The 288,358-nt window shown below is 48.1% G+C and overlaps 3 protein-coding genes across 3 annotated transcripts; 1 reads left to right on the top strand and 2 right to left on the bottom strand.

The window, feature by feature from the left end:
* Nucleotides 1–82,968: 82,968 nt before the first annotated feature.
* CRTAC1 (cartilage acidic protein 1) lies at nucleotides 82,969–218,689 on the top strand. The gene is made up of 15 exons (XM_068549001.1): nucleotides 82,969–83,049; nucleotides 100,589–100,788; nucleotides 166,378–166,574; nucleotides 178,489–178,625; nucleotides 183,757–183,913; nucleotides 192,874–193,008; nucleotides 196,185–196,330; nucleotides 198,930–199,066; nucleotides 202,958–203,040; nucleotides 203,886–203,986; nucleotides 204,439–204,607; nucleotides 213,344–213,489; nucleotides 214,805–214,847; nucleotides 217,413–217,556; nucleotides 218,382–218,689. The coding sequence occupies exons 1-15, from the start codon at nucleotides 83,026–83,028 to the stop codon at nucleotides 218,411–218,413; spliced, it is 1,851 nt and encodes a 616-aa protein (XP_068405102.1). The 5' UTR covers nucleotides 82,969–83,025; the 3' UTR covers nucleotides 218,414–218,689.
* Nucleotides 218,690–231,250: 12,561 nt separating this feature from the next.
* On the bottom strand, nucleotides 231,251–242,845 carry GOLGA7B (golgin A7 family member B). The gene is made up of 5 exons (XM_068549002.1): nucleotides 242,834–242,845; nucleotides 236,465–236,590; nucleotides 232,634–232,786; nucleotides 232,431–232,547; nucleotides 231,251–231,352 (listed from the first exon to the last, which is right to left on the bottom strand). The coding sequence occupies exons 1-5, from the start codon at nucleotides 242,843–242,845 to the stop codon at nucleotides 231,251–231,253; spliced, it is 510 nt and encodes a 169-aa protein (XP_068405103.1).
* A 37,360-nt stretch (nucleotides 242,846–280,205) lies between these two features.
* Nucleotides 280,206–282,199, bottom strand: LOC137767752 (non-selective voltage-gated ion channel VDAC1-like). The gene is given in 3 exon segments (XM_068549000.1): nucleotides 280,206–281,429; nucleotides 281,742–281,873; nucleotides 281,875–282,199. Coding segments are annotated over 3 exon segments (852 nt in total). The 5' UTR covers nucleotides 282,198–282,199; the 3' UTR covers nucleotides 280,206–281,032.
* Between the last annotated feature and the right edge of the window lie 6,159 nt (nucleotides 282,200–288,358).

Raw genomic sequence — 288,358 nt, 5'->3', positions numbered from 1 at the left:
AGTTTGAGTGTTTTCCATATGTGTTTCACCTTATGACATTGACTATTTTTAAGAGTCCACAGAATGTATTCTGCACATCTTTGTATGCAGTGCACCAAGACACAGCATACAAACCCAGAGAGAAAGAATTAGAAAAGCCAGTGTTTGTCCTAAGGGACATTCTAATGGACATGAAGGGTTGGGGGAAGGGAAGAATTTCATTTAACTAGCTTTTTAAAATTATCTTCTATGTGCCATAAATGTGGTACATACTTATTTCACAGATAATTGCGGTTCATCATCACCAACCCTAAAAATAAGGTATTATTCTACTTTACAGATAAAATATGGTTCAGAGAGGGTAAACAATTTGCCCAAGACTACCCAGCTATTAAAGAGGTAGAACAAGTTTTCAAACTCAAGCTTCTGAGTCCAAGGTCAGTGGCCTTGCCACTGTGCAAACCTACCACTCGGACAGGAGATAAGACAATCTCAAGAAAAGGATAAGGAAAGCAGAGGAATTTTTTCATTGGTCCATTCAGTAAATACTCGTTCAGTGTTCGCTATTCACTAATGTCTGTGACAACACTTATTCAACTAGTGTACACCACATAAATGTAAAATATCATCAACATGTGCAAGGCACTAGGCTGGGCACTATAGAAGTTGTGAGTTGTTGTGAGAAGTTGTTGTGAATAAAACAGCATTTTTCCTCAGGGGCATACAATAGAGTAGACCTAGAAATATTGCATGGCAAAGTATGATTAATGGCATAAGATTGGTTCAAAGTGCTGTGAGTGTTCTGAGCAGGAAATGCTCATACCTGATTGAGGGAGCCAGAAAGACTTCATCAAAAAGAAGTACATTAGGTAAGTGCAAATAAATGAATTGCTTAGGATGTGTATACTCAAGTGCTGATGGGATTTTGGAAGGACTGGAAAAGAAAAGAAGGAATGGAGGGAGGGAAGATAGAGGAGCGAGGAGAGAAGGACAGGGAAGAAAGAAAAGAATGAAAAAGGAAAAAAGAAAGGGACAGAGGGAGGGAGGGATAAGAAAGGAGACAAGTGGGCAGACAGGCATCAGCTGCAGCGTAGTCCTGGGTCTGTAGCTTGGGTAGCAGGACACGGAACAGGGGTTCTCTAAGCTTCCTTTCATAGACACGGTTAGGGCAAGATGTCTTCTCGGTTACTCACTCGGCCATTCTACTGATCTCTGCAAAATAACTCAAATTGTTACTTAATCCAGTAACCCTTACATTTTAGAACAGGAGGAACCTTGTAATTCCAAAATTCTAAAGGTATTTAACTTGAATGGAACAAGAATCACCTGGGCAGCTTGCTCTAATGCAGACCCCTAGACCCTATCCGCAAAGATTTGTTTTCCACAGCACTGGTTTGAGTCCAGGGAATTTGTATTTTTAGAAGCCACTCAGGTGAATCTGATGCAAGTGTTCTGAGGACCACATTTTGAGAAACATTGCAGTTTAACCCTATTGTTTCACAGGTAAAGAAGTAATAGAGCCCCAGAGAGGTTAAAAGACTTGTGTGAGGTCACACATCTAATTAGTGAAAGATCCAGGCCCAGACCAGGTCTATGGACTCTTAGTCCATTGCTTTTTTCCCATTAGCCGTAATTGCTCTCCAGCTCAGAATTTGCCCTAAATATTGATACTGTAGGAGGGTAGATCAGACCTCAGTTGCCAGGATCATCCATATGGACCATACTCTGAGAACCACAGCTCTGAGTCATCTCAGGGTACAAGATTTCAAAGCTAGCTTCTCCCAGATCCCAGTGTTAACTTGCACGTAGTAAGCACTAAATATATATTTGTTGACTTGATAAATCCCTAGCTGGAATATAAAAAAGAAAAAGAAAAAAGAAAAAGAAAAAAGAGGTTCTAGTGAATCTTCTCAAGCACCCTCTTGTGGCATATCATTCCCATAAGGTTGCCCTTGATTCAAGCTAATTTAATGAGTATTTATTAAGCACCTACTATTTTCAAGGCCCTGTGCTTCGGGAAAACAAAAATAAAAGTCAGTTTTTCTATTCTTATGTGTGACACAAGAGAGACGGGTTGGAGGTGTGTTCAAAAAAAGAAGTATCTATTCAGGGAAATCAGAGTACACTTTATCTAGATTTCTTTTGAAAGGAATCTTAAAGGCTGAGTAGGGTGTCAATAGATGAAATATGAAGGGAAGGTGGTCCAGATGGGATTCATCTCATTGGCAGCAACATGTGGAAGAAATAGAAAACAGCCCACTTTGGCTGTAGCTTGGGCACCAACGAGAGGGTAAAGAGAATATAAGACAGGGAAGATAATGGAAAGACCCTGTCATGGAAGAATTAGATTTTGCTTGAAAAATCTGGACTAAATCTGAAACATATTGAGAAATCATTGAAAATATTTGACTGCTTTGAAGTTTTAGGGAGATGTTTTTGATAAAGGTGTGTAGGGTGATCAGAAGCTGGGGTATCCAGGAGGCAAGAAGACCAACTGGGAAGAGAGTCAGTTTGAGAGAGAGGTACTAAAGGTCAGGAAGCAGCCAGAGGCAAAAGTGCAAGCTCATGGCAGCCGGCTGGCTGTGGGGTATAAAAGAGAGAATGATATGGATGACTCTAAAGTTTCAAACTTGGTCAAAGGAATAATCAGATATAGGGGGATAGGGAAGTGAGGTTGATCTGGCTTGGGTGGTGGTAGCGAAAATCTTGGTGTTAACATGTTAAGATTAAAGCTTCATAGACCACATACAGCTACCTAGCAAAAAGCTAGTAGTGCTGGAGTTGGAGGTGAGGAGACAGGTGTTAGGTAGGAGTGTAGAGGAATCATCCACATAGATGTGATCATGGAAGCTACTGGAACGGGTGAGAACAATGAGCTATAAATTATAAAGGGAGAATAGTGAAGAGGGCTATAATGGTTATATGTTTCAACTGCAAATAACAGAAAGTTCTATGCATTATGATTTAAATAATACAAGGAACTTCAGGCTGAGCACAGGATCCCTGGAGCACTGCCCTGTTACCTCACCACCAACCAATCAGAAGAAAGTAACCCACTCTGTAGCCCTCACCTTAAATTTTGCCTATTAAAAACTTCTCCCCAAAAACCATCAGGGAGTTCAGGTTTTTTTGAGCATAAGGCACCTGTTCTCCTTGTTTGGCCCTGTGATAAACCTTTCTCTGCTCAAAATAATAATAATAATAATAATAAATTATAAATAAATAAATAATACAAGGAATCTATTGACTTCTGTAACTGTAAAAATCCAGTAAAGTGGGCTTCAGGCATGGTTCAATCAGGAATCTGGATCCATTATGCTTCAGTTTTCTAAACCCTTCTCTATTCCGTGTTTTGGCTTCACCTTTACACTAGATTCTCTCAAGGTTGTAAGCTGGTGGCCAGCAGCAATTAGATTTAATGCTTTATCATTCATACCAAGAGGAGAGAAAGAACTGGCTTTCCTCAACTATAAAACTAAAGTCTTGAGCTTTGTTCTAGTTGAATCACCATAGGTCACATGTAAATGTCACATGTTGATTGCTTTGGTCTTCTTTTCCCTGAACCATCACTGCGGGAAGAGGAATGGGTTTATACTAAAGGGCTTAGATCAGTCATAAGCTCACCATGAGAGCTGGGAATGAAATCAATTCCATCCAGTTCTCCTGGCAGCTGTACAATGGGAGGTAGGGATAATTTAGAGTTCACTAAAAGGTCCCAGACCAGATTCTTCTGGAGGTACAACACTGGTAGGATGGAAGGAGCTCTAAGGAAATTGCTCTGCCATGGAACCCCAGACCAGAGAAAGTCTCAACGAGGACACAATAGCCAACAAGGTGGTGGGGATGATGACTGATAAAAGGTCATTTGTTTGGGTGATTAAGAAAATGACTGGTGGCCTTGAGTTGGCCGCTTTGGTTGCGTGTTGGGCATCAGCTAAAGAGAGCAAAGGGCTGAGAAGGAACTGGAAGATGAGAAGGTGACATGTAGACTATTCTTTCAGCAAGATGGATGGTGATGGAAGAAAAGTCCACAGCTCTGGACTAGGGATGGTCATGCCTATCATACCAAGATGGATGGTAGTTCAGGGGGAGAAAGGAAAGCTTATTGCTTTTAGGAAAAGGATATTTGCAGGCTGTGGGGCAAGAGCAGGAGAAGAGGGAGAGACAGATGATGTGAGAAGAGGAGAATAACTAATGATGCATGGTTTTGAAGAGACAGGAGGAAATGAGGTCAGATATGCAGGAAGGAGGTTTGTTTGGAGAGGAAATTGGACACCTCTCCCTTGCATATCAGCCCAGGAGGGGAGCTAGGGTGAAAATAGAAAGGTTGCCTTGGAAGGAAGCTGAGGAAACTCGGGGACACATGCCTATAACTTTCTCAGTAAAACCACCTCTGGAGGGTGAGGGTAGCTGAACACCCCAGGCAGGCCCAGATGATTTGGAACAACCCCTGGAGGAATACACTAGGAGGCTACAAAACAAGAATAAAAAGACTGGAGAATTGCAAATTAGTACAGTCTTTCTGGAGAGCAGCCTGGCACCTTGCAACAAAAGTCATAAAAGTGTTCCTAGCCTTTGACCCAATAATCCTCCTTCTAGGAATATACACCATGAAAATAACTGAAAAGCAAATAGACACTATTTGCAAGAAGATGTTTATTGTTGCCCTGTTCATTATTGGAAAACCCTGGAAATTGCCCAAATGCTCCACAACTGGGGAATGGTTAAGCAAACTATAGGACATTAATATGATAGAATATTATATAACCATTTCAAATGATAAATATGAGTTCTCAATACATGAGAAAGTGTATACAGAAAAATGTTAGGTGAACAAGATAGAGTATGAAATGGGATGGATAAGTTGATTTCTACCCTGGAAAATGATGCTTATACAATGATGGTTCACAAAAGGTCACTGAATTACATAAACAGTTGGTGTGAGGAGGCAAAGAGATTTTTTTCTCCTTTAGAAAATTGTTTAAATACACATTTTTTAAAGAGGTGCCGAGCAGCTGAAGCTAGTCAGCATGCCTTTGCAGTGAAGCTGATCTGCAGGGCTCTCAGGCAATCTCCTTTCGCAGGGAAAATGAAAGTGGGGGGCATTCAGAGCCAAAGGCTGATAAAGTGGTGCATCAGGAAGGCAGGGGGTCACCAAGGGATGACTAAGTTCTTTGCTGAAATGGTTCATTGTGGGGCAGGCTTTGTAGTGACGTGAGCAAAGACAGGACACGTGGGGCTATTCAGGAAATTGGGAGGAGGGGAGAAACTGAAGATCCCAGGGGCTGAAAAGTTGTGCTGATGGAAGTGGATGAGTGGGAGCTTTGGGGGTCCTCAGAGGGGTGTCACAGAACTTGTGGTCATGGGGTGATGAGAAGGTGAGAACTGAGTGTGGTTGGGGGGGCGGTGGGTGGAGAGAGGTCCCTGGAGTAAGCAAGGTAGAAGGATGGTGATATTAGAGAAACTTGTCTGGAATGAACAGAAAAGTACAAGAAACACAATGGCCATTCATTCGTTTATCCACCCAACAAATACTTATTGAGCTCTAATTATGTACTAGGCACTGTTTTAGGCAGTAGGGAACCAGCAGTGAACAAAACAATGAGATTTGCCCTACTGGCAATTGCACCCTACGGGGTAGCCCTGACCCACATTTCCTCTTGATTGCAGGTCCTAGTTTATGATTGGTGTTCAGTTACCTTTTGTTAAATGAACACAGAAATGAGATGAATCCTGTTGGTCTTTTAGAGCGGGGTCCATTCGGTATGCTAGAGCCCCAGAAGCAAGGGGAGGGCAGGTCCTCAGGGCTGCTGACCTGCCCTGGAGCAGCTGGAGAGTTGCTGCCCCAGGAAGTGGGACAATAACGAGGAAGGGGTCAGCTGGAGAGGAGAGGAGACACCATCCTTTCTAGAACCAGAGGGAGTGACAAGAAGATTGATGCAAGGATAGGCTATTTCACGATGAAGAGTATATTCATGGAGTGTTCTTGGGGTTTTCCGTGGAGTCATTCATTCACTATTTACCGGGCATCACCTGGATGCACAGCTCTGGACTAAGGATGGTGGTGCCTGCAGAGATGAAAGAAACTCAGCTGCTGTTCTCAGAAAGCTTACAAGTTGTAAAATCAGAGTTGGTCTTGAAAACTGGGGCTAAAGAAGAGAGGCATTCCTCCTGAATCCCCCAGTAAAGGAAGAAGCTGTGAGACAGCTGGGCTCTGTCCCCTCCAGAATTACCTGAAACCTGGGGCAGAAACCAGAACACCAGCCTGTGCAGGTTTTCCAGGGCTTAGCCTGAAGCCGGAGGAGCACTGGGGCGTGGGATGCAGGAGAGAGAAGCTGAAATACTGCTCAAGGAGCTGAGGATGGGGGGGGGGGGGCACAGAGAGGGATGGCCAGAGGGGCTGCTGACTGGGGAGAGTGAGAGGGGTGGGGTGATGGGGGCTCATTCTGGGGAGGTGACAGAGAACTTTCTCCAGAGCCTTACCTTGTCCAGGGGAAAATGGATAAAAGACTTCAGAGCAAGTAGTATGATGCCCTGGAAGCAGAGAAAGCCTGAGCTCACAGAGATGCGGAAGGGCATGGATGGATGGGATCTGGCTCGGGAGCTAGACACCACCACAGGTCCCTCTGCCAGTCTACCTAAGGGGCTGCTGGCACCAAAGCCAGGGGGAGGGGGTCATTCAGCCCGTCAGCAAAATTTATTGAGCTCAAGCCCTCCTGGTTTCTACTTCCTGCTCTGCCACAAGCTAGCCGTGTGTCCTTGGACAGGTCACTTCACATCTCCGAACCTCAGTTTCTTCATCTGTGAAACAGGTTTAATAACCTGGAGGATCACAGGAAATAATGTACATGAAGGGCCTTCAGAGTGCTGAATAAGCCCTCAGTACATGCTAGCTAGAGCATGTTTTCATTAAGAACTACGCCTAGTTCCGTGGGAGGTACAAAAAGGAGCAAGATACAGCCCTCCTCCTCTTCCTACTAGAGCTCCCCGTAATGAGGAGAGACAGATATAAACAAAGGATTACAACCAACTAGAATATAGTGGGGTCATTGTTAAAAGAGTAGCGTGCCTGCTACGGGAGCCTGGAGGAGGAAATCATTAGTTCTGCCTGGACAGGTCAGGGAGGACTTCCCAGAGGAGGGGACGTTTGAGCTGGGTTGTTAAGCGGATCACCTAGCAGAGAAGGAGAAAGGCACTACAGGCAGAGCAGCCGCCTTGAGCAAAAGCAAGGAAGCAGCAAAAGCAGCATGGGATTGGGGAGCAGTGACTAGTGCAGCTAGCCTGCAGCCCAGCAGGGGAGATGGGTAGAGGGCTGGAGGGTCATTTGGGGTCAGTCCGGGAAGAGCCTTGAGCCAAGGGCCTGGGCTAAGACGTGTAGCTGGATTCCTGCCGCAGTGGGCTGTTTCTGAACATTTGTCAGCAAGGGAGTGACGTACTCAGGAGAGACGGCTCTGTGGGGTAGAGGACTGGAGGAGGGAGGTGAGAGCAGGGGCAAGGACGCCCATGAGGCAGCTGCGGCTGGGATCCGCCCCGCCCCCGCGGCCATGCAGCGGGGCTCCTCCCAAACAGTTTCTTGTTTAGGGGTCCAGGGCCCCTCTGCAGCAGTGTGTCATCCCTGGCACCCGGAGCATCCAGGTGCTGTCGCCACTGCCACCCACACTGTGTTCCCTGCAGCAGGGGACAGGTCCCCTTTGTGAACACAGCACCAAGACACTGAGCTCCAAAGTCGCTCTCCTGCCATTCTGGGGGTGCTCTGTGAGCCCCGCCGCACCAGTTTTGAAGCTGCCAGGGGGCAGCCTTGGACTCTTTCACAGGAGGAGTGAAAGGTCAGTCCCCGCCTGTTAAGTTGATTTTCCTTTTCAAAAAGAGAGCGCGTTGGTGATGAAGAATGATAAGTGTCTTTCACTGGTGAGGAAAAGATTTTAATAACTAATAACGGCTGCTGATGACTATTGCCCTGCTCCGCTGCGATACAGAGGCTCATTCTTCTTCCCTTTAATAACCCAGGGCGACTGCACCAGCGAGGGAGCCAGAGCTGGCCACTTCTCGCCCTAGTGCCACCTGCCTCCCCCCACTGAGCCCAGGTATTTTCCTCTGTCTCCCCCTCTTCCCTTCTGCCAGATCCCACTCTCCTTTCTTCTCCCTTGCCTATCATTTTTCCCAGAGGCTCATGAGGCTGGGAGGGACCTTATGAAAAGGACACTCGCTCCAATGAGCTGGATGGGCTGCCCGGTGGGGGATCGAGCTCCCCGTCACCTTGGTGGCGATCATACAGGCTGGAGATCTTGCCAAGGAGACTCATGTTAGCACATAAAATGTGGTTCTCAGACTTTCGTTTGGTTTAGAATTTCAGACTTCAGGTATGTTACTAAAAACATAGTTCCTGCCCTGCGCCTGAGCTTCAGCTTTCCAGGACTGCAAAGGGCCAGGGAACTGCTGTTTCCATAAGCCCCTTGGGAGACCTAGGCAGGAGGCCGTCAGCCACTGTTCAAGAAACTCAGGGGTGAGCTCGGACAGGTTGCCACCTCAGACTCCTGCTAACCCCATCCAATAGCTTTTTATCCAACTCCACTTTTTTTCATAATCCATGTGTTTAAGTCCTGAGCCATTCTGGTGGTTTGGGAACTTGAACTGTATGGTACGTCAAAGTTGGTTTTGTCATCACAGTAACACACGTGTATTGAGCAAGTGTGGAAGGAATCCAGGTAAGCACTTTGTAAGCCTCTCATCAGATCCCCTGCCTACGCTCCGAGGTGGGTCTTATTCCCTTCACTGCCGTTATGTGACTGGCCCAGGGCTCCAGGCCAGTAAAGGCAGCGCAGGGGCCAGGCCTGAGCTGACGGTCTCCGCATCCCATGCCCCAAACTCTGCGACACACTCTCCACTTGGGAAACTTCTTTTCCCACAAGAAGTTCAAAGGAAAATGGTCTTCAGGACAAAAGGCCTGTTTTCCCAATTGTTTCCCTTCCCCTAGACCTTCCTGTGTTTGGCCTGATAGCCCTCATCCCAAATAACTCTCTCCTTTCTCCACCCCACGCCCCTGAACTCAATTCCCAAACTACCCAGTCTGCCACCATGCTCCAGGCCTGTACGCGGATATCCCATTGGACACCCTCCGTCGTTTAGCCCTTACACCAAACCCTGGTGACCCCTTCACTGCAGCCTCTCTGGGCTTCACCCCTTGATTATTTTCTGGCCTTCACACCAGCCCCCTCTACCGCCACCACTCCATGCCCAGAAGACTTCCTTCATTTCTTTCCTCTCTAGAATTCAGTCCTCCAAACTTCAATATTCCTGGCTGGCTGGCGTCATTTACGTCTTCCTAAACCCGCTGCTGTCATCTTGCATTACCTTGCTTAACCGTCTACCTTGGCTCAGCACTGCTTTCCACGCTGAGTCTAAAATCCTCTCCCACCCCAGCCCACATCTCCCTGCTTCAGCAGCATAAATTTTCTTTCCTACAGGTCCAACATATTATACCACGTTCTTTCCAGCCAGCAGGCCTTTGCTTCTGAGGTTTCTGCCATCAGTCAAGCCGTCCCTCTCGTTTTCCCTAATCCCAACCCTTCCTTCCTTTAACAGCCCAGTTCCAAACTCCTCGCCTCCACAGAGCCTTCTCTTTTACCTTTAATTCCCTGATGCCCCGTGTGCACCGTTGGCATCTCACACTCTCACACTTATTTATCTGTTGTCTTAGAATTAGTCTAAGGCTGTTTCAGGTCTGCGTGTTTTTCTCTCCCCAGCCAGATGCTATTGCTGTTGAAGAACAATGACCAGATCCCTTGCTCTGCAGCACCGCCTCACCCAGAACGCAGGGAGGGGCTTTGGTAACTTTGCACTGAATGGAAACAATTCCTAAGTGACCACCCCTTTAATTACAATGAATGACTCCAACGTCCAAAGCCAGTGGAGTGTGTGCTTTGTGGATGGAAATGATCAGGTGATAAAATGGGGACAAAGAACACAGGACTAAAAGGTGGGACACCTGCTTTATAATTGCACGTTTTCTTCTGAGCAGCTGTGTGAATCAGGGCAAGCCACTTTACTTCTCTGTCCTGCGGGGTCCGTGCAGATGTCCTGTGGGACCCTTTTCAGCTCTCACATCCTAGGATCTGTGCTCATCCACCCACTTCTCACCCAGCTGATGATCAAGGGCACATGTGTCTCTCTGGGCCTTACTTTACTTACATATGAAATGGAAACTACAGTAATAGTAGCTAATTTATAGAGTGGTTGTAAGGATTAAATGCAACAATTCAGAAAGCTCTTAGCCTAGAGCCTGGCCCACAGAAAGTGATCAATAAATGGTAACTATTATTAAGTCACTTGGCCAGGGTGAGGAGAGTAGGGTGTGCCCACAGGAGACAAGAAGGTCGTCTCCCAGTGTTCTGACCCAGGTGGGAAGTCCCAGAGTCCATGAGGCCATCTGAGCTCTGAAGAGGTCAGCATGGGGCCCTGGTTCTGTCCAGCAGCTTTGCAGTGGCTAGAGCACCAACTGCCCCATTAATGACAGCACTGCTGGCAGTTGGGGTGACCCTGTTGTAGAGTCCCATCGATTTTCCCATTACCCTTTAACGCTGTGTATTAAAGGCTTTGCAGATCCACTCTCTTACCTTCTTTCTTATTATCTCCAGGGCCTGCCCAACTGCTTGGGAGGATTAAATTGCCTGGATGCAGTGAACCTCTCCTCAGGGTAAGACACCTCTTCCTGGGCAGAGCTTGGAAGCCAGGAGCCTTGGAGTCCCTCCTGGCTCTCCCCTCAGGTCACGCACACACTGACAGGGACCCTACAGGGATCACAGGCCGTGCTCCTGGGCCCAGCACACAACCCACTGCCAGCTGGAGGAAGAGATGCCCACAGAGCCAGGCCCTCACGCCTCTGCTGGGTGTCTCCTCTGCTCTTACCTGGCCTCAGCCTGCTCCTGGTGAGTCATTGCCTTTGCTTGACCCTCCCCTCCCATGTTGCTCATCTTGCTTCCTGCTGGCCCCGCCTCTCCCTGCCCAGATCCTAAGATTCATCTTCCGGCCCTGCCTCTCGGTGATTCCGTTTAGTGTTCTGGATACTAACACATACATGGTTTCACCTCATTCTGAACTTAAGTTTGCCTTCATTGTCTTATTTGTGAATGGGACTCTAAGTCCTCTCATCAGGACTGGGGGAGATGGAGTCCATGTGGTTCTCTGACAAGAGGTCAGAGGAACAAGCACTGCTCTTATTTTGAGGTATGACCAAAGGTAATGAGGTTGATATTTCAGATGACAATCCATCTATGCAAAAAAGATTCACCTCAAAAAGCAAAACACTACTTCAAAGATGTACCTGCAACCCATTTTCAGCTGGCATCCTAGTGAGCAAGTCTCCATCTTCTGAGGGTAGATTTGAGTTTTGGATATGGTCAATCAAAATTAAGTCTGGTATGTAAGGCCAGACGCTATAAAACTCTTAGAGGAAAACATAGGCTGAACACTCTATGACATAAATCACAGCAAGGTCCTTTTTGACCCACCTCCTAGAAAAAGGGAAATAAAAACAAAAATAAACAAATGGGACCTAATGGAACTTAAAAGCTTTTGCACAGCAAAGGAAACCATAAATAAGATGAAAAGACAAGCTTCAGAATGGGAGAAAATATTTGCAAATGTAGCAACTGACAAAGGATTAATCTCCAAAATATACAGGCAGCTCATGCAGCTCAATATCAAAAAAACAAACAACCCAATCCAAAAATGGGCTGAAGACCTAAATAGACATTTCTCCAAAGAAGACGTACAGATTGCCAACAAACACATGAAAGGATGCTCAACATCACTACTCATTAGAGAAATGCAAATCAAAACTACAATGAGGTATCACCTCACACCAGTCAGAATGGCCATCATCAAAAAATCTACAAACAATAAATGCTGGAGAGGGTGTGGAGAAAAGGGAACCCTCCTGCACTGTTGGTGGGAATGTAAATTGATACAGCCACTATGGAGAACAGTATGGAGGTTCCTTTTAAAAAACTAAAAATAGAACTACCATATGACCCAGCAATCCCACTACTGGGCATATACCCAGAGAAAACCATAATTCAAAAAGACACATGTACCACAATATTCATTGCAGCACTATTTACAATAGCCAGGTCATGGAAGCAACCTAAATGTCCATCAACAGATGAATGGATGAAGAAGATGTGGCACATACATACAATGAAATATTACTCAGCCATAAAACAAAACAAAATTGAGTTATTTGTAGTGAGGTGGATGGACCTAGAGACTGTCATACAGAGCAAAGTAAGTCAGAAAGAGAAAAACAGATACCATATGCTAACACATATATATGGAATCTACAAAAAAATGGCTCTGATGAACCTAGGGGCAGGACAGGAATAAAGACGCAGATATAGAGAAGGGACTTGAGGACACGGGGAGGGGGAAGGGTAAGCTGGGACTAACTGAGAGAGTGGCATGGACATATATACACTACCAAATGTAAACTAGATAGCTAGTGGGAAGCAGCTGCATAGCATAGTGAGATCAGCTCAGTGCTTTGTGGCCACCTAGAGGGGTGGGATAGGGAGGGTGGGAGGGAGGCTCAAGAGGAAGGGGATATGGGGATATATGTATACGTACAGCTGAGTCACTTTGTTATACAGCAGAAACTAACACAACATTGTAAAGCAATTATACTCCAATAAAGATGTTACCAAAAAAATTGTCTGGTGAACAAACTAAGTGATCAAACAGAAAACTCTTCTCCTCCCTCACAATGATATAAAGTAAGGAGATGCCATTCTCATTGTATTGATACAAGGGTTGTCTCAATGAAAAGTTCTAAAAAGTACTTTGGAGTAAGTGTTGCTTCCCAAAGTGACAGCTTTGAAAGGAAAGGCACTTACATGATTCAGCTTTGATCTACTTGTATATTAAGCAGGACTTTTTGGTGGCAGGTGAAAAAAATCCTTAAGGTGGAAGAAATAATTTATTGTCTCAGTGATTGAAACACACACAGTTAGGACTTGTTTCAGGCATACCTGGAGCCAGGGGCTGAAATAATATATACGGGACCCGGCCTTTCTTGATCTCTCAGGTCTTTTCCTTTGCATTCTCTTCACTCTCAAGCCAGTCTTCCAAACATGGTGGTCTCCAGCCACTCAATCTTCAAATCCAATGGAAAAGAGAGCTTTACTTTCCCATCAGTTTCAACAAAAGCCCCAAGATGGACTGTCATTGGCTGTCTTATGTGATACCCTTCCCTAAACGATCACCATGGTCAAGGGGTTGGAATTCATGAATGACCAGTTCTGGGTCATATGTGTATTCTTAAAACCAGATTATCCCACAAGGACCAAGAGTGGGAAAGGAATGGTTCCACAGAGGAAAAAATGAGATGCTGGTACCAGAAGAAGAGGGGCAAATGCTTGCTTGTCAGACAAAAACAACAGATACCCACTGTTTTTTTTTTTTAATGTGTTTCATAGTTGCCATATTAAAAGGATAGGATCATGAAGGCTTTTCTTTTAAAATTTAACTTGATTCTTTTATTACAGCTCATAAAATAAATAGGTATGTAGATATCCCTTGAAAGCAATTTATACTTGAGCAAAATAAAAATGAAACTGCTTCATTCATTTCTGGTGGCATCTTAAACGGTGTCCTTTCACTGAAGTGTAGGACATTTGTCTGGAGAGGTTTTCGGGAAGGTCTAACCAATTAGCATGGATATGTTCTCATTTGTTCTTCCCTTTATACAACATCTGGCGGGCATGATGGGCAATACTCTGTGGTTATAGAATACAATAGTGGTTTTCAAACCCTTTTTAGAAGCAGAACACTGTTTGCAAATGCCATCCCCCAACTTATCAAACAGTTGAGGGCAGAGCTGCTCTGGTTGACCTGGGGTAGAAAACCCCAACCCCATCTGCTAAGCTCCCTTCTTCCCCTGTTCTCCTCCCCCTTTCCCTCAGCCTCTGATTCATGACTGCAGAGCTCTGAGGTTCCAAGAAATGCAATTTGAAAACCACTGGAATATAACAAAGTACCCGGCTCTCTTGAACAGTTTGGGGCTTTGGCTTCAGAACCACAGTTGGAAGGAGCACAAAACGGACATTTATCGGGCACTTACTGTTCACGTACTACACCTTCTCTATCTCATTTAATGGTTATGACAACCCTGTGAGGTAGCAATTATTATCCCCTTTGACAGATGGAAAAATTGAGGCTCAGAATATCACAAAGCTGGCAAGACATGGAGCTGGTTTCGAAGCCAGGTCTTTCTGATTCAAACCACCCCATCTCCTTGGATATTCATGGAGTGCCTACAGGATGCCAGGTACCATCCTAGGTCCTTTGATATGTACTGTTTCATTTTATTCTTACAAGACCCTTTCCCCAAGGGAAAAAATCCAGACACCAAAGAGCACATGCCGTATGATTTTGTATAAATTTCAAAAATACATCTACCTAATCTATAATGATAGAAATCAGAAATAGTGGTTCCCCTTGGTGGAGCAGGGGTGGGTGGATGGGTGGTACTGACTAGGAAGGAGCCAGAGGGAGCCCTGGAGAGCACTGGCAATGTTCTGTGTCTTGACCTGGGTGATGGTTACATGGGTGTATTCATGTGTAAAAACTCATCAACTGTACACTTAAGAGTTGTGTGATTTATTACACGTGAGTTAGACCTCAGTTTTTCTAAAAAAAAATTAAAACCCTACTATTTAAAAACATTATCGGGCTTCCCTGGTGGCGCAGTGGTTAAGAATCTGCCTGCTAATGTAGGGGACACGGGTTCGAGTCCTGGTCTGGGAAGATCCCACATGCCGTGGAGCAACTAGGCCCGTGAGCCACAACTACTGAGCCTGCGCATCTGGAGCGTGTGCTCCGCAACAAGAGAGGCCGCGATAGTGAGAGGCCCGTGCACCGCGATGAAGAGTGGCCCCCGCTTGCCGCAACTAGAGAAAGCCCTCGCACAGAAACGAAGACCCAACAGAGCCAAAAAATAAATAAATAAAAATAAAATATTTTTTAAAAAAATTATCATTGTAAATATGAGGAAACTATGGTTTGGGAAGGTAACTTGTCTAGAATCATACATCAGAATGGGAACCTTCCAAGGTCTTTGTGGTGCAGTCCTCCTGACCCATGGGCCCATCTAGGGCATTTTCAGTGACCCTCGGGTGGGAGCAGTGATGTCCACGGACTGTCATCCAGAAAGAGCTGTGTGTCGCTCAGGATGGTGGTCAGTCACTTCAGATCCCAGAGCCACCCCTCCCTCCCCTGCCACCGCACGCCAGCCTCTTCCCCCCACGTTTGGCTTTGGTTTGGTGGCTCCTTAGCTCTCCCTGATGTTCCTGTGTTGGTGTGATGGCTGTGCGAGCCCTCCCTGGGGATGAGGACAGGGCACTGGGCAAGGCCTGGGCTCAGAGCCAGGAGAGGCGTAGGAAGAGGGGTCGTGAGCAGGTGAGGAAACGGAAGCCAGTCCCTGCCATCAGGGACACTGTGTCTCCTGCCAGAAGGCCCGGCCTCTGCTCCCTCTCACACTCAGAGCCTCCTGGGCCGGTCTCCATGCTCTCCAGAGAGCCCTCCTGGTGTCACGTCTGTCTATTCAAACCCTGCCTGGGTCCTTCGCCTCTTCCCTTACACTATAGGAGAGGCTTCTATTTTTAGGCTCCATTGTAAGGGAGACCCTGGGATTCAGGCCAAGGATCCAGGGAGCTGGGAAACCACAGTCCCAGGGGCTGGATTAGCAGCGTAACTCTGTGGATAGAAAGGCAGCAGCCTTGGCATTGACTGGGTATAAATGCAAGTCTGGTGGTGAATCACCGTGAGGCCCGAAGCAGGCCCCTGGCTCCCCGGATCTGAGGGGTGGGCTAGGGTCATGATCAGAGTGAAAGGCCTGCCTCCCTTCAGTCCCCTCCCCCTCAGACCCATCCCTCATGACACCTTCGGAACAATCAACCCCAAACCCAAATCTGCGCACATCACTTTTCCACTTAAAGCACTTCAATTCCTCCCCTTCCATCCAGTAGCAAAGGGGAACCATCAGAAGTTTTTAAGCAAAGAAACACTGCCAAACTAGAGTTGGCATCCGAGCCAAGTCATGAAGGATGAGTGTATTTCAGGAAGTGAGCAGAGAGCCCACTGAGAGGACTCGTGAGACAGGAAGTTGGAATGACCGAGTAGGACAGGTTGCTGCCGTCAGGGCCAGGCTGGGATATTTGGATGTCACACACAGGCACTGGCAACGGGTGATAATTCCTGAACAGAAAAGTCTGGCCATGATGTTCACACACAAAAAATTATTCTATATAGGATGATCCAGAAAGGAAATAGGCTGGAGGCAGGAAGATCATTTATTTATTCATTCAACAAGCGTTTACCAAGCACCTACTATGCGCCATGCACTAGACTGCGTCTTGAGGAAACAGTGGCAAACAAAAAAGATATGGATCTTGGCCTCATGAACTTTATCACCAACAGAAAGGAAACGTATTGAACAGCAAGTTTCCAATGTCATGTGTGACATGAAAGAGAAGTGCCAGGTGTGGTAGGTAGGGGTGCTTATCAGGGACTTCTTACCAGGCTGAGGCAGGGAAGATATTTCAGCTGAACCTAAAGGATGGGTGAGGAGGTGCAGGGGTGGGGAGGAAGAGCACTCCAGGTAGAGGGGACCCATGGAAAAGGTCTGAGGCTGCAAAGAGGAACACGACACACTTGGACATTTTTTACAAGTTGAATATGGCTTGAGCTGAGAGAGGAGAGGAGTCCTGGTAGATGAGGCTGGAGAGGCTGGGGGGCGGAGGGGGAGGTATTGAAGCCAGGGGCCTGTGGGAAGCCCACCTGTCAGGTTAAAGACCACTCTCGCTACAGGAGAATGGACGGGGGCAGGGGGCAGGAGGGATGCAGGGCAGCCATTTAGGAGGTCATTGTGATGCCGGCAGAAAGATGACAGAGCCCTGACAGAGGCTGTAGTGGGGAATGGAGGGGAGGGGATGGATGCCAGGGCCCATGGAGACAGAATCTGCAGGACTCAGTGGGGAGGATTACAGTGATCCTGGCTTGGGGATGACCACAGCAGAACTCTTTCCCCTGAATTCAGTCCCTCCTGAACACCAAATCGTGTGTTCCATGCTTTGCCCTTTAACTGGATCATAAGCTCCTTGAAGCCAAATACCAGGTCTTGCTCTGCCCTGGACAACACCTGCCTGGGACCTTCCAGGTAAGAGATACTCAGTAAATAGCTGGTAAATGAATAATAACCATTGAGGAAGCACTTGACTTAATCCTGTCCGTGGCCCGCCATGGCCAGACCTGACCTTCCCTCCCCTCTCAGCCCTTGCTCCCCCTCCCCTTGCCTTATCCATTCCCCACTAGTGACAGGCCGAACCCAGGGGCAAGGGGCAGAAGTGGCTTGTGAGCCTGGTGCCACCTGGAATACTTAAAACGTGAATTGTGAGTCAAGGGGCCCCTCTCACAGTTAATCGATGGCAGCATATCCTGATCATTTTCATTATTATTATTTTCTTATGCATGTGTGATCGGGAGATTTATTGTTGAGGCTACAGAGGCAAAATCAATTATTCATGTTATAAATTAGAAAATGATTTATGCCTACAGGAGACGGGGCCTCAGCGAGCTGAGCCCATTACAGATAAGCTTTGCTGAAAGAACCAAGATTTATCTGTAAACTTCACAAATTGCAGCTCCAGTCCTGTTCCCAACCCCTCCCCCAGGGCACCCATCCCTCTTCCTGAGTCATTCTGTCTTTCTCTGTCGTCCACCATCCCCCTGACTCCTATTTCCTCGCCCTGCTTCCCACTGACTTTTTGTTCTTCTCTCCTGTGTTTTACCTTTGACAAATGCCCCATCGCTTGCTCATATCTCTTTTGGGGGCAGACACTCTTGAAGCTTCTAAATAAACTTTCTGGTCTCTGGGTACAGCCTGACCTGTACAGGAAGAGATAGGTAACAGCTGGGGAAAAATCCTCCTCATTCGGTTTATCTGTAAACCTGTCGAGAGGATGAAGGACCGAATCACATCTCTTGGAGTAGCTGACTCCTGTCTCCAGTTCAAGACAACTGGTACCCAACATCTGCACTCCATCTTCTCAAGGGTTCTTCCCAGAGAACATGGTAATGAGAAGCAAAGTGAGGATGTGGAAAGCCCATGGGCTTTGGAGTCCAATGTAAAGGGAATTGAATCCCAGCTGTGCAAGTCACTTACCCTCTCTGGTCCTCAATTTTCTTCTCTGCAAAATGATTTTCCAGCATTGGCCCTACTTCACGGGGTTGTTGAAGGAGTAACAAAGATGGAAGGCAGGAAGGAGTACAAGCACGGCAGCCCCAGCACTGTGCCTGGCACACAGGGAGTGCCCCCAAGATGTTAGTTTCATTTGGGTGGACAGTCTCTCCTCTGTCAAACAACAACTGCCCTGGATTCAAAGACGAGTTGAACTGGGAGCCTGAGGACAGGGAAATGTATGTCCCGATGACGACCACCTCCAGTGAAGGCATCATGGACATAGGGGAAAGGGGTCTAGCCCCAGGAGTAAGAAAACCAAGGTTCCAGACTTGCTCTCTCTTACAAACCTGTGACCAGGGCAAGTCACATCACTCTCTGAGTCTCATTTTCCCCTCCTGTCAAGTGGGGATGAAATACTTGCCCTTCTGACCTCATAGGTCTTTGTATCAAATAAAAGGAAGGCTCTAGAGTTGCTTGGAAAACTCTGAACTTCTCAACAATCTTGATAATAATCACAGCAGCACCTTGGAGCATTCTTATTGGATGATGTTATAGGAGAAAATTGGCAAAAAAGAGATTTTGGTCGGCTGGAGGGCAACCGTGAAAGAAACGTGCTTAGGAAGAATCAGTCTCTTGAGTGACTGAGTGACTGCACCTAGAATGCTCTGAAATGGCCCCAAAGCCCCCTGAGGGATCTTCACACTTCACTAGGGGCTGTGCTGGTCCTGCTGGCCCACTGATGCCCGAGCCCCTGGCCCCAGCAGGCCCCCAGGTCCAAGGCTAATACGATGGCGCAGCGCAGTCTCATGGGTGACTTGGTGCAATGGCATGAAGCGCTGACCGCAGAGAGTTAACCCTTCTGAGTGCCCACGTGTGCCAGGCACCAGGGATAGTAGTGAGCACACCAGGCACAGCGGCTGCCCTCAGGAAGCGTGCAGTCTAGCGGAGGAGACAGACATGAGACAAAGCCACACACACACGTAAACCTGTAAATCTCACGTTGCAAAAAGCTGCTATGATAAGGACATACAGGGAGCTATGAGATCCAGGCAGGGGGCCTAGCCCCAGTCTGGGGAGTCAGGCAAGTCCCCCATGAAGAAGTGGGTCTAGGCCAAGACCCAAAGGATCAAAGGACAAGTAGGATTAATGAGGGGAAATGGATAGGTTGGGGAGACTGCGTGAATCCCCTGGAGGGAGGGGAACAAGGAATTAGAGGAAGGAAAGCAGCCAGTGTGGCATAGGACCCACCAGGACCCAGCAGGCAGTGACCGGAGGTGGGGTGGGGAGGCCGGCATGGGAAACTTTGAGAAAGAGTCCAAAACTGTCTCCAGCTCCCCAGCCAAGAACCTGCCTGCATTTGGGTGATTGTCTAACTGAAGCCGAATCCCGGGCACATAGTCCTGACCTGGGACACTCAGCCACATCCTCTTCCAAGGGGCTAGAACCCTGGGATCTGTTGAGTCTCCTCCTTCAAGGGATCCCATGTCGAAGGACAGAGCCCTTCCCCCTGTGCCTTGGAAGATCATGGGAGACCAGGCCCCGGGCTGCCAGGGGAAGTTCCACAGAGTCCACTCAGTACTGCCCCCAGAGTCCCGGACCCTTTCCCCAAATCCATGGGCAGCTGCCCCCATGGAACCTGATGCCTGAAAGTAATTTTTCTCACCCCTATGGCTCCTTCTTGAAGTCCTGACACCTGGTCTTTCAGCTGATGGGAACCCAGTGAACCCATCCTCTCCCAGTGCCCCATGAGACAGCCCCTCAGCCCCCTGCCCTGGCCCAGGGAAGGACCACATCCCTGTTGACCAAGAAGCCTCAGACTGACCCCAGCTCCAAAGATAGTCTCACTGGATAAAACCACTAGATTCAACTTTAATTCTTTCATCTGATTCTCCAAGGACTGGCGCCAGCGTTTTCCTTGGAGTGTCAGATAATTCCCTCCGAAATTCCACCTACCTTAAAGCCCAGATTAGATGATCCTATTCCCTGCCTCCAAATTCCAGTGGCTCCCCATTGGCCATATCTGTAATGAGGGTCAAAATCATTAACATGGCAGGAAAGACCCTCGAAGTGGGCCCCCATGTCCCTACCACATCCCTAGCCCCGTCTGTCCTCCAGCTGTGTTTGCCACACACTGTCCCACATTCAGGGCTTTCACACACACAACCTCACCATCAGAATCCTGCTTGTGAACCATGACCCAGTTCAAACATTGTCCCCCCCCCACCACGGCCGCCGCCCCCGGGGCAGGGGGGCGGCCTACAGGCATGGAGAGAGCACAGTGTAGTAGAGAGTGCCCCAGGCTTGAATCTTGGCTTCTCTACTTAATAGCTGTGTACCCTCAAGACACAATCTCTTTGGGCGTCAGTCTCTCCATATCTTAAATACAGGTAGTACTATTTCCCTCCCAGGTAACAGGGTCTATTTTGGGGCAGGAGCTAGGGTTTGGGTTTCAAACCTGGCTAAGGAGACAGATGAAGACTTGAACCCAGGAAAAGAGCTGGGGAGCAGCATTTCAGAATGTAGTCTAGGCCTTTCAGGGCCACAGAGCACTCCAGAAATAGGGCCTTATTACTAAGGTGGAAATGAGATGACGCCTATGAAAATGCACCGTAAGTGTTAGATTGCTGTACATATCCTAGTTATCGTCATCTCTGGATTCTCAAAGAAGGAAACCGAGGGCTTTGGAGGGAGAGGAGGTAGCAGACTCATGACAGGAGCCAGCAGCTGCCCCTGGGACGCCCACCAGCTTATATCAGGATGGAAGCTTCAGCTCTTGCCGGAGAGGAAAGTGCAGGAGGTTGATGAACTAGCTTTGGCAACGCTTGGTTACCTTGTCCTGCCAATAAAGTCACCAGGATTGAAAAATGGAACCAACTCCCTCCCTTGCCCTTGTGCTCGGGTGTTCTATGTGTCTGAGCTCTGTCCTTTTTGCTGCCAAATTACCTTTGCTCCCCTCGCTCCGAAAAGCTGGCGGTGAAATGACCTCCCCATGTAGGTAATAAAGCTAAACTGGATGCATTAGGGTGTGGATGGTGCTGGAACTAAAGGTGCCTCGACTCACAGGGGAGGGGACATGGGTCTGAAGGAAAGGCGCCATCTGCTCTCTCATCACAGGTGAGACACAAAGCCTCTGAGGCTTTGTTTAAAGACTAAAGAGATCAGTCTAAAGTGGGATTTATTAGCACAGGTTCAGAATCAGGTAAACCTGGAATGGAATACGAGCTCTGCCACTTAGTAGCTGTGTGACCTTGGACAAGTTAACTTAACCTCTCTGAGCCTCAGTGTGCTCATCTGAAAAATGGGGGGAATAATATCTACCTTACCAACTTGTTGTAAGGATTAAATACACTTACTTGTTTAACTTAATGCCTGACGTTATTATAACCGTTCAATAAGTGATAGCCATTATTATTATTAATGACCTTCCCAGCTGAACCCTCCAGCTTTCTCTCAGAACTATGTGAGAAGGCCAGGAAGTAAAGCACCTGGGAGAAAGAAGGTAAGACTGACATTAGGAAGATAATTATGGCTGAGAAGAAAATAAGCTTGTGTAGGGAGAAGACTTTGCCCAAGAACTTGAGACCCCCTACCTCAAATCCCCTTTGGCATGCCATCAGTTGGGGGAGTGGGCATAAGAATAGAGCAGCCAACAAGGTTTACCCTGCCCGGATACAGGGTGCAGGCAGGGTCTTGCAAAAACTCTGGACAGGGAGCCAGGCTAGTGTAACTATAACTGAGCCTGGGTGTTTCCTCTTTAAAAGGATCTCTAAGGCTCTATGCAGAAAAAAAAAAAAAAAGCCTAGGGCAAATGTAATAAATGCTTAATAAATTTTTGTTGAAAGGAAGGGAGGTGATAGGGAGGATGAGAAGGAGGAAGAAGGGAGGAGAGGAGGAAAGAGGAGGCAGGCTCTAAGGGAGGAAGCCAGGGGAGCTGTACGGGGGTTGGGCTCGCACCTGTTCCCTGTCTGCGGTATCTGCCAGGTAAGCAGCCTGCCTCTGGTCAGCAGCACTGCCTCAGAAGCGCAGCTGTGTGTGGTACAGTCTGATCACTCCCCACGCTGCTCAGAGGCCTGGAGCTGGCCCACAGCCCCTCTGTGTAGGTCCTGGCAAGCCTGCGTCCCCCTCACCTCCAGCCCCAGGCTCAGGCGGGGCAGCGTAGGTAGGAACTAAGATCTCCCAGGCAGCTTACTGCCGCCCTCCTCCTCTGACCCCAAGGATCTTTTCAGCTGCCATCCCAGCTCCTTTCCTTGCTTCACTGACCAAGCAGCTCATCAGCGCCCTGTCCCTCTGGCTCTGAAACCTCCCACATCCTCCCGCCTGCTGTAACTGCCTCTTCCCTCACCTCCCCGCTCACTGACTCTCCCCACCCCTCACCAAAGTAGCTTCTCCCATCCTCTGCATGGTGGCCCCACTTAGTTCTGAATTAAATCAGTATATCTGGTTATGGCCTGTATGGGTGTTTAGACATCCAAGGTCATCTTAGGAGATCCCCGCCCTCCCAAGCTACCTCCAAATTCAATCACATCCTTGGTCCAGAACATTCTTCACTCCCCTTCTCCTCCTCACCCTCCACCCTTCTCCTCCTGCCAAAGTCTGCAGATGATGCCTCCATAAGTCCCTACATTTAGCTTACGTCTTCCGACGTGGATGGCACATAAGGCCCAGCTCAAATGCCACCTCCTCCATGAGGTCTTCCCAGAGCTGAGCCATCAGAATTCATCACCAGCACTTTGCTAACAACAGTGTTTTAAGCACAAGTCACAGGCTGCCTGCATTAGGCTCAGTCATGTGGCTGCCTCCCCACTCAGCCTCTACTCTAATTTCTTAAACAGGAAGCTTCACTCATTCATTTCTGCCTCCTCCGCACCTAGCTTGTTGCCTGGCACATGGAAGGTACTACAATAACCTTTATTGAGTTGACTAAATGGTAGACACTACGGTTTGGCTGGTTTACCGAGCACTCAGCTCCCTCAGAAGATGAAAAAGTGTTTGTTTAGAAGGATGTCGCTTCAGGCTCACAATCCCCCAAGGATGGTGCAATGACCTGGCAGTTTTCCTCTCCAGGCCTGTGGCCTCCAGTGCCCATAGGGAAAGATTCCTTGATATCCAATTCCCATCTGTCATTGCACCACCACATTGCGATTGTTTTCTATAGCAGTCCTGATTTCTGGTTCGGAGTCAGCTTATTCTCTACTAGGACCTCTGGGTCTTTTTCATCCGTATGAATAGATAGACACTGGGTACTTCCCTCACCTCCCCCACACTCCTTTTCATTCATATAGTTTATTCCTCTCTCCTTGGAGAAAAACATAGTTTTGATCTGTTTGCCTGTATAAATAAAAATACAGAAAATAGTCTAATTTGGGCGAGCAATCATCTTCGTCCGTTTCCTAATTTCCATTTTCCTTGTGGATAACACCTTCAGGTTAAAAACCTCAGACATCTTTGCCTCTTCAGATTTACTCCTTCCCCATAGCTAAGGAGCTAATTCATTCTTAGAAATGTTTCTGGGTTCATCCTTCCCTTCCCATTTTTAGAAGTTTTAGTCCTCAACGCCTCATACCCGAGAGACAGCCCTTATGGAATGTTCAAGCAGGAAAGGACATTAAAAATCATGGTCCAGACTTCTCGTTTTAGAGATGGGGAAACTGAGGCTCTGGCGTGAACCAACTGTCCAGTGTCATGTTGAAAAAGAGTGGTTGCCCCATGAGGGCAGGGCCAGGTCTGCCATATTCACCTCTGTATTCTCAGCGCCCGGCAAAGTGGCACACAGCCTCATACTCAATAAGAACAAGGCTTGACTGATGGAAGCAGATTCAGAACTGGGTCTTCTGACTCTCAGCCCAGGGCTCTGTTCACCCCGCAGTGCAGTGGCCACCTGACTCTCTCCCAGCTGCCAGCTCATCACTTGCCATCTAAACTGTGCCTCAACATCCAATCAAAGCTTCCTTTGACAGGCTATTTTCCTGCCTCAGAACTGAACACAGGTCCTTATTCATTGCCTTGTAATGAAACATACTTTCCCTCCATTCTCAAATTATAGGGGCACTAATATTTTTCTTTCCAAAAAAAAAAAAAAAGATCGAAGTATATATTGTTGAGGGTGATAGAAAGGAGAGAATGCGCTTTGACATTCTAAATTCGTGAAAGTCCAGACCTGATCTCACAGCAATAGGATCCCAGGCCAGGAAATGAAGAACCGCTTGAACTGGCCTGATGGGGAAGAGGAGGGGAGGGACAGAAGTGGGTGCAGGGCCAGGCAGGAGAAGGCAGAGGGGCCAGAACCGAGGGAACCTTAGCCTTGTCTGAGGGAATCAGAGGTCAGCTCTGACCAAGGGCTCATCAAGTAGCATGGTCAGGACATGCGCAGTCTTCAGAAAGGAAACTAGGAGGTGGTCTCACGCAGAATGGTATCTCCACTGAGTGCTTCCCTGTCTTGGGGTCTGGAGCTACGAGATTGAAGGGAGGACTATCTCCAAGCATCCTGATATCTTTAGTCAAACATCCAAGACTGGGTTTCTCCCTCTGTATTAGTTTCCCAGGGCTGCCCAAACAAAGTACTACAGACTGGGTGGCTTAAACAATGGAAATCTATTTTCTCACAGTCCTGAAGCCAGAAGTTTGAGATCAAGGTGTTAGCAGGGTTGGTTTTTTTCTGAGGCCTCTCTCCTTGGCTTATAGATGACTATCTTCTACCTATGTCCTCACATGGCCTTTCTGCTATGCTAGTAAGTGTCTGTGTCCTAATCTCTTCTTACAAGGACCCAAGTCATATTGGATTAAGGCCCCCACTAATGACCTCCTTTTAACTTATCTACTTCTTTAAACGCTCTGTCTCCAAATACAGTCATATTGTGAGGTGCCAGGGGACTTCAACACATGAATTTGAGGGGACCAGAATTCAGCCCATAACATCCTCTCAGGGGACAGAGCCCAGGGTGGAATGGACATAGGATAAAGGCTGCAGAGGACCTACCTGGCTTCTCCTTGACAAGTGTCCATGGGCAGGGAAGGCTTGGAAGTAATAGCAGCTGATGAATGCCCACGGGTTTAGGGGTTTCCAGTTAAAGAGCTTTTAGAGCATACTGCTTCTGAGACTGGCAGCAGCAGACAGGTTTTGGCATGCAGTGTCTTCTTCACTGTCCTAGAAAAGACAAACTCAGCCTAGATGGGGACATCCAAAAGTCTACCTGCACAGAACCAACGTACAAGACTCAGTTTGTCATCCCAAGCTGTCCCAAGCTCACTCAGCAGGACCAAAATGGTGAGAAGTAGAATAAGGCAACAGAACAAAGACCCTGAGAATGGAGGCCTGGTGGTAGACTGATTGTGCTAATAACTCCAGTTAATGGCCTTGCTGAATTACACCCCCTAACCTGTAATTTTGTAGTCCTGCCCACTCTGACTCTGGACTTGGCCATGTAATTTGCTTTAGCCAACAAAATGCTAGCAAATGTTTGCAAGCAGAAACTTGAAAATTGGCTGTGTGTTTCCATTCCTTGTGTGATCAGGCTTGTGGACATGTACCTCTGCCATGCCGTGAGAATATGTCTGGGCTTGACATATTCTGTGTGGACACTTGACAGAGAGCTGAGTCACTTTGTTCATTGCAGTCATCCAAGCCATCCAGTCATAGCCATCCTAGATCAGCCGACAGCAAGCCAACCACCCCACAAATGCGGAAGAATCCAGAGTAAGAAAGCCTTCCAGCTAAGCCCAGTCACTGACCGTAACAAGCTAAACAAGTGCTTATTGTTTTTAACACACTGAATATTGGAGTAGTTCGTTAGCATTATTGTGGCCACATAAAACTGATGCCAGAGACGAAGCAAGACAGCGAGCATCCAAGCACCAGACAACAGTCAGTGATCCAGAGACCCTCCAGAAGACCAGAGACCAGAGCAACAGCCAGACTTGAACCCTGATGTCAAGGCAGCTTCCTCCTTACCTTGTATCCCTGACCCTCCCCAAGTCCTGCTTTTCACCTTCCTTCAATCAAGGTTATATGTGCATTTGCCTAATTCTCATACTAGGTTTTATATGTCTTGGTTTATCCATCACTCTCCCTCCCCTTCTCTCCATCTCCCAAGGGTGCCAGAAAATCCCACTGAACCAAGAGCCAGAGTCTGACTCTTCTAATACCAACTGGGTGACCTTGGGCAGCTCACTCCCCAGTCACTGATCCTCAGTTTTATTGTTTGTAAAATGAGAGGCGGGGCCGGATGACATCTAGGGCCCCTCCAGCTTTGATAGTCTAGGTTCCTTGTCATCCTCATCCCAGATCTTTAGTTCCATGCAGCCTCTTTCCCTTCACCTTTTACTCTCCAATTGTTTTTTCTTGTCTTCTGGTCTGTATGCAGTTTGTTCCAACTACCCGAGGAATAAAGCATTAAAAACCTATGCATTTCTGGTGTCATCTATTATCAACTTTCCCTCATCATCTATTAGGAAGAAACATTCCCCCTTATCTTGCTCTTGTTCCTAGTGTATTTTAAAGAATGTTTTTCTATTTCCTTTTATGTGTTTTTAGGTTGCATTTCATTCCTTTCTTTGATTTTTCTCTTCTCACACCTATAAATTCTGGCTATTTCTTTGTTCTTTTCTTGGGGGATCGGGCCAAGCTTCCTGTTTTTGCCTTTCCAACTGGCAGATCTGTTCCCTCTGCAGCTTTTTGTCTGGCCAATGAGATTTCTCCTCATCACTTACCAATCTTGTTCATGCTGGAGGTTTTGGGGTTTTTTTTGTTTTTTTCCAAAGGACTGTAATTAATCCTGTATGCTGGAGAGCTGGTTGACAGTCACGACTCTGCAACTTAACTAACTTGAGAGACCTTGGACAGATCATTTAGCATCTCAGAGCCTCAGTTTCCTCACCTGTAAAATAGGGAAGTGACACGTGCTCTTACTACCTGCCAGAGTTGTTATGAGGCTTTGAGGAGATGGTAAGACAGACTTCGGTAAACTGCAGAGAATTGGATAAAGATAGGAGTTATTGTTTTTGTGGATAGGCTTTATCTTCTGCCTCATAAAGGTGAGCTCTGCAGAATAAAAACAGAAACCAGAACTACATTTTATCCCAAAGAGCCCACTGAGCAGGGCTGCTCATCTTTCCTGAGCCCTGTTTCTCACAGCCTCCCCACTTCCCTCTCAGAAGATAAGACCCCTAGAGACTCCCTGACCTAACTGCCTGGGGCTGTGTGTTTCTACTTAAGATTTTTATTGTCCAGTCTGATTCCCCATCATCTTTCTTCTGGTTCTTTAGGAAGGTCCTCCCTCACTTCACCATTTGAGCCATCATTCTCATGCCCTGTTTGTCCTTCTACTCCCAACAGGTGAAGCCATGAGACTCAGGCTGATCAATAAGATTATATGCCCATGACCTAAGCAGGGCCAATCAGAATCTTACCTGCGATTGATATATGGATATTGGGAAAGAGAAGGTATTTTTCTGCTGGTGTTGCAAATCAGAGACGGTGTGATTCTGGGACTCCTGACAGCCATCTTGTCATCAAATGAGAGCCTGTCTTCAGAATAAAGCAAAGTGGAGAATGAGGGCTAGAGGAAGGGGCAGAGTCATGATGACATCATGCGATAAACATCCTCTCCTCCTTCCCTCCACCCCCTTTCCCCCACCACTGAGTCAGCATATCTGAACCTGGATCTATACCTATACCTAAACTTCCTAGTCCTGTGAGCTAATTACCTACCTTTCTGATTAGGCTTATTTGAGTTGAGAAACTATTATGCTACTGAAAGATCTAATACACCTCACGCATCTCAAATAATTCTGGGGACTCTATGCTCCCTCTCATCACCAGTTGGTAATGTTCCAGGGCCAAGATGGCAAGGAGACACATAGAGGAGAAAAGGGAGCAGAGGAACTGGTCTTTCCCTCATAAGCTTGAGTAAGCTGTGTGCAGACTGGAATGTTCCTTCCTCTGTAGTGGCCTCATAGGGGGAGTCATGAGAATTTAGAAAGACCCCAGGCTTTAGAGGGAAACAGGTATGGGTCTTGATCCTGCTCCTACTTTTAAGCCATGTGATTTGAGACCCATACCCTCTCTAGGCTCCCATCTTACAGAACTATTTAGAAAGAATGAACATACAGACCCTGGTTTATAGTAGTTGCTCAATAAATGGTATCTGTTACAGAAAGTTTCCTAATCATTCTGAATTCAACTTTCTAAACTGAAATTGTCTTTCTTTTGTGTTTTCTTTCCTGTTTTTCTTGGAAACCTATGTTGTAACAGTTTTTTGTGGTTTCCCCTAAGGTTATCTTCAACTTTAAAATACTCAAAGTCTTCTTCCTCCCTACTGTACCTAGATGCTGCCTGCACATAATAGACCTTTAATGAATGACTATGGGGTAAATGAGTCAGTGAACACTGAATTAGAAAGTGCATTCACTTCATTATAGCTCTACCTTCAGCACCATGGAGCTGTCCGCAGTATTCTGGAAGTGGGGAGTAGAGTCAGAATTTAGAAGTTGAAGGTGAGTTGTCTAGCAGACTTCTTTAACTATTTCAGGTGTATTACCTGGTCTCTCCAACCTGGAAGTAGGTTCCTTGGCAAGAGGGAACTTTTCATATGTTTTATTTTTTACCTCATTCATTCATTCCTTCATTCATCCAATAAAACTTTATGCAAGTTCCTAGAAAGATACCTATTTTTCTCAAAGAGCCTATAGACTCCCAAAAGTAAACCTAAAAAAAAAAAAAAAAAGACCTTTCCTCTACACATTTCTAGGCACATGGCATAGGCTCCATGGGGATGAAAACAGAATCTCATGATATTAAAAGTGGAGAAACCATTAGAAATCATTAAATTCCACTCTCAGCACCACAACCCACCTTCCCCACCACAACTTATTTATTTAAAAATGCAGAGACTGATGCCCCATGACTTTCCCAAGGCCACACTTCTGGTTTGCTGTTTGTTTTTCAACAAATTCCATGGGCCTCTATTCAAGTATTAAAAGATTTCCATCTTTGGGTTTCTGGAGGGCAGCCCAAAGTTCTTCATAATTTTCCCTCTGAAAAACAGCCCCCTGGCACTCCTCATCATAGGTCTACATTGCTCTTTCCCCCTCCATCTTCTCCATGAGATTGCCTGTGCTTTGTGTTCAAAGCCTCATCACTGCTCTATCCCTTGTTCTCAGATTAGTCTGGCTGCAGAGCTGGCCCGGAATTTCAATGATCCACATCACATCATGGTCACCAACACCAGGAACACCTCTGGGGAGGATGTGTTTTGCAGATTGCCTCTGGTAAGCCAGGATGCCTCTGTCAGAGTATTTTGTCCTCCTCCCCATCACCTTTGGGTATAGAATGTATTCACCATTCTCCCCTCCGTTGTATAGAGCAGAAAAACTCTTCCATCCTCCTATAGTTCATGCCATTCAGAGAAGGATGTTACTCAGACATGAGACATTTACCTGACCCTCAAAAATGGAGATAGGAAGCACCTGATAGGGTCAGAAATATGGGAACCCAGGTAAGATTTTTAAGACCTTTTCAGACTGCCTCTTACACTCTACCACCATCAGACTGGAATGCTTAGAGTCCTCTTATGCAGATATATTACCCCCACCCCTCTCTACCCATTTCTGGAAAGAGGCTTCCTGAGGGAGAGCTGTGCATGGAGGAGAGGAGGGCAGAGGAGAAAAGAAGTATGTGTATGGTTGTTAGTTGCTGGCTATCGCCCCCACCAGGCTATAAGCTCCATGAGAACAGAAACCAAGTCCATTTTGTTCACATTGCTTACCTAGGACCTGGCAACAAGTATTCAATAAATACTTGTTAGATGAAGAAATAAAAAAAAAAACCCAAAGAAGAGAAACTGAAGAGGCAAGCAGAGGAGAGGCACCTCCCTGTGCACATGTCTCTGTCTTATAGCTAATGGAATGGGATGGATGAGAGGGCAGCCCACCCTCAGAGGCTTGTCTGAAGGGCCCTTGTACTCCCTCCCCTCACCCAAGGGCCAGGGTTGCTTCCCATGATTTCTGATCCAGGGCTGACATTAGTCCTCAGGGGAAGACACAACTGGCAGCTGACTCTCTCTCTCCTTATCCTTGTCCAATCATCTGTAACTGTGACAGATGGCAGGGAGGGCTGCATGTGAAAAGGGGCAGAGGCAGTGAAAAGACCAGGACAGAGAGAAAGGAGCTGCCTCAGGGTTTCAGATTCAGGTCACTTCTGAGTTCTGAATAAGCAAGATGGACAAGCCTTTCTTTGGCCTTCTAACACAGACTGAGCTCTCTCTCCAGCCCACCATACAGGCTCTGGGGACATGGGTGTTCTGGCCAGTCTGTGGCTGTGGCAGTCTACGTGCAAGGCTTGGCAGATAAGTTTCTTAAGGGGTTGGGGGGGGGGGGGAGTGGCAGGACGCCGCCAGAAGTTAGCTCAGCTTCTTTAGAAATGCCCAGAAGTGCTGTGGGCTCTGCATGTCTTGGCTTGACAATCTAAGCTTCCATTATTTGACCTTCAAGCTACTTTACCAACCTCATGGTCCATTACACTCCCTCTATGTCTCATGGCATTCCATTCATGCCCCCTATGATTTCTCAGGGAATTTGATTAGCAAGTTCTAGAATTCATACAGAGGAGTCATTGTGCAAGAATAGCCATAACTGTTTTGAAAAAGAAAAATGAGACTTTGTCCTACCAGATGTCAAGACATATTACAAAGGTATATGAATTTAAATAATGTGCTACTGGCTCAAGTACAGAGAAAGAGGACAATGAAATGGAACAGAATCCAGAATGAGAACCAAGAATTTAAGGGAATTTGTTATAAAAATAAGAAGTTATTTTTAACTATTGGGGAAAGAATTGGAGATTAATTAAATTGTGTTAGGGCAATTAACCATCCATATGGAGAAAAATAAAGTCAGATCCCTACCTCACACCACATAAATATATTCCGGGTAGGTTATAACTTTTAAACACCCTTAATTCTACTGCTTACATTTCTTTAAACATGGATTTTTTAAAAAATGCACTTCTACATCTCTCTGCCTTTGCTTACACTGTTCCCTTTGCATAGAATATTACAAGTCCAAACTCTGCTCCTTCTTTCCTCCAAACTCCCTCCTGAAGGCCCAGGCTACATGCACCTCCACATAGAAGATTTCCCTGATTGCCCCTTTGGATTGGAAGCTCCTCAAGGACAGGACCTATATCATACCTCTATATATCTATCCCCAGAATCTAGAAAAGTTTCTTGCAAGAAAAAGGAGCTCTGTAAGTATATACCAATGATAATGTTTATGGTGATATTAATGGCAGCGATGATGATGATGAAACTTAGCTGAACGCCCAGGGAAATAGGATTGATACTCATGGTTTGCAAACAAAATAATCTTCATCAAGCTCTCTAATTACATCAAGAGTCAGGACTCCAATTGCAGTTCATTCTCTGACATCTATCTATTAATTCCTGATTTGGAATCCAAAACTTACAATGACACTTGTCAGTCAAGGCCATGCAAAATCTTCAATGGCTTATACTCAAAGAAGTTAAAATGCAACTATTTGGAAATAAGTAGTTAAATCATAGGAATCAAAAAGACTTTTTAAAATCCTCACACCTAATCAATTAATTAAAAAGCACTTATTGAGGCAGAGTCAAGATGGCGATGTAGGAAGACGTGGAGTTAGTGACTTCCCACAACTAGGGCACCTGCCGGCCACTGGTGGGGGACTCTGATGCCCAAGGAGACAGGAGGAACCCCAAAGTGAACCACTTGCAGGATCTTGGTTCTCAAGACTAGGGTAGGGCTGAAGCTCCTGCAGTGGGAGCTCCGAGTCCGAACCACTGGACTAACAAAGAACCTCAGACCCCAGGGAATAGTCACTGGAGTGAGGTCTCATGGAGTTCCTCATCTCAGCAACAAGACCCAGCTCTACCCAATAGCTTACAAACTCCAGTGTTGGAAGCCTCAGGCCAAACAACCAGTAAGACAGGAACACAATCCCACTCATAAAAACAAACAAACAAACCAAAAAAAAAAACAAAAAAACTGAGATGGCAAAAAAATATGTCACAGATGAAGGAGCAAGGTAAAAACCTACAAGATCAAATAAATGAAGAGGAAATGGGCAATCTACCTGAAAAAGAATTCAGAGTAATGATAGTAAAGATGCTCCAGAATCTCAGAAATAGAATGGAAGCACAGACTGAGAAAATACAAGAAATGTTAAACAAAGATCTAGAAGAACTAAAGAACAAACAGAGATGAACAACACAATAACTGAAATGAAAAATACACTAGAAGGAAACAATAACAGAATAACTGAGGCAGAAGAATGAATAAGTGAGCTGGAAGACAAAATGGTGGAAATAACCACCGAGGAGCAGAATAAAGATAAAAGAATGAAAAGAATTGAAGGCAATCCCAGAGACCTCTGGGACAACACTAAATGCACCAACATTCGAATTATAGGGGTCCCAGAAAGGAAGAGAAAAAGAAATGGTCTGAGAAAATATTTGAAGAGATTACAGTTGAAAACATCCCTAACATGGGAAAGGAAATAGTCACCCAAGTCCAGGAAGCACAGAGAATCCCATACAGGATAAACCCTAGGAAAAACACACCAAGACACATACTAATCAAATTAACAAAATTCAAATTCAAAGAAAAAATATTAAAAGCAGCAAGGGAAAAACAAAAAATAACATACAAAGGAATCCCCATAAAGTTATCAGCTGATTTTTCAGCAGAAACTCTGCAGGCCGGAAGAGAGTGGCAGGACATTTAAAGTGATGATAGAGAAAAACCTATAACCAAGATTACTCTACCCAGCAAGGATCACATTCAGATTTGATGGAGAAGTCAAAAGCTTTTCAGACAAGCAAAAGCTAAGAGAATTCAGCATCACCAAACCAGCTTTACAACAAATGCTAAAGGAACTTCTCTAAGCAGGAAACACAAGAGAAGAAAAAGACACACAAAAACAAACCCAAAACAATTAAGGAAATGGTAATAGGAACATACATATCAATAATAACCTTGAATGTAAGTGGATTAAATGCCCCAACCAAAAGACACAGACTGGCTGAACGGATACAAAAACAAGACCCCTATATATGCTGTCTACAAGAGACCCACTTCAGACCTAGGGACACATACAGACTGAAAGTGAAGGGATGGAAAAAGATATTCCATGCAAATGGAAATCAAAAGAAAGCTGGAGTAGCAATACTCGTATCAGATAAAATAGACTTTAAAATAAAGAGTGTTACAGGAGATAAGGAGGGACACTACATAATGTTCAAAGGATCAATCCAAGAAGAAGATATAACAATTATAAATATATATGCACCCAACATAGGAACACCTCAATACATAAGGCAAATGCTAACAACCATGAAAGGAGAAACCAATAGTAACACATTCATAGTAGGGGACTTTAACACCCCACTTTCACCAATGGACAGATCATCGAAACAGAAAATAAATAAGGAAATACAAGCTGTAAATGACATAATAGACCAGATAGATCTAACTGATATTTATAGAACATTCCACCTAAAAGTGGCAGAATACACTTCGCAAATGCACAAGGAACATTCTCCAGGATAGACCACATCTTGGGTCACAAATCAAGCCTCAGAAAATTTAAGAAAATTGAAATCGTATCAAGCATCTTTTCTGACCACAACGCTATGAGGCTGGAAATCAATTACAGGAAAAAAAACTAAAAAACCCAAATACATGGAGGCTAAACAGCATGCTACTAAATAAAAAGAGATCACTGAAGAAATCAAAGAAGAAATTTTAAAAATACATAGAAACAAATTACAACAAAAACACAATGACCCAAAACCTATGGGATGCAGTAAAAGCAGTTCTAAGAGGGAAGTTTATAACAATTCAATCTCACCTCAAGAAACAAGAAAAATCTCAAATAAACAATCTAACCCTACACTTAAAACAACTAGAGAAGGAAGAACAAAGAAAACCCAAAGTCAGTAGAAGGGAAGAAATCATAATGATCAGAGCAGAAATAAATGAAATAGAAACAAAGAAAACAATAGCAAAGATCAATAAAACTAAAAGCTGGTTCTTTGAGAAGGTAAACAAAATTGATAAACCCTTAGCCAGACTCATCAAGAAAAAAAGGGAGCAGACACAAATCAGTAAAATTAGAAATGAAAAAGGAGAAATCACAACTGACACTGCAGAAATACAAAGGGTTATAAGAGACTACTACAAACAACTATATGCCAATAAAATGGACAACCACGAAGAAATGGACAAATTCTTCAAAAGGTACAATTTTCCAAGACTGAACCAGGAAGAATTACAAAATATAAACAGACCTATCACAAGTAATGAAACTGAAACTGTAATTAAAAATCTTCCAACAACAATACTCCAGGACTAGATGGCTTCACAGGCGAATTCTATCAAACATTTAGAGAAGAGCTAACACCAAACCTTCTCAAACTCTTCCAAAAAATTGCAGAGGGAGAAACACTCCCAAATTCATTCTACGAAGCCACCATCACCCTGATACCAAAACCAGAAAAAGATATCACAAAAAAAAGAAAATTATAGACCAATATCACTGATGAACATAGATGCAAAAATCCTGAACAAAATACTAGCAAACAGAATCCAACAGCACATTAAAGGGATCATATAGCATGATCAAGTGGGATTTATCCCAGGAATGCAAGGATTCTTCAATATATGCAAATCAATCAATGTGATACACCACATTAACAAATTAAGGAATAAAAACCATATGATCATCTCAATAGATGCAGAAAAAGCTTTTGACAAAATTCAACACCCATTTATGATAAAAACTCTCGAGAAAATGGGCATAGAGAGAACTTACCTCAACATAATAAAGGCCATATATGACAAACTCACAGCAAACATCATACTCAATGGTGAAAAACTGAAAGCATTTCCACTAAGATCAGGAACAAGACAAGGATGTCCACTCTCAGCACTCTTATTCAACATAGTATTGGAAGTCCTAGCCACAGCAATCAGAGAAGAAAAAGAAATAAAAGGAATACAAATTGGAAAGAAGAAGTAAAACTGTCACTGTTTGCCAATGACATGATACTATATATAGAAAATCCTAAAGATGCCACCAGAAAACTGCTAGAACTAATGAATGAATTTGGCAAGGTTGCAGGATACAAAATTGATGCACAGAAATCTCTGGCATTCCTATACACCAACAACGAAAACTCAGAAAGAGAAATTAAGGAAACACTCCCATTTACCATTGCAACAAAAAGAATAAAATACCTAGGAATAAACCTGCCTAAGGAGGTGAAAGACTTGTACTCAGAAAACTATAAAACACTGATAAAAGAAATCAAAGATGACACAAACAGATGGAGAGATATACCATGTTCTTGGACTGGAAGAATCAATATTGTGAAAATGACTATACTACCTAAAGCAATCTACAGATTCAATGCAATCCCTATCAAACTACCAATGGCATTTTTCAAAGAACTAGAACAAAAAATTTCACAATTTGTATGGAAACACAAAAGACCCCAAATAGCCAAAGCAATCTTGAGAAAGAAAAATGGAGTTGGAAGAGTCAGGCTCCCCAACTTCAAACTATACTACAAAGCTACAGTAATCAAGACAGTATGGTACTGACACAAAACCAGAAATATAGATCAATGGTACAGGATAGAATGCCCAGAGATAAACCCACACACATATGGGCACCTAATTTACGACAAGGGAAGCAAGAACATACAATTGAGAAAAGACAGCCTCTTCAATAAGTGGTGCTGGGGAAACTGGACAGTTACATGTAAAAGAATGAAAATTAGAACACTGCCTAACACCAAACACAAAAATAAACTCCAAATGGATCAAAGACTTAAATATAAGACCAGACACTATAAAACTCTTAGAGGAAAACATAGGAAAAACACACTTTGACATAAACCACAGCAAGATCTTTTTTGACTTACCTCCTAGAGTAACGGAAATAAAAACAAAAATAAACAAATGGCACTTAATTAAACTTAAAAGCTTGTGCACAGCAAAGGAAACCATAAACAAGACAAAAAGACAACCCTCAGAATGGGAGAAAATATTTGCAAATGAAACAACAGACAAAGGATTAATCTCCAAAATATACAAACAGCTCATGGAACTCAATATCAAAAAAACAAACAATCCAGTTAAAAAATGGGGGGAAAACCTAAATAGACATTTCACCAAGGAAGACATGCAGATGGCCAAGAGACACATGAAAAGATGCTCAACATCACTAATTATTAGATAAATGCAAATCAAAACTATAATGAGGTATCACCTCATGCCGGTCAGAATGGCCATTATAAAAAAATCTAGAAAAAATAAATGCTGGAAAGGGTGTGGTGAAAAGGGAACCCTCCCGCACTGTTGGTAGGAATGTAAATTGATAAAACCACTATGGAAAACAGTATGGAGGTTCCTTAAAAAACCAAAAATAGAACTACCATATGACCCAGCAATCCCACTACTGGGCATATACCCTGAGAAAACCCTAATTCAAAAAGAGACGTGTACCACGATGTTCACTGCAGCACTATTTACAATAGCCAGGACATGGAACCAACCTAAGTGTCCATCAACAGATGAATGGATAAAGAAGGTGTGGCACATATAAACAATGGAATATTACTCAGCCATAAAAAGAAATGAAATTGAGTTATTTGTAGTGAGGTGGATGGACCTAGAGTCTGTCATACAGAGTGAAGTAAGTCAGAAAGAGAAAAACAAATACCGTATGCTAACGCATATACATGGAATCTAAAAAAAAAAAAAAAAAAAAATGGCACTGATGAGCCTAGTTGTAGGGCAGGAATAAAGAGGTAAACATAGAGAATGGACTTGAGGACATGGGGTGGGAGGGCGAAGCTGGGGCGAAGTGAGAGTAGCATCGACATATATACACTACCGAATGTAAAATAGTTGGCTGGTGGGAAGCAGCAGTATAGCACAGGGAGATCAGCTCGGTGCTTTGTGATGACCTAGAGGGGTGGGATAGGGAGGATGGGAGGGAGGCTCAAGAGGGAGAGGATATGGGGATATGGGGACATGTGTATGCATATGGCTGATTTGCTCTGTTGTGCAACGGAAACTAACACAGTATTGTGAAGCAATTTTACCACAATAAAGATCTATTAAAAAAATAAATAAAATAAAAAGCATTTATTGAGCTTTTTCTATGTGCCAGGATTTACAGAAAACACAAAGAGCTAAATTCAAAGCAGCCAGTTATAAATGATATACACAGTGTATGCCAAATTCTAGTTCTGTGATCAAGCACATGCATTTGAAATTAGAAATATGTGGGTCTAAGTCCTGACTCTGCCACTTGCTATCTGTGGGCCTGAGTGAATTATTTTACCCCTCTAAGCCTATGTTTCCTCATCTATAAAACTTAGACTATAAGTATCTATTTTATAAGGTTGTCATGAGAATGAAATGAAATGTACATAAAGCACTCAGCACTTAGCATAGTGGCAGACAAGTAGGAGATGCTCAGTATATGATAACAACACTTTTTTGTTGTTGTTCTAGAATAGCCATTTCCAATCTGCAGGCAATAGACCTTAGTAGGGCCCCAGAATTATTACAAGGGAACCCCAAGTCCTGCATGACAACTAAGAAAAAGCCATAGAATGAATAAATACTATGCTTCTCACATATGTCTTACTATTTTTTAAATGCTGCTCTAGTGGGGGAAAAAAAACTAATCTAAGATAAGAAGGGAATATCATTGTTCACTTTATCACTCGATATTTTGCCAATTTCTAAGCTACCCTCCCCCCAACATTAATCCAAAGACAGTAAGAAGGTTTTGCTTCTTTTCCTTGGGAAAAAGGAAACTCAGAAGCATGTGCATGAGTGGTAAGCAAAGGATTCTAAAAGCCCACTCTCTGTATAAGAATTGTGAGAGAAAATCCCAAAGTTTGGATTTGAGCTGGAGGTTCTACATTCCTCTCATTACCTTTCCTCCCATCTGTAACTGCTCACAGATGGGAACTGAATGACCAGGATCCTTCCTGATATCAATGCTTAATGCAGGGTGGTTGTACCATCGCTAATCTTCCAGTTTTCCCATAATTGTCATTACAGAAAAGAAGACAAACCCCAAGCAGAAGTGGATTGGGACCACTTGGGGAGGTTGCTGGTGAAGAGAGACCCAAGGAAAGGTTAAAGGGCCACTTCTTAATAGAGTGTAAGGGACTTGGAATTGTGAAAGGCAACATTAAGATTGATTTCCCAGCAAAGTGCCTTTTTCATAAATGCTATTGGGTGTTTAACTGGATAATCTTTATTTTCAGGAACTTTTCTGAGGGAATTAGACTTGAATCTTTTAAATGCTGAAGTTTCATTTATTGAAACTCCTGTTGGTCTCCAGTGGCCCAATATTTAGGTTTCCTCTAAAGTTATTGCCAACTTTGGATTTCCCAACTAAAAACTCCAAGCATCTACAGGAAGGTGTGGCTGAGAGGGTACGTATACAGGGCAGGGGTCGGGCCAAAGAGATGCAAGCAGCTCACAAGGCAAGACCCAGACACAGAGACCAAGTGTTCAACTTTCTCAGCAGAAAGAGAGACACAGCGAGACAGAGATTCATTTTATCAGTTTCCAGAATTACAGAATCAACAAGCCACTGAAGCTCAGAGAAGGAAGACTCTTTCCCAAGGCCAAGGATTGAAGGTCTGAAAATTCTGTAATTAGAATTCAGGTCTCTTGGTTCACCAATGACTCCCCCTGAATCTGCCACATAGCCCATTCCCATGGTGGCATCATGGAGAGGGGGACCAAGGAGCCAGGAACCCCAAGAGCTGAAGGTAAGAAAAGAAGACTATGTTGACATACCTTGTGCCACACAGCTTCTGATTGGTGCCAGAATACGGACTTGGGAGAATCACAGGACAGAGAAGAAAGGAGACTGAAAAACCTTTCCTGTGGAATGCAGTTAGGAATTCTAAACAGGACAACCATGGAGTGCTGGTCTCTGTTCCGTCACCACCAGCAACACTGAAGGCTCAGGCTTGCTCAGTGTTCAGCTTACCTCAGCCATGGAGACACTTTCCCAGTCTCTGTTCAGGAGCATTGCATCCAGAGATGGAGACCTGAGAACAGATTCAAGGAGTCTGATGATGAAAGAGTAAGTTGGCTCCTGGCTCAGCAGTGTTTTGGTATCAGGTGTCCTGAGCTTGTTTGAAAGGTAACATGATGTCTTCTGGTTGGTGGATGAGAAGGACAACCAGTTGGACTTACTTTGGAAGAGGGGGCACCTGAGCAAGGGCTGCTCTCTGGGGCCTTGTGTAATTATGGAATAATCAAGGATATGCAGAAGTGCTTCTAAAGCCCATAAATTGCCTCTCCCACCCTAACTAATTCACCTCCATAAAAGGCAGAGTTGGAAGAGAGGCACCAACAACTTCTGCCACCAAATTAAAATATTTCAGAAGAAAGGTGGAAATAGGAAATGTTGTCTCTGTTACCTCTTCAGGGTCCAGCCTCCCAGGAAGGCACCCAATGTTCTCATAATAGGGGCGAGGCAGGCATGCGACCATTAGCGCCTGAGGTTAAGAGTCCCGCTCTGCCAACAGTTAGCCTGGCAGTGGCCCTCGGGGCAGAGAGAGTGCTGAGAGGTGGCTCATGGCCTTCTCCCCAGAGCCCTCCATGCCCTGCGGCCTCAGGCCGGTGGGTGAGCTGGTTGGGGGGCCGGGGAACAGGCTGAGGGCTGGGTCCCGCAGAGCTCCAGAGCCCTCACCACGGCTGCCCACTGGCCAGGCCCAGGCCTTGAAGCAGCAGCGAACCTCTCCCCCATCCCCACCTCCGCGACCCGATGGCGGTGGCAGTCTCCACGGGTCGCGATCCCCGAGACCTGGTCCCCGTTTGGGCGGCCTGAGGAGCCTGAGGGCTGGCTGGGTCCTGGGCGCCTGGCTCCCTCAGTGATGACAGCTGGGCAGAGTCTGGGGACCCGGCCCTGAGGGCACCGCCAGCTGATATCTGCCTCCTCAGAGCGCCTGGGCACTGGTGGGGGGACCCAGACGGGGTGCTGGACAAACGCTCCCAGGCAAGGTAACCAGCCCGTGCAGGGACCCCCTCCTTCAGGGCCTGGACTCAGAGGGTGAAAGTTGAATCTCGGGACCTTGCCCTTTCTTGTCAGAACAGAGAATGGCATTTATTTTGGTAGAGATTTACAGGAACATTGTGACCTTACCGTGACCTGACCTCAGGAACGAAGAATCTGACATCAAGAAGTTTGCAAAAACTAACCATGCCCCTCCCTCACCTTTCCTATAAAAGGGCTTTGCTGAAAGCTTTCGGGGGGTTCGGGGTTTTTTTAAGGCATGAGCCACCCGTCTCCTTGCATGGCCCTGCAATAAACCTTTCTCTGCTCCAAACGCCCATGTTTTGGTATTGCTCGGCCTTGCTGTCCGTTGGGCGCACAGATATGAGTTTGGTTACATTCTCACCCCTACCCAGCCCACCTTGCCCCCTTTGAATGGAGCTGACCCCTATATCAAATGCCGGACTGTGGGTACTGACTCCTGTCTCCAAAATCCATCTAGTCACCCCGCCGTCATTTGCCGGTTTTGACTTCTCTATATGAATTCTTGCTTTTTCTGACTTTCCAACCCCCATTTGGTTCCTCACTCATATCTGGATGGTAACATCAGCACCCACCCACTCCTTGCTGATGATCATTGTGGATCTTTCTTGGATCAACCTCCATTCTCTTCTTCATATGTCATTCTTATGTTTTCCAGCAAGCCCCTTGCACGATGACACATGTCTTTGCGGAAAAGAGACACGTGTCTTCAGCCTGCCTCGCAGAATAGACCACCTTCTTGTTCAGGACCAGCTTGCTCAGAGTGCACTCTCTCAGCACCTTCTCCTTTTGGCTGCTACAGTTCAGCACTGAAGTTCTACTCTGCTAGATACTGAGGATGCAAAGATGAATAAGACAACAGTCCCCGCTTTGGGGAAGCTTAGCGTCTGGTGAGAGAGAAAGAGCAGTTAACAAGCAAAATGAATCAGTCAAGGTTCAGTTTTGGGTGACCAGCTTAGGCAAAATAGCGAGGGCGGCGGGGAGTAAGGAGAGATGAATTTAATAGTTTGTTGGATCATATAACTTAAAAGTTGGAGGGTAAACTGGATTCAGGCATGGTGTCATCCAGGACCTCAAATGAAGTCCTGAGGAATGTGTCACTCTCTTCTCTCCATTCTGCTTTCCTCTGCCTTTATTCTCAGACAGCCTCTCTCTATATTATGTCCTCCATCCCCCACCCAGATGCTCCAGCCCTACACCCTTGGGGGTAGTTTAGCAACCCCCAGGAATATAACTCTGTCTCAGTAGCTCCTGCGCAAGTCTAGGATAAGCCTCCTATTGGCTTGATTCAAGTCACATGCTTATTCTTGAAACAATTACAGTGGTCAAGAGAATGCAATGCTCTGATTGGCTAAGCCTAGGTCACATGCCCAGTGAAATTCCATGGATGAAGATTAAAGGCGAGATGGTTCCCCAAATAAAAATCGGGATCCCATGTCTAGAAAAAAGGCATTGGGCAGGCACAACCAAATCATACCTTCTTCTCACCTGTATTCTCACAGCTTTTCCAGGTCATCAACTGGCTGGCTTGACACCTAAAATGACTGAAGTGTTATTGTGCACCAGTGCATTAATAAGTCACCACTTTCTCATCACATATTTATACACTTGGTCTTTAATGGAAGGCCCAATGCCACACCCTCTACAAGTGACCAATTGTGAAAAATCACCAACCCAAAGTAGGAGAGGGTACAGGAACTCTGAGAAAGAATAGCCTTTGAGGTGCCTCTCAAACACCATACCCCATCAGCAGCTCTTCCCCGATTCTCAAAGAGCTGACCCTAGCTTATGCCACACTCTACTTATACGTGACACCATTTTAATTGCATCATTTACAGGCAAACACAGCTGTTTGTACAATAAAGTTTTTCATCACAGGGTATTTGTGTATTTGTGTGCATGCCTGAGTCTTATTTCAAGCACAAACCACCCAGCTTGAATTGTTAAAAGACTTCATCATTTGCAAATATGTAAACATACCCCCCTCTGTCTTCCAACTACCTCCACACACCCTTGAGACTTTGAAAGCATTCTGCCAGATTAAAGAACTGCCACCACTCTTTCTAGACTGTCCTAGACAGTCTAGACACCACTCTGCACCGTGTTGAAAGAAAACCTATAGGTTAGCTAACTAAGCTATTTGGCCCCCATCAGCAGTCCCATCTGCCACAACATTGGCAATGTCCTGCCAAGGAATGACTCAACATTGTCAAGAATTCAGAAGGAGCTAAAAAAACTGAAGAGAGGTCTACTATCTGCCAGCCAAGGATGATTCATTCAACCTGGAAAAAAACGTGCTGGCAATAAAAGTCAGTGGGCTAAAGGAACGATGTTTGTGAGGCCATACTGTCCCCCAACACTGAACTGGAATTCCCTGAGACTTCCTATAACCAGGGGGCTGAATGAGTCTGGAGACCATCATGAGTCTGTGCCTGCATCCTGGGCTCTTCCCCTGGGGATTATATAAAAGAACCATCTTCTTCAGGCAGCACCAGAGAGTTGAAAACTCTCAGGTTTGGAGATCAGACAGATCTGGATTTAAGGCTTGGCTCTACCACTTACTTGCTCCGTGGCTGTAGGCAAGCCTCAGTCTCCATATTTGTAAAATAGGGATGATAATACCAACCTTCCAGTTGGCTATCATTTAACAAATATTTACTGAGGACCTACTCAGTGCCAGACCCTGGGTGGTATAGCAGGGAACAGATATGTGGTCCCTGTCATCAAAGAGCTCTAATTATTTAAGTCATGGAACAGTGTATGCAAAGTAATTGCCCCATAGGAAATGGTAGTTATTAGTATAATGGAGACCCAGGAATTCCAAAACTTTACCTCTATTTGGTGGGGGGGGGAGGTGTGACAGAAGGAAAGAGCATGGGAAACAGCCCCAAAGGACTTGGGGAAGTGGGCTGAGCTGAAGTCCTCCCTCAACTAAAGAAATAGTTTGTTAACAAACTATTAGTGAGTGCTGACTTTTAAGTAGAAAAATCATTTTCAAGCCTGACTTGGATGTAATCAGAACCTTCGCAACCTTGAAACCATCCTAACAGTGGTAGGTCATTGTCCTCATTTCACCCGTGAGGGAGCTACGGCTCAGAGAGGTTAAGTGCCTTGCTCAAGGTCACACAGCTGGTAGATGATGGAGCTGGGACCAGTACCTGAATCTGTCCAATGCTAACCCCCATGCTAGTAACCCCTTAACCATATCACCTATCTTTCCAGCCTGGAAAGGGATGTGAAGACCTCAGGCTCCAAAGAAGGTAACCCTTTTCCCACAGCTATTAGAGAAACTGAGCCCAAAGTTTACTCTGAACAATAGTCATTCTTGTAGTCATTCAACAAATATTTATTAAGTGCCAGGCATTGTTTTGGCTTTAGGGATACAACACTGAAGAAGATAGGCAAAAATCCCTGCCCTCATGAAACCTAACCTCGTAGGGGTAAGAGACAATAAACACAACCAATGAGAAAAATGTATGGTAGGTTCAATAGTGATAACAGCTAGGGAGAAAAATGAAGCAGGGAAGGAGGCAAGGGGGTGCTGGACAGAAAGTTGCAGTTCTAGCTGGAATAGCCAGGGAAGGCCTTGTAGAGAAAACCTGTAGATGAAGTAAGCCATGTGGATATGCAGAGGAAGCCTAGAGAAAGAGTAAGTGTCCGTTGAAGTGTAGAATCAGGCTGTGACTTGGCTTCAGGCATGCCAAACTAGACAGGGTCACGGTGCCCATGAAAATGTGCCTGACAGACCTCTAGCTGCAGGATTGACCAAGTCTCCCAGTATCTGGCTCTGAAGCCCACTGCCCAGTTAACACCGAGGCCCTGCTTCCCACAAGCTGCTCCCAGCCAATGACAGAGCACAGCAGGGGTGCCATGGCAGGCCCATTCTGGAGACATCAGACTCCTCCAACGGCCAACCCAGGCTCGAGGATGCCCCGACAGCCTTGCTGAAACTTCCCTAGGTTGCAGGGCAGTCGAACACATTTCTGCCCAACCTTCTCCCCCTGCACTCGAGGTCAGACTTGCATTGCTTCTTCTAGCCTTTTTTCAGCTCCCTCCCTATTTTCTCTCCCACAGGTGCTTCTCCCAGTAGAATTGATGCCCCTTTAATCCCATCTTGACATCTGCTTCTTGGAAGACCCAGACTAACGCAGGGTGGAGACAAAAAAGAAAGAAGGAAGGAAAGGAGGGAGGGAGGGAGGGAAGAAAAAGAAGAAACAGGAAGGGAAGGGAAAAGAGGAGAGGAAAGGACAAGAGAAGAGAGGAGACAAAAGGAAAGAAAGGAAAGGGAAAAAAGGAAAAGAAAAGGAAAGAAAAAAAAGAGGCCCACATTTTAAGTAGGCTGTTGCTCACTGAGCTGGTCTTGAGTGATCTTGAGTTGAAGAGTCCCTGCTCTGCAAACTCATCCATTTCTAGGCCTTTGTACTTTCTTTTCCTGATTTGTTTTGGTAATTTACTAGTGGAGTTCCTTTTAAGTAAACGACAAGGACAACAATAAAAGCTCCCGTGCTATCTCGGCTAACCTAAGGCGAGAAGGCGCTTGTCCACATCCCGACACACACGCAGCAGAAGCCTTGATGACAGTGGCAAGAGGGGATCAGAGGCCAGATGTGGTGGCAGCAGCCAGCCCAGTAGGAGGCTGAAGAAGACATTAACACTGGAGGCCCTCTGAGGATACGAGTGGGGAGGACCCAGCAGGGGCAGCAGTGGGTACCAAACCCATCTCCCAGGCCCAGGCTTCCATGTTGTTCTGGTGCTTGGGTTGATGTGTGGGTATATCTGGGAGGGAGGGGAGAAGGGCAGGGTTCAGCAAAGTCTGTCCTAGACTCACTGACTTCAGTTTCCCAATTGTTTTTGAGGGCAAGTAAGTCATTTCCGGCTGTTCTGCAAACATCAGCTCCAATCGATAGCATCAGAATTGTTGCTTTGCCCCATTTGTTTTCAACAGCCTGCCACTGGCGGTCCCCCACGCTGACTTTCTCCATCGGCAGCTGTGCTCTCTGTGCTCTCAAGGCTCCCTGTTGGTGAATGGCAGAGGTTCCCCGCCGAGCAGCAATCACAAGTTCAGGCCTTTAATCTCCTGCTCAGAGGGATAAGGCCCCAGTTCGTCTCCCTGAGCAGGTTATAGGCACTTACTGTGCAAGCAACAGACAGCCTGCCTTTCCCTTGTTCTGTCTTTGCTCTTGAGAAGAGCATCTCTAGGTAGGCAGGACCTTCCCTCACTCACAGACACTCCCCAGGACTTTGTAAACCTCAACAGTTTCAGGGAAGGCTAACAACTAGGTTTCTAGGAGGAAGAGACTCAGCGAGAAGAAAAGGGCTCATGCTCCGTCCCCGCATGTGAAGGATTAGATCTGGTCCAGCCCTGCCACTGCCAGACACCCTGCACCAAAGCAGATGCCTAGAGAAGCTGGTCCCACCCTCACGCATTTACCCATCTACCCACATTTCTTCAGCAAATCTTTCTGAGCCCCTGCTGTATGCCCAGCACTGTGTTACCCTGGAGCACACCAAGCCTGCTCCCACTGACTCTGCAGAACAACAGAAGAGAGGGCTGTGTGGACAGCTCATTTAGCTGAACTGAAATGGCCTTCAAGTCCTGGAAGTCCACATGATGGGTCTTGGGACCTGGGGAGGAGTTGTTATTTGCTTTGCCGCTTATTCTGTTTTCCTTTATATGTTGATTTATAACCAAGTCTGACTATACCAGGTAATGGATTTCAGTCATGGAGGGGACTGTTCTATATGGCAGCCCACTGATTCACAAAAACATATCAGCCAAGGAAGAAAAGTGGTAAAAATAGAAACCAAATATATTAAGTGAGCCGGGTGGGTGGAGGTGGGCAATCAACCCCTCCATAAATAAGTTCTATATGAGCAGGAAATTTAAACTACTTTTTTCACTGCTGTACCCTCAACTCCTGGCACAGTGACTGGCACATAATAGATGCTCAATAAATGCTTATTGAATGAATGAGTATTGAATAAATTGACAAAGAGAGAGCTGTGATTTTAAAATCAAGTATAATGTATTATTCATTAAAAACAAAATGATGATGAGTATATTTTTTAATGGCTAATTACGAGTGGTCATAGGAGGAGATGCAGGAAGGAACGTCATCAAGGTGGTAGCCAGAGAGAAGCAGCAAAAGGGGAGGAGGAAAGTGCCACCAGCGAATGGGAAGGTCCACATTTCCCTGTTACTTCTCTGACTCATCTGTGTTCTTTGTTGCATCTGCTACCCAAATACTCACCAAAATTCAACCTCAAAATGACTCAGATTATTAATATTTTAAGCCTCTGGATTCCTCAAATGGCAAGGTTGCCCAGCCTGGAAGATCAGTGTGTGCAGTGGAAAGGACAAGGATGGCGTGCCAGCTGGATTATCTCATTTAGGCCTCAGAACAACCCTGCAAGGTCAACATTACCATCCCCACTTTACTGATGGGAAAATTGAGGCTCAGAGGGTTAAGTAAGGTGCCCAAGGTCACACAATTAATAAGCATCAGAACTGGGAGTTACTTCCAGGTCTGACTTGAAACCCAGTTGTAGTTTTAGCTCTGCCACTGCTCATGCAACCCTGTCAAGCCATTTCATCTATTTGGGCCTCACTTTCCCCAACTGTAAAACAAGGAGCTCATGGGACACCCACCCAATACAGTCCCATTTCCAGATCTGTCTTTGCATCAGGGCAGCCCCTCCCGCCCCCACCAGTCTTCCTTTGTACCGCCTGGACACCCCACGTCTCTCTGCAGCTTGGACCCCATCCAGCAAACAGTGGGCCAGGCAATCCCACCACTCACCTCCCCCGCTCTGAGCCAGCCTGACTCCTAGAGCTACTGCCGGTCATCAGCTTCCTCTCTCTTCCACACCAGCTTCTTTGCTGAAACTACTTCCTCTCTCCATCCTTTAAACCTCAACCAACCAAGAACAGCTTCTCCCTCTAGAAGCCTACCAGCTCAGAGTGAGAGAAAGGGGATAGACTGGGCCTTCTTCCTTCATTTGCCATTAGAATTGTTGGCCAAACAGGCAGATGCTCAACTGAATCGATTGCTGTAAATAGTGGGAAATGGGCAAGAAGGGACAATAGAAACATGATGTGACATAGACCACCCATTCTTCTTTCTTCTCCACACCTTTTCCCTGTACTGCATGTCCTGGGACCTGGAGTTTGGTCTTCTCAGAAGTGGAACACAACACCTATTTATGACCCACAATGTTATGTGGCAGGATGGGGTAGAGGGCAAATGAGAACAAAGAGGGTAAAGCTGCAGCAAGTGGGCTGGTAGAGGTTGGCGATGGTTCATGGCCAGCGCTGGGAGCTGGCCAGGGCACCTGGGCAAAAGCACTGGCAAAACAAGTCAGTGTCTTGGTACATCGTCTCCTCCTGGGATTTGGGTTGAGTTCTGAGCTAGAGGACAAAATACCTCCTCTGATTTCCTCTGAGGGAAAACGGGGTTGTGGGAGGAGGAGGCTGGGCCTTAGAGGAGCAGGTGGAGAAGTCTCTAGTCACCAGCTCCAGCAGAATCATAGGCTGCACATCACCCCAGGCAGCCGGGACACTTAGAGCCACTCAACCAATAATGCTAATGGCAATGCCTTTTATTGGGCAATGCTCAGTGTTTGTAAAGCCTTTGCACCTGGGATTATTTGATGCACACTATAATTCTGTAAGAGAGTACGGCATGAACAGTCCCCACTTTACAAGTGAGGAAACTGAGGCCAGATACAACACTCGAACCAGGGATTCATAAATTCTGCCTTGGCCCAGGCATGCCTCCTCCCAGCAATGACCCAGGCATGGATAGATGCACAAGTGAGACAGGGCCAGGGGAATGGTGCTCTCCTCTTGGAGAATATGGTACGGTGGTTAAGTGCATGGATTATGGAGCCAGACTTACTAGATTTGAATCCTGGCACCAAGACTTACTAGCTGTGTGACCTCAGGCAGATCATTTGCTTCCCCTCCTCATGCCTCAATTTCCTTGTCTCTAAGAAAGGGATTATAATAGGATTTATTTGCTAGGTTGCTGGGAGAATTAATTGCATTTAATAGTTGGCACCGCACTACATAGGTGTTAGCTGTTATTGCCATGATTAGGTGGGGCTTTGAACTCATATCCCAGTAGGCTGGACTGTGCAGGGACACTCTTTCCTTGTACCAAAGGAGACCATTTATTCCCTTCAACATTCAAACTCAGGACTGAGAACATGAAGCCCCTATTGGATACAAGCCAAAGGATGGGTGAGAGGGCAAGAGAGGGGGCTTGTCCCAATGCCCAGAGTGAAGCCGACTTAAGCGTCCTCCCCAAGGCTCCTCAGGTCTGGGGAGCAACCCCAAGTATGATGGCCTCTGGGAGAAATGAAAAGGAGAAGAGATAATGGCACCTTCTCACAAGAGTTGCTGATATTGGACCATAACCCAACTTCAGTGAGGTGGCCAGGACCAGCTATATCATTTGACAAGGGGTTTAACCTCCACTGCCCTCTGTTTCTTCACCAAGCCTCTGTAGTGGCCAGACAGAGCCCCTGAACTGGCCTGTTCCATCAGCCACATAGAGGCAGAACCTGGTGTATAACTCAGATCCTCTGCCTCTTGTCCTGACTGCCCACAGTGCTAATTTCACTCTGCACATCAACTCTGTTGGCCACTGCCCTGAGCATCTCTGAACCCTTTTCACCAGTGACAAAATGGGGGTCATAATTCTAAATGAGCTCACAGGCTTGTTTGGAATTACTCTGGGAACGGCATGAGAGGCCTTTGCAAATGGGCAGGACTATTTAGATGGAATGAATAGCTAGCTCAGACTCATGTGCAGTGCTTATCGAAACAAGCAGGGTCTGGCAGGGTAGGACCTTGGATTCCTGGGTGCTGGAGAAAGATACAAGGGAAATGGACCCATATCTAGAATTGTTCCAGATGTCCACAGTGTTGACTCTATTCTCTCTCCACACTGTAAGGAACTCCACACATCCAGAGTTAACAGCAATATTGGGAAACTATAGTTTTCCTAAAGTTTCATGACCCCAGGGCAGCATTTCTTAGCCTTTTGGGGACTATGGACCTCTTTGAAAATATAATTAAAGCTATGGGCTCTCTCTCCAGAAGGATATGTTGTCTGATGTTACTCACATTTTGCAAACAGTTTTGAAGCCATCACAGTCCCCTCTGAAGACTGTCCCTGTATCCCTGACTCATGGCACATCCTTGGGTTTGGTGGGTTTAAAGAAGAATGAGATTTTCCTAAGCTTTCTAAGCAACCTGTAAGAAATAAGAATTTTTACATTTATCGAGTACGTCCCACTTTTAAAAATATTTTCCATTCCACACCCTCACAGTTCTTACAACTATTATGTTCATGATGAAAATGAGGCTCAGAGGAGTTAAGCGACTTTTGCCCAATGTCACACAGTTAGTACTGATAGCTAGAGTTTACTAAAAGTACCTGCTAGGCATTTTAGATATGTTAAATCTAATTTCCCAACAGTGCCATAAGGTAGACATTATTATTATTCCCAGTTTGCAGATGTGGAAACTGAGGCTTAGAAAAGCTGAATGGCTTACTCAAGATCACAGGTGGCAGAGCTGGCATTTGAACCCAGGACTGCCTGATTGCAAAGCCCATCCTGGCCATATAAGGGATCCTTAGAATATGAAGCAAGCATTTTTATAATAACAGGTTGTTTGGTTAACAAAGGAAGCTTAAAAGGAGCATTTGGATAGTGTATATATACTAGTGTTTCTCCAATATGGAACGGGAAAAACTGTGTATGTCGATACACTTCACTGTCATAATAGCCTACCCAGATCTGGGTCTTTCAGCCAGGCCAAACCACCCCAGCTGGCCCCAGTCACAGCAAGCTCTGGGCTTACCAGGCCCATTTGCCAAAAGCCCTGGACTCTCTCAGAGCATGCCCACTTTTGCTCCTTGATTTTTCTAGCGCTTACTTGGTACCTGCCCTCTTGGCTTATCTCCCATGCCAAGCCCCATGCCTGCCCCTTAAACCTGATGACCAACTGAGCTTTACTTCTCATGGAGCCCTGGCCTCTCTCACAGATGCTGTTTGAGCTCATCCTCTGTCCTTGCCCCTGCCCCCTCTGGGGTCCCCTGTCCCACCCCCTATTTGGTCAACATTCTCCAGCCATGCATGTACCTCTTCCCTCCAGGTGGGGTCAGACAGTAGTTCGCAGAGTAAATATATATGCTGCATTCTGTTTAACAATCAGTCTCTTGTCAAGTTGGTTTGTTGGATATGAATCAGACATGCACTGATTAGTCTGTCACTATGTCAGTCTGAATGCCAGGGAGATATGAGACAGCCATTCAGGCATATGCATCCATTCACACATTTATTGAGCACTTACTGAGTGTAAGGCCCTGAGCTATGTGCTGTGGACACACAAAGGGAACTCATATGTTTTGGGTACCTACATTGGGCGGAGCTCTGGGCTGGGTGCTTTTCATACATTCTTATTCAATGATTAAGGCACAGACCCTGACTTAAAGTGTGTACTTTTTAAAAATATTTATTTATTTAATTTATTTATTTGGTTGCACTGAGTCTTAGTTGCCGCAGGCAGGCTCCTTAGTTGCGGCTCGTGGGATCCTTAGTTGCAGCTCACGGGCTCCTTAGTGGCAGCTCACCGCCTCCTTAGTTGTGGCATAGGAACTCAGTTGTGGCATGCATGTGGGATCTAGTTGCCTGACCAGGGATCGAACCTGGTCCCCCTGCATTGGGAGCGTGGGGTCTTAACCACTGAACCCCCAGGGAAGTTCTAAGGTATGTACTTTTTTTTTTTTAACTATTTTATTTATTTATTTATTTATTTATTTTAATTTTATTTTTTTAATTTTTGGCTGCGTTGGGTCTTCGTTGCTGCGCACGGGCCTCCTCTAGTTTTGGCGAGTGGGGGCTACTCTTCTTTGCGGTGTGCAGGCTTCTCATTGCGGTGGCTTCTCTTGTTGTGGAGCACGGGCTCTAGTTGTGGCATATGGGCTCAATAGTTGTGGCTCGCAGGCTCTAGAGGGCAGTCTCAGTAGTTGTAGCACACAGGCTTAGTTGCTCCAAGGCATGTGGGATCTTCCTGGACCAGGGCTCGAACCCGTGTCCCCTACATTGGCAGGCAGATTCTTAACCACTGCGCCACCAGGGAAGCCCCCAAGATATGTACTTTTGAACACATTTGGTGACAAGAAATATAAAAATGACTTGAGCAAAAGAAAAAAAGAAGAAAAAATTCAGAGGTTCATGGGGGAGATAAAAATACATGCAATAATTACCATATAGGATAGACCATTATAACAAAACAATATGAACATTTGCAGGAGCAAGATGATACTTGCTAGTGGGAGAGGTTAATGTACTAACGCTTCAACTTTAAAGGGGCTTCCCTAAATTTTCCACAGTGAATCCTCATATTCTCAATCATTTATACACTTATTTTTCTTTTCCACCCCCCAGACAGGTAAATATCTCGTCCATCACATGTCAGCAGTAATTCGACTTGTTCTCAGAGCAGATCAAGGCAGTGATATGAACCCAATGCATCTTGATTTCAGCATGGCATTTGACAAATGCTTTACCTGGTGCCCTTGAGGATGTGATGGGGAAATGAGAATTGGGTCAGAGGACAGGAAGTGGAGTCATAGCTGGATGAGCAACCGCAGTCAAGAATGTTGATTAGTTTTTCTGTGCCAACCCCACGGAGGTCTCTAGTGGCATGCCACAGAGCTCTGTCCTTGGCACTGACCTCATTGTCATTGTCACCTGTGACTCAAAAGACAATATACAAGGTGTTCTAATCAAGTTTGCAGCAGACACAAAGCTGGGAAGCATAGTTACCACTACAGATGACAGAATGGAAATAAGAAATGACCTCAACTAGTTACCACTACAGATGTCAGAGTGGAAATAAGAAATGACCTCAACAGGAAGGAACACAGGGCTGAAACCAACATGATGGAATGAGAAGAGAGAAATGCAAAGTCCTGCATTTAGGTTAAAAATTAATTGCACGAGTACCGGATGGGGTAGACCTGGTTTGGCAGCAATCCATGAGAAAATGCCCTATTTGTTTGTTGTTCTGTAAATTGGCCACTAGCTCAGCCTGGTCCAACTGTGTTATGCGGTTGATACATGATCCACAAAGTGAACACAATCTTGGGTACATCAAGGGAAGTAGAGTGTCTCTGGTCTAAATCATAACATGACCTTAATGTGCTGAGAACTGGTCAGTCCTGTCTGGGGCACAACACTCAGCCCTGGGCATTATAGGGTAAGAAGGACACTGAGAAATTGGGGCACTTCCTGAGAATGGCAGCCAGATGCTGCAGGAGCTGAAAGTCATGTCCACCAAGAAGGCTTGAGGGAACTGGAAAACGTTGGTCCAGGAGAAGGGGCAAACCAAGGGGCATGTGAGTGTTGCTTCCAACACGGACAGGTTGTCACGTGGAAGCTGTGGACGTCCTCAGTGGGCACCTCTAGACCAGCCATGCCCAACAGTGTCTATCTGCTGGGACCCACGGGACAGATAAAGTTCACATACCCAACACACTCCCATGGCAGATCCTCATTTTTAGACACCACACCCTCCCCCAATTCTTGCAGGAAAGTAAAGAACTTACAATAACTTGTCATTGTCACAACAATCGAAATCCGTTAGTTGTGGTGACTTGTCGGTCTCCAGCAGGAGTCTAGTGGTCAAGAAAATGTCTCAGCTTCTCTTCCTGTTTCCTCAATTCCCAGGAAAGAGTGTGTTCGGCAGACCATCAGGTCAGAGGGTGTGCTGACTGGGGCATCCTGCTACGGGTAGAGCCTGAGCGGGATGGGGAATAAATAAATTCACGGTGTGCAAAGATGCTCGTGATCTCTCAGGCTCTTGTCTACTTCTAGCTAGCAAGTATGGCCTTTCCTTGAGCTGAAATGTTAAAAGCCAAGAATTGGGTAGCATTTTGGCATGCAAGTCAGCAGAGTGGACCTTTCAGCTGGCTTTGGTTCTAGGGTGTCCTCATTGAGGGAAACGAGTTCTCTCCAAGGTCCAGCATGGTTCACTGGCACCTGCAATGGGGATCCGGGACAGAGTCCCAACAGGAATAACCTGTTCTTTCGCTTTGCCTTTTTCCCTGTCTTCTACGATTCTGGGGACTTCTCATGGAGAAGTGGCAGGATCCCCCTGTTTGGGCTCCTGGACAAGGATTCTACAAGTCTTCCCAGCTGTCTCCAATAATCATGGGACAGTTAGAGACTACTGAGATAGACAGACCTACCTACCTGTTCAAGATCTTGTTCTGGTTTGTTTGTTTGTCAGCTGGGTGACCTCAAGCACATGACCTAACCTCTCCTCTCAGTTTCCTCATTTGTAAAATGAAGCTAATAATGGTTCCTCACTCTCCTAGGATTCGTGTGAGCGGCCATTAACACCACATTCTTCTCCTCTAATCAAGAAAACATCCAGAAAGCGAGTAAAGGCAACACTATTATAGGAATAATCTTGAATCTGCACAATTCAATTTAAGAAGTCAATAATTTGCAAATTTTGCCACTTTATTTTTAGGAAAAATTACTAGCAGCATATGTCACAACGGATCACACTGTTGGACACTGTGACACCAAGCTGAGAGCCCCTGCTTGTGGGCCTGGTTCTTACAGCACTGTGCGCACGCGTGTGTGTGTGTGTGTGTGTGTGTGTGTGTAAGAGGGAGAGGGAGAGAGACATAGAGGGAGAAGAGAGAGGGAGCAGAAGATGGGGTAGAAAGAGAGGGAGAGAGAGAAAAAGGGGAAGGGGGAAAGAAACAGAGAGAGATGCAAATTCCTAAGTCCTACCCCTTGGAGATTTTGATTCTGTGTATCTTGGGGGACACTGAGCTCCATGCCACGTTCTCTGGAATACTGAGAAGCACAGTTCCAGAAAATAGAACCAGGAGTTATTTATGGAATTGAAGCATCATGTAAAGGGAGGATCAATAAAAAGAATTTTCTATAAAACAAAAGTTTCCACTGGTGGGCAGACAGGGGCCCTGGGCTCCCTGTCATCGGAGGTATGCACACAAGGACCCACCAGAGCACGCACAGGCAGAGCAGGTCAGCAGTGACCCCGAGCAGAGCAGCACTGGCCGAGCCTGCCTCCCTCCCTCTCCCCCCGCTGGGGTCTAAGCAGCTGGTTGGGATGGCATGGAACTAGGTGTGAGTCCCCACCACACCCTGGGAGAACTGAGAACTGAGAAGAAAAACTGGTCTTGGACAAGCTCTCTTTCCTTTCACTGCTCCCTCCAGTTTGGGTGGCAGGGAGGGGGGGGTAAAGACTCAAGGTCAAAGACTCGGTCTCTGCTAGGCCACTCCTGGACTGCCCTGGGGAAGGCTTGGAGCACCCCTTCTCTCAGAGGTGTCTACACCTTATTAAGGGGACTCCTGATATTGGCAAAACCCTATGAACCTTCACTGAGGAGTGGGTGGTGACTTTTCTATCATGTCAGAACCTAGCACTTCAGTATTTCACATACTCACTGGAGACACATAGTGGGTGGTTAAGAGCAGGGGTCATAGGCCACACAGTTCAGGAGAAAAATAATGTGAGCCACTACGGCATTTAAAATTTTCTAGAGGAGACATTCAAGATGGCGGAAAAGTAAGACGTGGAGATCACCCTCCTCCCCACAAATACATCAGAAATACATCTACATGTGGAACAACTCCTACAGAACACCTACTGAACACTGGCAGAAGACCTCAGACTTCCCAAAAGGCAAGAAACTCCCCACATACCTGGGTAGGGCAAAAGAAAAAAGAAAATACAGAGACAAAAGAATAGGGACGGGACCTGCACCTCTGGGAGGGAGCTGTGAAGGAGGAAAGGTTTCCACACACTAGGAAGCCCCTTCACTGGTGGGGACAGGGGCTGGGAGGGGAGGGGGGTGGAGGGAAGCTTCGGAGCCACGGAGGAGAGCGCAGCAACAGGGGTGCAGAGGGCAAGCGGAGAGATTCCCGCACAGAGGATCGGTGCCGACCAGCACTCACCAGCCCGAGAGGCTTGTCTGCTCACCCGCCGGGGCGGGCGGGGGCTGGGAGCTGAGGCTCGGGCTTCGGAGGTCAGACCCCAGGGAGAGGACTGGGGTTGGCTGGGTGAACACAGCCTGAAGGGGGCTAGTGCACCACAATTAGCTGGGAGGGAGTCCGGGAAAACGTCTGGAGCTGCCGAAGAGGCAAGAGACCATTGTTTTGGGGTGCGTGAGGAGAGGGGATTCAGAGCGCCGCATAAACGAGCTCCAGAGACGGGCATGAGCCGTGGCTGTCAGCGCAGACCCCAGAGACGGGCATGAAACGCTAAGGCTGCTGCTGCAGCCACCAAGAAGCCTGTGTGCAAGCACAGGTCACTATCCACACCACCCCTCCCAGGAGCCTGTGCAGCCCGCCACTGCCGGGGTCCCATGATCCAGGGACAACTTCCCCGGGAGAACACACGGCGCGCCTCAGGCTGGTGCAACGTCACGCTGGCCTCTGCTGCCGCAGGCTCACCCCGAATTCCATACCCCGCCCTCCCCCCGGCCTGAGTGAGCCAGAGCCCCCTAATCAGCTGCTAATTTAACCCCATCCTCTCTGGGTGGGAACAGACGCCCTTAGGCAACCTACACACAGAGGCAGGGCCAAATCCAAAGCTGAACCCCAGGAGCTGTGCGAACAAAGAACAGAAAGGGAAATCTCTCCCAGCTGCCTCAGGAGCAGGGGATTAAATCTGCACAATCAACTTGATGTTCGCTGCATCTCTGGAATACCTGAATAGACAATGAATCATGCCAAAATTGAGGCGGTGGACTTTGGGAGCAAATGTAGATTTGGGGTTTGCTTTCTGCATCTAATTTGTTCCTGGCTTTAGGTTTATCTTCGTTTAGTATTTAGAGTTTATTATCATTGGTAGATTTCTTTATTGATTTGGTTGCTCTCTTCCTCCTTTTTTTTTTATATATATAGATATATATATTTTTTTCCTTTTTCTCTTTTTGTGAGTGTGTATGTGTATGCTTCTTTATGTGATTTTGCCTGTATAGCTTTGCTTTTACCATTTGTCCTAGGGTTCTGTCTGTCTATTTCTTTTGTTTGTTTGTTTGTTTGTTTTTAGTATAGTTTTTAGCGCTTGTTATCATTGTTGGATTTATTCTTTGGTTTGGTTGCTCTCTTCTTTCTTTCTTTTTTTAATTGCTTTTAATTTTTCTTATTTTTAATAATTATTTTTTATTTTTTATTTTAATTACTTTATTTTATTTTATTTTATCATTTCTTTTCTTTCTTTCTTTTTTTCTCCCTTTTCTCCTGAGCGGTGTGGCTGACAGGGTCTTGGTGCTCCAGCCAGGTGTCAGGCCTGTGCCTCTGAGGTGGGAGAGCCAAGTCCGGGACATTGTTCCACCAGAGACCTCCCGGCTCCATGTAATATCAAACGGCGAAAGCTCTCCCAGAGATCTCCATCTCAATGTTAAGACCCAGCTCCACTCAACGACCAGCAAGCTACAGTGCTAGACACCCTGTGCCAAACAACTAGCAAGACAGGAACACAACCCGACCCATTAGCAGAGAAGCTGCCTAAAATCATAATAAGGTCACAGACACCCCAAAACACACCACCAGACATGGTCCTGCCCACCAGAAAGACAAGATCCAGCCTCATCCACCAGAACACAGGCACCAGTCCCCTCCACCAAGAAGCCTACACAACCCACTGAACCAACCTTAGCCACTGGGGGCAGACACCAAAAACAACTGGAACTACGAACCTGCAGCCTGCGAAAAGGAGACCCCAAACACAGCAAGTTAAGCAAAAAGAGAAGACAGAGAAACACACAGCAGGTGAAGGAGCAAGGTAAAAACCCACCAGACCAAACAAATGAAGAGGAAATAGGCAGTCTACCTGAAAAAGAATTCAGAGTAATGATAGTAAAGATGACCCCAAATCTTGGAAATAGAAGAGAAAATACAAGAAACATTTATCAAGGACCTAGAAGAACTAGAGAGCAAACAAACAATGATGAACAACACAATAAATGAAATTAAAAATTGTCTACAAGGAATCAATAGCAGAATAACTGAGGCAGAAGAACGGATAAGTGACCTGGAAGATAAAATAGTGGAAATAACTACTGCAGAGCAGAATAAAGAAAAAAGAATGAAAAGAATTGAGGACGGTCTCAGAGACCTCTGGGACAACAATAAATGCACCAACATTCAAAATATAGGGGTCCCAGAAGAAGAAGAGAAAAAGAAAGGGACTGAGAAAATATTTGAAGAGATTATAGTTGAAAACTTCCTTAATATGGGAAAGAAAATAATCAAGTCCAGGAAGCACAGAGAGTCCCATGAAGGATAAATCCAAGGAGAAACACGCCAAGACACATATTAATCAAGCTATCAAAAATTAAATACAAAGAAAAAATATTAAAAGCAGCAAGGGAAAAACAACAAATAACATACAAGGGAATCCCCATAAGGTTAACAGCTGATCTTTCAGCACAAACTCTGCAAGCCAGAAGGGAATGGCAGGACATATTAAAGTGATGAGAGGGAAAAACCTACAACCAAGATTATTCTACCCAGCAAGGATCTCATTCAGATTCAATGGAGAAATTAAAACCTTTACACACAAGCAAAAGCTAAGAGAATTCAGCACCACCAAACCAGCTTTACAACAAATGCTAAAGAAACTTCTCTAGGCAGGAAACACAAGAAAAGGAAAAGACCTACAATAACAAACCCAAAACGATTAAGAAAATGATAATAGGAACATACATATCGATAATTACCTTAAATGTAAATGGGTTAAATGCTCCCACCAAAAGACATAGACTGGCTGAATGGATACAAAAACAAGACCCATATATATGCTGTCTACAAGAAACCCACTTCAGACCTAGGGACACATACAGACTGAAAGTGAGGGGTTGGAAAAAGATATTCCATGCAACTGGAAATCAGAAGAAACCTGGAGTAGCAATTCTCATATCAGATAAAACAGACTTTAAAACAAAGACTATTACAAGAGACAAAGAAGGACACTACATAATGATCAAGGGGTCAATCCAATAAGAAGATATAACAATTGTAAATATTTATACACCCAACATAGGAGCACCTCAATACATAAGGCAAATGCTAACAGCCGTAAAAGGGGAAATCGACAGTAACACATTCATAGTAGGGGACTTTAACACCCCACTTTCCCCAATGGACAGATCATCCAAAATGAAAATAAATAAGGAAAGACAAGCTTTAAACAATACACTAAACAAGATGGACTTAATTGATATTTATAGGACATTCCATCCAAACACAACAGAATAAGCTTTCTTCTCAGGTGCTCATGGAAGATTCTTCAGGATAGATCATATCTTGGGTCACAAATCAAGCCTTGGTAAATTTAAGAAAATTGAAATCGTATCAAGTATCATTTCCAGCCACACGCTATGAGACTAGATATCAGTTGCAGGAAAAAAATCTGTAAAATATACAAACACATGGAGGCTCAAAATACACTACTTAATAACCAACAGATCACTGAAGAAATCAAAGAGAAAATCAAAAAATACCTAGAGACAAATGACAATGAAAACACGACAACACAAAACGTATGTGATGCAGCAAAAGCAGTTCTAAGAGGGAAGTTTATAGCAAAACAATCATACCTCTAGAAACAAGAAACATCTCAAATAAACAACCTAACCTTACACCTAAAACAATAGAGAAAGAAGAACAAAGAACCCCCAACATTAGCAGAAGGAAAAAAATCATAAAGATCAGATCAGAAAGAAATGAAAAAGAAATGACAGAAACAATAGCAAAGATCAAAAGAACTAAAAGCTGGTTCTTTGAGAAGATAAATAAAATTGATAAACCATTAGCCTGACTAATCAAGAAAAAAAGGGAGAAGATTCAAATCAACAGAATTAGAAATGAAAAAGGAGAAGTAAGAATTGACATTGCAGAAATACAAAGGATCATGAGAGATTATTACAAGCAACTATATGCCAATAAAATGAATAACCTGGAAGAAATGGGCAAATTCTTAGAAAAGCACAACCTTCCGAGACTGAACCAGGAAGAAGTAGAAAATATAAACAGACCATTCACTAGCACTGAAATTGAGACTCTGATTACAAACCTTCTGAAAAACAAAAGCCCAGGACCAGATGTCTTCACAGGCAAATTCTATCAAACATTTAGAGAAGAGATAATACCTTTCCTTCTCAAACTCTTCCAAAATATAGCAGAGGGAGGAACACTCCCAAACTCACTCTATGAGGCCACAATCACCCTGAATCCAAAACCAGACAAAGATGTCACAAAGAAAGAAAACTACAGGCCAACATCACTGATGAACATAGATGCAAAAATCCTCAACAAAACACTAGCAAACAGAATCCAACAGCACATTAAAAGGATCATACACCATGATCAAGTGGGGTTTATCCCAGGAATGCAAGGATTCTTCAATATACACAAATCAATCAATGTGATAAACCATATTAACAAATTGAAGCAGAAAAACCATATGATCATCTCAACAGATGCAGAAAAAGTTTTGACAAAATTCAACACCCATTTATGATAAAAACCCTCCAGAAAGTAGGCATAGAAGGAACTTACCTCAACTTAATAAAGGCCATATATGACAAACCCACGGCCAACATCATTCTCAATGGTGAAAAACTGAAACCATTTCCACTAAGATCAGGAACAAGACAAGGTTGTCCACTCTCACCACTATTACTCAACATAGTTTTGGAAGTTTTAGCCCCAGCAATCAGAGAAGAAAAAGAAATAAAAGGAATACAGATCAAAAAAGAAGTAGAGGTGTCACTGTTTGCACATGACATGATACTATACATAGAGAAACCTAAAGATGCTATTGGAAAACTACTAGAGCTAATCAATGAATTTAGTATAGTAGCAGGATACAAAGTTAATGCACAGAAATCTCTTGCATTCCTATATACTAATGACGAAAAATCTGAAAGAGAAATTAAGGAAACACTCCCATTTACCATTGCAACAAAAAGAATAAAATACCTAGGAATAAACCTACCTAAGGAGACAAAAGACCTGTATGCAGAAAACTATAAGACATTGATGAAAGAAATTAAAGATGATACAAACAGATGGAGAGATATACCATGTTCTTGGATTGGAAGAATCAACATTGTGAAAATGACTATACTACCCAAAGCAATCTACAGATTCAATGCAATCCCTATCAAACCACCAATGGCATTTTTCACAGAACTAGAACAAAAAATTTCACAATTTGTATGGAAACACAAAAGACCCTGAATAGCCAAAGCAATCTTGAGAAAGAAAAACGGAGCTGCAGGAATCAGGCTCCCAGACTTCAGACTATACTACAAAGCTACAGTAATCTAGACAGTATGGTACTGGCACAAAAACAGAACTATAGATCAATGGAACAGGATAGAAAGCCCAGAGATAAACCCAGGTGCATATGGTCACCTTATTTTTGATAAAGGAGGCAAGAATATACAATGGAGAAAAGACACCCTCTTCAATAAGTGGTGCTGGGAAAACTGGACAGCTACACATAAAAGAATGAAATTAGAATACTCCCTAACACCTTACACAAAAATAAACTCAAAATGGATTAAAGACCTAAATGTAAGGCCAGACACTATAAAACTCTTAGAGGAAAACATAGGCAGAACACTCTTTGACATAAATCACAGCAGATCCTTTTTGACCCACCTCCTACAGAAATAGAAATAAAACAAAAATAAACAAATGAGACTTAATTAAACTTAAAAGCTTTTGCACAGCAAAGGAAACCATAAACAAGATGAAAAGACAACCCTCAGAATGGGAGAAAATATTTGCAAATGAAGCAACTGACAAAGGATTAATCTCCAAAATTTACAAGCAGCTCATGCAGCTCAATATCAAAAAAACAAACAACCCAATCTAAAAATGGGTAGAAGACCTAAATAGACATTTCTCCAAAGATATACAGATTGCCAGCAAACACATGAAAGGATGCTCAACATCACTAATCATTAGAGAAATACAAATCAAAACTACAATGAGGTATCACCTCACACCAGTCAGAATGCCATCATCAAAAAATCTACAAACAATAAATGTTGGAGAGGGTGTGGAGAAAAGGGAACCCTCTTGCACTGTTGTTGGGAATGTAAATTGATACAGCCACTATGGAGAACAGTATGGAGGTTCCTTAAAAAAACTGAAAATAGAACTACCATATGACCCAGCAATCCCACTACTGGGCATATACCCAGAGAAAACCATAATTCAAAAAGAGTCATGTACCAAAATGTTCTTTGCAGCTCTATTTACAATAGCCAGGACATGGAAGCAACCTAAGTGTCCATCGACAGATGAATGGATAAAGAAGATGTGGCACATATATATAATGGAATATTACTCAGCCATAAAAAGAAACAAAATTGAGTTATTTGTAGTGAGGTGGATGGACCTAGAGTCTGTCATACAAAGTGAAGTAAGTCAGAAAGAGAAAAACAAATACTGTACGCTAACACATATATTTGGTATCTAAAAAAAAAACACATACATATATATATATATAGATAGATAGATATATATAGATATAGATATAGATATATAGTTCTGAAGAACCTAGGAGCAGGACAGGAATAAAGACGCAGACGTAGAGAATGGACTTGAGGACGTGGGGAGGGGGAAGGGTAAGCTGGGACAAAATAAGAGAGTGGCACGGACTTATATATACTACCAAATGTAAAATAGATTGCTAGTGGGAAGCAGCCGCATAGCACAGGGAGATCAGCTCGGTGCTTTGTGACCACCTAGAGGGGTGGGATAGGGAGAGTGAGCGGGAGACGCAAGAGGGAGGAGATATGGGGATATATGTATACGTATAGCTGATTCACTTTGTTATACAGCAGAAACTAACACACCATTGTGAAGCAATTATACTCCAATAAAGATGTTAAAAAAATATTTTTTAGTAGCCACATTAAAAATAGGAAAAAGAATTGTGTAAAATTCATTTTAATAACACATTTCATTTAACTCAATGTATGTCCAAAATTCTACCATTTTAACATATAATCAATATAAAAATTACTAATGAACTCTTTTACATTGTCTCTCTCTTTTCTTACTGTCTTTGAAATTGGGGTTATAATTTACAATTAAAGTACATCTCAGTTCAGACTGGCCACATAGCAAGAGCTCAATAACCGTATCTGGCAAATGGCAACATTATTGGACAACAGATTTCTAGTCCCTAAATGATCCTAAAAGCTTCCTAGCTTTTCTACTTACTAGCACATGATCTCAGGTAAGTTATTTAGCTTTTCTTTATCTGAATTACCTCCTTCATAACTAAGGAGAATAATAATAGTGTCCCCATCATGGAGCTGTTGTGAGCAGTAAATGAGTTAATATGTATAAAGCATACAGAATAGTGGCTGGCACAGAGCAAGTGCTCAGAAATTCAGTCCTCCCAGCTGTGTCACTTAGGAAGGGCAGGAGTTTTCATCTCTTTTTTATACATAAGACATGAACATTTATTAAGCCCCTCAGTATGTCAGGCTCAGAGCTAGAGGTCATGATCTCATTAAATTCCCCAATAACCCAGTGAAGGAGAGAACATTGCCATGTTTTAATGATGAGGTCAGAGAGGTCATCTAACTCATCCAAGGCCACACAGCAAGTACACGGCAGAGCAGGGATTCTAACCCAAGTCTGCTGACTCCAAAACTCTATTCTTTTCACTGAATTTTGTGGCTTGAGATGAAAAGAGGTGACCCAAGCTTTCAGAGCAGGTGGCGACGGCTCTGGGCCTTGAGCCGCCACCTGAGTCCCCCAGTGCTCTCCCCTCCACCCAGATGCCTGCCCAAGGGTAGATGTGTGGCCCCATAACGGGGTGCAGGGGACATTTCTGGTGGAGTGAGCCTTCCAGGGATTCTTTCAAATTACATCTCTTTAGGTGGCTCTCCCAGTGTGCCAAGAAAACTGGGCCTTAGCGCCTGAGCCGAAGGTATAGAGAGCGTGGAGGGAATGAAAGTTTCTTAGTTTCACTAAACATACGTCACAACATCAGAACCCAATTCTTGCCTGGGTTCTTTCCAGTTTCTATGTCTTTGAGTCCTCAACGCTTTGAAAGAAGGAAGTGGGTGCTCTGGCCAGAATAATACAGCAAAAGGACGTGTCCAGGGGGCTCTCCCGGGGTGCCCCCTGCCCCAGACACCCTAATTCCACAGCCTGCAGGTGAGAGGCTCTCAGAGGAAAAGGATTTTTAAAAAAAACAGGAGACCCAGGAACCAGGATCCAGTTACAGAGAGAAAGGGGAGGAAAGAGAGCTAGTGAGAGTGATGGAGAACAGCAAAGCAGCAAAAAGAGCTTTTAGCGATAATTAATAATTAACATTTCTAATGATGTCCTGGCGACTGGAAGAGGCCAGCACAGGGCTCTGGGGCACGACTCGGGGTGACGGCGACCTCCAGGAGAGGACAGGCAGCCTGAGCCTCATTAACCTTCATGAGGGCCCCATGCAGCCCTTCATGCAGCCGGCGGGCTGCCTGTTGCTCAGATGGCCATTGTCATGACAATCTCAAGAAGGCGGAGCCTGGCGAGTGATTTAAGGGGGATAGGCTGCCGTAGGAGAGGGTTCTAGGGAATTCCTTTTCTGGACTTACAGATCCAGCTCCTATGAAAGCCAGGTTTCCCTTGGCTAAGGCAAGCAGTGGAGGAAAATCATGTTCAAAGACAGAGCATTCCTCAGGAGCAGCAAAGGAAGTGGGTAAAGGCAGGGGAATGCCTGGAGTGGGGAGCTGTCCCAAGAGGGGGCAGGTACAGCCAAAGCCAAGAGTGGAAGGGACTGGTTACATGGTTATGGCTGTGATGGTAATGGTCAGACTGGATGGTGGTTGGTCTTCCCAAAAACACCTGTGTTGAAGCCCTAACCCCATTGTGACTGCTTTTGGAGCTAGCGCCTTTACAGAAGAAATTAAGGTTAAATGAGGTCATAAGAGTGGGACCCCCCCAGCCTGATAGGATTGGTGTCCTTATAAGAGGACACACCTGAGAGCCCCCTCCTCCCCATGCACACACAGAAGGAAGGCCAGGTGAGGACACAGCTACAAGGTGGCCATCTGCAAGCCAGGAAGAGAGCTCTCACCAGAAACCGAGTCAGCCAGAACCTTGATCCTGGACTTCCCAGCCTCCAGAACTATAGAAGATAAATTTATGTTGTTTAAGCCACCCAGTCTATGGAATTTCCTTACTGTGGCTTGAGCAGACTAATACAGTGATGGTTAAAGGGATTGTGGCAATCAGAAAACTAGTAATAGGCTCTCAGGTGACCAGCCATCTCAGTTTGCCCAGAACTGAGGGGTTTTCTGGGATACAGGGCTTTCAGTGCTAGAACTGGGACAGTCTCAGGCAAACCAGGATGGTTGGTCAACCTAGCTAGTAACAGTAGCAGCAGTAATAATAGTACTAGTGGTAGTATTTATAGCAGTAGTAATAGTAGTAGCATCACAGGTGGTCTAATAATTAGCTGATGTTTTATATTATATTTATATCATATTTATGTTTATTCACTTTTCAGCTGCCTCATTCCTAAAGGATGTAGATGCTTTGAGCCCTCATACATATACAGTGCCTTATGGATACAAGCATTTTCACAAACACGTCAGCTCTGCCGACTTGAGCCAACTCTTTGCCCCCCAAGATTCAAACTTGGCCCATTTTACCCCAAAGACCAATGTGACCTCAGCCAGCTGGAGGGGCTCTCTCTTGCCAAAGGTCCCATGGCCCTGAGGACCCCTGGCTCCCTCACTAGGTGCCAGGCAGATGCCCAAGGTCTCCCCTTGGAGCTTCCCCTTCCAGCTGTGTGAGGCCTGGGACTTTGCAGGCTTAGTGAACCCTCCAGGGGGTTCTGAGAAAGGCCAGTGCTCTAAGGACCCAACAGTAGCTCTGTCTACTGCTACATATGTTTAGTTTATTTGTTGTCACTTTTTAATTTGATATAATGTTGAATTTACAGAACAATTTCAAGAACTGTGTAAATAAACTGTCATATCCCCTTTACTCAGATTCACCAATCATTCGTATTTTGTCCATTTCCGTAATAATTTCTCTCATTTTTAAAATCTAAAAATAAAACAGAAAATAAGCTTTTCTAGTGTGTATGATACAGATTGACAGCAGGACATATATAATATATAAGTAAATGCATCCATATATTGGGAGACATAAATACATTTTGGCAGCTCAACACCAGCTTACTGTTAGAAATGTGCCATCATAACCTTTGGTGGCAAAGATCATAGTGATCTGGGGCTAGGGGAAAAGGGAGTTGACTAAGATGAGAGTTAAGGAAGCTTTGGGGGTGATTGAAATGTCCTATATCCTGATCATGGTGGTAGATGCACAATATAGAAATCCATCTAAATGTACACTTACAACAGGTATATGTTATTGTAGACAATTTGTACTTCAGCAAGGTTGATTTTTAAAATGTAACATTTTTTTAAGTTTAGTGGCCTCTGTTCTGAAGGACCCAGCAGAGGAAAACTGATGCCTGAAGAAGTATGGATTTTATGCCATTAATTATCACACATTTATATGGCCCTTCTTACATGTGAGGCTCTGTTCTAAGCACTTTACAAAAACTAACTCGTCCGATCATCACAACAATCCTGCGGTGTAAGAGCAATCATGGTCCCCATTTTACAGATCAGGAAGAGAAGTTACTGGTAGACAAGACGGCACAGCTAAAAGCAGCCAAACGTGACTCTGCACCAGGCAGGCTGGCACCAGAGCCCTGCTCTTCGACACTATGCTTAGCTGCTTGTTTACGTGATAGTGAGAAACCAGTTCCCTTCTAAACATGCACTGTCTGCCCCAAAGAGCCCCCCGTCCTTCCCCGAGCAGCTGGGACCAGCGGGCAGGCAGAGCGAAGCTGACTGTCCCTGAGGCTTCCACTGCTGCCCACCTACAACACCAGATTTTCCTCCACTCTCCTCCATCCTCGACACTCCCCGGGGCTGTCAGTCTCATCTCTAGGGCTTCCCATTCGCCAAATTTTAGGAAGCATCCACTGATGCATTTTAGCCTATTGTTGGAGACAGAGTTGGCCATTTAAGCCACTCTGTCTGTCCCCAAAAGATACTAACAGAAAATAAATATATGCATGTGTGTGATTTCCTGAGGTTCTGTGTTTCAGAGGCTGGAATTTCCTTGTTACCTGTGTGCTTCCTGTAAGTCAGGGCTCTGTGGCGAGAGAGAGCGGGACAACGTTTCAGGAGACCTGGTTCAAGCATGAACTTTGCTACTGAATTGCCGTGTGATGTAGGGCAAGTTACTTTCCTTCTCTGGGTCTCAGTTTTCACACCTAAAATAGCAGGAGATTAGATCAGATCAGAGGTTCTTGGCCTACGGATCCCTAGGAAGTCCATGGATGGGCTTCAAATGTTCTAGGAATTCCCCAAAATTTATATGCAGAGTGTTTTGTGCATGTGCTTAAAGGAGCCCATAAATTCTTCTGATTTTCAAAGGGATCTGCTATCACTTGAAAATTTCAGAATCACTCACCTGCCAAAATCCTTTCTAGTTCTAAAATTCTAAGATTCTATGTGTTAATCTAAGACTTTGTATTGCACTCCAGCCCGGAACCTTCATTTACAGAGAATGATAAAGAAGACCCAGGACATTCGTGGCAAAGTGAGGACTACCACATGGGTCTCCTGATTGAATCCAGTCTTTCTCACTCATTCATTCATTCAACATATATCTATTATAATAATTATGTGTTACTCAAATGATAACTTTTGACATATGCCCAGAGTCTCTATAATGTTCCAGGGCATTAACATTAACACAGACCTAGCACATAGCAAATATTTGGTGAATGAAACAGTGACCAGTAAAGTTGACTAGGTGCCAGGAATGGGAATATGGAATGAAAAGGAGGAACCTCAAATCAAGAGAACTGAGTTTTAGCCTCAGCTTGGCTCCACACAAAGCCTCTTCCCCTCTGGCCTCTATTTTTGCATCTGTAAAAGGAGGGAACTAGACAACTAAGCTTCAAGGTCCCTTCTGGATTTAAGATTCCAGGATGTCAAAACTACCTCTGGCTACCCAGAAGGGGTTCTGGGAAAGAGCAGTGCCTTAGAGCTCCATCCCAGGGAAGTCTATCTATTGTTGAGTAACAAATTAGCCTAAACTTTAGCAACAAATATTTATTATCTCACACAGTTTCTAAGGGTCAGGAATCTGGGCTGTTGGTTCAGGCTCTCGCATAAGGTTGCAGTCAAGCTGTGGGCCAGAGTGGCAGTCCTCTGAAGCCTTGACTGCAGGTGGAGATTCTGCTCCCAGGCTCACTCACATGGCTGTTGGCTGGAGGCCTCAGTTCCTTGCCCCATGGACTTCTACCTAGTGATGCTCATGACATGGCAGTTGGCTTCCCCCAGAGCAAGCAATTTGAGAGAGAAAGAGGATCACCAAGATGAAAGCTGCAATGCCTTTTTGTAACCTAACCAGGAAGTGACATGCTATGAATTATGTTGTATTTTAGTGGTTATGCAGATCAATCCTGGTGTGATATAGGACGGAGGTACACAGGTTGGAATATCGGGAGGTGGGGATCATTGAGGGCCATCTGGGAGGCTGGTTAACACACCCAGGCCAGAACCAAATTCCACAAGGCCCCATTTAGACAAGGCCACGGCTCATATTTTCTAGGAGTTCCCAGGCGGGAGAGTTTGGGCATGAGCCAGCCAGTATCATCAGTGGAATGTCCTGCCTGCTCCTTTCCAAAGCAAGCACAGGAATTCTGCAGGGCTCCTCGCTGAAACCCTGCTGCCCAGCATAGCCCTGCAAGGGTGAGAACAGAGCTGTGTAGGGGGATCAGCAGGGACCACCCTAAATAACCTAGCAAAACCTCGATTAACCAGAGCAAAGTGAGCCAGGACACTCACCTAATCGCATTTTTTCTGTGTTCAGCTACCCCATTCTGATAAATACTATGGTTGATGATAAAGAGACAAATGACAGGAAAGTATATTGCTACTAAACATCTTTTAAAAACCTCCAAGGTTCCATATCTATAAGCTTGTATGCTCTCTACATCTAAAGTATTGTCAGATCCTGCAAGTTCCAGAATTATCAGTGAATGATCTGCTACCTTTACTTTCAAAGGCAGAAAAGTGAAACAAAAATTTTAGGAAACTTTTAAAGAACAACATTTCTAACAATGGAGCCTTTCTACTGAACTTCCATCTAATTAGGAAATTAAATTAACCAGACCATTTCACTTCCTCAGTAAATGGGACTGAATTTCTTGCGGCTGCAACCCAGACTCGGTTCTCCATTTCCCTGACATGGTTGGCACCTCCCACCCCGCCTTTCATTCCTCCCTCAGCCTGGAATTCTTGGTGAGCCTGGAGTGGGAGTGAGAAGATGTGGGTTCCAGTCTCTGTTCCGCCTCTGACATCTGGGGCATTTGGTCTCTCCAAGCTCCTTTTTCCTTGCTTATAAAAGGAGGAGATGATCCTTTGGGTGTACAGGATCCTTTGGGTGTCTTTCATGCCTAACTTCTAGGACTCCATACATTGACCTTCTCTCCCTGTCACTTTCTGAAATCCCACTGCTTTTTCAGAATGCAAGCAAAATGCTATCACCACCATGAAGCCTCCTTTATCTCTGTGGACATAGTAATTTCTCCCTTCTCCATGACCCTGCAATTAACAGATGTTAACACATTGTTTTATGTTTTAGGTATAATATATATGCACCTTTTGTGTCTCTGACCGGACTCTAAGCTCTTTGAGAACAGGGACCTGGTCCTTCTCATCTTCATACCCCTTAGCGCTGCATCTAGCACACAGTAGGTGCTCATACTGTAGTTTGAAGGAAGTCTGAAGAATGTTGTGACTTCGCAGCACACCCATGTACTGGCTGCCCTCAGCCAGCAGGGGGAGCACGTTTGCTCCTTAAAAGAAGTGGCCAATTCTGAACCTTTTCTCTTTGGAGAGCTGATGGATGGATTTACCTCTGAGGATGAGAGAGGCCCACTGCCTTGGATGAAGGCAGGGATGAGGGAGAGCCTGTTATTTCTGACTAAGAAGACACCATTTATTTTGCAACTTGGTAAACAGAATAACATCTCAAGAACAGAGAGCAACCTTCGTGATAAATTCAGAGCACGTCCAATCTCTAAGGCCTACATGGAGTTATAACGGGGATACATTCTTGATTAAACACTGTGTAACCTGGGGCATTAAGTCTATGATAAATTGAGAGATAGGTACCTGCAACCTCATTTCTTTTAAGGATATTTAATTATAAAATTTTGTAACGAAATTACAGCCTTATTAAAATGGTTTCTCACTGAAGAAAGGGTCTCAAAAGGTGAGACAATGCCGATAAGATAGGTACTGTGCCTTTAGGGTTTTCTAAGAGCTCCCCCTGTGCCACTGCACGCTGCTGGAGATCAGAAAGAGGAGATAAAGCATCTGTCTCCCTTCAGGAAATAGCCCCTTGGGGAAGGTGATCTCTCTCTTCACAAGCCTGCCTCCACAGAGCCTGGAGTGTCACGCAGCTAGGACCCTGTCCAGGAGAGCTGTCTGGTGAATGACCAGCTTCTCTTTAAAAGGAGGTCACCTGCCAGTAATGGGCAGCTCGGTAGTCACTCATAACTAAGTATAAATTACACCAGTCTTCTTATTCCAGTTCCCCTCCTGCAAAAATGGGGAAATATTTAGCCTGAGGATGTTGGTTGTATGTCGGAAGACGTCGTAATTTTGGAGCACAAGATACTATGGGACAGGGAGGCCAGGGTGAGGAGCCCGTGAGGGAAGGCATTGGGCAGCCAGAGAGTGGTGTGGGGGACATGGAACAGAGGGGACACTGAGAGGTAGGTGACTGTGTTGATAGGAACTGCCCCTGGATTTTTCAAAGAGCCTGCTCTGTCACCAATCGTTACATCAGACCATTTGCCCTGATTTGTCACTCAGAAAATACAGCTTCTTAGCTTTCCTGGTGAGTTAACACCTTCCCCACAATCTAGAAGCCAAAACATAGCAATCCTGATAGTTCGAGCTTGGGGTACTTGTTTCATTGCTCAGGCATTGAGACCCCATCTCCTCGACCAGTAAAAAAGAGGAGTCATCTTACTCCCCTCCTAGCAAATGTCCTGCTAAGTCCATTGCCCTGCCTGGTGCATCGTGAACCCTCAGCTGCTGCTGCTGCTGCTGCTGTGGCTATTGTTATTGCCGTTGCTGCTGTTTTTATTGTTGTTTTTGTTGCTGTTGTCGTCAGACCTGACACATAAGAGACCCTCAATCAACACTGGCTGGTATAATTACGGAATCATTCTGTGTCCTGTATCCAGGGTCAGCCTGTGACACAAGGTCTCCTGCTCATTACTTACATCCACGTTAGCTTTTCACCCCTGAGCTGCCTAATTAGGAGCCCGAGAATGGTGTTGAAATAAACCAAGAAATCTGACAACGCCAGCTGTGCTCTGCCTTTCCCCGGTCGCTGTGCAGACCAGAGCAGAGCTCCTTAGGCGGTGAGTGCTACTTCTAGGAATTAGATATTCTGGAGCATTGGGTGGAGACGGTTTGTAAGTGCCAGATGCCTTGTGGCAAAGCCCTGTCACATTCCAGCTATGTGACTTGGGGTAAGTCACTTAACCTCCTTTTTTTTTCTTCTCATCTGCAAAATAGTTACCTTGTTCTTGAGACTGCTGTGAGGACCTGGTGTCACCGTGCCAAGATCAGTGCCGGATGTAGAGTGGGAATTCAATCAACATTAGCCTCCTTTCCTCCAGTCCCTTCTTCTGGCCCCCACACCCACCCTTAACCCCGGTAAAGGCCTAGAACATCAGAGCTGCAGGGGATCTGAAAGCTCAGCCAGCTCAGTCTTATTTTTCCAGATTATGAAAAGATATACGGCGAGACAGAGGCAAGGCCAGAGGAGGGTCAGGTTGCCCTCTCCTAGTTCATGCCCACCTTCAATATCACCCTGTCACCAACTCACCGTAGCAGAGCTGTCAACTCAGAGCTAAATTCTCCTGCTTTCATTTAATTGGGATTGTGGCTCTCCTCATTCTCTGAAATTACGTCAAGGAAGCTCTAATGACCATTAGCCGCCATGGTTTTTCCTTTCTGAGGTCGCTCATGCCTTTGGCTATAAGCTTATCTGTACAAGCATCTGTACTCCCCTCATGTTTTCTGTGGACCTTAGGAATTGTGCCTGGGTCTGGGGCTCCCCTTACAAGTGCAGGACTCTAAATTCAAATTCACAAACTGGAGTCTGTTTTCTGGAGCACATCCAGTGTAGGTGAGTGAGAACTGGCAGTTTATAACCCTGAGATGCTAATCCACATTTCCAGGTTGTGAATGTGGTGGAAGTTGGAGAACAGAAGAGGTTCCAGGCCTGAATGACCAGTAAAGTCTCTTTTCAAATGACCAAGAGCAATATCTATAAGATACAAGCTAATTACAAGAATTAACAACGACCACTACCAAAAAACACAGATGCTTCAACTATATCAAATGCTGAGGACCAGAAACGCAAGCCAGCTTATTTTTACTGCATCTAATATTTTTCTGTCTATCTGTCAAATTAAACCAAGTCCTAGTACTGGCCTCAGTTCACTTCTGGTCCTGGATGTATAAGGGAGGCGTTCAAAAAAGAAGGGGGCAAGGATGACAGGAAACCACAGGAGGGATAAGAGAACCTCTGACTGAAATGCATAAAATAGGGGTCAAAGGGCCTTTTCCCCCCTGCCTCCTTCTAATCATTCATCCAGTAAATATTTAGGGAGCAATTACTTCCCAAGCACCGTACTAGGCACTGGGGATGCAGTGGTTCCTGCCACTGCAGAGCTGACATTCTTGGTGGCAAATATAGAAGACAAACAAGCACTTAAACAGAGAAATAAGATGATCTCAGAGAGTGCGAAGCCGTAAGAAGGCAACGCAGTAAGTTAATGAGACAGCGAGGAACTGGGCTTGAGTAGGGGCTCCTCAGGTGGATGGTTGGAATAGCATCTTTGAGGAGGTAACCTCTATAAGCCTAGACTTGTATGATGAGCAGCCCGTGATGAGTAAAGCTGAGAGAGCATTTCAGGCAGAAGGCACAGCAAATGCAAAGGCCCTGTGTGAGGATGAGCTCGAAAAACAGAGAAGGTCAGAGTAGCTGCAGCCCGGGGAGCCAGGGCTGTGGGTTGAGATAGGAGAGGTGGCAGTGGCCCGATGGCATAAGGCGTGGGGAGGAAGTAGATGTGGCCCCTGGGGTCAGACAAACCTGGCTTCGAATCCCAGCTTTAAGATTTACCAGCAGCGTGACCTTGAGCAGATTACTTAAGCTCTGAGCCTCAGTTTCCCCATCTTTGAAATGGCGATGATGATAATAGGACCAACCTCAGGTGGTTAATGTGAGGAACAAATGAGAGGCACCATTGAAAGGGCTTAGCAGAGCACCTGGCATCCAGTTAGTGGTCAATAAGTTCCAACTTCTTCTCTCACGGACTTCTTATCACAGGCTTCCAAGGTCATGGCTCACAGGCCCTAGGCCCAGTTTCAGCTGCCACCACTGAGAAAGCCACCAGGTGGCGGTCTTTCAAGCTTTTCTAGTTTCACCAGTTTCTGGTCATGACTTTTGTCCTTGTTTTCACCCAAAAGGAAAGTGCAAAGATCCAATCCTCCAAAGACTGAGTGGGTACACGGTTATCGGAAATATATAGAGAATATTTTCTGATTTCAGCAACAAAATGTAATGAAAAGAACACCAGGCTAAGAGTCAGGCTGAGGCAGACCTGGATTCTAGTCTCTACTTTACCTACAGACAAATCAAGCTTGGCAATGCATTGATCCTTCTGGGCCTCAATTTCTCCATCTAGGGGCTTCCCTGGTAGCACAGTGGTTAAGAATCCACCTGCCAATGCAGGGGACACGGGTTCGAGCCCTGGGCCGGGAAGATCCCACATGCCACGGAGCAACTAAGCCCGTGCACCACAACTACTGAGCCTGTGCTCCAGAGCCCGTGAGCCACGACTACTGAAGCCCACACGCCTAGAGCCCGTGCTCCGCAACAAGAAGCCACGACGATGAGAAGCCCGCACACCGCAACGAAGAGTAGCCCCCGCTCGCCGCAACTAGAGAAAGCCTGCGTGCAGCAACAAAGACCCAACACAGCCAAAAATAAATAAATAAAATAAATATATACAAAAAAAAAAAAATTCCCCATCTACTTATATCACAGTATCACTGTGAGGCCCAAAGGAGGTACTGGGTGTAGAATGGCTACAAATGGTACAAAGTGTGCTTGAGTGGCAGTCCCAGGCGGCCACTTACTGGCTGTTTACTTAACCTCAGCTTTTTCATCTACAAAATGGGCATAATAATAGAATCGTAGGTTTGTTGGGATGATTAAAGCAGTCAAAGCACACACACAGCACCCAGCATGTGTCAGCGCAGCCTCAGTGTGAGCTGGTATCCTTTGTAAAGCACCGTTTAGGCAGATCAGCTTGTGAACACGGGCCGTGGTGGCTTTGGTTGCGGTGACTGCTGGGGACTGCAGAGAGAGAAGAACATTTGACAGAGGATGAGCTCTCAGAGGACCACGAAGAAGCAGAGAGAGGGGAGAACTCCACATGGAGATGGGGAGGGAAGGCGCCCAGTCACCCAATCAGGGAACCATCTCCTGCCCCACAGTTCCCAAGCAGACCTTGCAGGATGCAGGACGGGCATGTCTCCCCGGACCATTCCTGTTCCCTGTCTCTTTCGGCACCAGTTGGGCAGCAGTTCCCTGTGTATTGTAAGCTCCTTGAAGGCAGAGAAGGTCTTATTCATCGTTGTTCCTCCCCTGGCCTAACCCAGAGCCCACACCTAACAAGCTCTGGATAAATGCTTGCTGGTGACCTATCCATCCTGGGCCATGTGGGGAACCAATCACATCCCAGACAGCCCTGGGCTATGCACTGAGCCTGAACTCCTCCAGCCCACCCTGGAAATTGGGTGCTCTGCCTATGAGATGGGGACGTTGGTGACTCTGTGCTAATGTCCTCATCTGTAAATGTATGCGGAACATGTCAGAATCCCCAACAGAAGGAGAAAAGGCACAGGCACCAGCTGGATTTCCTGGGCTCCCCATGTGCCCTGCACCTGCCCCTCCTGCCTGGAAGGCTCTTAGGAGGGGGCACATGGCAGTGAGTGCTGTGCAATTGCTTGATGGCAGGGCATAGGTGTTAGGAGGAATCAGAGAATCACAGGGAAGGTGGGGGCACGTGGGACAGGCATGGCTGCCCCAAAGGAGCACCCACCTTGCCAGCTCTGCTTTGCCGCAGGAGAATTGTTGTTGGATGAGGAGGAGGGATCATCCCATCTTTCTGGTCTGTTTCCTCAAGTCCACTACGAAGAAAATATAAATACCCACTTCTTTGTCATAAAGGGCATAATGCCAGGCCCACGGAAAGGGCTTAAATGCTTGTGGAGTATCTTGATGAGACAGTGCCTGAGACACTGTAAATACTAAAGCAGCCCTGGTCAAACCTTTCTACCAAAGAATTCTAAAAGCAGAAGAAAGGGTTATCACACACCCCACCCCAGCGCTTTGGGGGTCTCACCCAGCAGGAAGCCTGAAAGGTCTTTTGTCTAAAATATGCATGCAGTTTTGCATTGGAGTCCATGATATATCCAAATGTATCAAAATGTAAAGTGTATTTTCAAAGTCTTACCAGCGAAATTACCTACCTCTCTTCCTCTCTCCCCCACCCGTAGCACATCTTCTAGCAAAAAGGATAGTCCAGGAAGATGAGGCACTTTTATCTGGGGTAATTTGTGGTTCTGGAACACTCCCCAAACACCCCTGTTTCAGAAGCACGGTAAAAGAGCACAGGTTTAATTATCTGTATTTAATATTTTGGTGGGTGATCCTGTGCACCCTGCTTTACTTATTGATAGATAAGAACACATGGTCTTTGTTTGGGTCCAATGGCCCCCTCAGGGTCCACAAGGAGCCCCTTCCCTGCAGGCTGCCCCACTCAGCGGCCCCAGCCAGCAGGCAGTAATTGGACAGATCAGAAAACAAACAGCCTGCGGGCTCTCGCTCAGAACTCTACCCGCCCCTCCCCCCACCCCGTCCTCACAGTGGTTCCTGCTGCCTGACCTTCTGACCCCACCTCTGCAGGGCCTGCCCTCCCTTCCCTGGCCCAGCCCCTGGGCCTGCCTCTGAGCTCTTGCCTGCCTCCTGAGAGATGCCCTAAACCCTCCTCCCCGCTGCCTGGGGCCTCTCACTGGAAAGCAAATTGTGTTCCAGCTCTTAAAGACCTCCAGGGGAACAGTTTCTACAACCTCTGCAGGAATCTCGTTCTAACACACAACTCTCACGGAGAAGAAGCCTTCTTTTCATGAAATCGCAATTCCTTCCTCTTGCAATGAGCCTGGAGTTGCTTTTATTCTCTACTGGTCTGAGCTACACTTAAACAACCCTAATTCCTCCTGATTTTCTCCTTGCTAGCCAGAGTGTGGAATGTCGGCTTTGCTCTGGTCATCCCTCATCCTCCGCGTGCACAGCCCTGGGTCAGACCTGGGCTCCCAGCTCCGAGGTGTGAGCAGAGCAGCACAGGAGCAGAGGGTGCCCTCCTACCACCAAGGCAGTGCTGGGTCAAGGGTGGCCCTGCACTGCTTTGGGGGCCTGGAGGAGGGGAATCAGCTGACTCTGGTTGAGAACCTCTTGTGGGCCAGAACCTAGAGACGTTTATGAGAAATATAAAGCTGGGTCTTTATTCTCAAGAATAGCACCATTGAAGAAGCAATCACTTATTCAACTCTGTGGACAGTGGGCCATGCCCAAGAGACTTAAATTCACATCCCGGCTCTGCCTTTCATTAGCTGTGCCACGTTGGGCAACCACTTCACCTCTCTGAGCCTTTGCTTATGTGCCTACTTCAGAGGTAAGTGTTAGTGAGGATGCTTTAATTCTGTAAAGTGCCACACAAATGAAAGGTTTACTATAGCTTGGGTGAGGAGAATACGAAGGCAGGGAGACCTACAGATCTGCTATTGTAGGAATACAGTTGCGAGGTGCTAAAGGCCTGGGAGTGAAGAGAGAGAGATGAAAGTGAGTGGCATTTCAAAGGAAGGACAGGCAGGTGGAGGTGACAGGTTGGGCACAGAGATTGGAGGAAAGAGAAGAGAAGAATGACAGTAGTCATTGTTATGGAACACTCACTACATACCAGGCGCTCTGCTAAGTGCTTTGCATACATTATCTCATGTGTTCCTTATAAAAGCCCTATAATGAGTTTTATTATCCTTATTTTACCCTTGCATCTGGCAGGTCATAACAGTAGTTCTGGACTCTGCAGCTGAACCTGTGAGAAATCCATTCTATCTCTAATGAAATTTGGTGTCAAGATGAGGGTGGAGTTTTAGGACAAATTGGGGAAGAACCAAGAGGTGCAGAGATAGGTGGTGGGGAGGGGAGCTCTCAACAAACCCTGGTTAATGAAATCAGGGTGAAGTAATCAGAAATAATGTCCCTTGCAAATTCCAAACACGGATTCTTTTTCTCAGATGCCATCAATTCTTGTCCACCTGTTCTTATTGGTCTTCCACTTCTGTCCTACCTACTTCCTGGGATAGCCCATCTCCTCAACTCTAACACACACACTCTCTCTCTCTTCCCCATACACACACACACACACACACACACACACACACACCCTGGCTCAACTACCCTTTCCATCGTCTTTTATGTCAATGCTGACTCTTTGTTGATGACAAGGTCTTCATGCTCAGTTTAGACATTCAAAACTGACTAGAAACATCCCCCCCGCCACCCTTCGCTTCCTCTCCTAACCTCCCTTCCCTTTCTCTCTCCTCTTGTTCTTTCCCTCCTTTTACTTCCTCCTTCCTACTCACCTTTCTCTCATGTTCACTTTCCACCCATCCCTCTCTTCTCTTAGAATGAAACTGGCCAGGGCACCGCTAGCCCAGGAGCTCCGTGGCGTTTGCTGCCATCACTTCCCAACTGCTAAAGGCTTTTCTCTTCTTCTTTAAGCGATGACCATGAGCTCATGTCTATCAGAGATCCTGCTGGGTTGGCAGCTGGATATGACAGACCAGGATGGGCTGGAAGGTGGATCAAGACCTACCCACCAAGGCAGGGCCAGGACCTAGGGAGGTCCTGGCAGCTGGTGGGGGGAAGACGTGAGGCCAGGCTGGGGGCATGTCAAAGGAAGCTGGCATGAGACAGTTGGCAGAGCCTTGAGAAGGCAGTTGATATCAGAAATGTGAGGCAGCAGGTGGTAAAGACTCAACCACAGGGAGGGAAGTAGAGTATCTGGACCCTGGAATCCTAGTCCCTGAGCATCTGGGTCATAGGATAGGGTACCAGGTTGGGAGAATGAAGGAGACACCCATTATTCTATCTGGGGGTACCAGACAGAGTTCTGTCAGAAGAAAAAAGGTAAGAGCAGATACTAGGACCTGGGAACAAAGGCAAAGCAGGACGAAGGTCAGCGATATGGCTAGCCTTAAGATTCAAGATGAAGCTTCCCTGCTGTTGACCTTGGGTTCCAGGAAGCCCCTGACCGTGAAGGTTATGACTGGCTGAGCATCTCAAGCCAGCATAGAGAGCTATGCAGTCACAGGTCCACCATGGCCTTCCCTTTTACTGTCCTCCTCTCTGCATTATGCTCTCAGCCAACCACTCAGACTGCAAAGCCACTCCACTACAGTGTAGCAAAACCTCAAAGCACCCAGGCTGCCTGGGTACAGATTAACATGATGATCAGTCATCTATCTTCATCGTCGCCCCCAGGCTCCCCCCAGCCCTAAGGGGCTCTGACTTTTCTCACCAGACTTCTCTAGGATTTCATAATGTCCTCCTTTGTCTAGTCTCCCTTTCCCAGGTCTGCCCTCTGCACCTGGAGAAGCTTGCCTGTAGCCTGTGCTCCCGTTTTAAGCTGTTCTGAACTAACTCTCTGGCCATCTGGAAGTCCACCATGGTTTGTGGCTTCTCTTCAAGAGCTTCCGTCATCTTCACCCCTACTTGCCTCCCCTCAAAAGTGCATTCTGTACTTCTGCCACTTATGTGCCACTGTTAACACAAGTCCATCTGAAAACTCACCAGCCGCTGATAAATATGTACTCCTTAGAAAAAAGGAACTACAACCCAGTACAGCTTGGTTTGAGAAGGGGTTATTTCCTCACACTCTCTTAAACCCCTCACTTCTTTCCCAGTTTATGGTTTCTCTTTTGCTACTAGTGCTGCTTTTCCACACCCTCACAAAACATTCATTTCTTTTGGGACAACCGAGCCTAAAATATCATTCCATAAGCCCCTACCTGCAATTCCAAATTTCCAAATCTCTGAAAATCAAGGCATGGATTTTTGGGGTTTTTTTGGTTTTTTACAAGTTTGATGCCAAAACTCATCTGGTGACAAAACCAGACAAACTGATGTGAAGCCATGTTATCCTCATACCCACTTAGTGTGAACATTCACTCTAAATGTTTTATGTTTTACTGCAGAAATAATGTGGCTGATTAAGAGATGCTGCCCATGATCTCACAGGGCATGTTCAGTGTGTTTGGTACGTTTCTGAATTCTAAAGCACCTCTGGCTTCAAGGGCTTCAGGTAAGATTTGTTGGAACAGAAGCATCTCTCAGAGCTGAGATTCCCTAGCCTTTCCTCTCTATCTGGAGAGTGAGAAGACAGCCAGGTGGATCAGTGAGGGTCACAAGGAAACCAAGGGTAGCAAATCTTCTGATTTGGAGAAAGGAGGGTTGAGTTTGTGTGACTCTGAGTAGCTTGTGTAACCCTCTGATCCTGAACCAGAGGAGAGAGCTGGTTCCCAGCAGCCTCTGCTCCAATGGGCTTTCGAGATGACTGAAATGACACACCCAAATGTCTTGAGCTTTTAGAAAATGAAGTGCTATGAAACTTTTCTAGTATTTTTTTGAAACATAAATATGTTTAATTGGAATAAATTAATGAGCAAACCCTGTGTTTATTCCGTGCCCAATTTCACGCTGGGTTCTATGAGGCAGTCAAGTACAAGGTACAAACTCTGGACTTAAAGAGGCTCCTATTCTGAGAGGAAGGCCAAGTTTTTCTGCGTAAGAAACAATTAGAGAGAACGCAGGACAATATGTATAATAGAGTGCTAAGATGTTGCAGACTTGCAGGAGGGCTGAAAAGGCAAAGTTCCAATGCAGGCCAGAGCAGTTTTGGAAGGTGGTGTGAGAAGTGAGACTTAGTTCGGGTGCCAAAAGATGAGAAAACATTTTAGGCAAGTGTCCCAGGTAAGAATGGACAAGGTTTGTGGGGGGGACAGTACAGAGAGAGTCAGCGTGTTGGGAGGAGACTGAACAAGCTGGATGGGGGTAAGGAGCGTGTTGAAAACATATGTGTATTAGTCTGCTTGGGCTGCCATAAAAAAATACCACAGATCAGGTGGCTTAAACAACTGAATTTTATTTTCTCACAGTAGGAGACTGGAAGTCCCAGATCGAGGTGCCAGCAGGTTTTGTTTCTTTGGAGGCCTCTCTCCTTAGCTTGCAAATGGCCACCTTTGTCTGTGTCCTAAAATGACCTTTCTTCTGTGTGTGCCCAGAGAGAGAGGGAGATCTCCAGTGTCTCTTTCTTTTCTTATAAGGTCACCAATCCTAAGGATTAGGGTCCCACACTTTTGACCTCATTTAACCGTAACTATCTCTTTAGAGGCCCTATCTCCAAACATAGTCACACTTGAAGTTAAGTCTTCAACATATGCATTTGGAGGTGACACAATTCAGTCCATAAATGTGCATGTGCCCCAAGAAAGCAAGATATGTCTGGGAAATTTGTGAGGGCAAGATGTCTACAATGATACAGGCAGGGCACAGACATGAACTGAGTGAATGGATATGGAGGACATTAGAGGAATTAGAAATTACAGGACCAGAAAGGCCTGGCCCACCGACTGAACCCTTACAAGTTCAAGTGCAGAAACCAAATTACATTCCCTAAAGAACTTCCTGGAGAGACTGTCTCCGTCATTTCCTGCATTTCTCTGTCCTTCCCCAGCACCTCTGGTCTGATGCACCCTTACTTGGCTAGCTGCCGGAAAGTGTGAGATTATTATAGAGCTGTTCTGTGCAGAAAGCCTATTCACATCTGGATGGCTAATGCTGATAATTACTGCGCTGGTTACTAAATCTGTCGGGCTTAGGTGAGGTGAGGCTCCACAGCTGGGGCTCCTGCTCACAGCTTCACCGGCAAAGAGAGAGGTGAGAACAAAAACCAAGAAAGGTGTGCTCAGAAGCTTGGGATTGAGTGAAACTGGTTAATTACCAGTCACTTGCTGTCTCCCAGAGTTGGAGTTTCTGGCTAAGGAATGCTCATAGATCAGACAGAACATGACAACCTGCAACTTATTTCTACACTAAGAGGGTGGCGGGGACCGAGATGCAGAGACAAGTGTGGAGATGGTCTCTCAGGTGCCGGGGCCATCACCACATGACTCAGATGCCCTCAGAATACGGTGGTGGTATGAGGCAGCAGGTTGCAGAGCTCACCGGACTCCTTGTGGAGAGAGCTGGGGATCAGGTGTACCCGTGAGGCAAAGTGTATTTGCTCTTTGCTGGAGGTTCTGAATCTGGCTTTGAGGATCCAAGAACTCCCTAAAATTGCATGTCAACACGTGTGTACATGATCGAGCAGTTTTCTGAGACACAGACTCATACCATTAATCAGATTCTTGAAAGGCTCAAAAGAGTTCTGTGATTCCCCAAAAGGAGGATGATTATAAACCACTGTCATAGACCCCTAGAGAAACAGGAGCTTGACATTGGGCAGAGCCCCAAGAGAGACTCAGGGTCCCTAATGATCCTGAAACTATGCTCAAGGTGTGTGTGTATGCCTGTAAATGTGTTCGTGTATATTTTTCTAGAGAAAGGATTCAATGGTTTTCATCAGATTGAAAACCCTCAAAAGGTTTCATCACCCTCAAAAGGTTAAGAACCTGAGCTAGATCCAGGACCCCCAAAGCGAGAAAGATTGCTTGTCCTTAGCTATGTCTTTCCAGAGGACGATCACAGCCACCTGAAATCAGGGCCCAGAGTAGGCTCTGGTAGTTCTGCTCAAAATCTGGGGATAACCGGGTCTGGAGTCAGGGGCTGGCTGCCGGGGCCTTCCACGAAAGAGCACATTTGGAGTCAAGCGCCCAGACGGCAGGGTGGTGGTCATAAAGGCATCAATAGATGAGAAGACAGTCCTAGCTCCCTCCCTCTCTGATGGCTTATTCCCAGATCTTTCTTTTCCCAAGCCCAGTACCCCAGCTCTCAGAAACCCAAAGTCCTTATTCAGTTCAAGGTTCATTCAGTAAATCCTTACTGAGCGCCTACTAGGTGCCAGGCCCTATTGTAGGCGCAAAATAAGGGACCTGACTTGACAGTGTTATCGACCTAGGCCGGTTTCCTGCCCCGCACACGGGTACTTTGGGCACTGCTGACCAAGGGCTTTCTTCCCAAGCTTAGCCCCCCCGCTGCACCCTGTCCTGAGAGGCTGAGACCGTCCCCCCCACCGCAGGGGGCTGGGGCTCGAGGAGGAGGGAAGCAGTACCTGCGAGCAAAGAGGTGAGGGAGGCTGGATGGACGCACCGGACCAGAGTGGGTGCGCCGGGCTCAGCCTCGGCCCTGTCTGGGCAGGGGCTAGGAGGGGTGGGGGCACCGCCCGCAGGGCCGGCGGGCGGGCGGGGGACCGGGCGGGAGGGAGAGACGCTGCCCGCGACCGCCTCCGCCGCCGCGCCTCATCTCCGAGCTGTGCTCGCCCGCTCCCCGCCCTCTGGGGCCGTAGCGAAGCTCCGCTCTCCATACTGAGCAGTCCCCGGGAGGCACTCGGACACGTCCCCTGACCGGATAAAGATCGGCTCAGCTCCGCAGCGTGAAATCTCGCCATCAGCGCGGCTCGCGCGGCCGCTCCGGCCCGGCCCGGCGACGCCAGATCGCTATCTGGGGAAACGGGAAGGCACGCCGCTGTCCCCGCCGCCACTCTCGGCCCTGCTCGCAGGGGTGGCCGCGGGGCCCTGGGGATCGCCGCCCTCCCCTCCCCCCTCTCTTCCTTCCCGGCGCTTCCTCCCGGGGGACCCCTGCTTCCCGCCAGCCCCGGGCCCCCAGCGCCCAGCCAGACGCCCTCGCCCCCCTCGCCAGGTCCCGCTGCCTCCTGAAGGTTACGCGACGCAGCGGTGGGGCGCAGGGGGCACCCGCCCTCGCCACCGCCCACCCTAGCGCCCGACGCGTCGCGCCCGGCCGGCCGGGCTGCCGGCGGCTGCCACCGCAATCCCGGCTCTAAATCAGCGAGGGGAGGCGCCCCCTCCCCCCACCCGGCTCCTCGGGCTCCCCGGGCCGCGATTGGCCACGCGGGCGCCCCCACCCCCGGGCCCTCAGCTCCAGCTGCGGCGCCATTGGCTGCGGGTCTCTGCCAGCCTTTACATAAGCCCGGGCGCGCTCGAGTGGAGTTGTATAAAGCGAGCGAGCGAGCGGCGTCGGGGCGGGAGGCTCCAGGCCAGCCCGGGACCGGGGCTGGGAGCTGGAAGGAGGCGGAGGCGGAGGCGGAGGCGGCGGCGGCGGCGGCGGCGGCGGCAGAGGCGGCAGCGAGCTCCCGCTCTCCGACGCCCCCAGGCGGTGGGGCTGAGAGAGCCCGAGGATGGCTCCGAGCGCAGACGCCGGCGTGAGTACCCGCTCCGGTGCCCCCCACCCACTCAGGCAGAGAAAGTTTCTCCCGCCCTTTGCGGCACCCCCATCCGCCCGCCGGGGTGGCGGGGGTGCCGCCCGGGAATCGGGGAAGACGGAGACCGCTAAGGCGGCGGCGGCTTGGCTTCCAACTTGCCAAGAGACGCAGGACTCGACTGGCGCGCAGAGCCTCCCGCGGGCTGGGGGAGAGGCGGGTGCGGGGCCGGAGGTGGAGGAGAGGTGGGAGCGGAGGTGTGGGGGCGATAGCCCTCATCGCTGCAGAGAAGGTGTCGGGGGCGTCCTGGAGGTCAGCTGTTTGGGGAGAGGGCACCGGGGCTGGGAGGGGGCGGAGCAGGTGAGGAGGGATGTGCCTGGGGTACTGGGGAGTCACCCAGCGAACCAGGCTCAGCTCCGGGCCGGGGAAGCTACTGGCCTCGGCCGGGTGCCTAGGCTTCCAAGATGGGGAGGAGCCCTGGGGGGTGCTAGCGCTTCTTCCCCGGGGAAGCCGAGCTCCTGGGCACAGCGCTGGGTGGCAGAGAGCTCGGCGTAGCTGCCGGCTGCCTTTGCTGGACCGAGGTGTGGTCCGCTTGCTTTCAGCCTATCTCAGGCAAGCCAGCTTCAGGCATTCCAGGGGGACCAGGGGTCCTCCTCAGCCCAGTGGGGGCACATGGAGGCTTTGATGGGGCAGCAGGCCGAGCTTAGGGGCATGCCCAGCAATGCAGCGCGCTTCTTTGCAGTACAGTAGTTGGGAGTCCTGGTTAGTCCTGTTTCTGCAGAAACCAACTCAAGAATCCAGAGTCACCCCAGCCTGGATAGGAGCCTCCCAGAGTGGCCGGGAAGTGTTCCTGGGGTTGGGGAGGGGGGTCATTTTCCTCCCTCGGGGAATGACTAATGAATATTGCCGCTGGTGGTGGTAGGGTGTGCACCTAGTGTGGCTTCTGTGTGTCCCAGGAGGTGTTTCAGCTCTCCAGGCAAGACATATTCTTGAGTCACACTTGAGGTGTCTTCTGGGATGGGTGCAGGACTTCCCAAGTGAAGCCAGGTGGAAAAGAAGGGAAGAAGGTTCCAGGGATAGGGGACAACTTTGTAGTGCTGCTTGAATCAGGGGAGAACTCTTGTGGGAAGAGAAACGCTGTTCGTGGGAGATTTTTTTGACCCTGATGACTTGGGGCTGCAGCTACCCAAGACTGAATTAGAGCGAATTCAGAGTCACCCTGTACCTCATTCTCAGCCATGAGGAAGGGGAGATGGAGAATGGAAAGTGGGAATATGGCGGTTCTTAACAATATGGCCCTTGAGGAAGCGTTTTCTCTCTGTCTGACTTGATTAAGAACATGTTTCTGGCAGCAGGTCCTAAAATCCATTTAAGAGACAATGAAGGGAGTTTAAGGTCTTGATGCTGGCACAGTGGACCACAGTTAGAATATCCTGGTTACAGTTGGTACTAATGGTCTCTGGAGAAGGTCAAAAGTGGGCTGCTCAGTTGGGGCTGTATCCTGTACCTCGTCCCTGAACATCGATGAGTGTTTTGAACTCCTAGGGCAGCTGCGTCAGCCTGGAGATCTTTTAGTGGGGCTCTCAATTCATACCCCCAGACCCAGCTCCATCCTCTACCTGCAGTCAACATTTTCCTGCTGCATTTCCCAAGACCTTCTCTCCACTGGGGATTTGTACAGCGAAATACCTGCTTGTTGCTTTCTTCTCTCCTCTCCATCTGGGCTGCACCTGGTGTTCTGAACCCTGATGTTTATTACTCTGCACTTTGATGTTTGGTTAAGAAGTCCTATAGCAGCACCGTAGTGCCCTCTGAATGTGTGGACCATTGGTCTGTGTAATTCTGGGGAGTGAAACATACTCTTATAGAGAGCGGACTACAGACCAGGAAGGTAGTCCTATTAAACAGCTGTGACAGTCCTGTTCTCAATCTTACTTGCTGCCTGCTGAGGCAATGGAAGCTGCCCAGCAGGCTCTTTGGTGCCCAGTAGGGGGCGCCAAAGGCACCCAGCTCAGGACCACTGACTTTTCACTTCTTGCCCTTCATTGGTCATAGTAACTTAATGCTTTAAGCAGGTTCAGGCTATAGCCTTTAACCGTCACCTTCATGATTGGAACCCTTCTACCACGTACTTCCTGGACTTCAGGTGGTCTGTGGTCTCAGGTGCAATGAGACAGATACATGTACAGCATTCCAAGGAAATAGAGCTGGTACCTAGCCCCACCTGCTCTCTGAGATCATCCTTTGTGCTGGGTGCTGGTGTGTTCTTTGAACTTGTTTAGGACTCATAGAGCCCAAGAATATTAGAGCTAGAAGAAAGGAACCTTGAAGAGCACCTACTCCAACGCCGTCCCACATGCAAACTTAATTTACAGATGAGAAAACTGAAACCCAGTTAAGGCAAGTATCTTGCCCAAGGTCACATGGCTATTTGGTGGAAGAGATAGGACTGGGTCCTAGGATTTCCAGTCCTCTACTTAGAGCTCTTTCCGCTGGATGTGTGTTCTCTGCACAGTAGGTGTTCATAATTGCTGACTGATCAGACATCGGTAAATTAATAAATCTAGTAAACTGGGAGAAATTTCCTTTGAATCTGTTATTCAGACTGAGGAGGTGAGGAGCAGTTAAAGCTCTCATAATGTACATATACAGGTAACAGAAATTCCTAATTATTCTTTCCCCCTCCGCCATTATCTTGTCTTGTTATTGCAAGTGGTCTTGTAGGCAAAAGCAGTGCGACTCCTGGTTTCTGTCCACGCACGTAGGAATCAGAAATGCCCAGCCCCTCGCGGTGGTCTTGGAACCCAAGCCTGGAGCTCTTCCTTCCTTCTGCTCAGGCATGCTAGAGTGAGGTCTCTCTGACCTGTAGTCACACCACTGCCTATGGGGCCTCCAGTACTCAGATCCTGGGTGAAGTGGAGAGTTTCCAATCAGTATTTGCCCATTTCCCCATCCTTGCTGCTCCCAGCTCAAGGTCAGAGTTCTAGGATGTTCTATTTTTGCAAAATGCTCATATTAGGGCTTCTTGGGTGACCTGGAAGATACTACCATTTCCATTGCCCTTTTTCTGTTCTGTGAGGCTGGCTGTTGACATCTGAGCCAGGCCCTGGGAAGGAGGTTTGCTGAGTGGCCTGTGGGCTGCCCCCTCTGTGTCCTCTCCCCACCCTGCTCCTTTGCACTCTGCATAGAGCCCCCCCAGAGCCTCTGCAGACTTGCCAGGAACCTTCAGGAGGGACCAGTGCTGCAGAGCCAAAATTCCAAGAGGCGGATCCTCTTCTGTCCCTAAGGCTCACCCGAGGGATGCTTGTTGCCAGGGAAGGTGCTTGAGTTTCCTCATCTCCTTCAGGCTCACAGACAAGTTGGGTCTTTTTCTTCAGGTAGAGGAGGGAAGTGGTAGGATAATGTGGACCACCAGAGAGCCACAGCCCCCTCCTTGAAAGCAGGGTTTCTGAGAGGCTGTGCTTGGGATCTGCGCCTGCTTCCAGCTCTAGCTGAAGAGTTGTGCCAGCATTCCCAAGGCATGGTTTGGCTCTGGATAAGACCAGAGGAATATACTTACATAAAATACAGCTATAGCACAGTACCTCTGTATTTTTGTTTGAATGAGGGAGTGGCATTAGACACTGAGAAAACAAGAAGTCGCCTCTTTCATGAACCCCTCTAGATGGTTGACCCTTAACCTTACTCTCGCTGGGAAGGCAGCTCAGTAGTGGAAATGATGCAGGCTTAGAATCTGGCTCTTCACTTCCTGCTCAGGCACCTTGGACAAACCGCTTAACCTCTGCATGCCTCAGTTTCCTCCTCTGCAAAATGATGAGGCTGGCAACCTGTGATGAGTGTAGGATAGGGAAAATCAAGGAAGATAGTCTTTAACATGCCTCTGCCCTTGGTGAGATGTAAAGAGGTATTCAGCTGGGAGAGGATATTATTGCGGGACCCCTGGGAACCACACTGGGTCTTCCTTTTCCCGGCGAATGAGACCGAGTGTCCAGGTTCGCACATCAGCCTCTGCTCACAGCAACATCTGGGCTGCGGACAAGGCCTCCTTGGCAGGACTCCCTCCTTGCCCTCTTCCCTCCCCCACGTTGGGGTTTTCATTTTGGGGTTCTGCCATGCTTGGGCAAAAGAAATTTTACAGGTCCCAGGATAATTCTGAGTGTGATAGAAGGGCTTGAGCTATTGATTCCTAAGGAAGGATCTTTGTGCTGGGAGAAGGCTTCCTCAGAGCCCAGTGATTTAAGAGTACTGACAAATCCATGCTCACCAAGCCTCCTGCAGGCTGCAGATACAGGCTTCCAGGCCATCCAGGGTTCTGCGAGGGATTTCTGGGGAGCCTGGCTGGTTGCTTAGGGGACATAAACCTGTGAACTCTCCTTAAGAGAAAGTATGAAATCAATTGGTTCATTATTACACCAAACACGCTGGACCACGGAGGGCATTTAAGAAATGAGAGGTAGCAAAGAACTAGGAGGTTGTGTTTGAAAAGTGTGTGGAAAGGTGTGAAGGGGTTGGCGAAGAGGCAGGGGCAGGAAGACCTTTCTCCACTGAACCACATGATCTTGACCTTATTGAAGTCCTTGGGCAGTGAACGGAGGGATTACTTTGCCCATTTGACAATGTGTGTAGACATTTTTGATGGCGACAACTGGGGCAGGGAGTGCTTTTGGCATCTAGTGGGTAGAGGCCAGGGATGACATTAACCATCCTACAATGCACAGGACAACCCCCAACAAAGAACTGTCTGGCCCAAGAAGTCACTAGTGCCAAGGTGGAGAAACCCTGGACCAGAGCATCGCATCATGGAATCACAGCATGTTAGAGGTGGGAGGGATTTTAGAAGTATTTTCACCCAATGCTCCCACTTCATAGCTGAGAACCCTGAGATCCAGAGAGGTGAAGAGACCAGCCAGGGTCACACAGCAAACAAGTGGCAAAACTGGTCTGGACCTCAGATCTGCTGTCTCCTTAGAATGACTTACCCAGACTCTCTGCAAAGTTGTTGTGAAGATTCAATGTGAGCTGTGAAAACACTTAGAAAATTATAAAGAGACTATTATTAATATTGCTATGATTAGGAATTTGGGAGTTTGGAAAGTTCTATTTCTGGCTGTGCCACTGACTCATGGTACAAGTTTGGGCACATCATTCCCCTACCCCCAGGCCTCTCTGTGAGTGCGTGTGGGGTCGGGGGTGGTCTTAGTGAATGATAATTATATCATAATCATTGTCTTTAGAGAAAAGTCCAAAGATTTGCCCTTCAAAAACCCTAGACACTTAAAAAAAAGAAAGGATAAAAATTTTCCTTGAAAGAAATCATGTTGACTTCGTAAGAAGCAAAGCGTTTGCTTCTTGGAAAAATTCCAGTACCCGGGCCCTGTGAGTTGGTTCCAGCCCAGGAAATCTGATCAACATCCGGCGGAGAAACTGATAGCTCCCCAACTGACAAGCGGCTGGATTTGTCCCCACTCCCTCCACGACTTCTCCACCCTTTCCTGCTCAGCCCTCTTGGCCCAGGGAAGTTCTGCAAGGAACTTGAAGGAGAGGTGGGCAGGCGTGTCATTAATTAGTAAAACCTTGTTTACTTAACAGACATATTCTTAAAGATCTCTTCCAAGAGACATTTTGACATATTACTTTAATTAGCCACAGAGGAATCGTGTGTGCCGAGAGTGTCAAATGACCCTTCCTGTGGTTTCCAGTTACTCTTTGTTTGCGCCCAACAAGTACGGTGACAAGGTCACGGGAATCACTGTGGAGCTAAGGGGTCCTGTTGACTGAGGAAGGGACCGTGGGGACTTCTTCCCTCCCTAACAGCCGCTCCACCTACCTTGAGAGTCACCCCCTCCTCCGGATTTCCTTTGTCCCTGCCCTCCTTTGGGACAAGCAGCATGCCGGGGAGCCCCTGTTCCCCACCTGGACAGACAGAGGAGCCTTGCAGGGGTCATGGGAGCAGCCTCGGCTGGTGTTTCCTCACAGAAGGCCCCGCCCTGCCCTTGCCCTCAGGATTGGAGGTGGAAAGGTCCTAGAGGCTGTCCTTAGAGGACCAAGGCTCCACCCCTCCCTGCCCAAATTGGGAGGGCAAGCTCGCTCATAAATCTCACCCGGTTCCTGTCGTGAAGGTGGTGAGCATCTTGCGTGTCCAGGGCAGCCCAGCCTCTGGAGGTCAGTCCCTGTGATCAGAGTTGGTGAGCACACGGGCCCTTTCTGTCGCCTTGCCTCAGTGATGTCATGTTCCCTTTCGCCCTAGTCTCTAAGAACAGACTCTTTCTTGGAATCGCAATCATGCACCAGTCATCCAAGAAGCTATGTATATCCAAAGAGCCTTTTGCAGGTGGGGAAAGAAGAGTTCCCAAGAAGGAGAAATGCTGCCTTGCAAGCAGCGGGGGTGGAGACATGTGTCTTTTGTTCTCAGCTGTAAACCCAGTGCCTTGCACAGTGCTTGGCATATGGGGCTCCACAGGTGCTCGGTGGGTGAACAAATGAATGTGTGAATGTAAGCGGCCAGTCTGGGGCAGATGTGGCCCTTGGTATTAAAGTGGATCTCCAGACAGCCCTGGGTCCATAAGGTCAGCTTTCCTTCTGGCTCCTTCTTCCCAGAACTGGTGCTTGGCCCCAGGGCTCTGTAAACCTCCAAAGGTCCCACTGATCAAGCAGGGTCTGAGGAGCCCACACAGGGTCCGCTCGTGAGGTGGTACCAGCTCTAAGCCTGGAGCAGGGCTGAGTTTCTCCTCCTCTTCACTTCTTCCGGATGCTCACTCCCCCCATCCTCCACCAGGCTGCTACGAGGAAGCTCGGCGCAGGTCTATCTTGGTAGCTGTAAGCTGATAGAAGAGATGATCATTTGGATTTCCACCAAAGACAGACTGGGGAGTGAATCATTGCTTCACGGAAAGATTCCCAGGAGGATGCTTTTAAATAGCAAGGTCCACTAATGCATTTTAAATGATTTAGGACAAAAACCTGACCCATAGACACTTAGGCTCGGAAAAGAACTTTGGAGGTCATCCATTACCACACTGTCAACTACCCCCAGCTCCAGGACGTCCAAGTCCCCTCTGTGATACTCTCACTCACTTTTTGGAAACCAGCCAGTCTAGCCGTCCTGCACACTGCTGCCCCAGATCTAATCGGATCTCTACCCGACTTCAAACCTCCCGCACCGGGTAACTCCAGGCTCCTTCCCAGATGCGCCAGGCAGGCTCTACAGGCCCCAACTGCTGCCTCCACGCAAGACTGTCTCCGCCTTCTCCTGCACCCTCCACTGCACACCCCAGACACTACATTCCAAAGGCATTGCCACCTGCACCGAGCTGAGTCAAATCCACCTGGAATGTAGCTCCCATTGGAATCCAGATTCCCTGTCTCCAGGGGGCCTTTCCTGCCTGCCCTTCCCACCCCCTGCACACCTCGATACTTAATCCCTCCCTCCTACGGGCTGCGTCTGCACTTTGTACCTGTTGCTACTCTGAATGCCTACCCCTGTATCATGTCTCCCCGCTAGTGGGCTGTCAGCTCCTTGAGGTCAGAAGCCATGCCTCAGACATCATTTCTAACCCGGCCCTTAGCATCTGCAAAGTGCTTGAAAAATGGTTGTGTATATGACTATAAACTGAGGGGTTTTGCATTTGGAAAGCAGTGTTTAAAATGTCAAAGAACTCCACCAGGTTCCCTAGACAAATTAGTAACAGAAGCCAGCCCATGCCTCAATGTCTGACCATCCCGTGAGTTCCATTGGACATTTGGCAGCTACTTCTGGACAGGGAGCACCTGGTGGGCCTGGACTCCATCTCCTGAGAGGCACTCGTTCATTCGAAAAACATTTATGCAGTAGTAATAGCATCACTGTCGTCGCCATTACCTACCACGCATGGACTTTGCCAGGACCCTAGGCATGCATTATCTCATTTCATTTCCCATTTTACAGACCCGGAAGTCCGAGCAGTTAATAATACTCATTAAGGACCTGCGCTGCCTTGTGCGTGAGGCTGGGAGACTCCATTTGTCCTCTCACTTTCAGAAACACCATTTCATTAGCCTCCTGGTCTCTGTGGCATCTCCCAGCCTGGGTCCCCTGCGTTTTCATCTGCCTTGTTCTGGAGCAGGACCAAGTCTCTTTTCTATAAGTGCAGCCACAGGCAGCATCTGGAGTTCTCTCCAGTTAGAGGGAAGGAAGAGGAAGCCTTATATTTTCACGGTGCTGGGGAAAATGCATAGGACATGGTGGCCCCGGGGGGTTGGGGAGGTACAGAAGGTCTGGTGTTCGTCTTCCAGGCTGGCAATGCAGAAGACGGGGACGGGGGACGGGGTGGAGAAACGCCGATGACTGAGACATTAGAATATACGCTCCACGGGGGCAAAGACTTCATTTTGTTCTCAGCTGTTTTCCCAATGCCCAGACAGTGCCTGGCAGAAGTGCATAAGACTAGCGAATGAATGACTGAGTGAATGACTGAATGGCAGCCCCCAGCTTTCTCTCCATTTGGGCCACAGTATTTGCTTCCTAGCTGGCCTCTCTGTTTCCAGACCCACGCTCCCACGGCCTCCTCCACACCCCGCTGCTGCAGTGTTCTCTCCAACACGTCCCTCCAGCCAAGTCATCCCTCACCCTCCTGGCTTGTGTTGTGCACCAGGCCTCCACAGCCTCTTCTAACCTCCTAGCCACACCCCGTCCCACCATCCGTCCTGTCCCAGCCACTCCGAGCCTCCTGGGGCTGCATGACCCTGCTCAGCCACCATGCATGTGCTGGCTCCTCAGCCTGGAATGCGTTCTCCACCTTGTCCCTCTGGCCAGTTCATCACCGCCTCTTAGGCCTTCCCCAGCACCCCCAGGCAGAGATGCTTGCTCCTTCCATTGTGCTCCCATCTTACTTCCTTTAAGACAAGTCTGGTGTAGTGAAAGACACTGTTTAGCGTAGTGTCCAAGGACACCATTTCTGGAGCCAAATGGCTTAGACACGAATCCTGGCTCTACCACGTACTAGTTGTGTGACCTTGAGCAAGTTACTTAACCTCTCTGTGCCTTCATTTCCTCATCTGTAAAATGGGGACAAAAGTGGTACCTACCTCACAAGGTTACTATGAGGATTAAATGAGATCATCCATGTAAAGGGTTGGAGTAGTGCCTGGCACATAGTCGGTGGTAGGTAAGTGTTGTTATTACTACCCATTCCTCATATAGTACTTGTTATATGAAATTGCAATTAAAAACAAATCTCCGTTTGCCTTGTGTACAGGGTCCCATGAATTAGGTTGAAGAGTGACGTGATCAGCTCCGAGATTTAGAAAGGGAGCTCTGATGTGGAAGTAGGGCAAGATGAGAAGAAAGGGGGAGCAGTTAACAAGTATTACTGCTGTTCAGTTGAAGGATAAAGGGGGCAAATCCCCAGCAGTGGGGATAGAAAGAGTGGGCAGCTTCGAGAGAAATTCATGAAGTGGATTGACTCGGTGATCCAGCAGTTGTGAAGAATAAGGAAGAAGCAAGAACCAAATATGACTCCAGATCTCCAGTTTGAGTGCTGGGGTTTGAAAGGGTCCAATGAACAGCATCCCACTTCCCTGTTCAGATTCAGGACCAATGAAGGGAAAGAAAGGTGGGGAGGGACAGGGGAGGGGAAGAGAGAGGCAGGGCTCAGACCGATGGAGATTAAAATGCTACCATCATTACAGATACAGCTGTTTGGAAGGCCAGGCTTCAAAGTGGGATTCATGGAGCTTGCTGATGTACCTGCATCCCCACTGCAGCCCTCCCTGTGGGTGGGGGCAGGCCTGAGCCTGCCTGGCCAAGCTCAGCACATGGCAGAGAGTGACCTCTGCAGGGAGGCAGGTCCAGAAAAGGCTCTCCGTGCCCAGTTTTTCCACACTGACCCATCTGATGAGTCCCTGCTCTGGCCCTTGGGAGGAGGGAGTGGGGAAAGGAGGGGAGCCAGGAATGATGCACTAGTCCAGGGGTTCTCAGTCTCAGCACTACTAACATTTTGGGCTGGATAATTCTTTGTTGTAGAGGGCTGTCACCTGCATTGTAGGATGTTAGGCAGTATCCGTGGCCTCTACTAGAGCACCCCCCTTCCCTGGTGGGACAACCAAAAATGCCTCCAGACATTGCCAGCTGTTGAGGGCAAGGGATGCAAATCACCCCTGGTTGAGAACCAGCGCTCTCATCCTATGGAAGATCCTCCGGATGGAAACCTGAGGAGGGAAAAATGAGTGCTCCCTCTAACTCATGACCCAGTGTGGGACCTTTAAATAGGCAGTGCTAGGAGGGCAGGCTGGGATGGCATCTGGTTCGCCAGACCTTTGAGGAGTCTGCTGTCTTCTCTTCTCCTCCTCGCTCTCCTTATCCAGCTAACTTCTTAGCGTCCTTTACCGCTCAGCTACACCATCCTACCTCCACAAAACATTCTTCTTTTCCCCCTCCACCTGGCTAGTTTAGATACCTTCGTGCCCCTCCTCCACAACACCCCTCACCTTGTACTGCAAATGTTGACTAGCTTTCTCCCTGTGACCCCAGCACCGAGCACAGCCCCAGGCTCATTGGGGGTCCACAGGAAGTGTCACTGTGGGTCAGTAAGCTCCCCTAGCTCTCCTCCAACGATGCGTTAGTCCCAGGCGCTCCTCTGTGTAGATCCGGTGGCCTAGCCCATGCAGGGCGGAATGCTTCTGCGGCTGCCTCTTTTCCTCAAGCCTCTGCCCTCCTACAGCTTCTGGAAGGGGTCTGTGCTCCCTGCTGGTTCCCAACATCTGAAGCATTCAGGGCTCTTGCTTTTGTGAGAGCTCAGGGCGGTGTCCTTGGCTCTTGTGATAATTGCTAAAGAACTGCTTGCCCTAAAAATTGCCCTGGAAGCCGCAGCTGCCTGACCCTACATCAGAGATCTAGGTTGCTTGGTTACCAGTTTTCAGACCCAATTCAGGAAAGTCCCGAGGCCGCAGAAAACTGAGTTTGGCTGCATGTGACCCACAGCCAATGTCTAAAGACTGTCTAGCCTTACAGCTATCTGTGTGAAAGGAAAGGAAATAAGCAGCGAGCCTGGCCCCCGAGAGGCGTCACTAGCTCACTTAACCCTGGAAACCTTGGCATGTCATAGGATTCCCAGGTTACCGACGAGGACACTGGAGATCAGAAAGATTAAGAAACATGCGCAAGGTCACCTGCTAGTTTCTGGTGGAGTTGAGGTCCAAATCCAGGTCCCTGACTCTGGGCTTTGGTTTGTTTATTTATTTATCTTTCTCTCGATCCCACTGAGGATTGTTCAAGGTGTTAGCTTGTAGAATAATTTTAAGAAATTATTACAAAGCAATTCTTCCCACTGCCTGAAACACAAGCCCGACCACCTCTCGCCCTTGTTAAGACCCCTGTTTGCCCCCTTCTCTCCCTTCCCCTGCAGGAGCAGCCCAGGTGTTCCGGTCCTGCACCCTCTGGCCAAGCTCTGCCACTGATATTTATCCTCGCCTCCCCCGGGCTGCACTGCCCCAGATGTCTTCCCATTGCACTTACACTACTTACTTACTACTTAACGCCACTCCTACCTGTAGATAGCTAGTAGGTGCTTGTTACACAGCATTCAAGAAAACAAAAAAGTTCAGTTCAACATACTTTTTAAAATTCTATTTTTAGCTTTTCTCCCCAAAGATTGAGATGTTCACAGTGGTGTGACAGGAGGTTTCTGAGCCAACTGTGTAAAATGTGAGGTCACTCCAGCACCTGCTGTCCTTCTGCTTCAGGCAGTACCATCCTGCTCTGCTTTCTTCCCCAAACTCCATATCCCGCCTCTTCCTATGATACTCTCTGGCTAAATTGATTTTCTTGATAGACCTCAACAAGCTGGTGATGAATTCTGGTAGCAGAAACGTTTTTCACTTCAAATCAGATTGTAGCTTACACTCCCAACTGGGGACTGTGAGTCTGGGGCAGTGGTTCTCAGCCCAGGCTGCCCATTAACATCATCAGAGGAGCTTCTAAAAATACACCCGAACCCCACCCCAGACCAGTTACATCAGAAACTGGGGTGAAGGATCTGGGCAGCAGCATAGCTCTAAAAGCTCCCCAGGTGATTCGATTGGACAGCTAGGGTTTAGAATCACTGGTCTAGAGCCTTGCTACTACAAGTGAAGTCTGCGGACCAGCAGCCTTGGCATCCCCTGAAAGCTTGTTAGAATGCAGAATCTCAGGCCCCACCCCAGACCTACCAAATCAGAATCAGCATTTTACCAAGACCCTCAGGTGATTGGTAAGCACGTTACAGTTTAAGAAGCATTGCTTTCGGGAAAGAACAGTTTTAAGATAACTGTATGACAAGTTGCAAGCAATTTCTGCTGATTCACGTTATCATTTGGACATATTCCTTCATCCATTTAACAAATGTTAATTGAGTGCCTCCTAGTACTCGGCACCACGATGGTTTGGGGGAACACGTTGGCATGCATCTCTATCTTGGCTTGCAAATTCCTGCCCATACCCCATCTTCTCTAGGCTCTGGCCATTAATGGTAGCTATCTTTTGTCTACTAGACCCGACCCCCTCCTCCAGTTCCAGCCCTTTCCTTCTTCTCAATTCTTTGCAAAAATTAGAGTCAGAATCCCTCTTTGTCAGTCCCTATCAATTGTGGTAATTTGACTGAGCTGAAGATAGCTAGTACTTTGAGTATCTAATGATCAACCGAGCCCGCAGCCCTGAGGATTGGTTTCAGACCCTTAGATCTAGAGGCAGAGAAGTTTCTTGAACTAATCACTGTAGTATATAGTATGGTTTCTTAACTCTGGCTATTCAACATGTAGTTTATGGACCAGGATGGTCAGAATCACATGGGAGCTTGTTCAGAATATATAATCTTGGGCTCTCCTGCAGACCAGCTGAATCAGAATCTGCATTTTAACAAGACCACCAGGTGATTCATGTACATATAAAAGTTTGAGAAGCACTGGAGCACTGGTATAAATTCTCAAATTTTGCAACATATTAGAATCATGTAGGAAGCTTTTAAAATTCTGATGCCCCTGCTGCATCCTATGCCAAGTGAGTGAGAACATCTTGGGATGAGACCAGGCATGAGTATTTTTTTATTACGGTATAATATACATAACATAAAACTTACCATTTTGACCATTTATAAGTGTATAGTTCAGTGATACTAAATGCATTCACATTGTCGTGCAAACATCACCACCATCCATCTCCAGAACTTTTCATCTTCCCAAACTGAAACTCCATAACCATTAAACACTAACTAGCCATTCCCCTGTCCCCCCAGCCCCTGGTAACCACCACTCTTCTTTCTGCCTCTATGAATTTGACTACTCCAGGTACCTCGTATAAGTGGAATCATACAGTGTTTGTCTTTTATGACTGGCTTATTTCACTTAGCATAATGTCTTCTAGGTTCATCCATGTTGTAGCATGTGTCAGAATTTCCTTCCTTTTTAAGGCATATCATATTCCATTGTATGTACATGCCACACTTTGGACATATGGATTGATGGACACTTGGGTTGCTCGTGGCCACTGTGAATAATGCAATTACGAACTTGGGTATACAGATATCTGTTCCAGTCCCCTCTTTCAATTCTTTTGGGTCTATACCCAGAAATGGAATTGCTGCATCACATGGTAATTGTTTTTTGGATTTTTTGAGGAACTGCTGCACAGCAGTTTTCCACAGCAGCTGCACCATTTTATAGTCCCATCAGCAATGCATAAGGGTCCCAATTTCTCCACACCCTCACCAACAATTGTTATTTCCTGGTTTTTTGATTATAGCCGTTCTAATGAGTGTGAAGTATTATCTCACTGTGGGTTTCATTTGCATTTCCCTAATGATTAGTGATGTTGAGCATCTTTTCATATACTTATTGACCAATTGTATATCTTCTTTGGAGAAACGTTTATTCAAGTCCTTTACCCATTTTGAATTGGATTGTTTTGTTGTTGTTTTTGAGTTGTAGGACTTCTTTATATATTCTGGATATTAATCCCTTATCAGATATATGATTTGCAAATATTTTCTCCCATTACATGGGTTGCCTTTTCACTCTATTGATAGTGTCCTGTGATGCCCAAAAGTTTTAAATTTTGATGCAGTCCATTTAATCTATTTTTTCTTCTGTTGCCTGTACTTTTGGTGTCATATCCAAGAAATCATTTTCAGACAACGGTATTTTTTAAAGCTCCCCAAGTGATTCCAACGTACAGCTAAGGTCGAGCAATGTTTCTCAAATTTTAACGTGCGTTCAGATCACCTGAAATCGTGTTAAAATGCACATTCTGATTTATTAGGTCTGGGGTGGGGCCCAAGATTCTGCATTTCTAACAAACTCCTCGCTAATGCTGATGCTGTTGGTCTGGGGACCACTGGGTAGCCAGAGTGTAGAGGGGCATTTCAGTGATTTCCTTCATCTGAGCCCTGAGCTAGAGGGTGGATATTTACCAGGCCTTTTCCTAAGTGTCCCACCACAACTGTTTCCCAGCAGGCCCTCGGCTGACCCTCTAACCTTCAACTGGTGCTGAGCAGCCCTGGGAGCCTTTGGCATGTCAGAAGAATGAAATATAAAGGACCTGTTCTCCCTGCTCCACTCTCAGCCCACCCCCCTGGGGGAGGCCGTCCACTGGTCTGCTCGTGCCTAGTGCATTCAGTTCCACACTAATGATGGCTGGTTCCTGTCTGGCCTTGGCCCCTGCAAGGGAACTGCTACAGAGCTCTGCTGAATAGCTGTTTTGCTCAAAATATGTTTAATATGCTCAGAAAGGAAAACCACACAGGTTGGTCTGAAGCTTATAGAAGAAGCTGGGAAGAAAAACTGCCGAAGGTCTGCTTCTAAAAAAAAATCCTTTAATTCATCATAGAATTTTAGAGCCGGAAAGGACCTTTAGAGATCTACTCCCAGACCCTCATTTTGGAGAATAAAGCTGGGGCCCAGCAAGGCTGTGACTTGTTCAAGGTCACCAAGCAAAACAGAGGTCAACCCACAGGTGTATTATTTCTGTTTCATCTTGCTTTAGGTTATTTATCTGGAAATGGATAACGCAGAGTAGCTATTTCTTTCAGACGTCTCCTTTAATTAAAAGTTCTACTTTCAAACAAAGGTAAAAATCAAGAGGCTGGATCACAGTTCTTGCCCCTCGTGGCCTTCGTTAGAAAATTTCTACCAGATGCTTATATTACCCTAATAGGACCTGCCTCCCCGGTGGCAGTGACCCAAATTGCAAGTGCAGTAGTGCCTGGGAGGAACTTAATAGCTTCTAGAAGGCATGCCCAATACCAATTTTTCCTTCATGCCCATTGCAAATGTAAGCTGATCACAGTACTCTTTCAAGCCACTGCCAGTCAGTTTGACTGTCAAGTTGAAACTCGTCTGCCATCCCTACAGTAGAGTTCATACCTTGAAAAGTCCTGTGACCTTCAGATCCACGCTACATTTCAGCATGGCTATGCTGGTTGTTAGATACTCTTTAGCTTCTCATTCCCCCACCCCACCCCAGCTGCTCATTAATCCAATTATGAGTTTCCTTTATCCAACCAAACTTCTTGCCAAGTTGCAGAACTCTCGGAGTGATGTGTTTGCCTTTAGTGACTCGACAGCCCAGTAGATGTTGCTGCTGTGTTCAGACGTCTCTGTAATTGGGGCTGACCTCATTCTGATAGTGCAACACCCAGCATGTGCCCTCTAACCACGCTACAAGAACTTTCTTCCCAGGAAGGCTCGCTGAGGTTAGTTTCTGCCCTGCAGTTAGAGCCCTGCCCCTGTGTCTCTCTCCAGTCCCCCCAGCGAGGCATTAGGGAGGCTTCTGGGTCATGTTTGGCTCCATAGACAGTGCCTGGGCCCTTCAGTTTGGTCTCTGGGTCCTGAACTGGAGCAAGCTCCTTTGCTGGCAGGAATGTCTGTCTCCATCTGGGGAGTCAGTCTTCAGGTCTTCTCTTCATTAAGACATCAGCCTCACTCAGCCTTGCTCTTGGCTGCCAGCCACACTGACAAGCCAGCAGGAGAAGTTCCATCAGGAAGAGGTGTGCTGCCCTCTGTAGGCAGGAAGGCACCGCTTTGCCTGCGGGACTGCCGGTGCAGACCTTGTGGGACTTGTCCCAGGGGAGCCTTTGGAACACTCTCAGAGTTCTGATTCTAAGCCTGCGGGCAGCAGCTCGGGGTGGTGCCATCTGTAGCATTCTCAGTGTCTCCCTGGCTCACGTCAGGAAAGGATGGAGTTCTTCCACCTCCTTGGCCACTCTCATCTGTCTCCTGTGTGCCTGCCACCAGCTCCCACAGCTCCAGGCTGTTTGGCAACACCCTGAGTTATGTTAGAGATATAATGATGAATTATACAATGGATTATACATAATTAATTTATAATAAAACACACACCCACAGTGGTTTAATTTCTCCAAGTGAATGATGTGCTGCTCGCCAGATCCTGCTGGAATACGTTGCATAACTGACTGCTTCCTGGTCTGGAGGCGATGGCCAGCTGCCCTAGGGAGGGACCTTGGCAGGGGAACCTTCCAAGTCACAGATTCCCTCCAGGCTGCCTCTGGGGTAGGTCCCACAGAAGGACAGTCCTTTACTGCCTCTACTATTGTTCTAGACATGGACCCTCATGGGGGTCTCACCCACCCCTGGACTCTCTGAGATCTGTTGTTTTCTTCATTCTCCCAGCCTTTCTCCCAGAGGATGGGAGATGCCCGTGTGTTTATACTCTACCATTTCTTCCCTCCTTCCTTCCTTCCTTCCTTCCTTCCTTCCTTCCTCCCTCCCTCCCTCCCTTCCTTCCTTCCTTCCTTCATTCTCCCAGCCTTTCTCCCAGAGGATGGGAGATGCCCGTGTGTTTATACTCTACCATTTCTTCCCTCCTTCCTTCCTTCCTCCCTCCCTCCCTCCCATCCTTCCTTCCTTCCTTCCTTCCTTCATTCTCCCAGCCTTTCTCCCAGAGGATGGGAGATGCCCGTGTGTTTATACTCTACCATTTCTTCCTTCCTCCCTTCCTTCCTTCCTTCCTTCCTCCCTTCCTTCCTTCCTTCCTCCCTCTCTCCCTCCCTTCCTTCATTCTCCCAACCTTTCTCCCAGAGGATGGGAGATGCCCGTGTGTTTATACTCTACCATTTCTTCCTTCCCTCCCTCCCTTTCCTTCCTTCCTTCCTTCCTCCCTCCCTCCCTCCCTTCCTTCCTTCCTTTCCTTCCTTTCCTTCCTTCCTTCCTTCCTAAATATGTACTGAGTGCCTCTTTTGTGCCAGACAACTGTCCTTGGCTTCGTATGCATACGTGAACAAAACAGAGATCCTTGCCCTGGTGGAGCTTATGTTCTGGCTGAGGGAGACAGACACTAAGTAACAAAACATGATGAATGAGGAAGTCATCCAGCAGGTTATACAGTGACAGGTGCTGTAGAAAAAGAAAAGGCAGAGCAGGATAAGGGTGACCTGACATGATGGGGACAAGTTGCAGTTTTAAAGAGCATAGTCAGGACAGGTCTTGTGGAAAAGTGGCAGCCTAGGGGTTGCCAAGCCCTCCAGGAACAGGAAAGAAAGGTACTGCTGCACCTAACATTTATAACTTTTGGTTTCAGATGTTCCAGATGCTTCTGTTCCTGCTGCTGCTGTGGTTTCTGCCCCTGACTGAGGGGTCCCTGCGGGCTGAACCCATGTTCACGGCAGTCACCAATTCAGTCCTGCCCCCTGACTATGACAGCAACCCCACCCAGCTCAACTATGGAGTGGCAGTGACTGATGTGGACCACGACGGGGACTTTGAGATCGTCGTGGCAGGGTAAGTGCCTCCCGCCCTGCGTTTGACAGATATATTAGTCAGCTTTTGCTGTAATAGGGCCAGATAACAAATAGCTCCAAAAGCCCAGGGGCTTGCAACAACACACATTCTCATGCACTTGGGTCTTCGCCGGACTCAGCTGGGTTCTGGTAGGCTGTGTCCTTGCCTTTTTGCTGTAGCAGTGAGTTGGGATGGAGGGTAGATTGGAAGAAAAGTGCTTAATCCACAGGCTTTCCAGGGAGAAGATTTGAATGCCCTGCTTCAAGGCACTCTGTTCATATTTCAGCCTCCTTAGTTATGCAGGTGTTACTTCCTTACCAGTGAGACACTAGAATCTCTATATAAGAGGGTTTTAAGGGTGACAATTATGGTAGAAGGGGATGCTCAAAGCTGCCTTTGCACAGCATTTTACACAAGACTAAGAAAACATTAATTGCCTGTTTCAGAGAAGGGGGGAGGTTGGCGATGAAGAAGGATAGTTAAACTTCCTCTAAACCATGCCTTGACGCTCCTGGTCCCTTCTCTCCTGAGACGCAACATTGTATATCAAGAAAAGATTTGGAGTCCAAATAGCTTGACTTCATGCCTTAGATCTCTAGCTTTCTAGTTGCATGACCTTGAGTCAGCCCCTTCTGCACCGAGATTCAGATGTATCATCTGCAAAAATGGAGATAGCAATATGCCCCTCTATCATGAAGCTTCAGTCGCTGTTGCACGTGAGTGCATTGTAAATTCTGCCAATCACCATGGATAATCCTTATTTATGGAGCACTAATATGTGCCAGGCACTGTGCTAAGCCTTTCCACGCACTGTCTTATTTAATCCTCCTGACAACACTATGCAGTAAATATACAAGAAAAGGAAATTAGTGTTCAGAGATGGTGAGTGACTTGCCCTCTATCAAGTAAATAGTAAGTGGATGAGTCAGGATTTGAACCCCGCGGCTCCCTAACTATAGAGCTGCTAAACTACATTGTACAAAGTTTAGTTATCCCTTCAAAAATCAGCCAATCAATAAATACACTACAGGGGCCTGTCAACCTCATTCTGGAAGGCTGGAGCTTTTATGGCAGCACTGAACAGAGTAAATGGCAAGTAACATTATTTGTAGCGGTTGCATGTAACAGTAGAAAGCACTGACTTTGGCATTGGAAAACCTGGTTTTAATCCTGTGTCATCCAATAGTTGTGAGCCTTGTGCAAGTTACTTAACTACACAGCCCCCACTTTCCTCATCTGTAAAATGGGCATGTTGAAATCTACCCCTGCCTACCACACAGGGCAGTGGTGAGGATTAGTGCTGATGATGTATAGAAAAGATACTTTGTAAGTGCATTTCTTCTTTCATTTATTCTTTTCTTGTACACCATGAAGAATAGAAGTTCCTAGATTCTAGATCTCCTGGAAGTCTAGATTAGTGTGCTGACAAATAGAACTTTCTATGATGATGTAGAAGTTCTATGTTGTTTCTGTCCAATATGGTGTCCACTAGCCACGTGTGGCTATTGAGCACTTGAAATGTGGCTACTGTGACCAAGGAACTGAATTTTTAATTTTATTTCATTTTAATAATTATATAGCCACATTTAAATTAGACAGCACTGTTCTGGGACTTCAGAAGGAAAACTAAAGAGCAGAGTGTGATAGAAAAGGGGGAAACAGGAATGGTTGTAATGACCCTTATTGCCGGGGGTGACCTGTGCAGGGTCGGAGCCAAGCAGCTTGTCTGTGTTCAGTTCTGTGACTGTCCAGTCACTCTCTGAGTCCAAGAGAAGCCTTCCTGGCCAAATCCTGCTTCCCGGAGCCTGTGCCACTCTGCCAGGGTCTCTGGGTAAGGGGCGGTGATGCACTTCTGAGATGTTCTGGTTGGCCCTGCCTCCTACCCGATGACACCAGCCTCCCTCTGGTAGGCACTGGGAGCTGACAGAGGACAGAGGACAGTGAGGCAACTTCCCTCCTTCCTATCTTTCCCTCCTCCTGGGCCCCCACAAGTTACTACGATGAGCAGGTTCTCCTTTCATCTTGGACGATGGGTGGCAAGCTCAGATTTCCATCCCACCCATCCGTTGAGGTGCAGGGGATTGTTACTGCATCTCCTGAGCATCCAGCTTCTTGCTTTCCCAGTGCTGGGCGTTCATTTCATCTTCCTTTTCAGTGAAGGCTTTTTCTCTTTCTCTTCCAAGGAACTCAAGAAATTTGCTTTTGTGTCTTCTATGGCAGAGAAGCTAGACCATCATTCGTAGGCAGTTTAGAGTAGATGTCTAAACCTTGTCTAGCTTGCTGCTTCCTGTGGGGCCTGTAGCACTTTGGAGTTATCCTGTAGAAGCAAGAACCAGACCATCCTGGGTCTTTATTCTGAATCAGCCAGAGATCAGGGAAAGGCCCTTGTCTCTTCTCCCAGCGAAGGGCTGAGCCAGGCAGCCCCTGTCTGAGAAAGCTTGGGCTGCCAGGTGTTCTTCTAAAAGATGACATTGCTCACCGCCAGCAAAGAGGAAGATTTACATGGAGGACAGGAGGGCGAAATTGGGCAGCCTCCCAGCTCCAGGTCAGGCCTTCTTTGTGGCTGTTATTGCAGCATTGTGAATTCTCAGAGCATCAGAAAGACACGTGCTAATTTAAGTACCAAAATACATTCCAAAGGCAAATATAACTCTTTATTATCTTCAGCTTAGGATGATTTGTCACTGTCTTCTTCTTTGGGCTGGATAACCAGATGTTGACTATACAGACATATTTAAATCAGGACCTTGGCAGGTCATTCGGTCCACCCCTTGCCTTCCAATAAGGTCACACCTATAGTTTTTGGAGGCTCCCTTTATTTAGAGCTTTCCAAGGGAATGTGTGCAATCTTTTCATAATCCAGCTCAATTACTTATGTCAAGAATCTATGTGACTAACCTGAATCCCTCATATTCGAGCTTAGTAAGCCATTTCTTTTAACTCTTGTTTTGCTATTACCTTTGGGGATATAAACCAAGTGGTCACTACCCTTTCAAATAATGACAGCTAGGATCACTGCCCTGCCTTTCATGCCCTGTGGACTCCTTGTCAACATTTCTGACTTTGACTTTCATTCAGTTTTATCCACCCTACACCCATATTTAACTCTGTTTCCTTCTCTGTTTGATGGTAGACTCTGTTTAGGAATCACATAGCAGGAATTAAAATTTTTAAAAATTGAATGTGAATGCCTTTACCTGGGGCACCTGCAGTCCAGCTCCTGACAGGCCCACCCTCTATTATCTTACAGACCTTTCCATTAGCTGGCACCTGAAGGCATTTGCGTTTCTGACCCCTGGGATATTGGGCAGCTCTTCAGTTTATAAAATGCCCGCACTTGAACTTGTCTTGGATTTGTTGACCTTGTAGTGTGTCTGACTCCAGCCCTGTTGCTTTGAGTATTTACTCTTTGAATAGGTTTGTTTTGTTTTGCCTTTTTGGTATCCTCCTTCTGGGTATTGACGGCATTGATTTTGAGCATGTTGTGGGTGAGTTTGTGTTGTTTCAGAGTCTTAAGTTAATTGTGATGGAAGGCGTGTGCACACTTCTGACTCTGGGAGGAGCAGAAAATGACCGCCCTTTGCTCCGCGGGGGTGGGGGAGGGAGAGGGCCGGCTCTGATCCTCCGCCACAGCTGGGCGAGTGCCTCCGCATGTGGAGGGCTTATCTGTTAACCGGCAGGTGCATGATTGCGGGTCTGCGTACAGTCTCCTCTCTGCGGGGTGAGGGGAGGATTTGATCACCCCCGGAGACGTCGACGCACGCACAGACCATTGAAGATCTTCGAGACGGGTTCCCTGGGTAAGTAAAAAGCCTGGTGGCTTCTCCTTTTATCAGTGCAACTAAACACCCAATCTACAGTCTCACGAAGTCTGGAAAGGAATCCCTGTTGGTGTCAATCTTGAACAATTCCTTTAGAGGAGCTTTTGTTTGCTGGGATATCCCCAGAGGTCTGAAATAACCCCTCTACCCTGTCAGTTTCCAAGAAGTTTTGCCCAAATGGAAAGATTGTAGTGGTTCTAAAGTTTAAATCACGATTTAGATCAGTTTTTCTACACAAAGAGCATTCCCTTGATAAAACCTTAACGCATTCTTCACACTTGGAAGGGTTTCGTTTAAAGGGATGCTACGTATTGTAAACCAGTGTTTCATTTTTTCTTAATTTTGCAGCTATGTCAGAAAACTTTTTTAATTTACTTAAATTAATTGAATTATTTTAAAGGCAAACTGTATTCAGTTACCAGATTAATCATAATCATATAGGAGATATTTTTGCCATTATAAGTAATAAGAACAATGATAAAGAATGAGATATTTATCCATGATTAAACCAAAGCAGCATTTATGCATTTTATTACCAGCATATATCGATATATGCAGTATATATAGATGTATATAGTGTGTATAGATAGATATAGTAGATAGATGTAGTATCCATATACATATATTTAGGTCTATGTAGTAAACATAAATATATATAGTGCATATACATACACACACACACTTTCAACAAAATAGGAAAAATACTTTTGAACTTTCAGTCTTAACTGTTTTGTAAAATATCAATATGACGTTCTAATAGATTTGATCATCAGTTTTGACAACTTAAAAAGTTAGATTATTTCAGTTTCTCTTTTTTTAATTTAAAATACCTTTTACATTTTGATAACACAAATGTTTTATTGCAAAAAAATCCACACAATATAGATGAAAGTAAAAATCCATCTTTACCAACCTCCCATCCCTACTCCAAGCTCATCCCAGTGCCCTTCCAGAATAACAATTGTTTCCAGTTTAGTGCTTATACTTCCGAAAATTTCTATGTTACATATATATATTTTAAAAATATATAATTTCAAGAGGAATCAAACTGATACACATTGTTCCAGAGCTTGCTTTTTTCAGTGTAACATATTCATTGTTCCAACATATGGATCTAACCTAATTTTTTTAAGTTACGTAGTGTGGATGTGCCACATTTGTTTTGCCACTCCTCAAGTGACATTTAAGCTGTCTCTAATCTGTGACCATTGCAGACAATGCTGTACTGCATATCCTTACACACATATGCGGATGTTTCTCTGGGATGATACCAAGAAGTGGAAATGCTGGGAATGATATGTACATTTTATACCTTAATAGATATCGCCAATGTTACCAATCTCAATCTTTTTCTATGTATTCATAGCCTAGAAATAAAGGGTAATTTGGGGGATTATTGATATCAACAGCTATTCAAACACCTACTGTGTGTACTGCCACATAGGCTCCAGGGTCTGAACTTTATCAATTTAGATGTAATAAAGAAGGGGGGAAAAAAGTCCTATTCTACATCTGTAAAAGAAGCTGCTGCTGTTAAAAACTGGATTGAGGAACTTCAATACTCTGATTCAAACTGCTAAAAAGACTTCCTCTAAAGCTTCCTCTGCAAAAATATATTCCTTAAATGGGTCACCCTTAACCCTAAGATTCATTGTCCTCGGTATCATGGAAGAATGATTGCAGGGTGCCAGCTCTTCTGCTATGGTTAAGCATGGACTGCCCCTGATTTTGAGTACTAAGAAGACAGGAGCTGGAGCAGGAGCCAGGGCTTTTAAACCCATTCTTAAAACTTTTATAAAAGGGTTACTCAGTAGTGCATGACAGGTTTTTGAGAGATATCTCAGTGCTACATCTGAACCTCCTTCTCCCCAGCCCTGGGCAGCCAGAAGCAATGGGCAAAAATTCCACTCCCCACCTCAAGTCACAGATTCTCCTGACAGCTCAAAGGACTGAGGCCCCTACGTAGTTACCCTGGTCACACACACACACACACACACACACACACCCACACACCCAGAGCAAGGTGTCAGGAGATGTGGTAGGCAGAATAATGGCTTCTAAAGATGCTCATGTCCTACACCCCAGAATCATGAATATGTGACCTTGCACGGCAAAAGGAACTCCACAGAGGTGATTAAGTTAAGGACCTCAAGATAGGGACATTATTCTGGATTATCTGAGTGGGCCCAATGTAGTCACAGCCCTTCAACGTAGAAAAAGGGAGGCAGAAGAGGAGGTCCTAGTGATCTGATGTGAGAGTGGCCATGGAGGGAGTGGCCCCAAGTCAGGGAATGTGAATGGCCTCTAGGAGCTGGAAAAGGTAAGGAAATAGATTTATCCCTAGAGCTTCTTGAAGGGAATGCAGCTCTGCCAACACCTTGATTTCAGCACAGACCAACGTTGGACTTGTAACATACAGAAGTGTCAGATAATCAATTTTTTATTGTTTTATGCCACTAAGTTTGTGGTGATTTGTTACAGCAGCAATAGGAAACTAATACATTAGGTAAAGTTCAGGTGCTTGGTGACATTTCTCAGAGAGGTGATGGCCGTTACCTCCGAAGATTTTAATAGTATTATTTTACTAATTTCACAGCAATAAAAGAAATATACCACCCACAAACATATTATTTAGAAGAATAAAAGAATATATTTAAAAGAAATATATCACCAACAGAAGTATTATTTTTATTCAGTGACATTCCCCTAAGAACAGGTTCAGTTTTGGAAAGAAGCCCTTAAATCACACTTCATTCCTAGGCGGCCATACACATTAATTCACCCTGCAGCTCGCTGTGTGACACCTGGTACCATGGGTGGTTGGAGGTGCGGAGAGGGATTCAGAACTTTTAAAGATCTCACTGTCCTTGGTGAGGCAAACACACTCACTTGGGTGAGGTCATAAGTGACGTGTGCCCCCAGGGAGATGCCAACATTCCGAGAGGTCATAGCAGGTGGAGAGCACTTCTAGATGAGAATCACAAAGGCCTTGGAGGGGCATTTGGATGGTCTCAAGAAAGATAGGTTAGGTCTATTTAACAAGGGGGCAAAGGCCTCTCCATGTCGAAGAGAACTTTACGCTTATTTGGATTTTGTTGTTTGTTTGTTTTTAAATTAATTTTTTAAAGCATTTAAACAAAAGACTGATTTTCACAGAGTATTGAAGAGTATTTAAAAAAAGCTGCTCCAAAATAGTAATATAATTAAGACACTAAAATTGCCTTTGCTGAAAACAGCAAAGCTACTTTTAGTCTGAATTTTTCATCCATGCAGAAAGTGGATGTATGCCCTGTCTCCAGTCACTTTGCTTTAAACTCTCTTCTCCCATTTTTTTAAGTGGTGGGCTGGATGGAAGGTCTTCCTTGTCCACTGGGTCCCACACCAGGCTCCCCAAGGTTCAGGCCCACAGCAGGCAGGAGCCCAGACCAACCCTCCGCCCCACCCTCACAGCCTTTAGGCCTTCTTCCTCTCCCCCCCTCCCTCCCCCCTCCCCTTCCTCCTCCCAAGCTCACCTCACACTTTTCTCTGGAACAGGTGCCATTACCACCCCTGGAATCACTTCTGCTCTGGGGGTCCAATCTGACCCCTGCCTCCCTCTCTTGTGTTTTTCCTCACACACCCCTTCTCCCCAGTGCTACTGACCTGGCGAGTCACTTTCTTTCAAGAATGCTATGGTTTTGACTTAATTTTCCCTCTGAGGAATCAGTTACTTTTGAGGCGCAGGTATCTAAGAAAACATTCAAGGATGTGAAGAAGCTAAAAGCAAACATTCCCCACTTCAAATTTTTACATGCTCTCCCCTCGTTTACCTTCACCTGTTTGCAGATTAAAGTTGTGAAGGGGTGGCGGGCAGAAGCAATGTCTTGTATTTTACTTACGTCATCTCACTTTAAACCATCACAGCAGTCCATATGATGTGTAGTATTTAATTGAGTCTAAGTCACACATTTTTTCACACTTTTTTATTGAGGTATAGTTGATTTACAATGTTATATTAGTTTTGGGTGTACAACACAGTGATTTAAAATTTTTATAGATTATACTCCATTTATAGGTATTATATATTGGCTACATTTCCTGTGCTGTACAACATATCCTTGTAGCTTATTTATTTTATATATAGTAGTTTGTACCTCTTAATCCCCTACCCTAGTGATTCTAACATCTCTAAAATTGGGATGTGACCTACAATTGGCAGCTTGCATTTAATTGGCAAAGATTTTTTCTCTAGAGATACATAAAAAAATGGTGTCTGATCCCTGATGATATTTTAGATTTGATGAAAGCACTGTAGATAGGGTTATCCCCATTTTGCAGATGACGAAACCAAGGCCCATAGATCTGCTGAGAGTCATAGAGATGGTGAGAGGCGGAACTGTTATTCTATATGTGCCCGTTGAATTAGGTTTGTTAATTGTGTTGTTCAAATCGTAATGGTAGTCCATTTCTTTCTGTGGTTCTGTGTTGTTGTGTATATGTTGAGGCTACTTTATTAGATGCAGTTTTAGAATTCTTTTTTTTAAATTGAGATATAATTGACAAATAACATTATATTAGTTTCAGGTGTACAACATAATGATTTGATATTTGTATATATTGCAGTGTCTTAAGAATTCTTATATTTTCCTGGTGAATGAAAGCCATTATCATTATGAAGTGACCCCAGCCATCGCTAATTATGCTTTTGGCCTGATGTTACTATAGCCACTCCATCTTTCCTTTTGTTAATATTTGCCAGGAATATCTTTTTTCCATACTTTTGCTTTGAACTCTCCAAAGCCCTTATGTTTTATGTATGTTTCTTGTATGCAGCTTAAGTGTGGCTTATGTTCTTTTCAACTGTTTAACCATGTCCGTCCTGCTGTCCTGTTACTAATGAGATTAGTCCATTCCATTTAATGGGAACATTGATATGTTTAAACTTGTTTCTATTATCTTATTTTTTTAATTTCCAAGCTTTCAATGCTTCTTTTCTTTTTCTTTCTTGCTTTTTAAAAATTGATTGATTTAGGGGCTTCTTTTTTTTTTTGGTTGTGAGGTAGAGATTCTTGTTTTTGATACCTCATTTTTTGCCTCTACTGATTTGAGATTTATACCCTCTACTTCTGTACTTTTAGTGGTTCCCTTTGAAATTTTATGGTACATTTTTAACCTAACAAACTCTAAAATTATCAACCCCTTTCTATAACAATACAGGGATTTTAGTACACTTTAACTCTGAACACCATTTCCTGGTATACATATAGTACTTTAGTCTTGCCCTTTGCAAACACTATAAGTTATAATTATTGTTATTGTTTTTATCTAAAGACAGTGTTTTTATTCCTATCCATTTTTACCATCTTATTTGCTCATTTTTCTTCTTGCATCTCAGAAAGACCTTCCTATCATTTTTCTTCTTCCCAGCATACCTCTTTTAGCTGTTCTTACTGAATGCCAGTTGCTGGTAAAATCTCTCAGTTTTTGTTTAATCTAAAAATATATTTATTGTATCTCCATTCTTGAAAGATAATTTTTCTGCGTTTAAAAATTTTAGGCTGACAGTTTTTATTCCTCTGTCACTTGTTGCTAAGATGCCAATCATTAGTAATGTCATTCCTTTGTAGGTGGTCTGTCTCTTGTCTCTCTTTTTCGTCTTTTGGATTTTGCAGTTTCACTACTATATGTATTGATATGGGTCTTTTTTTTAACCGAGCATGTGCTTCCTGAGTCTGAGGAGTCCCGTCTCTCATCAGCTTTTAATGGTTCTCAGCCATCATCTTTTTAAAACTCTGTCCCTTCTCTCTACTCACTCCTTTTAGGACTTCACTCAGACATGTCAAGTTTTCTCATGCTAGCCTCCAAATCTCTTAACCTCTTTCATTTTATTCATCTCCTGTCTCTCTGTGATGCTGCATTCTGGGTAACTTTCTGGGTATATCTTCCAGTTCACTAATTCTTCCTTCAGTTGCATCCAAACTGTTGAGTTTTAATTTCAAAAACTGTTTCTCATTTCTAGGAGTTTCGTATCCTTTTTCAAATCTCCCTAGTCATTTCTGATAGTGTCTTGTTGCTTACTCATTTATTTCATTCTTTGTTCTGTTAAACATTTCTTACATAGATATATTCTGTATTTGACAATTCTGATATCTACAGTCCTTGGGGGTTTAATGTGTTCTTAGTTTTTTGTTTTTTTCTTATGCTTATTTGGAGTGGCTTCCCTTCTTAGTATATTTGCTTGATCTTAAAATGTGGGAGTTCTGTGGCCCTAAAATGGAAATGCTTTTTACCAGAGAGGATTTGTAGTTATCTCTGCCGAGGGCCTGGGGGTCCTACTGACCTGAGAACACTATAGGTCTCTCCAAGGGTTAATTTAGGATTTAATGTAAGATTCTAAGGTTCAGCATCTCCACCATGCTGCCAGTTCAGCCTACTTGTTTACCACTCATTGCTGCCAGATCTAGTTTTGGCTCACTTTTCTGTGGGATGGGGTAATTTGTGGAGATTTCCCTTAAGTTTTTACCCAGTAGTACATTAAAGATATGTTTTATCTGGGACCTACTTGTTTTGCAGTGATAAGGTCCTTCAGCAATCTATCATATGGATGGAAACATAAGTCTGGGGTTGTCAATAGGTTTAGGATCTCCAAGGCTTATTTTTCTATTACCAAGAAGACTTGGGAGGGTATGTGCAGTTGAAAGAAGTAGTATTTAAGAGATTCTCTTCCTTATCTCTTCAGAGATGCTTTAATTTACTTTTTGCAAAATAGAAACATCTCTATAGCATGGGACACTTGGGTGTGAAATGGAGAAGTATAAGGATGTGTGTTTATGGGGAGAGAAGCTTGTGCAATAAGCCACATTCACTCAAGTAGCCAGGCCAGACCCTTGGACTGTGCCTCAAAGGAGGAACATGGGAAAGTCAAGATTAAAGTCCATTTCCAGTGTAGATGATACCATATAAGGTCACTGGTGTTTCGTTATGTCAACCATGGAAGTGTGTGACTGTGCACATCAAAAAGGATCCCTTCCCCCTCAGCAGCCATCTTTCCATGTTGTTTATAGGATTACAGCCATATGAAGTCATGGGCAACTACCCAGTATCCTTTGACATGCCCTAGTGTTGTGGTCACTCTGTATGCTGGCCACGAGGGGGCAGTGGTAAGTTGAGCAGGCTAATGAGGCGTCTACCTGGTTGGGAGCTACTCTGGAGAGCAGCATTGCACTGGTGGGGTCATCAGAATAGGGTAGCAGAATCTTCTCTTTGGACCTCCACACTGTCTTCATTCCTTCTTTTGGGAAGAACATTCCTTCTCCTTTGGAGAACTGTTCTAATCACAGGATCCTTTGGGGCTGCCAAAGTATCCTTTTGGCCACTAGGGATTAGTCTGGGGTTCTCTGTGCCCTAAGACTGTCCAATCAGCTTCTTGATCTGAGATTTTTCATCCTGAATCTAAGGAAAGCTCTACCTTTGCTCTTGGATCATGAGTTGTAAGACTATATTACAGTACTACCACGGACATATCCCCATCCCCCATCCCATGGAGGAACCTGAGAGAATAAAGGTTACACCCAGAAAGAAGAAGAGAGAATTCTAGGGGCATCAAGGCCATGGTTCCTGTACCTTTGAGGTCCCTAGACCTATGGGTCTCCTGCGCCTCTCCTTCAGTTCTGGGAGCACCTTGCATACCTTCAATAAATCCTCCTCTCCCCATTTTTTTCTACACCTAGTTTTCTCATCTAATGCCAAAACTAATGATATGTAAATTTGGACAAGGAAGCCCCTTTGCATGCTAGAGCAAGCACCCTATCTGGTGCTGTGTTGCAGACGAGAGCATAACCGTCCTAGCCCCAAAGGAGATCCTGTGGCTACCTAGTCAGAGGAAAGATTCTTAAGGATATATAAGGGTGGTTGACGATCTGTGATTAATGTTAACCGCGGTTGACGATCTGTGATTAGTGTTAACCTATGTTTCTGAAGGAGTTTTTACTAGCTGGATCGCATTGAAAAGGAAACTCAAACCAAAGAAACACCATAATGGTATTCTATTAAACAGTAAACATTCTGTATATATACTTTGATCAAGAATTCTTCTTAAAATTTGCCCTCTCACTTTAGATTGCGGACTCCTAAAGGCAGGAACTTTCTCTTTTTCATCTGTGCACCTACCGTGCCTAACACGTAGAGTTCAATAAATGAATGAAGTGAGATAGGCAGGGGTCTCAAGGATGGATAGAGGGTCTTAGGTAAGGGGGTTAATGACAATAATAAGCATTAGCTGTACTCAGAAGCAGTTGATTCAAGGACTTTAGTCTTGAGAGCAGCGTCAGTCAATTCAATAAACAAATCCTACCTGCCTACCTGCCACGTGCATAGCTGTGTGCTCTGTGCTTTGGCAGATACAAGAATACAAACCCTTCCTTCAAGCCATCTTAGTCGTAATGGAGATAAGGCACATGTGGAAATAACAGGGCAGTGTGTCATATGAGCTCTAGAGGAGAAACTCAGTCCATGTTCAGCACACTTATCAGGCTCATCTCAGTTTTCCAGTTTCTTAAAACACTGAATTTGATCTGAGGTTGCAGTCATAAGGCTTTTTCCCCGTCTGGAATCTCTCTATGATGTCACAGGTTAGATCTTCTCTTATTACAGCCAAGGTCCCTGTGTTCATTTCCCTTTCATTAAACCACAATAATTGTTTGTTGACTGAGTAGTCCCAAGGAACTGACAACATTATTGAACCTCCAGTCCTGGTTCTTCCTGGTTCCTGTCTAACACCTCAGGGAGGCAGTAAAAGGCACCGCTAACTACAAGTGCCAGCAGCCTTGTTTTGTTTTTTTGTGTTTTTTTTGTTAACATAAACTTTTCCATCAGTAATCTGTTGTCGATATTCTTCCCTCCAAGCCAAAGCAAATTATGGAAGAAGAAGGAGGGAGAAGTAAGCTAGCCATTTCCCCCAATTCCCTCCAGATAAGATAGGCCATAATTCTAGTTCCTTTAGTATCTTTTGAAGTTGTTTCCCTATTCTGGGAAGCTGTGGATGCACCAGGCTATAGCCAAGGCTGCATTCCTCCATCCCCCATCACTCATTGTTCCATCTGGCTGGCCTGGGAAGGCCTTGGTTAAGCCATTTCAGCCCCTGATTCCTGGACAACACCAGAGCCTTGGAACAGACCCAGAGGCTGAACGCTGTCCTTCCCCCACTGCATCCCCACACACACACAAACCATTTTGCCACCACAAATTAGGAAAACTTTGAAACATATGGCAAGTCCCATTATAAGAGTTTCCTTTCCATACAATTCATGAATGTCAAAAGGCAAGAGCTAGTGAAATAACATATCTCAGAGTATCTAAAATCCAAGTCAATCTTTGGAACATATCTAACATTTCATGGGGAAATAGATCTTTAATTTAAAACTAGGAAGTAAAAAGAGGACAACTTCATTCTTGGTTCAAAAAGCTAGAGAGCTAAAGAAATTTTCAAGGGACACTGGTAACTTTCTGATGACTTTCAGACAATAATACTTCGGAGGCTGTGGTGAAGACAAATGAGATAAGACATATAAAGTGCTTATAACAGCATCTGGCACATTCTAAATGCTCAATTTTTAGTGTGTTGAGAGTGATTATGTTTATTTAATGCCTAATATAACAGAACCAACCCTCAACTTAGAAACCTAAGTGTTTCTCTCTATCCCTTTTTCCATCAATGGAAAAAGATAGCACTGTGGAACATTTTCTGTCTTTAAATTAGAACTATATATCTTCTGTTGTTAATTTTTAACACAGTCATTTAAACATTTTTATACTGTGCTGTCTGAAGACATGCTGTCCTAAAATAAGTTGTCTTGTATTTTACTTTGTTTCCTATAAATCAATGTCCCACCTAGAAAATAGTTTGTTTACCCCTATTATATTACTCAGCTATTATTCATTCATTCTACAATTTTTTTTATTAAGTTACCATGTGCCAGGTACCTTGCTGAGCCCTGGGGATTAGTAGTGAACTAGAGCAACTCCTGCCTTCACAAAGCTCAAAGAGAATCAATATGCCTGATGAATTAAAGAAATTTGTACTTTGGGAAAGAATTTCAACTTCCTTTAACCAAATCTTGTATCAGAATTCATAATTTGTAACCAGAGACGTTTCTCACTTCCACTGTCCATTTTTGCTAAAATATGCTAATAAGAAATAGAATGATAAAACAAATGGTGTTAGAAAAGAGAAAGCATGACTTGGGCAGTCCATGAATTAATCAGCTCCTGAATAATCAAGAGGTGATATATAAAATGTAAGTATCATAGTTCATGCCTTCTTAAATAACTAAACCTATTAAAGAAGGGACCAAAAGACCACATTTCAGAAGAAATTAGTAGCCTGAAGGCAGAGGGTTAGCAAAAAGGAGCTCTATAGTAGCATGTATAAGTCTTTTCTATATTGTAATAAACCAAGCAGGTAGCAGTAAGAAGGATGGTTATATGGATTCTCCCATATATTTTAAAGTAGCGGGTGCCAACATAGAGGTTGCAGAGTTATTACAAGGCATCTGAGAATCTACCTGTGCATGGGCATTTTATCAATAGACACTAAAGCACAGCGACTGTTATACAGAGATTTTTTTAACATTAAAAAGGTATCTTCATACTTGAAAAGAGTTGAAAGCCATAGTCTTAAAATATGTGCTCATGTACTGTCAAAGGAATGGGGTTAAAAGGAGCCAGAGAAGGGTCACTGAAAGGAGAAGAAAGAGTGAAGACATCAGACAAGAGATGGAGAGAGGATGAGAGACTGGAGCACTAGGAGGAGAAAAAGAAGCGAAAGAGGAAATGTGCACGAGATATGGAAGGGAAATATGGAGTCATGCAAACCTGCATTAAAAGTCCAGCTCTTAACAAACTTGTGGTTGCCAAGGTGGGGGGGAGAGGTGGGGGAGGGATGGAGTGGGAGTTTGGGGTTAGCAAATGCAACTATTATATATAGAATGGATAAACAGGGTCCTACTGTATAGCATAGGGAACTATATTCAATGTCCTGTGATAAACCATAATGGAAAAGAATGTTTTAAAAAAGAATATATATATATGTATAAGTGAATCACTTTGCTGTACAGCAAAAATTAACACAACATCCAGCTCTCTCTCTTTCAAGCTGTGGGACCTTGGAAGAAGTTACCTAGCCTCTCAGAGATTTGGTTTCCTCATCTTTAAAGTAGAGACGGGAATAACTAATAGCTTACTTCATAGCACTTGTGGTTACAGTTAAACAAAATAATGGACACAAAATGCTTGGTCTTGTGTCTGACACATGGAAAGTACTCAAAGATTAGCTACCACCACCACCAGCATCATCATTTCTTACTGTCCCACCTTTCTTCTGTCCATGAGATCTTTCAGAGTCTTACCTGTCAGCAAACACCTGACTGTACCTTCCGGTCAATTCTTACCTTTAATGAACTGGATTAGTCAGAACTCTTTTGATTGCAATAAAAAGTAACCCTTGCTAACTTATCCTCCCCCTCACCAAAACAAAAGAGAATGTAGTGGAGGCATATGGGGGTAACTCACATAACTCAAAGAAAATCTGACCAACTGAGCCTCAAGAAAGCAGGCACAGGGGCAGCGGGGGGACGTCAGGATTGACAGGAGCCAGAGTCCAAAGACGGCTGGGATCACTCTCCCTGGCTTTCTGACTCTCATTCCTGCCTCTGCATCCTGGCCTGTCAGCCTAATTACTTCAGAGCATCTTTCTCCCTGAGTCTGGAACCAAAACAGCCAGCAGCTCCTGGCTATATGTCTTCCCATCCTGGCCACCAGAGAGAAAGTTCCAATTACGAGAAAGGGGTTCTGAGTAGCCGTGTGCCCATCCCTGTGGCTCAAGGAAACCATCTGGTTAGGAAAGGGGAAAGGGTTGGTCCTCCAAATATAAGGGGTTCTGTTCCCAGATCTAAGAGGGCAGAGTACTGAGCAGACAGACAACCATGATGCAGTCACTTACTGAGCAAACGTTCATTAAACACCTACTATGTGCCCACACCTGTATTCAACACTACAGACACAGAGGTGGCCAAGACATCCATGGCCCTGCTCTCATGGAGCTAACATGCTAATGGCGGAGATAACAATAAACAAAGAAACAGGAAATCTGAATTTCTGTAGAGAAAGAAGATGCACACATATGCACAAATGTGCATACACGTGCGTACTCGCACACGTGCGCACACACACACGCCTCTTGGGAAAATCCCACACAGCCAAGTGCTGACACACCTTCATGATCGCCCCCAGAGGCCTTGGGCACAGACCCATTCCCCTTTCCAGGCTGCCCTAGAATCCCTCAGTTAAATCATCCACTTCAGCACCCATTTATCTTCCCTTCTAACCCTCAATTTTAGTCCTTTTGAAACCTGTTGAGATCCAGTGATGCAAAAAAGACACCAGCTAGATTTCCAAGAAGATTTGCATGTTCAGAATTATGAACTAAAGGTAGGGAGGTCTGGAGAAATGTTCCACATGAACTCCAGTCAGGGAAAAAAAACAAAAGAGAAGAGAATAAAATCAGTGTCTTCTCAGAGTGTGTCATCCGTGAGAACCATAGCTTAGGAAGGAATTAAGCAGGGCCTGTCACAGGGGACCAAGGGGCTGCAGCATTCCAACCTCACTCTCACGCATGTTAGATGCGTGTATTTGTATTGGATGTGTTGGATGTATATTCGTGTGGATGTGCTCCAAATATTTTTTTCTAATTTGAATATTTTTAAAATTATGTGAATGATTTTGGCAACCCTGTCTTAGCGTTCCTTCATTTTTAAAATATATTAAGAGTCTCAAAAACTGGAAGTGACCCAGTCCTCTTAAATTTTGGGAGGGTCTGGTATTAGCGTTTAATGAGCACCTACCGTGTACCAAACTCTCTGCTTTGCCCCTCACATGCATTCTCATTTAAGGAGGTGCTATTGTTTCCTGTTTGTAAAGGAGGAAAGTGAGACCCAGAGGGTCTTGCTAAAGGTCATGCAGTTGTTAAGGAGTGGAGCTGGGAGAAGACTGTGTCCCATTTGGCTCCAGGGCCCAGACTCTTTCCTTCCCGCCACGGGTTCCTGAGCTGGGCAGGTCTGGGAGGAAGTTGTTTTCACTTTGTAGCAAAATTAACTAAATAAGGATGATGTAATTTTTTCATAAAGCCAAAAATATTTCATCTAAAGGACTGATTTTTTAATTCTAAGATCCTGTCCTTTCTGCTTTTTTTGGTATTAAAAATAGTTTTATGCCTATCACATCATAGATGGTAGTTGTTGTTTTTTTCATTGCCCTTAGTTGGCAAAATAAAACATTGGCAATCCCTTGTGAGTGCTGCAAAGTCTGTGTTTTGAAATTTTACTGTGCCATGAAATCTCCAAGTGTGGAAAGGACTGCTCTATATAATGTTGGCATCTCAGAAAAGCAGAGCTGCCCTTCATTGAGGGCCTGCCATGTGCGGGCACCGGGCTGGATAGTTTTCATCCATTATCTCCGATCAAAACACTAAAGGGAGGCCTTGCCCTGGTTTTACAGATTAGGAAACTGAGGCTTAGAGAGGTGAGGGTCCTTGCCGAAGCTCTCGGGCTCCAGCCCCACACGTTCACTCTCCCAGGGAAGGATGCAGGCTGCTTGTGAGCCCAGCGTCTCCCCGCCCCCTGTGTATTTCACCCCCAAGCAGCCCCCTCCCACTCCCGGGGAGACACTAGTGTTCCCGGCTAAGGTTACAGCCTCCTCTGCACTTCACACTGCCTCTCACAGAGCCCACCCCTTCCCGCACACACTGAAGCTTTGATAGATCTCACAGCCTCCATAAACAGCATGTTAGAGTGCTGAGGCCAGCTTTGGCGACCCTGTCCTGGTTCTCTGGTTGGAAGAACTTCCTGGAGAAACTCAACAGTGAGGTGGTGAGCTGGGTGTGTCTGTCGCTCATCGGCCAGGGCCACTGAGGTCGAACGAGTTCCCCGGAGCCCTTGGCAGTTCGCAAGGAGGTCTGTTCTTTCAGTGCAGGCCAGGTTGGGGCGGTGGGGGGCAGTGGCTGCCCAGAGGGCCTCGGGCCTTCCTTGCACGTTCACAGTGGTCTGGGTGTGTGCACACAGCCTTCCCTCTGTGAGCAGGGCGTGGAGCTTGGTTTCCCCTGTACAGGCTGGGGCTGGTAGTCTTGGGAGCATGCACATGCGGTCTACACCAGGGGACCTTGGCATTTTGCAGAGGCAAATGCACCTTTGGGTTGGGTCTCACTCGTGCCCCAGCTGATCCACAGTCCCAGCCTCATGGTGTGGCCTCACGTGACTGCCAGCTGTGACGGTGGCAGCTATTCATGCAGACAGGAAGAGGGCCTAGGAGAGGAGAAAACTGAGCTTGTTCCCTGGACTCTTGAGTCTCTGAGGGAAAGAGACAGGGTCTGGCTCTGCCTGGAGAAGATGGACCAGACTGTAGACCTATGTACTTTTTAGGCGATAATAGATAAAGGGAAAAACTTCCATCAGCTTTTGGAACTGGAGATGGCCAACGAGGCCAATGTAATTTACAAAGTGAGAAATATGTTGACGAATAGAGCAAAGCTGGATATTTTACATAACATTATGCAGGAGTAGTAATAATAATAGCAGGACTGAGCTGTGGTTCATTTTTGTCATTTTTGGGTGCTTGGTCTTTAGTCCCTCTTCCTAAAAACACCCTCCCTTCCTTCCTTGTGGGAAATTGCTTCTCCCCTTTTGAAGATTCTTCCATCAGATGCCAAGGGGTGGAGCCAAGAGGTGGGCACGGGCCCTAAGCACATCTAATTGGAATCTCCCCTGACACTGTCATTTTGCGGCAGAGCAATGTAAGGATGGAAGAAACCTTTGGAATTTAGCCATTTTTGCTGTAGCATCTGAGCTAGGCTGTCAGAGGGTTCTGGCTCCTTCTGGAGCTGTCTGTCTGTTCTGAGCCTGGTCCTTCAGCCTTCCCTTTGAACCAACAAGCTCCTCCTCTGCCCAAATTAGTGCCATCCTCTTCTTGGTGACCCACTGGAAGGTCGCACACCTGGTTCAGTGGTGCTGCCATTGGTCAGTCAGTGCTGGGCCTCCTCCTTTGAAATGGCTTTAAGGGGCTGTCTCCGTGCCACACAAGAACACGTGACCTTAAAACTGTGCCTCAGTTTGGACCCAAAACAACATTACCAGCTCAATCGGCTGGTTATTCACCAGACTTGGCTACAAATGCCAAAAAAGCTTTTTGACTGTTTCCAAAAATAAAATCCAGCCTCACAGGGTGAGGATCTGCCACAGTTGTGCTTATTCCAAATAACATGGCATCGATCTTCAAGACAATTCTCCAGGGAGTCCCCAAAGTATCTGGAACAATGGCAGCAGCCTTGGGATAAATAACTGGCATCTCTGGATGACTGCTCAGCAGGGGGAGGGATACCAGTTTGTATGGATATATTCTGATATATTTATTAAATAGCTCATCTCATTATCTCATTATCTCAAAGTCATACTCCACGGTGGAGACATGTTTCTAAGCCTAAAAATTAGACTCCGTTTTAAAAACCCTTTGGAAAATCCCCTACGTACAGCCTGAGAACACGGCCCCACCCCACCACCAAACTCACTCTCCAGACCTGGCCAGGTAAGGATTTTCCCCTTCACACTGGAAGCAGTGGCTATAATCCGTTGTTCTTAAGCAGGATGTGTGTCCTCTGCTCAGGGATGGGCTGCAAACCTAAAAACAAGAGAACACATGACATCCATTAGCAAATGCTGCTTTTAGAGCCTCTTATGTAGGCATCATGCTTCCTTGTTTTTTAAGTTTCTCTTGGATTGGGAAAAGCCTTGCCCTTAAGTTTCCCCAAATAAGAATGTGAGTGTGTGTGTGTGTTGTGTGTACATACATTTAGATGACACTGCGGGCACCAAATTGAAACAGTAGAGTGGACAGAACACACCCTCCCCACCCTCACCCCCATCTTAATGTGATTACCTGGCTGTGTACACATCCAGTCAAACAAGAAGAACAATAAATCCGCCCTCATCCACTCCCATGTCATTGCCAGGTTCAGGGTCCTGGACCACCCTGCCAACTCAAGAATCCCACTTTCAGGCAGCAGGCAAGTGAAATGTGGTCATTCTTGATATTTCTTTTGATAGGGAAAAAAAAAAGGAAGAGTGAAGCTTCAGAATTGACTTCTGTCTTTTGGTGTCTTACAATTTCCATCTCTTTGTGATCAAAAGATCACAGCCCAACAAGGGGAGGGAAAGAAGAATCTCTACTTTTGGCAGGCTCCAAGACAGTCTTGGATTATTTGTTCTGTAACTCATTTCTGTCAAACATTCTTTTTCTATCTCTTGTCATAAAAAATTGAAATGCTAGTTTCTCAGTGGATGTCTTGGCTTTAACTATCTGTCTGAACTTGGACAAATTCTTTAACCTCTCCAAACCTGTTTTCTTGAGTGTTAGCACAGCATCTGACACAACACAGATGCTCAGTAAGTATGTGTGAGTGAATGAGATGATTTCTCAGGTCCTTTCAGCTGTAATGCCCTGTGGCTTTCCTGGTAATTGAAGGGAATATAACAGTGGGTTCCCTCCCTGTGGTGGACATCTCTGTTGCCCCTGGGCATGTTTCATATTCATTTGGGGGCATTTATTCTCAAAAGCATGGTTCTGCCATCCTCCTGAGCATGTTCAGTACCACACTAGGCATATAAGGTTCATCTTGGGAGTCTAGAATTCAGGGTCCACATGGTTTACCCAGAATTGACATTGACAGCCATTGCTCAATGCACCTGACTTTTGCTTGTCAAAAGTTGTTTGCTCATTTACTCTGTGTTTTTAAAAAACTTTTTGTAGACAGCACCTCCCCTGTTTCCTTCAACTTTTATTAGTTGTCTATGTCATGTCACCCATAACAGATAGGCGAGACCATAAACTTTGTTCAAATGTTGAGTCACTCTTTGCATTCCTATTTCTCAGTTGACTAATTCCTGGATTTGCACAGTTGAGGTGCTTCTGGGGTTAATATTGTTCTTTTGTGAAGTTGATTTACAAAGTGTGTCCCCTAGAGACTCACCCCTAATCTGAATTGTCAACTGGGGACCCGCCAGAGATTGATGATGGGGGATTATGATTGTCTACGTGTTGCGCTTTCATCCACTTTTCTGATGTGTTTTGGTAATGATGTTGACAGTTGTGTGAAGATCTGTTACTGAAGTTAAAGCAGCAGCAGCAGCATTTTTGAGCTTGATGGTTAGATTTGATTAGATCAGAGTGGGTTTTACTTCTCCCTCAGTCAGCGGAGATTTACTGTCCACCGACTGATTTAACTTTGTGATGGAAGATGGTTAGTGACATAACTTACCATCAGAAAAAGAAATGTCAAGGAGCATTGAAATGAACACCTAACCTTGTTTGACTTCTGTGATGACCTTGAAGGGGCTGGAAATGTACACATTATCAAAGATTTCTGCCCGTAGAGCATCAGAGAGAAAATAAATGTTGACACGTTTTGGTGGACGTTTGTATTGATGAGCATCTTCAAACAGTAGCTATCATTTGAGTGAGTCAGAGGCTTTCATGAAATCAGATATGGTAAAAAAAAAAAAAGAATAGGATTATGGTTTCTGGATTTTTCTTGCCACTGGCGAGAAGTGAAAGTAACCATTTATGAGTCCGAGTCTACATGACTTAAAGCCACAGTGAGATGCTAGGAGAAAGCTCATGAGCTATCAAATGCAGGAATTTCCTAAATTTCACTCTGTATATGAATTCTTAAAATAATCACAACCAATAATTTACAAAAGAAGAGATGCAAATGGATAATAGCCAGGAAAATAATATACAACTTCACTAAGAATTTTCAAGATGCAGTGTAAAATCCGACAATAGTTTTCAGTAACAAAACTGGCAAAAACATAGACAGATTATACAACTCTATGTTGGCAAAGATGCAGTGAGGTGAGTATTTTCATGAACTACTGGTAGGAGCTCAAAATTCTGGAAAGAAATTTGTCAAAAGATACTAAGAGTCTTAAAAATATGAAGACCCATTGACTGTAATTCTGCCTCTATAACTCTGTCCTAGGGAAATGATCAGAAATATATGGTCAAAAATTTATGTGCAAAGCTATTTATTGCACCTCTTTTATAATAGCAAAAAACAGAAGCAACTTTATTATCCATTAGTAACAAAATGGTTAAGTAAGTTATGGAACACCAACATGGTGAAATTTTATGCGATCATCAAAAATTCCCTTCAAAGAATATTTAAAGGCATGAGGGAAATATTCATGATATCGTAACTAAGGGAAAGAAGCATAATGTAAAACTTGATACGGTATGGTCCTCACTTTGTAAAACATTTAAATATGCACAGAAAAAGACTAGAAGGAAATACACAATTATATTAAAAGTTATTCTAGGTGGCTGATTTAAAGGTGATTTAAATTTCCTTCTTTATGACTTTATGTATTTTTCCAATTTTTGAAAAATTAGCGCGAAGTATTTTTTTATAATCAGGAAAAACTTTTAATGATCATAATCACAGCATCCATAGGGTCACCCAAGAATTTTTTTTCAGCATTTCAGATCCTCAGGACGAGAACGGGGAGAGCGATTATGTGTTTCTCTTCACTAATTTGGAAAGTTTTAGCAGAAATTCCTTGGGCTCCAGATGCCTTGTTTTTTCAGCCACTTGACGATTTTCTGCACCTTGTCAAGAATCAGAGGGATTCTGCAGATTCTTTTGTCTGATATCGCAGGATAGAGCTGAAAATGTGTTCCTCAATAATTGTCTTAACTGGGAAGGCCTCTGACACGCTCTTTCCAGAGATCAGGGACAGCTTCGTTCTTATTTAACAACTCTCCAGCCAGGAATAACAAGTGGGCTGGGGGCTACTCTGCGTGTGTGTGTGTGTGTGTGTGTGTGTATGTGTGTGTATGTGTGTGTCTGTGTCTGTGGCACTTAAATCTACACATGTTATAAAATGTTGGAGGAATGCTAGATGGTTTCATGGGGTCATTTTTCCATCTCTTGTTTGTGCCAAATTTCTTTGAGCCTCTGCCCTGTTTTATAGATGCCTCAGTTTCTCTCACTCTGAGTGGGTGTCAGTACCTGGAAATTAAAAGCCTCTACCTCCCAGCCATGGCTTGAGGAGGTTGGACTACATGATCTAAGGTGTGGTTTAAAGTTGGTCACTCCCTCTATCCCTTCACTTTTCTTTTCTTTTTTTTTTTTTTTTTCTGCCACGCCACACAGCATGTGGGATCTAAGTTCCCTGACCAGGGATCGAACCCATGCCCCCTACGTTGGAAGCGCAAAGTCTTAACCACTGGACTGCCAGGGAAGTCCCCCCTCACTTTTCTTAAGAACCCAATTGTGATGTTTTGTGGGAGTGACTCCCAGGACTTCCACAGACACTATTGATGGTGGATTAAAACCCACCCTTCAGTTGGCAAGAATGGAACTCTTGGAGTGTAGAACATAGTATTGGCAGTTCAAGAGGCTTAGAAGCAGATGATAGACATGGTCTCTGATTTAAAGGGGAAGCAGGACCCAAACATTTGCCCGTAACTTAGATGGATTGCATTGAAATGAAGTGCTTTGCTAGATACAGCTTCCCAAAACCCACCTTATTGGGGGAGGGGGAACAAGTAACATTCATTGAGCACCTGCTGTGTGCCTGGCGTTGTGCTGAGCACTTTACATGAATCTTCTCATGTACTCCTCAGCAGTCCTCTGAGATAGATACTATTATCCCCACCCCAGCCCCATTTTAAAGATGAGGAAACAACAGAGGTTTAAGAAACTTTCCTGAGGTTGATTTAAGTTGCAAAGCTAGAATTCAGCCCCAGAGCTCACACAGGCCATGTGACCAGTGTGTCCCAAGCTTGCTCAGAAGAATCACCCAGAGCATCTGTTAAAGAGACAGCTTCCAGGCCCTTGGAGCCTCTCTGACAGGGTGGTCTAGAGAGGGACCCAGGAACTGGTAGTTCTAACAAGTTCCCCTGGTGATTCTTACCATCAGGAAGGCTTGGGAGAACCCATGCTGACAATACTATGATGGTTTTCAGGCCTGGCTGCGAGTTAGAATCATCTGGGGAGCCTTTTTAAAAAATCTTGGTGCCCAGCTCCACTCCAGGACATTTTGATTTAATCGGACTCGGGTGGGACCCAGGCATCAGTATCTTAAAGCACTCCAGGTGATTCTCAAGTGCAGTCAGGGCTGAGAACCACCGCTCTGCTGCCTCAGCTGATTAAAATTAAATCAGCCTGACTCACTCTAAAAAAACACTGGTAAAAGAAGAATCACTCGGTGCCGACCAACTGTCTCTCACTTCCAGTTCCGCAAGCAGAGGAAGTCATGTAAAGGCTGAAGGAAGAAGAGCAAAATACCCAGCAGGGTGTGACATCTCTCCCTTTTGTCCACTTGCTCCCCAGCTCCTGATTGAACACCAAGGTCTGAAACCCTGGAGGTACTTCATAGGCCAGAACTTGGACAAAGAGGGGGATTCTCTTGCTCTTTTACTGCAGTGGTCCTCAAACTTTGGCATGCATCAGACTCACAGGTGTTGGGGGGAGCTTCTTAAAACAGGTGGCAGGACCCTGGGTCCATAGTTTCTGAGGCAGTTGGTTGGAGGTGGGGCTGATGCTGGTCGGGAGACCACCCTTTTCGGACCACTGCTCTAGCACCTTGGCTGTCACTGAACTCACGTGCCACATTAGCGTAAGGGTGGCCCAGCCCTGTTTCCTGGCCAGTGAAAAACTCTGCTTTGGAGGAAGAATTTCTCTGAGGGAGCCTTCAGCTGGGTCTTAGACCCTTTGACCATGACTTTTGCAGGAGTCACCACTGAGGCATCTAAACAGATAAGTCAAGGACCAGTCCCATTCCCTCAGCACCCCATCCCTGCCCTCAGTCCCAGGTTATCACACACACACTTCCAGACACAAATGTTCATTCATCAGATCATTCAACAAAATGTATGCAATGCCTCCTGAATGCCAGGCAGTGTTCTAATAGCTGGAAAAAAGGTAGACTAGTCAGACCAGAGTCTTACCTTCATAGAGCTCTTGTAGGGAACCAGCAAACATATCAAAAAAAAAAAAAAAAACCCAAGATAATTTCAGCGAGTGGTAAGTGATATGAAGCAAGCAAATCTGAAGGGAGGACGTTTGAGCTGAGCCTTGAGTGACAAAAAGTGCTAGTCTTTCAAGGACCAGACTGAAGAGTCCCTCTATCAAGAATGTCACAACTGGGTTCTTAAGAATAATGGGGGCACAGAGGAAGCAACCACCTCCAAGGGTCACAGGCAGAGGGAACAGCTTGTGCAAAAATTCCTGAGGCAGGAGGAGCTTGGTGCGTGTGAAGAACAGAAAGCAAGAAAGCAAGCCAAGGTTGACAGGTGTGCAACTGCCACTTGAGTTTCCTAGCACTGTAAGATTCTTCACATGCATTCTTTTTTTTTTTTTTTAAACACACTTTTTTTTTTTAATTAATTAATTTTTTTTAAAAATTATTTAATTTATTTATTTATGGCTGTGTTGGGTCTTCGTTTCTGTGTGAGGGCTTTCTCTAGTGCGGCAAGTGGGGACCACTCTTCATCGCGGTGCGCGGGCCTCTCACCATCGCGGCCTCTCCCGTTGCGGAGCACAGGCTCCAGACGCGCAGGCTCAGCAGCTGTGGCTCACGGGCCCAGCCGCTCCACGGCATGTGGGATCTTCCCAGACCAGGGCTCGAACCCGTGTGCCCTGCATCGGCAGGCAGACTCTCAACCACTGCGCCACCAGGGAAGCCCCCTTCACATGCATTCTTATGGGAGCCTCATAACAGCCCTGTGATGTAAGAGGAAAGAGAGGATATGTCCCCAGTTTTTTGTATGAAAACACTAGAGGGAGGTAAAGGGTCTCTCCCAAGGTGACAAGGTAATAAGAAATGGAGCTGAAGGCAGAGATTCTCAACTTTCATGGGCACACAGGTCACTGGGGACCTTGTTAAAATGCAGATTCTCACTCGGTAGGTCTGGGGTGGGGCCTGAGATTCTGCATTTCGGACAAGTCCCCAGGTGATGTCAGCCTGAGGTCATTACTTCGTATTTTGGCTCTTTGATCAGGCAGACCACGTCCTTGGAATTGACCTCCTCCCGACCTACCCAGGGGTCCAGTGTCAGAGGTTGCAGTCCTTCCAGACACTGACGTTACACCCAGGAAGAGGCCTTGGGGACCACTCCGCCCCCTCGGGGGCACCAAGAAGGCCGGCAGAGTTCCGGCTGGTGTGAAATCCTTCCTTTGTCTGAGGCGCAGCTTCTGGGTCAGGTGGTCCATGTTGATGACCACAGCGTATTGGCTCCCTGCCACTCTGATTTACACTCGTGAAGTGCTCATCAATTCCGATAGGCAACCTCTTGAGTTATTTTAGGTTTTCAGTTTTGATAGCAAAAACCAACTCTACAAAGCCAACATTTCTCTTCTCGGTTATGTTTTCAAGGATGGCATAGCTGTCTTCTAGCTCTCTGGTTGCCTTGCTAACCAGGTCTTGCTTCTCCTGGAGCCTCAGAGCTGGTGTCCCTCCCCAAGCCTCTCCAGTCTCAAATTTGGATTGGGACCCTGGAGAGATGCCATTAAGGCTACCCCAGGGAAAAACGAGCATAGACTGTAAATAGCTGGCTTTCTTTTTAACAGTAGGAACGTGATTGCACTAGCCACTGTTACAGAGAGGGGAAAAAACTGACAAGACGTGATTTGGGGGACCTTTCACGGTGCCCTGCTCCCAGAAACCGCGGAGGTGAAATTACAGCTCCCGAGCCTTGCTCCCATCTCGCTCACGTGCCAGACAGTGTTCCTGGAACTCTGCTTTCCTCCCTGACCATAGTGTTCCAGACATCACAGTTCCACTCCTGTCACGATGAGCAGCTTGCCAAAGGACTCTTAGAACCTGCCACAAAAGATACCTGTGTGGAAGCCCCTTTATCCATTACCTGGGCCTGCTTAGCTGTCAGAGGCCCACCTGGCCCAGCTGTTCAGAACTTACCTGTAAATTCTAGGCAAACCCAGTACTAATTTGTCAGTAAACTGCCAGGGAATACCAATTGCATAGAAATGCTTGGCAAGTACTCCCACTTTGATGCGACATCCTGAAGGTCCAGCAAAGATTCTTGACTTGCTCAGGAAATTATCTACTTCGCACCTTTCACCAAAATGATCCATGGACCTAAATTAACAAAAGTGACTGAGCTGACCTGTATTTGTCTACATTTTATTCAGTTCAACAAATGCTTCTCGAGCTGTGTGAAGGAACCTTGCTAATGACTTGAGAAGGAACAAAGATGTAAAAGGTGCAGTCTTTATTGTCAAGAAGATTGTAATCTGTTAGTGTTGGGCCCGTAGATACATCCACAAATATCTGGCACGCAAAATAGGATGTGACAAATCCGGGATTCCAGGCAGGAACAGAGTGTGTCTGGGAGCTGGTGGGAGAGGGATTAATTCTAACTGGGGAAGTCTGGAAAGATGTCGTGGAAGGGGTGGCAGTGGATCTGGTTTGCCCATGGGATAGATAGAATTTCAACCCGGGGATGAGCATTTTTAGTGAAACGAACAATATTTACCATGTATTAAGCTCTTACCATGTACCAGACGCTGTTCAAAGTGCTTTACATTTTAGCTCATTTGATCATCTCATTAACCCTGTGAGGTGGGTGCCTATATTATCATCCCCATATTACAGGTGAGACAGGTGAAGCTCAGCCAGGTCAGGTAACTTCCCGGGCTAACTACTGGTCCAGGGTGAGCTGGGATTTGAACGCAGGCAGGCTGGAGCCAGTGGCTAGGCTGGTAACTATGAAACTCTATCGCCTCCATGTACAAGACATTCGGTTTTCTTTTTTATTACTTTCATTTTAAAAAATCATTAATCAACTCTGTTGAGCTTTGTTAGAAGCAGAGTGAGCACTGAGGACCTACTGAAGATGTTTGTTTACTCCTTCACTGCGGGCTTTTGAGCTTCCTAATCAGCAAGGCCCCTGAGGACCACGGGCTGCTGCAGCCTGCCTTTCTGAGCTCTGGAAAGCCAAGAATGCGCTCTGCAGGCTGGCCGATCCCCTGCCCTGGAGACTCTCTCCAGTCCTCAGAGGCCAGCTCAGCCCGTCTCGTGTCCACCGGGGCTTTGAGCTCGGTGTCCATGGTCCCCTTAGGGTACTAAGATGCAAGATGTGTGTGTTGGGGGATAAGGAACACACCCCAAGGGAGGAGACGATTCCTCTGCCTTCCATGGCTTCATGGCTTGGGGCTGTTCATGGGCCCCAAGAGACAGCCGCTGGCTCCTCACTGGACAAGCCCAGGAGCAAGCTCTGCCAGGCGGTCCTTCTCTCAGGTGGGAGAGGCTCCTGGTATAGAGGAGAAGGTGGCGTTTAGGCAGGGCCTCTGCCCGCGAGCTGAGGGCTCGGAAATCCCCCCCAGCCCTGCCCCCAGTGGGGGGCTGTACCAGCCTGGAGGAAGGGGCACCTTGTTGCCATCCGAGCAAAGGGTCCATTAGCACTCTGCGAAGATGTGGCTGACAGGTTGAACAGAATGATGCCACCTGACAACAACGCCGTGTCCTTAAGGAAGACGGCTGAGTCCTGACCTGGGCCAGCGTACCGACAGGGTTAATCCTCTTTCTCCTCTTTGATGCCAAGTGATGATGAATCTTTCAGCTACTTCTCCTCTGAAGAAAAGGAAGAAAAGAGAGGTTGGCAAGCCCCCCACCCCCATCCCTCCATCCTCCCCCCTCCCCCCAGCAAAGCCCACATCTCTGTACTCAGGAGCTGGGAGGTCTGAAGTCTTCTGAACCTTCCAGCCAGGAGGGAGGTCAGGGACAGGAGCTGCCTGCCTCTCGCACCCCACAGTCTCTGAGAGGAGAGTGAGGGCCAGCCAAATCAGCGAGCCAGGCCCCACGTCCCTCTCCGCCCTGGGATTGGTCTGGTAGCATTTTGTGTTAAAAGCCGACATATAAATTTGTAGACGTTCCTTGTGAGCAAATTGGATTCCTTCATAGGGCTCTTAAGTGCTGCCAGTTAGCCAGATTTAACGGAGGCTCAGGCCACTGCCACTCCCCACCGCCACCTCTCCCTGCGCTGACCCCTCCAGAGTCACCCAGGAATCGATTCCAGGCCAGTCCCGCCGGAGACAGCCAGGGGCTTGTGCACACTCCTGCCCATCTCGGCGCTGCCCGTGCATCCTCTTGGCTTTCCTCCCTGCCGCTCTCAGCTCTCCCTCTGTCCTCTCCCCAGCCTCCCTCTTCCTTTCTCTGAACGGCTCCCTCCTTCCCGCCGTCCCCTCGTTCCTCCAGTCTCTCCCTCCTCCTGTCTGCGCTGCCTGCCGTGGCAGCTGCTTCCAGTGCAGTGAGATGCACCAATTCATTCAGCCTCGCAGACTCTTTAAGGTCGTTACTAAATATATCAAGCAGAAGAAAAGGGTCTTTTTTCCTATCTCTGAGCAGGGAGAATAAATGCTGGCCTCAGGATCCAAGCTGGTCCTCCCTGATTCTGAGCGGCAGGTAGTCCAGAGCCAGCCTGGTTACCGCAGTTCACCCCTCCCAGGCACAAGCAGGGGGGTGACCCCAAGAGGAGGGGCAGAGGTGAAGTGGGGTGGGGTGCAGGGGATGCCAGGCAGACACCCGGCATTAGAGATGCAATCCATTTTATATCTTCAAGAGTTAAACAGCCCTGGAGACGGTTTCCACCAAAGCTATTTCTCCCCATCTAGATTAATTTTTTTTTCCTTTATTTTTAAGGAAATTGTGAAGTGTTGAAGGAGGCTGACTTGCCAGTCCTGGAGAAAGTTTTCTATTTGAATGCCCTAAGCAATGTTGTCTGATATTTTTCTAAGTTGGAATCTGATGACCTTGCTGCTTGAGCAGTGACGGGTGTGTGAAGCGCCAGACTTCAGTGTTGTGATTAGACGAAATGTACAACAAAGTTAGCCTGCATGTTACACGCCAGGGTGGATGCCTGGCCGGCTCCCTCGTCTGGGGTCATGGCTTCATGGCAGCTCCTCACTCTCTCCAGTCCTCCTCCCTACTACACCCAGACACAAGGCCTCCCTGGGAGTCTCTGAGACTCCATCCCCTCCTCCTCGTGTGTGTGGGCAGAGCAGGCTGAGCTGTGAGTTCAGAGAAACGCCTCTTCCCCATGCAAAAATATCTCCCGCACAGAGCACGCAGCACCCGTCGTTCAGAAGTTCTTAGAGGGGAGATAAAAATATAAGTGATATTTTATCTTCAAATCAAAAGTAGATGAGGTCAGTGGAGAACGTGTAGGGCCATCATTTGTAACCTTTTGTTCTTTTATGAGACAAAGAATGCTGTGGCTGTGTCCCCAGGTGAGATACGCATTCTGTCACAATCACAGAATTCTGCATACCCTTGTGGGCAATGCGTGAACCTCTGGGGCCTGTCCTCAGACTTGCTGAGCCTCCGAGGAGGAGCCATGGGTCCAGGGAAGGGAGGCTGGGGACACGGGCATTTCAGTGACCGTCCAAAAACAAGATGCAGTGACAATGGTCAGGGAGGAGAAGTTCAGCGGAGGAGATGTCACTGACGCCCCAGGCTGTAATGGGTTCAGGCTGGAGGAAGTGGTGCCCACGAAGTGTCTCAGGGAGCTCGGAGAACAGGACTGAGACGTTTTCATTCGAATTAGAACTCGGCAGGTTGTTGGTGGTGACCTGGGAGAAGAGTTCCAGTGGGAAAAGGGGAAGGAGTCAGATTTTCCAGGTGTGGCCCAGGGGCAGGATGGGGGGATGGTTAGTGTAGATGCCGTCCTCAAAATCTTGGGCCAGAGCAGGGAGAGGCAGCAAGTGCTTGGGAAATGCAGAAGAGGGAGCCGTTTTTTTCTGGGTGGGGAGTCAACAGGAGGACTTCAGAGGACAGGAGTTTTGAGATGGGTCACTGAAAAACAAGTAGGAATTCACCAGGCAGAAGAGGGAGGCCACGGAGGGCATTTCAGGCGGGAAGAAGAGCATTTTCATGGAGACGGAGGCATGAAAGACCACGCCGTATTTGGAGATCCAGGAATAATGTGTTGGCGCTTGGAGTCTGTGAGGAGAAGAGTGGGAGGGAGGTGCCGCTGAAAGGCAGGCAGAAGCCAGAGGGCACAGGGGCTGAGGAGTTTGTGCTTTATCCTGTCAGGCAACGAGCAGCCGTGGAAGAGAGATTTTTAAACATACTTTTTTTTTCCCCTTCTGATTCTAAAAGCAATACAAGCTCATTATAAAATTTCTTTAAAATGTGGAAAAATTATAAAGAAACATACACATAATTACTGTTAACATTTTGGCATATTACTTTTAGTCTTCTTCTCATATACTGTGTTTCATTTAATCTAAGACACCATCACTGGGGAGCACATCATTACTTTATGTGCAGTTACACTTACACAATGCTTCTTTTCAGAGAGAGAGTCACCCCTTTTCAGATGGGTTAAAATGTTGGGAGTAGGGGTTGGAAATCTGTGCCTTGGAATCAATGAAATAAGGCTTTTTTTTTCAAACTTAAGTTCTAGTTGTATTTCAAATTTGGCATCCTGCTTCTTGACTCAGAATTATAGCATAAGAATTCTTTCAGGTTATAAAAGTATTTGTAAAAATGATTTTTAACAACTGCGTAATATTCCATGACATGGATATTCCACAATTTATACAACTATCTTCCTATCAATAGGTATTTTGTTGATTTCTACTACTGTACATAGTTTTTAAATTTTGTTTTCTGTTTTTAATATTTTTCTCAGGGACTTCCCTGGAGGTCCAGTGGTTAAGACACCATGCTCCCAATGCGAGGGGCGCAGGTTCAATCCCTGGTTGGGGAACTAAGATCCCATATGCCGTGCAGCGCGGCCAAAAAATATATATATTTTTTTCTCAGAGATAAATGTATATACCACAAGCTAAACATTGATATTGTATAATAAGACTTATCTTTGACAAACATATGTTACACTTTCTATCTCTCCAAGGGATATAAATAAACTGTTAGTGAACTTAGCTGCGGCTCTCTGTTCAGTCCTTTTTTTCTAATTCAGTAATTAGAAAACTTCAGTAGCTTTTTTTTTCTAACCGTGGTAAAATGCACATAACATAAAGCTTACCATCTTAATCATTTTTAAGTGTACAGTTCATTGACATTAGGACATTCACACTGTTGTACTACTGTCACCCCCAACCAACCACAGAACTTTTTTCATCTTGTCAAACTAAAACTCTGGACCTATTAGACAATAACTCCCCATTCCCCTCCGCCCACCTCCTAGAAACCACCATTCTACTTTCTATGTTTTTGAATTTGACTGCTCTGGGTACTTCATATAAGGGGAATCATGCAATATTTGTCCTTTCATGACTGGCTTATTTCACTCAGCATAATGTCTTCAAGGTTCATCCTGTTGTAGCATGTGTCAGAATTTCCTTCCTTTTTAAGACAGAATAATATTCCTTAAAATACACCTTTTTAAGGTGTGTGTCTATACCACACTTTGTTTATCCATTCATCCATCTGTGTGCATAAGCTTTTATTTTATTTATTTATTTATTTTTGGCTGTGTTGGGTCTTCGTTTCTGTGCGAGGGCTTTCTCTAGTTGCGGCAAGTGGGGGCCACTCTTCATCGCGGTGCGCGGGCCTCTCACTATCGTGGCCTCTCTTGTTGCGGAGCACAGGCTCCAGACGCACAGGCTCAATAGTTGTGGCTCACGGGCCTAGTTGCTCCGCGGCATGTGGGATCTTCCCAGACCAGGGCTCGAACCCGTGTCCCCTGCATTAGCAGGCAGATTCTCAACCACTGCGCCACCAGGGAAGCCCTGTGCATAAGCTTTTATCTGAATTTTGGACTCTCTCTCTAGAATAGATTCTTAGTCATTGATCAAGAGATATTAGAAAAAAATTTTAACTCTTGATGTGTATGCAAAATTGCTTTCCAAAAACTTTATACAAGTCTGTACTCTATCAGTGTATAAGTATGCAGGTCAGGACTTCCCCTGGTGATCCAGTGGCTAAGAATCCGCCTGCTAATGCAAGGGACATGGGTTCGATCCCTGATCCGGGAAATTCCCACATGCCGCGGGACAACTAAGCCCGTGTGCCACAACTACTGAGTCCACACTCTGGAGCCCGCATGCTGCAACTACTGAAGCCCGCACGCCCAGAGCCCGTGCTCTGCAACAAGAGAAGTCACTGCAATGAGAAGACCAAGCACTGCAACGAAGAGTAGCCCCTGCTCCCCGCAAGTAGAGAAAGCCCACTCGCAGGAACAAAGACCCAGTGCAGCCAAAAAAAAAAAAAAGTATGCATGTCAGCATTGGATATATTTTTTGGTTTATTTTTATTACTTTGATACCAGAAAAATAACATGTCATTTTTTTAACATGCATTTCTTTGAGCATTCTTAATGAAGGTGAACTTTTTCTTGTATCTTCATTAGCTAGATGTATTCCTTCTTTGTAAATTATTTTTGTGTCCTCTGATCATTTTTCTATTAAAGATGTAGTGTTTTACTTATTACTTTATATGTGCTGCTTACAGATTAATGATTCCTTCAAACAGTCACCAGTGTTCTCAGAGTCCCTCCCATCTGTGTCAGGCACTGCCTAGGCATTGGAGATACTGCTGTGAACCGTCAGACAAAATCCCTGCCCTCATGGAATTTACGTCCTAGTGAGGGAGACATTAAACAAGATAATAAGCACACCATGTAATATGTTAGATGGTGTAAGTGCTAAGGAGAAAGGATCAATTGGGAAAGAGAGGTAAAGTGTTGGGGCTGGGTGTCAGGGGAGCCTCATGGAGTCTGAGACCAGCCCTGTGAGAGGTAAGGGAGGGAGCCCCATGGTCATCAGTCAAAGGGTCCAGCCCGTGCAAAGGCCCTGAGGCAGGAACACTGGTGCCGTGGGGCTGGCGCGAAGTTAGGAAGGGGAGGGCGGTGAGAAATCATGTCTGGGTGTGGCCAGAGCAGCAGACCATGTCGGTCCTGAGGGCTGCTTGCTCAGCCTTTCCTTCTTCCTCCTAATCCATTAGGAGATGGATTTTGAGCAGAGGGGTGATGTGCTGTGACTTCCACTTTAAAGGATAGCTCTATTTCCACATTGAGAATAGACTGAAGGCAGGAAAGGAGGGAAGCCGAGACAAGTGTTGGGGAGATCTTAGAGCAATTCAGCTGAAAGGTAGTGGGGCTTAGACCAGAGGTCAGCAGGAGAAGTGTGAGAAATTAACCAGACACTGGTTATATTTAAGGCGGAGGCAACAGGATTTGCTAATGAATTGGGTGTAGGGTGTGAGAGGAGTCACATAAGACTTGGAGCTGTGAGCCCGAGCACATGGAAATCAGCAGTTGAGAAAGGAAAGAGAGCAGGAGTGACTCTAGCGGGGCCGATCAGGAGCTCCGTTTTTGACAAGTTACATTTGAAACGTCTGTTAAACATTCAAGAGCAATGTGGAGTAGGCAGCCGGATATATGAGTCTGGAGTTCAGGGAAGAGGTCCAGGGTGGAGATAGATACAAATTTGGAAGTTGTCAGCATGTAGATGGTATTTAAAGCCCTGATACTGTATGAGGTCACCAAGGAGGAGGAAGTGGATGAGAGAGAGGGAGAAGCCCCAGGGCTGAGGCTGCTGCCTCCAACATTAGGAGAGATTTGCACCCTGCAGCATGGTGTTGGCACCCTGAGGGTTAGCAGGCTGGGAGCGGGCAGGGGTGGGGGCAAAGACGTGATCGGATCTGTGTTTCAGATCAGTGGCTCTGCAGGGTCACCCGTGGTTTATCCCATCTCCCCTGAGCCTGGAGGGAATATGAGAGCTTCCCATTAGAGGTCCCCAGCAGGCAATGGTGAATGTCTCAGATTTCCATTTACTTTTGACCAAAGATCAGCTAACTCTTTAATCTCAAGAGCCATCATCAACAGGGCGAAGCACACTGGCAGGCCTTTGATATTGACACGGGGAAATGCAGGCTTGGGAGAAAGAAAGGAGGAGAAAGAGAGGAAGAGCAAGGGGTCCAAAGGGAGGCTTAGGGCTTAGGGCAGCACTGTCTTCATATCCATCCACTCCTTCTTTAAAGCGGTGATTCTTAAGGCACTGGGGAAAGGGAGGAGCATCAAAACACCTAGGGAGTTTTATCAACCTATTTTTCCCTGGCCCCCGTACTCCTGACCCCAGGAGATTCTAGAACCCTTCCCTACCCCTCCCCATGAACCTCTCCCCATCCCCGATAGAGAGCCCTCACTTTCAAGGGCAAATATACTCTCAGATTGGAGCTGGGATGGAATAGCTTGGCCAAAAGGATGCCTTGCAGATTCATGAGTCTCTCCTATGTGGCTCAGGAACATAGCAGTGTTAAGAAGCATGACTACATAATTTGTCACCCAAACCAGGGCACTTTTGACAGAATACCCAAGTACCTAATAATCCCAGAACAAGAAACAAACTGGGATTGTCCTGGTGTTCAGACCACCAGCGTAGCTCCAAATGTGGTTGAGAAATTCCAATATCAGTATCACCTACAAGAGATTACTTTAAAGATAAATCTCTGAGCCCATCTCCGGAGGTACTGGCTCAAAATATTTGGGGATGGGACTCACCCTTGGGGGAGGAAGTCTCTCTTTATCCCTTCATCTCTTTTCTTTCCTTCAGAGGTGTTTTACAGTCTTTTTGGACAGGGCTTTAGCAGGAAGGAAGAACTGCTGGTTGAGGAGGGTTCCTTTTTCCTGCAGTGGGTGGCCATTCTGTTTCTAGCTCATCCTAAAACTGTGGCAGCTTTGCCTTCCTGGGAAACCCAGCCCTCTCCATGTGTTCAGGACGGTCAATTCCTTGTCTCCTTCTCTTGGACTCTGTGCTGCTACATTTTCCCTGACTAGACCTTGGGCTGTGATGGTAAGACAAAGACTTATCCCTCCGACTGTGCACACTCAGGACTCTTAAAAGAGCAGCAGGATTAACTCCTTAGATGTCAATCCCCTGGCATGTGTCCTGCCCACAAGCCAGCCGCTCCCCTTTCATAACCCATTCTGACTCTGTCATCTGTGAATTTCAAACCTTTTGAGTTTCATTTATATTTTCAGCTTGTTTTCTTTTCTTTGGATTACAAATGCCATAAATTTTCTACCTGTTGAATAGTGCTTCCTTTATTTGTCCTAAATATCAGCTCTTTCTCCTTGCCCAGCTCTTAGACTCCGGTAAGGTAGAAGACGATGAATCCTTTTTTTTTTTTTTTTTTTTTTAATGAAGCACTAATAGCTTCTTTTTAAAAAAAATATTTATTTATTTATTTATTTGGTTGTGCCCGGTCTCAGTTGCTGCAGGCGGGCTTCTTAGTTGCGGCATGCAAACTCTTAGTTGCGGCATGCATGTGGGATATAGTTCCCTGACCAGGGATCAGACCTGGGCCCCCTGCATTGGGAGCGCGGAGTCTTAACCACTGCACCACCAGGGAAGTCCCAGAAGGCGATGAATCTTTTGGGGAAGCCATATAGACCCTTTCCATATATGGCACAACTATTTCAACAATCATAGGGCTGGAAGGGATCTTGAACATGGGCAAGTTGAACTAACTTTTCCAATTCCACCCACCAGATCTCCCCCTTCCTTGTAGTTGCCTCGTCTGCTGGAGTATACTCAGTGACAGAGCACTCACTACTTCCATAAGCACCAGCTCCAACTTTGCAGAATGTCTTTTTAATGGTGTCCCCGCCAGCTTCATTGAGATATAACTGACATATAGCATTGTATAATTTTTGTGTACAGCTAGATGATTTGATACACACATATATATTGAAATGATTACCACAATAGGGTTAGTTAACACAGCCATCACCTCACAAAATGTTTTTTGTTGTTGCTGCTTAAAAATCAGCCTCCCCTAAGACAGAATGATTCATGTGGCAATGGATTAGAGTTGGAGACATCAGTGTGACCTCATGTTTAGCTTAATATAGATACAGATGGTTACATATAGAAATATTTATAGATATGTATATATACATGGGTTAGTATACGTCCTTGCTCTGTCATCTGAGGGCCTAGAAGCAATGGACAATTCAGTAGCAATGAGCACACCGAGTCCCTAGATCTTTGTTTCTAAAAACATTCTTCAATAAAAGGAACCAGGGCTTCCTGGAGAAATGGCTGATTCTAGGACTAGGGCAGGAAATATACAAGACGAACCTGGAGCATCTGGTAGTGCTAGAATGTAAGGACGTGATCAAAAATCCACAATGATGGGTATGTTAAAGATGTCAGGAGCCAATGGGAAGAGCTCCCAGTGGCCAAAGCTGGAGCAGTTTGAACAGCAACACAAAGAAGTATTGAATTATAACCCAAAGTATAAAACAAATAAATGAGCAAATATATAAGTGAGGGAGAATAGACAAATCTCCCATGTAGAAGAATTCCAAATAACTTATATAGATACTCCATCCTCAAGGAGGTGAAGCATAACTCCCTACTCCTTAAGTGTGGGACCTCCTTCCAAAGGGTGCAGTGTGTCAAGGAAGGGGAAGAGTAACTTTATAGTGGGGAAATCTGACAAACACTACCGCAGCCAGGTGATCAAGGTCAACATCAATAGGAGTAAGTCCTGTTGATAGTACGTACCCTTGATATGAGGTGATGAAAATGGGTCTTTACCTCTGTGGTTTTTCTTCCCAAAACCCATAACCCAGGTCTAACCATGAGAAAAACATCAGGAAAATCCCGACTAAGCGACATTCAACAAAATACCTGATCAGTACCCCTGAAACTGTCCAGGTCATCAAAACTAAGGAAAGTGAGAAGGTGTCACAGCCAAGAAGAGCCTAAGGAGACATGACAACTAAATGTAATGTGGTGTCGTGGATGGGATCTGGGATAGAAAAGGGACCTTAAGTCAAAACTAAGGAAATCCGAAGAAAGTATGGACTTTAGTTGATGACTTGAGACAAATGTAATGTACTAATGTAGGATGTTAATGATAGAAGAAATTGGGTATGGGATATATGGGAACTCTGTGCTATATATGCTGTTTCTCTGTAAATCTAAAACTATCCCAAACTTAAACATTTCTTTTTTAGAAAGTCAGCCTTTCCTGCCTACCCACTCATCTTGGCTCTGTCCTTGGCCTGAATCCACTCTCCAGCGCAGCCGTCAGACTCACCTCTCCCCCTTCTCATCTCCAAGTCAGTTATCTCCATCTCCTTTATCAGATCCTCTGAGTCCTGGTTTCAGTTTCTCTCATTGACCAGATCACCATTCTCCAGGCAGCTCAGTTTGACAGCTGCCCCCCAAGTTCATTGACTTGCCCAGAACTGAACACAGCACTCTGAGTATGGCTGCCCAGCCCAGGGAAGAGCAGGGCTCTGTCACCTCCTTCAGTTGGTACACTATATCTCTATTAGTATAAGCCACAGTGACTTCAACGGCTTGTACTTTGGGGGGCTGCCACCTCATATTAATATCGCAACTCAACACCCCATTTTTTCAAACAGATTCACTACAATCAACATAAGGAATAACTTTCTGCAAAGTTGAAGCTTACCCAAAAAATGGGGGATTGCCTCTGGAGGTAGTGAGTGCTCCATCAATGGGAGTATTCAAGTACACTTGGCAGTACAAAGAAAGGGGAGATTTGGCAGGTGGGACTGAAGAAGGAAGTTCAATCCAATAACGTTTAAAATCCCCTGGACAAGTTACTTAACTGCTCCTGCCTCACTTTCCTCATCTTTAAAAGAAGAATAACAATAGAACCTACCTTGCATGGTGTTGAGGATTAAGTACATTAATATGTATAAAGGCACTTAGAACAGTTTTTAGCACACAGTACTCTATAAGCATTTGCTATTATTTTAAGTTACTATTTAATATTTGTTTCAAAGATGGAGACGGTCCACGTATAAGACCTGCCAGCAGCCCCTATAAATCACTCCAGACCCACAGGTCCCTTTTGGATCCTGGCTCCCTCCCAGCTTTATGTCGTTTGAGCATTTGATCAGGAGGCCCATCAGTGTCCCGTTCCAGTTCATCTGTGTGCATGTTGAATAGAAGGGGATGGAGGGAAGAGCCCAGTGGTGAGTGTGATGGGGTGATAAGGCTGGGTCTCCCACCAGCTGGGCTGGGGTGACGCTGGGAAAATGAAATACCCTTCATCTCTGGGCACTAGAATGGTCTCCGCACAAATTATGACAAGCGCCTTACACATGCTAATGACCAGCTTCCTTTGGTTTTAAAGACCAGTCATTTCAGGAACATCAGGGTAAATGATGGGCTCAGTAGCTACCGAGAAAGAAGTTAGAGGTGCTGGCATCTGAACTTAATTAGACTCCTTTGCTCTTTATAAGGCCTGGTAAGGTCAGGCAAATACATTCAGCGATAATAACATTATCAGCACCGCGTGGTTGGCAAGCCTTGCCAGAGTCAATGTGTCAAGTTTTTGTGGCTTGAAACATGTGGCTTCTATTCACTCCGGCTTGTTTCTTATGTGCCAGCAGCTGGTGCCACATCTGGAAAGCCTATCTCTGCTGAGGCTTCTTTTCTCCTGTGAGTGTTCTATGGGACATCCCACCCCAATCCTTTTAAGAGAAAAGAGCTCATTCGTTCATTCTCTGACGGCCTGTCAAGGGGCAGCCCTGTGCGTTTGCTGCAGGGGGACCCAAGTGGACAAGATGAGCTCATGCTCCAGGGCAGTGAGCCTTGAACATCAGTGTGCAGAATAACTCTGGGGGAGGGGGTGCTTAGGAAAGAGGCATCTCCAGACCCTACTCCAAGCCCACTGGGTTAGAATAGCGGGGCGGGGAGGGGGCGGGGTCATGGCCTGGGGCTCTGCATTTCTCACATGCTCCCCAGGTGACTCTGATGCAGGTGATCTGATGACCACACTTTAGGAAATACTCATCAAAGGGTTGTCAGTCGCCCATAAGCCACGCACCATAATGCCTCGGATCATAGGTGTCATTAGCAAGTAGTTCATTCTGTCTTGAAAGAGGATCAAGTGAGACTTCACAGAGGCTTACAGCACAAGCTGAAGCCTGAGAGCTCATGTAGGTGGAAAGATAGTAAAATGGTCATTGAGATCTGATTTTGAAAGGAAATACGTTTAAGGCACGAGCCCTGGAGACATACAAACCTGGAATGAGCTCCACCTCATCACTTGGTGTCTGTATGTTCTTAGGCAAGTTATATCAGCTCTCTGAGCCTCAATTTCTTTATCCGTAAAGGTCACCTACCTGCCTCTACCTCTCAGGGTTGACAGGTTTAAAAAGGGAATAAAGAATAAATATCATAGTGCAGGGTATTTACCAAATTGTCAGTAGATTGCTCCACAAATGATAGCTACTAATAAAAATAGTACTAACAAGAAGTAACAGTCAAATACGATTCTACCTTACTGAGGGGTTTCTAGGTTATTTTGTACAGGCCGTGAGTTGCCATCAAGGTTTTAGAAGCAGAGGTTGTATTTCATTTAGTCAGCCAATAAAGATTTATTGTGCACCTACTATGTGCCAGGCTGCGACGAGCACTGGAGCTGATTAGTCTGTGTTTAAGAAGGTGGCTCTGGTGGCCGGATTGAGGGATGGATTGGAGGCAAGAGATCATTACAGACCCTTGCGACGGTCCAAGTCAGTGGTCCTCAAACTTGAATGGGCATCAGAATCACCTGGAGGCCTATTTAAAAACACATTTTTCTGGGTTTCATCCTCAGAGTTTCTGATGTGAGGAGTCTGGGTTTGGAGTCTGAGAAATTTGCATTTTTAACTAGCTCCAGGGATGCTGATACTGCTGGTCAGGAGACCACTCTGAGAACCGCTGGTCCAGGCAAAAGAGGAGCACGTGAAAACATAAAGAAGATGTAGGCGCTAACTAGGGATGGTGCGGAGCTGGTTCTAAACAAGGTTTTAGGGGTGGAATGGACAAGAAATGGTGATGACACGGCCCCAGGGACACTGGGGCTGGGCAGGCTCTGAGTTTGGCTTCCAGGTTTGCTTGTCCCTGGATTTTCTGTGCACCCTTGGGGTCCTGCCAGCCCACCAGCTTCAGAGGTGAGGAGGAGGTGCCGGCCAGTGTGGGCTGGCCGTACCTTTGGAATCTTCAGTCCTGTTGTCCCACCAGGGTTTCCCAGTGTGGTCTCTCTATCTCTGTGTATGTTCAGAGGAGAGCCTTTTTTTTTAATGCCTTTCTATACCTCCCGGGATGTTGATGCCGCCGAGATGCGCGGGTACCTTTCCGCAAGAGTGCCCGACGTGTGTATTGAATTTCGGTCCTGGATCATTTAATGCGTGGTGACAGAGAAAGCGGCTGTTGTTGGGCTTCATGTGGAATTCTCCGCCTTTTCTATTTTCTGTACGGAAAGACCGCAGAGGCTTGCTCAGCAGCCGGCCCCGAGTTCCCCGCCTGTAAGATCCTCACGGCACCAGGAACCCCTGGTCCCCACGGCGTTGCCAAAGCTCCTGTGAAAGCCAGTGGGAAATTGGAACGTCTGTGCAGGTCTTCAGAACATCCGTTTCATTTAAAGTTCTCCGCAACTGGAGCCGTTACTGAATTAAACAGCGAAACAAACAACAATCAATAGCCTAATAATATTATGTTCTGAAATGTGTTCTTTAATAATGACTGTGAAGCTCTTTGAGGCTGGAACGAGTCTGTGTGTGCACTAAACGGTGATCTGCATTAATTCCTTTCCAGCTGCTAGTTTTGAAAAACGGTTCTGAGTATTTCTTACTGATGCAGGGTGTCCTGTTTTCTGTGGATCAGAAAACTTCTCCTGGGTAGCTGGCTGTGACCTACCCCTCCTGGTCTTGTTTGGGAAGGCTGCTTCTGATCCTCTCAGCCTCTCCTTTCTTTTACCTGGATTGTTGACTAAGAAACTGGACAGGGAGACCCAGCCCTGTGACCTGAGACCCAGTTACAGTCGGGCACTGAGTGAAGGGGAGAAGCAGGTATGGAGGCTGCACGCCCAAGAATAGGGATCTGTTTGGTTCCTGAGCACAGTGAGGTTCCAGAGCCTTCCGAAGAGAGTTAAAGACATAGAAGCTGTCTTCTGGGATCTTGTGTTCTAAAACAGACACCACCAAAAAGGGTAGACACCAGCAATAAATACATATGGAAATTAACCGGTTACCATTCAAATTAGACGCAAGCCTGGGGTAGGTGCTTATTGTAGACAAAGGCATGAGATCAATGCATGTGAGCATTGGGGTGTTTATGCTTAAGTGGAGTCAGAATTCTCTTCCTTAGCCACCACCACCCTAAGGGGAGGAAGAACGAGAAGAGAGTGTATATTGGCTTTTGGTTTAGGATTGGGAGGCCTTAGAGAAGTTAATAATTTCCCCAAGATCCTACATCGACGTGGTCTACTCCATGAACACATTCCCCCCCCCTCCTTTCCCTCTGACCCAAGATCCAGACTGATATGTTTTCTAATATCATTGAAATTATTTTCATTGGTTTTTGAAAAAAATTATATTGAAGAAGTTAAGACATATACAGAAGTAGACAGAATAGTATAATGAATCCCCTGTAATTGGGGTGGGTTTTTTCCCAATCATTGATGTCCTGGAGTGAAGTATTGGTATCTCTTGTTAGAAGTAACAAAAGATGAGAAAAAGAACAGGTTGTTGGAGTAGGTAGGGGGTGGGGTGGAATACAGTGTTACAAGTGATAGAAAGCAGAATTTACGACTTCTGCTGACTTCCATTCCCTGAGGCGTCTTCAAACTTGGACTGGTAGAACCAATAATCTACTAAGGGAATGCAGCCTAGGCAGGTGAGGTGCACAACTGAAATTAAATCCCAAGACAAGGCACATCCCAGGCACTGGGAACCAGCAGCTGTGCTCTTTTTTTTTTTTTTTTTTATCAAATTCTTAGTATTTTTTTTTTTTTTTTTAATTTTATTTATTTATTTATTTGTTTATTTATTTATTTCTGGCTGTGCTGGGGCTTCGTCTCTGTGCGAGGGCCCCCCCCAGCCGCGGCAAGCGGGGACCACTCTTCATCGCTGAGCGCGGGCCTCTCACTATCGCGGCCCCTCCCGCTGCAGAGCACGGGCTCCAGACGCGCAGGCTCAGCAGCCGTGGCTCACGGGCCCAGCCGCTCCGCGGCATGCGGGATCCTCCCAGACCAGGGCTCGAACCCGTGTCCCCTGCACTGGCAGGCAGATTCTCAACCACTGCGCCACCAGGGAAGCCCAGCAGCTGTGCTCTTAAGGATACATGGTGATGCTGGAAGAATGGTTCAGTTGGAGAAGAGAAGAGGCAAATTGTCTCAAACAGGGAAAAAAGAGTGCCTGTCAACTAACCAACAATAAGGTGGAACAAATAGCTTATATACTTTTAGGACACCGTGTGTGATCACCAGGAGCTAGCACTGGCTGCCTAAGAATAATCCATACACAACTAACCTTGCTTCCTTGCAAGGAGGCATTTGGCTGGTGGATTGGCAGGATGCTATGGACATAGCTTAGTTTCATTTTAGTGAAGCAGTTAACAGTCCCCCCACGTATTATTGTAACTAATATGTTGACCCATGAGCCAGATGATCATTCTCTTAGCAGGATCACGGTCCTGAAAGTTGATTCCAAAACCTGAAGGGAGGCTTTAAGTAGACTGACTGGGGCTGTGTCCCGGGTCCTACCTTGATGAACCTCTTTCTTATCAATGACTCGGCTGAAGAAACGGAAAGCGTACTAATCAGAACTGTAAATGGCAACTAAGACCAGAGATGAAAGAATTATGATTCGACATTTGAAGAGGAAAAGGTTTATTATGCAAGCAGTTACTTTATCTTAGAAACACACTTGCACGTATAGATGTGTGTGTGTGTGATTGTGTGTGTGTGTGTGTGCACTTGTGTGCACACGTGTTTTTCATTTTCCAAGTGGGTACCTGGTTTGACTTGGAGGACACTAGTGATGGTATGATGAGCTCTTCTTCCTGTAGAGAAAGGTAGAAAAAAACATGACACTGCTGGTAATGATAGCTGCAATGTATGGAACGTCCACTATGTGCCAAACGACAAAGCAGGCTGTGCAGAAAAGAGTTAACATAGTGGGCCTAAGCCTGTTATCCTTAGAAAACCCCACTTGCAAGGTTGGCCTTTGGCTGGCATATGGGAACTTGGACCTGGGGAGAGTTACCACTACCCCCAGGACTTACCATGCCTAGACTGTGGTTTATGCCGAATACCTGCTTTCCTTCTGGGAGTATGGATTTTTGGTATGTCTGAGCAGAGGGTGCCTATTTGACCAGCTCCCAGTACAGACCCTGGGTGCTGAGTCTCTAAGGGGCTTCCCTAGCAGATAACACTTCACACAGGTTGTCACAACCTGTTGCTGGGGAAATTAAGCGCATTCTGTGTGAATCTACTGGGAGGGGACTCCTGGAAGCTTGTTTTTCCAGACTTCACGCGTGTATCTTTTCCCTCTGCTTGTTTTGCTTTTTACCACTTCACTCTAATAAATTGTAGCCGTGAGTACTATATGCTGAGTTCTGAGAATCCTCCTGCAGAATCATTGAACGTGGGGTGGACTTGGGGAACCCTGATCCACAGGCTTGATTCGCATTACATCATAGAATTTTTATAGCAATTCTACATTTATAGTTATCTGTGGTAACTCACAGATCCAGAACTTGAACCAGGTCTAACTCCAAAGATTCGCTTGTCCTTGGAATCACAGAATAGCGTGATGCTCTTTTACACTCCCTCTGACACAGGCCCTGAGACTTTCACGGAGAGTCCTGCTGTTCTTGGATTTCCAGACAGTCTCCCAGGCTCATTTCAGTGTCTTCTGGGGTGAGAATGAATCACTGAACGGCTCACCTTGAAGCAACAGGGGTGAGGGGTGATTCCTACTTTTTCAGGCCCATGGCATTTATTCCTGTTAGTTTCATTCCTGTGGACTCTCTCCACCCCTCTTTCTTGTTATCTGCCCCAGGAAGACCAGTTGATTGTATTGTCTGGTGAAGAAGGTATGGGTGTGAGAGTAACCAAGGGTTAGGGGCTGACGTTGGCTGCAGCCTCACCCCACCACATGGCCACGAGCCCGTCATCCCTCCCTGTTCCTATCAGATAAGAAAAAGGACATGCTCCAAACCCACAAAATATACAACCAAGACGTAAACCATGGACTTTGGGTGATAATGATGTGTCAATGTGGGTTCGTCACTTGTAACAAATGCGCCACCGCAGTGAGGCATGTTGATTGTGGAGGAGGTTATATGTGTGTGGGATCAGGGGGCACATGGGAACTCTCTCTGCCTTCCGCTCAGTTTTGCTGTGAGTCTACAACTGGTCTAAAAAGTAAAATTTATTCATTAAAAAAACCAGAATAGGACATGCTCTAGCTCTCCAAGTGTGGTTTGGGGTATGGATTAGGGCAGCAAGAAATCACCACTTTCTTAAAAGGGTAAGAAGTTTCTAATGTCCCCTGCTACTATCTCTATTAAATGCACTGAAATATCTTTGAAAGAGAAGAAATTGTCCCTTTTCTTTTGCCATCTGGGATATGATATGTCCGTCCTCTCCTCCAGCCTGAGAAGGCATGGAATGCCCAGTTCTCTGACTTTAAACTGCATCCTTCACCTAAGGTGCCCTGGGCTGAGGGAGCCAGAGGTTTAGCATGGAATTACCTTTTTTATGAGTGTCCTGTTTCCGGTGCCCCCCACCCTTTGTCTGCTATGGCTGCATCAGGACCCTCTCAGGAGTTAGAGGAGGCAAAGAAGGAAGGGACTTCCTGCATGCAGCCCTGGAGGTGGTACAGGGACGGGAAGCAGGAGGGCTCATAGGACCTGCCCCAGTGCACCCAAATTCAAACCCACTTCTGCTGCTTGACACAGGAAGTGGTGAGAGGCTATAATACCTGTGAACAAATGTCATTGCCACTTCTGGTTTCTAAGCCCCTCCCCCATCCTCCCATCACCGCACTAATGTGTCTTTAACTCTTCACACACTTTAAACCCAACTTCAAGGGTGTGAACAGTTCATCGCACTCTAATGCAATAGCTACAACCAATGCAGGGAGACAGCCCCACTGCTTCAAAAAGGTACCACCTTCTGAGTGCAGGGGACCAGCCAGGTGAAAGGCAAGCAGAAGGCTATGTAAGAACATGAGCTCTAGGATCCCACAGGCCTGGGTTTGAAGTGGCTTCTGCTACTTTACAGCTGTGCAATTTCGGGCAAGTTGTTTAACCTTGCTGAGCCTTAGTTTCCTCATCCGTAAAATAGGGGTAATAATGGTTCCTACCTTATAGAGTTGTTGTGAGGATTAAATGAGATCATTTGGCAAAAGTGCACATTACTCATTGTAAGCATTCAATGAATATCAGCGGCTGCTTCTGCTGTTGACTGACATTGCTGATGCTGTTGGAAACAAGGCCGCCTTCCCAGGGCCCAGAGAGAACATACTCTTTTGGTTATCACTCACTCCCTCTCTCCCTACCCCTCAATTCTGTTACCTCTCGCCACGTTCTAAAAAAATCTACCATTGGCCCCTGTAGAGAGCCCACCAATGCCAGACACACCCTTGCCCCAACGTCTTTTTGGAGCATTTCCTACTCCGCCCCAGAGCCATGCCTCTTCTCTTAAAATGAGTGTTCTGCTTCTCACAGTGCACTTTCCAGAAAGTTCTCCCTGCCCTGTCACCTCCATCTGAGGGCATGTCTGTCACCCTGGCACACCACTGTGCCTTAAGAGGAACAGTCAAGATCTGTGTTAGTGCTCATTCCTTTTGTGAACCAATAGCTGTAGATTTCTGTGATTTAGAGGAAAATCTGACCCAAAAGCAAACTTTTTCTTAGTTTGGGTTTTGTTGATGGTGGCAGTGTTTTTTTTTTGTTTTGCTTAATTACCACTATTACTAAATATAACATTTAATGATCAGGGGAAGATTCTGTCCAAAATGAAGATGCAAAAGAGCAGGCAGGGTGAATCCTTTCTCTAGAGCGCTGGTCCTAGTGGCTGGTCACGGGCGGGATCGAGAGCACAGCCTCCAGAGGCTCACGCAGACCAGGTCTGCACCGAGCACCACCACTGCACAACTCAGTGACCTTTGGGGAGTCACATGACCTCCTGGGCCTCATCTGTGAAAAGGGATAATTGGTTCACTGGGAGGGAACATGAGAACGTTCAGATAACGTCCTTAGCCCAGTGCCTGGCAGGCAGTAAGCAGTCAGTAAACACTAAGTTCTCATTATGACACATTCTAAAATTCCATCGGAACCTGTGCTTAAAGCAGCTGTTTTGGGGACTTTTCTGGTGGCTCAGTGGTTAAGAATCCGCCTGCCAATGTAGGGGACACGGGTTCGAGCCCTGGTCCGGGAAGATCCCACATGCCGTGGAACAACTAAGCCCGTGGGCCACAACTACTGAGCCTGTGTTCTAGAGCCCGCGAGCCACAACTACTGAAGCCCGCGCACAGCAACGAAGACCCAACGCAGCCAAAAATAAATAAATTAATTTTTTTTAAAAAGCAGCTGTTTTGGAATATATTGAAGAGGTTGGTGTCAGTCAGCCTGCTTCCTGAACTCACGTGTTTCATTCAAATGGAAGCAAATGTAATTGTAAGCCCTTAGCAGAGGCAGGTAAGCTTCCCTTTGCCACTTACATCACACCTTACAAGGAGTTGTGCTTGGTCACTGAGGCAGCAGCTGCTTACTACAAGGTCACCTAGAACCCCACAGACATCGGCAAATAAACCTTTGTGATTATCAAAGATGTCAAGAAAGTCCCACCCCTCCCTCCAGGGCCCAGCTTTTGCGAGTTTCATCATTAGAGCCTCTTCAGGGACTCCTGTCTGAGGCAATGGCTGCACCTTGAATTCATCACCACGACTGGAACTCAGACCGTTTAGACATAAGTGTGGATGACAGCGTCCTGATATGTGAGCCAGGAAGAGTGACATTGCATGTCATTGTCCCGGGCTGACGCCACCCCTCTCCTCTAGAAGCTCTAGTGAGGGGAAACCCACCTATTCTGGAGAAACATTTTCACTTTCAAGAGGTCCCAGGTTGAATATCAAGGGAACTGATCAGTAGAGAAATGCACAAGCCAATGACGATAACAATGAAAATAATAGCTCTTCTTTATTGAGCACTTTTTAAGCATTATAGGTGCGCTGTAAGCTCGTTCAGTTCTCACACCAGCTCTTTGAGGTAGACAGAGTTACCATTTCCACTGCACAGATGAGAAACACGATGTTCAGAGATGTTAGGTAACTTGCCCAAAGACACAGAGCCCAGGTGTGTCTGCCTCCAAAGGTGGGGCTCCTGAACCTGGGCCGATGCCCAAACAATGCCAGGCATTCCAAATGCACAGCTGTGGTTTGCAAACTTTATTTTCTCAGCCTAACGCTGTGGAGCAAAGAGAAATCTTCTGCAGTCTTCGAACGTCTAAATCAGACCAAAGTGGGGCTGCTGTGGTGGAAGAGGGTTCGGGGCCCAGAGCCCTTCTCATCACCCTCTCTTCTTTTCCCCGGGATCCTTGAGGACCTTCAGGCCCCACAGGACACAAACCAAAAAGCTCCGGTGAAGCTGAAGGAGTGTGGGCTTCAGAGCTTCTGGTTCTTCTCTGCGTTGGAGAATACAAGTATTGACCTTCCAGAGTTGTGGGAAGAGTATATGAGCTAATGCCTATGAAGCATCTAGTAGCCCCCTGCCCTCCGGCTACTATTGGTATTATCCTAACTGGTACGCCTTATGGGAAAATAAGAGTAAATTCAGACGGAGATGTAGTGGGTTGATTGGTGACCCCCCAAAAGATGCACCCATGGCCTAATGCCTGGATCTTGTGAACATTACCTTATATGGGAAAATATGGGATTAAGTTAAAGATTTTGAGAAGAGCGTGTCCTGGATCATCCAGGTGGGCCCTAAATGCAATCACACATTGCCTTAAAAGAAAGAGGCACAGGTGGGGCTTAAAAGAGGAGGCGGTAATGTGACCACTGAGGCAGAGGTTAGAGGGAGGCGGCCCGAAGCCAAGCAACACCTACTGCTGCAAGAAGCTGCAAGAGGCAAGGAAGAGATTCTCTCCTGGAACTTGAAGAGGTGCAGTCCTGCCCATACCTTGATTTGGGGTATCTGGACTCCAGAACTGTGAGAGAATCCATTTCTGTTTGAAGCCACCCAGGCTGTGGTAATGTTTGTTACAGCAGCCATAGGAAGCTAATACAGGGGCTCATTGACCCCCGCTCGGCCCCAGTGCACACTCCATACATGGGGATTGTCTCACACAGAGGCAGGCGCAGAGGGCACGTGCTGGAATCCTTGGAATAAGACGTCAAAGGCACGCGCACACCTCACTCCTGGACGCGGGCAAGCAGGCAGGAGTCCTCTCAGCTCCAACAAGACCTTTCCAAGGGTGGAATCTCCCGGTCACTGTACATTCCTGCTCAGGTATCCACTCTCCTCCTGAACCTTATCCCTGACAATCACAACATTCAGTCGGGTATTTATAATACCCAGATTGTCATTTCTGACAACAAGTCTGCATCTATCTGTTGAGTCCAGTGATTGTGCGGACAGGAGCCTTATTTGTGCTGTCACCCTCAAGCCTCCTCACCATCCACATCCGGGCCCGGAGGGGGCTCTCAGGACGAGTAGTCATGCCTCCTCGATGCAGCTCTCACTACAGCACCTCCTCCCTCGTTTCACTCGACTGTCAGTCTTGAACATTGAATGTGGAGCTGAGCCCGATCAGGTCTGTGCTGCCATGTGGGGCTTGTGTGGTCTGGGGTCCGGCCGGGTCGTGCCATGTTCCTCAGCTGCAGAGACATTCCTCCCCTGGTGGTTCCTCGGCAGCCAGGCCGTGGAGACTTCTCCGTGAGAACCATCTGGCACTGATTTTTCACCTCCACCTTTGAGAATTCGCCAGAGCCACGAAGGAAAGAAGCAGTAACTCTTCTTTGGCCGCCACACCTGCTGAGGGACTATCACGTGCTAGTTCTGCACTTACTGGTATAATTTGGAGAGAGCTTAGCCAAAAGGAATCCCTGGTCTAGTCAAAATAATATGTTGGTTCATGAATAGAAGAAAAATAAGGCCTTATGGTGGGGTAAAAAGAAACTAGAATTTGGAATCAAAGGAAGCAAATTCAAGACCCAGCCCTGCCACTTTCCAGCGGTGTGATGGGCACATGACTAACCCCTGACCTTAGTTTTGCATTTAAAGGGGAGAAGAGATAAATAATAACCCCCACTGGATTGCTGAGAGGATTAAGTCATATGTGTAGGTAAACCAGAAAGCACTAGGCAACCGCACACGCACCCCACGAGACCATGAGGTTCTGCGTTTTGAGTCCTGGGATCTGGGCCAGGTTAGCCCAAGCCAGATACTGTTCCACTAAAGGACTGCTATTGAAGGCCAGGCTCCTTGCCATTTATTGAAGCTCTGAGTCAAGAGAGACCCCCAGCCAGGCTCCCATCACACGTTGCCCCATCTCCACTTGTACATTGAATTTCAAAAGATGCTGGCTGGTTTTCTCTTATCTCTAAAACAGAGTGTTATGGTCGTGTCTCTTTCTTTCTGAAGGAACCAAATGCAGACATCAAAAGGAGAAGAAGAAAGCTCACGCCATCCCCAAGGGCTGAGTGCTGGCAGATTCCTAGGCTTGATCTGACCCTTTCCTGAACTGTGTGTGGGGAACAATGTGGGCAGAGCTGCAGAGGTCTGCACCCTGCTGGTCCTGGGAAGGGGTGGTGGGCGTGAGGGGGAGAGGGGAGGGTTTATAGGAAAAGGCTAATGAAATGAATCGCCAGTTTCCTATCTGCTCTGAGTGGGATGTTCAAGTAGCTGAGCCCTGGGCTGGTACCTCTGCTTGGTAGCTCAAAAGAAGGAATGGTCCCTTGGAATGGGAGTCGAGTCAGTTCCAGGAGAAGAACTAGGAAGGGTGAGGACAACCTGTCTGTTATTCTTCACCCTCAGGGAGGATGTCCATCCACCAGTGTGGTTGGGAGACTCAAACGGATTGTGAATCCGTCAATAATATAATGCTTCTAGGTATTCACACCATAGCTTGTTCTCTACCTGTTCACCTGGAGCAATGTTGTTATAAACCCCTAGATGGCAGAGATCACGTCCATCCAGATCCTTTCGTACTGGACTCAGAACACCGTGTGTCAACTGGTCCTTCCTGGATCTTGAGGAGACTGAAAGGACTGGGGCTGGGTCTCACAGTTTGGTGAACATAAAAACCACCCGGGAGTTTGTTTGAAATGCTGATCCCTGGGCTCAGGAATTTGCATTTTTAACAAGCTCTTCAGGTATCTCCAAGGTAAATGGTCTACAGGCTACTCTCTGAGAAATACTGATCCAGACTCGCCCTTCTCAGACTTTAATGTGCACATGAATCACTGTGGCATCTTATTAAAATGCAGATTATGACTCCGAGATCTGAGGCCCAAGATTTTGCATTTTTAACACACTCCCAAACGTTGCTGGTGCCATCCATCCCCACCGCCACTTAGAGTAGCAAGGATCTCTCTACCTGCTGGTCCTCTGCAATCCGGAAGTACCAGTTCCTGCAAGGTCTTTAATCTAGATGGACGGTTCAAACGTAAAATGTCTGCATTACCTAAGACCTTAGATTATAGTCATGTACCTTTCATTTGTAATTAAAATAACTGTTTATCTTGAGTTGCTAGTCAGGTAGGTGATTTCTATACTACAAGCACTTTATAGTAATCTTTTTATATATATATATATATTTATTTATTTTTGGCTGTGTTGGGTCCTTGTCTCTGTGCGAGGGCTCTCTCCATTTGCGGGAAGTGGGGGCCACTCCTCATCACGGTGCGCGGGCCTCTTCACCATCGCGGCCTCTCCCGTTGCAGAGCACAGGCTCCAGACGCGCAGACTCAGCGGTTGTGGCTCACGGGCCCAGTTGCTCCGCGGCATGTGGGATCCTCCCAGACCAGGGCTCGAACCCATGTCCCCTGCATTAGCAGGCAGATTCTCAACCACTGTGCCACCAGGGAAGCCCTACAAGCACTTTAAAGAATAAATATCTAGGTACATTGGATACTTTCTCACTAATACTTAACACACAACATTTTCTGTCCCTAGAGCTTTAATGCACACTCGCTCCAACAGCCAGATTCTGATTAGTGTTAATGCATGGCTAAGGGAATTCAAGCCATCATGGCAACAAAGACCCCTCTGAACGAATGCCTTTCATAATTGGCAGCTTTATATGTTTTTAAAGCAAGAGTCCCTTCTAGGACTATTTCCTTCAAATCAAAATGAAGAGTTTAATTCATCAGTTAACACTCCATAGCAACTGGAAGACTTTTGCTGCTTCCTCCAACCATTATTTCTCAAGGCACAACCAAGCATGCCTCCATTAGCTGCAGCATGAGGGAAAACTGGAAGGAACTTGATTTTACCGCAGGGAGGGGACAGCCAGGTGCGTAGGGAATGGTGACCAGCAAGCAGAACGACACCATCCGCAGGGTCCGGAGAGAGCAAGTGGAGATCCCAGCAGGCAAAGTGGGGACGATGTGTATGGCCCCTGTACCCTGTCGGGCATGAGTGCGGGGCTCCAGCAGTGACTTGTATTCGCAATTCCAAGCAGATAGTTGTCACGGGGGAAGCTCGTCATCACGAAAAGGGGCCTGCACCCAGCTAGAGTCTGGACCAGGACTCTGGGTGGACAGAGCCCTGGGCTAGAAGGACAGGCCTTTTCTAAGTTGAAGATGGCCGTCTCCATCCCCCCGTGAGCTGTGACCAACAGGAGCCCACTGGTCCTTGTCTTCACATGACAGCCCTGCCTTTCACCAGCCAAGACCTGTCTGTCCTCTGCCCTCACCAGGGCCTGTGACCTGTGTCTGGTGACCTATGTCTGCTTGCTTGTCCAACCTGGGCATCAGGCCAGGCTGACTGAGAGCAGCCTCCTGCACGCCTCACATCCAGTCCAGCGCCCAGCTCCGGACTTCCTCCCTGCTGGAGAAAACCATAGCTGTCTCTGACCAGACCCTTAGCAAATTCCTGTCACCTCCATTTCACGGGGCGTTCCTGCGGCTCGATGGGTCTATCATTCAGCTCCTGTCGAGCAGGGTAGAAGAACGAGGGCTCCTGGGGGGCTCAGGAGGCTGTCTCTGCCGCAGACAACAGCCATATATTGTGTGCGTGCATGTGTGAGCGTGTGTGTGTGTGTGCGTGCATCTGCGCGTGTGTGTGTGTGCATGTGTGTGCACGTGCACATGCAAAACCTGCAGCTGTGTCATAGTTTACACATTTTCTCTCATCTGAACTTGAGGTAGGGCAAATATTATTCGCCCCACTTTATAGATGAGGAAACTGAATCCTCGGGAATATATGTAAGCAGGTTCCTTTATCAAACACTGTGATGGAGGCTAGAAGTATAAAATACAGTCTAGAACTCCTTGGAGCTCACAGTCTTCTATGCTCAAGGCTACAGAGGTAATAATCATAATAATTCATTCTTTCAAAAATATTTATGGAGTTCGCATTATGTGTCAGGCACTAAGTGTAGATGGGAGAAGACAGACTTACTGACTAGGGTTTATTGAGCATTTGCTGCACACTCAGCACTGTGTTGACTACTTTACAGGCTTTATCTTCGTCCTCGGCACAACCCAGGGCAGGGGGGCTGGTATCAGGAAGCTGAGGCCTGGACCGGCTGGGTGACTGGTTCAAGGACGCCCACACAGCTGGAGAGTTGCGAGCAGGGACCTGCCCTCCGGCAGTCTGGCTTGTGGTCCAAGCTTCTCACCACCGAGCTGTACTGCCTCTCAGCCTTTCTGTTCTAACTTCAGGCCCAGTGTGCTTTCTGCTGTCCCGTGTTGCCCACACAGAACCCACCTCACTCCCAAGAGAAGATGCTCCCAGTGCCTTTTCCCAGCCACTCCAAAGGGCTGGAGGCAGGCAGTCCCCATTCCGGATTCAGAACTCCGAATGCCTGCCCTCACCTGCCCCCACCCCAAGCCAGCCCGACCTGTACTCCACCTCTGCCTGTGCCTCTCCCCAGGCCAGCTCCTGGCACCCTGTCCCGGCCTTCCTGCTGTGATTGCTCCACTGCTGGTGCTGTGTGTGTCTTCTCTGCAACCTCAGAGACAGATCCTGTCCTACACCTGCCCTCTGCCTCTCACCACCCCTCAAGTTGTTCGACTTCACCCTCTGAGGTGGCTCACCCTGCCTGCCCCATTTACTGTGGAAAATGGCCGTGTATTGGCTCCTCACCTAAGGACCTCACCTCTTACTCACCCATGAGCAGACCAAGGTCTCTGGGCATCAACTCTCTAGTCGCTCTCTTCCACCCCATCCTGTCTTCTTACCCTTCCAGGCTTCCTCTGTCTACTCTGAATTCCAGGCCTAACCCATCTGCTGGTACTTAGACTGTTCCCCTCCACCTGCTATGCTTCTTGCCCATGTCCCTGTAAATCCACTGCCCTCCTGGGTCTCTTCCTCTTGCCCACAGATACGCACAGGTCTCAGAGATTGGTGATACCGTCCCTTCACCCTGTGTTCTGGCCAATATCCTAGGCCTTCCTGAGCCCTTCCATCTTCAGTGAGCTGTCTGCATCCTAGGCCCTCAGTCTATCTCCTCTCTCCTCTGTAATGAACAGCTTCCTTGAAGCTCGGGAGCTTCCAAATTGCCAAATCCACTCTCCAGCTCCAATCCCTGGCCTTTTTGACCTCTTGAGAGCATTTAACACTGTTGGCCATGCCTCTCTTTTCAACCCTCACTTTCCCCATTTCTGTGCCTTCTTGACCCTGCTCTGTCTTAGGAGTCGTTCGTGTGCAAGGAACAGGAACCCGCTCAAGTTAGCTCAGAAGAAGTTTTTGGCATAATTCAGGGGAATTTCCGTCTTCTGCACTATTGTTACAGCTCTCTCCCCTGACCCATCCTTCACGCACACAGCCACCAGACAGCGCTCTTCAAATCGCTACTTTGATGTAATGGGACCCCCCTGTTCAGAATCCTTCAGCGGCTCCCCATTTCCTACCGATAAAACCTAAACTCATGGCTTACATGTCACATCTCCACTATCTTCGCTGCCATGTACTTTCCAGTTTGCTTCTACTCTTTTTCACGATTGTCCAACACACATCTCTGTGTCATCCAGCTAGTCTACCTTGTATTCCCTAACCATATTTTTCTGTTCTCTGATCTGCTTCATAGCTCACACTGTTTCTTTTGTAAATGTCTAACTCATATATCTTCTATTAAAATCCTATACATTCTTAAAGTTCTAGATCAAATGAACCTTCTTTATGAAGACTATCCCAGCGGAAGTGATCTGTGCTCCTCTGAAAGCTTGGGGTTGGGACCACTCCTTATTTGCCATATTAAGTTGGAGTCTCTCTAAGCAGAGAATTCCACCGTGTGCCATGCAATATGCCCAATCTGGAAATAGGATCCCAGAAGGGGGAATGAACTCATTGGAGAATGATTGGTTTATCTTTTTTACTCTTAAAGAAGAGTGAAACATCTGTAGGCTATTTACCCCACCATTCTGCCCCTAAATTGGCCCATCTTCTTAACCAAAAGAGAGACAAAGACCAACAGCTTTTTATCTAAAAGCTTCTAGGTAATTATAGCATTAAGGAGAGAAAGTTTGAGTAGACGTTTAAAGTATTTTGTGACCCAGCAGTTAAACAGGATCTGCCTGAACCCACAAGTTGATCACAGAGTTGGGCCAGCACTCCCCTTTTGTCCCGCCACGCCCCACGCTGGGCTGTCACTGCCAAGTCTCAGTGCCCTCCCTGTCCCGCACCGCCAGCAGTGCTGCATGGAACAGAGGCCTGAGGAGGAGGCCAAGAGCCGGACCCGTTTCCAGAACATACTGAGTCAAACCGTCATTCCACTTTCTGTGTATGCCTCTTTCTGGGGCTCCTGGAGGGGAGTGGTGGGACCTTGAGATGTATCTGGAGGACACAGGGACTCGGTGGTGCCAGGGAATCTCTGCCTTCCATCAGTAGGCCCTGGCAAGTCTGTCTCCAGCAGCACAGACCTAGATGAGTGACTGTCTCTATAGAGACACACTGCTCTTCCTTCCTGACCCTTCTCTTCCTGCAAAGACATGGCTCCTGAGATGCTGCTCTCATGAGCATTGGTCCTAGTTGAAGGCTGTCAACCGTAGGCTCCAGCTCCTGGCTCTCAGGATGGACGTGTGACCAAAACTGGGCTAATCAGGGCCCTTTCCTGGGGTTTTTCACATCGGAACTGAGGAAAGCAAGCCTCTCCACTCTGTGCTGAGGCTGAGGTGTGAGGCTGAGAGTGTACACAGGTCAGGCCTTGTGAAGAAGGATGGTGTGAGACGATGAGGCCAACAGAGAAGAGGGGAGAGGAAGTCCTGACGACCTCCTGGTCAGAACCCTGGCTCCAGGCACCCCAAGACCTCACTGTTCCCTTGCTCTTCTGGCAGGTTGGACACCTGAACCAATACTTTCTTCAGTTAGTTCAGGTGGAGTGTTTGCCACTTGCAACCAAAGAATCCTGATTAACCCGGCCTCCATCTGTCACCTGAATCCCTCCTTTGATAGTTTATGCAATTCCTGCCTCCCTGTCTTCCTCTTTTCTTAAGATAAACATGCCTTGAGGATGGAGTCATGGTCTTCACCATCATCATCACCATCAACATGAACACCATGACTTGAGGACCTGTCTTTTCCTGGCATCATCCTAGGTATGGAGGGGCTAGAGCTGCAAACAGTAGTCTCTGCCTTCTGGTTGCCTCCATGCTCATCAAAATATAAGAAATTCCAAGGGCACAGAGCACATGCTGAGCACAGATCTTTTTTAGAACAAGGCATAAATCAATCAGTCTGCGTGGAATTTTTACAGAACAGAGACACTCATCACTGCAGATTATTCTGACCTTTCGGTGCCAAACATCCCTTTCTTGAAAAACCATCCATCCCTTAGGACAAAGGGTTTTTATCCTTCAGCTTAAAGTTACCTTCTTATTCTTTGCACTGCATTTGTGGGGTCTTTTCCACCCTGGTTAGCTCCTAGTTCAGGATCAAATGTTTTTGTTTGTTTGTTTGTTTGTTTTCTGGGATGCCCTTTCCAGACTTATCCAATTCACTCCCCTGTAAAATCCCCAGCCCCAGATTTCTCATCATAGCTAGAAACCTCCCATTAACAAAGTCTTCTTTCCTTTAAACTAGCGCCTGGCCTCTGTATATGTCCTCTTCTAGGATACAATCTGTGAGTCTCCTGTTGGGATGCCTTCCCGTATGTTTTCTGGTCCTATTTAACTTCAATGTCTTTCAAAGAATTAAATGCGTAAAAAGGAAAAAAGAGCATTACACACAGTTCCAAAGAAATGATCCATGTTCAAGGTTGTGCTTTCAAAATGGGAAACAGATGTGGCTAGAAAGTAAAGAAGAATTCAGAGGAGGAGTAGAAAAACAGGGGTTTCTGGAATCCTTGTATTTCTCATTACCCTTCCACCCTTAGGCTATGCACAGACCCTCAGATATTCTGAGATCCATGTGTCAACCCAACAGATCCAGGCCTCCCTTGGGGAGACCTGCCTACTGTGAATCAAAAGGCTATCTTAGAGAATTCTAGTGATTACTGAGTAATGTTTTTTCCTATTTTCCAGAGATAAATTCTTCTTCCCCTTAGGTCTGAAATGATAGGTCATCGTTATCTACTTTCTTGTCCGAAAATGTAGCTAGTTAAAAGCAAGTTATCCTTTCTCACAGTTCTGTGAGTCCGGAATTTGGGCAGGGTCAGCTGGCAGGGGTGGAGGGGTGTTCTGCTCCTTATGACATCAGCTGGTGTCACTCAGTCAGCTGCACTCTGTTGTCAGCTTGGCTGGGCTGGAAGGCCCACGAAGTCTTTGCTCATTTATCTGGTGCCTCGGTGCTCTTCCACATGGCCTCTCCCTGGGGCTAGATTGGGCTTCCTCTGAGCATGGTGGTCTCAAGGTGGCCGAACTTCTTACATGGTGACTGGCTTCCCCCAGAGACAACATGGAAGCTGGTAGGCCTCTTTAAGGCTAGGCCCAGAACTGGCCCACATTCTGCCAACCGAGTCAAGTCACAATGCCAGCCCTGAGTCAAGGGAGGCAAAATGGATTCCACCTCTTCATGGGTGGAGTAACACGTCCATACAAAGAGGAAAGAAAATGATGGCAGCCATCTCTGGAGATCAGCTACCATATCCCTATAACCACTTCACTCACTCAGAGGGCACATGCTCATTTCTTTTTTTTTTTTTTTAATTTATTTATTTTTATTTTTGGCTGTGTTGGGTTTTCGTTTCTGTGCGAGGGCTTTCTCTAGTTGCGGCGAGCGGGGGCCACTCTTCATCGCGGTGTGCGGGCCTCTCACCATCGCGGCCTCTCTTGTTGCGGAGCACAGGCTCCAGATGCGCAGGCTCAGTACTTGTGGCTCGCGGGCTCTAGAGCGCAGGCTTAGTAGTTATGGCTCACAGGCCTAGTTGCTCCGCGGCATGTGGGATCCTCCCAGACCAGGGCTCGAGCCCGTGTCCCCTGCATTGGCAGGTGGATTCTCAACCACTGCACCACCAGGGAAGCCCCCTCATTTCTTAACCTTAGATAAACCCCATGTACAGAACACTGTTCTCATCTTACTTAACTCTTCTCAGTCTCTTTTTTTCCCTGCAGATTATTTTGCCTCACAATCTCTATTCTAAGACCTAACACCTTTCTTCCATTCAACTTATACTCTCCCTAAATACTTGTTTCAGAAAACTGTGTATTCCCAAGTACTGAGCTCAAATTAATTTTTACTAAAGCTTATTTTAATTTTGTGCTCTGCTATGATAACGATGACTTAGAACCTGTAATATACCCATAATATAAGGCTGACAAGCCTTTAAACTCTTTTTCTGTGAAGAACCAAATGGTAAATATTCTCAACTTTTGGGCCATACAGTCTGTGTTGCAATTACTTAGCTCTGTTGTACAAGAAAAGCAACCACAGAAAACATGTAAGTGAATGAGCAGGTCTGTGTTCCAATAAAACTTTATTTACAAATATAGGCAGCAGGCCAGACTTGGCCCAAAGGTCTTGGTTTTGCTGATCCCTGCTTTAGACTAAGGGATCAGTTTGTCTTTCAATATATATTTTGTCTAATGATTAGCTGTTTGACTTTCAGAAAGTCACTCTTCTCTGAAATTCCCTTCTTCATCTATAAAATAAGGGTATTGAAGTGACCAAGAATAAAATAGCCCCTTACGCCTGTAGTCCTGAAAATGCCACACATCTTTAAAAACCTTTGAAGGAAATGCCCAGAAAGGCCATAAGATGAGTTGTTTCTCTATGATAATATCTCAGAGCTCTGTTGATATTTCCAGGACTTTGTATCTTTCCAGGGATCTCTCTATTTTTCTCTCTGGGTCTGTGTATCCTCCCTTCTATGTGTCCCAGTGTCTCTACAGGCCAATCTCTTTATCTGTGTTTACAGTGTTTTTCTCTCTATGCTCAGGGCTTCACTGCCCCTCAGTTTCCATTTTTCTATATTCTTGTGTGTCTCTCTCTTGCATTCGGATTTATACGTGCATCTGTCTCGTCTCCCTGCATCTCTCCCCTGATTATAATGTTGAATAGCTATATATTTTTCATTATTTTCCTTTTTAATGAAAAAAGTTCCCTATTCTTGGTTTTCAAAGTAGTATATTTTTCAAATTTCAGAAAAGTTTCTATTTATGTACAGTGAGATATCATGTGTAAACTACGTAGCACAGTATCTAATATATAGTAGGTACCCAATAATCATTACATCCCTTCATCTGGCTTCTCCTTTATGTAACTGCCTAAATGATTTTTTTTCACATAGGTCAACAATTCTCAACAGAGAAAAAGGTTGGTGCTCTGTCTTTATCTATAATACCTTGTTACTCTCTCTCACCCTTACTCAGGACACCAGCTCCTGGCCTCCTCCTGGTGTCATTACCATGTTTGTACATATCTTGGGGACTAATGAAAGTAGAGGATCAAAGACCAAGCAAGAGACTGGTGGCTCAGCTGACTTTGCTCGGCCACCCAGTGATGATCTGGTACCTCCCAGAGGCTCCTTCTCTTTCGTTCGCTCTACAAGTGTTTATTGAGTGCTTTTTACGCCCTAGGTGATGGGGAGACAGAGGTGAACACAGCAGACACAGTCCCTGCCCTCCTGAAGCTTATGGTTTCCTGGGAGAAATGGGCAATACATAGGTAACCAAACCAGAGTAGGACAGAGGATGCCATTACTGGAATACAGAGGAGGAGAAGGTCTCTCCGAGATGCCTTTCAAGGTGAGACCTAAAGGATGAGATGAAGCCAGCCCAGGAGAGAGGTGGAGGGAGGGTGTTCTGGTCAGAGGGCTGGGACCTGCCTGCTGGACCTTTAGGAGCTGAAAGGGAGGTGGTGTGGCTTTATGAGGTCAGCAAGGCAGGCAGCAAACCAAATAGGCTCCCAGGCCAGGTGTGATAAAGGGTCTGGGTTTCATTCCAACATAATGGGAAACCACCACAGGGTTTTAGGCAGGAGAATGGCTGATCTGATTTATGTGTTAAAAAGATGACTCTGGCTATGGTGCGGGGGATTTCAACTGGTGGGGGAAGTGGGGAAGCAGAGAAAGGAGGCTCTCCGGAGATGGTGGCAGTGGAGGAGGAAAGAAGAGAAAGGATTTGAAATATTTTAAGAGGTAGAAATGACGGGATTGACTGATGAATTAGATGTGAAGTCAAGGGAGTGGGAGAACCAAGGCTGACACCAGCTTTCTGGCTTTGGTATTTGGATGCCCATTGCAGGGAGGAGGGGGGAGGAGCGATCAATAGTTCCATTTTGGTCACATTCCATCGGAGATGACTGTGGCGCATGCAGGGGGAGATGTCAGGTAGGCAGTCGGACATATGAGTCTGAGGTTGGACTGGGAATTTGGGTTGGAGATATAAATTTGGGAGTTGTCAGTCATGGGGATGGATATCATCCCCTAGTGAAAGGGGATGGAGAGAGGAGAAGGGAGTCCTGGACCAGGCCTGGGGACTCCAACATTAAGAGGCAGAGAGAGGAGGAAGTGCCTACAAAGAGGAAAAGGAAGGGGAACCAGAGAGAAAGAAGGAAAACCAGAGGAGGATGGCATCCTCAGAGCCAAGAGAGCAGTGTTACAAGAGACAAGTGGCGAGAGCCCAGGCCGCTGTGCCAGATACAGCTGAGAGTCCCCAGGAGATGGGACGGAAAGGCATCCCTATTTGTGGCCTCATGAAAGCCACCAATGGCCATAACAAGGGCAGCTTTGCTGGAGTCGGGGGTGGAATGTGGATTGGGGGTGGGGCAAATTGTCAGTAAGAAAGTGGAGAGCGCTTGTGAAGACAACTCTTTGAGTTTAGTGACAAAGGGGAATGAAGAAATATCCCAGCAGAAGATGAGAGATCACGGGTGGGATGTTTGGGGATGAGAAATATTAGTGTGTGTTTGGAAACTCGAAGTGATCACTCTAGAGAGTGAGATTGTTCCTCGGTTTTTTTTTTTAAATAATGATGAGAACTCATAATTGTGTGCCTCTTCACAGTTTACCAAGTGTTATCACACACACTGTCTCTTATCCTCACAGAGTTATAGTTGAGGAAGCTGAAGCTTAGAGGAATTGAGTGACAAGCTCAAGGTCAGAGCCAGGAAGTGGCAGGCCCAGGACCCCACGCCCAGGCTGCTCTTCTTGACCTGACCCCAAGGCCCCTCCCTGTCAACAGCAGTGGACCAGCGTGAAAATTGGACGGCACTCACACAAGGATGGGTTGTGCCCCGCTGGTGTCTCGCAAGCAGATTCTTAAATTTCCACTGAGCCAATCACTTGTGCCTGCTGGACCAGCCTTTGATATTATAAAGTCACAGCTGCTTTTCAAGAACACAGGACCCTGTCCCACTTCCTAAGCCTGTTTAATTGAGCTTCAAAGCCTTCTGAATTTCTAGAAGTGCCCAACAATCTCGGGCAGGTGTCAGAGAGAGGAAACGTGAAATCCCACGTCCCTCACATCCATCTCCCCCGACTTGTGGGAACTGACACCCCAGAAGGACCGTGGTGGGACTGTGGCTAACCTCTGAACCTGTCTCCACATCTGTAAAATCCTAGGATTGTCATGAGGATGAAATGAAGTAGTGGGTGTAAAGTACTTAGAAGGGTGCTTGGCACGTGGTGACTGCTCTGTGAATGCCACCCATGATTATTTTCCGTTATTGCTCACTCACTCACTTTTATGACAGACACTTGCTGGGCATCTTCTCTCTGCCAAGCATGGCTCTAGGCACAGCAAACACAGAGATGTATCCACATGCTTCCTCGGCTCAAGAAGCATATGTTTTAATGAGGGGAAGTGATGTTGGAACACAAACAACTCTGCCTCGTGGTAATAAGCAAGGTGCAAAACGCTGTGGGTGTCCAGGGAAGAGAAGATCACATCTAGCCCAGGCAGCTGGGGCAGGCTTCGTGCGAGGAGTGTAGGGCGGGGTGGTAGGGAGGGGCGGGATGGTATGGAACCAACTGGAGCGTCAGCCCCGTGGAGAAGAGGGGGAGGGGATAAGGCTGGCTGTCCTGGGGGGAGATTGTGAGAGGCTCGGATATCAGTGCAGCAGACCCAGCCAAGGGCAGCCTGGGTGGGGGGAAGGAGTGGCAACTCCGTGCCCCACCTCCCAGCCTTGCGCCCCCGTGTTGCTGGGACCCCTACCTAGGAGCCCTTGGTCTGGCTTTGTGTCTGTAGTCCCTGGCTGGGGGGGTGGGGGGAACGCAAGGGGACAGAGTGTCAGGATTCATCCCAGGCTGCCATGTAGGCTTGGGAGGACTCTGCGGCACGTGCTCATTCTGTAACAGATGGAGGATGGGAGCCAGCCTAGTACCCCTACCCCTCTACCCCTTAGGGAGTACCCTGGAACTAGCACCCCCAAGTCCTTCAAACAAGAGATGGTCCAGGGCCATCCACTCCCCCAGGGCCACCACCATGGGAGCAGGGACCTTGTGTGCACGCCCATCACCCCCCGTTCAGGGTGAAAGGACTGGCCTCCAATAGGTGCAGAGGCCATGGCGTCTCCCCCCATTGGGGGTGGTAAAGACATTCTCCTTGGGGGAGACCCAAGGGACAGGGGGTGCGAAGGAGGGGTGTCAGTGCTGGACTTCACGTGGCGGCTCCTCAGCCATAGCCCGGAGGGGGGCCACGCCCGCTCTGTCCATCTCCTGAGGTGGGTTAGACTCAAGGCCCTGTTTCAAGAGCATTAGACGGAGAAGTGCTCTCACACAGCTCCTAGTCCAGCCTTTTAAACGCTGGCTCTGGAATCCCTTGTTTAAACAACATTTTATAGAGTGTGATGCGTAAAATAAAATGCATCAACATAGAAATGCTCTGGATGAAACTGAGAGGAGAGGGCCCAGAAGCCCGTCCCCAAGACCGCATTTGTCCACACATTTTGTGACCCTCTGACTTAGTCCAACTCTCGTTTTGCAGAGGAGAAACTCAGAACCTAGAGAGGGGAACTGACCAGCCTAAGGTCACAAAACTAACCTCTGGAAGAGTCAAGACCTGCAGAGAAGCAAATGAAATCAAGGCTGAGAAAGTGTTTTATAAACTGTAAAGTGTGATAGAAATGTAGGGTTATTATCTCCACTTTACATGAAGTTCTTGGGCATTTCCCACGTCGCTGCTTTGGGAGAGGCCACCAGAAAAAAAAAATGCAGAGGACAAAGAGTGTTGGCATCATAGGCAGTGTGGAAAGAGCATAGGGTTGGACCTGAAGACAATTAGAAGCCTAGTGCGGCCATGTACGAGCTGTGTAACCTAGGACAGCTCACTTTGCCTCTCTGACCCTCTGTTTCCTTTTCTAGAAAAATGCCTTATCTACCTTCTTTCTGGGATTACTAGGGCTCAGGTGAGGCAATGCATGGGAAAGTGCTTTTAGCAAGGCCTAGCGCCGCAGAACTGTACTGTCTTGTGAGGAGCAGTAATGGTAGTAAACGGAAGACCTGGAGGCTTTGAGGCCTAGTATTTAGCACCCACAAGGCACTTCCTGTCCCTGGGGGCTGGAGCCAGCTGCTGACGGTGCTGGAACCCAAGTGTTCCATCTCTGCTGCCTAGACACGTCCCATAGGTCATGCCGTGCCCTCGATGCACAGCCCTCAGACACTCTTCGTCAAGGTGTCTAAGGCACAACCTCCCATTACCGAGTGCTGACTCAGCCCCCAGTAAGCTCCGTCTCCCCTTTCGCACACTGTGGATGCCAGAAGGCACATGGCCAGTCACTCAGCATCCCCCAAACTTCACTGGCTCTGCATCTTGGTGACAAAGGGCCAAATTGGTTCTGTTTCAGGAAAGCAAGAAGTGATTTCTCTCAAAGACCTTGGAGAGTTCTTTCCTCCCTCCCCACAGTGTTTTCGGCTGGGGACCGTCCAGAGGCTGGCAGCTGAACTTCACTCGGGATGTACACGCTCAGGTTCAAACAAAGGCAGTAGCCCGGGGACTAATGGATGGGGGTTGGCCAGGTTCCTTTGGAGAGCCTGACAGGTGTTCCAGGAGGAGGGAGGAGTCCAGACATTCCTGGCTGTGCTGCCTGGGGGTGACCTTGGACACACCACTTTCTCCACATGGAAAGGCAATGGGAAGAAATCGACCACAGGACACCTAAGCCCTTATGACTCAGACATGGGCTCTGAGGATCCACTCATTCAATCAGTCAGCAAGGATTTACTGAGCACCTAATGTGTGCCAGGCATTGTGCTAGGTCCTGGGGGACAGAACAGACAAAAAGTTCTGCCTTTGTGGAGCTGACATTCTAGCAGGATCAGACAGAGGAGGAAGAGCTAAATGGGAAGCTAGAGAATAGTCAACCGGTGGTAAAAACCGTGGGAAAGAGAGCAGGGGTGAGGGGCGAGGGTACGGGGTGACGGTGGTTGCAGGTTTCAGGAATGTGGGCAGGAAGGCCTCTCAGAGAAGGGAAGATTGCATGAGGGCCTGAAGGACGTGAAGGAGGGAGACAGCCATGTGGGTACCTGGAGGAAAAGCATCCTGGGCAGAGGGAACAGCAAGTGCGAAGAGAGTCAGACGAGAGAGAGATGAGGACTGAGGAGCTCTTTAATCTTTTCCTTCCGGTGCCTCGGACAAAGCGATCCAGCAGGTCTACCTGATGACTTTAGATGCATTTGTAATCTCCTGTCTGGGATGCCAGTTTATCCCGCTGTTTAAATGCTGGGACTTTCTGTCAAGAGAGAGTCATTCCAAACCTCAATGACAAAGCCTTCTGTGCTTCCAGAATTCACTCCAGGGCCCTTGGGTTAGCAGAGAGGGCCTGGGTTTGAGTTCCAGCACCTGACGCTTGCTAGCTGCGTTACCTTGAGAAGGGCACTCAACCTCTCTGAGCCTCACTTTCTCTGATGAAGTTCATCAGTTGCCTCATCTGCAAAATGGGTTAATAATGCAGACTCCCATGCCTACCTCACTTGATTGTTGTTAAATTTAAATTAATGAGATCATAAATATGAAAGTGCTTTTTACATTGAAATGAGCAAGATTAATGTCAGGGCGTTTATTTCAGCAAAGCCTATGGTAAGGGGCTTATCACTGACTGCCCACTCCCCTCCACCACCCTGCTCCTTATTTGCATCCCACGTGGGACCTGTTGACTCTCACTTTGCTTTGGTCCACATCTGATTCGGGGACACTCGTCAAACACCCGGGGACCCCAAGGCAAGGCTGCCAAGGGTTCCCCAGGAAGACAGTGGTTCCCCAGGAACGTTCTGGGGCTGATTTGTCCCCACATAGACCTGTCCGGGAAGACTCTGAGCCCACTGCTCTGGTCGGATAGAGCCAGGTGGGCCCAGCTGCTCCCCCCAACGTCCCCTCCCCCTTCCTCCTCCAGGTACAATGGCCCCAACCTGGTTCTGAAGTACGACCGGGCCCAGAAGCGGCTGGTGAACATCGCGGTGGACGAGCGCAGCTCCCCCTACTACGCGCTGCGGGACCGGCAGGGCAACGCCATCGGGGTCACAGCTTGTGACATCGACGGGGATGGCCGCGAGGAGATCTACTTCCTCAACACCAATAATGCCTTCTCCGGTAAGGGCTGGGGGCCTCGGGCCTCCCCTGGCCACCCCCCTCCTTCCTCCCGGCACTAGGTTACTGTCAGCGGCTTCCCCAGGACCTCACTCCGTCCCAACAGAGACAGCCCCAGGAGGACCCGTTCTTCTCTTATGCATGAAGCTGTTTCTCACCTCCCAGCCCCTGGAGAGGGAGGCCTTGAGCAGAAGACCTGTCCCCTCCCTCGGACTTTACGTCCTCCTCGCCTCCCAGTCCGAGCGGCAGCCTGGTCCTCCTAACTGACCCCTCCTCCTTTCTCCCCAACTCCTGGTGGCTCAACCACTCAGCACTTCTCACGCCCATAGCCCGCAGACGACTCCCTGGCATAGCCCTCCGTGCTGCTTCCAGGGAACTTTCTAAAATGCTTTGAAATCCTTCAAAGGCCCCCATAGCTTTCAGCTGAGCTCATTTTTTCACCCCACATTCCTGCAGAGCACCTACGGCATGCCAGACCAGAGGCGCTAGGTGCTGGGGATACAACTTGGTGGAAGACAGATCTGGGGCCTGTCCTAGCCCAGAGCGCCATCCCAGTCACTTCGGCTCTTGTGTAAATGCGGATTCTGACTCAGCAGGCCTGGCTAGGCCCTGAGATCCTGCATTGAGCTGGGGGACTGTGTTCTTGGGGCTGCAGGTGGAAGTCTGCTCCCATGGGGCCATAACATCTGCAGGGAAGTCCCAGGCCATGGCTTCCTCCTGAAGGATGCAGGGCCCAGTGTCCCTTTGGGGCCAGGTTGGACATGCACTGGACTCTTCCAGATGGCAGCAGCCCTCTTGGGTTGGTCTGAACAACACCCTGTGGTTCAGACCTGTGAATTCACCATTCTGGACCCTCCCAACCTCCTGGAGGCAGGTGATCGCCTGGCTATGGGGACCACCTTCCCTGCTCCCATAGACACACACACACACACACACACACACACACACACACACACACACTGGCTTTACCCTGGGCCCATAATGTTGCCCCTGCTGGTTGCTGAGCCCAAGCCAGGATCCAGCCCCAGACTGCCCCTGCTGTTGAGCCCTGCCATTTGCATGAATGGCAAGGGAAGGGGTTGGGGCTGGTGCCAGGGGCAGGGGCAGGCGGAGCTGACTGGCTGACAGCCAGCTTTGTGCAGCCGAGAAACAATGAGCCACAGCCCCAAGTGGTGTTTTATGGGTTTTCATCTCATCTTGCCACCAAGCGAGGCCTGAGAGATAGTAATTATCCCTACACAAATATCAGGGCATGATTACCCAGCTGGATTTACTGCCCTCTCTCCAACCAAGCCAAGATTGGATTAGGACACAATTAATTGATGGGCTGATCAACCTTTAATGTGGGGCAAGGTCAGGAGGGGAGCAGCAAGGGACGGCTGTGGAAGGAGCGAGTGCCCGGGAAGATGCCGGAGGGACGCAGAAATGGGGAGAACTGCGGAAGGAGGTGCTTAACGTGGGCTCAGCGGGCACGATGCCAGAGGAAGGGGACAGACTCTTCCTACTCACTGAACACAGAGCCCCTGGGCTGGGACCCGACCGTCAGGTGTCTCGAAGCAGCAGCCCTCCCACGCTCTTAGAGCGTTTCATCGTGAATGCTCGAGCAGCGGTGCTCAGCCCAGGCTGCACACTAGAACCTCCTGAGGAGCTTTAACGCGCCCAGTTCCCAAGGAGCGTCCCGGTCCAGTCCAGTCTGAACCTCTGGGGGTGGGACCCAGTTATCAGATTGGAAAGCTCTCCAGGTGATTCCCTCGTGCAGTGGAGGTTGACAGCAATACCCCAGAGTCATGTTGGTTCCGTGCTCAGCCTAACCATCACCCCATTTACTCACTAATGTATTCGCTCATTGGGTCCGTATTTACTGAGCACCTACCGTATGCCAGGCACTATTCTAGGCACTGATGATACCCCAGTGAATGTAACAGACAAAAATCCTGCCCTATCTCTCCAGTGCAGTCTTATATTTCTCTAGCAATCTGACTCCACTCTCCTAGCCACTAAGTTCCTCAAGGGCAAAGTCCACGCATTGGTTATTTTGTGCCTCCCTCTGGCCCAGCCAGAACTTGAACATCCTAAGAGTACAATTAACACTTGATAAATAAATCCAGGAAGAACAGACAAGGCACAAGCATTTGGCCTGAGAGAAGGTTTGCCAACAGAGGGAAGACAAGAAGAGGCGGGCAAATGGAGCCCCCCGGAAGGTTCCTCTGGGAGAGGCTGGCGCTCGGCCCCCAGAGCTGGGGTAAGGGTGACACTGCCCCCCAGCTTCAGCCACAGGCGTGCACCTCCCAGTGACCTTCTGTGGGTTTGAGGGATGTCTGTGGGTTTGAGTTAATTTTTCAGTTGAGTGATTCGATTGATTCATCGACAGTGGGTGGGGTGTGGAGCCACTTGTGCCAGGTCAGCACTTCCCTGGGTCCAGCTGGCATGACGCTCAGCCATTGCCACCCTGCCCACAATGAGGAACCGGCGACGCTCTCCAGGAGCCCCAGCCAGCCCACACCTGCCCTTGGCTTATGACTTGGGGCTTCTTTAGCCTGTGCCCAAGCATTGGAGAGGCCTCTGGAAGGACGGTCCCACCCTGTCCCTCAGCCAGCTGTTAGGATGTCAGCACTGGGGTCCTGCATCCTGGCAGTGTCCCGTGGGAGTCAGTCTGTACAAACCTGGGACGTGCCCCTCACCTACTGGGTGACCCTGGGCAAGATGCTTGTCCTCTCTCGGTCTCAACCCCTTCACCTGTAGTACAGGAAAATCATATCAGCTTCATAAGTTCAACTCCCTCCAGCAGCCCCACAGACTGTATCCAAAGTCTTTACCGTCACCCGCCACACCCCTCCGGCTGTGAGCCAGTTGCCCTTCTGGCTCCCTTTCCTCCACTCTTCCTCTTGCTCGCCGCATTCCTACCCAAGGCCTTTGTACTTGCTGTCCCCTCCGCCTAAAATGCTTTTCCCACCGTTGTTCTCAAGGCTCACTCCTTCCCTTCATTCAGGCCCCTTCTCAGATGAGGTCTTCCCTGAAAGCCTTAAGACCGTACTCTATCACCCCCTATGCCCTTAACTTGCTTTATTTCTCTTCAGAGCACTTACTGCTGTCTGAAAATATGTTATATATTTGTTTGTTGTTCATCTCTTCTACTCTTCTGCTAAACACCATGGGGACAGAAACCTTGTCTTGTTTTCTGTTGTATCTCCAGGACCAAAGAAATGCTTATGTCACTTAGTAAACATTTTTTTTTAATTTATTTTATTTATTTATTTATTTTGGCTGTGTTGGGTCTTCGTTGCTGCGTGCGGGCTTTCCCTAGTTGCAGCGAGCGGGGGCTGCTCTTCCTTGCGGTGCGTGGGCTTCTCATCGCGGTGGCTTCTCTTATTGCGGAGCGTGGGCTCTAGGCGCGCGAGCTTCAGTAGTTGTGGCACGCGGGCTCAGTAGTTGTGGCTCGCGGGCTCTAGAGCGCAGGCTCAGTAGTTGTGGCGCATGGGCTTAGTTGCTCCGCGGCATGTGGGATCTTCCCGGACCAGGGCTCGAACCCGTGTCCCCTGCATTGGCAGGCGGAGTCTTAACCACTGCGCCACCAGGGATGCCCATAAACATTTAATATATATATTTGAATGAACAGCTGAGATAATGAGGGAAAAGTACTTATTATGGTGTCTAGGACCTAATCCATGCTCTCTAAGCAATGGCTGTTATAATTCTGTGGCTTGAAGAAAGGCAGAGACTTTAGAAATGTCCTGGATGGAGGGGCCACAGGCCTCCCTCCCGGCCGCTTGAAGAGAGAGACTCTTGGAGCAGAAAGAGAAAAGGACCATCCTGTAAATAAGACACCACACAGATGAGGGTATCAGGTAGGCACAGCTCAAGGGTTAAGAACTGGAAAGTAGTAAGAGGGAGGGAACAGAGGAAGACTGACCACAATCCCAAGAGGCCTGGGCCAGGAAAGCAGCGTACAGCTTAACTGACCTGGAAGAGTACCAGCCAGTGTGTTTCAGGCAACAGTACTCTGTAAAAAACCAGGTAGGAGTGTGTGCAGGACAGAGGCGGACAAGAGGCCCGCTGCAACACCCCTTCCACATCCAGGAACCCAGGACCTCCTGCAGCTCCTGCCAGGAGGCCATCCCTCGGATTTCCTGCGCTGGCTACTCCAGCTGCTGCTCGGCTTGGCCCTGAGTTCTTCTGCCCGCGTGACCTGGCCTGGGGTAATAGGAGTGTGGTGCTGAGTGGGTCCCTGTGGACTGTGAGCCCCACACCCTACCTTATTTATTAACTCATTCCGTTCAACAGAACGGTCACTGACCGTCCGCCATCTTCAGTCTACATATACCTCCCTCCCTTTCTACACAAATAGTAGCACGCTCTGTTCATGGTGCTGCCCCTTGCTTTTTTGTTTAACAATCAGCTTTGGACAGTATTTCATGGCAGCACACAGAGAGCTTTCTCATTCTTTTTATGGCTGTAGAGTACTCCGTTGTATAGATTTGCCATTTGTTGAATTGGCCCTCTGTTGATGAATAGTTAGATTGCTTGCAAACAGTGCCACCGAATGAATAAGCTTGTACAACATGCCATTCTCCACAATTCCAGGTGTATCTGTAGGGTTAAGTTCATAGAAATGGAATTGCTGCATCAAAGGAATATACAGGGGTAGTTTTGATAGGCATGGCATGGCCTTCAAAGGGACAGTCCTAATTACACTCCTATCAGCCCTGATACCAGTGAGCCTTTCCCATCCCAATAGTCTCACCAATACATGTCATCATTTTAAAAACTATTTGCTAATCTGATAGGAAAAAAATTGGGATCTAAGTGTAGTTTTAATTTTTCTTAAAATGAGCAAGGCTGAAAAAAAAAAATGAGCAAGGCTGAACATATTTTTTTATATTTGAGTCTCTTTTTTTCTATTGATTATCAGCCTTCTTCGTACTGATTTGTAACACCTCTTTATAAATTAGGGAAACCAGCCCTCAGTCTGTCATACAAGTTGCATATAGTTTCCTCTTGTTTGTCATTTTTCTTTTGTGTTCGCTCATGGTGGGTTTTGCAGTGCAGAACATTTTTACTTTTTTTTTTTTTTTTTTTTTTTGTGGCTGCATTGGGTCTTCGTTGCTGTGCGCGGGCTTTCTCTAGTTGCGGCCAGCTGGGGCTACTCTACATTGCGGAGCGCGGGCTTCTCATTGCGGTGGCTTTTCTTGTTGCGGAGCATGGGCTCCAGGCACGCAGCCTTCAGTAGTTGTGGCTCGCGGGCTCTAGAGTGCAGTCTCAGTAGTTGTGGCGCACAGGCTTAGTTGCTCTGTGGCATGTGGGATCTTCCCGGACCATGGCTCGAACCCATGTCCCCTGCACTGGCAGGCGGATTCTTAACCACTGCGCCACCAGAGAAGTCCCCGTTTTTACTTTTATGAACTTGGATTTATGACTCTTTTCTCGGATGGCTCCTGAGCTCCGTATTATACTTAGGCCTTCAGCAGGGCTTTTGTAACCTCTCAGAGAGGAAGCTTCAGTCACCGCACCAGAGAGAAGAACGGAAATCGGGGGCGCCTTGCACTTCCAGGCTCTTCTGCCCCCCACAGCAAATGAGTCTGCCTTGAGAGTGCACCCATTGACCACAGCTCTTCACTCAGGCCCATTCCTGCTGCACCCAGATGCTCTACACCTCGCTTCTCAGAGCAGCTTTCACAGCCCAGCACTGGCAACAGCTGGAAGCTCATAAATTTGCAGAATCTCAGGCCCCACCCCAGACTGACTAGACCAGAATCTGCATTTTACCAGGATGGCCAGGACTTCCTGTGCCTGGTAAAGCCTGACATACACTAACCCTGAGGCTCCACCCTCTTTTCCTAGGATCCTCTAAGCCCTAAAATGGATCCTAAGGTCTCCTGATCCCCAGCCGTGTTTTGCTTGGACACGAGGTCCACATTTTCAGCTCACCCAGCATGATCCCATTTGGGGAGATGAGCACATGAACTGCTCAGGCTCCCCGCCCCCATCCCCACTGTGCCTCATTGCCACGTGGCCCCAGAAGAAGCAAGGATGGGATGAGGCTGTCAAAGCAGCATCATAAAGAGTATGGAGCCCTGAAATCCATTTCCTCGGTCCTAACACAAAATGAGCTTCCTCGGGAGCCGGGACTGCCCTCCACCAGCCCCCGCCCAGCTATTTATTTATTTATTTTTAGTTTCTGCTGTACAGCAAAGTGAATCAGTTATACATATACATATATCCACTCTTTTTTAGATTGCCTTCCCATTTAGGTCACCACAGAGCATTGAGTAGAGTTCCCTCTGCTATATAATGGGTTCTCATTAGTTATCTATTTTATATATAGTAGTGTATATATGTCAATCCCAATCTCCCAATTCATCCCACACACCCCCTTCCCCCTGTGGTAACCATAAGTTTGTTTTCTACATCTGTGACTCTATTTCTGCTTTGCAAATAAGTTCATCTGTGCCATTTTTCCAGATTCCACATGTAAGCGATATTATATGATATTTGTCTCTTTCTGACTTACTTCATTCTGTATGACAATCTCTAGGTCCATCCATGTCGCTGCAAATGGCATTATTTTGTTCCTTTTTATGGCTGAGTAATATTCCATTATATATAGGTACTACATCTCCTTTATCCATTCCTCTGTCAGTGGGCATTTAGGTTGCTTCCATGTCCTGGCTTTTGTAAACAGTGCTGCAGTGAACATCAGAGTGCATGCACCCTTTCGAATTATGGTTTTGTCTGGATATATGCCCAGGAGTGGGATTGCTGGGTCATATGGTAGCTCTATTTTTAGTTTTTTAAGGAATCTCCATACTGTTCTCCATAATCTGCCCAGCTCTTTAATATGTGGTGGGGGGCTTTGCAGTCAGACCCCAGTTTGAGGCTCGGCATTGCCACTTAACAACAGCTGTGCATTAGGTAAACGGTTTAACCCTCTGAGCCCAATTTCTCTCTGTAAAACAAAGAATCTATCTTCCTGACGCGACTATGGAGAGGACCAACTGAGCTAATGTGGGTGATGCGCCCGGCAGAGGTTCATCGGATTTCTCTCTTCTCCCTGGGATGGAAGAAGGAAGACTGAGAAGGAAGAAAGATTGGTCTTTCCCTTCCGCCCCAGCTCCAGCCTCACTGCTCTGCAAGCTGCCATCCCTCGTGGCCAGCGAGCTCTTGGGCATGCCTTCTCGGCCACCTTATGATCCCCTCAAAGGCCAAGCTCCTGCTCCCACCCTCGGCTGGCCCGATGTCCCTGCTTCCATCACTAACCCCTCAGGGTGGACTTGCTCTGATCCGTCACACCCAGCCACGCCCTCCCGCCCCTCCTGCTCCAGCCTCCTGCACTCAGCGCTTCTTCCCTGCTTTCCCTGTAGCGTCACCTGGGATCGTGCCTGAGCTACTCCAGAAGCGGCCTCCCCACTTCACTTTCTCCCCTGTTAGCCCACACCTCACTCCACTGCCAGGTGAATTTTCCAGAAACACTGTCTTCCCCAGATCAGAAACCACCCATGGCCCCTTCACCCTCAGTGCTGGATTAGTGGCTATCTCCCGGCCTGCCATGCTGCTCCTCCTGCACCTGCACAAACCCTCCCCTCTAGGCAAACTCAGTGTCCCCTCTGTGCCTTTGCCGATGCTTCCCAGCCTGGCCTTAGCACCGCCCCTCCTCTCTGCCTAACGAGCAGTGGAGTGAGTGCTCAGAAGCACAGGCTTTGGAGTCAGAAAGACCTGGGTTTGACTCTGTCTCCACCACTCACTGGCTCTTGGGCAATTGACTTAACCTCTCTGCCCCTCAATTTCTCCATCTGTAAAATGGGGCTACACCACCTTTCAAGGCACCTGAGGGGTTTAGGCAAGATGATGATTGTAAAAGAACAAGAAGAAGTGCTTCATGCAGAGCCTGGTTATACTAAGTGCTCTACACGCTGGAGCCGTGCTGTTGTTACTCTGATGCTTTGATTCAGGTGCTTCCTCTGTCATGAAGCCCTCCCTGATCACTGTGGCCTGATTTCACAGCATCTCCGGGTTGTACTGTCCTGTTGTCTCTGCGGGGCTCTGCTAGTTGGGGGATCATAGGCAAGTCCCCTTGCCTCTTGTGCCTCAGGTCCTTCATCTGTAAATTGGTCCTGAAAATAGTACCTACCTTGTGGGCTTGTGGCGAGGGTTAGTGAGTGAATGTATGTGAAGCGCCTGGCACATAGAAAGCTCTGTAGGAATGTTAAGTAGTATTAGTTTTACCGCAGTCCCATGGCATCTCCTCTGCCTATCCCTCCTGTCGTCAAATGAACTATAAGTGCCCTGAGTGAGGGACTGAGACTCCTACTTCATGAGGCCTCCCCCAGCACCCAGCAGGGAGTGGTGGGCCCTTGAGCCTCCTCCACTTGGCCTTCCCAACTGCCCACCTGGCAACAACTGCCGGTTCCACTGGGCTCTGAGACCTTCAAGGCTCCCTTAATGCCAACATGCCAAAGTCTGGGTGGGAATGGGAGTCCCCAGATGTGCCTCTCAGAGGGGCCATGACCTCCAGAGCCCCCTACCCTGCCCCTGAACGCCCTGTTTCTCCCAGGCCTCCGGTCTGTAGGAGTCACCCCCAGGGACTCAGGAGAGCCCCTCTCTCCTACAACTAACAGCCTCTCTTCTTCCCAAGCTGCTGCCCCCGACTCAGTGAGGGGCCCCAGGGCAGAGTGCAGCTACAAGGAGCCAGAAGGTGGGATTACACGCTGACGTGGGCCAGGGACCAGTGCTGGGTGTTTATTGCCAGTGCCATCGACCCACACAGCTCACTGTTTATCTGTCTTCCTGACACACCTAATTACCCAGGTTGCAGCTGCCAGAGCGTTTCCTCTTCCTAAATCACAGGCTCCCATCCCTCCTGTCGCCCAGGCCTCCAGGCCTCTGCCTGCAGAAGGGCTGCCATTGATTTTGCCGTTCCCATTTATGATCTACAAGGCTGTGCGTCACTGTTGCACATTCTACCTTAGTTTATTCTTCTGGGCGTCCCTGGTCAGCTCAGAAGCCAGGAGGCTGGAACGGGGGAAGAGGCTAACAGTATGTGGCGCCCTAACCCCTCTGGCCACAAAGCCCGGAACGTGGCCCGGAGTCAACACCCCCGCACAGCAGTTTGCTAAGAACAGGGCTAGTTCTGCTGGATGCTGACAGGTGAGCTGCAAAAAGGGGTTCCATGGCCGAGTATGTTTGGGAAAGGCTGGCTTAAGTCAAATTAAGCCCGTAATTTATTGCAGGTCTTTTCAAAGTTTTGATAGACTGATGTCCACTGAGAATCTCCAAGGGTGGATGGAAGGTGCAGTCTTTCCTGAACTCAGACAATCACGAAATCTTTTCTCCAGGCAGCTGGCAGAGACCAGGGTTCCACAAAGCACACTTTAGGAAATGTTGGGAAACGTGAGCAGGAGGAATTGGGGGTGATGAGGCAAAGAGAGGGGGATAGAGTCACCCTGGGCTCGTTTTTTCCTCTTGTCTAGCTGAGGCAGGAACTCAGCGGCTTGAGAAATTTCTCCCGCTGAATGCAGAGGCGCCCATCAGAGCTCTGCAGAGCCCCAGCTGCCGGCAGCTGCTTTCTCACCTAGGCTAAGCTTTGGTAGAGTTTGACCTCGGGATTTCAGGTGGGACTAGACGAGCTGGAGGTACAGTCGAAAGAGGCCCTGGTTTGACAGAGAAGGGCAAGGGTCGCTCGCTGTTGTGAAAGCTGGGCGCCCTGAAGCCTGCAGTGCCGTCCTCGGAGGCGCCGCAGGCATCAGAAGGCGATGACAAGGCTGCCACTGCCTCGGGAACCGCCATGAGGATGGCAGTGTCAGTCCACAGTCCCTTTTCCGCAGTCCTGAAATGCAGAACGCTCTGAAAGCCTCAAGTGCTTTTTGTAAGTTCGTGGGAAAGTGAATTGATAGCAAAACCTGTCCTGAGCTGACGTGAGCTATTTATGGGCTTTATTTATCCCACCTAGTGTGACTATTCATATATTTCACTGCAGAAATATTAATGTGTTTGATTACAGGGTGCTGCCCCAGTCCCTGATGGGGGTGTTATGTACTCAACGGTGTGTGCACCGTGTTACCTTTCTGACACGTGAAAGGAAAAAAATCTCAATTTCTAGACACATCTGGTCCCCGGGGATTGCGACGAGGGCCTGGGGGCCCAGGGTGACGCAGAGCAGCCAGAGGACAGTCCCCGCGTGCCGACCCGGGGCCCCAGAGTTTTCCCCTGCAGTTCCCACAGCAATGCTGGGAGGGAGGAGGCACAGCTGTTACCCCCAACTCTCAGGTGAGGAAACCGAGGCTGCGAAGAGGATAAGGAAGTGGCCAAGGCCCCGAGCAAACAGGAGTCAGAGCTGGACACAGGCTCAGGCCCTCTTGAGCCGGCACCTGCGCCTCTGTCCAGATCAGGTTCCTCAGCAGCCCCAGTGGGCCGCCCTCCCAAGCCACAGCAGCTCTGTGCAGACCCCAGCTGCGGCTCCTCAGCCCAAGCCCCACCCCATAGACACCTGCGGGACTCCTGGATCTGCCTTCCGCTCTGCCGGGAAAGGGCCTTCCCCTCCTCAGGACGGGGCCTCTGCGCCGCCGGGAGGGTCAGGCAGAGTGGCACAGCTCTGCCCCCGTGCCAGCTCCCTGGAGTCTGGCGAGCGTCCCTAAGGCCAGCTCCAGGCCCCACAGACGATGCACCAGCCCCTGTGGGTCCCCGGGGTCTTAGGAGGTCCCTGTGTGAGGCCACTCGGAGAGCACACCCTTTGTCCTCTCCCAGGTAGAGCCGCCTGAGGAGCTTTCTGGGCACAGCCCTCACCCGCACACACTCACACTCATCCACTCACTCTCACACTCATTCTTACACTCACTCGATCTCACACTTACTCACTCACACTCATTTTTACTCATTCTCACTCTCACCCACCCACTCCTGCGCATTCCTACACACTCAATTTCACACACGTATCCTCACACTCACACTCACTCTTACACTCACTCTCCCCACACTCACACACTCACCCTCACCGCACCCCTGCCGTGCAGAGCTGAGGTCCCGGAAGCACCTCAGAGGGTCCGCCGTCTGTGAACGGGAATAATCATTTCTGTCTAGGACCTCCGACCCCTTTGGGTGATGGGCGGTGCCGTGCTAAATCTTTCAGGTGCACCGTCTCATTTACCCCTTGAATTAAACTGGAATGCAGTTATTATTGTCGTCCCCTTTTCCAGATAAGGAAACTGAGGCTCGGACTTGCCCAAAGTCAACAGCTAGAGCCTAGAAGTAGAATCTCGGTAGAACCGAGCCTGAGACTCAGTCCCGTTTACTCTAAACCCCGAGTTCCTGACCACCGCGTCACCTGCTCCCCTCAGGCTGCGCTCATTGCCTCTCCACAAACCTTCACCACATCGCAGGGCCGACCCCACTGCCATCCAGTTTTCCTGGAGTGTGGGTGACACACCTGTCAGAGCTCAACTTCCAGCCCCTTCCTTGATCTGGACTTAGAGACCCACCCGCCAGCCCGGACCATTTCTTCTGAGACCCAGATCAGGTCCTGTGATTCAGCAGAGAATGCAGGCGGCAGCTCCTGGAGAAAGAGACGTTCTTGTTTGAGTTTGGGTGTGACATACTGGCAATCCCGGGGTCCTGCTCGTGGTGCGGCAGGAGCGCAGTGCAGACCGTGAGATCCCAGGTCAGCTCCAGGCCCCAAGACCCCGTGTTGAGGGTCCGCTCAGCACACAGGAGTGGGCACACGGCCTCCCAAGTTCCTGAGGGCTGGGCTGGCCGTTTTCATAAGCCTCAGAGTCTCTTCTCTCAACTGAGAATCCCTGCGTGTCCCCAAGAGAGGGGTCGCAGCTGCCTAAGCGCTCAGCGTGCAGCAGGCGACGCGTCCACCCGTGGCCCCAACCCCTGCCGTAGGTGCCGCACCGGCCACCAGCCCTCCCTTCCCTCCTCTCTCCAGGGGTGGCCACGTACACGGACAAGTTGTTCAAGTTCCGCGATAACCGCTGGGAAGACATCCTGAGTGACGAGGTCAACGTGGCCCGTGGCGTGGCCAGCCTCTTTGCCGGGCGCTCTGTGGCCTGCGTGGACAGGAGGGTGAGTCCAGGGGTGCACGGAGGCCTGGGGAGAAGGGGGGGGCACACGGCGATGTGTCGGCCAGGAGGGGAGACCCAGGCAGACGTCCCCAGACAGAGCATGGCTCCCGAGGGCCGAGCCCAAGGCCGCTCCCACAGGGCTTTACACATAGTAGGTGCTAACATACTTTCACATCCTTTCTCCCCTGAGGCCTTTCCAGCAACCAGGGGCTGTCATCATTGTGTCCACTGGACAGAGGAGGGCACTGAGCCCCAGCTTGGAGCAGGGACCTGCCTGAGGACCCAAAACAGATCGGTGGTGTGGCTCGAACATGAATCAGAATCTCTCAGCTCTGAACCTTGTGTTCATTCATTCATTTATTCAACTCTTATTTATGAAGTGCCTACTATGTGCCAGGCATTGTGCCATCAGGCCCCCTGCCCCATAAGTATTTATGGAACAAATGAAGGCACAAGCAACATGGCTCGTGGGTGGGTGAGTGGAGGGTTGCCTGAATGCACAAGTACTTTAGTTAATCCATAGCTCCATCAACCCTTTCCCGCCCGGCTAGTCCACCCAGCACACAGGTGCTCAACTCGAACTGCGGGGGAGAAAGGCCAAGTGGGGAGGGCAGGAGCAGCTGCAGCCATCTGCCCTGTGAGGCGCCCACCCCCCCACCCCCGGGCGTGCGTCCCGGCCGACCCAGCCAGAGCCAGAGCGTGGAGTGGAGGTGATTTATCCCTCCTGTCACCTGCTTCCCTGCGGCCCCCTCCCTGGCTTTACAAAACAGTCCTCACTAAATCAGGGACCCAGCTGCTGCCCAGCTTCCATGGGCACATCTCTGGCCCCCATTCTGGGGACAGGCACAAGGGGGCCAGCTCATTTCGGGACTGAGATGGCACCGAGGGGATTGGGGATTCAGCGTGAATCTTCACAGCAGGGGCCTCCAGGCCTTGGGAGAAGGCAGGTGCCAGGTATAAATATTTATTTTTTATCAAGCTGGTGCTGGGAAGAGCACCAGGCTGGGCTGTGAAGACACACTTGGCCCTGACCTGACCCGCCTGGTGGGAGGAAACCGGGAGGCGGCTCAGCGAGCGGCCCCAGGGACTGGGGGTTCTGGGGGGCGCCAGACCTGGCCGCGCTGCTGCTGCCGGGCCTCTTCCCGTGTCTCCTCCTGGCTTCCTGTCTCGCCCCTTCAGGACCAGGGCCGCTACACTCGGCTAAGGCAGGAATCTTCTCAGCACCGGTGGGAGGGCCTGAAGGTTAATCACAAAGAGACTCGCTCTGTCCTAACAAGGTCATCTGCACGCCAGCGCACTTAACCACAGGAGGGAGGCACCATGTGAAGTGCAAAAAGAGAAAGGAGAAAAGAGACACTTTGGCACGAAGCACAGGAGGCGGGCACTTAGCGGCTTGCTCACTCCCTGCTCAGGCCCAGCCTCCGGGAGCTAGAAGACGCCCACACAGCTGGTCTGCCACCAGGAGAGGGGCTACTTTCTGTGTCCAGCCACCACCTTGGCAACCCCTGAGGCCTGAGAACTGTGGAGAGGTCAACGCCAGTGTGGAAGTTGAGAGACAGGGATGCAGTGTGGTATGGGAAAACACAAGAGCAATCATAACGTTAAGAATATAACATTAACATAACAAAAACAATAATAATAGCTAACGCTTGTTAAACTGGCCACGTGCCAAGCTCTGTGCTAAGTGGTTTCCATGCACCATCTTATTGAATCCTCAGAATAAACCTATGAGGTACATGTTATCATTATGCCCATTTTACAGATAGGGAAACTGTGGCTTCTAGCAGTAAGCTACTTGATCTTGGTCACAACAGTAAGTGGCAGGCAAAGGCAGGAATTGAGCCCTGCCTGGCTGAAAATAATCAGATGCCTTTTACCTCCCTGCTGCCCTGCCTCTGGGTAAACCCGTATCAGATACACATTTCTAACCCCAGGTTCTATTATGACGTTTGACCTACTCCTTCCTCAGCCCCACAACCCCTACCTGGGGCCTGTTAGCATACCTGCTCTGTACTAGCAACATCAGCATTGTTAGAAATGCAAAGTCTCAGGTCCCACCCCACTCCACCCTCCAGACCTACCAATCAGAGCCCCTGGGGGTGGGGCCCCGCAGCCTGGGTTTCAAATAGGCCCAAAGGTGAGTCTGACTTACGCTAAAGCTTGACAGCTTCGCCCCAGGTAAAAGCCTCAACCCCTACGGTGTGCCGTTCGTGCCGTTCTCTCCCGCTCCCCTCGCAGCCCTCATCCGTTCTCTGTCCCAAACCAGGAACACCTCTGCCCTTCATCTTCAGGTGCCTCATCACTCATCCACCTTTCTGGATCCAGCTCAAAGCCGATCTCTTACAAGAAGCGTTCCCTGATCGATAATGATTATGCCTCATGTTTATATAGCATTTTTATCTTTTCAAAGACCTTTCACATGCGTTGTCTCATTTCATCTTCTCAGCAACCCTGCCAGGAAGCAGGGGGGTTATGATTCCCACTTAACACGTGAGGAGATACGGCCACAGTGGGTGAGGGACCTGCCCAAGGGCACAGAGCCAGTTAGGGGCAGAGCTGTGACTAGGATCCAGGCTGACAGCCCTGGACCAGTGGTTCTCAAAGTGTGGTTCCTGAAACAGCAGCACCAGCTTCACCTGAGAACTTGTTAGAAATGCAGATTCTTAGGGCTTCCTGAATCAGAAAAACTGGGGATAGGACCCAGCATCCATGTTTTCATAAGCCTCCCAGGTGATTCTGAGGTCGGCTACAGTGTGAGACCCACTGCCCTGGACCCAAAGCTGCAGAAACAGCTTCCTTCCCCTGGAACCAGCTCCCCCTCCCAGAATTATTGTGGTCAAGTTCACATGTGAATTTCTGCAGTCTTCTATAACTGTAACACATCTATGTTTTTCTGTCAACTCAATACACTGAAGTAAGGAACTAGGTATAACTGAATTTTATAAATATCCTAATTTCCAGCAGAGTGCATTTCAGTTCATCTGGGGTTAATTGCCCATTTGTCGATGAGATTGCTAACAGCTGGTAGGGTCAGGAAGTGTCACAGTGATGGTGCACTTTCCCCTTTGGCCCCATTCATTCTCTCTTCATCCAGCCATTCCACACACATATACCAAGCTCCTGTGATGGGCAAGAACCTTTCAAAGTTCTCCCCTAATCACAAAACCACGTAGTAAAGCAGTGCAACTCAAACTTCATTTTTGTGTAGGGCTCACTGGGGATCTTGCGACAATGCAGGTTCTGATGCAGCAGGTCTGGGCTGGGGCCTGAGAGTCTGTATTTCTAACATGCTCCCAGATGACACCGATGCTGCTGGTCCAGGGGCCACTTTGAGTAACAAGACTTGGAAAGCATCGATTCCCAGGTAGCAGGCTAGAGACTCAGGGAACCAAAAATGAAGGGGCAGAGAAGTCTTTACAGAACAGGTTGGCCACCTTCTCCAGTGTCCTCACCCGACAGGCCCCGCCTTGCGTTTGACATTCTGACAGCATCGGACGAACTGTTTGTGGCTTCCCGACGTTCATCACTCTCTGTCTCATCTCTGCCTGGAAGGTTCTTTCCCCTCCACTTCACCTGGCCAAGACTTCTCTTAGAAAGCCTTTTCTGAACTCCCCATGGCTAGGTGCCCTTCCTCTGGGTTAAGAGCCCCTCTTCTGTGCACCCAGGAAACCCTGTACACACTCAATCAGACATATAATTGTTGATGCGCCTGCTTCGCCCAGGAGACCCTGAGCTCCTTCCTTGGCTTCACCCACCTGTTAGACCCAGGTGGCTCTTAATCAGTTTCCCCAAAGAAAATGGTCCCAAAGGAGGGATAAAGTGACCAGTTAGGTGAGAGGGGGCTCTCATGGGACCATTGGACGAGAAATAGAAGAAAGCAAAGAGGGCTGAAAAGAAGCGGGTGACAGCACGCTTTGCTGTCTTAAATTCAGCTGTTTTTCCCGGGTTGTTTTGTGTTTATAGCTTCCTTCGTTTTTTTTTTTAACTTTTATTTTTTATTTAAGTATAGTTGATTTACAATGTTGTGCTAGTTTCAGGTGTACAGCAAAGTGATTCAATTATACATACATATATATTTTTTTTAGATTCTTTTATAGGTTATTACAAAATACTGAGTATAGTTCCCTGTGCTATACAGCAGGTCCTTGTCGGCTTCCTTTAAACTAGACTATAAGCAACCTAAGGACAAAGACTTGGTCTTCAGTACATTTATACCCCAGCACCTTGCACATCGTTAGAGCTCAAGAAATATGTACTGTCTGATTAATTGGAGGGAAATGCTGCAAGGGATAAGAGGAAAGCTAGAAAACTGATTGAGAAATTGTGTGGGTCTCTTGGGGGAAAGAAGGCATCCATTGAAGAAATAACACCATTATAATAACAGGCAGGAAAGAATCTTTCATCAGCCGTGTCTTGGACTAGAGAAGAGAATGTCTACAGCAAGGAGGAGCTGGTGCCCAGGGCTTCTCCTGGATGCAAAGGGGAAAATATACATATATATTTGAGACAGTGTTACAAAGGCAGAAGCAATATACTATTTCTTTCTGGTAAAGTGGGAAAAACAAGGGGGCGGAAGTGGGAAGGAGGAGCCTGGCGTAGCCAAGCCTATCGTGCTACCCAAATGGAGGAGTGAAGAAGTACAGGGTGGAGGTGGGGCAGGGAGATGGCTCACGAATTTGCTTGTCATCTTGGCTGGAGCGAGCTTGAATGGGAGAGCGAGACTGAGAATAATGGGAATTGGTAGATCAATCAATCAGCAAATATTTATTGAGCAGCTACCCTGGCTGGCAGCTGGAGAGAGCTCAGCTGGAGGAGAAGGCACATTAGAAAACTGTCTATAAAAAGGTGGTTGTGGAGGAGAGGGAGGGATGTTCTTCTGGAACAGGATGGAAGGAAAAGCGGGGCCGCTTTGCTGTAGGACTCTGAGGGTGTCGTGCACTTCGTAGCCTCTATGAAAAGCACCTCTGGAGTTGTGTCGTGCAAGGTCACGCACGCCAGACCCCGGGAGCAGAGCCCGAACCTATGAAAGAGCTATGGTCCTGCGAGAGGAGGGGGGGAGCTGCTCTCTGAGTACCCCCCAGCCCACCCCCGCCGTGGTCCTGCTCACCCCCCCTCCTTCCCTTCCTCCTCAGGGCTCCGGACACTACTCTATCTACATCGCCAATTACGCCTACGGTAATGTGGGCCCTGACGCCCTCATTGAAATGGATCCGGAGGCCAGTGACCTCTCCCGGGGCATTCTGGCGCTCAGAGACGTCGCTGCTGAGGCTGGGGTCAGCAAATACACAGGTAGGCAGAGTGACATGGGGGCGCTGTGAGCTGGAGGGGCTGGGGGCTGGAACCCTGCAAGGCTGAGTCTAATACATCAGAGACCACCGGAGAGGGTGGGTTTGTGTCCCTGGGGAGGGAGGATGAAGGCTTTATTCCATCCCACCACCCATAGACGGCTTCTTCCCACGCGACCTCTCCAGATGACGAGACATCTGGCAGGGGGGGGCGCCCAGTGGGTGACGTCAGACATAGCCAAGAACATTACCACATCATCCTGTCCTTGGAACCTCTTGCCCCATTCCCTGCTGTAACCCAAATGACGGGTGAACAGGTTCTGTAGGAGAAAGCTGACAAATCACAGAGGCCAAGACTTAAAGCATTCCTTATTGCCAAACAGCAGATGAAATTATTTACCTACACATAAGCGGCCAGGAATTGAGTGCTAAATCCCTAAGCTTCAGCTGGGTCTCGTCTCAGATAACTGAGCTCAAAGAATTGTGTTCTTGTTCCAAAACCTCTCCAGCACTTTTTTTGAAGTCACGCTCCCCGCATATCTCTCTGGATGGGGGACCTATTGTCAGAGTCTCTGACAGGGAGATCGTTCTAGGGAAGGCTGTTTTTCTAATTCCAGCACGGCTGCTGACTAAACTCTGATAATCTGCCAATAGACTGCTGATGGCAGAGCAATCCAGTTCCTATTTGGGGTGCCAAAAATCAGGAAGCCAGAGGTGTACACAGCTTCTCACGTGAACTCTGGCCTCACTCACACCCAACCTGCACTTTGGGTGTAGAAATTCCCTCAGTGGTTGACCTTCCCGATATATCCATCCCAACTTGCACTACAGACTTCCAAGTGGCAGCTGGCCTGGATCCAAATTTGGGGGCCGGAAGGATCCTTGAAGGGTCATTTGGGCCATCCCCCTGCCTCCAGACACCTGGGTGGTGGCATCATCTCAAAGTCCTACCCAGAAAGGGTTGTCACAGCCTCTCCTGAGTTTACCATGCCTTTCTCCAGCCAGCTCTCCACCTCAGTGAGAGGGAGAGATTGATGTTGACCTGTCTGACAAAGTTTGTGGGAACAAATGGCTAGACAATAAAACAGTTTGCACAGCGCAAGCTCCATCAAAGTGCACGAGAGCTCTGCCTGGGAACGAGCAGCAGAGAGGCTGAATGTCAGTAATAAGCCATGTTTTCCTGGGAAAAGGAGTAAACATGCAGGAGCTGCAGCCTCGACTTGTGCAGACAATTTTTCTGAACAGTTCCCAGTTCTATGCACTGGGCTGGTTTGGCAATTAAGTGCCTTGATCTGCAGGAGAAGGAGGGTAGACTGGGGAGATGAAGCACTTGAAAATGATGAGCTGGAAGGGAGGCAAGGTCTGCGAGCGAGGGTTATACACAGAATCAAAGAATTCAGAAGGTTGGGGCTGGGTGTGATCATAAAGGGGACACTGTTCACGCTGCTGGGGCTGGCAGAAGGGCCAGCAGGAACCAGGGACGGAGAAGGAGGGGGCCAAGAGGAGACGGCTGAGGAGCACAGGGTGGGGATAGCGGCACCGGCCAACTGTGCCAGGCTGTGCTGGAAGGACGGGGCAGCTCAAGGAAGGGACAGCAGTTTCCGTGGAGCATGCAGGCAGGCCGGGGCAGCTGGCATGCCCAGAGGACATGTTAGAGCAGCTTTGCAGACTTCCAAAAGCCATTTGGCTGACAAGAACCTATTTGGCCCACCACGTTACTCTTCTGTCTGCCCGCCTTCCCCAGCCCACCCTTTCCCTGCCCTCCAAGCCCCCCAACGCTACTGTGCAGCCCCCGTCGTCACTCTGTTCACAACACATGGACATCTGGCTGGAAAACTAGCCCACAGCAACCTCCTGAGCCCCAGGAATGGACCCCAAATGCAAGGGCCACCACCAGAGCCCGGCCTGATTGCCGAGGCTCTGCCACGTGGCCAGTGCTCAGCTCCAGGCTGCGCCCTGGGGCCTGGGGAGGTGGGAGAGACGCAGGCAGTGAGGAGCAGGGCCCTGAACAGGCTGGGAGGGAAGCAAGCCATGGCCAGATGTGCAGTCAGAGAGCTGCAGTTCCCCGGAGCCAAGGCACACAACGCCCATCTGCCGGACAGACCCCGGAGAACCTCCTGTTTGCAAAAGAACAAATCGAGGTCCAGAGAGGAGAAGGAACTTGCCCAAGGTCACACAGGAGGTTTGCAGAGAAACTAGCACTTAGAGCCCCGGCCCCTGATGCCTAAACTGCCACAACCAGCTGACCTTTCTGATGACCTCCAGCTTGAGAATCCTGCTTCAGCCTGCAAGACAGAAGGGGTCGGTGAAAGAGGAAGGGGCACGACCACCGGAAACTCAGCCCCCGGGATTGGCCCTCCGGATTTTAATTGCGGCTCCCGGTTTGTTTGTTTGTTTGTTTTGTTTTTGGCTGAAACAGCTGCCCAGCCTGGGCTGCTCAGGGCAGCAGGGGGTTGTCCCGCGCATCCCGGTCTGCAGGCCGGGCAATGGCGAAGCCCGCACCGGGCTGTCCGGCTCCGCGGGAGGAGGAGGGGAGGCATCTTGTCCAGACTCCGGATTCTGCCGGCGGCCGCCGCTCTACTAGGTCACAGTGCCATCTAGCGGCCAACGCGCCCGCTCTCGGGGGACTCGAGGGCCCCTGGAGGGCGGTGCAGCCAGAGCCGCTGGTGCAGAGTTGAGCAGAGGGAAGGCCACTCCCCCATGGTTCCTGGTTCTCCAAGCCCCGACTTCCCCAGCTGCCTGCAGCCTCTTGGAGCCTGAACTGCCCTGCATGGGAATCCTGAGAACTAGTTCTCCCCATGAGAGAGCCAGGCAGGAACTCAAGGTTGGGGAAGGTGGGGACCAAGAGGTTTGCACTGCCTCTCTGGCCCCAAATGATCTCAGGAACTTCCCATAGCCTCTCTGAGGACCTTGAACTAGCCGTGGAGCAGAGCTGCTAAGTGGACAGGGTCTGGAGCCAGAGTACTGGATGCAGATCCTGCCTCCACCATGTCCTCCTGCCCAGGCAGCAGTGGGCAACTTATTAACCTCTCTGGGCCTCAGTTTTCTCACCTGAAAAATGGGGGTATTAAAGGAGATAAACATAGAGCATGCCTGGCACAGGGCCTAACGCACAGGCAGTACCCACCGAGTGTAGCAGACATCAACACCCTCCTCTGAGGTTCTGAAAGAAGGATGCCAGGACCCTCTGCTGGGCATCTCCTGGGTGTAGGGAGCCCAGGGGGGAAGCACAAAGCAAGCAGGGCTAGCCCCTGCCCTGGAGGCATTCTGCATGTGTCTCCTGGCATGTCCTCCAGTCCTGGGCACAGGCATGGGCATCTTCAGCCCTATTCCCACTGGAATCCATCTCTCTTCCCTACTTCACTCTGGACCCTGCCTCTCCCTGGCCTCTACTGCCTCCCCAGGAGCTCTGCAATTTGGCCTCACCCTTTTAGGGAGCATCTGTCCAGGCTGCAAGACGGTGATTAAAGAAGCCTTAAACGAAATTTGGAAAGAAAATGAAGGTGGATTTATGATATTGGGTGGGGAGTTTTGCTGTTGGCTGGGAGCAGTGTAGAACAAAGCAGAGGGCAGACCTGATTTATAGGAAGTCATTATTGGAGGAGACGGAGATGCCTAACGCCCAGCTGAGGCCTTCTGGAGGACCCCTACCAGCCGGCTCCAGAGAGGTGACCCGGGGCGGCAGAGTGGGGGCCTCAGAGTCTCCCAGGTTCCCAGGCAGTGCTGGCCTTGCAGTGGGAGTGCAGCCAGACCTGTCAGCTGGGGACAGGCAGGGCTAGAGTGGCGGGCTCCTCAGCCAGGGCCCGGGACCCCCAGGGAGTACAGCCACAGGCCCGCCAAAGCCCCAGGAAACACAGTGTCAGAAGCATGAGATGATTGACAGGGAGGGACATCATTTTTTATTCAAAGCAAACACAGATGTTATAGAATACAGATGCAATCTTGGTACACATTTTCTTCAGCTAAAACAAGAGAGTTTTTTTTTTTTTTTTTAATGTCAAGCCTATGGCTAGCCATTCTGGGCCTTACCAGGAGTACAGATCCCTCTTCTGCTGAGAGGGAACTTGAGTAGAAATGTTTGAGAGCGTGCTGTGGGGAGAGAGTGTCTCTGGGGTCACTCAGACGTGGGTTTCAACTGTGATCTCTTGCCTGCTGGCTGCAGTTATGCCTCCCTGAGCCTCGGTTTCCTCATCTAGAAAATGATGAGGTGAGGTGAATCGTGAATGATACCTAGTACACAGGACTGAGACCGACAGGCAGCCAGAGGAGCTATTCCTGCCCCCTCCTTTTCCTGCCCTCTCTCGTGAAACAGCTGCTTCCAGCCCCCTCCCTGCCTCGGAGGGTGGGCACACAGAGAGGAGCGACTTCCCTCCTGCACCCACCAGGTGCCCAAGGTTTGAAAATCCCCAGCAGTGGACAAATGATGGAGCCTATCCTCCTGCCACCGCATCTCCCTCAATGTCCTGCAGGGACAGACCAGAGGGATTAGGGATGAGTGGGAATGTCCTTGTCTAATACCCTCCACACCAGTACACTCGGAACTCTGCCCAGCATCTGGACCACTCTCAGAGGACCCGGGGGTAGCAACACCAGCACTAACACAGTATGATTCTGTGTTAGAATTTTCAGGAAGTTTAGGCTGTTACCATCCTGCCCTTCTCACACCTCCTTCTCCAACCCACACACACACACATGCACACACACACACACACACACACTGTCCATTCCTCCACCCCTACATGTTCCAGTGCTTTGCTATTCTTTTACAATATCTTGGATGTTCTCGGCAACCTGCAGGCCTTAGCACCCACTAGAATCATTAATCAGCAGAATAATCCCACGGGTCCAGGTTCCTTGTCTGACAGCCTCGCCGCAGAGCCCACGTGGTGCAGACTGTAGAGGGGCCCAGGAGGATGCACTGAAAAGTAGAGCTGGAAGGAGCCTTGCAGACCTTCTCATTCCCCCCTCCACCTCACGGAGGGAGACCAAGGCCTGGAGAGCACACTTCCCAAGTTCCTGCCTCCAGAGAAGGTGCAGAGGCCGGGCAGCCCCTAGAGGCTTTTCCTTAGCACGGCGAATCCCCCTGCCTCGTCATCCCGGGCCCTCTGCTGTACAGTTCCCGCAGCATGCACCTGCCCCCGCTCCCTACAGCCTCTCTTTCCCTTCCCCACCCCCAGCCCCAACCCCAAGGGCTGCCCTGATGCAGTCTAAGAGATGGATTGTCTGCACCCAGATTGGACTTGGGTCTACGTCTCCCAAGTGTAGGGGTTCAGAGGTTTAGGGGTGCAGTTTTTAAGGGTAAACGAGGCTGCCCTGTGGGCTCAGGCCCACTGAGCGGATCATCAGAGGGGGTGTCAGAATGTGGCAGGAGGAGGAGGGGGCCGTAGGGAAGCATTTTCCCTTGTCACCGCCTCTTCCACCCAGCCTGGTGGGCAGAGTGAGAAGCCTTCAGGAAGGGATGGGCAGGAAGCAGCGTTCACACCCAACAGCAGAACAAGGAGGCCTTTGAAGCTTGAAAGTGCTGGAAAAATAAAGGGATATTATTCACCCAACAGGTGGGAAATAGTCCCACTAATGACTCTGTGGCACCTGACGTTTTTCAAGGTACCTTCCAAAAACCAGCTCACTTAATATTTATGACAGCCTGGGAAGGGGCTATTATTATTATCAGTCTCGCATTATAGGTGAGAAACCCAGATGGCCGGAAAGGTTCAGTGACATGCCCAAGGTCACACAGCTCGAATTTCCTGATCCCCAGTCTTTCCTACCAGCCGGTGCGCCTCTCCAGCCCCAACTGGGGAGCTGCTTGCCCCCAAGAGGACGTTCTTGCCTCAAGTATAAAAGAATGAATTGATGTAAAGTGGAGTTTAACTCCCTATTGGAACATCATTTTCCAAGGCTAAATAAAGATGTTCCTAACTGCCCCCGGTAGCCCCATAAGGTGTGTGCTAAACCTTAGGAGGCCAGGAGACAGGGTGCGTGTAACAGAGAAGACAGGGAGACGTAGGGGGAAGAGCTAGGGGAGGAGGGGGAGGTCCAGGTAGAAGATACTTGCGGAATAAGGGGCCTCTGTCAATGACCGGGCAGGGAGTGGGAGAGTCAGGCTACACTTAAGATGGATGGATTTTATTAGTTTGAAGAGAGCTAACATGATGGACCTGGAAGTAGAGTCTCCCCTGCGGCCTCAGCGAGGGGTGCAGGCACCTGGCTGTCCCTGCCTCAGACCCACGTTTGGTCCTCCATCCTGAGGCTGCTGGGGCTCGTGCCCAAAAGGCTGGCTTCCCGACTGTCGACTGTCGACTCACCTGCTCCCCAACTGTGCAGCCAACTTGCCAAGCAAGAGTTGTGGGTAACATCTCTGTTATGGTCCAGTTGCCATGGCAATAAATCGTCACTAATTAGTAGTGTGGTTACCATGGCAATTTTCTAGTAATTACAGGTTACAAATGGTGCAAGGCTTCAACCCAACCCAATTAGTTAATTAGAAAGATTTAGAAATTTGTCCAAGAGGGAAATAACCTGCTTTGTAGAAAATGAAGGGAATGTGTCACAGCTTGGGAGCCAGAGGCAGAGAGGAAATTGGAAGACGCTGGAGCGGTGGAAGAAGGATGGAGTTGCATGGCAGCAAGTCCCGGAGCCCCACCTGGAATTGCTGGGGGCCCAGACAAGACCGAGGGTTTCTCACCGAAGCCTGCTCCTGGGCTGGAGTCTGGCAGGACCAGGGCAGGGACAGCTGCCAGCAGGCACTCAGCAGCACTCTTTGAATGGGCAGAAGAGGTGCCCAGGTTGTAGCCCAGCACCCTCCCTGCTGGCTTAGGAAAAGAAAGGCTTCTGAAAGCCTCCCGCCCTGCCCCACGCCTGGGCTCTCCTAATGAAGGCGCACTCCCCGGGAGCATTGTGGATTCAGTGGCTCCATTTTCATGAGGCTTGAGCTCTCCTTGAGAGCTAATTAGATTACCTGGGAGAAATCTGGGGGCACAGGGCCCAGGATGTGTTAACGAGGAGCCCCACCAGGAGAACAATGACTGCGGCAATGCCATTTGCCCCACTCTGGCCCCAAAGCCGGCCCCTGGTGGGCAAGCTCCACGTGCACAGGTGAGAAAGACCCCATGATTTCCTCCAGGGACAAATCTCAGAGGATGGGAGGAGCCTGGGGACCAAAAAACCTCCATCCCAAATTAGCACAGTGGAAACCTCTGCCCTGTCCAGGAGCGGGCTGGGGAGGGCGCCTGGCTCAACATCACTCAGGTCTGCATGAGTGCTCATTTACTTTTTTAAAAAATCACATTCCTCTGGGTGCTCTAATAACTGCTCTTATTGTACTGAACAGCCCTTCAGAGCAGCACTTTCCAAACTTTACTGCGCACATAAACCCCCCAGGGGTCCTGTTTGGGTGGGTAGGGACCTGAGATTCTGCATTTCTGACAAGCTCACGGGTGATAACACCTGAGTAGCAAGGTTGTAGGATTCACAAAGACCTTTAACATCATTTGATCCTCTCAAAAACCCTGAAATAGAAAAGGCAGGTCACGCTATCTGCATTTTTCAGATGAGAAAAACCGAGGCTAAACGGGTAACGGGTAACGTAAATTGCCCAAGGTCACACAGCTTGTAAAAAAGCCAAGCTGGGACTAGAATCCATGTCCTGGTCCTGGTCAGGTTGTTTTCTGCACCATACTTGGGGTGGGAGTGAGGCTGAGAGGAGGCTTTCAGGGCTTCATTTGAAACTCACTGGTTGGGGGTGGTTTGTTCAAGACACCTTAAGATTAGACTTGGTGACATGTCCACATTGATCTTGGGCATTTCAAACCCTAACGTAGAGCTGGCTTTCTTTCTTTTTTTTTTTTTTTTTCTTTTTAATTTTTGGCCACACCACGCAGCATGTGGGATCTTAGTTCCCCGACCAGGGATCGAACCCACGCCCCCTGCTTTGGAAGGCAGATTCCCAACCACTGCACCACCAGGGGATTCCCTCTTTCTTTCTTAAAAAATATACACCTTATTGGATTTTTTCCTTTCAAACTACAGAAACAGTTCTTGTTACAATAAGCCAAACAATACAGACATTCCCAAAAAAGGCCAACATACTGTCTCTCCTTCCCTCCCTAAATCCTACCCCACTGGGGCAGCCAATGTGAACAGCTTGGAATGTGGCCTTCCCCACTCTTCCCCAAACTCAAAAACAAGTTTGCACAAACACATATATTCAGAAGTAGCATTTGTTTTCCTTTTTCTAAAAAATAAAAATAAGATCACACAATACCATTACTTGGCGAATTGCTTTTTCATTTAACAATATGTCATGGGCATTCCTCCAAGTCAATACACATGGATCTACACAGTCTTTTTAGTAGCTGCAGAATAGTCCATCATATGGATGCACCGTAATCCATCTGCATCGCTGCTGATGGACAGGCAGGTCCTCGCATTTGTTTTCTACATCAAGCAAAACAAAGTAAGCATCCCTGTACCTGTGGCTGGAACCTGTTTCTATGGGTTCTTAGAACTGGAACACACCCAGTATCTTGACCAGCATATGTGTGATCAGGGTAAGGCTGGGGGCTGTCAGGGAATCTGTGACTTGATCAAAATGTTGCAGGTAGAGATGGGTTTAGGATTAGTGTAGTTCAGCTACCAAAGGGAAGAGAAGGCTCTGTGCGGTGGCCTCTGGGTTCCTCAGCTCATGGAATCATTCCTTTGGCACAAAGTGACTCCATCTTGCTCCTCTCTTGCCTCATCATCGGTGCAGTCACCCTCCACGTTGGTTTCTGGAACCGTGAGCCCAGATCTGGGCTCCGGGAAGCATCTGGAATGTCGGAATCCGCCCCTCCCCGCCCCCCACCCCCGGCTCTTCGGAGGCATCACCACAGCAGCGTCTCATGGGCCTCCGAGGCGGCCCCCATCCTCCACGCGGGCCTGGGGCTTTGCTTCTGCCGCTTAGTGAGAGCCGATGTCCTCTCCCAGGGGGCCGGGGCGTAAGCGTGGGCCCCATCCTCAGCAGCAGTGCCTCGGATATCTTCTGCGACAACGAGAACGGGCCCAACTTCCTCTTCCACAACCGGGGGGACGGCACTTTCGTGGATGCTGCGGCCGGTGCTGGTGAGTAAAACAGCCTCTGTCCTGTGACCCTCACCACCCTACAGGGGACTCTGGTCTGCCCTGCTCCCTCCAGGTCCCACAGGCCCCAGGGAGAGCGGGACAAGTCGTTGTCTGCACCGCACAGGGAAATGTTGCTTGTCACCTTTAATTCCACATCCCCATGGTTCAGGACGCAGGGGATGTTTGTGGCTGGGGAGACAGCTTCTAGAACGCCTGACCGTTATCCATTCTCCCGCGACTGGGATTGGCCCGTGTCCCTCCGAGTCCTGCTTGTGTCTCTCAGCACTGGTCTCCACTCTAAGCTGCCTCTCTCCATTTCCCCTCCCCACATCCATCTTAAACATTCAACTCAATCCAATAGCCATTTATTGAACCCGTGCTAAGTGCCAGGCTGGTGCTAAGAGCTGGGGACGCTGACCTGAATAAGGCTAAGATCACCCTACCCCACTCCCCCCACCCGCCCATACAAGGCACTGACATTTTAGAGGAGGAAACAGACAAATGAACGAATAGCTATAATATGAAGCAGAATAAAATCTACACAAAATAGTACTCCAGGCCCCCAGCTCTGCTCCCCCTCTTCCCTTTGTGTTCATCCATCATCTGCCTCAGGGCCTTTGCACCTGCCAATCCTCTCCACCTGAAGTGCCCTCTCCCCCTTCTCTATCTGCAAAACTTCTATTTATCCTTCAACATTCAGCTTAGATGTTATCTGTGAAGCCTTTCCTGCCTCTTTCTGTGCCGCCTGGCAGAGATTGGCACTCCCTCCTCTGTATTCCCACTGCCTTTGCATGTACCACTCACTCAGGCTCCTACATCATTATAATAATCTGTCTCTGTCTGCAAGGGCTGGGACACATTATAAAAGTATGTGGACGTAATCAGTCTGCCCTTCAACCACTTCTCCCCACCCACTTCCTCCCCACCTTGCCAAGGAATGGGAGGTTTGATTTCTCCTTCCTGGTGGCGTAGGGACGAGCTCCGGCCTCCGGAAGAAGAGGTGAGCGGGGATGTAGATACATAGATCCAAGGTCCTACAAGCGCCAGCTGGTGCTGACAGCTAGCATACAATCCCTGAGCAGGTACCAATCCATTCTCTGTGACTTACAAGTACCTGCCCTTCCAGCACTCTGCCCGGGAGTTCCCATTTTGAACACCCCACAAATGCACCCTTGCAGCCAGTCAGCTCCCCTGTTCTTCCCGGGCAAAGCTAAAGATGGAGGCAGCTCCCCGGCCTGTCCTCCCACCCAGCTCACCTGTTACACGCTCCAGCAGCAAATTTTCTTATTGCTGAAAAATCATGAAATGAAGAGGAGGTGGTGGTGGAGAAAACCTAGAGGATTTGATAAGGTGTTAAAGAGACGGAAGCAGAGGTGAGCGAGCAAGTTGGAGTGGGAGAAGGTATCAGGCGGGAGGAGAGAGGAAAGGTGCTAGGCCCGTAATTGAAAGTCAGAGTGATTGCAGGGGTTTAACAAGACATGTCAAGAGGGCATTCATCACCCAAACAGATGCTGCTGTGAAGTGCAGCCTGGCACCGATTATTCTCGTGAAAGGGAACCAGCTCCTTGTCAAGGTGCCTCATAGATAGGAGAGAAATGGGCCAACACAGAAGGCCACCGACGTTCGGGCTGGGGAGTTTTGCAGAGAATTAATGGGGTATTTCATCCTAGAGGTTAGAGGCTGCCCCCATGCCTTTGCAAACCCTCTTTCTCAAGCCTGGGTCTCCCTGCCTCTTCTCCCCCACCCCCACCCATCCTCCAGATCCTCCCAATCCTACCCTCCCCCAAGAGGATGCTCAGCCCCTAAGGTTCTCAGCGGGGCCCCACCTTGCTTTCTGCTGGCCCCTATCCTCAGGATCTCCGTATTTGCAGCTGGCAAGAGCTCCCTGTGTCCTGGGTCTGCGATCCCCATCCCCCATCATATTGTCCTATCACCTGCCATCTCTGAGGGCCTGATGACCAATGGCAGTTTGTCCTCCAGAAGACTCAGCGTGGGTATTTAGAGCCGGCCTCCACTGCCTGTCAGCTCTGCACTTGACCTGAAGGATCCTGTCTGCCTTGGGCAACCAGGAGGTCAGGCCATCCCTCTGGGCAAAACCACCCTCCATCCTCCCCCAGGATCAGCTCAGTCCCACTGGCCACTGGTAGATGCAGGGACAGTGCAAACAGGTGACACTGGACCCATAAGCTTTCTTCCCAGATCTCACAAGGCACACTGTACGTTTCTCAGTCATGGTGCTGTATTTTCTCTGCTGTCACCGAAGTCCCTGGTCGCCTTCTGTCAAATTATTTATGTCTCTTCATTCATTCAGCAAGTATTTACAGAAAAATACCAGGTCACCACAGGCACTGAGACAGACTCTGTGGGAACACAGATGAACAAGAAGACAGACCCTCACCTCATGGAGTGTAAGGTCTAGTAGGAAAACTGGACCCCACAAAGGAACATAACTGCACGTGTGATCAGCTCAATGGAGGAGAATGGGAGGCTGTCAGGATGAATAGCAGGGTGGGTGGGAGGGGCTTATTTTCATGGGAGTGGTCAGGGAAGGCTTCCTTGAGGAGGTGACATTACAGCTGAGAGCAGAAGAAAAAAACAAGGAGCCAAGTAACCAAGAGCCGTGGCAAGAGCGTTCCAGAAGGAGAGACCAACTTGAGCGAAAGCCCAGAAGCCGGAAAGAGCTTGGGTCATTTGAGAAATGAAAGGAACCCCGGGTGGCCGGTGCTTATGAGGAAGGGGGAGGAGTGGTACCAGTTAAAGACCAGATAAGGTGGGCAAGGGCCTTGTGCTCCCCGGGCAGGAATTTGAACTTGACCCAAGAGTACTGGAGAAGCGCTGAAATTTGAGCAAAAGAGTGATGATCAACTTAATGTATCCCAGTGTCAGGGGTGGCTGGGGAGGGCTTTAGTCCTCCAGAATCTCCACAAGTCTCCTTCCCCCACCCCATGCTGCCCCAAAACCGAGTGAAAATAGTACTTTCTGGGCAGGTGCAGCTTGAAGGCAAGTCTCTGGTTCTCTCTGCACCCAGGTGGCTTCCCAGCTTCTCTCCCTGTGGAGAGATCGGGACAGGATGAAGCTCACGCTCCCTTGCTGCTCTTCACGGGGCCCTGGCAAGGTGAGTGTTTGTGGAGCCTGCAGGGGGCGCTGCCCTGAGGGCGCCTGCCTTTCCTCCCCAGGTGTGGATGACCCCCACCAGCACGGGCGAGGTGTCGCCCTGGCCGACTTCAACCGCGACGGCAAAGTGGACATCGTCTATGGCAACTGGAATGGCCCCCACCGCCTCTATCTGCAGATGAGCGCCCACGGGAAGGTGCGCTTTCGGGTAAGAAGGAGCCTCTCCCTCGCTCCCCTGCTTTGTCATCCTGGGGATGCAGCCCCGCCTGTGCCTCCCACCAGGCTGAGTAGGGGCTTGTGGCTCTGCAGAGCCTGGGGGCGGGGTGGCCACAAGGAAGGTAACATCTGGGGGACGATGGGCTCCCGCCTGGGCTGCTGTGACGTCTGTAGTGCCCAGGGCACGGTCATTGGCAGAGGAGAGAGAGCAGCCTCCCAAGGTGTGCGGCAGCAGGGCAAAGGCCCAGTGAGGTGGGCTTCATTCTCTGGATCGGGAGCGTTTTTCCCATAGCCTGGGCCTGAGCTTTTCAAATTGAGGCTCAGGCCAAGGGCACAGTGGGGCTGGGGGGACAGGGGAGGTTGAGGCCACAGAGCTCCCAACAGTTGCCCCCTCTGGACAAACGGCAGGTGGGGGACAAGGTAACCTTGAACCCCTCTCTGTGCCCCCTCCCTGAGCTATCAACAGTCTGTGACACCAAGAATTCTTCAGAAAGACTGTTTGGTGACAGTAAGGGATGTACCGCCAGCCTAATGAACTTGAGTCTGGGCCTTTCTCAGGAGGGTGATGGAGAGCATGGGATGGTTAGAGCTGACCTCCGGGAGTCAGGGTGCTTCTGGAGGCACCTGGTCTTGCCAAAAGCCCCCGAGGAAGCAAGGAAGTGGCGGCGTTTGCCAGAAGCTTGGTGGTCCCAGGGGAGTCACCAGGGACCTTATGTCTGGGGCGCTGCCACAAGCCCCTCCCCTGTAGGCAGCCACCTTGGGGTGCTCAGGGCCAGCCACTCACTCCCTGCAGAGTCTTGAGACCCAGGCTCTCTGGGTGAAAAAAGAGGTACGTCCTGAACACAGAGCAGCTGCTCCTGAGATCCTGGATGATTTCCATCTTTATTCAGCTTTTTCTTCTAACCCAGGTTCTCAACCAGGGGTGATTTTGTCCCTGCCCCAGGACATTTGACAATGTCTGGGGACATTCTTGGTTGTCACAAATGGGATAGGAGGTGCTACTGGCATCTAGTGTGCAGAGGACAGACATGCTGCTAAACATCCTACAATGCACCGGCTGGAATAATCCAGCCCCAAATGTCAACTAACTCTTCTGATAGCCCAGCCCCAGAGCTCACAGGAGCAATAATAATAATAATAATAGAGACCCCATTTATCAAGTGCCTTCTGTGTGCCAGGAACTGTGCTAAGCATCTTACATGCATTATCTTGGAAGCCCAGGCATCCAGCGGGGCAACCCCAAGGGGCCTATGTAGGTTTCCGTTTTTACAGGATCAATAGAATAATAACAACTTCGAGATCCTGAGGTCTCTTTGCTACCAGCTCTCAAGGCCCTCTTCAGCCCACCCTGGACGGCGGGCCAGGCTCTCAATCAGCTTCATGACTGCGTTGTTGGGGACAGCCTATTCCCCTGGGTAACCCAGAGTGGGCAGCTCATTCCTGTGGCCAAGGGAGAGGGCCTGAAGTAGGAGGCCCAGGGGCAGGGCCAGGGCAGAGGACCACTCCCAGAAAGCCCAACTGTGCCCTTCCCAATTCTCCCCACGTGGACCCTGGGACTTAGACAGGCTCCTGGGTCTTTAAGGGACAAACCCACCTGGAATGGATATTCTGCTGAGAAACAAAAGGCCGCCCTCCACAGCTCTTCTATTTCAAAGGCAAGTTCCATAGGTGGGACACTTTGCCAGGTCCACCAAGGCCCTGTCAGCACTTTGAAGTCCCTGCTGGGCTGTCCTGGGTCTGGGGTCTCCTCGTGAGCCCTGGGCAGAGGTACCTGATACTGCAACCCCCCAAGGCAAATGTCTCAAAAAAAAAATCAAAAGACTCCCAAGAAACAAAGTAAGGTAATAAAGGCAGCAAAAACACAGCTAAAGGCCACCTCTGTCACCTTTCATGAGGCTGATATGGGCAAGGCCAGAACAGACTGCCAGGGATCCATCTGGTGCCCACTCTGTGCCAAGCGCTTTACTTGCAATGCTCACAACCTGGGCAGCTATTATTTATCCCCGTGTTACCAATGAGGAAGGTGAGATCTGAGCAGTTAAGTAACCTGCCTGAGACCACACAGCTAGTCAACAGAGAAGCCTGGATTTAAATGCACAGCACTGCCCAGTGTCCTCCCAGCCTCCGCCTCTCACTGCGGAGGACGAAGGGCACGTACTAGGAAGGGCATGGCGTCTGGAGTCAGAGCCCTGGCGATGGCCCCCACTCATTAGCTATGACAGTGGGCAATTCCCCTTCCTCTCCAGGACTCAGTTACCTCACCTGTAAAATGGGAGTGCTCACATCAGCCCTGCCTCAAGTGACTGATGGGAGGGCCCCATGTGGTCCGGACCAGGGAACAGCAAGGTGCTTCACCGGTGTAAATTAGGACTGTTCCTCTTACCTCCTTGTTCTACAAGCAGCCTGAGGTTCATGTGATCCTAAACACAGCATACCTAGGGCCCTTACAGGGAAGGTGATAGAGGACGTGCTAGGTCAGGCTTTTATCTTCGCGTGCACGTGCACACACGGGGGTGGGGAGAGTTGGCCTCTAGCCCACCCCCATTGCCCCACGCATCTGTCCGCTGACCTGCAGCCCTCTCTCCTCCCAGGACATCGCCTCACCCAAGTTCTCTATGCCCTCGCCTGTCCGCACAGTCATCGCTGCCGACTTTGACAATGACCAGGAGCTGGAGATCTTCTTCAACAACTTCGCCCACCGCAGCTCCTCAGCCAACCGCCTCTTCCGGTAGATGCTTCAGCCTGGCTCGTGGCTACTCAGCCTTCGTGGGTGGGGGTCAGGGAGGAAGGCTTAGGACTCAAAAGAGGCGCTCCAAGGGGAGGAAGGAGGAAGGTCCCCTGATGAAGGAGCATTAGAAGCTGGAAGGACAGGGATTGAGCAAGAGGCTGAGAGAATGGGGAGTGGGAGGGTGAGGCGGAGAATCCCGGGCCTCCTGCTGTTGGGGGGGAAATGGTCAGGGGGACGTGCACAAAGTGTGCCTAGAAGCCAGGCTCCGCTCTACCACCCAAAGGGGTTCCAGAGCCAGATCTGTTTGGGTGCATCTGGATGAAGCAAAGACAGGCAGGTGTATTGACTACAGGACTTCTCAGAGCCTTTAACATGACCATGAGTATTTTTACTTTCCAAGAGGTGAACGGAGTATTCCAAATAGATTTCACTACAAGATACTTCTTTCAGAGATTTTTCTCTTGGGATTGGTGCTCTGCAAAACATCCTTTGGGAAATGCTGGATGAGACAATTAATGGTAGATGAGGGAATGGTAGACAAGAATGGAAGCATCTGAGCACTGCATGCAGGGAGGAAAGGTTTGATTTTTCTCTAATTGGGGTCCAGAGACCATTGGCATCAGAACCACCCAGAGTGTTTATTTAAAGTACAGAATCCCCGGGCCCACCCTGGATCTCCTGAATCAGAATCTCAGGGGCTGAGGCCCAGGAATCTGTCTTTTTAACACGTACACTAGGCATCAGGTGATTCTTATCACACCAGAGTTTGAGAACTGCTGTTGGGGAACAAACCTCAGGACACATGTGGCCCTGGTTCCTGGCCTAAAACATGCTAATGGGCCTCAGCACCAGGTGGCAAGAGAAGGGTGGGCCAGGGGCCTTGGATGCAGGAAATGGGCCAGATCACCTGCTCGGTTCTCCAAGGCCCCCATCCCCTCCCCCAGAAGGGCCCTCAACTATTAATAAAGGGCAAGAGCTGTGACTAAGCGTGTTTTAAAATATAATTATTAACAAAGCATCAATCCCAACTGGCTGTAATCACCCCCTGAAGGCACCAGATTTGCTAATTAGGTGCCTTGCAAAAAGCTTATTCACAACTTCCAGATTAATTGCAGAAGATCAATTGCTCATTAACAGAGACACTGCTTTCCTTCTCTGGCTAATAAAGTGTCACTGGCCAGGGCCCGGAGCACCAAGGAGTCTGTGTGGCCCGAGCACCCAGGCACCTCCTCTGCCTGTCTGGCCTCTGTCAAACCTCCCAGCCTCCCTCCCGCCACCCCAAGGGCAGGCTGGCCCCGGGCTGTCTGCGGGCAGGGTCACCACATGGTCACCCTATGGGTTAGTGTGTTTGTTTCCGCACAGCGTCAGTGGAAGCCACTTCCCAGTTACATGGCTGTGCCCCGAGTCCCTGTGGCAGATGGCTGGGTCTGGAGCTCGCAGCAGAGAGTGTAGGGGCTACAGCTGGGGCCACCACTCAGCTGGCAACTCTGGAAGTTGAGTCCCTACCTGCCCCATACCAAGTGGGCTTGTCATGTGTCACTGAAGGAAACATGGTGGGCTCCTTGTAGGAGTCACCAGGGATGCAAAGCCTCGGTGTGTGTGAGTCTGCCGGTCCTTCAGTGATGCCTGGGAAACCAGGGAACTCATCGCCCACTCCAGGTGCTTAACAAGAGTGCAGAGGCCCTTTTCACAATGGCAGGATGACAGGTGTGAGCAGAGACTGTCCCAGGCCAGGCAGGATGTGTGTGGTAGCACCACTTACACATCTAAACGTGCCTTGATCTGTTCCCATGGCTCCACCCTTCACACTCCCTCTTCTCTAGCTGCTGCCCTGTGTCCAGTCCTGCAGAGCAAGCTGTTGAAAATGCGAATCTGACCACACCCCTCTTCCACTTAACCCCGTTAGAAGCTCCCCACTACCTTCTCTTTTTTTTAAATTTATTTATATATTTATTTATTTATTTATTTATTTATTTATTTATTTATTTATGGCTGTGTTGGGTCTTCGTTTCTGTGCGAGGGCTTTCTCCAGTTGCGGCAAGTGGGGGCCACTCTTCATCGCGGTGCGCGGGCCTCTCACTGTCGCAGCCTCTCCCATTGCAGAGCGCAAGCTCCAGACGCGCAGGCTCAGTAGTTGTGGCTCACGGGCCTAGCCGCTCCGCGGCATGTGGGATCTTCCCAGACCAGGGCTCGAACCCATGTCCCCTGCATTGGCAGGCGGATTCTTAACCCCTGCGCCACGAGGGAAGCCCTACCTTCTCTTTGATACATCCCACAGGCTGGCTTTGTCCCCAGCCTTGTCACTTTCCACTCCCCAATTTACAGCTAAGCACCAGACACCCCAAGCTTTCAGTTCTGGGCTGCACCAGGCCTGGACCCCTCGGGCTGCCCACACCATCTGCCTCTCTCTCGCTTCTGGGTGACACAGACTCACTCATCATTCTGGTTTCAGCTTTGTTGACCCTTCCTCCGAGAAGCCTGCCCTGGTTGCCCAAATCTGAGTGAGCTTGCCCAGCTCTGCCCTGGAACTTCTGGGCTTTAGCCTTAGAAACCCCTAACTGCATTGTCACCTGAACCCAGGGGTGTCTCTGCCCAGCCGTGACAGAGGTTGCAGGACACGAATGGTTGAAGGGACAGTGGATGCTAGCAGGCTGAGGCAGACACACCTCCGGCGGGTGTGCACACACACAAGAGCACTGCCGGGCATGCTGCTCACTGCCCAGACTGCACACGTGGATGTGCTCAGCACAGACGCCCCGCGCGGACAGGGGACACCTCCCAGGGCATGTGCTCAACTCTGCAGACACCTTGCAGTTCTGCCAGCACCCTCTGCCATCCAGCCACCAGAAGCTCCAGCTCAGGGGACCCTGGCTCCCTCCTGAAAGAAAGCACTGGCCACAGCACAGCCCTCTGGTGACTGTGATTTGAGTGACAGCCCCACCTGCAACGTAAGGGGAGAACGATACAGATCATTCCTGGTCCTCTTTCTCCCCGCCCCAGCCCCAAGATTGCTCCACACAGCCAGGACAGAGCACCCAAGGCTGCGAGAATCTACCCAGTGAGAAAAATTAGACAGGAAAGTTCAAGGCCATCATCAGCGTTCAGCTCAACGTGCAGAAAGAACAGGACTTTCACAGTGGACTTTTCTACAGCAAATATTATCGTGATTCAGAGAGTTCAAAATAGACAAAACCCCAGCAACGCAAAGGGATCCTTTCTTCCCTTTTGTCCCTGGATTCCTCCATGCACCCCACGGACATGTCTGGAGCTTCCTGAGAGCCAGGCACTGTGTTAGATGCTGCAGGAGATGCAAAGAAGAGTAATAATACATGGTCCCAGGGCTGCAAAGAGTTCGCAGTCTAACTGAGGAGATAAGATGCATTCATATAGAGCTTCAACACGAGGCAGAAAGTGATAAAGGCCAGGAAAGTGACAAAGGCAGAGCAGGAAGGCATTGCTTCTAGCAGGACGATCAGGGAGGGCTTAGAGGAGGTGGCACTGGCGTAGGGATGAAACCCTGCGTAGTATTCAGAACTCAGAAACCCAGGGCCGCTTGAAGGAGAGTGAAGGTCAATTGAAGGTAGTTGCATCCCTGCCCCTTCTCCATCCATCAGCTGCCCTTCCCCAGGCTGTCTATAATTCATCCATTAGAGAAGGAAAAATCAATATTTACCAACGTGAATTAAAACCCAAGAAAGGCGCAGCCAGGGTGCAGGCAGGGTCTGTGAGCAGAGTGGCTCTGTCGGCGTGCAGGTGGCAGCCCCCGTGCAGCAGGGTCTCAGGGTGCTCGGGGGCTGGAGGACGGAGCTAGTGGGCCTCTAGGTCCAGGGAGCCCACTGGGGCTTTGCCAGCATCTTGTCGTCCATGAACAGCCTGTCTCCTGTCCCACAGCATCATCCGCAGGGAACACGGCGACCCCCTCATCGAGGAGCTCAATCCTGGCGACGCCTTGGAGCCTGAGGGCCGGGGCACAGGTGAGGGCACCTGAGGGCTCTGGCCTGCTCTCCCCTGTCTCAGTGCTGCCCTTAGCCTGGGGGGAGGGCGGGAGGGGTGGTGCAGCCAGTCCCACAGCAGGGCTCATCCTATCCCTGCCACTCTGAGGGCTGAGATCCTGGGGCAGGGGTGAGAGTGGGGGAGGAGGCGCTGGGAGTGCCAGGCAGGAAGCAGGGGAGGGGACGGTCCGTTCTCCCAGTCCCAGGGCCGCGGGGTCAGAGGCGTGGGATTCCACGGGCAGTAGCATCTCTGGTAATGCTCTGCCGGGAGGAGAGGCAAAGGAGAGGCTGGGCATCCTGTCGTCTCACCCCTCCTGGCACTCAGCCTGGTGTCAGAGAGAGAGCACTGGGTCAGGAGTCCCAAGACTCGGCCCTGCCATTGCCTCGCCCGTGGCCTTGGAAAAGGTGCTTCATCTTCTGGATCTTGTTCGCCACACCCATAAAATGGGGATAATTGCATCTGCCCTCCTCACGTCTCTGGGTTGTAGTGAGGACCAAAAGGAGACCAGGTATACGCAAACACCCGATAGACTGACAAAAACCGTGCAGATATAAAGGGCGTGTATAAAAGACCAGAAAGCAGCCTTCATAGTCTGAATTATTTGCACCCATGCTTTCCTTCAGAAGTCCAGGGGGAGGAAATGGACCCCCTCTTCCATGAACGAGCGGCCATTGGAAAGGAGAGGAGCTTCAAGCTCCAGTCTTCGATCCCCGGCGCTGTGCTCTTTCCTCCCACACTCAGGGCGTGGACCTGGCACTGGTCTGGAGCCCCCCCTCCCCTGTGGGTCTCCTGGCTGATGGACAGAGTGAAATCTGTGCTGTTGCAGGCGGTGTGGTGACAGACTTCGATGGAGACGGGATGCTGGACCTCATCTTGTCCCACGGAGAGTCCATGGCTCAGCCGCTGTCCGTCTTCCGGGGGAATCAGGTGTGCCTGGACCTGGAGACCCACGGAGCCCAGCCCAACATGCTGAGCCTGGGCTGGATGAGGGCAAAGGAGCCCGGGATGCTTGCTTGACCAGCGTGGCGGGCAGTGGACATCCCGGGCCCTGGAGGAAGCAAATTCCCAGCAGCACAGTGAACTCCAAGAAGAGCTGCCTCCCAGAAGCCCTTTGCCCCTCAGCCTTCCACTGGCACGCCTCCAAACACTGTTTTCCCCAAGTCTATTGGCTTTCCCTCCTCTTTTCCAGGGCTGCTCTTTGCAAACTTCAGCCAGTCTGTCTGCCTTGTTCACCCTCCCTGCCTGGCTCCCTCCTCCTCTCTTTCCTCTGCCCCTTTTCTTGTCCCCTTCTTTCTCCTTCTCTCCCTCTCTTACCCTCCCTCCCTGTCCCATCTGCCCACCCCACTGATGCCGGGGCCTGCCTTCCTCCCTCCCTGCAGGGCTTCAGCAACAACTGGCTGCGGGTGGTGCCGCGAACCCGGTTTGGGGCCTTCGCCAGGGGCGCTAAGGTTGTGCTCTACACCAAGAAGAGTGGGGCCCACCTGAGGATCATCGATGGGGGCTCAGGCTACCTGTGTGAGATGGAGCCCGTGGCACACTTTGGCTTGGGTGAGTCGGGGCTCGGGGCGGGGGGCGGTGGTGGGAGTGCGCAGTGAGCTATTGGCGGGACAGTGGGTGCTGAAACTGCATCCCGAATCCCGGTGAGATGCAGGGCTCACAGCCTGAGCATCTTCTCGCTACCACGTTACTGTGACACCAGCTACTGGAGGCAACCCTGCTTTGAAGTGAACCTGAGCTCAGGAGGGAGGTTTTCATGCCCCACTCCTTGCCAGGGTCCGCATCCTGGTGCCTCTGTCGAATTAGTTCACCTTGGGGTCAGAGTATTTAATCCTCCATTTGTCCAAGGCTATGGCCTTGTTCTTCAAACAATGGCCTGCACCAAACCTATCCAAACCAGCTGCTTCCCTGGCCGCTTGGGTGTCGGTTCAGTGATTAAAATGTCTCACCAAACCCCTGGTGCCTTCTTTTGGCTAGAAGGCTTGGGAAAAGCATGCATGATCAGTGGGAGTGATGTCACCCCCGAGAGGGTGAAAATTGGTTCTTGGCTGGGGGTGGTATTAAAAAAATGCTAGTCTTTTGTGTGTGTGTGTGTGTGTGTGTGTGTGTGTATATACACACATAAAAGACTAGCCTTTTATATATATATACACACACATACGTATGTATATATATCTATATGCACATGTGTATGTATGTATATTACATATATGTGTGTGCATACATATATATAACATAACCAGATATACAGTATACCTGTGGTGTTAATAAAATATCACTATACACCTATTAGAACAGCTAAAGTAAAAAATAGTGACAAAACCAAATGCTGACAAGGAAGTGGAAAAACTGGATCTCTCGTTCGTTCCTGGTACAGCTACTCCAGAAGATAGTTTGGCAGTTTCTTTTAAGACAAAAACTAAACTATACAACCATTATAAGACCCAGCAATTGCACTCCTGGGCATTTATCCCAGATGAATGAAAACTCATGTCCACACAAAAATCTATACATGATTGTTCATAGTAGCTTTATCTGTAATAGCCCAAACTGGAAACGACCTTGATGTCCTTCAATAGGTTAACGGTTCAACAAGCTGTGGTCCATCCACACCATGGAATATTACTCAGCAATCAAAAGGAATAAACTATTGATACACACAGCAACTTGGATAGCTCTCATGGGCATTATGATGAGTGAGAAAAAAAAAGGCCAATCTCAGAAAGTCACATGCTGTTGATTCCATTTATATAATATTCTCAAAATGACAAAATTATAGAGATGGAAAATAGATCAGTAGTTGCTGGGGGCTAGAAATGGTGAAAAGGAGAGGGGTGGGTGTCACTTTAAAGGGATAGCCCCAAGGAGGTCTTTGTGGCGAAGGAGCAGTTCTGTGTTTTGATTGTGGTGGTAGTTGCACGAATCTACAGGTGCTTTGCATAAGATACCTTATTCCATTCTCACCACAACAAGATGAATTAAGAATCATAACCCCCATTTTACAGGTCAGGAAACTGAGGCTGAGGTTAAGTAACCTGCTCTAAATCACACCTCCAGAAAGTAGGGAGATCTGGATTTGGACCCCACCTCCTTGGACACCACAGTCTGAGGTCTTAACCACTGTGGCTTGACTGCCAGACCTCCCATAGCTGCTCTGTGCACAGCCAGCCAAGGTCCTCCTGCTCTGCCTCTTTCTTACTGGACATCCATGACCCCTCAGTTACCAGATGACCCAAGTGAGGCCATCCACGCCAAGGTGACTGCCATGGTCTCATAGGTAGGATGTTTATCCAGGTGTCTGGCTTGGATATCAACCCACACCCCATTGTACAGATAAGGAAATTGAGGCTCACAAAACAAATCAATGGTGTGGCCAGGACTGGGGCTGGTTTCTCCTTCCACACATCCCATGAGCTGCCTCTGCTATTTTGAGACGTGTATGATAGGTCTTATTGGGTCTCTTCTCTGGCCAGTATCTGTCCCCGCCAAGAGACCAGACCTGCTTCTTCAGCTGGGCAGCCTCAGCCGAGGCTCAGCCCCTTCACAACAGTCTGCCTCCCCCGCTTAGGGAAACGGATCCTGCTTCTGCTTGGGAGTCCCTGACCGCCCTGACTGCCAATCCTTGCTGTTTTGCAAGGCTGTGGGCTTTGTTCTGGGTCTGAGCTCTGGTTCAAACTGCTCCACGGGTCCCCTGCAGCCTCCCCTGTTGCCGGATCCACTCCCAGAGAGGCGCAGAAGGAAGGCTGCTCTTGGAGACCGGCCCCAGTGGGTCAGCCTTGGGCGTGGCAGTGAGATTCCTTGAGGCCACTCAGCAGGCAGCAGGGCCAGCAGCGGGGGACACAGCGAGGGGCAGGTAGCTCCATCCCTGCAGCTCCAAGGCCCCCACGTCCGGAAGGAACTTCATGGATCTAGCACAGCACAGGCCTTCCTGATTGATGGAGGGCCAGCAGTGGGGCAGGAAGAGAGGGAGCCGATGGGAAGGCCGGATGGAAGGAAGGATTGAAGAAAGAGAGAGAACAGAGGGGAGACAGACAGAGACGGGGACCAGGGGAGACCAAGAGACGCAGAGAGACATGGCAAAGAGACAGATGAAACAAAGAAATGCTCCCTGCCCCCCAGGCTCACGGTTGTGAAAGAGGCAGAGGGACACAGGAGCTCTCGTTGCAAGCGGATTTGGATGCTTCGTCGTACTGGCCCAGTGGCTGTGAGGACTGAGATGGGAGAAATTCTCTCTGCTCTGGGCAGTTTTCCCAAGGAAGTGGGCTTTGAACTAGGGCTAGAAGGATTGTGGGAATTTGGAAGGTGTGGATGGGAGCTGAGGAGAGCATCCAGGGGCTGGGCTGGTTTGAACAAAGGCCAGAGGTGGGAGTGTTCACTGTGTCCACAGAGTAGGAAAGGTCTGGTGGGAGCAGAGTCTGGAAAGGGAGGTCAGGGCCAAACTGTCAGGGGCACCCAGAGCCAGGTGGAGAGGGCGGGCAGAACAGAGGGAGCTGCAGAGCCAGGAAAGCCAAAGCCAGGCTTTGCTGTGGGAGGGCAGGGCCGCGAAGGAGCCCAGGAGCCACTCACAGGGTATAGTTATCTATAAATGTGCTCCTGTGTATTTTGCATGTAATAAAGTCATATTAGAAGGCTTTAATTTTTTTCTGACTGCAGGAATAATGCATATTGGTTATAGGAAAATTAGAAAATATAACATCATTTAATAAAGAAAGTAAAAATAACCCATAATCTCGCCACTATGTTTGGAATATTAAGCAAAAAGGAAACGTTCTCTCTTCACCCTCCGCCAGTGTCCTTTGATTCTTTTAGTCTCTACTCACTTACTGAGCACCTACTCTGTGCCAAAAACTAACTAGACAAAGAGCCTTACCATGGGTCTTACATTCTAGTGGAAGGAGGAGTAATATATGACACCTGATAAACGTAACAACTAGGTAAATATATAAAATGTTAGATGTTAAGTGCTATGAAAAAAGAAAATGCAGAACAGGGTGAGGGGATTAGGAATGCAGAGGGGAAGGGGCAGGGAGCAGATTCAAATATAGTGTTCCAGGGTGGCCTTTTCCCAGTTCCATACTTTTTTTTTTTTTTTAACATCTTTATTGGAGTATAATTGCTTTACAATGGTGTGTTAGTTTCTGCTTTCAGTTCCATACTTTTGATATGATTTTATTGCATGCAAAATACACAGGAGCACATTTATAGATAAATATGCCTTGGAATCTTTTTTAACATAAATTATTATACTCTCCCTATTATTCCCAGACTTGCTTTTTTCTCTCTCTCTCTTAACGGTATATCCTGGACATCACTCCAAGTCTGTGCATATCTCCTTTGTTTTCCTTTAGTGCTGCACGGTATTTTATTGTGTGGCCACATTCACAATTTATTTAGCGAGTCCCCTACTGATGGACAGTTTGATGGTTTCCAATCCTGAACAGTTTGTTTTGTGGTATTTGGGCTGAGAAGGGGCAGGTCCAGAACAGGAATGCAGAAAGGGCTGCTTTGACGTCTGCATGACTAAGAAGATGCAGGCGGAGGCTGTGAGGGAAGGGCCGAGGGCTGCAGGAAGCCCCCCTTCCAGCACCCGCAACGCCCCTGCTCACCCCCTCTGACCCTGCTCCTTCCTCCCTCCAAAACCACCCCCTGCCTCCTGACTTTGCAGCAAGGTGTGGTGAGCGGCTTGTCCGTGGACATGTGTGTGGGTGCACACGTGTGCCTCTCAGCAGCCAGCCTCCCGGGCCCTTCTCTTCCCCACGTGCCTGGCCAGCTCATCTCTCGGTGGCTGGGGAAGGAACACCTCCCAGCTCTGCAGGCCTTTGCTTGGTCAGCACTGAGCTGTGGTTAGAGGGCTCAGCTTCTCAGACCCTCACTGTGCACCCCGAGGGTCCAGACTGCATCGCATCACACAATAAAAACTCAGGGACCTCGCTGTGTTTCATTCTTCCGGGGGGTTCCCAGCAGGCCCACTCTGTTGTGCAGAGGGCTCTCAGCTTCATCCTAAAGAACCATTCCACGCACCCCCGCTCAGGGGAGCCCCTGGCCTCGTTCGCTGCGCCCTCCACCGTGCCCTGGCCTCCCCCTGCTCCTCCCGGTGCAGATGGCCCGCCAGGCTCATAAATCAGCGTTTCTGCTCACAGCCCTTGTTGAGTGCCCCACTGGACCCCGGTTGCTCTGAACCGACATCCCAGCCCTGCACACCCACCGCACGTATCCCACACCCAGGCTCTCTGGCTCCGAGCTAGCACACAGCTGAGGCAGCTCTACCAAACCCAGTAAGTGAAAACAGGCGCCAGTAATCTCCTTGCCCCACCAGCCCCCCGTCGGGGGGCTCACCCCCTGGGCCAGCCCACCCCAGGCTTTGATGGCACCCCCAGCCCCTGCACATACACCCCTCCTTCCTTTCAGCTGATGGTTTGCAAGTGACTCAGAGCTGCCTCCAAGCCGGTTGGTGCTCATTTAGGGAAGGAAAATTCAGTGGCCCACATAAAAATCGCTTTATTAAAGTGCAAAAATCTTCCACCAACTGTATTCCCACCATCTGTTTTGCTTGTAATTCTTCTGAAAAGCGCGATTCTCTGTGCCTCCTTGGCCTTTGTCCTTTAAAAGCTGCCAGAGGCGACTCCCTGCTGCTCTTAATGGGCCCTCCTCTGCTCACGACCCAGCTCCCTGACACACTGGCCCCGCAGTCTGGCCAGCTTAAAGGCCCCCTTGCTTGTGCAGCTGCGTGAAGACTTGAGATTTCTGGGGCAGAGGGAACAGCCGGACCTGGGGGCAGGAGCCTGGGTTCCAGTCCTAGCTCAGACACCTGCAGGTCACTGCATCTTGCCAAGCCTCAGTGTCTACATCCGGGAAGTGGGGATAAACTCTCCCTCTCAGAGTAATTGGGAGGATTCAAGCCAGCCACACCTGTGAGGGCTCCAGAGTCCCTCCCCACACCACCCCCCGCCCTGTCTCCTCTCCCACCCGCCCCACCTAACACACATGCTCACACCCTGCTTCTTCCACTTTGAGCTTCTCCCTGATCTTCAACACACATGCCCTTTTCATACCTCTACACCTTTGCCTGTGCTGTACGCTCTGCCTGGAATGCCCCTTCCTTCCCTTCTCTACCTCACAAGCTCTTGTTCCTCCTGCATCCTCCAACGAAATGACTTTTAACACCCACCTCTCTCACCAAGTGGTACCAATACTATGGGTGCACTTTCCCAGTTTATTATAACATAATCACTATGTTCATTGCCCCCATGGGGCTCAGCTCCTCCAGGATGGGGCCTGGGTCTGTGTCCTTCCTGCTAAATCCCAGATCCCTGCATGATGCTTGGCCCATGGGGGGCTGGTCATTGGGGTGGGGTGGGCAGTAGAACAAGGGTTTAGCAGGTACGGGCTTTGGGATCAGACATTCCCTCTCTGGGTAACTGTGAGCAATTCCCTTTACCTCTCCAAGTTTCATCCCCCTCAACTCTATAACGGAAAGTATAAAACTAGTACCTTCTCATGGGACTGCCGTGAGGATCCAATGCCCTAACACTGGTCACCTGGCAGTTTGGGGTGCATACTCTCTAGCAGTATTGCCAACAAGCAAAAGCCCTTTGGGAACTGCAGGGCGCCCCCCCCCCATGTCTAAGAGATGATGAGGATGGGGATGCTGAGGGTCAAAATCGGCCGGGGCAGGGCTGACATTCCAAGGAAGAACTGTCCTTCCTGGATGGGGTAGAGCTCCCTTCTTACAGATGAGGAAACTAAGGGCCCAAGTCGGCAAAATAATCAGTGACAAAGGAGGGAGTCCTACTGAGATGTGCTCTCCCGGTGGCTGACTTATCTCCTGGTCCTGCCCCTCCCTGGGTCTGGAGGAAGGGAGGAAGCAAGATTCAGAGGCAGGATGTAAATTCGTGATTGTCTATGAATATTCGGCGACTCTTTTGAGTTATTTGTGGCACTTCTGTCAGGCTGGAAAATGTATTCATGTAGCTGTTCTGTTGGCTTAGGTGAGAAACATTTGCTCTTTGTCTCCTTTTTTTTAGTAGAAAAGTGTTTACTTTTTACATCTGCCATTTAATTTGGGTGCTGAACACCCTAAAAATGCCACATCTCTTGAACCTCAAGAGACTGCTTCAAAACAGTAAAAGAGGGGGCAGTTGATACCTCCCCAATCCTATTTTCACCCCCTTCCCCCAAAATGAATTATTGTGGAAGGAGGGAGCGGGGGAGTAGGAGTTCATGAGAAATGTTTTCTGGCTTAATAAAGCCAACCCCAGAACCAGTAAGGCCAGGCCTGGAAGGGGAGAGTCTCCGTGGGAAGAGAAGCTGCACTGCGTCTTGGGGTCTCTGCATTGTGTGCGAGTCTCTGCTCCAGGAGCCTCTCTCTGGTGCTGCTGTCCCATCGCGGGCACAGGGGCAGGAGCTGCTCACCTTTGACACTTCCGGAGGGTAGCAGCTGGTCTCTGCCCTCAGTAATTCACGGCGGCCCGAGGCTGGAACGCTACAAAGAGACTTCTCTGGAAGCCTTGGATTGGAGGCAGCAAAAGAGAACCAAACACAGGGAGGCTCAGGAAGCGGATGATGTGGATCTCTAGGTGCACCTTCCTCTGGAAGCCCCGGACTGACGCACCGGGACTCGGGGAGAAAGACGCAGCTGAGTCCTTCCACGCCGTCCTGTCTTAGCTCCCACCCCAGAGCAGACCTCTGCACAGAGGCGTCTGTACATAGATTCCCCACAAAGTCTAGACGTAGCTTCAACCCTTTTCTAAAATACGGGAACCCCTTTCATACGTGAAAAAGTTTCACAGACCACCCTCGACCCCCATAGTAGCGATCATTGTAAAATCCACTGGTGGACAGCAGTCACCAAAAGCTGCTATAAACTTGACAGCGCTTTTCAGTTTCACTTGTTTTCTAACAGTGTCTATATGCATTAAGGGGAAAGTAGCACACACATGTGGGTGACATCATTTTTTCAGCCTGCGAATGATGCTTGGGGGAGTGTATGGGTTGGTGGACCCCCGAGCACCAAGCCCACGTCTGGTCAGCCCTGGTGGGTGACGACCGGCGAGGGGGCTGCAGCCTCCCTTCTACACATGCTGAGCACTGCCCTCTTTCCCAGGTGACTGATTGGAGGAAGGCCCCTCCCAGCAGGTGAGGCCCATCCCCCACTCCTCTCCACCCCGGTCCATCACCATTAGCCTGACCTTGTCTCGGTGACGGGCCTGTTGCCTTAAGCAGGGAGCTGGGGCCGGCTTTGACGATGCCTAAACACCTGACAAATCTTTCCAACCTGCTTCCTGCCCGTGAGGTAACACGTCGCTTTAAGGATGTGTGCAGATGGATTCACCATGAACGTTCTCTGAGCTCCGCCACTGTTAGTTTTTGTAAACATCTCAGCTTTGTAGAACGGTCTTTCTCCTGTGCCCTCTGCCTTCTGGTTCTTTGTCACCTCAGCTTTTATTTAGAGCTTGGCTCAAATGCTTTCTCCCCAAGAGCCTATCCCTCACCACCCTGACTAGAAAAGCCCCCAGCCTACTCTTACTTCCTTTTTATCCCATCACCCTATTTTTGTTTTCTTCACAGAGCTTGTCAATATCTGGCATTATTTGTTCATCTGTGTGCCTGTCTATCCCCACTAGAGTGGAAGCTCCCTAAAAACAGGGATATTCCCAGTGACGGCCCCTATCAGACTATTAACATCCAATATAAATACAAATACAAATAAATGCAACACGCCTGAGATTACACAGCAAGTCAGATGTAAAGCTGAGATTTGTCCCCAGGTCTCCCAGATGCCCACCCCCGGCCATGTCCTTCCCAACATGCTCGGTAAGTGGTACAGTCAAGATCTGAACCCAGGACTCCAAAGTCAACATGTTTACCACCAGGCTTTACTCTCTTCCCTCCAAAATCCACTAGAATATAAGTTCTAGAAATGTGCTGTCCGGTATGGTAGCCACTAGCCATGTGTGGCCATTTCAAGTCAGTTAGTTAAAATTAAATTGAATTTAAAATTCAGTTCCTTATCACACCACTTCAAGTGCTTAGCAGCCATGGCCAGCAGCTACCATAGCTGACAGAGCAGGTAGAGAACTTCGCCATCACTGCTGAAGTTGTCCTGGACGGCATTGTTCTAAAAGAGCAGGACCTCATCTGCCTTGTTCACTATTTCCCCAGCACTTAGAACAGTGTTCAATTCATATTTTTTATTAGGTGAATGAATAAATGAATGATGATACTTTTGTGGAGAATCCCTCCCCGCCCCCTGCCCTGCAGCCCATCCTTTCTCCTTTCATCCCACAGGGAAAGATGAGGCCAGCAGCGTGGCGGTGACGTGGCCCGATGGCAAGATGGCCAGCCGGAACGTGGCCAGCACGGAGATGAACTCGGTGCTGCAGATTCCCTACCCCCGGGATGAGGACAGACTTCGGGACCTAGCCCCCCTGGAGGTGAGCAAAGGCATCTGGGCCTCAGAGCCAGAAAAGCAAGCCCCACCCATGGGCTGAAGCTGGATTCCCAGGAATCTGCTGACTTTGTTTCTAGAATGACGGAAATCTTCTTAGCAAAGGGCAGGCTTCATAGTGACCCCTCCATGTGTAGTTTGCACACCAGTGTCACACCCACATCTCTTCTGCTCCTCGCAGAAACCCTGGGGTATTGGAAGGGCAAGCATTTTTCACCCATTTCATGGAGAAGGAAAACCAAGACCAAGAAAGAGAACCCACCAACACCGCACAGCCATTTGTGAGCAGAGTTTACAATTGGCCCCAGGTCTCCTGCTTCACTTCTGGTTCTTTCCAAAGCTTCTGACAAAGCTGTTGCTTCTGAGGGTGGGGCAGGGCCTCTGGGGGCTCCTCAGGGAAGAGCTCTGGACCGCTCTCTGGAGAGGATCACGCTGCTGTAGATAACAGGGGCCCACTTAAACTCACACAGAAGAGGGGGCTTACAAGGAGGGTTCTAGAGGAGCTCACAAAATGCAAGGGAAGCTCGGGGTGAGAGCCATGGCAGCTCAGTGGCCCCGGGAGCTCAAAGACCTTTGTCATTCATGCACTGGCTCTGGGGGGAGCATTATCCTTCCCCAGGAAGCCGCACCAGCCCCCCGTCATTTGTCATTTCCAACAGTCAACATTTCTGTCTTGTGTAAAGTGTTCCGTTTCGAGTCCCCGGCCACCCCGCCTCCAGCCACCAGCCTGCTGTCTCTGGGACCTCCACGTAGACACAGCAAAGCCTCCACAGCCCGGCGTGACCAGGCGCCAAAATCTCTGTCTCAGCCCCACTTAGTTCAGATTCTAGCCGCAAAGCCTCTGAGTCCCTCCTCCTGCTGGCATGTCCACCTCTTGTCCAGCCAGCCCTGCCCAGAGGTGGGGGACGGCCTGGCTTGCAGGCACCCACCCCCGTGAGTGGGGAAGGTTCTCAGAGAAGGGGGCGCGGGGAGTGAGCAGAAACCTCTAAAAGCTTCTCCACCCCTCTCTACACTCTGCCTTCCTGAGACCCGGCCTGTCTCAGGGTGATGCCACAGGAGGGACAGACTCTGTTAGGTGTCCCGGCGCAGGCATGTGGGTCTATTCTTGGCCTGCCCACCCAGTCGCCTATTCTCAGCGCAAGGGAAGGGCCCTGGCAGGGAGGGGATCTCCCAGGCGCAGAGCTGAGAGCAGCCCTCATTCTGGGGTCAGGGTGACAGCTGCTCTGCGGTTGTAACTAGGAGGGGACCTGAGATGGGATCTTCTCAACTCACTAGTGTCTCTGCTTCTGCCTACCTTGCAGTGCGGCCAAGGATTCTCCCAGCAGGAAAATGGCCATTGCATGGGTGAGTTGCCTGCCGGTACCAGGGGACAAGGCAGAGGCCGGAATCTCACTAGGGAATGTCAGCCTGGGCCCTGGCAAGGCTCAGGTTGCAGACAAGGGGCGGAAGGGTGAGGAGGCGAATGTGTTGTTTGTCCCTGAGGCTTCAGATGCCAAGACAACCTCCAGGTGACTCGGCAAGGTGGGAGTGATGGTAGTGACCAGCAGCTCTGGGAATTGGCAGTGCTTCCCTGCCATGCATACAGAGAGAATGAGCATGGAGAGCAGACACACAACCACCTGGACAGAGCTCACAGGGAGGCCTGGCTCCCAGGGGGCCGTGGTGGCTAGGGCGGGCACGCATCCTCCTTCCAACAGAGCAGCAAGCAAGGGGGCCGGTGAGCAAGGGTGGGCATGGCTGGGGGACACTGGAGCAAACCAGGGTGTAGCATGTGGTCACGGTACAGAAGGGAAATTGCAGCCTTGTGCAGTGCTGGGGGCCAGGTAACTGCAGCACGGCCAGGCTCCGTGAGGCAGCTCTGTGAGGGTCCAGGGACCTTCTAAAAGTCCCCCGAGGGTCTGGAATGGGCAAGAGACAGCCTAGAGGCCCAGCACCCAGAAGGTCTTCAACCCAATGTCTTCCATCCCAGTGACCAGCAATGAGGGGTCAGGCCAAGGACTCCACCTGCCCTTTAGATGCTCAGGCAGCTTTCTTCCCAAGTCCCCTCTGCAGATACTCATCAGCCCCAGGTGAATGCGTTTACTACTGAGATGCAGGAGTAAACAAGGACGCAGTCCCTGCCCTCTTGGGGCTTAGAGCCAATGGGAGGGGCACACAAGTAAACAGCGATGACCACACAGCCTGAGCGGGGCTGGGGTGGGGGAGGGGAGGGGACTGTGGGAGCACAAAGGTGGGGTCTTAAACCAGTCTAGGGAGGGTCCAAGACGGTGTCCCAGAGAAAGTAAGGTGTGAGTTGAGACCTGAAGGGTGATGAGGAGTTCGCCCGGCAGAGGGGAGATAGTGTTCCAGTGGAGGGCGCTGCATGGGCAAAGGACCACAAGTGAGAAGTGGAGGAGGATGGCTCGAAGGGTGGCTTGAGGAGGAAATTAGTCCCCTCTGCTCTTCATGTCCCCTCTGTAGCCACTCTAAACAGACAGTGCACGTACACAGAAATTCCAGCATCTTCCCCATGTGCTGGGCAGACCCCGTGACATCCCCAGTGCAGCCGCGTCTTCCTTTCACCATCCAGCAGACATCTGTATGCGTCCTACATAGCACCCCGCGCGGGGAGCTGGGGGTGCAGGCCAAGCACCTGCCCTGGAGGGGCGTCCGCTCTAGTCTGGGAGACAGGCCACAAACATGTGACCCGAACGCTGGACGAGATGAGTTAAGAAACCGTCAAGCAAGGTGCTCTCTGAAGACTCTTCTAGGTGGCGTGGACAGGGAGAGGACCTTTGAGCTGAGACCTGAAGGATGAGAAGGGTCCAGGCACAGAAAGACTGGATGGAGGAGCTTTCCTGGCAGAGGGAAGAGCGGGAGCAAGGACCGGGATACAGGAAAAAGGCTTGGTGTGTCAAAGGGACAGGAAGGAGGCCAGTGTGCCAGGAGAGGACGGACGAGCCAAACGCCAAGTTAAGGAGGGTCTTGAGGCCCTAGAAAGGTGTCTGGACTTTGCTCTCAGGGCCCTTTGCAGTTAAGCAGGAGAGTATAGGCCAAACCAGCAGACGTGGGACACATAATCAACTGAGCAAGGAACCGCCTGGGAGCCATCTTTGTTAAGGGCAAAATAAGCCGCTCGTGACACTGGAGGATACAGAAGAGACAGGACTATCTTGATTCTTCTGAAGGAGTGAGGGAGGCTGGATGGGGTAAAAAACATGTGGTTCACATTTTCAAAAGATCACCTGGTTGCTGAATTGCAGATAGAATTGGAGGGAGGGGGGAAGCCAGGAGGCCAGGAGGGAGGCAGCTGCAGAAATCCAGGCAAGAGCTGCTGGTGGTTGGGGACAGGCTGGTGGCAGAGGAGTGAGAAGGAGGTGGCCAAAGGGGAGAGGTACTGTGGGGGCAGAACTGACAGGATCTGTTGTTAAATTGCCTGCAGAGGTAAGGCAACCGGAGGAATCAGGGATCACTCCGATGTCTGCTTGAGCAGCCAAGTGACTGACGGTGGCATTGATTGAGTTGGGGAAGATGGGAACAGGGGGCAGAAGAGGCTTGAGGGCCAGGGGGATCTAGAGTTCCATTTGGACCTAGTAAGTTTGAGATGCATGGTAGACAGATTCACAAGTCTGGAGCCCGAGGGAGAGGTCATGGCTGGAGTTGGAAAGTCTGGAATCATCCATATACAAAGGGACCACCTAGAGAAAGTGTGGTAGATAGAAGAGAAGACCCCGGACCAAGCCTGAGTGCCCCCCACGTGTAGAGGTCAAGTACAGGAGGAGCCAGCCAAGGGGACTGAAGCGAGGAAGTTGAGGCCCAGAGAGAAGAAAGGACATGCCCAAGGTCACGGCGGGGGAGGGGTGGGCAGCAGAGCCTGAGCAAGGATCCACTGCCCACAGCCCCCAGTGAGTTGCTCCCCTTGCCTTTCAGACACCAACGAATGCATCCAGTTCCCATTCGTGTGCCCTCGAGACAAGCCCGTGTGTGTTAACACGTACGGAAGCTACAGGTGCCGGACCAACAAGAGATGCAGTCGGGGCTACGAGCCCAACGAGGACGGCACAGCCTGTGTGGGTGAGTGGAGCCCCCGCCATGGTCCAGTAGCAAAGGCAACTTGCCTTCCACTGGGGAGCTCTGGGAGGCCCCAGATCCAGGTCCCCAGCCCCTGCCTTCCCCTGGCTGGAGGGAGTCTCCCTAGACCCTCGTGGGGGTCTCCAAGGAAGACCATAACAGAGGCTTGGAGAAGCCCTACCACTACTGCCATCATCTGAAGGGCCCCTGGGGTGCTGTGTCCTGGCCAGAGGCTATTGCTCTTCTTGTTTCTCCCCTTCTCACATTTCCTAAAACTAATGTTCCTACCTTAAGTTCAGCCCACCTTTTCCTACCTGGGATATAGACTAACTCCTACTACTCACCTTTGTCTGAATTTCTGAACTGCTATTTGTCTTCTTCCTCCCAAACGCTTCCCCACACCCACACCCCACCCCCACCCCCTTTCTCTTTTTCCCATTTTCTATCTCTCTGCCCCATGCTTTTTGCAGCTCAAGTGGCCTTTTTAGGTGGGTATCCTTCTGCCGCCTTTAGAATCTCTGAGCCTCTCTCTCGGGCCTCATCTCTTTCTCTAGGCCTTGGACTTTGCCTTCAGTTATATGCACTTTAAATTCCATCAATAAAGGAAAAAACAAAAACCAAACTAACAACCTTTGTGGCAAACTAAATCTCTCCCACTGCCTGTCTCTCTCTCCACGCCCAGTAGATTCTGCTGCGCGCTCCCTCTGAATGGACTGCGGGGGTGGCCATCTTTGAAAAGGGAAGTGTGGGAGATATTTGTGTCACCTTAGTTGTTTGTGAAGCCTTTCTTTGCATGCTTTCTGAGAACATGTTTTTTACCCCATCCAGCCTCCCTCACTCCTTCAGAAGAATCAAGATAGTCCTGTCTTTTCTGTATCCTCCAGTGTCATGAGCGGCTTATTTTGCCCTTAACAAAGATGGCTCCCAGGCGGTTCCTTGCTCAGTTGATTATGTGTCCCATGTCTGCTGGTTTGGCCTGTGCTGTTTCTGCTCTGCGGGCCCTGACTGCCCGTGGTAGAGAAAGCCATATTGGGGTTGGTGGTCATAATGGGAGAGGGAAAGGGTGGCCCTTTGGGACTCTTGATAAAAATGTTAAAGTTTGAACTTGCGAAGTCTTCCAGCCTCTTTCTGGAGAAATCATGCCAATAAACTCTCTGCTGGGTATGAGTGTCTAGCTAGTGGGAAAAAAATGTGTCTGAGGCAAGTAGAGCTGGTTGGAATGTTGAATTAGCAGCAGCCCTTCCATCACATGGCCCTTGGAAAGCAACTCATGAGATAGTGTCTGCCCCAGGCATAAGCAGTGGTTGGGTTCGTGCACCAGTGTTCACGTGTCGGGGACTGGGGTTTGGACCAGGTAAGGGATGTGGGATGGGCAAGGGACAGACATGGAGTGCTCTGAGGAAGTCACTTCTCCACTCTGGGCCTCAGTTTCCCTCATCTAAATGACAGGAGAGTTGAGCCTAAGGGCCCTTTCCTTTCTAAGACCCCTTAATATGTGGCTGGACATAGGCATGGCTAGTGTCAGGTTACCCTGATTTCTAGAAAGAACCTTGCAATTTGGTCTCCCCTGCAATATTCTTGGAAACCTGGAAGCTCCTGGAAGCTTCACCTGTGGGAATGATGTAACACCTTAGAATACTTTCATGACAAGCTTCAGTAGAGAAGGTGCGTTATAAATCACAGATCTATTCTTTATGGGGAGAAAAGGCACCCCAAGATATAATAAAATCACACTTAAGAATACACCAAGCCTTTTAAAAATATATTTAACAAAAAAAACTACCATGTATGGAAATATGTTAATATAAAGGTTTCAGACATAAAAAAAAAAAAAAAAAACTACCATTTTCTGATATAATAATAATATGCCCCATAAATCACAAACTATTAATTCCTCATAGCTAGTGCTGTTTTTACACTAGGAATAAGAGCTTAAATGAAAAGTTTTAAAATAAAAACAGCTACAGTTTCACAGAGAACGTACACCCACTTAAAAATCGCTCCACTTCTGGGAAGCCCACTCCTGTGTACTGACATGGAATTAAAGATCTGAAAGGGCCCCAGAGATGAGGCTCAGAGAGGTGAAGTGATCTGCCCAAGGTCACGAGCCAGCTGGTCCCCGAGTCAAAGCTGGAGCCCTCTGCCACCCCCCCCCATCTTGTCAGGGGGGTAACAGACAGCGCTGTCACCAGTCAGACTATTCCCTCGTCATTCTGGAAGATGCTGCCTTTTTAGAAAAGAACAAGCGGATCTAAGATAGTGAGATAAGTAAAACCCAAAGCCCACAGAGGCGATGGTTCCAAATGCAATGGTAAATAACAAGATAACAGTGTCCATTGATTGGCTGCACACACAGCACGAGAAATAAGGGATAAGACAGCTAGTGTGACAGCCTGACAAGGACATCAGGAGATCCGAGGTGACAGCAAACTTCAGAGGATGCCTTATGAGTAATAACCATGAATTCCTGCACACTGAGTTTCTTATAACTGGGTATATTTGTGTGGTTTTACCCTACTTGGTGGGTGGGGCCAGATGAGTTAAAAGAGGAGTGCAAAATCCCTCCAGCTGCTAAGAGCACAACTACAATATCCTGACTCCAGGGTAAGAAGGCTTTCCGTTAGATTTATTCTTTCATTCATTCAGTCTTTCAACAAATATTGGTTGAGCACCTATTATGTGCCAGGTACTGAGCTAGGCTCTGGGCGTGCAATGGTAAGTGAAGGTGACTTGGTTGCTGTCCCCATATTGCCTTCCTCCAGCCAGATGGAGGAGCCCAGGGCACGGGATGGGAACGGGACTCAGAGAGGCTTTCTAAAAAGGCTAGCTAAATTCTTGGATTGCTGTACCAGAAAGCTAGCTCTCTGCATTCGTTCATATATTTATTCAACAAGCATTTACTGAGAACCTCCCTCCCGTGTGACAAGCACTGGTCCCTCCCATGAGGACCGTGACAATGAGGGCATCAAGTTCCCTGCCCCCGAATAACAAGACCTCCCCAGTGGGCCAGGAGCCCAGGCTTTCCAAGTCCAGTGCCTCAGTCCAGTGTGTTTACTGGCCTGTGCTGAACCAGCCACGGATGGGTGGGCACAGAGCCGCACCCAAGCTAGCCAGGCTCAAGGTCACTCTTTCTTCTAATTCCTCTTGCCCTGAGGCCCATGGGCGCCCAAACCCTTGCCTTTCCCTTCTGAGCACAGACAATTCAGTCTTTTTTTTGTCTGCTAGCCCCACTCAGGCTCCTGACATCTTTGTTGGCTTCTGCTGGACCTGAGTTTGTAACAGAAATAGCAAATGCCTTCAGGGGCTGAGAAGTAATGGAATGGGCTAGAAGGGATTATGCAAATGGCGAGCTGGAGCCGCTGAAGGGGGCAGCCCTTACTCACTCTAGCAGAGCAGGAAGATGGGCCAGCATGGCCAGAACTTCCCATTTTTCAAGAAAAGCCAAATAATAATAATACCATTTTTACTCCGCCCAAGAATGCTCCTCTTCCCAGGAATGTACCCCTTAAAATGACAATAATAGCTTCCATTTAGTGAGCTCAGCATGTCTGGGTCAGCTCTAAACTAAATAGGAATCAACTTGTTGAATCCTCACAACAATCCCCGGAGGAAAGTGCTGTAATCATCCCAGTTTTACCAAGACGCATGTGGCTGGAACGGGACAGAGGAAGGACTCTGTCAGGGCAGTCTGTCCCCAGCCTGTGCTCTTCCTTCTCCATTCGGGCTAGCTGGCTGGTTACACAAAAGCACCGTCTCTCACGCTGCCCAGGGTCAAGGGGTGGGTTGGGTAGAAGAAATGGAGTCCCTGGAGGCCCAGGATCTGAGACAGTCTCCCCACAGTGACATTCAAGCTGCGAGAAGAAATGGCAGTACCTGTGTCGAGTCCCCTCACCAGGCACAGAATTGTGAATCACCCACGTGACCTCTTCAAGCATCTACTCAGCTGCCAGCCTTGTTCTGGGGAGGTGCCATTCTGAGGGCCAGGAGTTTGATTTTGTGTCACTCTGGCTGCTATGGCCCCCTCCCAGGGTCTGGGCATCGCACCCTGACCGGCGCCCGCCACTGGACTGCAGCTCAAGCAGGGGTTCCACTCCCGCCTCTGAACAGGACCCTTGGTCATCATTCCAGAGTCACATGGAGACAGGAGGACGAACGCTTCTTTTTCTCAGGGAGCCAGCTGGGTTTTTCCAGCAGATTCCAGAATGATACCCGCCCCCCCCAGACTCTCAGCCCAGGAGGCAAGCCTAGTCCCTCCCCTTCTCTCCCTCCCCAGGGTCAGCCATCATCTCTCTCCTTTGGTGTGGACCAGACCCTAGCCACGTCCTGTCAGGGGCTGATGTTGCTTGCATCTCCTTAACAGCAGGCACATCCTAGAAGGAGGGGGAAGGAGGGCGAGAGAACACAGGCTGGTTAACTCCACAGATAATGCCAACCCTCTCCTTCAGCGCTTGTTCTCTGAAGTGGTCGAAGGGTAGGCCATCAGAGAACAATGAGAAGCAAGAAGAAAAAACCCTCCTCGGGGAAGGGAGCTAACATTTACAGAATGCCTGCCGTGTGCCCAAAACTGTACATCTCCATTAATCCCCATACCCATCCTAGGGGATAAATGCTATTATTCTATTTTATGACCAAAGAAACTGAGGCTTAGAAACAATGTTACCCAAGGTCACACGGCTAGTTAAGTAACTGACACCTGGGCAGATTACTTAACCAGGTATCACTCGGCATACACCGGACACCTACTATGTGCCAGGCATGGTTCTAGTGGCTTGGAATGTACATCTGTGAACATCACCGGCAAAGATTCCCGAAAGCCCTGGTGACATATGGCAGGCACTAAACAACATAATAAGTAAAGTATATAGTATGTTACAAGTTAGGTGGGAAGGAGGAAGCAGCATTAAGGCAAATCGGGAGCGCTGAGATAGGCAGAATGCCATTCTAAATAGGGTGGCTCAGGGTAGGCCTTGCTGAGAAAGAGGTATTTGAGGTAGGTGAGCTGTGTTTGAGCCTCAGTTTTCTTATCTGTAAAATGGGGATAATACCTACCACACAAAGTTTTTACATTAAACAAGATGATATAAAATACTTGACATAGGGCCGGCCTGGCACCTAGTAAGCCCCCAATAAATCAGAAATGTTATCAATATTACTAAGTAGCAGAGTTCAGGATGGAGCCTAGATCTATTCAGTGCCAAATCTCATGTGGCTCCCAGCACAGCCTGCCGTGGCCCAGGTCACCGGGAGCCTGCAGTGTGGGAGATTTGGAGGACATTGGCCGCCCCCAGGGAACTGAAGCAATCTCAGGACCGAAAATGGCCATGAGGGAGCAGGCCAAACCTTCCTGGGGCCTGGGCTGTGCTGAAGTGTTCAACTTCGTTCTCACGAGGTGCCATTTCCCAAGAGAATACTCATAAAATGCGGTAAACCCAGCAGGGAGGGCGTGGCACTGACTGAGCTGCACAGAGCAGGAGTCACCAGGAGCTAGTGAACTGGCCCAGGGATTTGCCCCTGACCAGCACGGAATCCTAGATCATTAAATACAGAGGCACCTGAGACGTCATCTAGTTCTGCCCCATCCTTCTCAGATGTGGAAACGGAGGCCCAAAAATGAGCAGTGACTTTCCTGAGGACCACAGCCTAATTGGGAATCTGACTCCTGCCTGGGACTCCTTGCCTCACTCTGCCTCCTTCTCCAGAAAACTCAAAGTATTTCAGAAGCACAGTTGCATCAAGCATTTTAGAAATATGGGGGCCAGTGCTTGTCCTTTCTATCATGCTGACACAGAATCAGAGTCAGGGGAAGTGCCCACCAAGTGAATCCAGGCACCGTGCTTGGACTGTGGAACACAGCCAGGGCGAGAGAGCCAGGGGGAGACACCAGGTGCCGAGAGGGTCCCGATCAGAGACGGGAGGCTGCAGACAGGGTCAGGAGCATAGGGGATGAGGCTGGGGACAGAAGGAGAATCTGTGTCACCCCTTCCCAGGAAGTTCTGCCCAGAATCTCATGACCTCAGCATGCCTGCCCACCTGCCTTCCAGAAGGCGCCCAGAATAATTCCTGTAAAGGTAACTCATTGTCCTTCATGGCCAGACCCAGAGAAGTCACGATGGATTTATCCCCCAGAATCATTTAACACCCCCCACAAAAAGATCTGAGGGCTGACTCTCCTCCCCCAGCCCAGACCTGCGTGCGGAGCCCCAGGGAAGGGACAAAAGCACAGTCACGTTCTGCTCGTGGGGACAAGCAGAGGGACACGCTTAGGCCGAAGGGAGGAAGGCAAACCCCACATACACCTTCTCTGCACTTTCCAGTCCCAAGCTCAAGATGTATAGGCCTTGAAGGCAGACACAGAGAGGACAGAAGGAGAAGGAAGCCGGGAGCTCGCAAAGCTTCACCCAGGGCAGAAGGTGTCTCGGGTGTCAAAGACCACATTCTTTTTTACAGAGCTGATCCACAAACCCTGCAGCCCTCCCTCCCTCCTTCTTTCCTTCCATCTCTCCTTAAAATTCTCTCTTCACCCTGAGACTCTGGGATCAGATGGACTCAGGCTTGAATCCCAGGCACCCCACCAACGCACTCCGCAGTGGCCTTAAACGAGCGGCTTCACCTCTCCGAGACTCAGTTTCTTCATCCACTGCAAATGGAGGCATAACCTCATAGAGCTTTTGTGAGGCTTCGTCAAGGTAGAGCGTCTAAGGTGCTCAGTACACTGCCCAGATTGTTAAAATGCAGATATTATTATGAAATCTGTTCCAGGCCCTTTAACCTCCTGCTTTCACTTCTAGCAGTGCCTGATTTTACAACAATCCATAAGTCATTAACTGGGACGATGTTAGACCTATAAGAATCTTTCCCAACGAGACACAACCATCACTCACAGTTATAAATGCGGAGTTCATTTGGGGACCGGCCTACACAGCATCTTCCCTTTGAAGAGCTCCAGTCCTGTATTTTGATCTGCACTGGGGAGCACAGGGCCGATCAGTATCCATCCATTCACCTGCTTCTCCACGGTCTGCGAGCATCCGTCTCAAGCCAGGCAGCCCTCTCCCTCACCTCTGATCCATCAGTCCTCTCCCTATACACATCTTCCCTGTATCCATCCACTTATCCGTCCATCCATCCACCTATCCATCCACCCATGGTACTTCACCCTCTAGGACCCCAGGGCCAGACTTTCCGGGCAAAGCACTCAGCCCCACAAGGATTTACCACCTCAAAATAAGGGTGCCCAGGAGCACCAGGCAGGGGCTGAGTGGGGTCAGGATGTACACTTCCTCCCCTTCCCTCCCCTCCCAGGTGGAGATCATGAGCAGAGCCACAAGATCACGGCCAGGGCAACGTTATTAAAGCTGCCCAGTGCAGGGGATGGCCTGGGGTCACCCTTTAATTGAGTTACTCAGTGACCACTTACCTGTCTGTGTCTGCATCTGCCTAAGCTGCTTCTCAGTGGCATGTTGCCCCAGGGGCCTGAGGATCTCAGGTCTGTATGTTCTTGTCTCTTCCTGCCAGCCTGTGATGGGCTGCACTTCTCGTTCACCTGCCAAGGATGAGGCACTGCACCAGGCACTTGGGGTGGGGGAGGGAGGTGGTAGAAATAAGCAAGACAAGATCCCGCCCCCCCACCCCCAGCCAAGAGTTCGAGAGGAACTGGGACAGGAGGAAGGCCATCACCACCACAAGGTCTTGTAAGCTGTGTACAACATTTCCCCTTCCAGGGCCTTGCTCAGCACAGCTCTCAGGTGGTAGCTGGTCCCCAATCACTTTTCCATTACAGAAATCGATAACTTGAATTACTCCAGAATAACTAGCCCCTTCGTGCCCCTGCAAATCTAATTTTTCTGTGTCTGCATTTGCCCACATGCTTCTCTCTGAGCCTGAAATCTGTCTTCATGAGTCAATCCAGGCAGAACGGAACCTTTTGTCTGACTGTGACACACAGTGGCAGAATGAGAGACGGATTTGGGGTCGGAGACTTAGGTTCAAGCTTTCGCTCTGACACTAACTTGCTATGGGCGCTCGTGAAGCCACTTAACCATCTAATTTCCTCATCTATAAAATGAGAATTCAAATATAACCACCCACAAGAGTGTTAAAGAGCAAAATGGAATAATACTGTACAGGAGTTCCTCGCATATATTAGGGGATCAGTGAACCCTTGGATTTTGCTTGTTCTATGCAAGAATCTGGAACCTGGCTATAAATCTACATCATGAGGCCACAGTATAATGAGATCCTAGCGTAACTCCAGCAATAACAACATCTTACATTGGAGAAACAGATTATCATTTACAAAGATGCCTTCTCACAACGCTCTCATTTGGCAAATGACAAGCTAAGACTCAGTGTGGTTAAGCAATTGACCAGGGGTCTGCGGACCGGTGCAGCTTTTTGACCCCCTCCATACTCTTCCACCTCCTCCATCATCCCTGTCAAAACCACGAGTCCCTGTGCAGCTCCGGGACGCTAAGTTCTGCTGTCCAGCAGATGCTGAAGTGACAGGCCCTTTAAATAGCCTCTTAGAGGAAGAGCTGTGAGCACAGCACAATCTGCCCTCAGTGCCGCCAGGAGAATAAATCCTCCCAAGGTCGCCTGAGAAGGGTTCTGTGGAAACCTCGGAAGGCTGAACTTTGAAAGGAGGGACAGAACACCTATTTCATGCCAGGCACATTCGTGGCCAGTTTCTCACCGGCTCCTCAAAACCAGTTGTTCTTAACCTTTTGGGGGGGCCACATACCCCTTTGAGAATCTGCTGAAAGCTGTGGATTCCCTTCCCCAGTTAAAGGTACATCATTCTGCATACAAGGGCAAGGGGTCAAGATTAAGAGCTCCTGGCATAAACCTGGGCTGTTCTAAGATTTTCTTAGGTACCAGGGACCTTCTTTTTTAAATGCCCCACCCCTCATCATATCAAACATTTCCATATACATCCGCAACCCGCACTAAATCACACAGACACACACACACAAACACACACACACACACACACACACACGACTCGAGTTAAATTGCAGTTGACTGTTTGACGTAATGTTACATTTTGTAGATATGTAATAAAATATTAATTTCAGTTTTGTGCTTTCTTTTCCTATTTTGAAGCCAATGAACTTTCTTGGTAAATTTCATTGAAATGTATCATACTTATAGAAAATATGCAAATCTTAAGTGTACAGCTCCGTGAGTGCTCTGAAAGTGAGCACACCTATGTAACTGCTGGAGAAACAGCTCATGAGGAGTCCCCAGAGGCCCCCCGGCCCCCTTCCACTCGCTGCCCCCCACCCCAGGGCAGCCGCTATCCTGACTGCTAACACCATAGATTAGTTTTGCCTGTATTAGAATGTGTTATAAGTGCAATCATAGAGTTCATACTCATTTTGTGTCTGGCTGAATTCATGGAACCAATCAACTTTTCCATTCAGGTCTCAGATATCTTCAGAGGCCTGTGAAAAGCTCATAGGCTCTAGGTACCATCGAAACCAGGGGTTCTCAACCTTGCCTTCACACTAGAATCTCTAGGGGAAATTTTAAAACTCCTGATGCCCAGGCTGCACCCCAGGACAATGAAATCAGAATCCCTGGGGACAGGACCAGGCATCAGTGGTTTTTCTTGCTCCCCAGATAACTTTGATTACGACCAAGGATGAGAAGCACAGGTCTAGGAAATTCTGTAAAGTATTAGTATCCCGATTTTACAGCTGGGGAAACTAAAGCTCCAGGTCTTTCCACCATATGCAACTGTCATGAAGCCGGAGCTCCAATTCAGGTCTGACTTGGGGTGCTCTTTGCATTGCCTTCACCCATGGTGAACAATAAAGCCAAAACCAGGTGTGGGTGCCTCCTGCCAGACACCTCGGCACTGTAAGTCCTTCCAGAGCTATGGAGAAGGGAGGTCGGGTTTCCCAGGCCGCAAGACCCCCAGGAGAAAGGCAGCACCCCAGTGGCTGGCCATAGGGAGAAAGAGTCACCACAGACTGGACTCCATCTTTGCCCCATGCCACTCTGGAAGTCACAGAAAAGTCCTTGCAGGTGGGAGCGGCTGCTTGTTTGTGGGTCGCAGAGAAGTTTCCCAGCAGCTGAGATGCTCTGGCCCAATCTGCTTTGATTTGGGGGTGCAGTGCAAGATGCCACCACTCGGTGGCACCACGAGCTTCTGTAAACCCTGTGGTTTTCGCACACACCCCTGCCTTTGGCCAAAGGAAGCCAGAAAGCAGAGTCAGGGAACAGTGATGGGGGAGCAGCAGCCCAGAGCTGCCTGGGGGTTCCTCTGCTCCTGGGGCCTGATGGGGCCTGTCTCTGGCTGGCAAGGAGGTTGCAGGGATATGGCTGCCACTTCCCCCATAACTGAGCCAGCAGAGGAAAGCCAGGCAGAGAAGCCACGCCTCAGCCGGCTTCTCCCCTCACTGCCCTTCACCAAGCTGCCCCTGTGTGCCCCGCACGCCCATGAGAAGCCCAACCACCCACACTCCCGTGATGCCCTGGGCTTGAAGGTACCAGACCTCCCTTGGAGCCCAGGCACAGCTCCAAGCCCTTCCCTGGGTTATCTGCCAAATCCTCACCCTAGGATGGCTGAGGGGGTCTCTGAAGCTGGTATCGTCTTCCCCACAGTTTGGAGTCAGACTGTCTGGATTCAAAGCCAAGCTCTGCCACTTTCTACTTGTATAGTTTTGGGCAAGTTACTTAACTTCTGTGAGCCTCAGTCTTTTCATCTGTAAAGTGGGAATAATAGTCCACACCACAGAGGGTCATTGTGAGGATTGAATGATGAATTATGTAGAGTCTTAGCCTAGTGCCTGGCACATAGTCAGTGCTAAATAAATGTTAGCTACTATTGTTTGTTTATTATTACTACTACTAATAATGTTGCAAACAGGACAGACAAAATGAACCTACCCGCATGTTAAAGAACAGCCTCCATTGTGACAACCCACCCACACCCCAGGTTTCAGCATAGTCAGCAAGTCTAGCTGCCCCTTAGGAGCAGAAAGTACAAGCAGGGAAGCCACGCAGGGTCCTGTTCAGAGAGGGTCCCCCCAGACTCCCACCCAGAGGTGGAGCCATTGTCCCCACGGTCTGGTGGGATCCTCTCTTGGCCCACAGACCTGAATGTGTGACCCCAGCCATCCTACACCCTCGGGCAACTTCCATTTGCGTGTCATCCCCAAAGTGTCAGAGTGAGCACTGGGTCAGGAGACGACCTTGGTTCTAAACCTGGCACTATCATCAACCAGCTGTGTGACCTAGGGCAAGTCACTCACCCCCTCTGGGCCTCCATTCTGCCTCACTTAGATGACTTTAAATGCCCTCCCACACCTGTGCCACATGGTTTTAGCAAAGTATCTGGCACACAGTAGGTGCTCATTAAATGTTATTTAGTTTTATAAAAGCCAAGACACAACTCTACTAGGTTCCACCACCCGCATAGTTTTCTTTAGAACTGAGTGACCTGTGTGATCCAACCCAGAACAGATATGAGCTCAAGAAATGGGTATTTAATTAATCCATGACTTGATTTTGACCTGGCTTTCAGGCCAACCTGTTCCCCCCACCTAAGGATCCCAGGGCCGCATAAAGGCTCCAGATTAGGGACGCAGAGTGTCTGCCTCCCACTAGACTGCAAGCTCCAAGAAGACAGGGCCCGTCCTGCCCGTGTCAGGGTGCTGCCTCTTCAGGAACACACTCAGCCCTGCCTCCTCGGTGTGAGGTGGGTGGGCGGCCAAACACCCCCTCGCCGTGGTCCTGGGGCATAGATCTGGCCTCCCATCACCGTGGGGGAGAGAAGCAGCACAGAGCCTCAAGCTAGGCAAGTCCTTTTATTGGAAAAAGAAATAATAAAGCAAAAGGCCACCACATTGCCTACGCCCAGCCCTCCCACAGGAGACGCACAGGTCAGCCCCAGCCATACGGTGGGCCAGGGTGGGTATAGGGGTAGGGGCTGTGCTGGAGCCCACTGGGCTGCAAGCTCACCCGGGGCATCCTTGGACCAGGACCCACTTAGGCTCAGGGGCTGGGCTGCCCTCTCCAGCTCCCTGGAACTTTCCTACACACTGCTCCTGCATCCAAAAGAAAATCAGGCCCCTCTTTGGTTCCAGAAAGCTACCTGGCTAGCTGGTCTTTCATATCCACTCTAGCACCTCCTGCTGGCTGAGGCAGGCAGTCTCCTTCTGTCCATCTTCAGGCACCAGGATGGGGCTGCTGGGTGTCGGCAGGCAGGGCCTCATTGGCTGGACACCCCTCTTTCCTTTCAAGAAAGGAATTTGCCTTTTTCCCCTGCAGGTTAGCAGCTCCTTTGACCTTCCAAAGAAGCCTCACTTACACAGCCTTAGAGAGCCCCGGAGCCTGGGCGGGCTGAATATGCAGTGTCCATGGCCCCATTGCCTTGTCATGAGGGACTGAGAGGGGGGCACGGAAGGCCCTGGAAGGTTGGCTCTGTTCTCCTAGAACCCCAACTTCTTTTTTGTTAGAATGTACACAGTACAGTCAGAAGGTGGGGAGAACCTTGCAGGTAGGGGAGAGGTCAGGAAGAAGAGCCAAGCTGGCAGCCCAGGCAAGGGGCAAGGGACATTAGGACATTTATTTACAGGGGGACAGGCTGGACCCACACAGGGAAGCAGACAGACCGTGGCGCACGGAGATAAGACAGGATGCAGAGAGGGGCAGTCATTGGCCCAGCAGCCAAGGGGAACGTACAAGTGCACTCATTCACATACATGCACACACACATGTGTACACACACTCACACAAGTGCACTCACCATGCACTCATGCACACACCTGCCCTCACACACAGGTGCATTCATGCACATAGTGCACTCACATATGTGCACTTACACATGTGCCTGCGTGCACACACACTCATTCTCACACACGTGCAGGTTCTAATCTCAGGAAGTTGGCTCCAGTTCTGGAGGTTAAGCCCCCCAGGGCTACATCTCTCCATGAGGCATTTCTCCAGACCCCCATATAACCTCCCAGAGCCCCAGGCCATGTGCCCCACCACCAGCACCTGGTAGCCTGCAAAGTCACAGGACTTGGACGCTTCTTGGCAAGGCTAAGATGACCTCCAGGCTCTGGGTGGAGGACAGGGACACCATGAGTCTAGAAGAGGTCAGGAGGGGGCTGAAGAGCTCCCCACCGCAGCGCCCGTAGGCCGACCACTCCTGTCTCCCCAGACCTTGAATTCGGTGGAGGCAGGGTCACAGACAGGCAGAGGCCCCGTGGTGGCATCAGAAAGAGCAGACACTGGGAGGCAGCCATGGGGAGCAGGGCCCCGAGGGAGGGAGTCCTGGTGGATGCGGGATTTGGGGTGAGGAATCGTGCAGGATGGGAAGTCTCTATGTGACAGACCTGGATCCTCTTCTGGGGTGTTGGGAGGGGAGCTGCAGAAGAGAAGCGCTGTCCAAATTGTGTTGTCCCCACCCCAGCCTCCCCCTGGAAAACCTGCCTCTGTGTGACCCAGACCAGCCCCGTCGGGTAAGAGCCAGGTCAGGAAGTGGACCGTCCTGCCAGGGGGCAAGGGGCAGGGGGCGCCGTTGATGGCCCGCAGGCAACACTGGGCAGGTCACCCTCCCTCCTGCCCTGGGCAGCAGGGTGGGCCCAGAGAACGACTCAGAAGCGGGTGCTCTGGTAGCGGAGCCGCCACAGGTCCGCAGGGCCCTCAGTCCAGTCGTACACCTCCCTGCAGGGACTCTCGGCCAGTCACCGGCCACCCGCCCCGCCGCTGCTGCTGCCGCTGCCACTGCTACTGCCGCTGCTGGAGCTGCCACTGCTGCACTGGTCCTCATAGATGGAGATCTCGATCTGGGGCGGCGTTAAGGAGGGATGCAAGCGGACAGGAACTGGCTGATGGGGGCCAGCAGGGAAGCGGGAGGCAGAGCTGGTGCTGCTTCCCAGACAGTAAGGACTCAGAGGCCCGGGGAGCCAGACCCAAGCCCCTCCTCGCACCTGCACTCACTCAGCTCAGATGATCCTGCGCACAGCCAAGACCAGGAGCTTACATTCTAGTGGGTCTAATCACTGTACCCCAGGATGGGGATGTGCCCAAGAGTGGGTGTTACTGCACAGGAAGTGTGAGGACTTGGGTGTCCTGAGTTCAAATCTCAGCTCACCCATCTCATCTGTGAAATGGGGATAATAATAGAATCTTGGGGTTACTGCAAGGATTAAATGAAATAAAGCATGTAATGCACAATGCCTGGCACATAGTAAAGTCGCAAAGATGAGAAGCGCCTCTCCCTGGGCTTTGTAAGCATGAGGTTCTGGGATTTGAGTTTTCTTCACTCTTTTCCTGTCAGTTTTCCAGTAAAAGTTATTTTTAAACAATTCTACCCTCTGCTGCTGACTGGGGGGCAGGATGTATGTACACCTTGACCAGGTGGAGTGAGCAGACCTATAACCCTCTCGAACGCCAGCCTCTCACCGAGACCTCACTTTTCTCATCTGCGAAAGGGCAACAACAGGACCTGCTCATTGAACGGGCTTCAATGAGGGTTACATGCGAGAGCACTGAAGAGTGGGCCTGAGCTCAGATCCTGGCTCTGGCGGTCACCAGTTGGGCGGCCCTGAGCCAGGGTCAGCTACAAAGGCAATAAGAAGAGTTACCCACTTTATAGGGGTCTTATGAGAAGTACATGGATTCATATTTTCAAAGCACTTACTATGATATCTGGCATGTATTAAGCACTGATTAAATGCAGCTCAATAAAAGCAAAGCCTAAAATGCACAAACAGAACTAACTTGAGGTGGAGGCAGGGGCCAATGACTAGGGGTGTGGGGAACCCTAGGAAATCCCTGAACAGAGGCCCAGAAGGTGGTCCCATTTCCCAGCAGCCTCACCAGGGGCCCACTGGCCGGCAGCTCTGTGCCCTCGCACGGAACAGCTGGAAAGGATATAACCCTCATCCCACGCTCCACGGGGTCTGTGAGCAGGAGGCCTCGGGGGGCAAAGACCTTCTCGTTTTGCTCCTGGATGTATCGGGAGATCTTCTTGAGGACCTGCAAGGAGAGGGACCGGTTGAGGATGAGGGTGGAGCACAGGAGCCCTGGGGGAGGGGATGTGGGGCCGTGGGGGAAGGAGCCACCTTCTCATAGTGGGTCTCCATGCAGAGGAAGATGAAGTAGGCCGTGGCACAGGCCAGGCAGCCCTCGAGGTAGGAGCTGCCCCCAATCTTCTCCGCCTCTGCGTAGAAGCTGTTGAGGGTCTTCACAGTCTCCTCAAAGAGCTGCCGCTCGATCTGGAGGGAGAGAGGGACAGGGAGCCAGGCCCAGGTCAGCCTCCCTGGAGGTGGCAGTGGTGGGGCCGCACCAGCGTTGGGGTTGGCGGCACACAGGCAAGACCGGCGAGGCTGCAGGTGCGCATGGAGCGCCACACAGGGAGTCAGGAGACCTGGGGTCCAGTCCAGACTTGGCCATCAGCTAGCTGTGTGACCTTGGACTAATGACTTAACTACTCTCACCTCAGTTTCCACATCTGTAAAATGGGAGTAAGAATGACTATTTGACCTCCCTTGGAAACAGAAAACTCCCACGAAATCCAAGATGTGAATATTTTCTGCAGTGGATCAGGCAGGAATTCCAGTGACTTTGCCACACACACACACACACACACACACACACACACACACACACACACATACACCATTGTGATGGCTGTGAGAGGGCTCAGGACCTGATTAGTGGGGGCCCTCCACGTTTGGAGAGCATGAGGCTGATTGGGTAAGACCTCAGGAGTGTCTTTCCAGGAGGAGGCACTTCTTCCCAGTTAAGAGGTCACCCAGGGGACTTCCCTGGTGGTGCAGTGGTTGAGAATCCACCTGCCAATGCAGGGGACACGGGTTCGAGCCCTGGTCCGGGAAGATCCCACATGCCGCGGAGCAACTGAGCCCATGCGCCACAACTACTGAGCCTGCGCTCTAGAACCCGCGAGCCACAACTACTGAGCCCGTGTGCCAGAACTACTGAAGCCCTCGTGCCTAGAGCCCGTGCTCCGCAACAAGAGAAGCCACCACAGTGAGAAGCCCGGGCACCGCAACCAAGAGTAGCCCCCGCTCGCTGCAACTAGAGAAAGCCCACACGCATCAACGAAGACCCAACGCAGCCAAAAATTAATTAATTAATTAATTAAAAAAGAAAAAGACAGGTCACCCAGAACAGGACAGCCCCATGCATTTGGACAACTGAGAAGCTATCCTGCCTGCATCCATAACCATAATAGCTAATATTTATTAGGCACGTTCTATGTGCCAGGCACTTTTTATATATTCTTTCGTTTAACCCTCATAACAATCCTATCAGAGAAGTACGACTCCCACCCCCATTTTACAGGAGAAGCCTGATGGAAGCTCTGCTCTATGGTCCAGACCACCATCATCTCTGACCTCTTTAAGTGGTCTCCCTGCCCCCAGCCCTGCCAAGGGAGACTGTTAAAGTCAGATCATGTCATAACTCTGATCAAGAGCCTCCCAAGTCTCCGCATCTCTCTCCAAGTAAAATCCAAGGAGTCCTTACATGCCTGTGAGGCCCTCCAGGGCCCGGCCCTGCAACTCCTCTGAGCCCATCTCCTGTTCTCTTCACTCCAGCCACACCGACTGCCCACTGCTTCCTGAAAATGCCTCAGGTCCTTTGGGCCTGTGCCCTCAGCTGCAGTACTTTTCCCCAGACACCCCCTGCCCTGGTTCTTCCCTTACTTCCCCTTAGGTCTCGCCTTATCTGACAGCACCCCACATCCTCTGCCCAGCTCCCCCTTTGTACTTGACCTCCTCTCTTATATTTCCAGTATTTGTTACCATCTACATATTTTCTTGTTGCTTTTTAAATTTTTTTGTATCCTCTAATAGAAAATAAGCTCCATGTGTTCACTCCTACATCTCCAGTGTCCAGTACATTGTAGGTGCCTAATAAATACTTGCTGAATGCTGCGTGAACTGGGCCAAGTTTACACAGCTCTGACCCGAGTCTGTGCTCTTCACCATGCAGCCCTCCACTGGAGCCTGGAGTGGAAGGTCATGCTCCAAACTCAGTAGGTATCAGAGTGTCTCTCATCCCATTTTTTACCTTCTTTAAGCACCCCCGTCCCCATTCATCCCCCACAGGACCAGAACTGCCCATCACATAAGGTTAGGGACCTCCCATTCCTGTCTAGGACAAAAGCTCTCCCCCCAAATAGTCAGAAGCTTTGGGGTTCCCAGCCACTACTTCTATAAAGATCTGGAGTGAACATATAGAGAAAATTATGTCCATCCTGTCTGGGACCCAAGCCCTGCTGCTGTATCTCAGGGATCACCCCCGCCCCAAAGGAGAGGCATGCTAAGATGAGGAGATCTACATGGCTCCCCAAAAGCTGTTTAGGGGTCAGATCAGCAAAGGCCACCCCTGCCCCACCCTCCCAAACTCATTCAAATCTGCCTGGGCTGCTGAATGAAAGGTCATGGTCCTTCTTCTGCCCTCCCCCAACCCCAGGCCGGTTCTAAGGAGGCCTGGGATGAGGGCTACATACACCCAGGACCAGGAGCAAAACTCAGCAGAAGGAGCTGATGCCTTGCAGGGGGCCACTGGTCCATGAAACAACCAAGTAGCTGAGCTGGAGCGGGAGGCTGTGGGCAGAGCCCTTGGCTGACGGCCTCTGATGCCACCAGCAGACCCTGTGATGGACCATCAGGCTCTCCCCTCTGTCCGAGGTGGGGAGAAGGAGGGACAAGCACCCTCCAGCCCTTCCTCCAGGTCTCTAAGCTTTCCCTGCCAAGACTCTGATCACCCAGGCACCCGGTTTTATCTATACCCACTAAGGAAACTGTGAAAAAGCAGAGAGTCGGACGCCAAGGCCCTTTCGGCCCTCAGTCAGTTTGGCACGTCACTTCCTCTTCCTGGCCCTGAGTTTCCTCTCTTAAAAGAGAGGATGAACTAATGCAATGCTTCTCAAACTTTTATGCACATACGAATAACTTCAGGATCTGGTTAAAATGCAAATTCTGAGTCAGTAGATGCAGGGTGGAGCCTGAGATTCTGTGTTTCCAGGGGACGTTGACGTTGCCTGTCCACAGACCACAGTTTTGGTTCAAGGGCATAGTTGTTCTCAATTGTGGTACACACTAAAATCACCTGAGCAGCTTTTGAAACATAGGCATGCTCAGGTCTCGCCTCCAGGAGATTCTGATTCAAATGGTCTGAGAAGCGAGAGGGCGGGTCCGAGCAGCAAAGACTACCACTGTCCTAGTCTACCCAAGCTGACGCCCTGCAAGGTTTTTTCGAAAGCTCCCAGGTGATTCTAACGGGCAGCCCAGTATGAGAATCACTGTACTAGGAGACCAGAGATTCTCAAAGTGGGATCTGTGAATCACCCAGTTCCACATCACCCGGGGATTCCTCGTTAAAAATTAAGATCCTCAGCCCCAGACGCACAGGGGAACCACCCAGGGAAATTTAAAGCAATGCTGATGCCTGGGCCCCAGTCCCAGACACTCTGATTTAATTGATCTTGGGTGTGGTCTGGGCATTGAGATTTTTTTTAAGCTCCCCAGGAAATTCTAATGTGCAGCTGGGGTTGAGAAGTGTTTCTAAAAAGAGATTCCTGAACCCAGTCCTGCAACTGAGTCAGCATCTCTGATGACACCTAGTATCATCCAATAAGCAAATTCCAATAAGAGCCAGGAATTTGCATTTGTTTGACAAGCTCTCTAGGTGATTCTCTGAAATTTGAAAGCCACTGAACTAGAAAATGTCTGAGGTGTTTCAGCTCTAACTTTCTAGGAGGTGACAGCAAGACAGTGTTAGGGACATTTTTTAGTTCTTCCACTTGAAGTGGCTGAGCAAGTTGTTTCCTATACTATTTTTTTCCTGGAAAAATATACGTATTCTAATAAGCCCCTCAGTTCCATCATAGTCTATGATCCAACTTTAGGAAAAGACATCCTTACCCGGCTGTCCAGCTCTGGGGGGAATTTGGTCTGGAACTGACAGATGGTCCCATCGCTGTAGTCTCTCTGGATAAAGACCTTGGTGGCCAGCGAGGCACTTCGCCGGAGCTCCTGCAGATTGTGGACCTGGGGAGACGTTCAGGAGACACGCACTCAAGGTGATCATCCTTCTAGGTTTGTCCAAGACTGAGGGGTTTATTGGGGTGTGGGCCTTTCATTGCTAAAATCAGGAAAGTTCCCAGCAAACCAGGACAACTTGTCCATCCCACAAGTGTTCAAGGAAGGTTGCGGGAAGCAGGCTTGTTGAGTTTACTCCAGAAGATGCCTCTAGCTATCCCAAAAAGACCTAGAAAAAGCCTGAAGCAGGGCCAAAGCTGAGCCAAAGTGAGAGGTTCTGGAACCACCAACAGAGCCAGGAACAAATTTTAACGAGAGGAAAACACTTCCTGGTGGCTGGCCCAGATCCTCTCTCTCTCTCTCTCTCTCTCTCTCTCACACACACACACACACACACACACACACACACACATATGCATGGTGGGGTCTTTCACTCTTTCATTCATTCAGCAAGTATCAAACGTTCACAGCTTGTCAGGCTGTGGCTTGGGGACCCCAGCACTGGACGAGACTGATGCCTCGGACCCATCCCGCCTAGTAGAGCTGACAGGGTTGGGGGAGGGGAGCTTGTGGGGCAAAGGAAGATGTGATGCGCCCATGAACTCAGAGGGAGACTGGGGTTCAGGCCAGGTTATGGCTTAAGTCAGAGACACCACAGATTGTTTCCACGTCCAGCACTTCTCATCACAGGAAAGAAGGGGCCCACGGTCATCCAAATTTCCCAGAGAAAATTGTGGATAAAGTGGGCTGAAGCCAGAAAATGAAGAAATCTCCTGCCCTGGTAGGAAGGAGTGGGGTGACTTCTGTCCCTTGTCCACACCTGCAAACTTGACGTTGACACAGACTCTAGCATTTCAGAGAAGTGGGCTCAATTCCACAGAAGAACAGGGCCTCTTTCTTCCACTTCCAGCCTCCATCACCCACATTTGAGACAAGCTTCCCACTGGGTGAAATATTCCAGACATAGGAACCACGTGGAGCCCAAGCCCCAAAGGCAGAGTGAACACAGCCAGTTCATCCTGTGTAATTAAGGTGAATCCATTCAGTCACTCAGCTTTCATTTACTGAGTCCCTACTGTTGCCAGGCTCTGGGGATGCTGAGCAAAAGACAGTCTGTGAGCCCCAGGGAGGAAGACAAGTAAATATACAATGAATCAGACTGTGATAAATGCTGCCCAGAAGTAGCATCTCCCCCAGAAACGCTTTCTCAGAAAAGGCTCCCTGAGGTCTGTGTGGAGTCATAAAGGAGCTACCAGCGGTGGGGGGTGGGCGGGGAGGGGGGGTGAGGGAGGGAAGAAAAGGCAACCCAGAGGGAGGAGATTGTGCAAAATAACGGAGACAGCAGAGAACAAGGTCTACGCCAATGACTGGAGGCAGATTTCAGCAAGACTGAAGTTGGTTTGCAGAGCAGATAAGAGCAGTAGATGATGAGAGTATAGAGAAGGCAAGGGTTAGATCACAAAGAGCTTGACAAGTTCCTACTAGAGCGGAGGGTTTAAGATAGAAGATACTTAAATTGCTTAAGAGCTGGGGGAAGAATAAGTAAAGAGAGAAAGGTTTTCAGTGTGGTAGTAGGATCAGATGATAGGTAGATCAAGGTCCTGGGATGGTGCTAACAAGACTTTCCTAAATCCAAGTGAATTTTGCTCTATGGAAGAGTGTGATCCTAAAGTATTGTGATTGGATGAAATAATGTATAAGCGCTCCTACAGTCCTTGATTCCCCTAATCAAGGTTTTAATTGAAGGAGTCCCCTTGACATTTAGTAGGATCCTATGATAGCTTTGAAAAATAAAAAATGCTTTGGTAATATAAAAATGTTATTCATCAGTGTGTCTGCTCTGTCTGGTTAAGGTTTCATATGGTTGTATTTTTGAAGGAAAAGGAAGGGGCTGTGACCTTCCTCCGACCTTCTAAACCAACATACATGAGGCTGTCGATCTTGAGGATGGATTCCCCTAGCCCCAGCAGGATCATTCTGGTAGCTTCATGATTGGTGCATGGGAAATGGGCATGACTGGGGTAGGGGGCCAGGTGGAGGGATGACTATCTTTGTAGTATTCCAGGGGAAAATTAAAGTGGGTCTAACTTAAGAAAAATAATGGTGAGAATGGAAAGAAAAGGAAAGAACAGTGCTTCAGCCATTCTGAAATGGGCTCAGCTGCTTCCCCTCCAATATCCTCCTTTGTCTGTGACTGAATGTACACATACTGTGTGCTACCATGAAGGTATATGTCTCTAGTGACTGGCTAGCTGTTGACTACAGCCACTTCTTCCTCCTGGTCACACAGCTAGATTAATTCCCAGACTCCCTTTCAGTTAGGTGTGGCCATATGACTGAATGGAATGCGAATGGAAGTGATGAATGTCATATATAGGCTTGGCTCATAAAGACCACCACTCCTCTGTGATTTTTTTCACCTCCCACAGAAACCAAGAGAGCCATGTGTTGAAGATAGTGGAACCACAAGCTGAAGAGAGCCTGGGTCCCTGAATCACTGCCTAGAGGAGAACCACCTGGAAATAAGCCTCTATTTTATTACACCATTAAGATTTTAGGGTGCTACCTTACATAGTACCGTCCCATTTCCTTTTGGCTTTTATCAATGTGTTCTCAAGTAGCCAGAGTGGGAGGGGTCAACACCCTTTCCAAACCCAACAATATCCTGAGCCTTAGAACACTGTCCTGGCTCTGGATGACTAGGGATCTTCTTCCCTCCCTGGAGAGTGTTTGTGGGGTCTTGAGGAGTTGCTAGAGGATGGTATCAGACACACTTTATATGCCAGAGCCCTAGTTTCCCAGATCTACTTAGAGCACACAGACTCTAAGACTGTAACTCATCTGTAGTTAGTGAAGAGTAGGATCTAAGGCAAGGCAGGGTCTCCTGCCTCTTACTTCTCACCTTCCTCAACCCTCCCCTCCCTCCCATCACCATCCCCTACTAGGCTGCTGGCAGCTGAGTTAGGACAGGACCAAGAGGCACTGCATGAGGAAGAAAGAGAAAATCAGTGGTGAGATCTGCTGACACCAATTTTTGAACTGCGTGGCAGGGCAAAGGAGGCTGCCAGGAGAGTGGGTATCCCAGGTCTCACATTTAGGGTCTGTACACTTGACAGAGTCAAGTTGGCAGAGGTGGGAAGGAGCAAGCACCGGAGTGCAGATGAGCACTCCCAGGCAGGTCGGACCAAGACAAACAGGAGGCCCCATCTGGCCCACATCTCCATCCTCATTAAAAACCAACTAATTCCAGAGGACGCCTCTGAGACTCAACTCAAGAATCAGAAGGTTCAGCGGATGAGCCAACACCATCCTCCCTGGCTGGGGTGTGGAGGAGGAGTGAGCATCATGAGTCACAGGCAGCCGAGTCGGGCCTCAGGATGGAAACCCAGGCGCAGGGCCTCCTTCTCAGGCTGCACCAGAGCCCCAGCCCAGCCCATTGTCTGCTGCTTGTTAATTTCATGCCTCAGAGATCAAACCTCCAGTGCGTTTCTTGGCTAATGCTACTTGGGTGCATTAAAAAATCTCTTAGGGGCCAAACTCCACCACTTGGACAAGGCCCTCCCAGCCAAGCATTTCCCTGTTGTCCTTGGCCATCTGGACTGGTTTCCGGGGCAGACCCTGCTCCCATGACACACATTCGCAGAGGTTTGTCACGCAGGAAATGGGCTCATTACAGTTTTCCAAATGAGGTCAGTGCATGGCTCAGGAGGCTTCATCCCTTCTCTGAGGTCCTCACACACACCCCTCCCCTAACACTAACTCCTAAACAGAAATTAAGGAGTAGAAAATATCCAGTTTCCATGCTTTCCATCCAGGGATCCAGGGATATCCAATCTTTCTCAATTCTCTCCCTCTCTCTCCTCTCCTCCTCTCAAAACACTTTCTGCTGGAGCTGAGGACCTCCCATTCAGAATCCTAAGAGGATGGCCACAGGAGCTTGGCATGAGGTTTGCCTTCTCCCAACAGGTTTTTCCTGGTAATCTTAACTCAGTCCTAACAGTAAGAACAGCCTGGGGAAAATGACTCGCTCTGCAGCCCAGATAATGTGAACGCCCTGGGCCTTGGCAGAGCGAAGGCTTCCTCTCTCTGTGCTGCCATCAGAGTCCACCCAAGGCCAAACTGGGAAATGGGCAATATTTGTCCTCGGCCCCTCAACCCTGTGGGCATTCCTCCATCCCTCTGCCCTCAAGCTGAACCAGCCAGGCCCGTCAGGGTACCTGAGTCCCCATACTCCAGACCTTCCTGAACTCCTTTGCATCCGTCCCCCATCAAAGTCTATGTCAGGACCCCTAGTCCTCTACTCTCTACTGGGCAACACAGTTGGCTAATTGGATACACCTGGATGCAGCAAACAAAGCACTGGCCAGGGAGGCAGAAGACTCAAGTTCTAGTCCTGGCCCTGCCACTTTTTAGCCATATTTTCTTGGATAAGTCTCAGCACTCCAGTTGCATCATCTGTAAAATGGGATAATGATGCCTTCCTTGGCTCCTTCACAGGGATTAGGCAAGCTTCTGAGCCTCAGTTGTCTCATCTGTTAATTGGGGATAATGACACTATCCTCACCTACTTCACAGGGTTGCTCTAAGGCTCAAAGATCACTCGTGTGATAGTGCTTTGTATACAGGAAAATGCTATATTCACAGAAGCATTATAGCAGAGCTAACAGCAGGCTAACGGCAGCCTCCTGGAAACACTGCCTCGACCTAGAGATGTAAGCCTGCTGGTTAGAATCTGTGAACCATAGCAGACCTGAGAGGGAGATTTGCTGGGACAAATGGGCCTCATCACAGATGTGGCCACCTTCTCTGCCCACACTGCTGGCCCAACTGTGCCCACGTGTCTGAAGTCTCCCCTTCCTGTCCAACACCAGCAGCCTCTCTGCTGCAGTCTGCCAGCCCTGTCTGGAACGTGACCAGCTCCTTGGCCATTTCTCCTTTGTTCTTCCTCCTCTTCTCAGTATCTCTGGCACTTTCTGAGCACTCTGCATTCCTCCACCCTAGAAACCAGGCTCCATGGGTCTGCGCAGGGCTTGTCCCCTCACAGGGTCCTGAGGGACGAGCTCTCCTAGCTAACCCTGTGCCTTGTCAGAAAGCCGAGTGATGCCAAGCAACTGCACCTTGTTCTGTGGTGGCGACGACAGCAGAATAACAACAGTAACACTTGGTACTGATGTCACGCTGCTCAGCAGGATGCCCAGAGGCACTGCATAGGATCATTCAAAAGCCTCTGCTGTCCCCCTGGCTTGTGTTCCAGCTGGGTGGGAAATGGGGAAACACCACAAAAGAAGTCAACCTCAGAACTGGGGAAATCTGGTGTCCTGGGTTCCACTCCAAAATTCAAAGAAGAAACTTTCAGCTCTGCTGCTGACACGCTGTGTGAGTGTTAAATAGGTCCTCCCCTTCATGTATTAGCTTTACCACTTATGAAGTGGGAATATAAAGAGCTCCATTTCCCTTGTGAAATGAGGGGGTAGAGGAGGTAATTCCTGATCTCTTAAGCACTGCACATAGATCCTGCCCTCAGTCAATAGGTCCTTGGTTCAGCTTTCAAGTCCCTTGAAGGTGACACACCTATAGGCACACCCTGAAGAAGGCAGCTCCTCCCATCAGACACAAGGGAAATGCGGTCTTCTGGTACAGGAAACTCAAAAGGGGTGAAGAAGCAAGAAAGGGTAATATGCAAAATTGAACTGGTGCAGGCAGCTCATGAAAACCAACCATTTGGGGCTTTGACCTGAGGATTCTTTGTCCCCTCCTGTCCCCCTGCCCCCGCGGAGGAAATGGCGGATGTGAAGGTAGGTCTGTCATCCCTTAGCCAGGCTTTTGGGCTCAGAAGCTGGATGGCTGCACCACATAGCAACAGCAGCCAGCCGCCTTCTCTCCCCTAAAACTGGCTCAGGCTCGTCTCCAGCCCTCTAGGGAAGTGGTTTCAGGACTTGCCGTCCATGGGAAGGGGAAACCCCAGGTGAGGCCCCGGGAGCAACCCTGGCACTAGTGCCAACAAGTGGTGCGGACAGCTTCGGGACTCCGAGGGGGAAGATTGACACGCCAGGGGTGAAATGAGCTCCAGTGAGGAGCCCCTCTCTTCCCCCCCTGCCACTTCGCCCCTCCCCCACGCCTTCCTTCCGGACCCCATCCGGGAAACCACCCCATCCCATCCTACCCCACCCTCCGTCTTCCTTCCCCGCCCCTAGCGGGGATCTGTTCCCACAGCAGCCGGGCACTGCCTGCGGGCCGGTGCTCGCTCCCTACCTCAGTGGCCATGTTCCGGGGGCGCTGACAGCGCCGAGCAGCTGCGGGGCCCGTCGAGGCGGGGTGTCCGCCGTGCTGACTCGGGGAGCAGGTGGGCTGGCGGCAACGAGGCGGGGCCCGGGGCGCTGTCCGCGGTGCTGATGCGGACGCCGCAGACCCGTGCGCCCGTGGGCTGCTGGGCGGGCGGGCGCCTAGGTCCTGGAGACGGTCACTGTGCTCTCCGCGGTGCTGATAAGGGCGCCGGGCCGGAGAGGCGAAGCCTCACCCGAGGCTCTTCCGGGCCCGATCGCTGGTTGCCGCTGCTCTTGCACGCAACGGCCCGGTTTATCTTTAACAGGGGCGGCGGGCGTGGGGGCGGTGGGGGGTGGGGGGTGGGGGGAGGAGGGGCCAGGCGCCTCGGCAGATCGGGTGGGGAAAGCGGCGGCCCCGGACTCCGGCGCCCGCCCGCCGGAGAGGAGCCCCGCCCGCGGCCAGAAGCTCCGCTCCTGCCCGGCCCGGAGGCCCCGCCTCTCCTGCCTGCCCCTCCCCCTAGTAAGAGAGCCAGGACCTCGGCGCTCGCTACCGAGGCCTCCAGGGACTTGCAGACTCGGAGGAGAGAGAGGCAGGACCGTTCTGGGGAAAGACACTCCAGCCTGCCAAGGCTGAGGGTCCTCGACTCGTTCGCAGGCCCCCAGGTGCGGGCTCTTTACCTTTCCAACACCCTTCTTCCCAACCCCTCCCCCATCGTGGCCCAGGCTGCCTCGTCTGTGTTTTTTTTCCTCTTCTTTCTCTTCCGTTTCTTCTCTGTGGCCCCCTCTCGAGGCTTGCATGGACGTTCCCTCCTCTCCCCTCTCTCCTTTTCACTGCCTTGAACCCTATTAGCTAGAGGAGGCTGCTGCAGACCGCAGAGAATCATCTCCTTTCTTTAAATATGTACCCTTGTTTCATCCCCAGAGATACCCTGGGGTCCCTTCTTTCAGGGAGCTCCAGAACTGAAGCCAGCCTCTCCTTGCTGCTTTTCCTGGCCCTGCCCCCAACCCTTACTCTTCCCTCTCTCCTCTGAAATCCCAGAGTTGACATACACACCACCATCGCCAATCAAAAACCACAAGCAGATGGTGCCACATGGGTACGCCCACTCTCTAAGGATGGCAGGTCTGGCTCTGGTGCCTCTTTCACATTTTCGACATCACACCTTTCTACCAGATGACCTATCTATTTGCTTAATAAACAAAAAGGAACTACCAACACAGGTGCCCTTTCACACACCCATACACCCCTTGGTCTCTGAGGGGAAGCTGGGTATATGTTCCTCCACAGCTCACAGCTGCCTAAGGGTCAACAGGGGCAACCCACACACAGGGAGCCATGGGCAGCCAGCAGACCTGGGTCCTGCCTCAGGCAGCATGACCTTAGGTAACTACTTCACACCTGACCTTCTTTCTGTAAAATGAGTGTTGGACTTCACTAGACTATTTCTAGGGTACTTTCTTTTTCCTCAACCTTTTATTTTGAAAATTTCAAACATACAGAAACATTGAAAGAATAGTACAATAAACTATACTATCCACCTAGCTTCAACAGTTGTTAACATTTTGTCACATTTGCTTGATAGATAGACACAGAAACATAGAGATATATTTGGCTAGATTATTAGAAAGTAAGTGACAGACATTGTGAGGGTTTATTCTTAAGTACTTCACCATGTATCTCCTAAGAATAAGGGCATTCTCCTACCTAATCACAATATTATTATCACATTTTTTTCATTATTACAAACACAAGATTTACCGGAAATTATCAGTGTTACCGAAGATAACCACAAAGATGATACTCATACTAGCCACAGCATGTTGAAAGACTTTTCTTTAGTGTTGCACATTTTCTCATATGTATGGTCCACAGAAGCAGAAAAGTCCATATTTTATCTATAAACCTATAGATAACGTATTTTCAAATTTTATCTATAGCTTTAAAGGGAGAGAAGTTTCTATTTTGATGCCACCATTTCGTTTCACATGATCAAAACTGTTGACAGGAAAGCTCCCACTATCATGCTTATTATCTTCGTCCTGGCTTACCTACAGTCTTCCAAGTTTTCTCACTCAGAGACACCAACTTGCTGGTGTTATGGAAATATTGTTTTCCAGCACAAAATACAGCCACCCTGGTCTCTGATAGGCTTGATATGGTCATTATTTCTCCAACCTGCTCTTGGGGGAATCTCCACAGAGCTGGCTTTTATAAGATTCTTCAGATTTCTTATAAGCAGTATTTACATTCATGTAGAGTGGTATTCCTCAGGTTTTCCTTCCACGTGACTTTTGCTCAATGCTCTTCATTTTCTTGATATAGATGTATTTGGTCATACCAAATTTTTCACAGCTTCCCTCAAATGTCTTTTTCACTATCATCATCATGGGCTACCAAATCCAGCATTCATTTTGCAAACTTCAAATATTTTTCCTCAGGGTGGAAATTTCTCATGCTTGATCACAACCCAAGGATAATTTGGTCCATCTTTTAGGGTTTCATAGCCAGAGTTACACACAATGCAGAGTACAGAGCCAGGAATGTATGTTCCCTTTTCCTCCAAGCCAATGACCCACATACATCTTAGCAAAACCTATTATCACACTTTTAAAGATTCCATATCATCTAATATTCTAGGATAGCTTATTGCCCCTAAAACACATTAATAGCAATGACCCCTCAGAACTTCCCCCAGAACATCTCATTTTTAATAGTTAACATTTATTGAGCACTTGTGTGCCAGACCATATCCTACATGCTCTACATGTATTATCTTATATAATCCTCACAATTACTCTTTGAACTAAATGCTATTATTATCATTTTATTATTCCCACTTTACAAATGAGGAAACTGAGTGAGTTACCTAAGGTCATGTGGCCTGTAAGGAACAGAGGCAGGATTCAAGCACAGGCAGTCAAGCTCCAGAGCGTGTGTGGTTGATCCTCCCAGCTGAACCGCCTCCCTCCAGCACACTGTAGACTATAAATTGGCAGAATATACCCACATCTCCAACTGCCTATTTCACAGATGAACACACTGAGTCCCCAAGGATAATGACATGCCAAAGAAGTTAAAGGCAGATTTTCACTTCACCTTATAGTCCAGCAAATGATTTGGCATCAAGGAGTAACCTGAAAATATCTGTGAACCCCATGGTGGTCTCTGGTAATAAATAAATGCACATCTGATGATCTCCATGTACACCTCTCCCAGTTCCTCACACGTGGTTTCGATCATATGAATTAGACAACTATCTGGAAACCACTCTCTTCACTTGAAGACAAGACATCTGGGTGACTGCATTCAACCAATCCATTCATTCTATGTATATTTGTTGAACACCTACTATGTATCAGGCACTTTTCTAGGAGCTTGGGATACAGCGACGACTAAATGCACAAAGACTTTGTTCTTATTGAATGTATATTAGTGGGGTAACAATCAATAACAGATTAGCAAATAGTATAAAATATGTCAAGTTGTAATCATCACTAAGAAGTAAAGTAAAGCATGGTAATGAGAGAGAGAGATGGGGGGAGGGGGTATTTCAGAAAAAATTGTCAGGGCAAGTTTTTTTGTTAAGGTGAAATTTGGGCAGAGGCCTGAAGGAAGTGAGAGAATTTAACATGCAGGTATGTGAGGGAAGAGTGACAAAGCTTAGAGGACAGAGTACAAGGGCTCCGAGAAAGGAGTGGGCTTGGCGTGTTCAAAGAATAGCAGGGAGACCAGTGTAGCTAGACTGGAGTGGGCCAGGGGAAGAGAGATGGGAGCTGAAATCAGAGAGGTAGCAGGAGCCAGGTTTTATATGACTTGTAGGCCCTCATAAGGATTTTGGATTCCACTCAGAAAGTGAGATGGCAAGCCTTAGAAGATTTAGAGTAGAGGCGTGGTATTATCTAATTGCAGTTTTTAGAAGATTACTCTGGATGCTAGGGTTGGCAGGGAGGCAAGGATAGAAGCAGTGAGGCCAATTAGGAGGCTGTTAGAGTAGTCCAGGCGAGATACGGTGGTGGCTTAGATTAGGGTAGGAGCAGTGGGGTGAGAAGTGGCCAGACTCTAGATACAACTTGGAGGTAACGCTGAAAGGACCTATAGATAGATTGAGGTTGCAGTATGAAAGAGAGTTAAAGATGATTCCGAGTTTTGAAGTCTCAGCCACTGGAAGAAAGGAGTTGCTATTTACTGAGGGAGGAAGACTAAGGGCTGAGTAGGAATGGGGAATACAGAGTTTGGATGTGCTTAGTTGATTTAGGTTGGAAGTTTGATATGCACGTTATACACCTTAGTAGAGTAGGAAGTTGGGGTTCAGGGGAGAGGTAGAGGGCTGGAAATATAACTTCAGGAGTCATCAGTATGTGAATGGTATTTAAAACCATGGGTCTAGATGAAATTATCTAGGAAGTGACTATAGCTAGAAAAAAATGTTTAAGAACTGATCCTGATGTAAATTGATACAGCCACTATGGAGAACAGTATGGAGGTTCCTTAAAAAACTAAAAATACTATTACCCAGCAATCCCACTACTGGGCATATATATACCCTGAGAAAACCATAATTCAAAAAGAGACAGGTACCACAATGTCCACTGCAGCACTGTTTACAATAGCTGGGACATGGAAGCAACTTAAATGTCCATCAACAGATGAATGAATAAAGAAGATGTGGCACATATATACAATGGAATATTACTCAGCCATAAAAAGGAATGAAACTGAGTTATTTGTAATGAGGTGGATGGACCTAGAGTCTGTCATACAGAGTGAAATAAGTCAGAAAGAGAAAAACAAATACCGTATGCTAACACATATATATGGAATCTAAAAAAATGGTACTGATGAACCTAGTGGCAGGGCAGGAATAAAGATGCAGACGTAGAGAACGGACTTGAGGACACAGAGCAGGAAGGGGAATCTGGGACGAAGTGAAAGAGTAGCAATGACATATATCCACTACCAAATGTAAAATGGATGGCTGGTGGGAAGCAGCCACATAGCACAGGGAGATCAGCTCGATGCTTTGTGACCACCTAGAGGGGTGGGATAGGGAGGGTGGGAGGGAGGTGCAAGGGGGAGGGGATATGGGGATATATGGATACATATATTCACTTTGTTGTACAGCAGAAACTAACACAATATTGTAAAGCAATTATACTCCAATAAAGATATTTTTAAAATAAAATAAAATAAAGAGCCTATCCTGGGTACTTCGTTACTTACAGGTTGGGAAGACAGAAGGATTCTGAGAAGGGTGGCCAATGAAGTAGGAGGAGACCCAAGAGAGAGTGATGTCCTGGAGCCGAGCAAAAACCTGGTAACAGAGCCTTACCATCCGCGTGGAGTGCTGCTTACATGTAGAATAACGTGAGGACTGAGAAATGACCACTGGACTTGGCAGCAAGGTCACTGGTGACCTTGATAAGAGCTGTTTTAGTGGAGTATGGGGATGAAAGTCTGATTAAAGTGGGTTTGAGAGTCAGAATGGAGGAGAGGAAGTAGAGATACTGGGAGCGTAGACAACTATTTAGAGAGATTTTGCTGTAAAGGAGAGCGAAAAGTAGCGCGGTGGCTTGAGGGAGAAGAAGAAGCCGAGGAGGTTCTTCGAAGACGGGAGACATTAGAGCTTGCTGTTTGCTGATAGGAATAATCTACTAGAGAGGGAAACATTGATGGCTCAGAAAAGAGAGGGTTAATTGCAGAAGCAAGCCCTTAAGAGGTCAGCAGAGGATGGGCAAACATGGAAGGGGTGGCTCTGGAAAGGAGCACAGACAATTTTCCACCACAAATACAGTGGAAGAAGCAGAGTAAAGGCCACAGACATAAGTGGGTTAGGAGGTTTTGTAGTGTAAGCAAAGACCTGAGCTCTACACCTTATTCCTCTTCAACTAGCCATAGACTTTCATGCTTCATGACCTTTCTCAACAAGTACATTCAACCATTATGTATGGAGAGTTTGCTATGTGCCAAGCATGGTGCTGGCACCTTCCCGTATAGCCCAAGGAGAGTTCTCCTTACCACTGAAATTACAGGACTAGGACTCTAGAGAGAACCTTGAGCTCATCCACGCAAAGAGGAATGATCCCTTCGAATATCCAGCTCCTCTGACTGGAAAAAGACATTAACAGCCCCAGCCTTTTATCACTACATTGCCTCCAGGGTTGTTCTAACAGTCTTGACAGACCTCAAGTCTTGGAGGCATCAAAGGGGAGGCTATGGAGAGAGATCCACATTCGGAGTGAGGAGAGTTTCATACTGTGCTAACTTGAGGCTGTGATGGGATACTACAGGATGGGATGTTCCCACACTCCAGTCATTTGGGCTTTAACTCTGGAGGCAGGAGAAGATGCTGAGATTTAATCAGACTGATCATTATTACCCAGCTGCCTTGGGACAAACCAGTTGTATGCAAGAGCCTAGCTCTTTGATGTTTTTGTCATAAATTAATGTTTGCCCACAAAATAACATCAAAGGAGATCCACTAACTAATTCAGTGTTATCATCCTCTAATCTTCGGCTGCATTGGAAAGTCTCCCCAGAAAGGACCACAGCCAGAAAAAGAAACCAACTGAGAGATTTGGAAATCACGATACCTGCAAAGAGATGAGAGGGAAACGAACTCCTACAGACTGCAGGGGAGACAGGGAAAGAGCTAGCAAATCTCAGGGAAATGAAGAAAAAGCAGGAGGGTGATAGAGATTCTCAGCACTTGGGTCTGGAAGGAAAACAATTGCATGAATGCTTGGGGGGAAAATTGTGGTCTGAAAAGTCTTAAATGGTGTCATCTCAGAGCACACTGTGGAGACTACGAGGAACTGTGCGGTAGGAAACCGTGTCCCTGGAGTCATATGACATGGGTTTCAACCTCTGGCTTCTGCTGTTCACTACCTGATCATCAGTAAGTCTCAATCTCTCTGAGCCTCAGTTCTCTGATCTGTAAATTGGTGGCAACAAGTCTCCCTCCCCAGACAGGATCCCTCCAAGTGTAGCCTACTCTTCCAAATCTGGTCTTTCAAGAGGACAATGGGAAAAGATTTATTTAGATGCTTGCTAAAGATCCTCCCACAGCAAAGTTTCTTCCAGGCCAAGCAAGTTTTCCTAAAGCACAGAAAATAATAGCAAGCATGCTTTTATTTAATTCAGTGAGCAGACGCTAAAAACCCACTGTATGCCAGACAGAAAGATGACCATGGGATGTTTTAAACCCCTCAAGGACACCAAACTATAATCAAGTGATGGCCAGGCTCTGTGATAAGTGTTAAGGTGAAGACAGTTTCTTCGGAGTTGGGGTCCAGAAAAAGTTTTACAAGCTACATGACATTTGAGCTTGGACTTCAAGTATTAGTGTCATATCCCCGGACAGCAGATGAAGGAACACAGTGTGAAAAGGCAAGAAGGCATGAAAGTTTCCTGGAAACACAGCACCTCTGGAACTTCAAACTCAGGAAAGCAGCTGCCAGGCAGCAACAGGGATGATTGCAAAGGCCCTAGAAACATGAATGGAAGGGACCTGCCCTAAAAATAGTATCAGAGCAGGCAGACCATGACACATGTCTGTAGGTGGAGTCACTAGGAGGTGACTAAGCTCATGGGGGGTTGCCTCCCTTTTTTCGTTCATAGCCTCTCTCCATCTCTCTCTCTCTCCCTCTCTCCCTCTTCCTTTCTCTTTTACAGGACGTGGAGTGGGAGGCAAGTTTCCATAAGAATTCACAGCTACCCCAGGAGAAACCGCCGCAGATACTGGGACTATTAGCTAAAGCGCATCCCTCTCATTATGATAGCCACCGTGCTGGAGGCCCGGCAGAATTCCCAAAGAACCCCTGCTCTGAGAGTGGCTCCAGAGGTCCTCTGGAGGAGCAGTTATCGACTGCAGCGCCTCACCTCCATACCAAGCAAACTGGCAACGAACTCACCAGTCACTTCAAACCATAGCCAACTGGGGTGAGACTGCAAGGCTTCTAAGTGATGGAAATTCTTTGAGGAAGTACATAGGCATAAGCATAAGGGTAATAGATGCTTATAAAGCATCGTTAATTATGAGAGCCGAAAGGGATCATGGAGCTCAAACCAATTTCAGCTGCAGAAACTTTTGTTCAAACAAAACCTTGCATGAAAGTCAGGTATAAAAAAAATCAAAGAAAGTGGATTTGCATGAAAGGGGGCAGAACTTACCTACTCTCCCACCCCCTCACACCCTATAGAAGCCCCCAAGACACCCCTCTGTGGACCTCCCAGGGCTCAGTAGGATGCGTTTGTTTTTTTTTTTTTTTTTGTGAAAGTAACACATGACTATAATTTTAAAAATCCAAACATACTGAAAGGCTTATAATAAAAGGCAAGAGTCCCCTGCCTACTCTACCTTACGCCTTCCTACCTCTAGTCATTTCTTCGGAAGAAATGACTTTTCACTCTTTTAGCTATTTCTGCTTTGAATTCTGATTTTTCAGAAGTTTACTTTGCTAAATGATATGCCTGCAGTTCTATTTCTTGACTTATTAACTTTAGAAACCTTGTCCTGTTTTCTGCAGTGACAAAAGAGAACTTAGCTCACCCTGCTACCCTCACACACCAATATAATTACAGCACTATTTGAACTTAATTTTTATTTTTATCAAAGTAATACATGCAATTAGTTTAAAATTCCAACCAGGGACAAGGGTTTATAGCAAAAAACAGAAGCCCTGTCCTGCAGCCACCATGGAAAGCTGTATGGAGGTTCCACAAAAGACTAAAAATAGAACTACCGTATAACCCAGCAATTCCACTCCAGGGTATATATCTGAAGAAAACAAAGCACTAATTTGAAAAGATACATGCACCCCAATGTTCATAGCAGCATTATTTACAAGAGCCAAGATATGGAAGCAACCTAAGTGCCCATCAACAGATGAATGGATAAAGAAGATGTGGCATACATATACAATGGAATACTGCTCAGCCATAAAAAAGAATGAAATATTGCCATGGCTGGATCCGGGGGGTATTATGATTAGTGAAATAAGTCAGACAGAGAAAGACAAATACCATATGTTATCACCTATACTAGAACCTAAAAACTAAAACAAATGAATGAATATAACAAAACAGAAATCAGGGACTTCCCTGGTGGCGCAGTGGTTAAGAATCCGCCTGCCAATACAGGGGACACGGGTTCAAGCCCTGGTCAGGGAAGATCCCACATGCCGCAGAGCAAATAAGCCCGAGCGCCACAACTACTGAACCTGAGCTCTAGACCCTGCAGGCCACAACTACTGAAGCCCTCACGCCTAGAGCCCATGCTCTGCAACAAGAGAAGCCACTGCCATGAGAAGCCCACACACCGCAAGGAAGAGTAGACCCCACTCACCGCAACTAGAGAAAAGCCCGAGCTCAGCAACAAAGCCCCAATGCAGCCAAAAATAAATAAATAAATTTATTTAAAAAAACAAACAGAAATCAACTCACGGATATAGAGAACAAACCAGTGGTTACCAATGGGGAGAGGAAAGGGGAGAGGGGCATAATAGGCATAGGGGATTAAGAGTTTTTTACACAAACTACTATGTATAAAATACGAAAGCTACAGGATATATTGTACAGCACAAGAAATATAGCCAATATTTTGTAAAAATTTTAAATGGAGTATAATCTAAAATTTTTTGAATCAATATGTTGTATACTTGAAATTAGTAGAATATTGTAAATCAACTATACCTCAATAGAAAATAGAATACCTACAAAAAATAAATTAAATAAAATAGATCCACATTTTAAAAAAAACAAAACAAAAAACCAAAGTCCTGTCCTATCTCTTCCTTCTCTCTCATTCTCTCTATCCTCCTGTCCACTAAGGTAAGTTGGCTCATGGGAATAAAAAAAACTTCTTTATTTGGTTCCCCTTCTTGTTCTGTTTCCATTGCATTCATCACCTTTGCTAGCAAACAATATATCTACTCATTATGTCTTCTGTTTGTCTTGCCTGCTAAATTGTAAGCTTGGGCAGTGGTCTTTGCTATGTTCACTGATGTATCCCAAATGCCTGGAATAATGTCTGACAATAAATTTGTTGAATTAATTAAAGCAAAATTCTCTGGAAGACGAAGAGAAAGAAGCAGGGTTTCTCTGAGATAGTGTTAGAACTGATCATTTTACATCTGACTTGTTCTTTGGGAAGGAATAAATATAAATGAAAATTTTATTTTGTAGATGATACAAAATTATTCTGGACAGTGGGGGAGGTGCTACAATAGATAAAGACCTCAGTTCAGAGCCACTTATTGGCTATGCATGTTTGGACAAATTGGTCCAATTGCCTTGGAGAGAAAGTAGCTATTTGCTGAGGCTGGTAGAGCCTGGGGAGGAAGTAGGTGTCGAGGAAGTGGTCTTTGCCCATGCCATCCTCCCAAGGACAGCTCCTGCTGTGGAAGGAGAAGCAGAGGCACTTCCTCCAGGGTAACAGCCACTGTGAGCCCCGAGCCAGAGGCCATTAGCCAAAGGCTGGCACTGGGCACTGGCAGGAAAGAGAGAATACTGTCCTGAGCCCACCCACTCAGCACTATGAATCCCACCTTTTAGATGCATCTCCAAGCCCATCAGTCCCAGGAGGGCTTTCTTGAAGCATCCCCCTCCAACACAGGGCTTTATACACACCTTCTCATGGCTTTGATTGCATCATGCTTTGGCTGGTAGACTCCTATAGAGCTTTTGGAATTCCTGACCACTGGCCAGGTCACAGAGCAGGTTCCAGTGATTGGAATGTTTCCACACTCTTCAGAATGCTGCCAGCCAATTCACCATTCCCTGCCTCCTTGTCATCTAGTCCTCCTTCTGTGCCCCCTGATATTTCCCTGTATCTATAGCTTCCTTCCTTAAAAAGTATCACACTCTGGGCTTCCCTGGTGGCGCAGTGGTTGAGAATCTGCCTGCCAATGCAGGGGACACGGGTTCGAGCCCTGGTCTGGGAAGATCCCACATGCCGCGGAGCAACTGGGCCCGTGAGCCACAACTACTGAGCCTGCGCGTCTGGAGCCTGTGCTCCGCAACAAGAGAGGCCGCGATAGTGAGAGGCCTGCGCACTGCGATGAAGAGTGGTCCCCACTTGCCACAACTAGAGAAAGCCCTCGCACAGAAACGAAGACCCAACACAGCCAAAAATAAATAAATAAATAAATAAATATTAAAAAAAAAAGTATCACACTCTCTTCACCAAGGCCACAGCACCCTGGCTCTTATTTCTCCTGGGTCCAGCCCATGTGGCCCCCTGTTTATCCCTCCCAGCCCTTTCCACCACCTCTCTCCCTACACTCTCCATGCCAACCACAGCCATGCGTGACTTTTATTTTTCAGTCCCTCAAATGTGCTACGTTCTGCATCACTTCTGAACCTTCATCTGTGCTCTGCCTGGAATGTTCTTTCCCTCCTCTTCACCTGGATAAATCTCTTCAGGTTCCAATTTAAAATTCACTTCCTTGGGTAATAGAGTTTTTATTTTCTTTTTCCCTGCATTTTGTTTATTCTGATTATATTTATTGAAATGTTATTCTTTGTTGATTCTAATAATAAAAAATTGAGACCTGTAAAAGCTAAAACAAAAAATAAAATTTACTTTCTTGGGGAAGCCTTCCCTGGCACTTTAGTCATGGTTAGGTGCCCCTACTATGAGCACCTTATACTTGCCCTACAAAACAATCACTTTCTAAAATGTATTTATCTGTCTTTCTTATTAGACCATAAGCCCCTTGAGGGCAGGAACTTTGTCTCCTCAGCTGCATTCTCAGTGTTCAGAATAGTACCTGGAATATAGTAGATGCTCAATCAATGTTTGTACAGGAGGTGGGCTGACTTACAGGAAAGGGACTGTCTCCATTCAGTCCCCCGACATTGAGCCTCAGGCAAGGAGAGGCATGGTTCCAATCATAAAGGATTTTACAGTCTTGTTTGGGAAACCCGGCTTAGGCACCATGACACAGTGAGCAACTGACAGGTGCCCCAGTGACACATTCAGGCAGTGAGTGTTATGGGAAATCTGAGGAGGCAGAGACCCCAGTGGTCTGATGACTGGAGTCTTCCCCTGGCCCAAGGGACCAGAGGTGATTTCTGAAAGACAAGGCGTTTGACACTTAGAGGAGGAGGTAAGGCAGGGTTGGACAAATGGGCAGCTGGAAGTTAAGGAAGGGGAAGGTATATCTGAAACAGCAGACCACGCTGGCTGATTTGAACTACTCTGTAGAGAAACAAAGCTTGAGCCAGATAATGAACAGCCATGAAAGCGAGGAAATGGGGAGTCTGCGAGGGAGCCAAAACAGTGAGGGGCATAAGGAAAGCAATGTACCAGAATGGGTCACCCGGGAGCATCCCAGGGATGGATGAGAAGGGAGGGGCTGAAGCAGGAAGAGCAGGAAGGAAGCTATTGTGCTACACCAGATGGGCATGGGTCACTGCCCAGGAATGAGGGCAAAGGGACAAATTCAAGAAACATTTTAAATGAAGTCATTATAGGCTGCTGCTTCTGACTGAATACATGAGGTGAGGAAGGGAGGGGGAGACAAAGAGGATGCAGGACTGTCCATCCATCTCCGTGGCTGGGAGAGGCCACGGTCAGAAATCACAAAGGCAGATTAGGTAACTCTATACATGTCAGATGAAAATGATAGGAGAAGCTTCAGTGATTTTTTTAGGACCAAGGAGATAGTGCAAGACTATAGGTTAAGACTTGAGAGGTCTCTCTATAAAAGTACAGTTGATGCCATAAGAATGGGTCACTTGACCTTGGGAAAGGGGATACAGAGAGCTATGAGAAAGGGACCTGTCTGTCTAGCCTTGGGCAAGGTGGTACAATTAAAGTCGAAGATACCTCCGTTCAGATCCCAGCCATGTCACTTACTAACTGGGTAGACTTGGGCAAGTTAATTAACCTTTCAGAGCCTAGGTTCCATATGTGTGAAGTGGGGATAATAATACCTAAGTCACAGGATTTTTTTTAAGCAGCAAATAAAATGACCTCTGGAAAGAGCCAGGTTTGGCTCCTAGTCTGTAGCAGGTGTTCAGCAAGGGTAGTTCATGGTGAGAAGGAGTCAGTGCAAGAAGAAGAGAAGGAAGGCAGGAATCCCAGTGGGGCCTCCAGAAAAATAAAAGAGAAGGAAGGCAGATGGAGACCCAGGACTCTGGAGCATCACAGAAGCCCCAGGAGGCAAAGTCCTCTGGAGGATAGATGAACAGTGTCAAGTATTATAGAAAGTTCAAGAGCAACTGGAGTGGCAGGAATTACATTCTGAATCTTTAGAGTGCAATTTGGAGGAGCACAAAAGGAGCAAGTGAACAAAACAGAAAAAAAAGCAAGAGGAGAAATCCACACAAAGACACCCCTATCAGTCAGGATGTTTAGGCTGCAAAAAGATTATCCTACTAACATGGTTTGATCAATAAAGACATTAAATTAACATAACAAGAAGTCTGGAGGGGGGGAGGACCAGGATTAGCTCAGTGGCTCAACAAAGTCCCCAAGAACCCAGGCTTTGTCCATCCTTTCTCTACAACATCCTAAGCACACTGGTTTCTCATCCTCAGACTTATTGCCTCCTAGTTGCAAGTTGGCTGCTGCAGCTCCAAATATCATGTTCTCATATATAAACATCCATGGCAGGCAGGAAGGGGGAGAGCTTACTTCCTTGTCCCAGAGAAATAAATCTTCAAAAATATTTCCCAGAAGCCTCCTACCAGAGGTACCCTTATATCTCATTGGCCAGACTGGGTCACATGGCCACCTCTAGCTGCAAGGGAAGCCAGGAAAGTTTCTGGCATTTTCAGACTCTACAGGAGGAGGGAGGCCAGAAGAAGAGGTTGAAAATAGCAAGTGACTGGGGATGTGACCAACATGTCTGCCACACTACTCATTTTAAAAATCTGGAAATCATAAATAGAGGGATGCTGAAGATGAGAGGAAAGCAAGGAAGGAATGGGATCATAAAGGAGAGAGAAAAGGACCAGGTTTGAGAGAGAAGGAAGCTTGTATCCTCTGCCATAAGCAAGAAGGATAGAGGTTGGCATAGAAACAGATTCTGAAGAGGAGAGAGTAACTAACCTCAACCTCAGCAAAGCCAAATATAGCTGCATTGGTAAAGACACCAGAAAACCAAGGGGGAACATGATGAGATACCACCCTCTAGATGAGCAAAAATTATAAGGACTCACAAAGCAGGCATTGAGCAGCTGCAGAGCAAAGAGGACACTTCTATATTACATTAGAATATATATTCTATATTGTTGGAAAATAATTTAGCATGATCCCATATAATTCCAGCAATTCCACTACTAGATTTATACCATGGCGTATCTGTGTTCAGCTATGAACAGGAGTGTTCATAGCAGCACTGTTTGTAAAAGAAAAAAACTGAAAACAACCCAACTTTCTTAGGCTGGAAAATGAATAATTAAATCATGATCTATTCCTACAATGGAATACTATATAGCAGTAACAGCATGCATGAATTTCAGGCAAAAAATGTTGAATTAAAAAGGCACATGACAACTACAATCCTGCAGCCTGTGGAACAAAAACCACATTCACAGAAAGATAGACAAGATGAAAAGGCAGAGGGCTATGTATCAGGTGAAGAAACAAGATAAAACCCCAGAAAAACAACTAAATGAAGTGGAGATAGGCAACCTTCCAGAAAAAGAATTCAGAATAATGATAGTGAAGATGATCCAGGACCTCGGAAAAAGAATGGAGGCAAAGATCGAGAAGATGCAAGAAATGTTTAACAAAGACCTAGAAGAATTAAAGAACAAACAAACAGAGATGAACAGTACAATAACTGAAATGAAAACTACACTAGAAGGAATCAATAGCAGAATAACTGAGGCAGAAGAACGGATAAGTGACCTAGAAGACAGAATGGTGGAATTCACTGCTGTGGAACAGAATAAAGAAAAAAGAATGAAAAGAAATGAAGACAGCCTAAGAGACCTCTGGGACAACATTAAACGCAGCAACATTCGCATTATAGGGGTCCCAGAAGGAGAAGAGAAAGAGAAAGGACCCGAGAAAATATTTGAAGAGATTATAGTCGAAAACTCCCCTAACATGGGAAAGGAAATAGCCACCCAAGTCCAGGAAGCACAGAGAGTCCCATACAGGATAAAACCAAGGAGAAACACACCAAGACACATAGTAATCAAATTGGCAAAAATTAAAGACAAAGAAAAATTATTGAAAGCAGCAAGGGAAAAATGACAAATAACATACAAGGGAATCCCCATAAGGTAAACAGCTGATTTCTCAGCAGAAACTCTATAAGCCAGAAGGGAGTGGCATGATATACTTAAAGTGATGAAAGGGAAGAACCTACAACCAAGATTACTCTACCCGGCAAGGATCTCATTCAGATTCGATGGAGAAATCAAAAGCTTTACAGACAAGCAAAAGCTAAGAGAATTCAGCACCACCAAACCAGCTCTACAACAAATGCTAAAGGAACTTCTCTAAGTGGGAATCACAAGAGAAGAAAGGACCTACATGAACAAACCCAAAACAATTAAGAAAATGGTCATAGGAACATACATATCGATAATTACCTTAAACGTGAATGGATTAAATGCTCCAACCAAAAGACACAGGCTTGCTGAATGGATACAAAAACAAGACCCATATATATGCTGTCTACAAGAGACCCACTTCAGACCTAGGGACACATACAGACTGAAAGTGAGGGGATGGAAAAAGATATTCCATGCAAATGGAAATCAAAAGAAAGCTGGAGTAGCAATACTCATATCAGATAAAATAGACTTTAAAATAAAGAATGTTACAAGAGACAAGGAAAGACACTACATAATGATCAAGGAATCAATCCAAGAAGAAGATATAACAATTATAAATATATATGCACCCAACATAGGAGCACCTCAATACATAAGGCAACTGCTAACAGCTATAAAAAAGGAAATCGACAGTAACACAATAATAGTGGGGGACTTTAACAGCTCACTTACACCAATGGACAGATCATCCAAAATGAAAATAAATAAGGAAACAGAAGCTTTAAATGACACAATAGACCAGATAGATTTAATTGATATTTATAGGACATTCCATCCAAAAACAGCAGATTACACTCTCTTCTCAAGTGCACACGGAACATTCTCCAGGATAGATCACATCTTGGGTCACAAATCAAGCCTCAGTAAATTTAAGAAAATTGAAATCATATCAAGCATCTTTTCTGACCACAATGCTATGAGATTAGAAATGAACTACAGGGAAAAAAACGTAAAAAAGACAAACACATGGAGGCTAAACAATACGTTACCAAATAACCAAGAGATCACTGAAGAAATCAAAGAAGAAATCAAAAAATACCTAGAGACAAATGACAATGAAAACACGATGATCCAAAACCTATGGGAGGCAGCAAAAGCAGTTCTAAGAGGGAAGTTTATAGCTATACAAGCCTACCTCAAGAAACAAGAAAAATCTCAAATAAACAATCTAATCTTACACCTAAAGGAACTAGAGAAAGAAGAACAAACAAAACCCAAAGTTAGCAGAAGGAAAGAAATCATAAAGATCAGAGCAGAAATAAATGAAATAGAAACAAAGAAAACAATAGCAAAGATCAGTAAAACTAAAAGCTGGTTCTTGGAGAAGATAAACAAAACTGATAAACCTTTAGCCAGACTCATCAAGAAAAAGAGGGAGAGGACTCAAATCAATAAAATCAGAAATGAAAAAGGAGAAGTTACAACAGACACCGCAGAAATACAAAGCATACTAAGAGACTACTACAAGCAACTCTATGCCAATAAAATGGACAACCTGGAAGAAAGGGACAAATTCTTAGAAAAGTATAACCTTCTAAGACTGAACCAGGAAGAAACAGAAAATATGAACAGACCAACCACAAGTAATGAAATTGAAAGTGTGATTAAAAATCTTCCAACAAACAAAAGTCCAGGACCAGATGGCTTCACAGGTGAATTCTATCAAACATTTAGAAAAGAGCTAACACCCATCCTTCTCAAACTCTTCCAAAAAAATTGCAGAGGAAGGAACACTCTCAAACTCATTCTATGAGGCCACCATCACCCTGATACCAAAACCAGACAAAGACACTACAAAAAAAGAAAATTACACACCAATATCACTGATGAATATAGATGCAAAAATCCTCCACAAAATACTAGCAAACAGAATCCAACAACACAGTAAAAGGATCATACACCGTGATCAAGTGGGATTTACCCCAGGGATGCAAGGAGTCTTCAATATATGCAAATCAATCAATGTGATACACCATATTAACAAATTGAAGAATAAAAACCATATGATCCTCTCAATAGATGCAGAAAAAGCTTTTGACAAAATTCAACACCCATTTATGATAAAAACTCTCCAGAAAATGGGCATAGAGGGAACCTACCTCAACATAATAAAGGCCATATATGACAAACACACAGCAAACATCATTCTCAATGGTGAAAAACTGAAAACATTTCCTCTAAGATCAGGAACGAGACAAGGATGTCCACTCTCACCACTATTATTCAACATAGTTTTGGAAGTCCTAGCCACGGCAATCAGAGAAGAAAAAGAAATAAAAGGGATACAAATTAGAAAAGAAGAAGTAAAACTGTCACTGTTTGCAGATGACATGATACTATACATAGAGAATCCTAAAGATGCCACCAGAAAACTACTAGAGCTAATCAATGAATCTGGTAAAGTTACAGGATACAAAATTAATGCACAGAAATCTCTTGCATTCCTATACACTAAAGATGAAAAATCTGAAAGAGAAACTAAGGAAACACTCCCATTTACCACTGCAACAAAAAGAATAAAATACCTAGGAATAAACCTACCTAGGGAGACAAAAGACCTGTATGCAGAAAACTATAAGACACTGATGAAAGAAATTAAAGATGATACCAACAGATGGAGAGATATACCATGTTCTTGGATTGGAAGAGTCAATATTGTGAAATGACTATACTACCCAAAGCAATCTACAGATTCAATGCAATCCCTATCAAATTACCAATGGCATTTTTTACAGAACTAGAACAAAAAATCTTAAAATTTGTATAGAGACACAAAAGACCCTGAATAGCCAAAACAGTCTTGAGGGGAAAAAATGGAGCTGGAGGAATCAGACTCCCTGACTTCAGACTATACTACAAAGCTACAGTAATCAAGGCAATATGGTACTGGCACAAAAACAGAAACATAGGTCAATAGAACAAGATAGAAAACCCAGAGACAAACCCACGCACCTATGGTCAACTAATCTACGACAAAGGAGGCAAGGATATACAATGGAGAAAAGACAGTCTCTTCAATAAGTGGTGCTGGGAAAACTGGACAGCTACATGTAAAAGAATGAAATTAGAACACTCCCTAACACCATACATAAAAATAAACTCCAAATGGATTAGAGACCTAAATGTAAGACCGGACACTATAAAACTCTTAGAGGAAAACATAGGAAGAGCACTCTTTGACATAAATCACAGCAAGATCTTTTTTTGATCCACCTCCTGGAGTAATGGTAACAAAAACAAAAATAAACAAATGGGACCTACTGAAACTTAAAAGCTTTTGCACAGCAAAGGAGACTACAAACAAGACGAAAAGACAACCCTCAGAATGGGAGAAAATATTTGCAAATGAATCAATGGACACAGGAGTACTCTCCAAAATATATAAACAGCTCATGCAGCTCAATATTAAAAAAACAAACAACCCAATCCAAAAATGGGCAGAAGACCTAAACAGACATTTCTCCAAAGAAGACATACAGATGGCCAAGAAGCACATGAAAAGCTGCTCAACATCACTAATTATTAGAGAAATGCAAATCAAAACTACAATGAGGTATCACCTCACACCAGTTAGAATGGGCATCATCAGAAAATCTACAAACAACAAATGCTGGAGAGGTTGTGGAGAAAAGGGAACCCTCTTGCACTGCTGGTGGGAATGTAAATTGATACAGCCACTATGGAGAACAGTATGGAGGTTCCTTAAAAAACTAAAGATAGAATTACCATATGACCCAGCAATCCCACTACTGGGCATATACCCAGAGAAAACCATAATTCAAAAAGAAACATGCACCCCAATGTTCATTGCAGCACTATTTACAATAGCCAGGTCATGGAAGCAACCTAAATGCCCATCGACAGACAACTGGATAAAGAAGTTGTGGTACATATATACAATGGAATATTACTCAGCCATAAAAAGGAACGAAATTGGGTCATTTGTAGAGACGTGGATGAATCTAGAGACTGTCATACAGAATGAAGTAAGTCAGAAAGAGAAAAACAAATAACGTATATTAATGCATATATGTGGAACCTAGAAAAATGGTACAGATGGACCGGTTTGCGGGGCAGAAATAGAGACACAGATGTAGAGAACAAACATATGGACACCAAGGGGAGAAAGTGGTGGTGGTGGTGGTGTTGGGATGAATTGGGAGATTGGGATTAACATGTATACACTAATATGTACAAAATAGATAACTAATAAGAACCTGCTGTATAACACAAGTAACTCCACTGTACAGTAGAAACTAGCACAACATCGTAAAACAACTCTACCCCAATTTAAAAAAATATATATCTACAGTGTTGTTCCATTTATATAAAGTTCCAAAACATGCAAAAACTAAAACAACATTACTTAGGTCTATAAACATAAGCGGCAAACTATTAAGAAAGGAAAAAAAAAGATATACACAAAATTCCAGAAGGTGGTTTAGCTCCAGGGCAGGGAAGGGAGACTGCATATGGGAAGGCAGCGTTCTTATTCTTATACTGAGTGGTGAGTACACAGGCGTTCGCTGTGCTCTTATTCTTTATACTTCACACATGTTCCAGAAATATTCTTGTTGTGCCTGCTGAAACAATTTAAAGATCAGAAAGAACAGAGAATCAAGGGGAGATGAAGGAATGTGAGCCAGCCCACAATGAGGGCAGAAGCCCCACCCCTCCCATCAGCATTTAGAACATGCAGAGCTCAGACAACTGGGCTTGTTAAGGCTGAAGTCTGATAAGTTCTGTCTGAGTGTCTGCTGGAATGGGGAGAGCCCCACATTTGAGAGGAGAAGGGATTGAGGACAGCGGTAGGATGGGAAAAGAGCCAAGGGGTTGAGATGTTTTTCCTTGAGGAACTAGGGGTGAAAATAAGAATAAGAATTGCTCCCCATATGGAGCACCAGTGCGAGTACCAGGCACTGGTGTTTTCCATGGATTTCATCAAAGCCTCCTAGAAGTTTGTACAGGGAGAGTTACTAGTTCCATCCCACCAAAGAGAAGGCATAGGCTTAACTAAGTTAAGCTACATGCTCAGGTCACATAGTGAGTCCGTGGGAAAGGCAGGTGCTTGCAATAATGCATAAAGCCCTCCAGGTCTCGGCTGCCTCATCCCTCCAACCTCAGCTCACGCCACGCTGGCCATCCGTCCATCTCTCCCCTCCTCTGGGTCTTTCCTGCGTGGAGCTTTGCACATCCTGTCCTTTCTTCCAGAAACCCACCTTCCCACATCTTTCCTTGGCAGGGTCCTTCCCACCTTTAGGTCTCAGCTTCAGTGCTACTGCTCAGAGGCCCCCCCTGGACCATCCACTCCAGGCGGCCCCTCTTACTCTCCCTCCCTGGACTCTGCACTTGGCCTCCTTGCACTTCACCTGTTCACATCTATCTGTCGCTTTGCTTATTTATTGTGACTCCAATGCACTAGAACATAAGCTTCTTGAGGGTAGGGATGATGTGCCTCTTGTTTACCATAGTATCCCCAGTGCCTAGCCCTAGGCCTGGCATGTAGCAGGTGCTTAATAAATGTTTACTGAATGAATAAAAAGCTGGACCAGGGTGGTGAGAGGAGGCTGAGAGAGGAGACATGGAGACGGATTCAAACCTATGTTCCTGCTCAGAGAGGGCTCCATCCATCCTCTGTGCCCAGGAGGGCATTTGGGAAGCCCCCTCTGCCTTCAGACTGGTATCTGGGCAGCCCTGGGTGTCCAGGAAGGGAGGAGGGAAGACCTTCCAGATGGTCCTGTTACTGGCCACCTGGGTCCAACTCTTGCCCAGTGGGGACGCCCCTTCCTCTGTCTGTTTCTAATGAGATCTTTCCTGATTGTGGAATTAGGTTCTTGGCATCGGGTTCTTGGCATCCACTGTTCCAGAAAGATACTCTGAAATTGTAGGATATTCAGAGATGAAATATCTGAAACAATGCAGGAACAGGGGAAATGGACTAATTATAACAGATGAAAAGACCCACATTCTGGGCTTTGCCAAGCTAAGTGGAATAGGATCATTACATGCAAGACCTTAAGGGGGTGAAGGCCTACAAGGGAGGAGAAGCACCGCCGGTGACATGAGAGAGTGTGATTATGTGAAACGGAATCAAAGGAATCCCTGGGGATTTTAGGCTCAGTGACAGGAACCCTTTCCTCCCAGTGAAAGCTCTGCAGTTAGGCAGCATTTTTCTAATGAAAGGAGGGGGGTGCCACCCTAACAGCATAAGCCCATCTTAAGCCAAGCCCAGGAGCCTCTACAAGCATGACGGCCTCATTATAGAAGGCTGGGGTCCGGTGTTAGAGGGGAAGAGGCCTTCTGATGGCAGTGTGGAGTGATGGCTACTTGCACAGGCGCTGTGGTCAGAGACTGGACAGTGTCCTGGCTGGTGGGGTGCAGTGGAAAGAGCACTGGATAAGGAGCCAGGAAACGCAGCTTTGAGTCCCAGCACAGTGTCTTCCAGCTGTGTGACATCTGACAGCTCACAGTCCTTCTAGGGACCTCAGGCTCTTCATCATTTAAAAGAGGAGGGTGGGCCTCATGACCCTAAGGGCTCTCCTAGGCCTGACACCTGAGATACGTAAATTCTCCTGTCTTACAGCTACTCATATATGTCTAGATTTCTCTCCCTCATTAGAGTCATTTTACACACAAGACCAAAGGAAATTGGAATCTGCAAGAGGTTTCTGTGAAATTGAAGTCGCTGTCAGAAGAATTCCCCCAACACAATGAGCAGGGATTCCCTCGGGGGTACCTCATCAGGGGCCCTGTGGTCGGGCAGAAAGAGAAAGCTGGAAGGACCAGGGGGAGGTGGTCCCCTCTGCTCCTGTGACCCCAGTTCTGCATTGAGATCCACAGCCAGACAGAAGCCTGGCCCAGTGGAGTGACCAAGTGACCATGGTACCTTCCTCCCAGGCTTGGACTCAGCCCAATAATATAGAAGGAGTGGGGATGCACAAGGGCAGGAGGTTTTGCAAACGCCTCAGAATGGGGTTCCAGCTGGATGTGAGGACTGCAGCTGGAGCCCTGCTCCCAGGATCTAAATCAGGCCATGCAGGCTCCTGGGCTCCCAGGCACTGGGCTGCTTGGGGAACCAGGGAAATTCCTCTGAAATGAGCCATCCACCCGCCCCCATGCTCATTGAGTTTCCTGGAAGAGAGGAAGCCCCAGAGCAAATGGAGGGGGCTGTGTTTTGAAATAAGTGGGGAAGCCTGCAGAGAGGGATGAGGCTGTCAGCTAGAAGCCTGCAGCTTCTGGGCACCTGTTGAAGAGACAGGAAGGCCTGGAGGAAATGTCTTTCCAAAGAAGCAAGGCAAGCTCGGAGGCCCCAGTCATGGGCTGGCCATACCCAGCAGGGGAAGGTTACCCCAACCCACCCTCCGTGCTCCAGAGATGACAATATAAAAATGACGTGTATTAACGGGCACCAGTTGTGAGCTACATGCTGGGATACAGCAGGGCACAGAACAGACAAAAAGCCCTGCCCTCATGAGGCGTATATTCTAATGGGAGTGACAAACAATAAACAATACGAATACATAGTATGTTAGAAGGTGATAAATACAGAGAAGGGATATAAAGGAGGGAAGGGAGATGAGGAGTGCTGGCGTGGATGAGGGGAGACAGTCTGTGATTTCAGACAGCTTAGCCAAAGACCTCACTGAGGAGGTGACACTTGAGTAAAGACATAAAGGAGGCTAGGGAGTGAGCCCTGTGGAAACCTGAGGAGAAGCATTCCAGTAAAAAGAAGCAGCAAGTGCAAAGGCCCTGGGGCAGGAGTAACTTGATACGTTCAAGGCATAGCAAAGAGGCCAGTTTGGCTCAAGCAGAGTGACGGACATGTGTGGAGACAGGTTAGGGGAAGGTCAGGTCATGTAGGGGCTGGAAGACTAGTACAAGGGCTGTGGCTTTGGGGGAGTCCCTGAGTCTTGTGAGCAGAGGAGGGACATGGTCTGCCAAGTTTTAACAGCATTACTCTTGCTGCTGTGTTAAGAATAGAGCAAAGGGGAACTAGGAAGCCCAGTTATTATTATTACCATCATCATCATCAACAACAACAACCACAAGAGTAACACCAGTTACTGAGCCTATGTCAGGCCCCGTACCACCCATTTTATTTTCATTATCTAGTTAAAATCTCACAACAACCCTGTACCAAGAGAAGGCCTTAATTTTCCCATTTTACATCTGAGGAGACAGGCTCAGCCAAAGTCAGAAAGTCACACAGACACACGCCCTCCCCAGTCTGGCCCCGCTCACCTGTCCAGCCCTGTCTCTCAGAGCCCCACTTCTTACCTACTCCCGTCTCCAGCCCCACAGAGCTGCTCCCAGTTTCCCCAACTCCACACACCCTTCCAGGCCTCTGAGCCTCTTGCCTATGCTCTTCCAGCTGCCTAGAACTCTCTCTTTTTTTTTTTTTATAAATGTATTTATTTTTGGCTGTGTTGGGTCTTCGTTGCTGAGCGCGGGCTTTCTCTAGTTGTGGCGAGCAGGGGCTAGTCTTCGTTGTGGTGCGCAGGCTTCTCATTGCAGTGGCTTCTCTTGTTGCAGAGCACGGGCTCTAGGAGCGTGGGCTTCAGTAGTTGTGGCATGCAGGCTCAGTAGTTGTGGCTTGCAGGCTCTAGAGTGCAGGCTCAGTAGTTGTGGCACACAGGCTTAGTTGCTCCGCGGCATGTATGTGGGATCTTCCCGGACCAGGGCTCGAACCCGTGTCCCCTGCATTGGCAGGCGGATTCTTAATCGCTGCACCACCAGGGAAGCCCTAGAACTCTCTTCTCCCACTCCTAACAGCCAAGCAAATTCCACCTCACACTCTGAGAGACAGCTGCAGCCCCGCCTCCCTGATTGCCTCCAGCACAGACGTCATGCCCTCCTCCCCAGAAATACCAGGTGTTGCAACAATCCTGCATCTGGCCTCCCAGGCACCATGTGAGCTCGAGGCCAGGGACCAGCATGCTTTCACCTCCATTTCCCCAGCAATCAGTCCTGCAACCAAGCAGGCCTCAGGTTCAAACCCTCCAGACATTGTATTGTGTTATCCTAGGATATTTCGAATTTCTCTAGGGCAGTTTTATTCTAAATCATATTTCCTTCATGCATGTTCACTTACATGCTTGTACCCTGACCTTGGGTAGATACTGGCAGAATCTTGGGCTGATGGGTGCATCACGCTTTAGGAGAATGCCGCTCCCTCAGAAGAGGAGGCACACAATGTGTGCTTTAGAATCAGCAGGACCCGAGTTCAAATCCTGCTCTGCCTCTCACCAGCTGTGTATCTGTGAGCACATCATTTAATCTGGGCCTTGCTATCGTCATCTTCAAACTGTGGCAAACAGTATCTTCTCGTATGGGTTGTGTGAGAGCTGGAAACAGTGCAATGCAATGCCTGGCCCTAGGCGTGCCCTCTGGAGATGAATGAACGCGTCCTTGCCCCCCCATCCCTAATCCAGGTCTGTCTTCAGAAGCGTCCTGTACATTAATACTTGGCCACTGTGCTCTTGGGAGGCCTCATACTTTTTGGGACTTTCACAGTAATTAACTGGGAATCCCCCTTCTGGCCTAGGTCGAGCTCTGAGGTGCAGCCTATGGCTTCCCCAGCCCTGGTCCCTCATCTCAGAGCCCCTACCAGGCATGGCCCCCAAGTCTGTCCTCACTGCCTGAGCACACCTACATGTTCACCCCTTCCCTCCCCACCAGCTGCCCTGACTCTGTTCCTGCAAGGCCTTCCTGCCTGATCGGCCAAGCCAGTCACACTTCCAGCAGACCCTGGGAAATTAAAAAGGAGGCGGCAGGAATCGTTTGGGAAGTAAGAAGGAGGAGAGACTCCACAGCAACAAAACAGGTCAGAACAACGTTTGATGCCAGAAACTAGACAAATACCGAGCTCCTGGTCTTTTGAGGTATTACAACACATTGGATCAGGGAGGACTTGAAAGTCCAACCCCCTCACTTTACAAATGAGAGACCCAGAGAGGATAAGGGACAAGCTCAAAGTCACACAGCAAGTGAGGGGGTGTAAGGAGTCTGATCAGGGCTGTGGACTTGCCTGTAGCCACGTTCTTCCTAATGCACCAGGCTCCCCCTTGTCAGGGGCTGGGTTTGAACTGGACTAGCTGACAGAGCAAAGTGTCTTGTTGAAGGCCCTCTGTTCTGTTTCCCTCAATAGATCCCAAAACCTTTTTGGCACTTTAATCCCCCAAAAGCATGATGCCTGACATTTGTTTCTTCAATGGCCTCCAAGGGGGCCATTTGTCCGGGTTCTGTGGTGGCTGCCAAGTCCACTGATTAAGACCACATTCATCGTCTCCTGAGGTTGCTGCTTGACCTTCCTCTACTGTCACTGTGTCAGTGGTTGCAAAGTGCTCAAAACCTACATGGCACGATACATTGAGGGTAAGGGGGCTGGGATATATTCAGCCCCAACCTTCCGAGGTCAGCACCATAGCATCACAGAACTGTAGGGCCCACGTGGGGACGACGTAGCTCAGAGACTCCTAGCCGCCACCCCTGGGAGTCCCACTCAGTAGGGGCGACGGTGGGAGGGGGGACTGGGGAATCTGTATTATTAACAGACTCCTTCAGGGATCCAGATTCCCTGCCACGCTGGGAACTACTGAACTACAGCCCTTCACTCCGTGGGGAATCCGTCCCTCCACACCCTTACATTAGAGCATTCATTCAGGGACAGGGAGCTCACTACCTCACAAGTTAGAAAGGTTCTTGCAGTAAGAGCACAGGATACGCCGAGCTGAAATTAGCCTTCCACGTCCTAGCTGGCCTTCTGTGGTGACACAAGTCAAATATCTCTTCTCCCTCAGGAACAATAATCAGGCTCTATCTGAGCACACCCTTCAGACCCTGCTTCCCCCCCAACCCAGGTGCCTGCCCTTGGGTTGAAGGCTCCCAGTGTCCACCAGCCCTGACTAGTGAGAGATTCTCCTTGTCCAGCACACGGGGCTCCAGATGTGGGTCACTGCCCCTCCTCCTGCCCCCCAGTCCCCCTCACACCCATCTTGTGATGCAGGAATGTCTAGCCATTCATCCACACTTACAATGTGCCAGGCACGGAATCAAAAATGGAACTGCTGGACAGGACCTTAGCACTCACCTAGCTCAACCCTCTCATTTTACCAGAGGGCTCTGAGACTCAGAGAGGGGGAGTGACCTGTCCTGGGTCACCCAGTGAGTTTAGCCCATACTGGCTCAATTTGTCCAGCCAGAAATTCCCCAGTGCACCTCACAGAAGGCAGGGGTGCTAACAGCATCATAGCTGAGCAGAAGACTCCTTGGGGCCTCAGAATCGCTGCAAGGCTGATCTCCAGAAGTTGACAATCCCCTCCCCCAGCATCCTTGGCCCTGGCTCCCGACCAGAGTGGGGCTGCTCTACCCTGACATCTAGGAAGCCCTGGGGCCCTCAGTGCCTGCCACCTGTTCACAGAGTGTTGGGGGCACAGGGGCAGACAGCCCACATCCCTCCTCCCCCCCAGGTTATTTATAAAGTGTTTTGGGATGAGTCAGGCACACAGCTGCCCAGCACCGGCAGAGACCGTTCCCTCAGAAATGCTATAAACGAACCTGGGCTCTGGAATCCCACCCCGACCCTTAATAGTGCCTCACAGGAAGGTTGAGGCAGGAAGCTGGGACCAGCAGGGTACTGTGGGGCTGTCCTGATGCCCCCATTAGTGGTCTGAGCCTCGAGTAGGAACATGAGCCCTGGCAGGCTAGTCTTGTGGGGACAGATGGAGGAGCCCCAGGCAGGGGAAGAAGGAAGGGCCTTGGCCAGACCCCCTCCCTGCACAGACCACATGCCCCTTTCTAGCCAGCAAGCCCCCCTGCACCTTCCCAAACCAGACTGACAGACAGACAAGCCCAAGAAGACAGCTCCCACCCCCGCGCCCCCCAGGCGCTGGCTCTCCCACCTCCATTCCTGTGTGTAAGGCTCTCCACCTCCGCCAACAGACCGGCTATTTTTAACTCTGGAAAGGGAGCCGGAGCCTCCAACACCCTCCTTGCTTCCTGCTCCTGGCAGCATTCTAATTACTTCCTCAGCTGGGTGCTGCCTGCCATGGGCACCCTGGCCGGGGCCACCATAAATAATTGCCCCTGCCTTACACCCAGCTTCCCACGAGGCCGACCCAGGTGCCCCCGCAGGGAGCGTGACCAGCCAGGGCTTGACCCCCGAGCAGATGCACGTCCTTTTATGAGCCTGAGCTGAGGGCACAGGGGGTCTTTGGAACCCACCCTCTTCTCTGCAGCCTCAGCCACAGCCCTGGAGGGGCCACTTGTGCGTCTGGCACACTCAGAGGGAGTAGGGATGGCAACAGATGAATAAGCGCTGTCCGCCCTCGAGGGAGGCAAACACTTAAACAACTTATTATGCAAGAGAGAGGAATGAAATAAGTGCTAAATTAAGATACAAGCTGTGCCCAGGGCCTTCAGGCCCTCAATCCCTACTTTATTCTTCCCTACTTTATTTTTCTGTTATAAAAGCAATTCACATTCCTTTTTTTTAAAAAAAAAAATTGTAAATGCAGATAACAAAAGGAAATTTATAATACATTCATCATCCAGCCATCCAAGGACAGCCTTGTGCACACCTGAGGGCCAGACTTTTTTTAAACAGGGCAAGGTCAGACCTCAGATCTGAGGGTCCCAGGGACCCTCAGCCCGGCTCCAAGACAGTCACTGGAACAATCAAAATTTACAAGAAATGAACAGAAAGACTTCAAAGCAAGATAATACAGAGAGTAGGACATATTTATGTAAAAAAGAAAATCCAAAAACTACATAAATGCCTTGAAAACTTTTGGAAGGATACAAACCAAAGGGTTAACACTGGTCAGCCACAGGGACAGGAGTAGGATGGGGGGTGGGGAACAGATTAAAAAACTTTTTTCTTCTAGAAATTTCTTTATATGAATTGTTATAATGAGCATATATTTTTATTAAATTTTTTTTTATAATTTTAACTCCTTGAAAACTTTTTAAAATTGCTCAATAAATAATTTCCAAATGTTCTATAGTGTTGTATCATCTCTGCACTTAGAATAACATAATCTTAAAACCAAAGGGAGGTGCAACTGCTGTGGAAAACAGTTTGGCAGTTTCTCAAAAGTTAAACATAGAGTTACCATATGACCCAGCAATTCCACTCCTAGGTATGTGCTCAAAATAATTTAGAACAGTTATTCAAGCAAATACTTGTTCACGAATGTTCATAACAGTACAATCCCCAACAGCCAAAATATGGAAACAACCCAAACGTCATTAATGGACAAACTGGTCTACCAGTACAATGGAATATTATTCAGCCATAAAAGGGATTAAGTACTGATTCACTCGACAACTTTATGTTGTAATGTTAAAACATTATGTTAAGTGAAAGGAGCCAGACATAAAAGGTCACATATTGTATGATTCCTTTTATATGAAATAACTGGGACAGGCAAATCCACAGAGAGGGAGAGCAGATTTGTGGTTGCCAGGGGATGTGAAGAGGGAAGGGATGGGAGGTGATTACTGAAGGCACAGGGGTGCTTCAAGGGTGATGAAAAAGCTGTGAAACTACAGAAAAGTGGCAGCTGCACAACACTAAATGCACTAACTGCCACTGAACTGTGTGCTTTAAATTGGTTGATCGTGTTATGAATTTCTCCTCGATTAAAAAACAAAAAAAGACCAACGAAACACTAAAAAAACTCAGTATCACTCAGCCCTCATGCCTTCCCCGTCCTGGTCCCTACCCATCACCGCCAGCGCAGGCTTCAAGGATCCTGAAGGAGAATCCTTCTTCCTGTCCCCACAGGCAGCACAGAGCCACAGGCTCCAAGGCCACGAAGGGGCAGAGGAGGGTCTGCGGGGAGAACAAATATCGCTGAGTGAGAGAGGGGAGAGCAGGGTCGGGGTGGCGAGGGCAGAGAAAAGAGACTTCGCAGCAACTCTGCGTCTCAGGACCGCACTTTAGAGCTGCCTCACTCTCACAGAACCTCCAGACAATCACGACATCAGTATGATTATCCCTTTCTTTAGATAAGAAAACCAAGATTCTGTGTGACTTAGGAGCAGGGCTGAACCCCCTGGAGTTCAAAGACTGGGCACTGAGGAGGCAGTTAGGGGCACCTGGAGCGGCGCCCCCAGGCAGCCCCTCACCACTGCTGCCCAGAGCGGCTCCCTCCCGCTGGCTGGTCCCCACTCCTCACTGCTGGCCCCTGCTGAAAGCAGGTAAGGAGCGTGGGGAGGGGAGAAGGATGAGGGAGGTGCAGGATGCCCTGCCTGGAGTGGGAGGTGGAGGGGCTTGTCCTACCTCTATGCTCTCCTTCTCTTCTTCGAAGTCTAGAAGTAAACCTCTGTCTGACCTTGGCCTTCCCCGTGCCTCACCTCATGGTTAGGTCATGTTTAAGACTTGGGCTCGGGTCTAGTCTGCATGTGTCCAAACACTGACCCATGGTTTAACGGCTCTGGGATGTTGTGCTTCCACTTCCTTAAATGTTACGTGGAGATGATATCAGTGTCAACCAAATAAGACTGATAAATGAGGAAAAGCTCAAAAGGGATTTAGCACAGTACCTGCTTGACATCTTACTTTTCTTTTTAGCCAAGCACCTGCTGGGGTTACCAAAGCTTCTGGGGTCCGTGGAACTAAGACTCAGTCTGGGTCTGTCTCTCCTGCAGCTGAGGAAAGCCCCTTGTTACCATAGATTCCAGTAGCTACTGTAGATTCAGGTCTAAGAAGTGCTGGTCCAGGCACCTTTTCTTTTTAAAATAAGTTTATTTATTTTATTTATTTATTTTTGGCTGCGCTGGGTCTTCATTGCTGAGCACGGGCTTTCTCTAGCTGCGGTGAGCGGGGGCTACTCTTCGTTGCAGTGGGCGGGCTTCTCACTGTGGTGGCTTCTCTTGTTGCGGAGCGCGGGCTCTAGAGCACAGGCTCAGTAGTTGTGGCGCATGGGCTCTAGAGCACAGGCTCCGTAATTGTGGCGCATGGACTCTAGAGTGCAGGCTCAGTAGTTGGGATGCACGGGCTCAGTTGCTCCGCGGCATGTGGGATCTTCCCGGACCAGAGCTCGAACCCGTGTCCCCTGCATTGGCAGGTGGATTCTTAACCACTGCGCCACCAGGGAAGCCCTCCAGGCGCCACTGCACTGATGTTTCTGGGCCCCAGCCACTCCTGCCTGCCCTGTACTGCCCACCTCGGAGCTGCTGTGTATTTCCTTTTTTCCCTTGAGAACCAAATAGTTCCAACACAGCTGCTGGGCTCTTTATAAGGATTCAGGTAGTCCAATTTCTAATAATTAAGGTCCAGTGACACCCGTATCATGTTTTACAGCGTACAACGCATTTTCCCAGATATTACCCCACTTGGTTCTTACCAAAATCCAGTGAGGCAAGGATCACAGTTTCCTATATTATAGATGTAGATTAGATATAGTTATACAAATACAGATCACCCAGGTAATATTCTTTGCTCTGAAATCTACTTTGTCTGATATTAACATAGCCATTCCAGCTTTCTTTTCACTAGTGTCAGCATGGTATATCTTTCTCCATCCTTTTCCGTTGCACATATTTATGTCTTTATATTTAAAGTGTGTTTCTTGGAAACAATCAGCAAAATGAAAATGCAACCCATGGGGTAGGAGAAAGTATTGTAAACCATATATCTGATAAGAGGTGAATATCCAAAATATATGATAATCTCTACATTTAATGTGATTATGGATATGGTTAGGCTTGAGTCTATCATCTTGCTTTGTTTTCTATTTGTTCCATCTATTTTTTATTCCCTTTCCACCTTCTTTTGGATTGGATATTTTTGATGATTCTATTTTATCTCCTTCACTAGCTGACTAACTCTAACCTTCTGCTATCTGAGTGGTTGCTTTATCGTTTATAGGATACATCTTGACCTTATCACAGTCTACCTTCAAGTGATATCATATCACTGCACATGGAGCACAAGAACCTTACAATAGTATATTTCCATCTCTGCCCTCCTGGCCTCCTTCCCCTGCCCTGTGCCATGACATAGCAACTCTCACAAGGAAGTAAACAGAGAATCACTGAGCAATCTGGGGTCACTGAACTTTGTGGCCTGATATCGAGAGTCTTGAAAACCATTGTTTCAAGTATTTGGTCTGTTTGTTTGTTTTTTTGTTTCAGGTGGAAGGGTAAATCCAATCCCTGTTACTCCATCTTAGATGGAAGCAAACTCCTCAGTATATTTACGAGGACACCAGGACTCAGGGCTAAGCCCCTTGCCCAAGGCGAGGTAGCCACTAAGTGGCCAGGTGGGACTCCAACCAGATCTCTAGACACCCAGGCCTGGTGTTCTCCTCCCTGCTTCATTGCTTCTGCAGGAACCACCCTGAGAAAGCAGAAAGAGTTAGCGGCACAAGACAGCAGACTTTGCCACCACTGCAAAAAAGCTGCTCACAGCATTGTCACCAGCTTTAGAAGCCAGCGTGATGATTATTTTGCAGAAAGTTACCCATTAAATAGCAACTTTCAGCATCTTTCAAGCCTCACCTTAAATGCTCCCTCTGCATCTTCAGAAGCCTCTGTGGCACGTTCTTGTGTGTTTACTGTCTGTCTGCCAAGGATGCTGGGAGCAGCTCCCCACAATATGATGCATCTGATTGAGCAGTCTCCCCCACTACCCTTCCATAAGTATTTTCTGGTTGAATCCAATAACCTAACTGGTGGAATTACAGCAACTCTGGTATGTGCCTGCGTGCATGTGTGAATGCATGTGTGTGTGTGTGTGTGTGTGTGTGTGTGTTGATTTGGAGGCAAGAAGCCAGGGGTCCCCTCTTTTTATCACACTACTTGACTTGCTTTAGGTCCAGGGACCTATTTAGCTTAAAGGTGAGGGATTGAGAGAGAAGAAACTTTCCTTAAAATCACTTGGGGCACCTAGCTTAGACAAGACTCTGCCCAGACTGTGATGGGAGAGAAGAAGCCAGAAGAGCCTTCACTCCTCCCCACCCTCTGTCCTGCGGCAGAGAGGAGCTGGGGGCTCAGTTCTTTGCCAAGCCTCCTCCCCACGCCCCCAGCCGACCCCAGAAATGCTTTGTTTAAGAAACGAGTCTGAAAGCAACAGCACTGACTTCCATTCCACCAGCTGCCTGTCACATATCCATTTCATTCGAGGCGCTGCCATCCCACAGCGGTGGGACCCGGACGAGTGGTTAACATGGCCAAGACTCAGGTTCCTCATCTGTAAACTGAGCCTGAGAATATCCACCTCCCAGGGCTGATTGTTAAATAAAAACACGATGTGTCTGGCACAGACTGGGAACTGGGCTTTCTTTCCATGCTCCTCATATCCCATCTGCTTTGTTCTAAGTGTTCTTGTATTACCCTTAGAAGTCTGTGTCAAGACTGGTGGTCTGTTGCTCACAACGAAAACCCATGAAAGGAAAACCAGTAAACAGCACCCACCCTGCACGGTCTAGATCAGAGGTTCTCACACTTCACTGCACACTAGAGTCCCCTGGGGAGCTTTTAAAAACCCCAAGAGCAGGCTGCACCCCAAATCAATTAAATCAGAATCTCTGAGGATGGGGACCAGACATCAGGATGTTGTAAAGCTCGCAGGGGTTTCCAACGTACAGCCAGGGTTGAGAATGCGTGGTCTTGTCCGAGAGACAAGAATGTTCTCGATGTCCTGCTCTCCCCTCCTTTGCCTGCGATCCGAGCACATCTCAGGGGCTCCCTGAGGTGCAGTGACCAGGAGTGCAGGACAGGGACTAGGGGAAGGTGAGTGAGACAACAATTAAGGAGGCTCTCACTCTCAGGTCCCTGCAAGAGTGGGGTGACCACCTCTCGCATTTTGTCCCCTAGGCACCGCACCCTTAGGGAGGCACCGCCCTCCACTTGCAAGATCCAGAGAACAAGACCTCCTTACTCACTCCCTGCAGCCTAGCCCCACCCTGGCCACCCCAGCCTACACCTCCCCACCCCCCAGTTGAAGGCTCCAAAGGAAAAGTAATCCAAGGGCCCCGTCCTGCCTCCCCAACTTAGGAAAGCATCTCTCTTTGAACAAATCGCCAAATCCTCCTCCTTCCCTGCACAGGGCCATGGTTCCAGCCCCCTGGCCAGAGCCCAGCAACTGTCAGGCCACCTGGCTGAGAAGGTGAAGGGGAGACAAGGTGGCCCTTACCTGCCAGCCAGCCACTGTCCCTCTCCCTAGAGTAGGCCCCCTGCCCAGGTGACAGTTCAAAGATTCAGGGAAATGACGAGGCTTGGCAAAAGCAAGCATGACCTTTCTTCCAGGTGCAGGGGCAGGAAGGCTGGGGAAGATATTTCTCATGCCCTTAGGCTGGTGAGGGCCTCAGCTGTGCTGAGAAGGGGTAGAGGTGTTCAGACTAAAACTCCATCAGGTGGCTGGAAGGTGGAGTGCGGTCCCCAGCCGTGCCCTAGAAAACATGATTTGTCTGGTCCCACCGCCCTATAAGCCCCAGCCTCCTCTTCCTTGTGGTTCTCAAATTTGAGCGACCTCCACAATTACCTGGAAACTTCCCTCCAGCTTCTGCTGCAGTAGGTCCACGTTTTGAACCTGCACCCTTAGGTGATTCTGATCCAGGTGTCCAAACTTTAAGCACCACTTCCATGGGTCTTGGTGCCGCCAGCTCAGCATCTGATCTCCCGCTCATCTCCCTGCCCCCCAGCACACACTGTAAATCCTCTCCCGGGAAAGGGTCTGATGAAGTCACTCACCCTGAGGAGTAGGATACAGAGAAGACTTGGAGGGGGACACGCTCTCACAGGAGATCAAGACACGTTGCCCTCCTCTGCGAAGCCTGCACTAACTCCTCCTGTTGAAATTAGATGTCTACAGGAGCCAGGCAGGGAAGTAGTGAGCGAAGAGGACCAGGCACAGTACCATAGGGAGTGGTGGGGACTTCAGCACGCTGGCGCGAGCATGCCCATCTGGGAGGGCGCAGAGGGGAGCAGCCACTTCTCAGCCCACCAGCTGTAGGCATGCAAACCATGGTTGCCAGATCTTCTGATTTGTCAAAAGAAGCCAGAAATCAGATTTTTATGGACGGTTTTCCAATTTTTAAACTATAGGGGCCGAAGCAAGCACGTCTGAGGGTCAAACCTGGATGCAAGTGGGCCATCCGTTTGCAGCCTGGTCTAGACAGTGAGCTCCTTGGGTTGAGAAACCTTGTGTTCACCCCTGTGCCCGTGGTGCTAGCTCGCTGCCCGGCACACCTAGGGGGTTCCCAGCAAACGCTGTTACAGGAGCAAATAAGTGAAGGCAAGATGGGACAGGCAGGTGAAAAGGGACTTCCTGCCCCATCACACCTAAGGTCAGCCGTGCTAGCCAGCAGGGGTGGGGCCTGTCTGAGAGCCCCTTCCCGGCTCCCTGGCAGAGGAAGCCTGGGCTGATGTCTAACTCACTCACACCTGGTAATGGCCACTTCCAGCATCCCTGGATGTTCCGTGAGCATCCCCTGTGATGCAGACCTCTCTTGGGTCTCCAGTTTTACCCACTCCCCCGCTAAAGCCCCCCAGCCTCTCATGCCTTCTGCAAGGACCTGGACCCACCTTGTCCCCAGCTTGTCTTCACTTCAGGCCACTTCTCAGAAATCTTTGCCCAGGGCGTCCAGCCCCCAGCCCAGACCCAGCTCCTCTGAGAGCAATGGCAAGAGCAGGCAAAGCCTCACAGCTGCCCCTGGGAGAAGGAAGAGGGAGAAAAGGCCCAGCCTGGGGGTCCCTGGAAGTATCCACATGTCCTGGACACCCCCTGACACGGGAGGCACGTCTGAGGGCTCTGCCCATCTCAGCAGATGAGATCCGACTGTCAGGAGTGATGTGCCAGAAGGGAGGAGCTCTGCCCATCAGGAAGAGGGGCTGACGGGCTGCCTAAAACTGATCAGAAAAAGGAAAATAGAAGAGAAGGTATTGCAAGAACTATGTGAGATACAGGGTATACAATGCCACTACATAGGAAGTTCAAGAACAGTTACTAAGAGATGTGAGGACAAGCTGGGTTGATGAAGCAGCAGATGGGGAGCAAGGCAGGGTGCGGTACTGATGGGGAGGGGACGAGGAGGTCTTCTGAAGTGATGGAAATGTTCTGTATCTTGCTCTGGATGGTACTTACACAGGTGTATACATACAGAAAAATACATAACCTACATAGTACATTTAAAGATTTGTGGACTTTGGACTTCCCTGGTGGCACAGTGGTTAAGAATCCACCTGCCAATGCAGGGGACACGGGTTCAATCCCTGGTCCGCAAAGATCCCACATGCCGCGAAGCAACTAAGCTCGTGCACCACAACTACTGAGCCTGCGCTCTAGAGCCCATGCACTGCAACTACTGAAGCCTGCACGCCTGGAGCCAATGCTCCGCAACAAGAGAAGCCGCCGCAAAATGAAAAGCCTGTGCACCGCAACAAAGACCCAACGCAGCCAAAAATATAAATAAATAAATAAAGATTTGTGGACTTTACTGTATATACATTTTACCTCAACAATAAAAGAAAAAAGCAGTGGAAGAAAAGAGGGGGAAAGCCTCTCACAGATACCCACAAATCAAGAAGCTGGAGACTGGCACCAGCTCGTTGGGACAGCTTAAAAAGAGGCAAGGAGCCCAACGAGGTGTAAGAACCTTGCTCCCAAATGAGCCATGGAACTGATTTCTAACAAAGTTAGTCAGCCAGCAGGTGGCCAATTTCAAGCGCAAATACATAATTGAAAATGTGCTCATGGAAGAAGCCCTGAAGGCAAGAAGTAACTACGGCTTTAGAGTACCACAGCCTTCTCCCTTTCAAGTCCTTTGGCTTCAGTTGTCCCAGTTCATCCTCACCGCAACCCTGTGGGTGGCTGTTAGGTCTCAGACTTAGAGTGGAACAAACAGAGGCCCAGGGAAGTTCAAGAACTTGCCCAAGGTCACATTGGCTATGCCAAGACTCAAATCTTGGCAGGAGTTACCAGGTCTGTGCCCTTGCTTCTGCACATGCCCCTCCTAGACCCTCCTGCATTTGAAAGCAATGCAGACGTGTGGATTCTCTGTCTATAACAATAGCCAATTAGAGATGGTCATTGTACTCAAACTTGATTTGGGGAATAATTGTGTGGGAGAGCTAATTAATGGTCAGCCTTTTCTTAAGAAAAATCTCTGTTCTCAAGAGTCAGCAGTCTTGAGATGTGTCGAGGTGAGAGCTATCTCTATCTTGCCCAGGCCTGGCAAAGAGTGCAATTCTATGAGATTTGTTGAAAGAGGACATCTCTTCCCTTTGACAGATTTAATAATAAACCCCAATGGAGGTGTTCCATTCTTTCTCCTCAGACAGGCAGGGGGTGGACCAGACAGCTTGAGCCAGTAGGTTGATGGTGACACGGGAAGTTAGAAAGACTGTGGAGGATACTGTTAGTGCTACCCTAAAGCCATCTCCCCCTTCTCCTCACCACAGACCCTGGTTTTGTTCTAGGATACTGTTAGTGCTACCCTAAAGCCATCTCCCCCTTCTCCTCACCACAGACCCTGGTTTTGTTCTAGGATACTGTTAGTGCTACCCTAAAGCCATCTCCCCCTTCTCCTCACCACAGACCCTGGTTTTGTTCTAGGATACTGTCAGTGCTACCCTAAAGCCATCTCCCCCTTCTCCTCACCACAGACCCTGGTTTTGTTCTAGCCCCAGGAGATGAATCATGATTAGGCTAAAGCCAACACAGTAATTTCATTTGCTTTTCCTAGATTCTCACTTTCCCGGTTTCCTTTGTAGTCAGGATACCATTCTAGCCAATGAGACATAAAGACAAATCTGCTGAAAGGCTTCTTGCTTCCTGATTAAAGAGTTAGAAACTACCCCTTAATGGAAGAAACTAGCCCTTCCTCCTCCTTCCTGCCAGGAATGTGCTTGTGTGAGGACATGATGGCTGGAGCTGTGGCAGCCGTCTTGCCATCAAAAGGTAATAAGCTTAAGAAAAGCAAGCACAGTGAATATGGCTGAACAGAGAGATCAACAGTGCCTGGTCCTTGCTGACATTTTTGAGCTGCTCATCGACTCTGGATCAGGCTTCATTTTTTTTTTTTAAGGTTTCAATATTTTATTCAAGTTTTATTTTAAGTGATGTTAATTACAGCATTTGAAGGGGAGGAACTAATTCCACACAAAATGGAAGACTCTAAAATGTACCCATTAAACTGCTAAAAAATAAACTGAGTGGTGAGAATACAACAGAAGTTCAATTTAGATTCTGAGTGTTGTCACCATGTGATTACAGTCACAGGGACTCTTCCCAGCTTGCAGCTGGAGCTCTTAGAAGCTATTTCATACTCTGGTGCAAGGGCAAAAAAACACAACATGAGAAAAAACACAATTAAGTCCTGAATTATTGGCTTCATCACATCCACCTTCTCCACCCCAGAATGTCACAGAAGTAACAGCTACCACTCCCTGCAGACTACTTTTGGTGTAAAAGAGGTGACGGATTGGGGTGGAAAAAGTCCCTGCCTAAAAAAGTCCCTTTCAGATGAGTTTGTATACACCATCAAACAGCCTCTCCTCAATCAGGTTAGGAAATCAAGGTTCAATTCTCAGGAAGTCACAATTTCATTCATTTACTCAATACGAATTTACAAATTACAAAGTTCCTGCACATTATCAACTTCCACTTGCAGCCATTTCTAGGTAAAAAAGAAACCTGACATCTCTAGAGGGGCCAGCAAGCTCCCCCTCAAGTCTACAGCTGAAAGGACCTTTTTTGAAATTGGGTTTCTTCTGTACCTCTGAAAGGGTAACACCCTAAAGCTGAATCATCTTTAACCTGGAAGTCTAACATGATATTTAGTGATACTTGCATCCCAGACATACAACATTAAAAGGTACACTAAATTCTGAAGGTAGCTATGCTGCAAATAGTTTAAAATTAAACGATTGTACAGTATTCATTTATGCTTGAAACTCCAGTCCTAGACCAACCTTGTGGCCACCAGCATTGACATTCTTGCCATCCAGCAGAGCTGACAGTGTCAGTTTGACACCTGGCTTTAGGGTCTGAGTATATCCTAACCCTATGAGGCTGGAGTTGTTCACTTTAGCCGAGAAGCAGGCGTCAGGGTCGATCTGGTACTTGACTGCTATTCCAAAGCGAGTGTTACTGTTTCCCGCTGTCCAGGCCAGATTAACAGCAGTCTCCAACTTCTTGTTCACCTTCTGATAAATGGAGCCGCCAAACTCTGTCCCATCATTTACATTAGTGTGAAGCTGGAACTCATCGGTCTTGTAGCCAACTGCAAAGTTGCTCTGGGTCACTCGAGACTTTGTGGTCTCAAAATTCATCTGGTAGGGGGCTTCCCTGGTGGCGCAGTGGTTGAGAATCCGCCTGCCAATGCAGGGGACACGGGTTCGAGCCCTGGTCTGGGAGGATCCCACATGCTGCGGAGCAACTGGGCCCGTGAGCCACAACTACTGAGCCTGCGCGTCTGGAGCCTGTGCTCCGCAACAAGAGAGGCCGCGATAGTGAGAGGCCCGCGCACCGCAATGAAGAGTGGCCCCCGCTTGCCGCAACTAGAGAAAGCCCTCGCACAGAAACGAAGACCCAACACAGCCATAAATTAATTAACTAATTAATTAATTTAAAAAAAAATTCATCTGGTAGCCAGCCAGCCAGCCCTCATAACCCAGCACCAGAGCACCCCAGATGGAAGGCCCGGCAATGTCGAAATCCACGTCACAGCCCAGGTTGATATGTTCCTGCTTGTACCCTGTCTTGATTTTAGCATTTTTTTTTCCCAGTGTCTGGAGAGAAGGATGAATCGAAGGTCAGCTTCAGGCCACGTGCAAGCTAATCTTCCACAGTAATCTCCATGCCTAGTGTGTTGTCAGTGTTCCATTTCTCCGTAAACGTCAGACCATATTCGGTCCATCTGTCCTTGGTTTCCAGACTGCCCGTCACCTTGGTGGTCTCGGTGTCGGCTGAACCTGAGCTTGTAAATTCCAGTCCATTCTCAGATTTTGTTTTCAAATCAGGTTTTATTAAGCCAAACCCATAGCCCTTGGTGAAGACATCCCTGGCAGATTTGCCAAGATCAGCATACGTGGAAGGCACAGCCATCTTCTGCACCCCTCTTTGCAGGTTGCACACCTTGGCAAACACTGTTTTCTGTCCTAATGGCCGGACATCTAGGAATCTCCATGCATTGTGAATCCTCCAGGAAGAAATCCAGACTTCATACTGAGATAATTCAGTGTCATAATGATTTAGCCACAGTCTGTTTAGGTCTTTTGTTACATGTAACCTATCTGACACAAAGGGCAGAGGCAGACAGACACCAGTTGCAGAATTCAAGTCACATGGATGAGACCTGATAAGAAGCAGGGGCAGGCCAGCCAAAGACCTGGAGGGCAGCAAGAAGCAAAGCTCAATGGCATCACCAGGCCAAGGAACAATTTCTTGGCATTTCCTGGGCTATCTGGCCTATCATCAACAGAAGCCTGAACCTGCTACACCGGCCCATGGCTTTGATGGTACTCCAGGTGTCTCTCATCGGTGATTACCCAAAGCTAGTGCACAAAGAACTGCTGCCTTTCACAACCACAGAGTTACAGGGGTCTGGGGTTTTGACATATTGTAACCTTGGACAGAGGAAAGAAGCTGACCTTCTCTCTTTTTAATTCAGTCCAATACTAAATAATAGCTAGACTCACTGCAACTGTAGTCCATGCATTAATTAATAGGGCAGCTATGGAAGTTCTTTGTATTCTTTCCTAATGGTTAGTTATTGTAAACTTTTTCTACTATAATGACCTGTTAAAGTCAGGAAGTAAGCTGCAAAATCCACATGAATTAAAGATCAGACATGAGGCTTCAGATACATTTCTCACTGTGGCGGACTCAAACAGTGTTCACACTCCTCTGTTGTCAGGGGTGCTCTGGGGGAGAAGTCGGAGGTTCACAGCAACCTGTGAGCCAGTTCATCAGCAGGGAGGCTTTATCCTCAGGGCAGCCAACTGGGGCAGGTCAGAAGGGATACCTCAAGATCTGCAAGACAGGGACTTCCCTGGTGGTCCAGTGGGTAAGAGTCCGTGCTCCCAATGCAGGGGGCCCGGGTTCAATCCCTGGTCAGGGAACTAGATCCCACATGCATGCCACAACCAAGACCCGGTACAGCCCAAATAAATAAATAAATAAAAATAAAATTAAGAAAAAAAATGAAAAGATCTGCAAGACAAAGGATTCCAAATTCATGGCCAGAAAAAAGCCACGGGCCTGGAGACCAATTCAGGATCTGTGTGAAGGGGGAAATCTGGGCTCAGGGATAGAGCCGAGCCCTGAAATCCAGAACCATGGAGAACAAAGCCATAGCACAAGCAAAAAGAAATAGAAGCATCCCTGAAGAAAGAGCTGCTTTGCCGGCAAGTTTCTTCTTCGTGCCCACCTGCGGCAGGGGAGCCCGGACCTGCAGAGGGAGGAAAGCGCTTTGGCTGGTTAAGAACTGGTGGCAGGAGTGTGACTGCAGTCAGGGTTCTGACAGTGACTCATGCCTCAGGAATAGTCATCACAATGGCTTTCACTTGGAGGCGTGCCATGGGCCACACACAGTGCTGTGTCTTTTCAAATCCTCACAAAACCCCATGACTGGGGCTTCCCTGGTGGCGCAGTGGTTGGGAGTCCGCCTGCCAATGCAGGGGACACGGGTTCGTGCCCCGGTCCGGGAAGATCCCACATGCCGCGGAGCGGCTGGGCCCATGAGCCACGACTACTGAGCCTGCGCGTCTGGAGCCTGTGCTCCGCAACGGGAGAGGCCGCGACAGTGAGAGGCCCGCTCACAGCGATGAAGAGTGGCCCCCGCTCGCCACAACTAGAGAAAGCCCTTGCACAGAAACGAAGACCCAACACAGCCAAAAATAAATAAATAAGTAAATAAATAAATAAATGTATTTTTAAAAAAAACCCATGACTTAGGCCCTATTATCATCCCCACTTAAGAGCTGAGAAACTGAGGCCGAGAGAGGTAAAGTCACTCTTGGTCTCTAAAATCTCCCTGTTGGTGAGCGGTAGAGGCAGGTTTCAAAGCCCAAGTTCAGACTCACCTCTGTAATCTCAAGTCTACCCACTCACCACCTTCCCGCCTCCTTCTCCCTGAACTCTTCCCAAACCTGGCGGTTCCCACCAATCCTGTCCTTCTCTCCCACCTTGTAGTGCCTGTAACAGCCTGCTTGGTGCTGAGTTACTTATTGCTGCCATGTGGTGACCAAATGTTCCCTGAGTGTGCTCCCTGCCCCCCCAGTAGCCCTGTAAGCTCTTTAGGGACCATAACAACTAGGAATGCTGCTAGCTGCAAGTAACAGAATGCCCAACTGAAGTAGCTCCCATAATAAGGTCACTTGTTATCTCATACAAGAGTTAGCCTGGAGGTAAGCGTCTTCCAGATCATGTTAATTTAGTGGCTCGACAAAAACGGGGCTTTGGGTCAGCTTCCCTGGTATTCTCTTTTGTTTTTTTTTAAGATTTATTTATTTATTTTGTTTTTGGCTGTGTTGGGTCTTCATTGCTGTGCATGCATTTTCTCTAGCTGCGGCGAGCGGGGGCCGCTCTTCATTGCTGTGCGCAGGCTTCTCATTGCGATGGCTTCTCTTGTTGCGGAGCGTGGGCTCTAGGTGTGCAGACTTCAGTAGTTGTGGCACGTGGGCTCAGTAGTTGTGGCTCGCGGGCTCTAGAGGGCAGGCTCCGTAGTTGTGGCGCATGGGCTAGTTGCTCCGCAGCATGTAGGATCTTCCCGGACCAGGGCTCAAACCTGTGTCCCCTGCATTGGCAGGTAGATTCTTAACCATTGCACCACCAGGGAAGCCCCTCTCTTTTTTTTTTATTTTTTTTTTTAGCTCCATCGGGTCTTCATTGCTGCGTCCGGGCTTCCTCTAGTTGCAGCGAGTGAGGGTTACTCTTTGTTGTGGTGCACAGGCTTCTCATTGTGGTGGCTTCTCTTGTTGCAGAGCATGGGCTCTAGACACGCAGGCTTCAGTAGTTGCAGCAGTTGGGCTCAGTAGTTGTGGCTCGCGGCTTAGTTGCTCCACAGCATGTGGGATCTTCCCGGACCAGGGATCGAACCTGTGTCCCCTGAATTGGCAAGCAGACTCTTAACCACTGCACCCCCAGGGAAGTCCCCCTGGTATTCTCTTGACTTTATCCACGTGGTCATAAGAGGCCTGCAACAGCGACAAACAGTCCATGCTCACACCATATCATCCAAAGACAGGAAGGGACCCTTGTATCCCTTGCCTGGAGAGCCATTAAAATGTTCCCTGCTGCTCCCCTGTGATATTGTGATTTACAGCAAAAAATATATATTTGGTCTTCATCCCTGTTCCTGGCACAGAGCTCATAATACCCTCGGAATTTCCTAAGTGGTAAGAGCCATAAGGTGAAAACAGAATCTTTTGTTATTCATAACAAGGCCCTTTCAACCACACCTAAATTTATGTTAAAAAGGTGATTTTTGGAAAACCCCTAGATCACCAACCACAGACAGGATGGGGGCTGGTTGCCAAGGGGAGGCAATCATGTGATTAGAGAGGTGGAACTTTCAGTCCCCGCACTCAGCCTCCTGGGAGGGGAGAGGAGCTGGGGACTGAGTTCAATTGCCAGTGGCTGATGATTTAATCAATCACGTCTATGTGATGAGGCCTCCATTTTAAAAAGTCCTAACTGAAGGGGCTCAGAGAACTTCTAGGTGGTGAACATGTAGAGGTGCCGGGAGGGTGGCACACACAGAGGGCGTCCCTTCCCCGACACCTCGCCCTATGCTTCTCTTCCACCTGGCTGTTCCTGAGTTGTATCCTTTTATAATAAACTGGTGATCTCATAAGTAAACTTCCTGAGTTCTGTGAGCCATTCTAGGCAAGTAATTGAACTCAAGGAGAGAGTCATGGGAACCTGCAATTTATAGAGAGTGAGTTAGAAGCACAGGTAACAACCTGGACTTGCAGTTGGTGTCCGAAGTTGGGGTTGGGGGGAGAGGGACAGTCTCATGGGACTGAGCCCTTAACCTGTGGAATCTGACGCTAACTCCAGGTAGATAGTATCAGAACTGAACTGAATTGGACAACACACAGCTGGTGTCACAGGACCGCTTGGTGTAGGAAAAGCCCTCACATATTGGGTGACCAGAAGCATCAGAAGTGAAGTATTAAGAGCAGAGAGTTTCTCCCTTTACATCCCCCCCCACACACTTCTCCTGATGTCTCATTGGCTAGCATCGTATCCCACACCCAGACGGAAGACAACCGCTAGCAAGAGGACTGGAATGATCATGACTGCTTCAGACCTGGCCCTGAGTGCACCTGAGAATCACCTGGGGGGCCCACACACACACCTTGACAGTGTCTGACATAACTGTGGTCTGGAGCTCCCCTCAGTTTTAAAACCTCTCTGGGTGATGCTAACATTCTGTCAGGGGTAAGAACGGCTGGTTTGGGCTAATTAACATTTGGCCTTTGGGGCTGGAGAAGGGGTCATGAAGCACATGGCCGCCCAGTACCTGAACCAAATCTGAGTCAGGCTGCAAGGAAGGGGTTTGACTGTGAGTAAACAGCCGTAGGTCTGACACAGGGGCCTCTCCTTCTGGGCACGTGATAGGTGCTCAGTAAGCACTGGGTGTATTGAACAGTACCGGTCACTCCCAAAGATGGTTTGAAATACCCTCCTCCACCCAACAGTAGCAATTTCAGTTATCTTATAGTTATTTCAAGTTTGGAAATGTATTCCCTTTGACATAATATGGGTATATTTGTCCATAAATATATAAATGTATATAAAATATATATAATACATAATGTTGTATGAGGTGTGAGCAGTGTCAAGCTCTAAGAATAATTTCAATAATTATATTAACCAGCGTTTCTCTGGGCTGCTTCCTAAGTGCCCGTCATCCCCTGTGTTAAGCAGCAGAGGTTCTGATACAGGCATGATGATTGTGTGGGAAGGCAGGCTTGGGCATAATGATGAAGAATGCAGGCTCTCGGGTCATAGCGCAGCTCTACTACTTGCTGCTGTGTGATTTAGGTAGATCCCCCCATTTCCCCATCTGTAAAATGGGGATCGTAATAGAGCTCTGGTTTTTGGTGTTCTAGTTGCCCTTGGGTTCAAATCCTAGTTCTGCCACAAACTAGTCATGTAACCTTAGGAAAGTTTCTTGGCCTCTTTGGGCCGATATTTCCTCACCTGTGAAATGGGGATAATAAAGGCAAACTATTCAGGATGTTGGGAAGAGAAAATGAGAATACAGAGAAAGTTCAGAGCACAGAGTCATCATTCAAGAGAGCACGCAGGAGAGCAGCGTGTCTAGAGATCACAATAAAGACTGGTCCAAAACACCAAGGATCTTGACATGACAGCAGCCTTCAGATGTCTGAAGAGAGGCATCTGGGAGAAGCATTCAGCTTGCTTGGTGTGATCCAGAGGGTGGAAATCCCAGAGAGGGAGATGCAGCTTTAAGGAAGAAAGATTCACCCTCTCCACCAGGAACAGCAGCCTCGAGGGTAGTAACTCAGGAGACCCGGCAGCACCAGGCAGAGGTCAGCTGATCCAAGGTCCTACTGTCTCTGGGTGCTAAATGCATGAAATCCAATCAAGGAAACCTAGCCCCAGCTCCCCAAAATGTTAAGGAGCTTTTCTCTTACAGAACAGTCCTCAAACTCTTACATGCATAAGAACAACTTGGGGGGCATGTACAAAAAGCTGACAGAGACCCCCACCCTGGAGATTCAAGTTCAGTAGATCTGAGGAGATTCTGCATTTCAGCAGGATGATGCAGGCTCCAAGGATCAAACTTGAGGACACCTGGCCTAAACTCCCACCTGCTGCTGTCTCAGAGCCCCAAGGTGGGGCTGACCTCACAGTTAAGATCACTGTACCCAAAGAAGAACTTAATGCTGAGAAAGATAGGCACAGGGAACCTGGTGCCTTGACGGTACTCAGAGAGAAAACAAAACAGGTGCTAATGCATTCTGGTCCTAAATCAAGAGGTGTGGCACGCAGGTGCGTAGGGAGGAGAGAAGTTATTCAATGTGATCACTAGAAAGGTCAGGGATAAGATAGCATGTCAGGGTGCACTCCAAAAGGCACCCACCCAGCCAGCCCTTGGCTGGAGACTTGGAGGAGACCATGACCACAGAAGAGTGGAAGGGAAGAGTGGCAGGACCCAACTGTAGGGGGCGCCACTCATCTTGAAGTCCCTGTGAAAGGCTCCCCTAGAGTTGCTCGCTGCTGGGGACCCT

The sequence above is a fragment of the Eschrichtius robustus genome, chromosome 7 (genome assembly GCF_028021215.1).
Source record: "Eschrichtius robustus isolate mEscRob2 chromosome 7, mEscRob2.pri, whole genome shotgun sequence".
Classification (NCBI taxonomy): domain Eukaryota; kingdom Metazoa; phylum Chordata; class Mammalia; order Artiodactyla; family Eschrichtiidae; genus Eschrichtius; species Eschrichtius robustus.
The sequence above is the reverse complement of the archived record's forward strand: the minus strand, read 5'-3'. Positions and strand labels throughout refer to the sequence as shown.

Bases quoted from the DNA above. Each gene is read 5' to 3' on its own strand.
- CRTAC1 (XM_068549001.1), top strand. From the start codon at position 83,026: ATGGCTCCGAGCGCAGACGCCGGC. The intron at 83,050-100,588 runs GTGAGTACCCGC...TTTTGGTTTCAG, and splicing joins CTCCGAGCGCAGACGCCGGC to ATGTTCCAGATGCTTCTGTT. The intron at 203,041-203,885 runs GTGAGGGCACCT...GTGCTGTTGCAG, and splicing joins GCCTGAGGGCCGGGGCACAG to GCGGTGTGGTGACAGACTTC.
- GOLGA7B (XM_068549002.1), bottom strand. The intron at 232,787-236,464 runs GTAAGGATGTCT...CTCTCCCTCCAG, and splicing joins CCCCAGAGCTGGACAGCCGG to ATCGAGCGGCAGCTCTTTGA. The intron at 231,353-232,430 runs GTTCCGTGCGAG...ACGCCGCCCCAG, and splicing joins GGGTTATATCCTTTCCAGCT to ATCGAGATCTCCATCTATGA.